We start from the raw sequence: 288,358 nt of genomic DNA, 5'->3' as shown, positions 1-288,358 counted from the left end.
GTCAGTGAGGCTGTCAGTAGTTTCCTAAAGTAACAAATTGAGAAATAGCCTTACTTAAACGGTATAGCAGTAACTGTCTCTAAATAATTTTAGGGAAAATTAGGGGCAATTAATTGAACATTCAGAGCCCAAGCCACTAGCACTCAGAAATCAAGTATTTATTAAGAATTAAGTTAAATATTTATCTTCAGAACCCTCTCTTACTTTGTGTCAACACAATAACGTGACAAAAAATATGTCTTATTTCAAAGACATTATCAATCCTAAATTGCCTCAACCATTTCATACGCTGACAGAGTGTAGGCAGGTGATCAAAATTGACCTGCATGGTGTGTGGCAAAGGAAACCTTGTATGCTCTTTGTCAAAATGACAGACATGGCCTGAGACTCTCAGCCTGTCTCTGAGACTGAGGACTGGAGAAAGGAGAAGGCAGGCTTCTTAAGGCACTGAGTGGGGAGCATCCAGGTGCTGCCCAAGGCCACCAGGCTCTGGACAAGACCCATGATGATCCTCTCTGCTCTCTCAGAACATGCTCACACTGTGGCTTTTTCCCCCATGGCAGATGTTTCTTGTTCTGGTGACCTACATGATTCCTAAGCCAAACCCTCATTCAGCCCCCTTAAAAGTAGTTCTCAAATTTTAATGTGCATCAGTATCCCCTGGAGGCCTCACTGAAACTAAAACTCGATAGCTTAGCTCCACCTCAAACTTTCTGATTCAGTAGGTGTTGGGTGAGGCCTGAGAATCTGTATTTCTCATACTTTTCCTGATCCTACTGATATTCCTAATCTGGGGACTACCCTTTGAGAACTGCTCCTCTAAATGATATTGAGAGGGTTTCCAAAGTGTAGCTATGGTGAATGTAACTGTCAAGCTCTTGATTTGGCACTGGCTTGATTTAAGATGCAATTTCCTGTGAAGTTACATACACATTTTCAGAGAGAACAGGGTAGAATAAACAATGCTTCATAGGAAGATCGTGGATTTCAGCCACCAAGAAATGATTGTGAGTCAAGTGTGTGGTTTTCTCATTACTTCCCTTGAATATTTAGATGTGGATTTGCTAAGAAGTATCCAAGTATTGTATAACATTAATGGAAAGTTGCTATTTCTGAAATAGGTTTTTGACTTTAAAAGGAACAGTATCTTACCTCACTAGATGAACCGCTGGAAGATTCCTGAGAAATTTAGAAAATAATAATACATAATCCTAAAAGCTGGTGACACGAAGAAACTGAATCTTCAGCATTATACCTTGGATAACAGTAGTTACTTTATATATGCTCCGTGTTAACTACCTACTTAATCATTAGTATGAAATGTCAAAAGAAGGACTGAAATAAAAGCAATACATTCATTTTTCATATTTACTTACTGTAACCACCCTTTGAAATCAAATGCGAAGGATAAGCATTGTCTACTGTTTCAATGGTAGTGTCTCCCTTATGAGAATGAGAAAATTTATGGGTATAAAAATAATATAGGCAGGGTCAAAGGATAATTTTTAGCCTTAAATAAATTTTTCTGTTTTATTAAAAGAGAAATGGTCTATAGGCTACTATTAATGTTTAATTTTAGGTATAAATATTGTCAATTAAATATAGTTCCTATGAACAAAAATGTCTCACCTTTTCATCTATCCTTCTATTCTTTTCTAATTAAAAAGAATTGGATATATTATCCCCACAAATTGTTTATATTTTCCACTCAATATAAAGAGAAAACCCATCTTACATAGATGGAAGCATAATGATGAATTTGCTTTCACTTTATGTGTTTATATTAATCAGATCAAAAATTCTCAATTGGTAACAAATATGGCAATGGTGGGAAACTGAACAGTCAGCACCATTAGGGAGGGCTTTGGTCTGTTGTGTTCAATGTTGTATTCCAGGGCCTAGAATAGTGTCTGCAGTATGCTTCTTTCTCAGTAAATGTTTGTTGAATGAATGAATCGATATCAAAATTCATTTAGATTGTACATAGATACACATTGTTTTTAACTTTAATAACTATACACTTATTTTAATGTATTTTTAAAAATATATGTCATAAAATGTGGTAGATTTTACAGAAAGAAATTTAGGAAGTGATTATAGAAGGTTTGCAGTTTGCATTAAAAAAATTTAAGTTTAGGGGCTGGACCCATGGCCAAGTGGTTAAGTTTGCGCACTCCGCTGCAGGCGGCCCAGTGTTTCGTTGGTTCGAATCCTGGGCGTGAACATGGCACTGCTCATCAAACCATGCTGAGGCAGCATCCCACATGCCACAACTAGAAGGACCCACAACGAAGAATATACAACTATGTACCGGGGGGGGGCTTTGGGAGAAAAAGTCAAAATAAAAAAATCTTAAAAAAAAATTTGTTTAAAAGAGTAAATTTTGAGAATAATATTAACTTTTAGCTTACCTAACTAAAATCAGGAAATGACTAAGGTCTCTATTCTTCATGGGAACTAAGAGGGAAAGTATTTAGTGGATTACTTGATTCATATTCAAATAAATATTCTTCCATTGAATTATTTTTCAAAGTAGGACCAGTGCATGTTTTGTCCTGATTTCCAAATTGGAAATATCAATGTGTTGATATTGAGTGCCTTTCTCATCTAGGGTAATTTTACTCAGAGCAATATTATACTACACATTATTATCATATTTCAAATCAAGATAGTATATCTAGCAGGAATTGGAGGAAATTTTCTCCTGAAAATGAACAAAATCGGGGCTGATTTAAGTCCTAATTTTAGAGAAATAAACTTTTCTGTAATTCATGTATAAAATTTTTTGGCATAAAATGATAGTTATAAAATATAAAATGGTGTATCAAAAAGTCCTGAATAGGGTCTCAGAAAGGAAGGTGATGGACCACAAATAAAAACTCCTTTCAGAAAGATAGCACTTTGAAAACTTGGGTCACGAGTAGACCACAAATATGTGCTCCTGGAATCCTTTGCACATTATTTTACAGCAGTTAAGACAGTGAAAACATCACCTACTTCAGATTCAGAGATGTAAAACAATACCCAGATGCACAGATAGGAAAATAACATAATTGATAGAAAATATATCTTATTTATCAAACAAGAAGACAGTAATATGAATTTTACCTGGCTGGTTTGGAAGGCCACATTATTGTCCTGCTTATATTTCTGAAAAAACAAATAATATTTATTTCATAGCAATATAAAAATTAAAAATTACTTTTAAATGAATTTAATGTAAGAAGTTATGACTTACTTCTTGGGAGATATTGGTAGATTCCTTAGAAAAAGAAATTGATAATGCACTTTTAATACATATTTATGAAATATTTATTCATCTTACCCAAGGAAGTAGCAATCCATACTCTTCATCCAGTAATTTGAGATAAAATACTTAGCCTTTGCCTGAAGGAAAGTGAATTTGACCTAAAATTTTATTCTCCCAAATAATTAACTCATTATATTCTAGTTAAGTGACATATTCTGCATTTTCAATTTCTTATGTGATAACCCAATTCCAACATTTTTGCAAATTCCAATAACAAAGAGGGAAGGAACATTTTATTTGTCCTCTGCACAGTTTTCTTTTTTCCTCCCTGATCTTTAAATGAAATATACAACAGGAGAACATGGTAATTCTTTGGGCAACACTGAAGGAGCTTTGGGCATCTGTTATGCACCCACGGACAAGAAGACATCTAGACATTAGCACCTAATATAGATTCAGATGGGTTTGAGTCCCTCACTCCAGAAGGAGCTCTAATGGATTCCTGTCATCACCTTCACAAGCTCTTGAGGGCTCACCGTTACCCCTGTCCTAACACCACAATTATTGGATGACTAGTGGAGAAGCAAGTGAAAAAGCATACAGATCCAATCTTAGAATGTTTGGATGCAAAATTTTGATTTATTACCCTCAAATTTTTTAGCAATGATTGAATTTCAAATTTTCCACGATGCTGTAGCTCTAGTGTTCTTGATCACAAAAACGAGAATGATTAACCCAGAACATACTGTGCGGAATTAGGTGCCGGGAATTGTCTTCATAATAAAGTTCCTACCTCACTGGAGGAGACGTGCTTTATCTCCTATATAAAAAACAAAAATCCACATAACGTTATCTTTTATGCCTCATTTAAAATGTTAAGGTGAATCTCTCCCTCTACTATTTAACAGCCAAAAAAATTTTTCTTAAGTTCTTTCTAGGGGAAATATAGTAGAATAGGGCCTCATTTAAAAATTTATTTCAATTTCAAATACAATCGAAAAATAATGATATCATCACTCTTCAGTTCCCAGGAACACTGTGACACATGTCCTTTTGAATATCCTGATCTATTACTTGCTAGCGGCACCTCCTTATTTTTACCTGAGTAATCCTGTGTATTAAAAGGAATGATTGAGGCCATCTTCTCAATACAAAGAAGGAGAAGAGAGTGGTTATGTCTAGTGTAGTTTAAGAGAAAAGAAACCATTGATCCTGTGCAATATTGCTAACTGAAGCACTGCTGTTGTTTTTTAACAAACGTGTTCATATTAGGAATAGAATTCCTACTTTAGGTTTATTCTAAAATTGACTACAAATGTAAGATGGCACAAATGCCTGTCTGTATGTATCTCTTAGTCACAGGGATATGTCTTCTAGCAAAGGCTCTGAGCACCGCAAGTCAAATTGCCCTTCTGAGAGAGTGAGATGTCAGGGTGGGAGCGACGTGGGTGTGTGAGCTCCACTGAGAACAATGGTGATAGTAAAGCTGATAGATTAAAATTAAATAGATAATATATATGTAAATTGTGTGTGTGTGTATATATATATATATATATATACATTGACAAAGCACTTTTGTATATATTACCTAGTTACATACTCACTATTTTGTGACATAAATATTATTACTACATTTTCATTATTTTATTTAGTGAATAATTTACAAAGTTATCGCTCAAATCCAGATCTACTAATATGTCCTCTGTCACATGTCCTTGTTTTGTATTTTATCTTCATGGTTTCTGAGCTATTTTTTATCAAGAATAATAAAATTCTGTCACTTCATTGACAGCTGACTTTGGAATCCGAAACTACAGTGCTGGGACTGGCTTACAATTCCAGAGACATGCTGGGGAGAGGGAATAGCTCTTCTAGAAAATTCCAACATATTTTGGAGGGGAATTTAGCTCTTTCTTCCTATAACTATAGCTTCTCCAACACTACAGTGAATAAGCTTCATAGAAAGTTTGTTCCTCTTCACATTGTGTGTAAGATAGAGTCAATACTATCTTTGATTGTGGGTCAAAAGTTTACATACTTTGTTTCTATTCATTGCTGCCTGTGCCTGCATCCTCTGCATATAGTAAACGGTGCACTCATATATTTAAATAAGAATGGGTATCATGTGCCCCATTATGCTTACATGCTTTGCCAGAGCAACAGCCAAAAGGCAGGTAATAATGAAGAACTTCATGGTTACTTGGTCCTGAAAAACATACAGAAAATCAACAATAGATTTTGCCTTCTAAAAATTACACAATCTGACATTTATCTATTATTATCTTTATACCAGATAATGGAGACTGAAAACTAAAAATTAATAAAAGCAGATGCATTTTAAGAAGCTCATGAATACAAACATCACAATTTATTTTGAAAGAGCCATTTCCTTGTTGTCATTCAAAGGACATAATGTAAAGCCATATTTGCTAAAATGTAGAAGGTTCAAATATAGTCCATTTGTAGGATTAATCCCTACTGACAGGCATTTTGTGAAGAAAGACTATCAGAAACACAAAATACAACAGGAATACTCTTTTAAAATCAGATCAGGCCAGCCAAAATGCAGCCTGGTTCCTCCTAAGAAGTAGCAGATAGAAATACCCTGGTTGGGCATCAGGTGTCCTGCTAATCCTGGCTGGACCCTGGGCTGCCTGCTGATGCTTTCACAACCGCTGAGCATCACTGGGTCTCACTGAACACAGCTAATGTAAGGGACTTGACTGCGTGACTTCTAAGATCCCTTCCAGCCAGATCAATCTCTAATCTGTGGCTATAAACAAATCCACAAGGTTTTCAAACTTACAAATTCAACTTCTTTTCCCAGTAGGTAAATTAAAAAGTAAAATTATAAAGTTATTTGAATATTTTCCATATATTTTACTCTTTATAGTGCATATATTTAAAATCTATTTTTAAAGGCTACTTTTAATTTTTATGCCAATGATATTAAGATATGCTTGCGATTCACACCTATGTGAATACAGAAGGTGTATATATACAAGTATTATTTGGCTTAATATTTGCATTGTATGATTTAGAAATGATTTCCTAATCCTATAGTATAAAATATCTCAGCTTTACACTTATAATAACCTGTAGTTGATGGTATATTCATTTACTCTTCTAAAATGAAAATATTTTATGCCTGCAATATGCACAGGACATATTTCACATTGACAAAGCTTTGTTTAAATTGTAAAGCATATTTTATTACCTTTTATTAAATATCTGAAATAGGTAAATTTTATGTAACTGTTTTCCAATCAATTTTTCTTAGAGATTGTATTTTACGAAGGTGAAAGAAATTGAAACGTAAAATCATTTGTTATTAGTTAGACATACATTTAACATGTACGGATGGAAATTTAAGATAGTTGCAATTACTAAACAACTGCTATATGGCAAACATGGTGTAGGACTTCTTATAATATTACTTGTAATCTTCAGAATAACTATATACTGTAAGTAGTCTTGTCTCCAATTTCCAGATGAAGAAATTGGTCCAACACAAGGTAAGCAGCTGCTGGATTTCTAGAAACCTGAAGATCTTGGTCCTACCTTCAGAATAAAACCTCAGCACTTTATGAGACAGAGTGTCATAATAAGCAGCAGCCAGTGTCGAAATATTAGCTGCATTTTATAAAAACCTAAAAAGAAGATAAAGCTTATCCTTATATTAATTAACAGTAAATTTCTCAAAGCAATTTCTAGTATACTAGTTTTGGTACCTTCACAAATGTTTTGATTTTTCTGTTGCATAGAATCATATTAGGCTTTGAAATATTTTTTCACAAGTCTGTGATGTGAAAGAAACAATGTACGAAAACATTACCTTGTTTCCCAAGTGGAATACTGGAGAACTAGACAGTGGATGCTCTGAGACGGGTGAGCTCAGTGCTTTTTAAATGTTGTTCCTCCATGATATGGTAATTCTGTGGCACAAAATAATTAAAGAGGCATTTGGATTCTAAGAAGTCACTATGATTGGAAGTTTTTTTCTTCCCGATTTTTGTTCCACAGATTCCAAGGATTGCTTTACAACAGTTTGATTTAGAACATGAGAACAGGAAATGCAGATGTTGTAATGATTATCCGTATTTTGTGTGTAGGCCTTCCTCTCCCATGAACTAGTTTTTTGATCTAGGGTAAATTTTTTTCCCCTTCTCTCTTGGCATCTCTTTCTCCTGTGCAACATAAAGGTGTTGTGGACAAAAGTAGAAATTCTCTAATGCTCTAATTTCCAGCTCTAAAATCTCCTGTATAAATATCTGGAATGAATTGGTTGTTTTCTTTTCTCTCTGGTTTTTTCGTCTATAAAATTGCTATAATAATAATAACAGTAATATCTAATCTAATTTAGAGATTGTTGCAAAGTTGGTAATAATGTATATAAAGTAGACACATATTTTTATGGAAACTACTAAAGCAGAAGTTACAAATTCAGAAACTACATTGATCATGCAGGTGGGGACATAAAAGTATAAAGGAGGGCCAGGTGGAAGAAAAGGGATATATGGTGGGCCTATTCCTTCCCTAAGAACATTTTTTAAAAAGAAGAGTTAATCCTCAGCTCTAGTCAATTTTGAATGATCCAATAAATGCCCGAATCTTGCCACACCTTCTAATTTTTAAAGGTAGTACAAGAGTTTGAATATTTATGTGAATCTGCTTTTTATATTTTGTGAACTGATTAAACATGTTTTCAAATATTGTGTGGGCCAAACACAGCAGACTAATTTTGCCTAAGTGCCGCCAGTGTGACTTCTGTGCAAAGTGCCTGGTTATAATTGTTTGTAATTATTGGAGAATGAGTCATTTTGGAAAGCCAAATTTGCTGGTTAGCTGGTGATTGAATGTACAAACTTCAATATGTTAACATAGCATTTTGTGAAAGAGTTGTTCTAAAATTGACCGAACTTATCACTGTGCTTTTAAACAATAAAGAACAATTAGTGTTTAGCAGCCATTGACAAAGTGATTTCTCCTAAAGTCACATTTTTCTGCATCTAAAAGAAAAAATTGTGTGACCGGCCAGCTGGCATAGTGATTAAGTGCATGCACTCCATTTCAGCAGCCCAGAGATTCATAGGTTCAGATCCAGGGCCGGACCTATACGCCATTCATCTGGCCGTGCTGTAGTGGTATCCCTCATACAAAATGGGGGAAGATTGGCACAGATGTTAGCACAGGGATGGTCTTCCTCAAGCAAAAAAGAGGAAGATTGGCAATGGATGTTAGCTCAGGGATAATCTTCCTTACCAAAGAAAAAAAGAAAAGAAAAAAACTTGCGTTTAATTTTATATTTTCTTTGTTGCTATCACTAATTATGTCGCATTTTATGGAACTATTTCATTAAATCAGTTTTCATTCCATAGCCATCTTTCTAGTTCCAACAACTGCCCTGAACCTGGCATGTTGTGGTGGTCAGTAAATTCTTTAGTTTTACAGTCAGCATTTTTGTGCTTAGCAGACACCCCTTGGACTCTTATTTATTACCTCTAGTTTCTAAGATACTGGAAGTCATGCAACTGTGCTTTTGCATTTCTCTACACTCTAGAAAATTTTCTATGAGTTACTAAATAATAAGAGCGTCCACATAATTTTCTGTCCACCTCTAAGAACTTACTCATGTGGTTATAGTCTTTCTCTTATATATCTTTACTTGTTGTGTTTGAACTTGTTCATTCCCTCTGTCTACAATAATCTTTAATTCTCTCTTATCTTACAGATACCATCTCATTATTCTGTACTTCCCATCAGTCACACCATCTCTTCACTCTTTACACTGACCATCAATCTTCTTGAAAGGCTTCATCTTTGTGGCTTCTTCTCCCTGACCTCTTCAATCCACTGCCTCTGTGCTAGTCAACTCAACATCTCTGCCACAGGTAATAGTATCCAGCTTCATAATTGGTCTTCCAACTTTTTATTTGTCATTTCCAAAATATATTTTCCACAACATCCTCACAATTTTTTTTAAATAGATATATCAGGTAACCTAACTGTCTAAAAATATTTCTCTGGCATCTTATCATGTCTAAGGTACTGTTGAAGATATTTAACATAGCATTCAAGGCCATTCAAATTTGCACAGCAGATATTTGTGATTCCATTTCTTTCTACTCTTTAAGTCTCATTCACACTTTTCTTGATAACATCACGGATTTTCATTTTTCCCACTTTTCTTCTGTGACTTTCCCACTTTTCCTCTCACTAAGAATGCCCCTCCATCACATTTTCCAGGGAGCACATGATAATTTCTTATTTGTTCTTTAAGGTCAGGTTGAAATTTGAACACAGCAGTGAAAATATCCTGCAATTATCATACAAACACAATTCCTTGTATTGCTTATATAAATTTCTTTTTATATTAAATGAAAACAATATATAAATATGAATATGTAGATAGATGCTGATATATAACTGTAGTTTATTTAATAATAATTACTGAGTACCTAAGATATGCTAGAAACTCTTTTAGACACTTAGAGCCATGAACAAAAGAAAAATGTCAGGCTTTGTGGATGTTATACTCTAAGTTATAACTCTAACTCTATACTCTGGAAGGGGAGCTCCAACATGAAAGGTAAGAAAGAGTTAGATTGATAGTGAGACATACTAAGGAGGAAACTGAATTGGAGAAAGGGATAAGAGGTTTTGGTAGGGATGGGTTTTCAATATTAGTGTGGCCAGGAATTGCTTTCCTGAGCAGAAGAGTAAAAACATGAAGGGAATACAGTAAACAATACAACCAGCTGGGAGAAGAGCATTCCAGTCCAGGCCATGAGGTGGGAGCATGCCTGGCCTGCTGAAAAAAAATTTACAAAGCAAATAGGACAGTGCAGTTGGATTTGAGTAGATTTGGTGGAACTGAGGTCGGGGAAGCAAAAAGGGCCAGATAATGGCAGATTTCTAGGGCACTGGAAGGACTTCAGAAGGCTTTTCTTCAAGAATTCAGCTTCGGGCCGTGATTGCCTATCAGGGGCTGGATTTATCTTCCTGCTTTAAATCCTGAAAAAAGAACAAAATATACGATACGCTAATTTTAAGATATGTAATAAATAATGTAGGACTTGTTCCAGAAGAGAAGAGAAAAAAGCAAGATAAGCCCTGTCGTTGTCCAAGTTTATTACCTGGAAAGAACTTACAAGCTGCAGCACAGGAGAGGCGCTTAAAAAGACTAGGCAATTCTGAATTGAGGAGAAATAGTTGAGATTAGTGGAGGCAAATGTCCGCAAATAAACACAGCAGAATAGTGAACAGGAGGAAATTGCAAAGACAGGAGAGAACTGCACAGGGAAAGGATTCTGGAGATCTACAGACGGTTGCCCTAATCTTCTGCTGATTTTGATGAACACAAATAAGCATAAGGAAATTCTGTGAGGTTGGGGACAGAACATCAGCAAGAAACAGGTTGTACAATACCTGGAAACAGGGCTGTGAATAGACCCTGTTTCCACAGCTAGAGTGGAGATACCTTGCAAAGCACGTGACATTGTTAGAACACTTTGGTAGTAGGCGAAGTTTAGCTCTAAATGAAAGGTGAGCCTGGCCTTGACTGTCTAATAAAGATTAATTGAAAGACTTTAAGCTGCGAAATTATTTACAAGCAACTTCATTGTGACCCCAGCCCTAAATCAATATTTAAAAAATAGTAAAGAAAGGGGCTGGCCCGGTGGCTGAGTGGTTAAGTTCTCGTACTCTGCTGCAGCTGCCCAGGGTTTCGCCTGTTCGAATCTCGGGAGCGGACATGACGCTGCTCATCAGGCCATGCTGAGGCAGCATCCCACATGCCACAGGACCGGCATCCCACATGCCAGAAGGACCGGCAACGAAGAATATACAACTATGTACTGGGGGGCTTTGGGGAGAAAAAGGAAAAAATAAAATCTTTAAAAAAAAAACCCCAGCACCCAAAACAGATAAATCACAATGTCTGGCACCTGATCAAAATTACCTGGCATGGAATAAAAAAGGAAAATATAACTCACAATGGAGAGAAAGATCAATTGACACAAAAAGATTCAGAAGTCACACAATTATAGAATTAGTAAAGCAGGATGTTAAAATAGTTTTTGTAAGTATGTTCTATGAGTTTAAGTAGAGGAAAACTTGAGCATCTTTGAAAAATATAACGTCTAAGATGAAAAGTGAAATGAATGTAACTAATAGCATGTTTAGAAATAGGTTAGGGGACTTGAAAGATTCCTGAAGAAAAGAAGTTTAGGAACTTGAAAATACAGCAGTAAAACTGTGCAAAATAACATGGACCAAGAAACTGAAAAAAAATCCATCCGTGCTTCAGTGAACTGCGGGATACCTTGTGTTAATTCCCAAGGATTTGTAGTGAAGGTGAAAAGGAAGAGGTAGGAAAAATATTTGAATACATAAATGACTGAAAATTTCCCAGATATGAGGAAAACTGTAATCTGTAGATCAAGAAATTCAACAAAAGACAAGCACAAGAGCATGAAAAAAACATCAAAAACACCATAGTCAATTTTCTTGGTAGCAAGTCACAAAGAGAACATTTAGAAGTATGAGAGAGAAAAAGATGTGTACGGAATAGAAAAGATATGAATGACAGCTCTTCATTTTGCAAAATATGCAAACCTGAAGAGAATGGCAGAATTTTTTTAAGTACTAAAAAGAAAATAATCTGTCAAATAAATTCTATAACCAGTGAGAATATGCTTCTAAAAGGCAGACAAAATAATGTTTTCAGACTCAGAAGCTGAAAGAATCAAAGACCAGCAGACTTGCTTTGCAAGAAATGTTAAAGGAATTCCTTCAGGCAGAAGGAAGATGAGACTAGAATGGTGGATGCCAGAGGCTAGGAGGGGTAGAAATGGGCAACTGATGGTCAGAGGTACAGTTTCCGTCATGCAAGATAACTAAGTTCGGGGGACCTACTCTATAGCATAATCCTTATAAACTAACAATGCTGTATTGTTTACTTAAGATTTGCTGAGGCGGTAGATCTTATGTTAAGTGTTCTTACCACACATGTATATACCACACAATAATAACCATAAAGTGGGTAGGAGGACGCTTTGGGAGGCGATGGGAATGTCTATGGCCTTGACGGTGATGATGGTCTCATGGGTGTGTATTCATCCCCAAACACATGGAGTTGTATACATTAAATATGTACAGCCTTTACATGTCAGTCATATTTCAATAAAGTGGTTTAAAAATAATAAAATAAAAAGTCACCTGTGCAATTTTAAGCACTAGGTGTCTGATAATCTGTCATAGCAGCAATAGGAAACTAATAAATGCAATGTGGGAGTATTATACAGAGCATGGACATTGGAATCTAAGGGGTCTGAATATTGTTTTTTTTCTCTAACAATTTACTAATTGCGTGACTTGGGGCAAGTGACCTAATTCTGTGCAATGTTGTATTCTTCATCTGGATGTAATAATACCTGCTTCAATAGGATTGTGTAAAGATTGAATAAAATTACTTGTGGTAGAACACTTAAACCCTCGACAGAGTAAAGGATAATTATTCTTGCTGCCATGTCAGGCATTGTACTGGTGCCTTCTATTTGTCATTATGTTGATTCTTCCAGAACTCCGTTGGGATGTACTCATCCAGGAGAATATGGCATTCAGATAGGCTAAGGTACTTGGCCAGAATCATGTCACCAGTAAGTGAGAGTCATAATGAAAACTTTTGAAAGAAATAGAGATGTGCAAGGATGCTTATCTGAGCGGCCGGCCATTGATCAGATATATTACAGCTGACACATCCAGTCTCTTCCAAAGGACAGCCACAAAGCAAAGTTATTTCTCGCTGCCTAATTTCTTAACAACACCTGATTGATAGAATGTTGATAGGACCTCTTGCTTTCTTAACGAAATATATGTTTTGGAACCAGGCTGTATTTGAATTCTCTTATGAATAAAAGTTTCACTGGGTCAAATTAGTGAGTGGAAGTTTTAGTCAATTTTATATATATACACACACACACACACACACACACACAAATATATATGTATATATGCATACACACACATAAAAGGCATATATTATAAAGCAATACATATGTTAATATATATTAATATTAGAGGGAAAGCCTACCAGATACACATTGCTTGCTTGTAAAAAGTGAAGGGTAGAGGAGAAAAATAATCGATGATTATTCTTAGGTTTTGAATTTGAGCAAGTGCACAGTCAAATTAGCTGAAACTGGGGTAACGGTAGAACAAAGAGTTCTATTTTGGCTTTGTTAAATTTCAGAAGTCTTTTACACACCAAAGTGTCAAGCGGAGAGTCAAAAGGCACTTGAAGGGAGAGCATACAGCACACGTAACTCAGCATTCTACCAACTTCCCTTCACTCTGATTCCTCAGCCCTCTCCTTCTGTTTCTTTCCTATGTCTCTGCTCCCAACAGTGGGCCTCTCTGTTGCGTGCACCCCTCTGGGGACTGGAGATTGGATTTCAGTTTTGGCTGCTGCTCTCAGGAAGAGAAGCCCTGTCTCCAAGAATTTTGGTGAATAAAATTTTGTATCTCATAAAGGGCACACAACAGCATAACGTGTGGATTTTTAGCTGCCAATGTTTATAATAAACCATTGTATAGCTGAGAGTTTCTTTCCAGCTACGTGCTGGATGTGAATCAGATTTCCTCGTAAGTTTGCTTAAAATTAAAGTTAAAATTAAAGGTAAGATTTTGATTAGTATTCTAGTGATTTCATGCAAACTGGCTGGATTGAAATTCCTTTTAGTACAGAATAGTTCAAAGTTAAAATGGGATTGCCTGGATGATTTTCTTTCCCTTTAAATAACCACCCAGCTGTGTCTTGACCTGCTTCCTTCTATAATCTTTGTTGCAGAAGATGATGAAATAGCACTGTCTGTGTTAACCTGAGGAATATTGACCTACTGAAGGATATTAGAAGTATTGGCATATGATGGTTGCAGAAAAATTTTATAGAGAACTGAGAGTAGATGGGTGACATGGGCCAGCTGTGTCCCTCCACCAAAGATATGCTGAAACCCTAACTCCCAATACCTGAGAATCTGATCTTCTTGGAAATAGAGGTCATGGCAGATGGAATTCATTAAGATGAGCTCCTACTGGAGTAGGGTGGGCCCTTATTCCAATATGACAGGTGTCCTTGTGAGAAGAGGAGAGAGACCCAGAGGGAGAAGACAGCTTGGTGCCAACAGAGACAGACTGAAGGTTGCATCTACAAACCACAGAATGACAAAGATTGCCGAGACCAGTCAGGAACTGGGAAGAGGCAAAGAAGGACCGTGCCCTAGAGCTGTCAGAGAGCCAGGCCCTGCCTGCAGAAGGAGGAGAACCAAACTCCTGTTTTTGTAGCCACCAGCTTGGGTCCTTCATTATGGCTGCCCTAGGCAACAAACACAGTGGGAAAGAAAAGAACGTATACAGTATGTGCTTGATAGATCACTTTATTATGCATGGCAAGCTTTTTCTCATTTTGTAGTACAATTAACACAGAGAACAAAGTGGAAAAAATCAAATAGTTCAGAGAATATTATTACCACTGTTTTAAAAGGAGTGAACATTGATCTCGGGTTGTGTTGTTCATGTAACACTGTTGGACTTCATTTTCTTTTTTGTGTTGGAAACCATTTATGGCTCAAATTCTTTTTAAATTCCAATATCATCCATAAGAGAATGCATATAATATGCTACTCTTTTGAATTATTCAAAAGGATGCTTTAAAAAAACTTTGGCTGTATTTGTTAGTTGAGGGCTAACATAACGTTGCCAGATGGGTAAAGGGTTGTGGAGTAGGAAGAATCATCATGAGCACAGAGCAAATCGAATCTCCCGCCAAGCCTGTGGATAAAGAGAGAGCATTCAGATTAAGTCATTGCTAAAACCCTTGTGCCCTCTTGTTTCTGAGCGTTACCTAAATGTAACTGACCAAGTGTTCACAGTTGCCTGTTTGTTGCCCTCTGCTTTGTCTCCACCAAATGTTAGTCAGGTTTATCTCCTTCTTAGGTGCCCCTGAACTCTGCTTACCTCTGAGCCTGAGCAAGCACTAGGAAGGGGAATGTGCCCCCTTACCGGCTTACCTGAGAATCGACTGACCACAGTGGACGCTTTGCCTACCAGTGTCTGCTGCTCGTTTCCCTCGGCTTGCCCAATTTCCCCTTAAAAGTTTCTGCTAATCTTTGCTTCCCTCTCCTTACCGATAGAAGGAAGGCCTTTTTCTGTTTGATTTTGAAAAATGTGCAGATTGTTGAGATTTGAGAGTTCTCCCTACTGCAAGCTCTTGCTTCTGGATGAACTTTCTAGCTGTCAAAGTTTGGATTTGTTTTGATTTTTTGATTTGACATGAAAAAGACCTTGACCAAAAACTGTGCCTACGTTAAGATCACTCACATGAAAAAGCGTTATTAAAATTATTCCAAAGTACTTATATAATCGGACTCTAGAGGAAATTGCTGCTCTCTCTACTACTTCTTTCTTTGTTCAAGTGCTTACGTTACTCGTCCGAAATTAGTTTGATGGTTTCCCAATGGACTTTTTTATTGTCCGTCTATACTCCCTCTCACTCTAGCTGCCATACTCCTGCCTGTGTAATGTGCCTAAAAAATCTACTCAACCGCATCACTTCTTTATCAAATGCTATTCTGACTGATGATTGTCTGACTTTATAGTCATCTTTAAAACTAGGTAAGACGTGTTGAATGCAGAGACTCTGGCCTACTGGTGCTTATATCCCTGTGGCTATCTCATTGCATGCTGAAGATGTGGTCAAGAAATATCTGACGACTGAACGAATACAAATTTCCTTTGGACTCTTGCTTGCCAAAATAATAACACAAGAAACAGTATCTATTTCTAATCGTTTCTTTCCAATCTTTTAAAGAACTCCTTTATTTCCACTTCTTCAAATCTCATAGCCAAACTCATTACACAAACAAGCTGCTGTTACTTTTCCTGGTTCTTCAGGGACTTCAGAAATATCCACTGCATGAATTTCCATCATCTTTTTCCTCCCCTTGTCACTTCGGACATGAGGTTCAGCGGTTCAGTTCTGCATTTTAGCCCACTTGGTTTTTCAGTTCGAATGCTATTCTCTCTCAAACTGAGGTAGCCAAATTGTCTTCCTCAGCATCCCCTACTTAAACCAAGGAAAATATACACACAAAGGATAATGCCCTGAAGGAAAACATCAACGACAGAGAAATGACAGCAGAGCATTGCCTCTTTTAAGGCATCTGTGCTCAGCACTTTTATTTGCTCCTCTAATCCTGAAAACTTGCATCCCTTTCTTTTTTCTCCCTTCCTGATTTGGTCTTTCTTTCAACCCATTGTTTAATCTAGCCTTTCCTAGGACCATTGCCCATGTTCCTTTTAAGCCTTTCTATTACCAACCTATTTCAGTTCTCACACACCTCTGCTTAAACAGAACCTGCACTTTTCATCTGTATTTATCTGCTCAAGATAATATGATTATATCCTCTTTCCTGATCAGATATCTTCAGCTATTACTTAAAGCCTAGAGAGCCAAGTGCAGACTCCTCACTCTGTCATTAATGGCAACTGAGAATTCCATTTGAAGAAATTCTCCAAGGGCATTTAAAATAACTGAAATCCTCTGCAACTAATCCACTTTGAATTGTCCGACTGTTTTATTTTATCTCCAAAAGGATTGCTTTATTTTGGAGTGAAATATTGAATCTTTCATAGAATTTGGAACACATAGTATAGTTTTAGGTCAAACTGGCTTTCGAAAGAGCGAATTGCTAATATCTCCTTAACTCCTTGTTGGTATTCTATTAGAGCAGTGGTCCCTATCCTAATTGTTTAAGGCAAAGCTTCTCAAACTTTGTGGTGTTATAAACCATGCAGGAATCTTATTTAATGCAGATTCTAATTCACTAGTCGGAATACAACTTTAGACTCTAAATTTCTGACAAGTTTCCAAATGATGCTTGTGAAGCTGCCTGAAAGATCACATTTAGGAAAAAGTTTGAAACAGCCTCCAGGCGCAGATTTAGCAGCAGGGCGGGCTGCAGCCACAGTTATAGACGTTCTGATTCAGGGCCCTTATATAATATGTCTTTCAATAGTTTCACTAATTCTACAGAGTGGCTAAGTATTGTTGTAACACCTATTTTGTCCACGAGATAATTGAGGTTTAGAAAAGACGAAGAATAGTTCAAGGTCATGAAACTAGTGATCCGGAACAGGACGCAAACGCAGGTCTCTCCGTCCCCAAAGCAGAGGCTCCTCACCACAGTAGGACAGAAGATTTCTTTCAGTAACATTTATTTTTTTTATTTATTTATTTTTTTTAAAGATTTTATTTTTTCCTTTTTCTCCCCAAAGCCCCCCGGTAGATAGTTGTGTATTCTTCGTTGTGGGTCCTTCTAGTTGTGGCATGTGGGACGCTGCCTCAGCGTGGTCTGACGAGCAGTGCCATGTCCGCACCCAGGATTCGAACCGACGAAACACTGGGCCGCCTGCAGCGGAGCGCGCGAACTTAACCACTCGGCCACGGGGCCAGCCCCTCAGTAACATTTAGATCAGTAACTACACTTCAGGAGAGCTCCCCGGGGATACATTTCTTAACCTGGGGCTGCTTTTGGTTTGATGGCTTGCTTTTGCTTTTTCTTGCTGTAACTGTCACCATTGACTTTTCTGGAGAACAAAAATGTCACTAGACCCAGCTTACCTCTGTAATCCCGTCCTGTGGTACTGAACAGCATTCTAACGCTATTGCACTGGATATGGATATGGATATTCAGGATAATAAATTGATGGATCAGGTTGATAAGGTCTATCTTCTTGAGATAGCTGAGAATTAAAATACTCTCTCTGTATACCAACAAAAGGAAAGAGAACATTGTAGAGAATTGAGACAATGACAGTGCAAATATCTCACAATCAGGTCACTTAAAAAACTTAAGTTGGTAAAGCTCGTAGGACCTTATACAACATCTCCATGATTGTGTTTCAAATGTTTAGTTTTTCACTGTTTTCTGAGAAAAATGACGAAGAGAAGGTAAAAATGATCGTTTCCATTTTTACTGTTTGTTGAAAATGTTGTTGTTTTGTAACACACATGGTTCATAAATGATAGCCAACCACTGGAAAAAGGTTTGATAGCCTTTATAATGTTACCTCTAAGCTTCTACATTGCCCATCCTTGACTGCTCCAGGGCAGATGGATTTACTAATTCCAGTTTAGGTGGGATTGCTACTGCTCACTTGAGATTTATAACGAGCTTATTTTCTATTAAAACTCCTACATTGTTTAATATTGACTTCTGTTAATGCAAATATCTTCATCCCTCCTTCTCATCTTTTTATTGGGTGCCATTTTAAATTCATCTCTTTACTGTATTGGTAACATCAATGTTTGGGAACTTATCACATTAACAGCACATACCAAAATAATATGAGTTGTCAAAGATACATTGCATTCAGAAAAATAATAAATAAATGAAATTTTCTATCTTATTTATCATGGTCAGTTTATCGAAATGATTTCATCAGTCTCCAAAAGAATCAGCAGGTGGAAATTTACCACACCATATGTGCCTTTATCACCCTCTGTGCTCCATTAGACATATGTTACACTTAACAGAATTAGAATTTCAACAATTGTTTCATCAAGGTAATTATTTATCAACAAAGACACCTAAGATCTGAGGGAATAATTGTCTTCCTTAGGGTGGCATTGTGAGTTTCCATCTAAATGCTACTAGTACACAAGACTTTTGGGTCTTTTGCCAGTGTATCATAAATAAATAAAATCAATGTGTACTTGAGCTAGTCATTATACAGATATGTTTCAGAGCTATGTATTGGTTCTTATTTATAGAATAAATACTCAGAGAAGAAACTGTGGTTGTAGTGTACCACATTATCAGAGGAATGCTTACCGGGTATCTTCTCACATGCCTTCTAAATCTCTGTTAAAATAAAGAACAAATTAAAAATTTAATATGTGTTTAATTCCTAGTTTTCTAGGAAATGAGAATATCTTACCTCCTCAGATGAATCGGCTCCCTTGGAAAAAAGAAAAGAAGAAAAGAGTTAACATCTTAATTTTATAACTCTAGAGTGCAAAAAAGCACTTAGCTGCTACAATTATGATTGAACAAAATGGAAGCAAAGTCTTGGTAACTGATCCACTAAACTAGTTTCTTTTTGTTTAATGGCGTCTTTAAGATGAGTGAAGGGTAGGCTCTTACAATAACTAATGTGCTACATTCACATATCAATTCATTTTGGTTCAATTTCCTTTGCATGTAAAATGGAGGAAAATATAACCGTGAATAGAAGAGGGAAAAATGGAAAGCTAAACTTTGGATTTGCTGCAGACAAATGGTTTCTATATGACTATGTTTTGGTGACTCCAAAGCTATTCAAATGTTTGTTGTGCTGATAAAGTTGCCGTTACGGTTTTGGCTATTCTTCTTGATTTTCAATTTTTGCACTTCTGTCCTCTTACAGAAAGCTAAGGTGATAAACAACTTGTTTTTGAAGCATTCACTATAATTTGTCCGATAAATTGAAATATTATTATTATTTCTTGATGGACTTCTCAGTAACTAGACAAAGTAAACCAAAGTGAAAGAAATCAATAATTTTAACAGAAGAGGAAACAAAGGAGGGTGGAGAGGAGGAGGAGAAAAGAGTTTCAGGAAGGTCAGGTGTGTCCATTTTTATTTGTACTCAAGATTTATTCTCGGTCCTTAATAAACTTATGTAGCTGAATTCAAAGAAATTGTCTGTGTTAAAACATTAAAATTAATACAGCCATGTTCAGGTAAATGCAAACATAGGCCAGAACCCAGGAAATAAGAGAGATGTTTTGGAGAAGTAAGGAGAACATATTCTTCAAAATTCCATGACATACTTACAATCATGGCAACCAGGAGAGCCAAGATAAAAAAGACAAATGCAAGGATCTTCATGTTTGGCTGAGTCCTGTGAAGCATACATGAAAAATCAGTGGCACATTCATTCCTGCATTACAAATCAAACATTTGTTACTCAAACTAGGCTCCAAGCATTATGAAACATGCTAGAAATACCAAGACAACTGACACACATTGCCTGGCATCATGGAACTGAGAGACTAGAGGGGGACGTTGATAAGTAAAGATAAGTGCTCTGCTATGGAAAGCTGTGCTAAAAAAACACCCATAATGGAAATCTTAAACAGATCAAGTGAATAAGGGTATTAAAGCAAAGAAAAGGTAAATCTAGTGTTAGACTCTACGGAATGAGTAAAATGGGAACCTGCAAAGAAACATAAATGAGAGAGAGGATAGCGTGTAGGAAGCAAAATAGTTCAGCTGTAAGAAGGACAAAGAAGGAGCCAGGCTGATCACTCAGATGGTTGTGAGAGTCTAGCAGCCTTCCATAATGATGTTCGAGACAACAATGAAGGTGGAGTTGAAAGAAATGTTTAGAATGTAGAATGACAAGCAACAGGGAACGTTTTTATCATACGTTTAGTGAAAATGAGCCTGGTTTCTGACTTAAAAGTTTTAGATGGTGTAACCCTGGTATTAGAAAATTTGTGATACCAGGTGGAGAAAAATCAACTTGAAAACAAGTTTCACAGAAAATATATGAGGATGCTTTGAGAAATTGCATTGGCAAAAATGATTTAATCATCCAAACTCTCTTATTCAACACAATTAACCAAATCTGGAACTCTTTATATGTTTCCGTAATTCTGTATATGCAAGTGAACACAATTCTGTGGCTGCTGACAAGTAAAGAAAATTATTGATTTCTGAATTAGAAATCTAAATAATATTTTTCAAGCGAAAAGGTAAATAATGAGTAAAGACTTTTTTCTGATCAATATATACATTTTATAAACAGAAGTAGAATAAGACGTCATATTAGACTGTACATGAATATATTACCTTTCGCCAAAGATGAGAATCAGGAGCCCAAAGAGCTGGAATTCTGATGCCCTGAGGAGTGATGTGCTTTTCTAGAGGGCTCACCTATTTAAACACACTGACATCATCCATTTGTCATTCTAAATCCTGTCAATTATTTGATTATATTATAAAACTGAAAATCATGCCCAAAGTCTGTGCCCACAGATGACAAAAATAAACTTAAGAGGGTGATTTTACAATAGCGGATTGTGAAGCAGAGTGACCAGGAACCAAATGTACCCAGCAAATGACTCCCAGTGTTAGTCTAGGCACGTGTGAGTAAGCCAAAAGGAACAGTGTGCTAGAGTAAACAACGTGTAGAAATGAATTGAGGTGGTAAAAGTGTTTCCGTAGAACACCATCTGCCCTGTTTCAACAAAGGGGCGTCCGAGATGGAACAAGTCTCTGTCAAAAGTCGCATCATCTTATCAAAATGTTTCCTGTTGCCTGACAAACAGTGAAAACTGTCATGACAAAATCGGAGTCAGCATTTATTTCCAATGTGTTTCCTACAAAGGATCAAATTGTCCTTTTATTCTACTGCCTTTAGAGCATTTTAAGTCTGAAAGGGTATTAAAATGTTGGCAAAAGTTTGGTAGTCTTTTCAGTATTGTGTGATAAAATAATTCAATTTTTAAAGTCAAATGACCAGATGCACTCAGTACTGTTTATTAAACATAGTAACTAGATGCAGGTGTTTTGGAATTTAATTTCCTTCCTCTGAGTCTTTAGAAGTTCATGTTCCTCAACGGAAGCCATGTGTTGACATGAATACGCTAGACAGAAGGAAAAATTAGCTTTTACTAAGTCTCTAGGCTAATGTGGATAAAGGCTGACCTCTTTGCTACTGGTTGGAAAATTCAATGTACTCAGAACTGAGTATCATAAAATCATTGCTAAGTTAAGATAAATTCTCTATACCAGTCCATTGTTACTCAGCGTGTGGTGGGTGGGACCATCAGAATCAGCACCACCTGAGATCTTGCCGGAGATGCAAATACATAGGCCCTGTTTCTAGACACGTTGAATCAGGGTCTCGGAAGTGCACTAGGAATCTCATTTTAACGATATCTCAGGAGATTTCCGCGTACCATAAAGTTTAAGGAGCCACATAATAGACACACAAATGTATTATTTGTCTGTAGACCTGACCCCATTAACAGAACTTAAAGTTTAATTTTATTTCAGGTGTTTTAAGGCAACATTCACTAGGTGAATATTCTATGGTATATTTGAACACCTCATTAAAATTTTTTGTCATTCTCTAGCTAGTATACAAAGCCAGAGAGATGCCTCATTAAGGCAAACAGAGAATTAAAGTCAAATTCAATTTTAATCAATCTGATTGTTCCTTATTTCATTGATTTCTAAGCATTGTAGATAGGCAGGATCTTCTCAAACGCTTAACACATCTGTCTTGACATATTCTGATGGAAAAGAGATATACAGACTTCAGTAATGATGAAATAATTCCGATTGTCAAAAATAAACCGTGCTTTATTCATTTTGGAAATGTCAAATGACTTTCTTCCTTCCTTCCTTGTTTCCTTTCCGTTTCCCTCCCCACTGAATTTCTTCCCCTTCTTCCTTGCCTCACCTGTTTCTTCACAGATTCATTTAGCCAATGGTACTAGTCACTATTCTGATAGACCTGTGAAAGTCACAGCCGAGTGAAGAAAACATGAACTACTGCTCCAAAGGCACAGCCACCCGATGACAGCAACAAACACAAACTGCCAGCAATAAAAACTGATAGGTGCTGATATATACATTTACAGCCTACAAGTAAACCTAACTCAGGCATACTTTCGGTTGGGACACCAAAACGTAGGCTTTCTTCCGCCCGTTGTTTTCTGCTCTAACACCATAGGAAGTATGGGGATTATGGATGACAGTGGGAAAGAGAATAGTGGACTTTAAACAGCAGAGTAAGCTTCTTGTATTAGTTATGGTTTCATACTCTAGGAACAGAGGTCATTTTAGAAGATTGACAGACCAGAATATATCCTGATACTTTATAATTAAGTAAAACAGATATCTTATCCTCTGTAAACAACCACCATGCAGTTTGATAAATGCCAGGCCTTTCATTTAAAAGGGAAAAATCAATAAGAGCTACTACTGAATCACAGGTGTGACATTTAATTGGTGGCATAAGAATGCAACCTGCGAATGGGTATTAACGGTGTTTATGCTGGATTGTCTTTCTCCTTCTCCTCCTCCTCTTGTTTTTCTTCCTCTTATTCCTCTTCCTTCATTGCTCCTACAATGACAACACGGTCTACAGTCTATGACAAAATCCATGATGTTGGTTTATTTTACCAAAGAACCATTTTGTGTTATGTTCTCAGGGGAATTACTGAAATGAAAAATACTGCAACTGACAAATCTAGAACAAGGTATGACGGCCTACTAGATAACATGAAACCTCCTGGGCACTGGGAATACAAAGTGACAGTCTCCTATTTCTGCCCTCAGGGAGTTATCTTATGTTATGGACTGAATGTTTATGTCCCCGCAAATTCGTATGTTGAGGCCCTACCCCACAATGTGTTGTATTAGGAGGTGTGCCCTTTGGGCAGTAATTAGGTTTAGATGAGGTCATGAGGATGGAGCCCCCCATAATGGGATTAGTGCCCCTATGAGAAGAGGAAGAGACACCAGAGCTTCCTCCCTCCCCCATGGAAGATGTAGGAAGAAGGTAGCTATCTGCAGACCAGGAAGAGGGCCCCCACCAAGGACGCTTCTGGTACCCTGATCTCGAACTTCCCAGCCTCTAGAACTGTGAGGAATGTCAGCTGTTTAAGCCACCCAGTGTGTGGCATTTTGGTAGAGCAGGCTTAGCTGCCTGAGAAATCTTGTCATTTGTTTAACAGACATGGTTAAAGGCAACCATAGACAGAAGAGTCCAGGATAGGGCTGATATATGAGTCCAAATTAAAAAAAATGTTCTCTAGACTGGAGCTGAGGATTTAAGAGCTTACTGACTGTAAAGCAAATTGTGAAATTTGAAGAGACCATATAGAAAAAGAAATGTGTAGAGTAGAAGAGAATTAGGCTGAAGGCAAAAATCCTAGATAACAATTGACAGGAAATGGAGAAGTCTGTGAAAATCTCCCAAAAGTGAACGAATAGCAGAAGAACAGAGAATTTCCGGACGATTTGTAAATTGTGGAAGCCAAAGGGAGGAAATTTCAAGTAAGAAGCTCCATTCATAATCCAATGTTGCAATGACCTGGGAGTTTGCTCACTCTTTTTAAACTACAATTTTCTCACCTGGAGTAATTATGCTAATAGTTGGGACTGGATTAAATGAGAATGTACGTAAGTCACATTGCAAATAGAAATTGTTCAATTACAAGCATTAGGGTTCGTCATTTTTTAATATTTTTATCACCATAATCTTCATTAGAAAGGATGTCTTCATTTTAAAAAATTCTCTAAGGATGAGGGAAGAAATGAAGACCAAAGCACAGTGATAAACATCCTTGGAAAATATGACAGTCCCACAACCTGGAAGAATACAGGGAAAAAGTTAGAAGTCTGATCAGACAAAGATCAATGTACAGAAGAGCGGAGGGTTTAAGTTGAAGGCAGTTATGCCAAATAGACTCAATTTTCTCTACGAATGATTGTTGTCTGGAATTGGCTCATGGCTGAGATGAGTTAGATGCTTCAGAAAATTAGGACTACCTATTGAGGGGAAAAGGTGAGAGGTATATGACCAAACACAAGAAAATGATTTGGAAAACAGTACCACATTCCATGTTTAGAAAACATAAATGAAACTATTTTTTCCCCTACACACCTGAGTGTTCTCAGTAGAGACGTATAAGGATATTTAAGGACTTTCCAGGAGTGAGCTGTTAGCAAATAGGGCTCCTCAAAACCAGTGGTCACAGGAGTTATTTGAGTTATTACAAGTACAGATTAAATGAAAAATTTGAAGTCTTGAATTAGAAAAAAAGGAACTGAATTAAAAATGAAGAGAGAAAATAAAAGTATGTGGAAAGATCAAGGGCCTGGAGGTTTCTGTAAAGTCAAAGGAAAGGTATTTTTGCTTCAACCCTGGCCCCTTCCAAAATATACACAAGATCATATTCTCTTCCAGTGGCTTCCATCTGAAACCAAAGTGTAAACTTGACCTGCAGACCTCTCACAACCTGCATGCCCCTTTCTCTGTGACCTAGTGTCTTTGTATTCACTTCTTGCCTTCTTCTCTGTCTGGGCTGGACTTCTGGAAGTTTCCTCAAACACAGAAAAGAACTTTCTTTTGCAGTGAATTTGCACCTGCTATTCCTTCTGCTTGGACTTTTCTTCCTTCAGGCTCACTCCCATGATTAATTCATAACTTTTCTTCACTGTCACTCTACCATAGAAGACGTTCTTGACTCTCCTATTCAGAATTGCCTCTGTGCCCCCTCCCTGCCTTTTATTTCTTTAGCGCACTCTTCACCACCTGAGAGATTGCGGATTATTTGTGTGCTTCTTGTCTGCCACTCTCAACTACAATGAAAGGTTCATGAATTCAGGGCTTTTGTGCCTTTTGTTCCCTGCTGTGACTTCAACATCCCTCAGAGTGCTTGAGGGCTAGCCTCTCAATAAATAGTCAGTAAATAAATATTTGTTGAATGGAAGTCATTGTGGACACCACTGCTGGAGGGCATCAGAAGGTTATGTTCTCAGTGGGTGCCTACTGCTGTGCAGTGACAGTAGGGGTTATCTTTGGCTCTGTGGGCTGAGGTAGGAAATGTGAGGACCCAGGAAAAGGGTTAGGATAGATACTGTGGCAAATGGAACCAGCAACAAATCAGGGAAATGTAGGAACAAAGTTTCCAAAGAACCGAGCTGAGGTTGTGGATCATATATTTGTAGGATTGAAATAAGATGAAATGAATTAGAATTAGCTGCCAGCAAAGAAGCTCTCATAGAAAGCTGCTTCAGTGTTACATAACCCGGGAAAAGGAGGTGGTTAAAAGAATGCTTACTTAGCTTAGATTGTCAATATGAAAAATAGAAATTAAGATTAGAAACATAAGATTGTGCTTGAAAATGATTTCTTTTTGAAAGGAAGAAATGGGATTCTGTTATACAGAAACAGCAGTGAAAACAGCTTGATGGTTACAAATTACAGCCATCTCACCAGATATTAGTTAGGAAGCCAAGCAGCACGAAAAGATAGGGACGAAGATGATTAAGACTTAGCAGCGTTTAAAGGAGAAGAAATTATTGCTACATGTACAAAATTGATCAGTGAAGTAGCTTTCATCTCCTTTGCTAAATTATATATATAGCATATGCAATTCTCTACCTTGGCGTTGCTATTGAGTTGGCTGTAAGGTGAAGGATACACAGAAGTCACCCAGGGCACATGTATAAAATACTGAGGTAAACAGGAGAGCAAAGACTCTCAGCACCATAGGCCAATGGTGATCTCCTGAGGCAATGTCTATTTGAGGTTCAGGCGAGGGATTGTATATGGTTTTTCACTTTTTGCAGCATAAGGAATGATATTTCTCCTGAAAATGATTATAACATTCTTCTGTCTGTAACTCTACTGATGCTGTAGGAACTTGCTCAACATTTATCCCTTTCTTTATCATAACATCCCTCTTTTCTCAGGCTGCATAAGATTAATTTTTAGTTATCATAGCATTTTGCAAATATTGCTATTAGAGTACTATTTGGGTTTCCTCACTTGTATAAACTCTGTTGGCCAATAATCTTGAAATCAGGGAAATAGATTTCTTTGAATCTGTAGTAGATAGCACAATGATTTATTTAGCACATGAAATGATCAGTGCATGTTTAACAAACAAAATAATGAGTTACTGATTCATTGCATTTTCTTTATCAGGACTTAAACATAAAGTTTCTAAGCTTTGCCTTTATCATTGTTCTAGTGGATGCTATGTCAGTAAGTATATAAGAAAACCTGGTGAATAAATTCTTATTAGTTACCTGAACAGTCTCTAATATTTCATGTCTCCTAAATCACATTTGCATTTACCTGTACAATGTTTGTTACATTACAATATTTTCATAAATTCTCCTCAAAAACTTTTCTTAAGGTTGTAGAATATACCTTCACTTATGCATACTCATCTATAAGTGACCTAAATTAAAAATTGTAAAAAAAAAATAGGTAGCATCGCAGTAAAGATGTGGAGATGATAGGATGGCAGATCTTTCTTAAATTTAAAAAGCACAGGACTGAACGTCAGGATTTTCCAATCTAAGTCCTGCTCTTTTCCCAGGCTCATCACATGGCTTCTCTGGAGCTTTCTTACTCTTCTGTGAAAATTAGAGGACCTTCCACCTTTGGTGCCCCTTGCATCTAATTACCAGGAGTGCTGTGTAAAAAGAATGGCCGTTCTCTAAACACAAAGATATGCTGTATCCTGAGTTTAGCATTACAAAGGAACTATGGCACCACAGGTTTACCCTTCATTATGGTACATAAAAGAAAGAGAGGTGAAAATAGCATAACAGAAAACGAAAAAAATCATGGGCGTATCAGCAGAGCCGATATTTGAGTTTACTCTTTTTCTTTCATGAGATTTCGGACATATCCCTGTTTTGACTTCTCTATTTTAACTACCATTCATGATGACAATTTTTTCTCCCTTTCAGGAACAAGGTAAACATGGGCCAAAATAAAATAGACACTAGAGTGTGAATATATGGAATTGTAGAAAACTTACTCTCCACTGAGCTTTATTTAATGTCTTTAAGCAGAAATAACCTATTTTTTCAAATTACTCGTCAATTCTATATTTAATTGTAAGAGTGACATAGTCAATTGCATTTTTACTATGAACCATATAATAAAATCAAGGTAAATTTTCTTTCCAAAGGTGGCTGATGACTCATATGAAGGGATAAGATACTTTGATTTACACACAGAAAACTTTGATTATCTAGCAATCATGTACTAATTTTTAAGTTTTATTCTTCATTTCAACAGAATTTTATTTTGGAAGAACTACTCCTGCAAGTGGTCCCTTAAGTGAATTGTTGATATAATATCTGTTGTCTAGAGATACTATTTTCTCTTAGTGTTTGCCTTATTTTCAGAACCAGTATTTGTGCTGAATGACTAAAGTCATATGGGTTCCCAGTATTTATGATACACAGTGAAAAGACTTTAAGAGTTTTGTGTTCTAGTAGCTTTCAGAGGGAAACTCAACATGCCACCTTGAGGGAGCCATTTATTCTCTCTGAATCTTGTTATCTTAACCTGGAAAATAAATGACTCAACCTCTGAGATTCTTATTCTTTTAAGTATGACATAGGTTCAATAGCATTTACAGAATCCTAGTAACACCTTTGATGCTATAGGTTTCTACCCTATGCTTTCTTTATTACATGAAATAGGTAGGTTAAATTGACCATATTCAGGAAGATGCATTGAAATAAGAACTTCTAAATTTTTCTTTTGCTTATTTTCGTGATAGGACATTTTGATATAGCATTGTTTTGATACGCCCTTTCAATGAGATAGGATCTCAAAGATTATTCTTTAATTTTTATTTTTTTCGGATGTACATCATATTTCGAATTCTGGATACATTACATCATGTTCACCACCCGAACACTGATTATAGTGCATCCCCTCACATGTGACCCTAATCACCCCTTTTGCCCTCCCCCCTCCCCCTTCCCCAATGGTAACCACCAGTCCAATCTCCAAAGCTATGTGTGTGTTTTTTTTTGTCGTTTTTATCTTCTACTTATGAGTGAGATCATGTGGTATTTGACTTTCTCCCTCTGACTTATTTCACTCAGCATAATACCCTCAACGTCCATCCATGTTGTCGCAAATGGCCGGATTTCATCATTTCTTATGGCTGAGTAGTAGTCCATCGTGTATAAATACCACATCTTCTTTACCCATTCGTCCCTTGATGGGCACCTAGGTTGCTTCCAAGTCTTGGCTATTGTGTATAATGCCACAATGAACATAGGGGTGCAAGTATCTTTATGCCTTAGTGTTTTCAAGTTCTTTGGATAAATACCCAGCAGTGGAATAGCTGGATCATAGGGTAGATCTATCCTTAATTTTCTAAGGATACTCCAAACTGCTTTCCATAGTGGCTGCACCAGTTTGCACTGCCACCAGCAGTGAACAAGGGTTCCCTTCTCTCCACACCCTCTCCAACATTTGTTGTTTCCTGTCTTGTTAATTATAGCCATTCTGACAGGAGTGAGGTGATACCTCATTGTAGTTTTGATTTGCATTTCCCTGATAGCTAATGATGTTGAGCATCTTTTCATATGCCTGTTGGCCATCTGTATTTCTTCTTTGGAGAAATCTCTCTTCAGATCTTTTGCCCATTTTCTAATTGGATTGTTGGTTTTTTTGTTGTTGAGCTGTATGAGTTCTTTGTATATTTTGGATATTAACCCCTTATCTGATATGTGTTGGGAAAACTGGACAGCCATATGGAAAAGAATGAAAGTAGACCATTCCCTTACACCATGCACAAAAATCAACTCAAAATGGATTAAAGACTTGAATGTAAGACCCAAAACCATCAGACTTCTAGAAGAAAACATAGGCAGTACGCTCTATGACATTGGTCTGAGCAGCATATTTTCAAGTCCCATGTCTGACCGGGCAATGGAAACAAAAGAAAAAATGAACAAATGGGACTACATCAAACTAAAAAGTTTCTGCACAGCAAAGGAAACCATCAACAAAACGAAAAGACAACCTAACAATTGGGAGAAGATATTTGTAAACCACATATCAGATTATTCTTAATAATTGACATTGTAAATAGAAGAATTTTAATCGTACTAAATAAAAGATTCAGAAATTATTCCAAAAATACTAACAATAAAGTATCAGGGAGCTATGGCTTAAAAAAAGTAAACATTTGAAAACATAGAGGTTTTAATTGAGGGCAAGGTGAATATGAATCAATAGTTACAGGCAGCAGCCAGAATTAAATATTCCCTCCCAACACCTTGAGTTAGTAAATTTCTTCTCTCAAGAAAAGCCGAGAGAGCAGCATAGAGCCAATAACATAATAAGGATTTAAAATTCTATCTAAGTCAGTGGTACCCCATGACTTATAAAAACAATTGTCATCAAACATTAAAGATCTTCATTGAGGAAACAAAACTCAAAAAAAGTTTGTCATATAATTCTGTATCAACTTTAAGAATTTAAGCTTTAAGGATCAATTCCTGTGAAACTATACAGCTGTCATAAAGAATCTCAAGCACTGTCCCACTGTGTTACAATATTCTCTCCCCTTTTGTGTATTCGCAGAAAAATTGTCCAATAAACCTGAAAAGTCAATATCATCCAATAGCTGTTGCTTTTCCAGTCCCCATTCAAAACCATAAGACATGATTACAGAGCTAAGATGAGTTTAAGGACAGTAGCCTTATGTGTCTTTGCTCCATAAAAGTAAAATGATGGCAGCATAAGAGCAAATATAAATTTAAAATAAGAGGTTTAATTCTCTCTATTGAAAATAAAGAAAAAGACCTCTCTCCTTTTTTTCTTAGAGCATTTATTTTAGAAAACTTGTAAGTTTCTTGCTGTCCCTTGAAATGTGTGTAAATCTTCTTAAAAGCTAAATAAACTTCTTGTCAGCTTTACAACCTAGGAATGTCTTTCTCAGGGTCCAAGGATCATCTCTTTGGAATGTAATTATCCTATCTTCCAGTTAGTGGGAGGTTAGTGGTAGGGTGCTAAAATGTATGTAATGAGTTGTATTTGCTTGGTTACATAGAAGAGTGAGATTTCTTTCCATCTTTCAATTTTCAGCAGATTACCTGTGATGCACATCACATTCTGGTTTAATCCTCATTCAACAATAAAACTGTTTGTGACGAAGAGAGGTTTTCTGGGGTGACACAATATTTTGTTTTTAATTCTATTTCCCCAATAGCAGACAGTTTTTATAAAAGTTGTGTGGAGAGTAGGGGTGGAAGCAAGCAATCAAACAAACAAAAAGCATTCTCATTAAAAGAAAAAAAATAAAAGGTCTTTTGGATCTTTCTGATTACTTCCAGGAATAAGCTGATGCCTTCAAAGATTGGATCTAGAACTATTGGCTTTCTACAAACACAATTTCTTTCTGTGTGAATAGAAAATTTTCAACTTTAATCACTAGAATAATCTGTGGTCAAGTTTTCTTTTCCAGATTAAACTAAGAATTTAGTAAACTATTTATTGAGCCTGACATATGATAGGCACTAAACTGTTTCCAGCACAGAACGTTACAAAAATTTAAGCTGAGTTCTAACTTTAAAGATCAACATTCTGCCAGACTTGGCAAAAGAAATGGCATACTGAGACATTTTCATTGATAACTGGAGAAATTCTCCACTTTCTTTCTCACACATAGTTCTGCTTTTATTACTTAAGTATTTTTGTATGGACCTTAGCCAGATGATTTCTTCAATTTTGCTAGGCACTTTATTGATATAGCAAAGATTTCATTGAATTTTATGAAAATATTTCCCATTTTGATAAGCTCATTTAGCACCATTACAAACCACAGTAATGCATGGTAGGAATTTGTTTTGATCTAAAAATGCATTGGAGGGTTTTTTGTTGTGGAGGGCAGTTATGTGCCCTCTGTATTTAAACTGTGAAAAGGATGAAAGGTAAGAGAATTTTTGTTTGACTTCATAGAATCTTCCAGGTCTTTATGGCTCCTCCCATTGTATTTCATTCTATTCATTCCCTCTTGAACTTTCATACTCAGGTTGGTCTTTATCATTAACTGCTTGAAATATTACCTTAACAGCTTATATAACTCCTCTTTTGATCCACCCTACCTGAGAAACCCCAACCCTGGAAACCCTTAAAAAATATTTCTGCTGCTTTCTATTCAGGCAGCTAAATTCTAAAGGAAAAATGTTTCCCAATGGTACAGTTGTCTCCTCAGTGATTTTCTGTTTTTGAAACTTGTTGAGGACGCAGTACGGCCTGCTAAACATTCCTTGTTGGAGCTACAGTTAGCTGTCTTTCTTTTTCCTTCAGCAGCTGTCCGGTAGTCATTTTTCTACTCAAGCCTTCAGTTTATTTTTGCTCCACTCACTAACAGGAAAGAATTTCCCTTTCTCCTTTGGGGACAATATTGAGGCCACTAGACCATCAACCTCCTACCCGGACCCTTCCATAATTCAGTCTAAAGCTGAACATTAACTTTTCCTCCAATCTCGAAAGATAGCCTGACTCTCCTCTACTTCAAAGCAAACTTCTCTGTCCTTTTGTTCCCACCCAATCTATTTTCTTAATGCTAATAATGGCGATAAAAGTAAGAATGACAATGATAAATCCCCAAATTTACTGACCAACTTAACTGTGTGGTATGATTTATTTTCGTTTTTCACAATTCTTTTCTCAAAATTATCACTATAACATCTTGCAAATGAGAATACTGCAGCTGAAAGAGATTAAGTAATTTGCCCCTTAAGGTCTCTATTTTATCTAATTTTGTTTGTTATGTTTTTCTTCTCGGCAATTCTCCATATAAATCTCTTCTTTTAGGTATTTTGTGGACTCTTCTTCTTTCTCCCATGCATAGCATTAATGTTCTCTAAGGTTCTGATCTCAGCTTGCTTTTTATTTGAGTACATTTTTCCTATATCATCTTATCCGCATTAATTACATCTATATCCTATGACTCCCAAATATACTCAACTATCCCCTAGACGTTGCTCTATATACATTTGTCTCCTAGATTAACGTGTAAGCACCTAGATGGCAGTGTCAATATTTTTTCACTTGAATCCCCTGAACTCAAAACTATATCTTACGTCTAGTTGCACTCAGACTGTTTCAAATTTTTCATCTCATATTTCTATATTACAGTAGAATGAAACAGTAATATAATATATAATACCTAAACTGTTTGGGGGCTTAAAAAATGAATTTCAAAAGTCTGTCAAGGCCTCTCCAGATTTGGGTTTCTTTCATTAGGATGGATGGATAGTTAAAGATTATCTTATTGGAGGAGACAAGAAACCATAAAACAGGAAAATACATTATAAGAGTTGGCTATGGGTTATATCTTTGTGACACCATACTTATGAGATATCAATATCTCTTTGTTAGGCTGTGTTGTAAATGAAACACCTTGACATTTTCAAGGGCATAGCATTTGGTCTTGGAGGAAAGAGGATCATTCTTCCCTTAGTTAAAGACAGCAATCCATGTTCTGATCTATCAGTTTTCTAAAGTTATCCACTAAAGAACTGGTCATGGAATATAGGAGTAATAAAATGCCACTCCTGTGCTTAGAGTTGGCAGTTCTTATTTCTCAATGTCAAACATAATCCACACACTTCCTATTTTGTTGAATTTGAAAACAATGAACTGAGTAATACCTATAATTTAGTGTTCCAGCCTAAAATACAGGGTATGTTAAATTTCAGTGTGGTTTATAAACATCTTCATTTACATCAAAGTAGTATCATTTAAATTTTAATTCCAAATTCCTTATGTTCACTTTATCCACATATTGTTTTTATCTAGTCAGTATTGTGACCTCAGTGCCCATAATAGAGCTCAATATCTGTTGTTGGAAAGAACAGGGAAAGAAACACAAAAAAGAAGGATGGAAGGAAGAGAAAGAAGGAAGGAAGGAAGAAAAACTGGAAAGAGAAAGAATATAATCAAACATTGGAATAAACCTTAAACATGGGTTAGCAGTAAACACTTTAAAAGTCAGACTTATTCCAATAGTTATTTAGAGGGAACCTACATACGTACACTACTTAGAAATCAAATGCCAAAATAATTTATTTAAATTATCTAGCTGTCTTAATCAAACATATGTATTCATTTCTTTATGATCAAAAAAAAAAAGGAAAACTTCCAGTGATGAGGATGACTTACTAATTTATTGCCATGAGTACTACCTAGAAGATTATTTATTGCCTGAAAATCTAACATATATTTTGTTATAATTAATTATATTTTTAACTTCAAGGTAAATTCAGAATTTGTACATATATTATCCCTTGGCCAGCATAAATGGGCTTTCAGCAATATGAATTATTGTTTTAAAGTTCAATGTGAATGTTCTAAGTTATTTTACTCCCATATCTAAGTTTTGTCTCCTTTTTATATTTTATTTCCATCATTAAAAGTTTCCTTTATTTTTCATCATCAAGAGCACACACCAACTATTCATCCTGTTTTATTCTGTGATTTTACTTAACATCTTAATTGTCTAAAAAGAGAAATTTTCTTTTTTTCCAAGGATTTTTAATTGTATCATTTGGATATGCTTTCCAAAGCCAGTGAATATGATTTCTTGGCAGGAAAAGGCCACTCTCTCTAAGCCTCCTTTTTCTAATTTAAATATAATACCAGAGAAAAATAACACTACGATTATATCTTTTCCTGCATCATGACATGGGTGGAAACTCTATACAGTGCTTGCGTATTGGAAAACTTCACTAGGAGGCTCTTGATATTTCATATTCTGAATAACATCCAATGTTCTTAACATAAATAAATGAGGGAAACTGGCAGATAAGAACCACATAAAATAACGTATGAGTCATTATCACTTCATGTGTTTGATGATTAAAATTTTTTAATATTAAACAGAAATAAATGCTTATGTCTATCAAGAGACATGTGCAAGAAGGTTTGTAGCAGTGTTATTTACAAAAGGCAAAAAATAAAAACCCTGCAAACAACTGAAATGTCCATCAACGGGAGAATAGGTAAATAATTTCTGGTATACTCGCACAATGGAGTATTCCTCAGCAATGGAAATAGACTCACTCTCACTACATGCAATAACATGGATGACTCTCAGAGATGTGCGTGAAAGAAACCAAACACAAAAGAATATACACTGTATAATACCATTTATATGAACTTCAAAATCAGGTGAAACTAATCTGATTTAGAGGTTATGACAGTAGTTGCCTTTTGGATGGAATATTGACGGGGGGGAGTAGAGGAAAAGTGAGCCTTCTGGGATCCTGTGTCTTGATCTGGGCAGTGGTTACCCAGGTATATGTATAAATAGAAGCTTGCCAGCTGTATACTTATGATTGGTATACTTTTTGTAAATATTTCAATAAAAAAGGAACAAAATAACTGTTAGCAGAAATGTAATATTTCCATTTTCAGGTGCAATATGCTTCTGTAATATTATCACCGCTGTTGACATAAAAAATTTCAGGAGAAATCTATTATTTCTCTTATATTTTTCAATTAGATAAAATATGAGAGTTTCGTGAGTTCTATAATTATTAAATATTCCTCACAATATATTTTAATTTTGATGTTCTAATTCAAATATGGTTCATTTTTAACTTCACTGGCTCTGAATTCACTTGTATACCATGGAACTAGGAAACTATATTAAATGGTGCCAGAATAAGCTTTTCTTTTTAATAAAATGATGGGGAGAATTTAATAATTTTCTCCCAGTAGACACAAAAAAGTCCTGCAATTTTAGATCGGTTGCTTAATAGGCTGTCTCTTCTTCCTTTAAACATTTCTTCAATCTGCTTCTTCATCATCATCCCTAATGACGTTTTCTACATATGAGCCTTTACAATTCTACACCAATCTATTGGCACACCTCCTAAGTGGTCACTCTGCGTGCTAAAGCATTATGAATGCTTTAGACAGGACCCCGCCTGCTCTTTTTCTCCACTGCTAATTTTTCTCTGTAGTGATGCCATGGTAATTAAGATAAAATGTAATTCTTCCCATGTCACATGTTGGCTTAAAGTCTTGCATGCTGCCCTCAGGCCCCACAGTGAGGTGGAGAATCTTTAGCCCCTGTGGGCTTTACCCTCAGCTCTTGTCAATCTTCCTCTTGCACTCAAACTCTGTTCTTCTACCGCACTCCACTCTTTCTTATTTTCATGTCTGTTCAGGTTTCCAACACCTTGCATTTCTTCACCTCCTTAATTCTGCAACTCCACTCATATTATAGGACCTAGCACAGTATTTACTCCCTTCCTTACCCAGATGTCTCCACTTATTCAGTTTGGATGATGTGAACATTTTCATTATTCATAACATTTAGATTTTTAAGTATATTCCCATCCCAGAATTTTGGTGAACATATCTCGTATAAATTTCCAGAAAACAAGCTCTTTGAAATCAAGGCACATAATCTTAATTTTCTTCATATCACTAAAATCACAATGCTTTAGCACATAGAATGATCAGCACATGTTTGATGAAGGAATGAATGAGTTACCACTTTATCATAACTACTATCAAGACAAATAAAATTAAGTTCTATTCATTACTTTTATTCTTGTTCTGGCAGTTGCCATGTATATAAGTACACGAGAAAATTTGGAGGATAAATTTGTGTTAATTACATTAACAGTATCTAATATATTTGTAACCTAAACTACTTTTGTAATTAACTATATGTTTTTTATTAAATTACATTTTTTCACATAAACATTTTCCTCAAGTTAGCTCACAAAACGTCCTTAAGGTGACCAAATGTACTTTCAGACACACACACACATTCACACATATACAAACAGAATTATATTTGGCTCAAAATCAAAATTGAGAAAGATTACTCAACAAAGAAGTGTGGTGACAGAGTGCTCTTACATGTGAAAAATCCCTGGAAGAAATGTCAGTATTTCCTGACCTGAGTTCAACTGTGTTCTTAGACCCACCTCTTGACTTCCTTGGACATTCTTCCATTTCTGGTAAAATCAGAGGAGCTTTCACCTCAGGTATTCCTTGTATCGAGTTACTGGGAAAGTCACACATAATCAGCGACAATACTCCCAATACTGACATCTGTTCTATTCTGAGTTTAAAATTACAAATGAGTTATAAAACCAGAGTTTGCCACCTCATGTGGCATGGAAAACAAGGGGGGAGGGAAGCATAACACAAAAAAGGAAAAAAAACCTGAATAATGAACCTATCAGCAAAGCAAATATTTGAGTTTAAGAAACTCTTGTTCTTAGGACTTGGGAAACATCTTTGTTTTAATCTGTGTCCACTACTAGTTTTATAATAAATCTTTAAGTAGAATGGCAGGTTTAGCGTACCAATGATCTGTATCAATTCTCTGTTTAATCATAATAGCAGCACGGGGTCAGTTGCAATTTTACTATCAACCATGTTATAAAACTAAGATATCTTTTCTGCTTTTCTCTTCCTTTAAAAGCTGCTGATTCACCTAAAGAGGTAAGACATTTTTATTTATAGAAACTATTCACAATATACTATTCAAATATTTACACTTAATTTCAACAGAAATATTATTACAGGAGAAGATATTACCTTGTAAGCATACTCTAAGAAAAATAGAATATATAATCTTGTACTCTCTAAAGATTCTTTTTTATCTTCAGAAACAGCATTTGTCAAAATGTCAACTTGAGGAAGCCATTTATCCTATTTAAATCCCATCATTTTCATCTGGAAAATAAATAGATTCATCTGAAGAAACTCTGAGATTCTGATATTATTAAGCATGATATAAGCCTAATTCAGGATTCTAATGACATTTCTGATCCTATATGTTTCTAGCCCATATTTTTTAGACGAGGTTAATTATTTAAATTCACTGTATAAATAAAATAGTATAATGCAAGAAGTTATTTCTAAATTTCACTTCTCTTAACTTTTCTCCCCAAGGTGACTTTGATATCTCATAACCCTTTGACATGGCCTATCAATGCAGTGGGACTTCAAAAATGTCTTCTTACTAATGATATATTAAATAAATGAATAATAACTAAATTAAACAAAAGATGCAAAATTTCTTCCAGAAGTAGTAAAGTTTAAGCATCAGAGGCATATGACTTTTAAGAAATAATTTTTAAAGGATGTAGGGGTTAGTGTTCAACCTCTAACTCATCAGTAAAATGCAAATAAAAACCAACACGAGGTATTACCATACAAAAGCTAGAATAGCCCAAGTCAAGATGACTGAAAAACTGAATGTGGATTAGGATGTAGAGCAGCAGGAACTGTCATATATTGCTAGTGGGAGTGCAAAATGATCCTAATTCGTACCTTGGGAAACTGTTTAACAGTTTGTGAAAATATTAAATGTGCATCTACATATGACCCAGCAGTACCATTCCTCTGTCTTATCTAAGAGAAATAAAAATGTGTCTTCAAAAATCCTTGTGCAAATAATATTATAGTATCTTTATTCATGATAGTCCAAAACTAGAACTACCCAAGGTGTCCTTCAACAGGAGATGGATAAGCAAACTTTGCATAGTCTTAGAGTAGATTACTTAACAATAATTGTAACTACACAGGTGAATCTCAAAAACATTTTGCCATGTGACAAAAGCCAGACACCACAGAGTATGTGCTTTCTGATTACACACAAATGATGTTCTAAAACAGTAAAAGCTAATTTTTGATTTATTAATATGAGTAATTGTTTCTGAGAGAGGTGATCAACTGGGAAAGGGCGGGAAGAATCTTCACGGGGTGATGGAAGCATTACATACCTTGACCTTGGTAACCGATTGACCTATACATTCACAATGTGTGTATTTCACCGCACATAAATAATACCTTAATTTATTAAGAGCCCTCGGTTAATGAAAAGGAAAATTGTTATCAATACAGTTGAAGCTTCATCCTCCCCATCCACTTCCATTCCCAACCAAAGATCCTCAAAGGGAACCATAATTTTGAAATTAGTATATATGCTTCCCAGGCATTATATTAGATGTGAACTACACATGTGCATAGCTATTAAATTGATAGTAGGTGTTTAGCTTTAAAAGTCTTTTTTTCTGTGTAATAAAGTAACATTTTTATTTTAAGAGGTAACTGTACATATTTTGAGTTTGCATAAGATTGCGTTCAGAGATTTCTCAAAGCATACCAAAAACATAATATTAACTATATCTTCTTTTTAGAAAAAAATGGTGGGGCTGGCCCCACAGCCGAGCCGTTAAGTTCGCAAGCTCTGCTTTGGCAGCCCAGGCTTTTGCTGGTTTGGATCCTGGGCATGGACATGGCACCCCTCATCAAGCCATGCTGAGGTGGCATCCCACAAAGCTCAACCAGAGGCACTCACAACTAGAATATCCAACTATGTACTGGGGGGCGTTGGGGAGAAGAAGAAGGGAAAGAAAAAAAAGAAGAAGAAGATTGGCAACAGATGTTAGCTCAGGTGCCAATCTTTAAAAAAAAAGAAAAGAAACAAACTGTTAGATATATTTCTCATAAATTATTCTTCACAGATCAAATTAATTTAATGTTTTTTTCTACAAGAGACCAGTTCCTCTCATACTTAGAAATTAACGAAAGCTTCCAAATTACTTCCAATGAATCAATATTCACTAATCAATTATTAACATTCTTAATGATAACTGACAGTTCTTGACTTATTTCTAGCTCTTATTAACCCGTGTTCAAGTTTTATTTCCATTCTCAAAGAGCTGTTGGCCATTTTTTTGTGTTTGCTTATGACTCTCAATTCTCTCAACTTTGCACAAACTCCCCCATACATTATTTTCTTTCTGGACTTCCTGGTTCTTATACCTAAGGATATTTCTGTATCTATGTGTCTTGATGAACCATATTCATTGTAAGATTTTAAACATATGACAACAATATACATACACCCATTGAAATAATACAGGACTTCCTAAATTATAGGATTTCTTTTCTTTCTCTCTATTTATATTCTACTGAACACGCATACTCCAGGCCTTTTAATTCTAACTCGTGGTAAGAGCTGCCTTTTTCCCCCATCCTCATATTAACTGTATGCCAGTAGCATCAGAAAAGACTGAAATCATGATGCTGATAGGGCTTTGTATTTAGTATGTTCTTTAATATTTTCATCAATCTCATTAGTTAAGTATTATCATACACTGTTTACTCTATATTCCAACTTAAATTTTTAATTTGCACCTCTTACTTAACTTTTACAAAACTAAGCTCCTGATGTTTTCTCCATAAACCAGCTCCTCTGTCAATCTTTGCCATCTCAGTAAACAGTAACCACATTACTCCGTGTGATCAAGCCGAAGATCTGGAGTAAATATACAGTATTCCATGTGATCGAGCCAAAAACTAGAGTAACTATTGAACTTTTCCTTTCTCTGTCACCTCATTTCTAATCTATTAATGTCTATTTGCTCTAATTTTTGAAGTATGTCTAGAATATGACAATTTCTCACCATGCCCACTGCTGCCACAGTCACATGTCTACATTATTACATAGACTCCAAAATGGTCATATTTCTTCCCTCAACCTGTTCATGATCAAACAAACCATGTATTATTTATCATGTGTTCATCTCTCTCAGTGAGTTAAAATATAAGTTCCATGAGAGCAGAGATTTTTCTTTTTCTTTTAACTTTTCTATGGCTTTCTTCTAGATCTTAGAACAATTCCTGGCACATACTAGGTACCCAAGAATCATTCACTAAATAAAGTAAAGAATCTCAACTACATTTTCAATTTAAATATCTGTCCAAATATTTTGTTCATAGCATATATAAAATGTAGTTTGAGTACATCAAAGATTTGGGAGATCTTTTCACAGATGGGTTCAAATTTCAACTGGAACTTCATGAACACATGGGATGGACGTTTACAAGGCAAATAATGTAATGGAAGGGCATTCCAGTCAGAAGGAATATGGGACATTTCATGGTGTGCTCTAGAAAGATTGTGAATGAGGCATAAGACATGTCAACAAATGTGGCAGAAATATCTCTTGGGAAGATTTTGAATGACTTTGAATTTTGTGTTAAATATCTTGATTGTTACCTTAGACAGTATAAGAGACCATAGAAATATTTTGATTCAGCAAAATTACCTGTTACAGATATTTTAGAAAGAAAATATTTGTGAGGATGCTGTGGAAAATGCATTTTAGAAATAACACGTATGAGATTGGAAGATCCATTAGGAAACTGATCATGATTATCTATGCAGTGGAAGACAAACTGGAGCAGAAGCAATGAATAGAAGAGATTAGGAGGAAGAAGCCACAAGTATGAAGTTTTCCAAGAAGTTTGGTGGTGAATGAAAGGAGAAATGGCACAGACTGATGAGATGGTATCTGTAGAATGAAGGAGAATTGAGGATATTGTAGGCTAAGCAAAGGAACAAGTACAAACAAAGTAAGTCAAACTAAGAGGAAAAGGGGATAAACAGGAAGCAGGAAGGAGGAGCAGCTGGACTCACAAAATGTGAGAAGGAACTCAGAAGAGATACTAGAGAGTCACAGAAATGAACAAGCATGATTTTCTGGTTTCCATGCTCTTAGAAATTAAAAGCGATGAGTAAGAGATGAAACTGTTACTGCTAAAGTAACCAAGTAGCCCTGATGGCCTGGGGAAATTAAAGTGTTTACTTCAATATCCACCAAGTGTCAGGCCAACCTAAGTGGCAGATTTGCAGTGATGAAAAGCCAGATTTCTTCTCCAGAGGACAAAGTTATTTAAATAGTTCCATAAAATATAAGATGGTTGTTAGACAGTAGTAAAGGAGCCATGAAAATCAGAAACAGATTAAAATATAGCAGTTAAGTGAAACATAATCTCATGGAGAAACAGCTTTAAGCTGTTAAATACCATGTGTAGTAATTGGTCTTCTTTAGTCTTAAAAATGTAATCACATGTGGTAAATTTCACAAAGATTTCTACACAAAATTACTAGGAATTTCAACATCTTGATGCTTAAACATTAATGCTTTAGCTAACCAGAAGACTTGGTTTTTCCATATAATTCATTTGCCAATAAATATATGAACCTAGAAACTAGTATTTTCTCCAGAGAGCTCAAGTTGGCTGCACTTGAGCAGAATCCAGCTGTGCTTGTGTTCTGTCCGGAGACACAATATTTTTAAACAGTTTTAATTCATTGACAATCAATATACAGAAATGTTCCACACAAATTATGAAACATTTAGCTTATCTAAAACAATGGAAGATGTGGCATAGATATTACATGTCAAAATTGAATGGAGCTGAGTCCCAGCTTTCCCCTTCACACCAGGCCTGCCCTTTCAGCAAGGCCATGGTCCCCACAACCTTACTTGCCTTAAACCTCTACCTACTTTAGGCTCTTATATTACCTGCCTGGTTGCTACAGCCACTTCATTTCGTGACTTCTGAAAAAGTAGGTGCCATATAGATACCAATTCATTTTGCACAAATTATTGCTAATCATTACAATTTTATAAATTAGATTAAATATGATTATTATTATTTTGCAGATTCAGAAACTACTGAGAGAAGAAAGGAAATGCTTATGAAAGTTACCTCGAGTTAGCAGGAGAGCCGAGTTTCCCATTATATCACACAGACTTGCCTATGATAACCATATATTTAATGCTGGCAGACTATAAGCAATGAAGATGGGAAATATATATTTTTACGTATTACTGACATTTTAATTAACATATCCAAAATGTTATTTTAGATATTTACTCAAGATGTTTTAGACTGGAAGACACACTGAGGTGCCTCTAGGAAAAAAATAGAAACTTATCCTGAACTACATTAAGTTTGTGACACAGGTGAGTCGCACAAACGTGAAATGTAGACGATCGCTATACATTATAACATCCTCATTTCCTGTTATCATGTTCTAAATCAACCTGAGTGCAAGCACTCCTTGGAATCTATGGTACAAAAATTGGATGGAAAAGCAATTTCTAATCATCATGACTTCTTAGAATTCAAATCCTTTTTGGGTATTTTAAACCACAAAATTACCATCTCACGGAGGAACAGGGTTTAAATAGTGCTGCGATAATTTGTCTCAGATCTCCCACTGCCTGCACTTTCTTGTCTTCCATTTAGGAAACAGGGTAATGTTTTCATTTATTCTTTTGTTATTCTATATGCCTTGTAATATTGTAAAACCTAATAACATTGTTCTAAAAAATATTTTTAAAGAAACTAATGTCAGTGTACCTTAAGAGGCTTTGAAAAATTGTTTTATAACTAATGTAAGCTACTGCTTTATTTTCTTTTCAGTGCTTCTGGATACAATTAACATAGAGACACTGATAACTTTATTATACTGCTCTATTTTATGATGAAGTGCCAAAGTCTTATTTTAAGGACAAGTTCATCATAACGAGGTTTTTGGACATGCAGGGCAATGCATATTTGATGTGTGGCCTCCTGGATCACTTTCTTCATCTGTTAATCAGACACATTAACCTAACATAATTGTTCTGGAGACTAGAGATAATATTTACAACACACCCAGCACACAGTCTCTGGCACATAGTGGGTGCTTAGTAACTGCAACTGTCTGTATTTCTCATGTATCAACATGCTAAAAGCATTTCTTTAACTCTCAGTTAACATTTGTCCATGTTCCAATATTTTATCCATGGAAAATAAAATGTATAAGTAAAATTGAGGTAAGGCACTATGTATAGTAAATTTATTTCAGATTTTGAGGCAGTAATATGTTTATAATCTTATTTAAAAACATTGTCATTGTGAAATGCTTCTAAAATTAATACCATACACATCATCCTGTAAGAGGAAACATACGTCTGAGAATTTTAGTAGGAATGAGAAATTAAAAACAAAATTAGGTAATGCAAATCTTAAGACAGAGAATAATGCCTGTATGTACACATTCTCTAGATGTGCATAGATATGGACCACCAGCAAATTTAACACTGTTTGAGTAAAATAAAATCTTGCCCTTTAAAAGTAATTAATTTGTTTGTAGAGCCAGAGAGTAAAACACTGTTATATATCAAAAGTGCATTAGAATAACTTTATTTCACTTTTCAGTTCTCTGTTTAACCACAGGAAAGGTTGAGTTGATATGTGGTCAGAAAACCTCGTGGACTTATGTGCAGTCACAGCACTAGAGATTGGGCTGGAAGGGATCTTAGAAATCAAGGATCCTTCATCAAGTGCCTCTTATGCTAGATATCTGAAATGAAGGACAGTGGTGTTCAGTGACTTGCTCAAGTTTCAGCAGCCAGTCCCTGGTCAAGCTGGGACCAGCAGGCCTGTTGGCCCTCACACAGTATTACTTCTACCTGCTACTTCTCTTTATGAGGGAGCCAGACTGCATGTTGTGGCAGCTCAACTGAAATGTGTTTAAAAATTAGTTCCTCTTGTATTTTGCATTTCAGACAGCCATTCTTCACAATATTGAGGAAGAGTTGTAAATAATGATACCTAATAGATTATAGTTATTTTTTTCATCAGTGTCTGGAATAGTACATGGCATGTGATTGTAAACATTCATTGAATAACTAAGTGAATAAATAAATTAACCAATTATACACAAGGCCAAGAATCCTACTAACTTGCTATATCAGAAAGGAACTTCTACATTTTAGAAACCAAGATTTACATTATGTTCTGTTCATAAAATTTCTCTATTTAAAGAGCTTGTCATATTCATAACCATGTGTTTCTCAATGAATTTGAGTTTATCAGTCTTCATGCTTCTTTCCCAACTATCTGGAACAAAGATAAATTCATACATAATTAATGAGGAAATATGCATTTTAAGGAGAGTAAAACCATTACTGATTTGCTGCATATCTATTTCACAGGACTAATAACCATGAAGTTCTTCATTTTTACCTGCCTTTTGGCTGTTGCTCTTGCAAAGCATGTAAGTATAATGAGTTTATGAGTTATGTTATTCTTATTTAAATGTAAGAAGCATAAATCTTTTATGCAGACAGTGGCAGGGATAGGCAGCAAGGAATAGAGACTAGTGTGTGAGCTTTAAAACCTATAATCAAAGATAGCATTGGCCCGGCCTCCACAAGGTAGCAAGATGGACAAAAATATTTTTGCTAAAGTATTCTCTTTGTAGGGTTGGGAGTTTTTAGTTATAAGTTAAAAGGCATACACTTCCTTCCATATATATTTGAATTTACTGGGAAAATATTTTCACTCCAAGAAGAATTTCCAAAAGGTAAGAAATATATTATGCCGTAAAAAGGATATCTTTGAAAGTGCAGGAAAGCCACAGATAAAATGTAAATTCCAAAACCATCTCTTAAGCAAGTGTCAGAATTTCATCATTCTTGATTACATAGTTCTGAATCCGTGATGTTTAGACAGGAAACAGAGATGTGTTGAAAAGCGGTAACTTTGAAAATTGCTTGCCAAATAACCTAATGCAAAATAGTCCCTTAGCTTCTCAAAGCATCATATTCTTATAGTTAGAATGTGGTAATAATATTCATATCATCAAATGATAAGGATGGACTAGATACTTCACGTGAAGTGCTCTGAAAACACACACACAAAAACAAATGTATGTAATCTATTAATTTCCTCAGGAGTAACTCTCAGATTTTTTCCTTACCCTGCAGCCCACACCACCAATCCCTCTCCCGTACCCAACATCTCACTTCCCACAAGTGCACCGGATCCTCAGCGTGATCAGCCTTCTCTGCTTCTGTGTTTCCATATCTCACACATAGATCTTGAAAAGTTTTTGTTATTTTTTAAAGTTAGAGCCAATGTAAGAGCATAGCGAGGGTAAGAGCTCCATTTAGGTAAATAGAAAAAAAAAAAAGAATGCTTTGATGATGAATCTTACGCCAAACTTGACTGTTTCTTCTGCTTATAATCCACTAGTCTGAACCGCCTTTCTCCCTTTCTCTCTAAATTAGTAATTGTCATCAATCGTTCCTTTAAAGTTAGTTAAATCTAACAATTAACATGAACAACATGAAATATAATATCATGGTATTACAACATTTTAAGATTCTGTAGCACACCTACAGGTATATTCTATTATATTTTGAATTGTGACTGGATTGATACTTAAAAACTGAGAACACAACCACTTCCTAAAAGTGAGAAATATATTGTCATAACAAGGATTTATTTGAAGTATAGGATGATTTGCTTATCTATATTATAGGAAACATTCACCTAAACCCTAAATATTCCCAGAAACAAATTTCTAAGTCTCTTCCCACCAAAACAGCAACAACAACAACAGTGAGGCCACTTGGCATTTTAAATAAACCATAAAACTGAAACTTGCGGGGCTGGCCCCGTGGCTGAGTGGTTAAGTTCGCGCGCTCCGCTGCAGGCGGCCCAGTGTTTCGTTGGTTCGAATCCTGGGCGCGGACATGGCACTGCTCATCAGACCATGCTGAGGCAGCGTCCCACATGCCACAACTAGAAGAACCCACAACGAAGAATACACAACTATGTACCGGAGGGCTTTGGGGAGAAAAAGAAAAAAATAAAATCTTTAAAAAAATAAAAAAAAAAAAAAAAGTCCTCTTAAAAAAAAAAAAAAACAAACTGAAACTTGCATTTGTTTTTGTTTTTTATATAGAATATGGAGCATCGCTCCTCCAGCGAGGTAAGACATTATTATAAACATAAAATCCTTTCATCTAGTAAAAGCATAATAGCCCCAGAACTAATAATTTTTTCACCAGTAAGTCTAGAGCTATAGAGTTGGAGAAAATTGGGAATGCTGCCATAAAGAAATATATATGGAGGAGTAAAGACCAAAAATTTATGCATTCGAATATGAAGACTACATTTGTGCTTTTTTTTTCCTAAAGTCCTCTCAATAGTAATGATATTAGCTCAGAAGTCATGATGAACATTCTATCTTGTGAGGAGAGTGGCAGGAATCCATTTTACATTTCTGCAATCAAGACTCATGCTTTTCTGGATCCATATTCAATGCTAATTTCCAAATGACTTCCTGGCCATGGGTGCATAACAGGTGCCCAAAGACATCTTCAGTGTCACATAAGAATTTTCTTCTTTTCCTGTGATATATTTCATCTCTCTCTTTTTTTTTCTTTTTTTTTTTTTTTTTTTTTGCTGAGGAAGATTTGCCCTGAGCTAACACCTGTGCCAATCTGCCTCTATCTTCTAAGTCGGTTGCCATCACAGCATAGCTGCTGACTGACAAGTGGTGTAGGTTCACCCTGTGGAACCGAACCTAGGCCATTGAAGTGAAGTATGCTGAACTTAACCACTAGACAACAGGGCCAGCCCCTCATCTCTTTAAAAGAGACAAAAACATAAATAAGAAGAAGAAGAAAAATTGAAGGAAATTGGAAATTGTATGGAGAAAGTAGACAATCTTCTTTTTCTTCTCTGTGGATGATATTTGGGGAAACTTGATTCAGTTATTCATAACCCAAAGCACACTGTAGAATGAGTTCATTATCTGGAAGAGAATATGTTAATTATGTAGAGGGAGTGAAACTTTGGTCAACTTTGTTCTGTAACTCAGGCAAAGATTAAATGTTATGTACCCAAGAATAATAGTTGTAGATTGATACTTCATTGCTAGTATGAATACAATTTAAGTAAATAAGTTATATTGTTTTCCTTTTTTCTAAGGACTCTGTCAACATCTCCCAGGAAGTAAGTCCTAACTTTTTAAATTACATATATTTTAACTTTTTTATTTAATCAAGGTTATAAAATATATTTATTTATTTTATAGAAATTTAAGCAGGAAAAGTATGTGGTCATTCCTACCAGTAAGGTAAAGGTTAATTATTTGAATTATTAATCTTTCATTAATGAGATATCTTTTCCTATCAAACATGGGTCATTTTCTCATTCACCCAAAAATGAGCATTACTTTTATCTATGATTATGAAAATGACAATGCTTTCATTGCTTTACCAAAATACTATGGACTAATCATGAAGTGGATCCTAGGAAAAGATTTGTGAGCCATTTGTGAGTCACATTATTAAATCAGAATGTCTTTGAAAGAATTTTTTGCTAATGGTCCATCACTTTACTTGTCTTCCCCTATTCTGTAATCTTTTGGCCACAAAATTGTATTTTCTTTGCTATCACTTTGTGCCTAAAAATGTTATACTGCCTTTCAGTAAATGCTATATCCCTGTTGGTTTTGTTTTCTTTTAGGAGAGTATTTGTTCCACATCCTGTGAGGTATATATTTATTTCTAATCTATAGAACAATATGAAGTAAAAATATTATAGCACTTTGAACCAAATTGAAATTAACTTGGATTTGGAAAATATATTCCAATTCAGTCAAATTTGAAAACGAAGATTGTTTTAAAAGAATTAGACCAAAATTACATCCTTTCATAAAAATTGTATGAATAATTCATTGAAGAAAATAGATTTTTGCATGAATCAATTCCCAGAGTTTATGAGGAATCAAGAGCTTGTCTTTTAGTGGTTTGCTTTCTTAAAAGCCCCAAACCTAACATTTTCTTTTTTAAAATTCTTTTCCTATTGCAATATTTTTCTTGAAATTGACTCATCTAAACTTAAATCAATTTGTTTATCATATAAACAATATATATTTACTACCAAAAGCACATTAGTTGGCCTATTGATATATTTTTCCTAATACAGTAAACAGAATAAACAATGATTAAAATAAAAAAACAAACTTATCCATGCATTGCCTAAATTAATCCTGTGTATTCATTCATTCCTTTGCCAAACATTTATTGAACAAAACCTGTATTCCAAGTACTATCTCAATCTCTAGGGATGCAATAATTAACATAACCATCTCTGGGGATACAATAATAGATGGAATAAGCAATGACAATAAATACCACTGGTTGCATGTTTATCATCAAGTGGGAAATTCTAATATAATTCATACAAAACTCATACAATGAAGGGCCAGCTTGGAGGCGTAGTGGTTAAGTACATATGCTTTCCTTTGGCAGGCCAGGGTTTGTGGGTTTGGATCCTGGGCACGGACCTATGCCCCATTATCAAGCCATGCTGAGACAGCATCCCACATATAAAATACAGGAAGATTGGCATAGATGTTAGCTCAGCGACAATCCTCCTCAAGCAAAAAGAGGAAGATTGACAACAGATGTTAGCTCAGGGCCAATCCTTATGACCAAAAAAAAAAAAAAAAAGGACCCACACAACTCATACAATGAAAATGAATCCATTCTAATGCTTCTCTTTATGGAATAGAGATTTTTGCTTTGTACTCAGAGGGAAATATTTTATAAACAGTACTGTGGAGGTAGTAAATCTAATTCTTTTTCTTCTCTCTTTAAGGAAGCCACAAGGAACATAAATGAAATGGTAAGAATATTTTATTTATTTGAACAATTTTTGATATATATTGCCAATATGTAACATAATATTAATGGCATCTGTAAATTTCCTTTTTTAATAAACTGGAAAGAGATTTATAAGTTGTTTAAAAATGACAGTTTTTCCCTGTCCCCTTTAGTCATATCTGCCTAAATTGGTTCATATTTGATATTGTACAAATAATGTAGAATTGATGAAAATTTTGAAATGAAACATTTTGAGTCGTGTTATTACTTTGACACAGAATGAGGGCTCTGATGATAAATATTTTAATTTAATGAATTCCTAATAAATGATATAATTTCTGAGGAGTAGTGGCATAGGCCCCAAACATTCAATTATTTGACCCTATTTATGTAGTACAACTTTAAGGCTAAATCATGCAAGTTAAGTTAACTCTCCTTTTCTTCCCATAAGGAATCTGCTAAATTTCCCACAGAGGTAAGTAATTTTAATTCACATAAAATGAAATGCTCTGGAGATTCTTCCATTTAATTATAAGATCATTTTCATCTCTTCCAATTGTTTTCCAAAGGTAATTAATAATGAACAACAAAGAAACCTGCTTATATTACTTTTATTTCAATTCTTTTAACTTATCATATTAATGATTATGTAGGTAATATGAGACATAGCCCAAATAATCACTAACATTCAAGAATAATGCTGAGGATTTCTTCGGGTCACCAGATTTTGATTATATTTATTATTATTTTTCAAGGTATATTCTAGCAGCTCATCTAGTGAGGTAAGAGACCTCTTCTTTTAACATCAAATAGCAAGTTCATCAAGAAATAGCAGATTTCCAGCAAAGGGTGCATTAATTTGTCATTAAAGTCACAAATAGGGTAAGCATTAGAGAAATCATTTGCCCAAACTTAATGTCATTTGGGGGAGATTGAAACTGACCATGTACACCATGGTGTACACATGGTGCTGACTGTGCATATCTGACTCCAGAGGAAAATGCATTTTAAAGCAAGTTAACGTTAAATCAAGGGCCTACCATTTGCCTTTGACATAGTTCTGTCCTGAAAAACCTCTCAATATTGCTTAGGGGGGCAGCGGTTCTCACAATGTTTCCCCTCACCTGCGGCCTCAGCATCATCTGGGCATTCAGATGCAGTTTAAAATGTGAGAACCTCTCGTTTCAGGGGAGGTGAGCAAGGGAATGGACAAAGGTGTGTAGGTCACTGGTACAAGAATCACCTGCTGTCATAGAAATTTCCTGTCAATAAGCATGACAGGAAAATGTGCCTGGGGAAAAAAAGCATAGCTGATGCCCTAAGCCTTGTGGCCTGAGGCACAGCCTGAAGTCTTCCTTCTCCACGTCTAGGAAGCAGGCTTTACTCTTTCTCTAAACTGCAACTCTCTCAGAGAGCCAAGGGCCACTGATAAATAACAATTGTGTCCTCTAGAAAGAGTATGCAGGATGTAGGTTACCATGCACCTTACCAAGCCTACTTTGTAATTTTTTTGTCACTTGTCTACACTCTGTAGGCATTTGATATTGTACAAATAATGTAGAATTGATGAAAATTTTGAAATGAAACATTTTGAGTCGTGTTATTGCTTTGACACAGAATGAGGGCTCTGATGATAAATATTTTAATTTAATGAATTCCTAATAAATGATATAATTTCTGAGGAGTAGTGGCATAGGCCCCAAACATTCAATTATTTGACCCTATTTATGTAGTACAACTTTAAGGCTAAATCATGCAAGTTAAGTTAACTCTCCTTTTCTTCCCATAAGGAATCTGCTAAATTTCCCACAGAGGTAAGTAATTTTAATTCACATAAAATGAAATTAATATCATCTATCAGTGTTTTCTCTTTGCCTATTTTTATAGCAAGTGCTCTGTTTTCTAAACAGAGAGAAGAAAAGGAAGTGGAAGAAAAGCACCACCTAAAACAACTGGTAAACTTCTCATACAAATTTCCGTTCCAAGTAAACCATCATATCATGGCTGTTTCTTCTCCTAAATGCGCACATAATGCATTCTATCCCAATGAGATATTTACCCTCAAATTTACAGAAATATAATTTTTCTATTTTGTTACTTTAATTTCCATCTTATCAAATTTGTGGATTTACATTTTTTTTAAAAAAATGAGTGTTGAGCAATTATCCAGCTTATTTTGAAAGAGTTACAAACCTCAGATTTGTTTCAAGTTTAAATGATGTGAGTTTGATACCGACATAATTGAAGTATCATGTTAACGCCCACTCAACTTCTTTTTGACAATGGCATCATAGACAGATATCTCAAGAGCAAAGGTGCAAGCCATACATGCAGAATTATATTAGACAGTATGTACACAAATTATGTGAAAAATGCTTGGAATACAGAAATAGATGCATCTACAAAAGGTGACAATTATTATGATCATATCCCTACACACAGCAGACATTCATTTTAAAACTTTTATAACAGAAACAGCCTCTCTGAGCACTTAAAAATAGAAACTTCTTAATAAAATCTCTCTTTTTAGGAAATTCTAATTGCTATAAAGGTTGTTCTTATACTTTGTCAAATGCTTCCAGTAGCATTCTCCCTCTGTACTACTCTTAATGTAAGTATGGATTCATCCAATAATTATTCCAAGGCAATTCTAAAGACCAAGTGACATTCTATATATCCATTTATTTTCAATCTCTATGGTATAAAAATTCTCCTTAGGAAAGATGCCATTGTGATTTCATATTTAATCTGTTAAAAAAAATTTAGAGTTTGATCAAAGGCTCCAGAATTTACTAGAATATTTTTTAGCCTGATATATAGATATATAGATGATAGATAGATAGATAGCTAGATAGATAATTAGAGATATATAGATAAATATAACAGGCACTATGCAAACTACTCTGTCTATTGTCACAGATATAATCCTACATGGTGAGTAACGCTCAGAGAGATTAAGCAATCTGATCAGGGTCAAGGATTCCAGCACCCAGGATCAAGCGAATTAAAGTTCAGTTCTATCCAACTCCAAAGACCAGACTTCTCACACATGTGGAAAAGAAATGACAGACATTTACCTTGTAATTCAAGAAATTTTCCTTTTCCTTTTTATACATACTTTTGTTTTTTCACATAGGTATTGTTCTGGAGGCTTCAATTAATCATATAATTTCTTTAATTCTGCAATTTACTATAAATGTAGACAGACAGTAAACTTTATGTGCTCAGACTATTCTTTTGTTAAGTAAATTAGCCATCATTTATAAACTATCTAATTAAATAAAGTTCTAAGTAATTTAGCTCTCCAAGATCTTCTTGCCCCTGGAGGAGATTCAATGTTGGAGCAAAGATTGATAATTTCTTTTCTTTCTAGAACAAAATCAACCAGGTTTATGAGAAGTTGAACTTCCTCCAATATCTCCAGGCCCTTCGTCAACCTCGGATTGTCCTGACCCCATGGGATCAGACTAAGACAGGGGACTCCCCCTTTATTCCTATTGTGGTGAGCGCTGCTTTTTGTTGTTTGTGGTTTTGCTTTTGGTTCTGTTTTTCTTCTTTGTTTTTGGGGAGGGATGAGCTAAGGATAAAGATATGTAAAATAGCTAGAGACAAAATGCCCAACAAGTTCTAACTTAGAAAGTAGAACAATTGTAAAGAAAATCTTATAGTCCAGAAATTAAATCATAAACAATATAGTCCAGATATAGTAATAAATGAAAGTAACAATAATGACAAATAAGTAATTTCATTTAAATTTAACATATGTGTCCTAAATGTTGCTCATATTTTATTTTGCTTGGTTCTTCCAACAATTCTCTAATGCAGGAGGGGATAGAAATCATTATCTTCATGTAACGAAAAGACTGTAATGTAAGAAAATGCAAGGAAGTGAAGTAACTCACACGACTTCCAAGTTCTTTCTTCCAGTTTGTTTCACGAAACAGTTTTGTCTTAGGGAAATTTTTCTTATATGAGGAATAAATAACAAAAGTCCTCTTGTCTTGGCCTTTTTTTTTTTTTTCTGGGATACAGAACACAGAACAGCTCTTCACCAGTGAGGTAAGGCATTTTACTACAAACACAGTATCTCAGTAACTAGCAAGATATTATACACTTATTATGCATTGTACTAGAGTCTTTGAACTCTTTTTCTAAGCAATAATTCTCAATTTACAAAATATGGTAGAATTGGAACTTCAGGTCTCTCAGAAAAATTTGTGGATGGCAGAACAGAAATGCACACATCCAAGGATGTAAAGATTAGATTTGTGCTAGTGGACTTTACCAAAAATTTTAATACTGCTTTTTTTTAAAGTCACCCATTAATATTGCTATCACACCAGAAGACGTGTACATCTTAAATTTTGTAAACAGAGTGGGAAGAATCCAGTGTATCATTCTGGAATAAGGACTCTAGTTCACTCAGATCCATACAAAGTGCTATTGTTCCAATGTCTCCCTGCACGCATATCACAAAATACTAAAAACATTTTCGCATCACCTAAAAAAAATTCTCATTTTATTCCTACTTACTTCATCTCTGAGAATGAGTAAAAGTCTAAAAAAGAAAAGAAAAGAAAAATGGCAATTTTATAAATAGGATTAAAATGTATCATTTCAATTTCTTTTAAGGACTCTACCAGCTTCTCTCAGGAAGCAAAAACATTTATATAACTATATTTAAGAAATTACTTTTTATTTTTTTATGGCTATACAATAAACATTACTTATTTTGTATAAATATAAGCAAGAAAAGGATGTAGTCACGCATACCAGTCAGATGAAATTTATCTTTTTATTGGTTCCCTGATGAGCTATGTCATTCATCACTCATTCAAGAAACACATATTTAGCAAGTACTATGTCCCTTCCATGCTCCTGGATCTTGAGGATACAACAGCGATTAAAAGCAGCAATAAAAATAAATTCAATTTTGTTCTTCTATAGAAAAGGGGTTTTTCTGTATACATTCAAGAGGAAATTATGTATAACCAATATAGTGAGAATGAAGTGTCTAATTCTTCTTTTATTTCTTTAAGGAAATCCCAAAGAAGACTGTTGATATGGTAAAGTATTGCTTCTATAAAAAGCTATATTTAATTAATATTTTCAAAAACTAATATTAAAATATTAATAGTAGGCACATCGGAAATACTCTTAACATGAGTGATATTTTTAAGTTACTTAAAAATACGTCTCTCTACCTCTTAACTTTATTTCTCTCACTTGTCCTGAATTCTTTCAATTAAGTCCTTCCATGTAAGCAAGACCCTTCCAAGTAGCATAAGTTTTATATGATTTCCACTGTGTTTTTCTTTTTCAAAAAATCAGATTTTTACTCCTTTTGGAACTTGAAATTTTACTGCAATCTTTCTTTTTCTCCTGTGGCCACTAATAAAAAACAGGTGTTCCCAGAAAAGTCATGCAGGCTTTGCCACATACCTCAGCTGATCTGATTAGCTTTTCTTTCTTCTCTCTCCCTCACTCATTCTATCTTTCTATTTTTTGCATGTGCCTATACTCCACAAGAATTTGTACAATATAGATAAACGAAAATTTTCAAATAAAACATATTTGCAGTAAAGTACCATTATCTTAACACAGAGAATGCTCTGATAATGAATATTTAAACTCATTTAATTCATAATAAATTCCTATAAAGCAGCACTTTGTTTCTTGGAAGCAGTGGCTTGGCCCTGATTTATTAAAACAATTAGCCCTAGTTGTCTGCTATAACGACTTAGACAAAATTACTGGTGGGCTATCCAAGTAAAGCCGATTCTCATTTTCTTTCCCCAAGGAATCAACTGAGGTAGTCACTGAGGTAAGTAATTTTCATTCAAACAAAATTAATTAAATATCATCCCATAATATTTTCTTTTATATTTATCATGCTTTGCTTTTGTTGTTAACAGAAAACTGAGCTGACTGAAGAAGAAAAGAATTACCTAAAACTTCTGGTAAATTTTCCATAGAGGCGTTCATAACACAACCAGACTCCTCTTAGACACTGCTGAATTGCAGTCTTCTCAATCTCAATAACAAAAAAACCTTTTTATAAGTTCTCATTTTCACAAACGTCTTCCTTATACTCTGTCAGACTGTTCCGAAAACATTCTCCCATTGTACCAATTGTATCATCGCCATATATCCACCAAACCATTATTCCCCAGTTATTCTAAAAACCCATTGATTATCCATTTTGTGAAAACAGGAAAACTATTCTGAAAGCAGATGCCACTGTACTTAATTCCAATTTTAATCCCTACAATAATCTATAGTCAGGTCCATATAAATGCTTCAAAATGCAACACAGAGGTGATAAATATTTATTAATCACAAAATAGATGACGTATTATGCAAAGTGCTCTCTCTCAATTCATTTACTTCTGAAAAGTAAGTGACATTCAAAGAGATTAACAATTGACTCAGTGTCACAGATTCTACTAAATTAAAATCACACATTGTCTATGACTCTAAGAACCAGGGTTTTTCTACCAGACATGGAAAAGAAAATAAAATTGAGACATTTATCTTAGTAAATTAAGAAATTATCATTATCTTGCCTTCTGACACATCCTTTCTCTTTTTTTTCTTTTTTACTTAAGCATTTTGGCCATGGGGTCTGAATTAATCAAAGAATTTTCTCAGTTCTACGGTTCATTCTATGAATGTAAATATAGAAATAATTTTGTATGAATGAACTTTCCTTTGATTAGGTCAGCTTAGTATCATTTAGAATTTATCTAAATAAATAAAGTTTTAGTTTATTTGGTTATGTTCTGTGTGCTCTGACACATGGGATATTGGGATAATTACCTATAATTTTTTTCTAAAACAAAATCAACCAGTATTATGAGAAGTTCACCTTGCCGCAATATTTCAAGATTGTTCGTCAACACCAGACAACTATGGATCCACGGAGTCACAGAAAGACAAATTCTTACCAAATTATCCCTGTTCTGGTGAGTTCTCCTTTTTTACTTTGAATTTAAAAAGAAAATAGAGTTGTCACTTGTCATAAAAGTAAGCTAAGGAAATGAAATAAAGAAATAAAATTCCAACAAGTTCTCAAGTAGAAACTAAAACAAAATTAAATAAAAATTTCTAGGCTGGAAATTAAATTATAAATCATATAGTGCAAATACAACTACAATAATCAAAAATAATTATATTGATAAATTGGATTTACATTGGACTTAAATTTCTCAAGTGTTTGTTTATAATATTTAAGTTTATTCCTAACCTAAATGCCTAAGAATTTAAGTAATTCTTAGAGATAGGTCAAGATAGAGAATATTATTTCCATTTTATGAAAGTGTCTGAAATTCTAAAACGTAGTTAGACCAAGCTCTAGTTAACATTTCTCCTTTATTCGATTAAAAAAAAAAGTGTCTTAGGAAAAAACATTTTTTTTAACATGAGAAATAAATAAGAGAGCAGGAAATTGAACACAGAGAACAGACAATTTAATATAAACAAGATAGAATTTGGAACCACAAGATCTGACATAAGTAAGCTTTTGATTTTAAATAAGTCACTCCATTTCTCAGCATAATTTTTTAATATGGTTTAGTTTTTTAGATATACAGATAGCATTTAAAGATATCTTCCCTATTATTAGAAAAGATAAGAATTTAGTATCTGCAGTTTGAATATGAGATGCCTAAAATATGTTCTAAATATTTCCATGGAGGTGTAAATATTGTCTTTGTTTGTTTATTATAGACATTTAGCTAAAATATATCATTTCTTTCTCTTTTAAAGAGGTACTTCTAAGATTCTTGAATTAACTGCTTCTACTGAATTTTGGTAAGTGTGTTTAGGCCTAGAACTTAAGCTATAATTTAAGTAGGATTTTTATGTGAACGCGACTTTAATGTTGTTAAGTAATGTGGTTAAATAATGTTGTTAAGCGCCGTGGCTGAGTAATTAAGTTCGCGCACTCCACCTCAGCGGCCCAGGGTTTCGCTGGTTCTGATCCTGGGGACGGACGTGGCACCACTCACCAGACCATGCTGGGGCAGCGGTCCACGTAGCACAACCAGAGGCACTCACAACTAGAATATACAACTATGTACTGGGGGGCTTTGGGGAGAAGAAACAAAAAAAGATTGGCAACAGTTAGCTCAGGTGCCAATCTTTAAATAAATTTTTTAACAAATCATATTTTGGCTTATGAAATATTACCTGTGTAATTTGCATCCATGTGTTTTATAAGTATTTTGAAAATAAATTATAAGAAATTTTCTCTATAGCTGATGATAGCAGAAGCAATGGCTCTGGGAAGAAATCAACACTAACATAGTGTTCACAGAGATGTTTACCTGTCTGTCACCTTTGAGTTGAGCCGAGAAGTTCAGACTCAGCATTTTGGTTTGGTGGAAGATATATCATATCAAGAGAGTTTGCTACATAAGCCAAGCTATTTTAAAACAAATTCTCTGGAAAAACCATCATTTTTTCTTTTTAATACACAAAACCTACTTCCCTAGTTTCTCTCTGACATTTTAACCATTGCTTTAAAGCCATGATGGAGACACAAAGAAACTAACACACATCCGTGTTGTTTTTTGTGTGGTCACCTTTTATTTTTTTTATATTTTCTTTATAGTATATAGGTTATCTCCTATCTTGGGATTCCGTCTCACTCAATTTATTTTCTTGTTCTTTCACTATGTCCTACAACAGGACAAAGCAGTTTTCAGAGAAATAAGTAGTAACAGTAATAACAAGAATTTATTGAGGCCTTACAGTGTGCTAGTCACAATTCTAAAGACTTTGACTATATTAACTAATTGTGTGTTCACAGAAAAACCTGTGAAGTAGTTAATATTATCAGCTGAATTTGTGAGAAGGAGACTGAGACCCAGGGAGATTAAATAATTTTTTTGTGATCACCCTGCAAAAATGGAAAAGCCAATGAGCCGGCCCAGTGGTGTGATGGTTAAGTTCACGCTCTCTACTTAGGGGCTTGGAGTTCACAGTTTCAGATCCCAGATGCAGACCTACACACCACTCATCAAGCCATGCTGTGGTGGCATCCCACATACAAAATAGAGGAAAATTGGCACAGCTGTTAGCACAGGGCCACTCTTCCTCAAGCAAAAAGAGGAAGATTGGCTATAGATGTTAGCTCGGGGCCAATCTTCCTCACAAAAAAAAAAAGAGAGAGAGAGAGAGAGAAAAGCCAAGAATCTAATACAGATTTCTGGCCCTGGAGCTCCAGCACTCCATTACTGATGCCAAACCACACCCAAAGTCCAGCTAGACGATTTTTTGAAAGAATGTTTTTTAACTTTAGGTACATTATCACAAACTTGATTTGCTTTGTCATGTCACTTCAGCCTTCCTAATGATGAAAAAGCGTCAGATAACTTCACAAAATAATCTTATGTGAGAAAAATAAAAGTGTAACTACTATGTATAAGAGCTAAAAATACACTTGTATTTTATAGATAAGAATAGTCCCTTTGCTATCATTATTTATTTATTTATTCTACTTGCTTCAAAAGCTGATCACGTGTCCCATAGTGTGAGAGACCGAAATAAGATACCGAACTTATCCTCATTAAGCTGTTCTAGACAAGGACACAGAAATGGCTGACTGCTCAGTTAGAGCCATGAGAACATATGGTAGTACAAGGTCAAGTGAGGCATCACACTTAAGTCCTAAACTGAGTCTTTTCCGATAATTAGAAATAGACTAAGCGAAGTAATAGCAGAGAAAAAAGTAAGGCACCAGGTATTGAGTTGACAGAAAAACTACAAAAGAAATTAAAAAATATACAATAGGTTTCGAAGAATTTAATAATTTTAAGGTGATTTCTTAAAATATTAGCTCAAATTTTGCATAATAAAATTATTTTACTAAAATCTGATTTCAGTTAGATCAAAAGGTTTAAAATGTAAGAATCAGTAATATTTTGTATGTCTAATAAACTATTTAGAAAAGAAGAATAAATGTTCCTTCAAAACTGGCTGAAAATGTAAATACTTACCATTTAATAAATAAATATAAATATTACTTTTGTACGCTGGATTGAAGAGCTTGACTATTAACTTTCAGTAACTCGTTAATCGTTCAACAAATAGTTATTAATATCCTACTATGTGCTAAGTATCATGCGGGGCACTAGAAAATATTAACTAATAGTAGTTATAAATAATAACATTCTACCAGACTAGGATGGATGTGTGTGTGTATGTATATGTGTGTGTGCTGTATACATACATTATCTTCTGGAATATGTGTAATAAATAATACAATATTATCTTTTTCTTTTTAGGTTTGACTGGAAAATCTATCTTCTACAGTTTCTTATCTACCATATTATTACATATCACCAGCATGTTTGGAGATGCCTATGAACAAGGCCGAAGCATCAAGCCAAATGAAGACTGTGCAGAATATTTTCCGAATTGTTTCTACTCTTCCTGTTAGTTCATATTGAATACGCTGGGTTTGTATCATGGTTTCATACAAACTGGGCTGATGATTATTTAAAATGTTTTCACCACTCTTTCTGAGTTAGAGAACCACATTTCTTTTCCCCAAAATAAAATTTCAAATGCATTATTTGGTGTGTAATCATCATTTCCATCATTCATACTGGCCCACTAGGCAACTGATGATAATGTAAATAGTCCTTTAACAATTAACTTTAAACCAGGTTGGCTACCAATGAAATAACTGTACACTTTCTGGGCACTTCAATTTTACTTCTCTTAACGGATAACTTTGAATACTGCAAATTATATTCTCCAATCACAGCTGGGTTCACAGTACTGTTCAGCCATCATTCCACCATCTCTCTGATTTATTCATGCTCATAATTTGTGAAGCATTAAGCCCAAACCGTCATCAGAGCCCCAGTCCTTCCCTTTCACTTCACATTGTCACACTAAAGTTAGGGAGTCAGACATTGAGAACATAAACCTTCCAAGGCTGCCCATTAATGGCATCAACAAATGAAGAAACAGCAAAAGCAAATAAGTAGGTATATGCATGGGTTATAAGGGAAAACTCTAAAGGACCGAACACATCCAGAGAAGATGGAGGCAGGGCGAAAGTCAAAGGGAAGTAGATCAGGGAGAAAGGGATAAAGATGAAAGTTATTTGAGCTCAGAAATTTGTGCTAAGCATTTGGTTGCGATGGGAAGACACTGGGGGGATTTTCACAGGAGAGTGACATTATATGACATGTGCCTTTGGTGAAAAGATTGGAAAATTGGCAACTTTGACTTCATAGTCTACTCCAGTCCTTGAACCCTCCCATTGTATTCCATTCTATCCAATCCCTCTCAGTCTCACTTCTTTTCTTATTCAGGCTGAACGTTCAAGGGTTTTTCATAAGGAGGTAACATATGACATATATTTTAAAAGGGTGAAACAGGTAGAAGCTAAGAGAATTTTTCTTTGTCTTCATAGAACACTCCATCCCTTAACACTCTAATTATATTCCATTCCATCTATTCCCTATTAGCCGAAGTTCTCATATTACACAGCCCAGACTTCATTCTTATTTTACATATTATTTTAATAGTTCAGAAAACTCTTCTGCCCCTCGGCACTTAGTCCTACCTGGAAAAAATCCAACCACAAAACCAATCCACTCCACCCAAGCAGCTGAATCCTAAAGTAAGTATGTTTTCTAAACTTTGTTGATCAACAGAAACTATGTATCGAACTTAGTCTTCCTGGCATTAGAGTTAGCTCCCTTTCTCAACTCTCCTTAAGCTTCCAATTAATCTCACCAGAAAACAATTTCCCTTTTTACCGTAGACAATATTGAGTCCGTCAAGCCTAAATACTATCTTCCTCTCTGGTATGACACTTCAATAACTTCATCTAAATCTGAACATAGGTTTCACCGTCTCCTTCAAGTCTCAAGGGGTATGGTGACCTTCCTCTAGTTCAAAGCTAATAGCTCTCTTGGCACTTTTTAAAGTATCCTCTGTAATCGCTCCTTTTTAATGATGTTTATTGTGGCAAAAGTAATAATGATTTTGATATCTAAAACTGAGCAGCTATGTGCACGGTCATTTATATTTTTCTCTCAGTTAACCTTACAACTATTAATACTACTATTATATCGCTAATAACTATCGTCAACTTAGAAAAAAAGACGTAACTGCCAAACAAAATGAGAGCATTTATTTGGGGTCTTAGAATTGCAATTCATGGAACACAGTTTTCGGCAGCAGCCAGAAAAGTGTCCCTCATGGATTAAAAGTCAAGGGTTTTCACTAGCAAAAAGGGAAGCCCAGAACAGTTACCTCAGTTGTTTGTTAGGGAGGATAAATTTACGTTACAGTTCATTGGCTTACTCAAGGACATCTTATTGCTACCAGAAAAAGCATATTTTCATACAGTCCTTCAGAAAGTCCTTTTTCAGCAAATAATACCCTTTTGATAATTTGGCAAGGTCAGCACAATCTCATACTTTTAAACAAGATGAAGTCCAGGGTACAAAACAGAGTCATTGTTGTCAACTCGTTTCACACTATTACATTATACCTTGCAAATGAAGAAATTGTAGTAGAAAAAGAATAAGTTGCCCCCAGGAGCACTATTCTATTTGACTAAGATGTGTTTCCTGGTAATTCTTATCATTCTCTTTCGTTAGCTCTTTCTTCTAGGTATTTTGCATAGACTCCTTTCTCCCACACAAACATTGATATTCTCTAGGGCCCTGATCTCAGCCACTTCTTTTCTAACTCTATACATTTTTCCTATATGATCATATCCACTCTAACCATTTTAACAGCCACATACAATCAGCTGACTAAAATCAGCTCTTAATTCTCTAGATTAAGCTCTCAATTGCTGTCCCCCAATTTAGACATATATACCCAATTAATTTCTGAATGTCTCTATATATTTGCTGGATTCCTAAATTAAAATGTAAGCAATATGAAGGGCAGCGTGTTGGCAGAGTTTTACTTGAATCTCCAGTAGTCAAAACATTATCTAGTATTCAGATGAATTCCATATATTTCAGACGCAATATTTTATTATAGTAAATTAAACTGGAGCATAGCATTTACCCTTTCTCCTGCTGTGATCAGTAAATAATCTTCAAGGGTTTGTCAAAGACTCTCCAGATTCAAGTTTATCTCATTGTTATGGATGGATGGCTAAAGATTTTCCTGTAACTGTAAGAGATTTAAAAACATTGAAGTAGGAAAACTCATTACAAAAGATCTGGCCATGAGTTGCATACTTATGGCAACAATACACAGCAGTATATCTTTGTTGAGTATTTCTCTTATAAACCCCTTGACATTTCCAAAAGCATAGCAGTCAGTAGAAAGGAAAAGGCATTCTATTTCCATTACTATGAAATAACAGGATATGTTCTGGTCCATCAATATTCTAAAGTCACCTACTACTTGTGGAGTATGATATTGTACACAACAAAAGAAGCCTACTCTTGTGCTTATTGCTCATGTCCATGCTTTCCAACTGTCAAACATAATCCACAGATTTCCTATCCTGTTGCACACAAAGTAATGAACTTAATACCCACGTTTTAGTGTAGCATTCTGAAATAAGGGGTTAATTAAGTTTACATGTAGCTTTTCAACTTCGTCATTCACAAAACCTAATAGATTGGGAGATTTAAATTCCAAAGGCTTTATTTTAATTTTGTCCCCGAATTACTTTTTATTTAGGCTGCATTTCTCACATTCTCTGGGGCCTACAATAGTACTTCAAAACCGTTATTTGAATGACTAAGTGAAGAAAAGTAGGAAGGAAGGAGGGAAACATATCTTCAAGTTCTCTGATTCTTTCCTGGGCTGTGTTGCATCTACTGATGAGCCACTCAAATGCGTTCGTTTTTTTTTTTTTCCTTCTCTTCCCAAGAGCCCCTCAGTACATAGTTGTGTATTTTAGTCGTGGGTCCTTCTAGTTGTGGCATGGGGGACACCAACTCCGCATGGCTTGATAAGTGGCGCTAGGTCCACACCCAGGATCCGAACCAGCGAAACCCTGGGCCACCGAAGCAGAGCATGCACACTTAACCACTCGGCCACAGGGCAAGCCCCCAACCAAATGTGTCCTTTTTCTCTGTTAGTGAACCTGGTTTCTAGTGTTTCCATTTGATTCTTTCTTATAGTTTCCATCTCTGTGCTGAAATTATCCGTGTGATCTTGCATCTTGTATATCTTACCATTAGGATTTTAAATATATTAATCAAAATTATTTAAATTCCCTGTTTGAGAGTTCCAACATCTGTGCAACAACTGACTCTGGTTCTGATAATTGCTTTTTGATCTTCAGACTTTTTTTCCTGCCTTTCAGTATATCTTGTAATATTTTACTGAATGCCAGGCATATGTTATAGTCCAGTAGCTAATAAGGTAAATGTTTTATGCTTGTATATAAGCACTCTTTTCCTTTGTGAGGCCTTTACTGTGGGGGTTTGTGTTAAGCGATTCCACAGGGAGAAAATTACTTACTTGGAAAAGATTCTCTCACTCTTAACCAACTCTACAGCCATTATTGTGATCCCAGACTGTATCACACTAAATCACTTCACATCACTCTGATTATGACTTGGGCACTGCCAGCCAGTACTATGTCTTAACATTATTTCTAATTTGGTGTTACATATAACTAGACATGTTTGGTTGCCAATACTGAATTCACGGGATGGAAGGGCTCTTTCAGGTTTTACTGTTTATTCCTAGTAGGTAATTTATGCCTGTGACACTAATATAGGATGAGACACTACATTGTTATTTAAAAAAATATTTCTGTTATTCCATTAAATTCCACGCTCAACATAAAATGAAATAAAGCATGAGATTCCTTCATCACGCTTTCTAATTGATGCCAAAATTCAGTCAAGTAATGAATATTTGCAAAGTGTATTTAAGAATTAAGTTAAATGTAGTTCCTAGATTTGTCTTCAACAGTCAGATGGGAACGTCCCTGTTTTGATGTTTCTCTGAATGAGGGAGGTAGTGTATAGCCAAATCGGTCAAATTGGTAGGGTTTTTCCTTTTAGATTTGATGCTGATTCATTTCAAAACCAAAGAAGAAACATTAAATCAAGGACTTCTTGTAAACACCCTTGGAGGAAAGGAAGTGAGCCCCATTGTCCAGATCCAGACCAGGGTCTACAGCTATTTGTTTCTATCCTAGCAGCAAGGGATCGTCCCCCACGCTATCCCCCACTCCCAGCCCATATTAAGATGTTCACATTTTTAAAAGATTTTCTCCTGGGTTTCAGTTAGATAAAACTTTAATTGAGTGCCTATAAATGCATGGCATATTTATATTCTCCCTTCGTTTGGAGAGGTTAGTAACACAGGGTGTTGTGTAAATCTAATCCACCACACACCTGAATTCTCACTTCAAGACTACGTGAGAGGAGACTTATCAAAGGAATTTGTTTTTTTCTCTAGGTTCAGACTGGACTCAGGAGTTCACATAAACCCAGTTCTACCCAGTAATTCTCATGTTTTTCTAAAGAACTGAACAGTGAGGTTGAGTAAGGCCCTCTCACTTCAAAGCTATTTGAAGAAAAAAATAACAAGAAGAGAAAAATTATTTGAATGGGACGTGAATGTTTTGTTTCTTCTGGAACATTCTACAGTATAAATCGCAAGTGATACATAGGTAAATGAGAGAGTGAGACACCAAAGAAAAGATTTTTAAATTTAACAAATCTGGTATTTTTTCCAAATCTGAAGTCGTTTTTTTAAGGACCCTAACATTATAATTCTATTATCTTTTGTTAGCTGTTAATTATTCTTATAGGAATAACAACTTTATTTTTATGCCCTTTATGAAGAAGAAATACTTATTCATCATTTATAGAACTGCTAATGCATTACAGCTTCATCAAATCAATAATTGTCATATTAAAACAAAGTCAAATTTAAATTAAAATATGCTTATTGAAGTATCTGTAGTATAATAATAATTTTAGCTGGTATTATTTGAACTACTTATATAGAATTTCTTTTAAAAACACACCAAAAAAGGCAAATGCGCATTTTCTCACATAGCTTCTTTTATCTATATTTATAGTTTGGGGCCATTATATATGATTAAATTGATAGGTTCCCAAAATAATTGTGAGAGTAAGACAGAGATTCTTCTAAATCATTCAATAGCCATAGAATATGACAATTATTAGATAATATGACAATTATTATTATGACACATTAGACAATTGCCATATAATATGCCTGTGAAAATCTGGCTTCAGCCAATTAAATCCTCCTGTTTCAGAAACCCAGATAGGGATAAAAGGAATGATTTTAGAGAGAAGATCAACACATCAGTTAACTTTATATTGTCCATCTTTAGGGCTCTACTATGAGATATAGGCAACTTTAAAACAATTGGACTATATTGAGGAATAAAATAATTTCTTTAGGTATAAATTCATTATATTTTTGTTTCACTAATTGATCATTTTATTTTCTTTTTACAAAAATGTTAAAATATACCATAAGGAAATTTTGGCACTATAAACCATTTTATAAAGATTCATTTGATTGCCTAATTTGTTCCTTTTTCTGTTTGTTCATAAAAGGATTTAAGGCAGCTTGCAAAAATAGGTAAAATGGGATTTTTAAAAAAGAAGTAAATATTTTGGTGAGGAAAAAATAAGACTACGAGAAACAAGATAAAGCCAGAGATGCAGTAAGCATCTCCTGCTGAGCTCCCATGACACCCCGTAGAGTTCTAATACGGGGAAAATATTTGATCTGAAATTCCCGGTAGGCAAAGAACAAAAATAAATGCAAAGCAAAGAAATAAACAATATCTTTGTATCTAAGACATAAAAATATACCAATAGCTCAAGAAAAGTCTAAGTACTGGGACCTGTCAGGAATTTCTCCAGTGATGCTTATAGAGAAACATGATGAGGCACAGATCTTCGTCCCATATATCTTTACAACTCCAAAACAATAGTAAGTTTGTTAGTTTTCATCTTACATTTTCTTTCAATAAAAACCAGGTGTACAATACCAACAAAGAAGGTTTTAGCAAAGACCATTCAATATGTAGTCAAAATCATGTTGAACCGGTAAGCAGTTGATCCAAAATAAAAAACATGTTTTGAGAATGGATGGAGTATATAACTTGCAGGGCTTCCTCCATGAATATAATTTTCCAGCGCAGATTTTGTTATGAATTAGGCAAGAAAGCATACAGTCTCACTAAAAAAATGTGAAAATCTTTCATTTTACTAGCATCTACTTAGCATACAAGTAATACATTCTCACTTCACAAAAAGTTATAGACTACAGAAGATAAAATGAAATTATGGAAAACATTATTGAAAAAGTCATCTACTTAGAAATAAACCATCAAATACTTTAGCTATATTGAACATCTGAATATTCACTTAGCAATAGATCATGAACCTGTTATTATTCTTCTTAATAAAACACTTGTAATTGGGCATTTATAGTTTTTCACATTTTGAGATACTAAATAATGCTATGTGTCATATATATACATATGTTTTGTTAAGAATGGATCTAATTTATGCTTTTGAAGAAAGGTAAAGCCATAAACTTTAAAAATCTACCAACTAAAGATTGGTTTTACATTCTCTGAAGAAAATTGAACTTAATCAAGACACACACTTGAATATATGGCTATCCCACTACCTTTTAGGGATAGAGGGAAAATTGGGATCAAGAATCTAAAGGTACATGCCATAGCACATGGTGGCAACAACTTTAGGACTTGAAATTTTTCTAAGTAGTTGATGCTAATCTCCGCTTGAATCTATAAAAAGAAAATCTCAATAAAGCACCCAAGGAATGGCTACTTTTAAACAATTTTATTTCCTGGTAAATCCTTCAAGACAAATTAATTGCAAAATATATCCCTAGGTAAGTAAATAAGTTATCTTCCACTTAAGTTTAGTTTTAAGCCAATTAATTATTAAAGGACATCTGCCAAAAAGGATAATTTGGGGTTTAGTGTCATTCTTGTTAGGTCATGCATCAGCGGTTAAATAGCAGGACCAAATTTTCTGTGAGGAGTCTTCCTTGTCAAACTAATAAAGCCATGCATCCTTTTGTCTCTCTCCAGAAGAGGCATAACTAGCAAATATCTTGTATATTTTCTGAATCAACCAATTTATGATATTAATATTCATAGGGTCAATAAAAATGAAGCTACTGCTTTGGGCCTGCATCGTGTGTGCTGCTTTTGCAAAAGTGAGTAAAAGGACTTTTAAAATTGTACCAGTAGTATTACCACTAAACAATTGTAGACAGAGATTTGTGTTAACGATATAAGTTGTAATAACATTGATAATGATGCAGTAGAGAGACATATTAATGAGCATGAGGTTTCTTGTGCCAAACTTTTCAAAGAAATTTTAAAAATCAAAATAATGAAGTTGCGTTATCTGAAAATGGATAAACAGCAAGAAGAGGTGAGTTCAGAAATGCAGTGGTCTGGAGGAGGATAAAATTATAGGGAACAGGATCCCATGCAGATAATCTTAATAAAGTTTATGTCTTCAAAATAGAAAGCTGGATTGGGTTTTCTCTGGCAGTGAAGTCGCATTGCTGGAGGTATATATGTAGAGTCACAAGGAATACTTGATGGAGTTAAAGTAAATGAAAATGATGACCTTTGATGTAATATAAATAGGCGAGACTTTAATGTAAGAACTAGCTGGTAGAAAATCTTAATCCTAACCAATGAGTGTGCTAAATATTCTCTTTTGTAAAAAAGAGAAAATTATTACACCTATGTCATAGAATGCTTTTGAAGATTAAAAAGACACAATCATGTAAGTTGCTTAGCAGAGTATCTAGGATATTCTAGGAACTGAAATGATACTTCATATTATTAACAATTATTACAATTATTATCATCCTGTGCAAATTTCAAGGTATTCTATTTCCTGAAATTACCTGAATTAAAATATAATTCTTAAAATAGTAAATGATGAGTTTCCACACTATTTTTTATTCTTATCTTATACGTGGTGCATAATCTGTGGTGAATTCATAAAATATATTGAAGCTTAATTGGGGAACAATTGGATATATAGTCCTGCAAGTGTAAAGAGATGGCAACAGACCACTTACACACACACACATGCAAACAAAACCTGAGAGGTGAAAGAGAACAGCAAAACCAGCTATACGAAGAAGAGCTGACTAATATTTCAGGTGGTAAGATTTACATACGTGTAGAATATTACAAACCAAAGCCATCAGTCAAAGTAAAACTTTCCGAGGCAATTGTCTGGGTCAAAAACATATAACGAGGATAATATTAACAAAGAAATAGTTTATACTAGTGACTCATGTTTCAAAAAAGAAATTAACTATCCTAATAGTAAGGCTGAACACATTCTTCAGTAATATGGAAATCTGGGGACAGGAGTTTTCAAGTAAATAACCATAGTGAAATAACATTTTTCTTTGTTTTAGAAGCGTCTCCACTTCATTGGTGAGGTAAAACTTTTTTTCATTTACATATAAATGTAGTTGTTTTTACCTTAAAGTGTATTTTACGTTTTAAAACTCTGATTTCTTTACAATGCAATTTTTGGACTACTACTGTTGTTAAAATATTAGGGCCATTAATTTCTTCTTATTTGATAGAAAAATGTTTGTGCAGTATGAATATATTTGTATTTAACATATATATCATGAGGTCTTGATTTCCTTCCAAAGAGCAGAAGCATTGAGTAAGCACACTCTCTTAGCAGTGTGATAAAGTTTTTGCTATGCCCAGGTTTACTCCCCATGCTTCTATAAAATTTTATGACAATGTACTAAGTTTACTTGAACAAACTAAGTGATGAATTCAGCAAGTGTTTGCCTCTTTGAAAGACTAGAGAAGAAGAAAGCATGAGCTAGGAACTACTAGCAAGAGCAGTGTGTTCCCAAGAAGTTAGATGACTTTTGGGCAGAAAATACTCATAAAAGTTATCCTTGTGTAGGAGATCAAAGTATTCATTGATTGATATTAGATTTCTTTTAAGTTCTTTGTCATTTTTATATTAAATTCTGATGATACGACTGTGCCAAGAAAATTATACTTGTACCTCTACCTACAAGTATGCAGTAGATAAACCTGACAATCTTGCCAAGAAAGGCAGAGAGATGAGATCTAAACACCAAACACCATTAGATATATGGCAAAGGAGTAGGAAGGTTTTGAAAGTAATTTAAAAAATGAAAAAAGTATGAAATATTATTTTGAATTTCTTATAAGAGTTAAGATTTTAATCATGAGAATCTAGAGCTCTACACTCACAATGCAAATCATTGACACTTGTCTCCGTGAATGCTCTGGATCATATATCACTTGTGAATCATGCATTAGACCTTAGGATGACAAGAGGATCCATCAGCAAACATTTTAACTCAGTAATTAAGGAAAACAACCTTAACTTGGAAACAAATACTACATACAATATTAAATGTCAAGCTGGAAGCTTGACTGTCTGGGAAATGTAGCAACCCAGACAGAAGCAAAGAACCTTGTCTGTTCTTTCCAATACTTAGGATCCCAATATCTAGCACACGGACAGCACATAGTAGGCACTTGTTTTATACTTTTTAAAGTAAATATTTGAATATCCATCAAGAAAAAACTTAAACATCTTAAAGCCACTGAGGAACAATCTACATTTGTTGAGGAGTTATATGCAAAGCATCGTTTAGTCCCTGGGGATTTTTTGATAAATGCAAATCATGATCTAACGTAAATATCTGGTGTACATAAGCAACCAGCCACAAAAACGAATCAAAATATTTGGTTCCCTGTATGTGAAAGTTTATGGATATATATGAATAAAGAATTTAATGATGGAGTAGAAACACTGGAACTAGCAGGGCATTAAAATTGGTCATTGCATATCTACTTTGTAAGGATGTATTTAGAATAACAGGACTTAATCTACATAGTCACAGGAAAACAAGACAAACAATTACATCACTTAAGAAAGAAAATTCCAAGTTACTCAGAGAGTTTTGTCAGTTATAGTCACTCTGAATGTAAGCAGGGATCTGAAGAAAAAGGTTTTTCAGTGGGGTGAAATCAAAACCAACATTGTTTTCTTTGCTGTTTTAGAAATTTCCCTCATCTAGTGAAGAGGTAAAATATATCCATATTTATTTATACTTTAAGATATTGAAATGTATTTTACATTATTAATATTCTTTTTAAAATAGCATTTTCTATCTAATAATGTTAAATAATTCCGTATGATTATGTTTTTCCTTGAAAAGCTAAGTAATTTAGGAGCATGTTCTCTTTTCTTGCTGTGATGGGCTCACTTAAACATGTGTATATAAGAATAAGGATATTTATATTTATAAAGCCTACAGCATTTTTTTCACACTGATATCCTGACCAGTTTCACTGCCTGCTCATTAGATTAAATGCTTTAAAATGAAATTTAATTATATAAATAAATTTTTATATCATAGAAAAGTATCACTGATAACGAAGGCAGTATTTTCAAACAATTATGAAAACTGAGTCTATGTTCATAAATAGTATCTGCTATTGACAGATTAACTTTGAATACACGTAAAGAAAATAACTCTATCAACTGGTTAGTGTTAACACAAATGTATGATAAGAAAGGTTAAATATAGTTTATTGTATTTTAAAATGATGTTTATGTTAAATAAATTTTGAATTCCTTGGATCAAAGAATCCAGGATCTTGATATGTAAATGAATACATACCAAGTTTGCTCATAAAAACTGACAAATTTATGATAGGAAATAAAACTTCATGCATGTGAGACCAAGAAATGTATTAATTTTCCGTAAATTCTTACATAATTTTGTGAGCTTGGAGCTCGCTGATAGCTTTCCATACATGTAATAGACAAACCTAGAGCAATTGTAGGAAAATATGGAGGTCCTTCTACCAAAAGCAATCATGCGAAATTTAGTAATAAGTGCATTAGTAACATTAGTAGTCTTCTCATTTAAAACACAAACACTAAAGGGAAAATTACATATGAAAAGTCAGAAGTATATATGGCCAAATGATCACCAGAGTAAGTCTAGTTATCATTCATCACCATACATAGCTACAATTCCTTTTTCGTGTGATGAAAACTTTTAAGATCTATTCTCTTAGCAACTTTCAAACATAATACAGTATTACTAGTCAATTATATCTCAAATGAAAAAAAAAAAGCCAGTAATGAGTCATCCACATCCAGTCTGCTTTTTTTCTTAATAACAATATGAGATGCTTAGCCTTGAAGGAGTGGAAGCTTTGATGAAGGGTGGAGAGGAGTTCAGAAGGACCCCTAGAAGAGATACAAAGTAGGGAGTGCTTCAATAGGGCACTTTAGAGACCCAGAGAGCACTGGGGGCATTGGGCTGGGCAGGGGGTGCAGAGAAGGAGGCCTAGACGCATCAATCCTTTACTGTGTGCTCTCTTTCCTTCTATTTTTGTCCTGGCCTAGGCTGGCAGATTGTGCAGTTTATAATACTCCGATTTGCCTCAACACAAAATATTTTCCCCTAAAAAGGGTTTATTCCATTTTCTTAACAAATTATTAGTTCCTATTTCAAAACTTATGGAAGAACATTAACCTTAAGAAAGAGACTTAATTGAAATTCTTTAAAAAAATTTTCTTCCTTCATCATATCGCATCTCAGTCACAACATGAGTTGTAATACATACATGGAATAGACATAAACAATCAACTTTGATTTCTCTGCTTCTCCTTTAGGGTTACAAGGGCAATCGTCACCCACTTAACCCATCTCTGAATATTCCTTATCCCATACCAAACAATGATGTCACTCCTTCTTACTATGCTCCACGGAATAATTTCCCAAATCACCCTTGGACTCCTAACTCTGATACGGGGGTATCCCTGTATCCCTGGATTCGCACTGCTCCTGGAGCCATCAACCGCATTCCTAGTTTTCTCCTACCTACTTGGTTGGCCCCTCCTCCTTCTTCTCCTCCAGGGGCTTCTCCCCATGTCCCTCCCTCAAGTACACCTGTAAGAGCTTTTGGCTCACCTAATGAAGCTGCAGCCAAACTTGAGCCTCTTGCAGCCACACCTCCTGCACCAGAGGTTGTTGCAGTTGACCCCGCTGTGATTGAGCCTGATGAAGTGGAACCTGCTGTAGCCACACTTCCTGCAGCCATATGTGCTCCAGCTTCACCTGCTGCAGCCATACCTCCTGCAGCCTCACTTGCTGCAGCTATACCTCCTGCAGCCTCATCTGCTGCATTTGAGCCTGATGCCCCAGAACCTCAGCTTTCTCCTTTTCCTGATCAGGTAGGTTACCTAAATCTTACTCCTGTAATGAATAAGATCTGTAAGAGAGGGGAAGAAACACAATCTCTCCACGAGCAAACACGGATCAGCTTAAACACTTTGAACAGCTTTGTTAAGATACAGTTGACATCCTACTGAAGTTGACTACATGTACTGAAAGTGTACACTTTGATAAGTTTTGAAGATGTCTACACCTGTGAAACAAATCACCAGGATAATAAATATATCCACCACAACCAAAAAGTTCCTCCTGTTCCTTTGTAATCCACCCCTTCCCTTTCTCCTCTCCCTGATCTATTTTCTGCCAGTACAGATTGGTTAGCATTTTCTAGAATTTTATGTAAGTGGAATCATCTTGTGTCTGGCTTCTTTCATTCAGCACAATTATTTTGAGATTTTTCCATGTAGTTATGTATAACAATAGTTTGGTCTAATATTTTTGGCAGAGTATTATTTCCTTATATGGATATATCATAATTTTTTTACCCATTCATCTATTGATCAATGTTTTAGTTTCCAAATTGGATGCCATTTATTTATTTATTCATTGCATTTCTCCAGTTTAGTGTTAAATAAAAGTGATTAGATGGACCTCCCTGCTTTGTTTCTAATATCGAAGGAAAGCATTGTTTTTCAAATAAATATAATATATATATTATGAGCTTCATTCTAGGATGCCATTAGGTCACTATGCTTTTAAGCTTTATGAAGCAGGAACAGGGAAACATTTTTATCTAAGGCTAATTTTTTCCATCACAGAGATCAAACCATTCTGAGTACTCAGTCACATGCCTTGTGAATTCTGAGTTTTTTTACTTGGTTCGTGGGATCAAAAGCTGTTCCTTGCCCGTTTGAATACCAGATATTGCTCCATTTTGTCCTTTTAGGTGGTTGTTTACCTGGCCTCAGGTAGTATCTTTATACAAATAATCTATGCTCACTTGAAAAATGTGAGGCTAACCTCTTTAGATACTTGTAACTCCTTTGTCCCCCTCTTCCTCTCAGGTGCTTTGCCCTGTGAATTTCAGCTATCTCATCTTCCTGGACTTCCAGCTCCATCTCCCTTCAATAAGGCCTGGAAACTCTCAGGCAGTAAGCTAGGGCAATCAGAGGGTTCATCTCATTGACTTCCTGTCACATAGGGATCACTGTCCTTTGTTGCCTAATGCCTAGATCCTGAGAAAATGTTGTTTCTCATATTTTTGGTGCTTTTTGAAAATTTATTTCAGGCAAGAGGATAAATCCAGTTTCTGTTACTTGTCATGACCTATAGTTCTCTGAACGTTTTAAAAATAACCATTTTTTGAAAAATATTTAAGAAGCACTTAGTCCCTAATTTTTAGTAGATGTAGCCCAAGCAAGCAGGCTATTTTATAAAAGAGAAAGTGAATTCGAAACCACATAGAAGATACTCTGAACCCTGGATACAGGTTGAAAAAAATGAGGGCTTAAAACCACCAGTAAATAATTTCTGCAGTTCATTGCCATTAATCAGATACTCCTAGTAGTCGTTTTCTAGAAGGAGGTATCAACATTTCTTCCCATTCCCTTGTTCCTGACAGGGATCAGGATCAAGTTAAATGATTGTTTGGAACTGCTCCAGAGAGGTAGAAAGAGCTGATCCCATTCCACAATGCTGCACATGTTAACATGTTCCTTCAGTGGGTTTCTTTGACACAAAGCACTTTCCATCTACCAGCATTTACCTGTAGTTCATGGCTCACATGGGGATAGAGGGGAAATGTTAGAAAGTGTGGATAAAAAAAAAATAGGATTGATAAGAAGGGGTCTTGAAAACACTGATGAACACTTAGGACTTCATCCTGTGGTCAAAGGAATTTATTAAGGATCTTCACCGAGAGAAGTCATTTGACCAGTTCTTTGTCTCCTAAAGCTAAATCTGGTGGCAATCGAGAGTATTCTAAACATGAGTTATGAAGAGATCACCAGGACACAACTTCTTAGAGAATAAAGATTATTCAGAAAAGATAGGCCTAATACTATGAAATGAAGTACATTTTATCATTGTGTAAGATCTCTCCTTTTTTTTTTTTAGGTAAAGGAATGAAATCTTCTAGAGAGGAGAGTACCATGCATTTGTTTCTGTAAGTCATATAGGATAACAAAATTTAAAAATCACACATTAAATAGACTAAATCTCATCAGCTGAAACTACCTTTGAATATATTTTTCCTACATGAAAGCAAGAAAGTGGGATGTAGGGAGATACTGGTAGTCTGTGTCCCAGAACTTCTGAAAATACGAATTCACGTTCTATGTATTAAACATGGACAGCGTTTGGACAACTAGATAGTTCTTCCTTAAATTAATCCAAATTTATTATGACTTGAATATTCTAAAATAATAGTGGTCAAAAAAAGGAAGAAACTTCCATATGGGGGAGGGGGTTGAATTATGGGTGAGAGGAACCATTGTTAACGTTCTCACAGATCATTCTGTACGCTATCCATTCAGCCACCATCCTTATCCTGTTCTGAGAACCACTGTTTTAGAAAACAAATAAACGAACAATTTAGATGTAAAATTTCTCAGTCCACACCTCCTCCCCTCAACCTTGTTCCCCATCCCCCATTACACACAGTCCTGGGAAGAAAGGCACTCATCAAAAAGCTCAGCTGGACACGTTCCATCTTAGTCATCTAACGAAAAATTTGGTCACTCTCATTCCAAGTCCACATTCCTTCATTCCTTCCCAAAGCTGTTCTAATTTTACTACTATAAATATTCACCAGACAGGAGAATGGCAAGGCTTTATTTGACTGTCAGCCAAATCAGAATTTCTATTGAGGGGACAGCAGTAGTTAAAATAGAATTGAAAAACAGATGTGTGGGCAGTTAGTATTGGTGGCGGTACCTCCGAATAGCAGCTATTACCAAGGAAATTAAAAGGCTTCACGTTTTAGTTAAACTCTATCACCATATTCTTTTGGCTTTTATTTATTTTACTATAATGAAAGATAGAAGGACATTGATTAATGAGTTAGTTCAAGATATTAAATAAATTTACTAATTTCAGTAAACATTAGTATTTAGTTTCTTAATATGTTAATTACTTAATTCACAACAGGTAAAGGAAAGAATGCTACTTTTCTGGAAAAGTCAATTAAGGCAGAGAAAAAATTCTACTTCAAATTATTCAGTATCAGGAGACTATGTTGATTTAAACGTAATACCCACACACAAAAAAATCCTGTATAATATATACATGGATGCAAATAAATTATAACCTTGAATTAACATTGCATTTTTAAATGAATTAATTGTTACAAGAATGCATAATATCTACAAGAAGATAGAAGAAAACAAACTTGATTCTCTTAAATGTGTTTTTTAATTGTAGCATAGATTTGTGGATGATCAATATAGTCCTTTAACATTAAATTCATAAAGCAACAAAAGAAATTTCGCTGCAAGGACAAGTAATTTGGTAATTTTACTATACAAAACTAATATATTATTTTCCTTTTTCAGGTACTGGTACAGAAATCCGTGAAATCTACAAAAATTTACTTTTCCGAAGACTCTCATTCTGTTATATTAAAAATATCAATCTCATAATATTGGTTCATTATGGTATTTTTTCATTGGACTTTATACAGAAAGGATGTTTATGGTGTATTTTTTCCAATTTAAAATTTTAAAAGGTACCTCCTAACTATAAAAATAATAATTATCAGAGATTTAAATGTATGATGTCAATATGTGCCTTTCTTTTGTATGAATATGGTCTAAAAAAAGCTCACAATACAAATAGCATATTTTTTACCTTTTGTTTCCAAATTATTTCCCCTGAAATTGAAAGAAGGTAGCTGAAAGGGAGAAAACCATCATTCTATGGCTCTCTCTGCATTCCCCATCCCCCAAAATGTTTTATCTACTTTTTAAAACATTCATTTAATATCAACTTATATAGCACTTGCCAATGCTAGGCACTGTTCTAAGTTCTTAACAAATATTAATTTATTAAGCTCTTATAATAACCATATAAGTAGGTATTATTATTACCTCATTTTAAACATTAGGAAACTGAGTAACGGAGAAGATAAATTATTTGCCAAAGATTACACAGCTAGAAAAGTGTCACAGGCAGGATGAGAAAGCGTACTAGGTAAACGTGGAGTTAGAACTTTCTTAGAAATTAGAAGATAAACTAACATGAAGTTAAGCATGATGGCTATATTAATTTCTTCTTGCTGTTGCAACAAGTTACTACAAAGTTGATGGCTTAAAAATTCATTCTCTCACAGGTCTGGAGATCCAAAATCCATTTTACAAGGCTGGAATCCATGCGTCAGCAGGGCCCTGGTTCCTCCGTAGGCTTTGGGGAGCTATGATTCTTCCAGTTTCTTTCTTTGGCTACCACCATTCCTTCTCTTGTGGCTGCATCATTCTAGTCTCCAAGGAATGCATCATCAAATATCTGTATGCCCTGTTCTTTACAAAGGTCTCTCCCCTATGTGTGTTCAAATCTTCCTCTGCCTTCCTCTATAACAATACTTGTGATAATATTTAGGGTCCTCCCAGATAATCCAGGGTAATCTCTCCATTTTAAAATCCTTGACTTAATCATATCTCTCAGGGACCATTTTTGGCCAAATAAGGTAACATTCATAGGTCCAGGGATTAGAACAGAGTTATCTCTTGGGGGAGCCATTTTACACCATACCATGGTGGCAATGGAAAGAATTTAGATGGAATTAGGTATTGGATTGATGAAAGAATAACTCCTTAAATAACTCCTTATTAAATCACCCTACTCAGACATGGGAAGATGGATGGCATTTGTTTGAGCAATGAATGAATTGAATGCTTTGGCAAACTCATAGCTGCATATCTTCAAATATATGAATCCTCATTAGTCAGTTCCTAGTTAAGTCTGTTTGAACCAGAAAATCAGGGGAAAGAAAATGTAAAGGACCGAGATCCTGCAAACAGAGCTTGTCCTGGATGAGGCAGAGAGGAAAGGAACTTAATTAAGAAGCAGTTTAGTATTTCTAAAACTCACCTGGGACTGCTTACAAGTGGAAGGAGAACTGAAGGCAGAAGTGCACCGGAGTCACATCCCTCTGCTGGTGGAAAAGTGGTTACAGAAAGCAACGCACCTGCTACTAGTGCAGCGTCACAGGTTACGAACGGCTGGGAAAATTCAAAAGCTGAGAAAAATATTTTGAAATTTGGTTCTTTGGAATCCAAAAGAACAGACACGTTGACGTCATTACAATTTTGACTTCAGGAAATGGTTGAGAGTGATTCTCCTTCTTCTCAGATAGATTCCATACTCAATGTAGGATCCCATATTTAGTAGCACAAAGAGCAACAAACATGTAATTAAGACCTTTAAGGAGAAGACAGGAACACTAAAAGGATAAAGAAAACCTTGAATAAAAGTTGAATAATAGCAGTGTTTGAGCATGCAAAAATATTCAAAAATTTTGAAATCTCAAGGCCACTCTTTAAAAAGGTCCTATGCATAGGTAAAGTTTACCTATCAAACGAGATATATAGTGCTATAAATGACCATGATCCGAGAAATTTCTGATAATAGCACATATTCATAGTTGTAAATAAAAACAACTAGCAAAAACTAACTACTACGCTATAGAGGTAGCAACATTAATTTTTTGTTTTTCTTATTATTTCTTTATCCTCCAACATGTTAAGTTTTGACAAGCAAAAGCAATATGATAGAGATCAACCTTATACTCAATTCTGGCAATCCTCTAAGAAACTTCCGCTAAAAATGAGAATTTACGGCCTAGGTTGCAGGTGCTGAGTACTAATTTCAATGAATACAATTTTTTATCACTGGTCAGAAGACGACTGTAACTAGTGGGTTTGAGAGAGAGCTAGTTTGACCTGCTCCTGAGCCTTCTAGGAGCAAAAACTGAACTGTTCACCTTCCATGTTATAAAGACATAGAAAGTTGTTTCTTTTAGTATCTTTCCCATCTCAGGGAATTACCACACAAAACTTGGAGTCATCCTTTACCCATCCCCTTCACTCATAAACCACATCCAAGCCGTCAGTATATATTGTCAGCTCTATCTTTGGAATACATGCAGAAGCCAACAAATTCTCACTCTTTCCACTGCTGCCGTCTGGTCAAAACCATTGTCATTTTTCACTTGGATTGCTGCAACAACTTCCTAACTGATGCCTCTGGAAACACCCTTGTCCATCCATTATCTTTCAACCCAAAGTCAGATTGTATCACTTGTCTAACTCTAAAGAGTTGCATGACTTCTGATGTCAGGACAAATACCTAATCTTTACCCTTGATAATGGGACCTCCCAGTACCTCTATGATTTCTAACATTTGTTTATCTTAGGTCTTCTCTCAAGCATTAGTTAAAATAAGCTGATTGCTATAACAGTACCCCCAAATCGCAGCAGCTTAAAAGAATAAATAATTATTTCTCAAGTATACCACAGTGGAAGTTGGATGGTTCTGCAAGGGGTCTTTCCTTCAAATAGTGAATCAAAAATCTGGGTTCCTTTGACTGTATGGCTTTACCATCTCAAAACACTTTGCTTCTTTGTAAGCTGATAGAGGAAAGAGAGAGGGTGAAAGATTTCAAGGAAAGTTCTATGGCCCGGACGGAAAAAAGATTGATCAGTTGTGCCCATATTCCATTATTTAATAGGCAGTCACACGGTCCCAATGTAATAATAAGGGTAGCTGAGAAAAACCAGATTGGTGAATACATAACCTATGTCTCCACGCCTCACCTTGCCAGTTAAAATAAATCCGTTTCACTCTTCTTCCCAAGCATAGAACTCTGTCACTTTCTTGCCAAGTAAGACAAAATTCAGGATTCTAACTTTCCACAACACTGTAATGTGACTCCTCCTGTTCCTCAAAATTGAGCTGAAAAGACAAGTTGTCTGCCCCCATTAACACTCAATGTGAAATGATAAAACTGAGACAGGATAAACAGCCTAAACAACTTCTGTTGAAAACAGTCATCACTGTCCGTAACAATTCTGCAATCTCACTGAGCAGACATTGTAAAAACTTGAAGTGAGGAGGTTCCCTGGTCTTTCCGTCTGGAAATAAAGACTGGATCCATTGTTCTCTTCAGTCATACCTAATATGGATTTTTCATCCTTGGTGGCTTTCAAAGCTACCCTCTGCTGTGGAAGACTGGAGGCTCAAGAATTAATTATTTTAAGGGCTGGCCTTTGGCCTAGTGGTTAATTTTGTCATGCTCTGCTTTGGTGACCCAGGTTCAGATTCTGGGTGTGGACCTATACCACTGGTTGGCAGCCATGCCATGGCAATGACCCACATACAAAATAGAGGAAGACTGGCATAAATGTTATCTCAGGGTGAATATTCCACAGCAAAAAAAAAAAAAAAAAGAATTAGTTATTTTAAGTCTCAAATGGTCAAAGGATTTTTTTAGTTTGGGCTCCAGGATTCTCTGACAATCTAGTTGAATAAAAAATCTTGTACAAATCTTATCTATTTGCCTCCAGTCAATTACATATGCCAGTAACTACACTGAATGTTCTTTCCTATAATAATTTTCTGTCACTCTGTGCTTCTCTCTCTTAATTTGCTGGTGACTTCAAATGACATTTTTAGGGAAAATATGTGGGAATATGACACCATTAATCTGACTTTTTCCCTCAGTCACTTTAAAACATTTATTTTTAAATGTTATTCAAAGACTTTTAAATCCTATTACTTATTGTTTAGAGTGTGTAAGAAGTCAGCTGTCCAACCCTATGAAGTCCCCATATTCTGTATTCCCTTGAGTCACTTTTATGTCTACTTCTAAACTAGCTAGATCTTTCCCAAATTCATTTTCTTTCTTTTCCTTTTTTTTCTTTTTGGTGAGAAAGATTGGCCCTGGGCTAAAATCTGTTGCCAATCTTCCTTCTTTTTTTCACTTGAAGAAGATTGTCCCTGAGCTAACATCTGTGCTAGTCTTCCGCTATTTTGTATGTGAGATGCCACCACAGCGTGGTTTGATGAGCAATGTGTAAGTCCGCACCCAGGAGCAGAATCCACCAAGCCTGGCCCGCCAAGGTGGAGCACACAAACTTAACCACTATGCCACCTGGCCAGCCCCTCATTTTCTTTCTTGTAATACTTAATCATATGCAGCCGATAACAACTAGCACACATCAGTAAGGTTGTATTTTCCAATTACTTCCTAAGGATTGCTAGTTTACTTGATAGTAGACATGTCTTCTGTTACTTGTGTTACCTCAGGGATTAAATCAGGTGACATGATAAAAGCATCTCCCAATTTAATATCCATTGTTTATTTTTTTTAAAAGTTCTTTTTGGATTGGAAATCCTTGTTTAACTGCTCTGTCCATTTCTCATATTGTTTAAAACCCATAAAGGATCCGGAATAACAACTAATTTAGTGAGCGCTACTAAATACCAACACCAATTACTTTCCAATTTTCTCCATAAAACCTCTAGTTAAAAATTCCTTAGGTACCATTAAGAAAATTCCTAAACTAAATGAATTCACCTGACGTTATAGTCATTTTCCTACTCCTAAAGCCACGTAAGGTAGAATGCTTTAAATAAAGATGACTGAACAGATTCTGTTTATTCTTATTGGTTGCTTTATAACGAATATACACACACACACAAACACACCACCAGGAGAGGGGAAGAGAGAAGAGAGCTGCGTAACTCTCAACAGTTCACCCTCTTCTTTGTTCTATGGTTAATGGGACTCCAGACCCTCTTCCTGCAGGTGGATAAACAAGGAAATAACAGTCCTTGTTTGTTTCCAAATACATTTCTTGGGAAATATTTCCACTGGGAAATGAAATATGAAGGTGTGAAATGCTTGTGAGAGGTTAAAATTTACTGAGCTCTAAAACAAGAGTTATGGGGAAACAACCTGGAACTTGAAGGAATTAGAAATTATATCCTGCAAAAAGTGGATGCAGGAAGTAGGAAACTTAACCTGGAAAAGAAAAGTATTTCTAAGGGAACATGGAATACTTCAAATATCTGAAAGATTTTTCAACTTTCAAATATCTGGCTTCAAATATCTGAAAGATTTCTATGTCTTCATGGGAAGATGTATTATATTTGTCATGTAATAAATCAGCCAGGACATATTGACTCAATATGTGAGAAGAGTTTAACAATTAGGACAGTCCTAAAATGCAGTGGCTTGGCTTGGAGGAAGCGCCTGACTCATCCCTGGCATTATCCACATAGAGACAAAGGTAACGTTGACAGAAGATTCAGGCTATGATTAAATACTTGAACTGAATTAGTGGAAACCAGATGGATTATTAACACAATGAGATATTTGCCAGAAAATAATAGACATCCATGCTTCATACTCTATTTTTTACACTATGATTCTTGCCAATAGTTCATCAAAAAAGGAATAGCCATCTCAAAGTAAATTCTGAAAAAACATCTATATAGATAACATTTAATACCTACCAACTTTCAGATACTATGGTCAATATTTTTGAGATAAGGAACTCAATCACTCTCTCATTGGTCTGTAATTTTTTCTTCTCTTTTGTATATTCAAATAGATACACAATACCCTAGATGTCCTGCCACATCACTCAGATTATCCTTCTCTTTATTCATATTCATACCACTTTATAAACACAGAATGAAATCTGCAGATTAGTTGAATTGTATGATAGCTTTAACTTATTGTTTTTTAGAAGGACTATGATGTCAGTTTGTGAAAAAAATTTCCAGTTAAAGAAACAAATGTAGGTTCCAAGACCTGGCCTGTTGTTTGTTACCAAAGTTTACATTACAAGTTGAAAGGATCCATTCTGAGTTCCAATTTCTCACACTCACACTTTCTATGATGTGCAAAATTCCATTATTAGAAATTCATTCAAATTAAGACATCTGTTGTGCACCCGTCTCAGCCTATCAATAACCAAAGTTGTGGATGAACTGGCCCTTGTGGTTCTTAGTATGATGACAAGGTGCCCTCAGCAATAACCATCAGGAAATTTTGAAAAAAAAAAAAAAGGTTCATTACTTACAGGTACTAGAAGTTACATGGCACACCTGGGCTACAGAGTGAGGTCCTCAGAGAGAGTGAGAGAGTGTGGTCTGGGGGTTCTGCTTTTAGAGGTCAAGGGTGGGGTCTAGGGTTCCACAGGCTCACTCTTTCTTGTTGAATTTAAAACATAAGAGCAGGAATTTAAAGCACAGAAGGAGAAAAGACAAGCAGTCCAAATGGTCAGTTATCAAAAATCAACCAAAATCTCTAAAACAAAGGAGTTGGGGGGAAGGAGCTTGGCTTTTTATCTAGTTGTGTAGCTGGCATGGGTTTATTGGAGACAGCCATCTTTGAAGTGGATGCCTTTTTGAAGTGGATGTCTTGGCAATCAAAGCTTAAATCAGGCACTCGCATTACAAAAAAAGAGAAAACCCAACTGTCAGGGTATACTCTAGAATATTTCCCTAGAGATTTCTTGTTAAAGGACAAATGGTCCTTTAGAGATAATATATTATCTCATTGATAGCCGTTAATGCCTTCACAGGTTCACGTGAGCTCAACAAACATTTACTGAGCATCTGCTTGAGTCCAGGCATGGTGCTAGACCGTAAGGGAACAAAGACGAATCTACTGCAATAACTGCCCCCAACGAATACCTGTGGGACTTGTTAAAGTATTTATTTATTTTTATCCTTTCAGAATCAGAAGTAGCTCTTGTCCTTAGTACCAGCTAATAGGCTGGGTTTTAGAGACAGATTGTATCCTAGGTTTGTGTCCTGGCTCTAACACCTGTTTGCTTAAAGACATTAAGCATGTAACTTAACTCCTCTAAGACAGACATTCAGACTCTGAAAAATAGGCATAATAATCTCAACCTATCCAAAAACTGTTGAGTCTATAGAAAGACACAATATATACAAAGCACTTGATTCACTGAAGCTGTTGTTATTATTGCCCGTTTGTTCTACCTCTAAGTCATCCAGTAACAGAGGCTGGCACACAGTGGTTACTTCAGAACGTTTGATAAATGAACAAATAGTAATGTAAATAGGTTACTGGCAGTCAACAGTATGTAGCTGCCAAGAATCACAAAATATTCTCTCTAACACCAAAAATAAGTATTTTGATAGTTGTTGAATATTAGCCAATCTCACCATCAACCTGGACTGCACTCTAAAATAACTCTCATAAAAAAAAATGTACGGCTCTCAAGCCCCACACAAAAATTCTAATTTAGTTGGTGGGTTGGGTCTGGGCAGTGGTATTTTTTAATGTTCCCCAGATGACTCTAAAATGCACCCAGGGTTGGGAAACACTGACCTTTATATTACGGAAAAAGAAGACAGAAAAATTTTATCTAATTAATTTCTAGAAAAATAATTTCATTCATTTTTGCCCACAAAGTAAAATCCTCCAAATTCTATAGAACACTATTTACTCACAAGTAAATCTGTAAGTTTATTGCAAGTTTAAAAAAGTAGCCAATCTATGGCCAAATGTTGATAAAATTGAAAAGGATTATAGGAATTTTAAAGGACACTCCAGAAAGATTATCTAAATTTCAGTTGTCTGAGAATATGGGTTACACCATGCACATAACGAGGAGTTGAACAGCGCCCCTAAGCATTGGGCAACCACTAAGAATTTTGTGATCAGGGAAGGATAAAATTAAACCATCATTTTTACAGTGATAATATGGAGAAGATGTGCATTCTGTATTAGAAAGAGAAAAAACTGAAACTGAGGACATCAGTTAGAAAGTCTAGGTTAGAGACAGTACAAATAAAAAGAAATACTGAGAAAGAAGACTCTAGAAGAAAATGAGGAAAGATTTGATGACCGATTAGATAAGACAGACCAAGGGTGGAAAGGAATAAGGAGGAATCCAGGATTTCTAGGTCATTTTACCAAATGAAAGCAGAAAGAGAACAGGCAAATCACAAAAGAAAAGATGATCAATTATTGCTTGTTTGTTATGGGGAGTTCTGCTGTATTTTTTGTAAGAGGGGGAAAAATAAAGAAGACAGTTTGGTTATGTCAATTTTGAAATGGCAAAGGTAACAGAACGTCGAATTAGCAATTGGACAAACACAATAGAAATTGGAACAAAGATTCAGAACACGACTTCATATGAGAATCGAAAGCAGGAGATAAAGATATGACAGATTTCACCCAATATATATTGAGCATCTCCCGTGGGCCAGGTAACTTTACAGCGACACTTGCATTCATGGAAATAAAATCTAGAAGAGTTGAAAAAAAACAACAAAAATTGCTGCTCTGAGCATCATTTTGGACAATAAGACAATCAAGTTTTACTTCATAGATTATTCATCAGATGGTAATTGAATATCCACTACCCATCAAATATATGATATACAGAGACTAAAAGGATATCACTTCTAGGAGTTTATTGCCTAGTTTTAGAGAAATATAAGTAGGTAATTATAATTTGAAAAATGACATGATCATATGTGTTATGAGTAATACAGCATATAGAAGTGTTAAGGAAAGACTAGAGAGAGAAAAGAAACTCATAATAGAAGGAATAGTTAGGAAACTGTCAGAATAATTTACTTAAGTGATGACATGAATGAAATGAAATGAATGAAAACTATAGTGGGAGTGATTGAAATAGCAATTGTTCACCCTAGTCTGGATTCTGATTGCATAACTACTCTAGGATGATTTTAGTATTACTTGTGAATGTCATAGATTTTTACTAAACAAGCATAATTTTTAGTCAAGGATCTTTTTGTCATAATGCAGTATAACTTCTGACTGCATTTAACTTAAAAAGAACAACATATTAACTCTGTTATCCATGACTTAATGAGTGATTCATGTATGCCATCTATAGTTTTTCATCACTCTTTTATCCTTCCCTTACAATCAATCTATCAGCAAATCCAGTTTGACTTATCTCCAAAATAAATCCCTAAATCCAGCCACTTCTAACCTTCTCCACTGCTTTCAGCCAAGCTCAAGCTGTTGTCAAGCTGTTCCTCACAGGAATAATGGGAAAGCCCCTTAACCATCTACCTGCTTCCACATTCACCCCACTGTAATTCCCCACACACATACATTACCTACTCAGCAGTCAAAACCACATGTTAAACATCATTCAAATCATATCACTTCTTTCCTTAAAATCCTCCACTACCTTCTCTATTAACATAGAACATATTCTAACCCCCTCACCATGGACATAAGACTTACCTGCTTTAACTAATGACTTTTCTGATCTCCTTTCCTACCATTCTCCATCTTGTTCCACACTCGAGGTAGAAGGGCTTCCTTTCGTTCTTCAACTGTATTGTGTTTGATCTTATCCAAAAAACTTTGCCCTGATTTGTGAAATACTGGGTGCATTGCTACCTTTGGATCTCACGTAAATGTCCTGATTGAGAGTAGTGGCCCTTGAATACTCTATCTAAATAAACCCCCCAACCCTGCCACCAACTCAATTGTTTCATATTCTGTCACTGGCTCCTTTTCTTCATAGCAGCTATTATTATCTCTTTTTAGCTTTTTATTTGTTTGCATATTTGTCTCTATTGTCACCCTCATCCAACTTCCACAAAAATACAAGCTCCATAAAGGCAGGAATTTCTGTGTCTTATTCACCACTTTTTATTACCAGAATCTACAATGCCTGGAACACATTGGGTGACAAATATATATTTTTTAAAGAAAAGAAGTAAGAAAGAATGGAATAAACAAATGAATGAAGGAAGAAGAGATTCTTACAAACCTGCAGCATATTTTAGTCTGAAATAATTGCTTGGGAACTTTCTTATGTATGTAATTTTTCCCCCATCCTGTATCAGACTAGAATATTAATATGTGTAGTCATGAGGACATAGATTTCCAAAAAATGAGAAACTATTTTGGTAGAATTGTTAATTTGAGGTAAATTTGCTTCCATCTCCTGGAGTCAAATAGGGGCTAATTTTAACTTGACTGAACTAATAATCTGAAACTAAAACCAATAATGGTATCTTTTCTTGCATATACATTCAATAGTCATTTCTAAATCATTTATGATAAATTTATGATCACACATTGTAGTCAATTTTAATGATTGTATTGTCAAGACTCAGGCTCTTTTTTTTGGTATAAATTGAAGCCTTATGAAAGACTTGATAAATGTGAGTGGATAAAAAACAAGAATATGAACTAAAATGTAGATATTAAGAGTCTATGAAGGCTTATCAAATCATAGTTGCTAGTGGAACATTATGTGGTGTAACAGTATCACATTTGGAACATAGTCTTTTGCTGAGCTTTTCATGGGATGAAAGAAAGGATTTAATCCAAGAAAAATTTGGCATTTTTGAATAAACATGACATTTTATCATAGAGGAAGATTAATGTTTTTTGCTTTTATTACAAAGTACTGTGGAATGTTCTGGTCCATCAGCTCTGAGGGTATGAAATTTGAGTTGCATCTATCATTACAATAATACTTTGTTTTTTCTTTAGTGTTCATTCTTTTTCTTTTGAATGCATTGAGAGGGGTTAGACTGAGTGAAAAGCAAATGCTCTTGCTTTGAAGTGCTGTCATGTCCTTTGTGAAGAAGAAACTGCTGAGATGAGGAGACAGGCACCAGGTTTGAGATACAGGAAATTCATCCAAACCAGAAGATTGGAAATTCCCCCAATTTCTTTGTCTCCCTCATTTATTACATTCAATTTGTCAAAAATCTTGTTAATTATACATTTTTAAGTTTCTTGTTTTGGTGAGATCTATGACACATTCAAAAAACTCCATTAAGTGTACGTTATAATAAATAATCCTAAAGCAGATGCACATGTAACCACCACCACCTGGAAATTTCACGTCAAGTTATAATAAAACATTTCCATCACCTCAGGTACTACTTATATATCCCTTTATCAATCTACCTCCTTCCTTATCTCTAAAGTTAAAAGCTATCCAGTGGGTTAAGGTAATTCTTTCTGTTTTTGTTTTTAATTTTACTACCTCTGATGCATTCTCTAAAATAATATTATTCAGTTTTGCCTATTTTTGAACTTTTTATAAAAGAAATACTACTATATACATTATTTTGAGTCTTGCTTCTTTTGACAAAAATTAAAATACATTTACAGGGTTCTTTGTGTATGTTTATCTCCATTTTTAATATATACATATATATATATTTTTTCTGTGTAGTGTTCCATTTAGGCACTGGAAAATGATATAACACCATTGCTCGGGAGAAGGTGTCTGATGCTTACCCAGTTTTGATTTCTATAAACATATAATTACTCTCATTTGTTCTTTAGGATGTTCACACCTCTGCCCTGTTATCAACCACAAGGACCACGTCCTCTTCCAATGATTGCCAGATGGCCCACTACATATCTTTTCTCGCTATGTATCTTTTTTGTGTCCAGAAAGTCACAGCTTGAAAGAGGCATATGGATTGACTTCTTGGAATGAGTTTCAAATATTTATACATTTGTTTTTGTGTCCCATGTGGATGCTTATCAAGGGCTTCTATCTAAAAGGAGGCTCTCAATAATCAAGTGCACATGACAATATGTCCTGTGGACATCAGTCATTCTTTTTTCCCAGCCATTATGAGCTTATTTAGAGACCCATGTCTGGAGTGGCCATGATGGCAAAGGTGAAGGCCAGGCATAGGTTTAAAAACCTGGGCTCTATCTTGTGTAGGCTGACATGGCTCAGCTATTGCAAATGTGCCATCAGCAGAGACCAAGTTGAGGCTCAATATGGCGCCATTCCCCAAGGGAATCAAATAACCTACCTGATGACAGATTGATTTTTGAGACTACTTCTATTATGAAAGGAGCAGCATTTTGTTCTCACAGAAATAGGCTTGTATGCTCAATATAGACTAACTTTCTCTTCTCGTAATATTCTGCCAGCACCATCATCCATAGACTTTTAAAACGCTTTATTGGTCACAATAATATTCTGTATAATACTACATCCCTTCCAGGAACTCATTTCACCAGAAAAGAAGAGCAGTAATGTATTCATGACCAAAGGATTCATAGGTCTTACCATGTCTTCTATCACCAGAAGCAGCTGGCCTGATAGAATGGTGAAATGGTTTACCAACTCAATTATGGTGCCAGTTGGGAGACCAACATTACTGCAAAGATGAGTTTCTACCTTATAAGTTGCAGTATTGGCTTCAAATATGCTGCTCTTACCACCATGACTGTAACACATAGCTCTTGGGACAATGGGGTGGAAGTGTGAGTAGCTTCTCTTACTTTGATACTTAATAAACCAGTCATAGGACTTTTGCTTCCCATCTCCACAGTTTTGAACTCTCCTAACTTAGAGATCTTGTGTCCCATGGGAAGAATGCATCTTTGAGGACCAAAATTGTTCCAATTGAGTTTGAAATTGGGATAACTCCAGACTGCTACTGAATCAATGGGCAAAAAAAAAAAAAAAATCAAGTTGCATCTAGACAGTGGTGTCAAGATGGACTATGTCTGTAACTCAGGGGATTTTGTAGGGCTTCTGTGTCCAAGAGGAAAAGTTAAAGGAAAACTGTATAACTTTAAAAAGAAAAAAAAGGACAAGACCATTAAGGATCTTGACCCTTTCAGAATAAAAATTTAGGTCACTCCCCCAACCCCGGTAAAGAGCTCCAGTCACCTGAAGTCTTGACTAAAAGCAATATTAACATGAAATGGGTAGTGTCTTCATTTGTATGCAGGGTAGTTAGACCTTAGGTGGAAGCATGAAGTTCATTTGTTGTATGGAAATTGAAATATACATAGAAGGGCATGTTAAATGCTGAGTAACCAAAGAGACGGACTATTATTGTCATTAATCTGTTGTCTCAGCTCAAAATCACCTTTCTATACTCTTCTTTGTGGTGCTAAGGCCGAAAACCTACAAACCGTATTCCATTCCTCCTTCTGCCAGCAGTCTATCAGACTTTTTCTGTAAAGGATACTAAGCGAGAGATAATGGACACTCCTGTTTCTTCCTATTCCTATCAGCTTTTCCCAACAATGTACCTTCATCGCATCAGCAACAAATCATTATAGTAGCAACAGCTAGTCTATTTTAGCATTTTTCTAAAACACACAAAACCAACCTCATCATTCCCTCTCAGAGATAGCCATTCTGTACCTCATCATCACAAGTCTAGGTACCAGCCCCACAAAGCTAACACCAAAACTGTGAGCTTTTAAAAATATATATCTTTTTCTCTTAGTTCCCCTAAACCTGTGGATGGCAAGTGCTTCCTAAAGTTCCTTTTTAACTTTTTCAATTCTCTGATATTTGGTTAACACAGTTGGCATATTATGTTCCCTCTGGTCAAAGAATTGTGTTTTCTCTTCTGACTGGAACCTTCTTGATATATATTTACAGTCATTCTATCACTTAAAATATTTCCTATATTTTTCTCTTCAGAATCTCTCTTAAGCATGCTCCATTCAGGCTTTCTACACTTATTTCTCTGAAAGTTTCTGGTCAATTACCAATGACATTCATGCTACTAAATCAGTAGTCAGACTCTTGTTCTCAACTTACTTGGCCAATTTATAGCATTTGACTCATTTACTCATTCCTATCTCCTTAAAATATATCCTTCAGCAAGTTTCCAGAATAACTTCTCATGAATTTTCTCCTATCTCTTTAAGATTTCAGTCTCAGTTGCATTTGCTGATTCCTTTTCATCTCCCCGATTTCTTAATACTTCAGTGTCCCAGGGATTGGACTTCTTCTTTCTCTCTCTATTCTTATTTCCTTGTGGGTCTCATCTCATCACATGGTTTAAATACCATCTAACTACTGTCATGTTGATGGTTGCCAAGTTTTTATCTAAAGCCTAGACACATCCTCTGAATTCTTAAGTCATCTATCCAACTGCCTACCTGACTTTTCCACTTAGGTGTTTAATAAGCATCTCAAATATTATATCTGTTGAATACTAATCTCCTGATCTTCCCCCACCCAACTTGTTCTTTCTCTCTTTTAGCAGTGGATGTTAACATCATTTTTCCATTTGCTGAAGACTAAACAGTTGCTATTGTCCTTGATTTCTCTCTTTTTCTAAAATTACAGATCTTATCTTTCAAGAAATCCGGGAAGCTGCAACTTCAAATTATCCAAAATCCAGTTATCAGCACACCTATACTGATACCACTGTGTCTGACATATCTTTCCTGGATGTTTATCAGATCTCATTACTTTGAGATACTGCAGGTTGACATTTAAATCTTTTCCAAATTATAACAAAGAGAAAAAATTAAATATATGAACCAGACGTTAATAAAGGCTTCTTTCCAACAAGAACAAACAACTCTACTATTCTACTGAGGACGTGTTTTAGCTTATTTGTGTAAAGAAAACTTTGACTTAGCCTCTGAGATAACGTATTTAAAATATTGTAAATGGGCATTTCAACCTAGACTTACTGTGATTCCTCATCATAAAGAAAAAGATTAAAATTTTCTGGGAAAGATACAGGTCATGGTAATGATTAATTATTTGAGTGATCATATAAAGTTCTGGTGATGCTTGAATGAAAAGATTGACCTGAAAGATAACAGCTACCTCTTAAGTACAGAAAAAGTTTAAATAGCCGTGGAACTGAGTCTTAGATCATATTAGACTCTGCCTATTACTAAGCTTGGAAATCAGGTACTATCATTAAAAATAATCTCACTACATCTAATCTCTTTTAGGTATTTTCTGCAGAAAGGAAAATTTATTGATTACACCAGACATGGAAATTAAGATCCTTATAGAACATTATATTTATTGTACCTTAAATAGATCATCAATTGATTAGTATGCAATTATTCAATAAATTGGGAAGTAGATGAAGGAAATGTTGAGATTAGAAGGTAAGCTCACTGTAGTATCTTAGAAAATATTCTTAAATTGTAACTATTGTTATGTTTATTTAATTTCAAGGTACAATTTGGGATTAACTTTATATTCATAACATTTTACTGTTCTTCATTTAATCACAGTGTATAGCAGTTTGTTTTGTATAAAATGGTGCTTCTAACTATTTAATGATTGACTCAACAAACAACATATTTTTCTGTACTATTGTTTCAAAATGTTCTAATAACTACTATATGTACTCATATAATCACTTTACTTCAACTTGTTTTTATTGCTAAAATTGGAAGTGATTTTTTTTTTAATATGAAGGTAAACTCTGATAGCTGTGCAACCCAGAGCTTAATTTGTCCCTGATAAGCTACTTTGACTATTGTTGCTAGAATTTATTTCCTCTACATCCAAACAACATTTATTTCCAGGTTTCTAGTGGGGTCAGAGTGGTTGTTGCTGCAACAGTAGGTCACTTATTTAAGGAAAAAAACTCCATTTATCTTATCAGATTTTATAGGTGAGAGTTTAGATACTTATGGGTAAATAAGGAAAATCATTATATAATATTCCCATATTTCATCTATGATACACTGTTGCTTTAAGTACCGCTAAACAGACAGATGACAGATAGATGGACGGTACATATAGGTAGATGGTAGATAGATAGACAGACAGACAGATAGATATATAGATAATATGCAGACAATTAAGCTAAGTTAAAAGATCTTAATAATAGTCCTGCACAATGAAATGTTTTGGTCTACTTTTGCAACTTTCTATGTAAAACTGTATTACTTTCTTCAATGCCAAATTATAATGTAAAGACATTTTAAATAAAATTTCAGAGGCACTAACATGGGAAAAAATATACTTCAAAGAATTGATAAAGTTGAATATTATTTAATTAATTCTGTAAAATAAAAGGTAAAAAGATGAAGCAAAGACAATGTCTGAGGAAAGATTAAGAATATTAACTTTCTTTGCCTGCAGCATAAGTTATAAAGGTGTTATTTAAAAATTTTCATCAGAAGTGTGAAGAATAATCTCATATAGCCTAATTTCCAGCTACATGGGGGGATTCTGGGGGAATAGCTTTCAAATACTCTTATTCCAAATAAGAGGGGTATTATATAAACAGAAAATTTTAGGTAAAGTACAACCACAGGAGACTGTGTATTTTTTTCCTTCAGAATTTCCCAAATTTATTAGACTAAGATATATATCCTCACTGAGACCAGGGCTGGATAATTTATTTGTTCCTGAAACATTTATTAATGGTACAGTGTGTTTAAAGCATTGTTCCTAGTTTGTAGGGATAAAAATATGAATAAAGCATAGTCCTTTGCGGATGAGAGTATGTATGGCTTATAGAACTAAATATATATATATATATTTCAGATCTCACTAAGTATGTTCAGAACTGCATTGTAAATATATTATAAGTGGTCCCCAAAATGCTTAGTGAGATCCTTGTAATTACAAGATTCTACAAAAAGTCCGGAGTTTAACAATTTCTTAAACAATCGATTATGTCACAGGACTTCAAGAACCTAATATTCCTGAGTGACAGAAAGATGTCTACAAAATAGCTTCATGTTAAATAACTTATTTCTCTTCACTAAGTAAGTTGTCGAAATAACTTCCTCTTTGAAAATTATGAGAAAAATATCAGCAATAATTGAAAGGAGTAGTTTGAGTATGTATTGAAGGGGTAATGATAAGTAAAATAACCCCTCCCCCTTTTCTCTTGCTTGTAGGATTGATGCCTAATCATCATTAACAGAAAGGATTTACCCTTTAAATCGAGAGGCCAATGTTGTGACATAAGTTTGCGAAGGGTGGGGATGGAGTCAGGTTGTGTGTATAGTATATAAAATAAGGGCAGATGGAAATGAGTGGCAGCAACACACAAAATGGGCATGTCCTGGAGATGTTCACCAGCGTCAGCTAACCTAGCCACACGTGACAGGCTTAGGATAGAATGGCATTTTCTACAGGGATGCGAAGTTACTTTTTAAAGTACTCAAAGGTAAGGCTGAGGTTAAGCAATGGCAGCTCCAGAGAGGCAGAGTTTAGGGCGGGGAAAGTCACTTTATAATGATGTGACCTTACCCAAGTTACTTAATTTTCTCTCGTTTAAGAGGTTCATAAATGAGGTGCTTTGGGAAATAACAAAGAAAGCTATGTAAAACCTTGTGTACAAATGAGACGATTTCATTTTCCTTTCTTGTTTTACCCTCTATTTGTGCTCCTTATAATCAGATGACCTACTGCAAGTATAAATTTCCACTTTACTTAAGTAAACATGTCAATTTGTCCCCGTAGAAATCTCCTACAATGAAATTCCTGGTTTTGATTTGTATTTGAGTGTGCTTATGCAAAGAACAGTAAGTAAAAGAAGAATCTGAGGAAGACCCTTACAATTGCCTTTTCAAAAATTTCCAAGTAGGAAATATTTCTATGGTTCGACTGTGTAGCAATTTTTAAATTCAGTAAATAAAAATAGGAACATATTGCTTTGACCTGAATATTTAAATAATTTTTAAAAATCTATTTATCCACCACTCATATTTTACAAATGTAGGCAACTTGCTATATTGACCTGAGTTCTTTGCAGTAAAAGAGATAACATGTTGTCAGCCCCACTGAAGTTTCCCATAGGGATCTGCTCTCCTCTGTCCCATCCCAGACGTAAACCATTCGGAAGGTCGTGTGTATGTTTCCCTGGCCTGTCCATGTAATTTTAGTGTGCAGGTATATGGCCCTTAAAATATGTAAAAGGGTTTTGTGAAGTTTTAAAAATTTACACAAACATCACATATAATATATTGTATATCATTCTGCAACTGGCTTTTTTCAGTCAATATTTATATCGCTGGGATTTATCCATGATGATGAACGGATCGATACTTTCACTTTAATTAGTCTTTGTCATGCTAGATCAAGTATATAATGTGTTATATTTGAGTAAAATGTAAACTATATTTCCTATATGATCCTGTTGAGTTGATGATTCTTATTCAAGGCCTTTGCAGGTGATCTAAAAGCATTTTTTTAAATTACGTATGCTATCAGCTGAAAGGTTGAGTACTCAATAAAATACAATGGTGTGGGTGCATCTATGTGTGTGTGTATATATGTGTGTGTGTATAGTAAAAATCTTAACCCAAAATAGAAATTAAAAATTATAAGAGAAAATACTATTTTCTGTCAGTATCACAATGGATAATTTTTTTAATGACTACACAATTTTAAAAATAATGAAATCCAGAGAGGAGTATTATACCAAGAAGAATTTATTCTGTAATCATTTTAAATAAAATTATGTACTATATAGAAAACATTCTAAAAATAAAAGCATTATTAAAATAACTAAATGAAGTAAACCACTTTTTTTCTTTGTTTTTAGTGAGGAAATGTTCAAAGCAACTATGATTCATTTGATGAAGAGGTAGCACTTTAAGTTTCTTACTTTTAAATAGAACTCCTAGTGTTTCACATTTTCTAATGCCACATTTGCAGCAACCCATTTCTTAACTCTCGAAAAATCATTTTATGAAAATTGGTGTAATTATAGTCACTGTCAAAAAATTTAGTTAATATAATATTCACAGTATCTTCATAAACTTTTAAAATTTTAATATAAGTTCAGAAAATAGAGTCCTTCCTTTTTACTGAGCTCCAAGACAGAACATAATGTATAAATTCTTTGGATTTACACATTATAATTTAAATCAGGGGGTGTAAACTGGTAACATGAATGCTAAATCCTACCTATGCATTTTGATGGTTTTCTTTGATTGAAATATTAATCTACCTATTTTTATAACTGGGTAATGGACCAGTAGAACCTCTTGGTTGGAAATATATTAATTATATTTTAAAGTGCTGAACACCACTCCCGCTGTGAGGATCAGTGATGGAACATCTTTTGTCACGTCATCTTTACTCAAATCTGGACAAGGAAATACATACCTCTATAAAAATGATTACTTAGCCCAAAATGAAACTAGGAAGTTATTGCGAAAATACAGTAGGGGATATAAAAGGGTAGAGATGTAATTTCCAAAGCAAGTATATGGACACTCTGCAGGTCAGTTCCAGCGATTATCAGTGAATGTCCTCATTTAAAAAAGAAATTTCTATTCCAAGGATATTTTGCAATCATACCTTCATGACGTAATATGACTACCTGGTGCCAGGGAACATTCTGGAAAGGTGTAAGAGGACCCCAAAAATTCTCTGGGGCTCGGGATTTCTCTCCCCATAGGGGTTCCTTCATTCACAGTCTTCATCATCTGCCGACTTCTAGGAAAACACAAGATGTGAATTTTTATTTTGCCTACCTACAGCCCCATAGAATATGTAGAGACATCTGAATATGGCAGAAAAAGTTATAAAGAATGTTAGCATACCTTCATGTCAGAGAGAGCTGGTAGCAACACTTCTGATAAGCACTGAAAGAATATATTCAAAACTCTGTCCCAGAACTGAAATAAGCAAGTCTTGAGTCAGAATGCTGTTCTCATCACCAACACAGACATTCTCTTTCTCGTTTGTCTATTTTATCCTTAGAATTTAAGTGACCTTGACTTTAATGATGATCGTTTCGAAAACCAGCCTCCAGAAGAAAATTTGCCTGATGTTCCGATGTATGATGAATCTCCATTTTTTACATCCCTCTAAAGAACACAAGGTAACTTCAAATTCATTTGTGAATGTAGTAGATCTCCTCTGAAGTGATTTTCTGATAAAATATTACACTCAGACAAAATACTTGTAATAGACAATAGAATTTGTCAGATACAAAATATATAAACTAGGATGCTAGAGTCTGACCAACTTGGTCCATATCCCAGGATCAACACTTAGCAAGAGGATATCTCAGGCAAACTATTGACTTTCTGCATGCCCCAGTTTCCTCATCTGTAAAATGAAAATGATACATGTATTGACCAATAGAGTTATGAGTATCATAGCAGATAAAGCAATACATAGTAGGCAAGTAGTAAAAATAAATATTATTGATTTAAAAAAAATAGTGAGCATTTCTCTCGCAATGAATCACTTTGCTACATAAATAAAACGATAATAAAGATCAGTAAATCTGGAAGAACATTGGTTTCTGTCATAGCTCTTTAACCCGTAAATAAAATCTACATTCCAGATTCAGCACACCTCCAGATACATCTTAACACAAATTGTCATTCTCCCTTTCAACAGATATAAACTCCCAAAAGCAAATATTAATTTCCTTCTATTTCCCAGGAATTCTCCTCGGAACTATCACTTGAGATATAATTTCTACAGCAATCATTAGTATTGTCTGTCTCATTTTACTGATCAGAAAACTAAGATCCAGATTATTAGATTATTTCTTCCACATGTCACATCACATTCTGATGCAGGTGTGATATATGACTTTCCTGCGCTACCTCTAGAACACATGGCCTCCAGAGTCCCAACATCAAGGCAAGAGAGAGTGAGGGAGCACACCAATTCTTAACCGCCATAACCAGGAAATGGCACATAACTTCTCACAGTCCCTTGGTCGGAACTAGACATGTGGCTCTATCCTACCTGCAGGGAAGTCTGGGAAATACAGGGGAGAAGTTAAGCATTTACCCTCTCTACAACAATAACGCTGTGTCTAATAGTAATGCAGTAGTGTGTGTATGTATGTGGGAAGAAGAGAATTTAGAGGGCAATCAAATAAAATTAATACAAATTTTAGTTTAAATTTTGATTTACTAACACCAAACAATTTTTTATTTTTAGATATGGATCTCTGAAACATCTCCCTCCTAGAACATTGATTTGTGCACTTCTAATAAATCAAAATCTTACTCTACATTCTTCACTCAAGAGTTTGGTTCTATTATGATGGCATCTGTGGATTATATCACATGTGCTAATGGAAATGGATAACAATTATAATAGCTTTGGAATTTGAATTTCTTTGCTTTTGCTAATAAATCTCTCTTGTAAGCATGTAATTTATGGCTAAATTTTATTCTCCAAGAATTTACCTATAGCAGTAAAGGCCATTATTTTTTGTGTAGCTTGCCTAATTTTTATGACTCCGTGTTTGTTTTACCATATGCGGATCACATATAGCATCACACCATTTACCCTTCATTTAAATATAGCTAATGTCTTCTGCAAAATAAAAGACTCAAAAATAGTAAAGCATTTACTAAGTAACATATCTAAAGGAATAAGACCTTATTTTGCTATTCCTTGAGGAACACTCCAAGGATACTCATTCAACAAACAGCTTTTCAGTCTCCTTTGTGTCAGGAACTGTTCCACATGCTGGGAACACAGGTGTGAACAAAAATAGCAAGGAGCCCACTCTGATTGAAAGTATATTACAGTGGAGCTAAGCAGAAAATAAATAAATGAAAATTCAAAATGAAGATAAGATTGGGGCTAGAAAACGAAAACATGATGCTGTGATAGTTTTGAGAAATTTCAAAATCGTTTGACAAACTAAATTTAAGCCTCCATTAATTCTACACTTTAATGTAGGAACACATTTTCTGGCTCTTCTCAATGAATTAGAGAGAAGGCTTTAATTAGATATCTCTTCAAATTCTCTTTCTCATATATGATGGATATGAATAAAAAATTATTAAAGTTATATGAGTCATTCGGTATGCAAAATGCAGTAAATAATAATTTTTATACAACGGATAAGAAGTTATCTTTACTTCTTCCCTATTTATTCATTCATTCAATGAATATTTTTGAGTGTCTATTATGTCATGCATGTAACAGAGATGCTGGACATAATCATGCAGGATAATAAGATAAAGTTCCTCTCCTCAGGCACCTTATGTTCTACGTGTGAACCCAGGCAACTGACAAGTAGTTTGCAATAAAATATAGATAGTAAAAACACCTATGAAGAAAAAACACAAAGCAAGCTAACCCAACAGACAGAGTGAGAGGGGCTGTCTAATTCTGGGGGTCAAAGCAGGCTTCCTTAGCAGGTGAGGGTTTGGGCAGAGAGCTGAACCGAGTGGGGGAGTGAATCACACAGAACTCTAGAAGAATGCTTCGGGACGAAGAACTGAAAGTACAAGTGTTCCAAAGCACAAAAGAGCCAGACAAGCTCAGAAAAAAAGCCACTACTGTGGCTAGAGTGAGTGAGCAAGAGAAAGAGAAGTAAAAGATGACGAGGAAAAGGTATGCAGGCCCCATACATCGGTAATGACTTTTACATTTCACTCTGACTTACAATCTGAAGACAGCAGAATGTTTCCAGTAGAGTAGTGCTATGATTTGATTTTCACTTTAAAAATTACTCTGCTTGCTAAGTGGACATTAGGTCGTTGAGCAAGGGAATAAGGGTGGAACAAAGGCAAGTTCAAAGGTTACTGCAATAGTCTAGTGGAAGACATGGTGAAAAATGGAGATGCTGAAAAAAAAGAAGGCAGAGCAAAGATTAGCTACTAGATTGGGTTTTGGGGTGGGAGAAAAAGACATCAAAATCTATTTTGATTATGTGAAATATGTGATGCTAGTAGACACCCAAGTAGAAACGTGGACTATATAGCTGGATACGTGTATGGTTTTTAGGGAAGAACAGTGACAAGCACTATGTAAGTGAAAGTGTATCTTAGGTAAAGATGTAAGTCAGTACTTCTCAAACTACCTGTTGATGAACTCTTTGTTACAATTTAATAAGAAGATAAGAAGCATCCATCTAGAATGCAAATCAACACACTACTTCCTAAATTTGGGTCCTAGAATTATCAAAGACCTTGGATTTCCATAAGAAATTCTCCAACCTAAACTCCACCCAAATTTCCAAGTCATGACTGAGCATGGTGGAAAGTAGTAGATATTATCAACAGCAAAGTCCTCTTTTCTATATGCTACATATGTCTCTCATCTGTCTCTTCCCACTCCATGCCACTGACTCTACCTAAGTTCCTCTCACTTGAAAGGAAACTCTTAGTATCTCTACCTGCTCTCATTCTCCTCTCCACCCACCCCTTCTCATCCCACTCAGTCTCTCCAGAATAGTGTCTCTCTCTTCAACATACTCTCTCCACTGATGAGAAGGTGATGTTTCTAACACATAATGGAGATATAATAGCAATTTTTGCATTGAAAATGAAATTTTACCACAGCAGGAACCGCTGACTACCTTCTTTGGCTTGTCATTTATGGTCTTCCCCATCCCCTCCCTTACATTTTATGATCTATCTCTCCTCAAATTGATTTTTACTTTCAGCGTAATCATAATCAAAATCCCAGTGGGATTTTTTGAGTAATAATTGATCAACTTATTTATTTTGAAATTTATATGGAAATACAAAACACATACAGTAACCAAGACAAATTTAAAGAAGAAAAACAAAATAGAGGCCTTACATTACCAAATTTTCAACTTAATGTTTATTAAGGCAATGTGTGACTAGACAAAGAGACCATGGAGTAAAATAGAGTCCAAAAATAGTTCCACAGATATATTGTCACTTGATTTTTGACCAAGTACCAATGCATCTTCATCGGAGAAAAGGATGTCTTAATGGATGATGCTGAAGGAAATGGATATCCACACGGAAAAAAATAAACATTATCTCCTACTTCACAACATATAAAAATTAATTTGTATTATACCAAAAACTTAAAGTCAAGCTAAATAATAAATCTTATGGAAGAAAATACAGATAAAGTCATTCTTGACCTTGGAATGGGTAAAGAAGTTTTAGACAAAAGGAATACAGCAGAAACCAAAAGGAAAAATTGACACATTGAACTCCATTTAAAATGGGAAAGAAAAACCCTTTTCTTCTAATATCACCATTAAGAACGTGAAAGGGTAAGCCGCAGATTAGGAAGAAAAAATATATGAATGTTTATATTAGTAAATATAGATATATATATTTACAAATATAAATTTATATAAATCCATATTTACAAAAAAAATATAACATACACATATCTTTTCATATAAAACAAAGGCCTTATTTCTAGTATATATAGATACATAGGCTTATAAATCAATAAGAAAATGATGAACACCCAATTAAATAGGCAAAATACATGAACTGCCATTTCTCAAAAGAAAATATCTAAACAGCCAATAAACTTACGAAAAGTTGACTAACATCCTTATTTACCATAGAAATGTTTCCTTTTCACTTGGACCCTAATTCCCATACAGCTCGATTTATCTCATTTTCTGGACCATCTGACACACTCCCCATCTCCTAAGACCCTTACATTATACCTTAGGAAACTCATGGTCAGTCACCAGCAAATCCACTATATCTGAAATCTCTTCTCTGAATCTTTATTTTATCCCTTGATCTGAATGAAACCTGCCTCATTCCTAAAGACAACATTATTGAAACAAAATCTGAGAGACTTAAATAAATGAAAATATATCATGTGTTTATGGATTAAATGACAATATTTTGAGATGGCAATACTCCACAAATTGATCTATAGATTCAGTACAATTGCTCTCAAAATCCCAGCCTTTTTGGCAAAATAGACAAGATGATTCTAAAATTCAAGTGTACATGTAAGAGATCCAGAATAGCGAAAACAATCCTGAAAAGAAAAAATAAAGTTGGAGGGCTCACACTTTCCAATTTCAAATTTTATTACAAAGTACAATAATCAGGACAGCATGGTACTGATGCAAAGATAAACATATAGACTAGTAGACTAGAATTGAGAGTCCAGAAATAAGACCTTATATTTGTGGTCAACTGATTTTCACTAAGCTGCCTTCAATGGAGAAAGAACAGTCTTTTCAATGTGGTGCTGGGACAATTGTATATCCACATGCAAAATAACTAAGTTGAACCCCTACCTCATACTGTATAGAAATGTTAACTAAAAATAGATAATAGACCTATATATAACTATATGTAACTGCTAAAATAATAAAACTCTTAAAACAAAACATAGGATTAAATCTTCATGACCATGATTCAGGCCATGGCTTCTCAGATATGACACCAAAAGCACAGGCAACAAAAGAAAAAACAGATAAATTGGACTTCACCAAAAGTCAAAACTATTGTGCATCAAAGGACGCCATTCAGAAAATTCAAAGACAATCCACACATAATGGGAGAAAATACTTGCAAACCATATATATGATAAGAGGCTTGCATCCACAATATACAAAGAAGACTTATAAGTCAACAAAAGACAAAGTTTATCAATTGACCAATGCTTATTGAGATACTAGTATGTACTGGGCATTGTGGCTCTATGTTTATTTTAAAAATCATTAAGTATAGCAAATGAGGCTTAATATAGAATGATATTCTGGTGCTGACATTGCACTAAATTTGGTCCTTGATAATGATCAGTCTTTGCCTAAACCATCTACTGAAGATTTGAATTAGATTACCAAAGTATTTTAAATATAATATTTGTCAGAATTAAAGCAGTGCTGACAGTTCTTCCAACTGTATACATTGCCCAAGTAATTTAAAAGCCTGAAATTCAGTAACTCATGACAACTGCTGTATCCTTTTTTCTTTTGATTATTCTTACTATTAAAAAAGAAAAAATATTAAACAGTTCAAGACAGAATCTATATTTAGTTTATGGCTGTGAATATGATTTTTAATTATTCGTTTATAACAGATTTTTTTTTTAACTCTCAGAAAAGATCTTTCAATATAAAGTAAAGTAAGCGGACCAAGTAAAAGTCTTCAATGACAGTCCTAGTAGATAGTGTTGATCAGATAAGCAGAAACCACACACACTGCATACACATATAAATGTCTAAAGTGCAAAGGAAAGTCCCTGAATTCTTTCCAATGCCTGTGCCTATTATAATTCTGTTAATTAAAAAGTTTGTTGACATTCAAGAGTTTACGTAAGAAACACTGTTGCAGCAAAAAAGAAAATATTAAAATTATAAAGCCAAAGAAACCCCAATTTTGCTTTTATGAAACTTTATGCATTGTACAAATACCAGCTTAATATTATTCTTTTTTTTGAGATAGAGATGGAGAAATCAATAAAGTCTATGTGAAATGATATTTCTTCTCTTTAAAATTTTATTTCTGATTATATATTAAATATATATCTGTTTTGCTTTCTCTTTTTCAATCAACTTAATTACAAAAGTAATGATTGTATATATGGATTTTCTTCAGTTCTCTTTTAAGAAAAAAATGTATAACTGTAAAAAATTATTGTTAGAACTTAAAAATCTGTGATGACAATAAACATTCTTGACAATAAGTGCACTTCATAAATTGACTGTATAAGTTGTTTTATTTATTTGTTCTTTTGTTTCTTAAACCTTCCTCCTGAAACAGTGCAGGAAGTTGCAGGCGGGGAGGAAGCCCTCAGTGATGACTCTCTCTCCATGCTGCTATGCCCCCCTACATGTCACATCTCAGGGAAGGGCAGGGCCATCTCTGAGGTGGCCCAAGACACGGTAGGAATTTGACATCACGTTCCCTTCCTCCTTCATCTCATCAGTTACCACGTCTTATCTATTCTTCCCAACATCCCAATTCTTTTTAATTTAATCTAGAGACATAAACTCAGTGGATATTTTAAAACATTGCCGTGTAATATTCCTTTTGGATTTCATTCAATTTCATTGCCAATTTATAAGCACTCATACCTAATTCTTAGATATTTAATAAAATCTCAGATCCTATTCACAGAACTTGTATTTTTTAACACTTTCATTCTTGAGTTTTTCTTATCACTGTTTTGAGTTTATTTTTAAATATTTTATTGAAGGGCCACATCCATAAAAAAAAGTATACAGCTTGTAATTTTGAAGCTCAATGAATTATTACAAAAAAAAATTTATTTTTAGAATGAAAGCTGAAGTGTTCCCCTCTAGTCTCATGAAGATGCACAAAGCTACTCTATACGCTACCTCCTACATCTCAGTCAGAACATTGTTATTCTAGTCATCCTTTACCCCTCTCTTTCTCACATGCCACCTATGAGATTGTTAGTAATCATAATAGCTCTACTTTCAAAATATACCCAGAATCCAGTCACTTGTCCTGATCCACACTGCAAGTACCTTGGTCACAACCACTACATTTCTCACCTGAGTTTCACAATAGCCCCCAAACTGGACTGCTTGCTCATCCTCCCCCTTTAGAATCTATTCTCAACATAGGTGCAAGAGTCATCCTTTTAGAATACTAGCCATATCTTATCACTCTGCTCAAAGCCTTCTAAGAGATTCCTGTATCAAAATAAAAGTCAGTCCCTTTAAACGTTGGCTCCTTCAACTTTTTGTCTTTATCTCCCCTTGGCTTCCTCTACTCAATCATACTGGCCTACTTGCCATTCTTTGAACACCATGGACATATTCCCAACTCTAGGCTATTGAACCTACTGTTTTCTTTGCCTGTGATCCTCATTTTCTATATGGTTTGCATCCTCACCTCCTTTGGATATTTCCTCATATGAATGGTTGCCAGATTTAGCAAAAATGAATAAGTAAATAACAGAATACCCAGTTAAATTTGAGTTTCAAATAAATAATGAATATTTTTTGGTATAAGTATGTCTTTTGCAATATTTAGCACATACTTATGTTAAATAATTATTAGTTGTTTATCTGAAATTGAGTAATATCCTTATGGAAGAAGGAAGAAAAACTAGCCTCTGCTTTATAGCTTTTCTACTTAAAATAATCCCGTAATTACTTAAACAGAATGGACAAAATTTATGAGGTATCATTGTCCTTGTCCCTGGATCCAGATAAGGCAGAATCACTTACAGAAATATCTTTGGAAAAGGTCTACTTCTGTTTGATTCTACTAACGTTCTTGTGTGCATATGTGCACACACACACAACCAACTACATTTACTTCAAGCATTTTGCCCTTATTTATATAATTATAGTTGATTGTACCTTAGCTTTCTCCAGCAAAGGAGAGCGAAAATAATGACTTTCCCAAAATGAAAAGAAGAATTAAGGCCGGAAATGATTGTGAAAGATGATAGTTTCTTGTGAAAATCTGATTGTAGACAATTTTTAAACTGCAGTAAAATTACCCATTCATCTGTTGACAAACACTTAGCTTGTTTCCATATCTTGACTACTGTGAATAATGCTGCAATGAACATGGGGTGCAGATATCTCTTCAAGATATTAATTTTATTTCCTTTGGATATATATCCAGAAGTAGGATTGCTGGACCATATAGCAGTTCTATTTTTAATTTTTTGAGGAACCTTTATATTGTTTTCCATAATGACTGTACCAATTTACATTCCCACCAACAGGGCACACATGTTCCCTTTTCTCTATGTCCTTGCCTACACTTGTTGCCTTTTAACTTTTTGGTAATAGCCAGCCTAACAGGTGTAAGGTGATATATCTCATTGTGGTTTTTGTTTGTTTAAAGATTGGCCCTGAGCTAATATCTGTTACCAATCTTTCTCTTTTTTTTTCTTCTCCCTAAAATTCCCCCAATACACAGTTGTATATTCTAGATGCAGGCCCTTCTAGTTCTGCTATGTGGGATGCTACCTCAGCATGGCTTGATGAGCCGTGCTAAGTCCATGCCCAGGATACAAACTGGGGAAACCCTGGGCCACCAAAGGGGAGCACTTGAACTTAATCACATGGCCACGGGGCTGGCCCCCCATTGTGGTTTTGGTTTGCATTTCCCTGATGATTTGTGATGTTGAGGAACTTTACTTATATCCATTGGCCCTTTAACCTTAAAAAGGAGGAAATCCTGTCACTTGTGACAACATAAATGAACCTGAGGACATTATGTTACATAAAATAAGCCAGACACAGAAAGAGAAACACTTCATGATCTCATTTATGTGTGGAATCTGAAAAATGCAAACTCATAGTAACAGAGAGTAGAATGGTGGTAACCAGTGGCTGGGGGTTGGGGGAAATGGGGAAGATGCTGGTCAAAGGGTACAAACTTTCAGTTATAAGAGGAATAAATTCTAGAGACCTAATATACAGCATGGTGATTACAGTTAACAGTAACGTTTTGTATACTTGAAATTTGCTGAGAGAGTAAATCTCAAGTGTTCTCACTACACATACAAAAAATGGTAACTATGTGAGGTGATGGATATGTTAATTAGCTTGGTTGTAATCATTTCACAATGTTCACGTATAACAAATCATCACAGTGTTTGCCTTAAATATATTTTTCATTTGTCAATCTTACCTCAATAAAGCTGGGGGAAAATATTGCAATAAAATTGGTGAAAGTCTTTCTGCAAATAAATGATTGGTGCCTGACAGCAAAGCACAGAGGAGAGACTGTGATTAGTAGGATGTAATTATGGCTAAAATCATCAAATACTTATGGAAAGGAGTTGATTCCCTCTGGCGAATGGAATGGTAAAGCAGGACAATTCACATGAAAAAGGGATTCAAGTGTGATGCCTGCAAGTCCCTTCATCCCCTTCCAATCCTGTTATTAAAGTCATAGGCACAAAGATATTTTCACATTAAGAAGTATGAAAAGTACTTCTTCGTATGTCTAATTTCAATGCCTGCAGCCTCACTGTAAGCTCTATTTCTATCACAAATTCCTCCTGAAGATTTGAAGGGAAAGAAAACAAAGCCTCCAACGGTAGTCCTAGAAAAATCTTAAAAGCGGCTTTCACACTTTAAGCCCTGGAGGGGGGTAACATGTGGAAGATGTTCAAGCCACCTCTTTAACTTTGCACAACGTGATTTCAAATACATATGGTACTTGGTAGTCCTATTTTATGTGGACCAACAGATCTCAAGCCTTTGCCCTATATGCAGAAATCAATTTCCTATACATTTAATTATCTCAATTGTTTCCCTGAGATTCCCCATAAATCCTCCAAATGCCTCATATTACAAATCTAGACACGGTAATATAAATACTCGGCATTTATCCGCCTATTTAGAATAAAATTTTGCTTATCTCAGGAGAGTTGTTAATTCCAGCAATCTAAGGATCAAAAAAATCACAATTTACACAAGACAATTTCCAATGATCTCACCTCCAGGGCTAATTATAAAATAGTCAAAAGTCTTTATTCCCCCCGGCTCATAAACCTGTTCCCTTCTACCCCAATATATGCTCACTCTCTTCTGATTCTGTTCCCACCTAAACCTCGTCTCTCAAAGATACCTTAAGAATATGAGTGATGTTTTCCAGCTCCTTCTCCTTTCTGGAAGTGATCTGCACTTCATCTCTAACCTTCGAAGTTCTTAGCATTTATTCACTTAGGTAAATGTTTAAGCATTCATTTTTAAGAAAAGGCAGCATTTAAACAGAGCTCAAAACTCTAACATTAAAAGGCTGCATCTGAACAGAATTCAAAAGTTCTAGTGAAAGTGAAATCACACTCTGGGGGGAAATTCTGGCATCAGTGAGCAGGTGATAAGCAGAACTCATGGATAAAAAAAAAAAATCTGGCCCTCGAAATTGGCAAGCCACACAGACAACTGACAAAAGTCCTGCTCAGTTATGGCTTTGGGTGTGTACACAGGTGACTGGCCTCTGGTCTGTCCTTTTAATCTTTCGTGAACCAAATATCAGCATTGGCCATGAGACACTTTGAATAAGCCACTGGATTTACCTGAGTGAATTCAGTTCCCTTGACTTTTCCTCATGTTTTTATTTCCTTTGGCTTTTCTCTGGTTGGCATTCTGTCTCTATTCTCGTCCAGAATGTCTTTATTGATTCTCTTATCGCATTTATTTTCCTTATACTAAACTTTAATCCATGGTATAAGCCTTGGGTCGATTTGTCCTTTGTTGCCGTAAATGACCTTAGTCTATGCTCTGCTTAGTGGAATTCTTGCAGAAGCTGGATATATCTCCTAATGTTGTCACAGAGATTGAGGGATTATTTTGTCAGCTTCTGAATCGGCGCTGAATTTCCTCCAGCGTTTAACATTCTAAAAGCCTGTCACATTTAAAAAAATCATGTCTAGATTTTAACTCATTCTCACTGCAAGGGATACCACCACATTGCGCTATCTTTCAAATGGTCCAATGTATTGGCAGTACTTTAGAAACAGTGAAAGCCAAACAAATGGCACCTATCCATCACATACTAGATTCCAACAGAGACAGAGATCTTTTGACAGAAATAGTTTGAATATTTTCTGATTTTTACCTTCATACTTTACTTACAAAAAAATTCCAGATATGCATGCACAGTTATGATTACCAGTGAGCACCATAAGCACAAATTCATCCAGCATAGTATATCCTTTATTCTTAGCATCTGCAGCCTTTCATACTCTTCAACATATCCAGTTAGCTAAAACTAAGATTGAGTTATCTGCAGTTATTTGAAATGTATTTTATGTGGCATGGGTCTAGCATGTCTGGAAAATTTAGAATGTAGCACGATAAATTACAGTTTATATTTTCTATTAAGAAAAAAAGAGTTCCACTGAAGAAAAAACAAAACACTAAATCTATGCATATCTGATGGAGACAGCGCCTCCATGTGGTAATGCACAAGCAGATCCTACATGCATCGGTAAATACCTAACCTGATTTATGGCTGACAGATAGTTTAATCGTGTCATGAGGTCCCCATCGCAGCCATTACTAATTGGTTTAGCTTTAAAATCTAACTCAGTACAACATTCTAAATAGCTATATACAATCAGTTGTGACTGGCGCTTAAAATTGGTTCCTTTTGTTACCATACATTCTCTCTCTCCCTCATTCTCTCTTTCTCTCTGTTACGCACACACACACATACACACACACACACACACACATACTATGCTTGAGTATCATTTCATTTAGGGATCTCTTGGCTGGATACTCGTAGCTTGTTTGTATCAAGACAATCTTATGATATTCATTCTGCTATCATCCCATCTATATACAAGTAGAGTGATGCAGTTTGTAACATTGACTGGCTCTTTGCATAGTTCATGGATACTGAGGATTTTGCATCCTAAGGTAAAATTATTGACAAAATATAAGTATAAGGACTTGAAGTTCAAAGGAAGGTTGTGATTGGTTACTGAACTGATTACCTGTTATAGAAACTGAGTGCCAGAAGTTGAGATGAATGAAGTGGGAATATTAACAACATTAATAACGATGGTTACAGCTTCTATTTAATGAGTATTCATTATATGTCAGATGATGATATAGTACTTCCTAAAATGTGTTTTAATTCTCATAATATGTTGGTTTGAAAGTTTGGAAGCTTCCCAGGTAAAATCTAAAACTGGTCCTCGTAAATGGAGAGAAAGGAGAGACTGAAGAAAGAGGCAGACCACTCCAGATTGGCAGGTGACAGCTTTAGCAAGCAAGGGGACCTCTGAGACTTGTGTGGGGTGGTAGCAAGATAAGCAGATCTCTGCACCTACCCACCAGTATCTTAAAAGTTTATACAGAGGCCTCGACTGGGTTCAGTCTCGTATACCATCCAGATGGTCTCAACAATACATTTCTCTCTCAAGGCTGTATCCTTGAAAATGGCTCCAGCTATGGGAACAGTGGGCAGAAGGTATATTCCAAGGACAAGGGAGGGGGCGAAGAGCCTCTGATTGCCTGGGTCCAGCTTGTGGGTCAACCGGCTTCATGTCCTCTCTATGACTTCCTCCAACACAATAGTCCCACAAGGCAGATATTATTGGTCTTATTTTACAGATCATAAAACTAGGGCCTGGAAAGTTTAGGTAGCTCAACTGAAGTAACGCAGGTAATATATCACAAAACTAGGATGTCCGATGCCATTGCAGTTTACTGCCCCTACTGGAAAATAAGATGGATGGAAAAATCCTAGAAAAAGCATTAGTAGAATTATGGGGGAAGATTCATTTGGATGGAGTATAAGGAAGGGCTGTGGCAGTGTAATAATAAGGACAAGCTAAATTATGCTGCAATAAGGAGCAACCTGAAAATCTCAGGGTCTTAAAACTGCAGAATTTATTTCTCCCTTACACTACAAATTCACTGTGGGTGAGTTTAAAGTTCTGCTCCATATTGTTCTCACTGGGGCACCCAGATTGAAGGAATTCACGTTGACGGAAAAGCCACCATCCCACATCACCAGTGGCCTTAGCAGAAAGAGAGAGCAGTGAATTATCTGAAAGCTTCCAACCAGAAGTGACACTTGCTCTTTCTTTCTCATATTTAATGGGCCAAACCAAGTCACTAAATTCAAGGGTTGGAAAGTAGAACTTTACATGTGACCAGAAGGAGGACTGGAAACACTTGGTAGACATTACTCATAACTAACACATGCATCCTTTGCTTAATTGATAGATGCCAGCTACCAACAGGATAAAATCCAAGCACATTTATTTGTCTTAGAAAACCCTCTATGATGTGGCCTCTGACTATCTGCCATACCTCATCCCCTCAATTTCCCACAGGAATTCTACATTCCAATTATTTTCAAACAATAATTATGCTATGTCATAATGTCAAGCTATGTCATGCCCCATGCATTTGCACTGTGATGTACACTTTGCTTGGAATTTTCATTCCACCTGTGTCTGCTTGAAAAATCCCTGCTCTTCTTTCAGGGCCCAGTTCAGGGTTTCTCCGCCCTATAAACTTTTATCATCCCACTCCATCCCTGATCCACATGTGCCACAGCCTTACCTCTGTTCCATCCTCATTAAACAGTGTTACACTTAGTTGTTTATATATAATTCTCATCTATTGAACTGTAGTATCTCTGGATCATTGCTAGGACTCAATAAATAATATTTGGTTGAAGGAATAAAGTTATCTGCATTTTAATAGGGAATACTAAGATTTAGCAAAAACAATGCATCATTAAGTATTAAGCTATCACCAATAAACCAGGGAACGTTTGAAAAAGATGTAGGACAGCAGGGAACAGGCATATGGGCAGTAGGTTTTTATTCTTTACTGATAAAGCTAATATTTTTTCTAAGTAATCTTTTTTGTTTTTTTCAATGCAACTTGGTGATTTTAAATTGGAGTGGAGGGTCACTCATATGTGAATCAGTTTGGGAGATTTTTTCAAACGACCCTTACCTCTTAGAGACTTCTCCTTGGAAAATCAGATGTCTCAAGTTTCCCCTAAAATGGTTTATTGAGAATTATTACTATGGTGAGCAATGCATTTGCTTATTTAGTAGCACTTACTTTCCATAGATACCCTGGAGATAAGTACCTAATTTGTCCCATTTGACAGAAAAGGGAACAGGTTCAGAGAAGTTAGTTAGCTTGCCCAAAATTACATGGCTGGCAAATGCCTTAAATGGGATTCAAATTCAAGATGTTTTGAGGATGAAGACATGCTATCAATAATGCCATTTATATAATAAATCTAGTAGACATAGCAAACAAATTTATCATTCTCATATATGATGTTCTAATAAATCACCCTACCCTGTGTTTTTCGGGAGTCTTCTCTTTATAATCTTTCTATCCACAGAGCACTGATAAATTATAAACTTCAGGCTTTCTCACTTACACAGGTGATAGTTTGGCACTCTCAAGTTTCCTGAAATTGTACTTCATAAACAGCAGCTGTTTTTGCCAAATTCTAGAGCCCCTGTTGGGCCTTGTGCTGCATAATGGTTACACATCCAGAAATCTCGTGACCATCCCACCTACCCCAGCTGGCACATAGGACTGGGTAGACTATGCCCTGAATTCTTTGGTACTTTCAACATTTAAAAGGAAAAAACAATGTATTTGTTTTCTAGGAACTTCTCCTTCCAAGAGTTTCCTAACATCACTATGGAACTGCCAGAGATTTCTAAAACACATTCTCATAAATAAACACATTTTGCCCCAGGCCAGATCTTCACAATTATTCCTTTATAGACTTGAATTATATTCCTCCATGCCAAAAGAACTTTTATCTGAAGGCTCATCTAATCTTTGAATCTAAGTCAGTTCCTGAAGTACCCATGAAGCATAGAACTAGGAACTTCATTCTACCACCCAACATAAAGTGGTTCTGTATTCCTGTACAGACATATTTTTATAGGAAAGTATTAAAAATGTCTTCAAAAATTATACTTAGAATAGAGATTTTACTTGTTTATTCCAGCCTTCAGTGATTTCTTGGGCTTAGAATTTGTGTGAAGGCCCCAAGCAAATGCAAATTGCTTGTTTCAACAAGAAAACCCAATGAGCATGCTTCACTGGGGCAAAACATTAATATGACTGCTCAGTACATTTTTTACCTTCCGGAGAAATTGGGGTGAGTAATTACTGAGGAAAGAATGCCCAGGTAGTTAGTTCTGCTGTCCTCGCAACCAAACAAACCACGCGACCTCGAAATTATTTCCCACAAATCATTTCATTCACGTTGGTTTTTAAGAGTCATTTCAACCCAACCTAATACTTATTCAAAGTCTAGGCTTAGACGGATAACCCAGTCTCAGACATTTTGCAAGTCATTACACAATGTTTATTCATGGACTAATTTGATCTCCTTTACAGAGATTAGTTGGTGATTTTGTGACTCTTTCTCAGTAATTCTTTTTCGTCCATTCATGCCTTCAAAGTGAGAATTTATTTTGTAACGTTTATAATTATTTTATCTCCAAGATGTTATTTTTTTAATCTTTGCCTGGTAGATGACAGGATAAGAATATGATATTTTCCACAATAATGTAAAGTAGGAGTCACAGCAGAAAGGGACATTTTAATAATAAATTATCAATGAAGGTTAAATTTCTTCAACTCCTGTGTATGGATTTACAACAGGATACAAAAGAAGAAAAGTACGCTTGAGGAAATATAGACTCACACTCATCAGAACTATTCAATTCACTTAGTGAGATTTTAAAAATGTGGAAAAGTATGAAAATGAAATGTTAAGGATATGAAATAAGTCTTTAATAATTATGTGATTTTGGAGTTGTACAGACCTTGGTTCAGATCCTGGCCCCGGAACTCATTAACCACACACTCTTGGGAACATTTCTGAATCTCAGTGATCTATATGTAATTCACGTATGAAACGAGAATATCAATATCTAAAATTCAAGGTTGTGGGAGGATTGATACAATTGAGTTGAGTTATGTAAATAAACCACTTAGCATAATACCTTGCACAATCTACATGTTAGTAAGCAATATTTTTGTTCTAATTCATGTCATCCTTTAGAAACAGGTGCTGAATGTGACAATTTACAGAAGTTTGCAAGTAAATGTTTGCATGTTTGGTATACACATCTCTATATGGAAAAAGAGAGACTGCAAGAGCAAGAATATGCCCCGGAAGGTAATAGCACATACATTCAGAAATTTGATGAGGTATCCAGTGTAGTCATAAATTTAATTTCAGAAAGAAAGTAAAACTCTTTGTAAGTAATATTACCATGCATCAGAAATCACATGAAATTCTTTTTGGCAAAACAGAAATTGGCTGGTAACTTACAAATGTTTCTGGCTACTGGATCTAAAATATCCAAATAAGCAGATACTTTATGAAGATACAATATCGGTGTTTCCACAGAGTTTCTACATTTCTGAGAACAGTCCTGCTGAGGAAGGTTGTCCGTGGCACTGGTTTGTCAGTTCTTGGCTTCTGCTGCGTTAAGTGATTGTTTTTGCAGGTGGAAGACCTTCTTGGAAAAGGAATAGAGGAAACCAAGCTTCCTTCATGGAAATGTGACCAGAACAATAAGTACTCTTATTAGGTGACCTTCACAGTTGGTAATCTCAGCTGTAGACTGGAACAATAATCCTGGATGTATTTCCTGATATCAGAATGAGTTTCTGAAGGCTGTTAAAGAAGCAGAAATAAATTGTCTGGTTTAGTATCTCTGTCTTAGAAAGCTCCTAAATGATCTAAGGCAAATCTTTGAAAATCCAGAAATCAGGAGATATTGCTTACAGCAGAATATATGTCAGGTATTACATTATTCAAAACATTTGGGAAATCTGCAACAAATTATGAGAAAGAAATTTTAATCAGAAAAATCATGATATTTATTTAATGTATCTCAAAAGTACATGAGAAAAATTATCCAATATCTTCATCTCATGCAAACCTGTAGAGAATGGTGTAAAAATAAGGATTTGCTTTGGAAAAAGACCTGGGTTCAAATCTGAGCTCTATCACTAAAGAACTATGCCACTTTAGGCAAATTACTTAACCTCTCTGAGTCTCAGTTTTCTTATAAGTATAAAGATAATAATCATACTTTGCAGATTCTTATGAGGATCAATTAAAAAAACAGATTTAGAAAACATAGCCGAGAACCTGATATATGGCACTAAAAAAATGTTGGTTGCACATATCTCTAAATATCTATATCCTCAACATAAATTAGCAGTTATGTGAGATACATCATGTAGCATACTTCTGACCAGGGAAACAGCACTATATTATTCAAGTGATTCAAGAATTATCCATTATGTGAAGGCATTAATTAATCCTACCGACTCTTGAGGTTCAATCTTTACTATTTAGGAATTTTAAAAGGCAGTAATTAAATAGTTGGTAATTTGAAATGGGCCCTATTGGGAGTGTTTACACTGTGGAAATTGGGAGGCACTACAAATGAGGGTTTTTTTGTTTTTGCTTTTTTGACTGTTTTTGTCATAGATCTGGTTTACCAGCACACCACTGACTAAAAGAAAGGATAAAATGTGAGGGAAAGAGGAGTTGGTAGAAGCAAGTGAATTTTCCTTAATAACATATTGAAATTAATATTTGGAAATTTTTTCAAGAATATTTTTAATTGCCAGACTTCTTGGTTGATAACATGTATTCTTAGTTTTGGTTCAGGGGCCTACCTCTCCCCAAGTGCTCTGTGGATCCTCTCTTCCGACCAACACACTGGCTCTTTGCTTTCACTTTTGTTCTTCTCCAGCAAGCGCCATTCAATTTACTATGCTGGTCTTTGTAAGAAAAAGTATTTCTATGTATTATGCTTCATTCTTTCATTTATTCAACAAGTAAACATTCTGTGCCAATCTTGTGCCAGGCCCTGGGGATGCTCAAGGTGCCTAACGTAACTGATATTGGGTCCTTTTTATATGAATGGAGCATTAATGATCTAACAATCCAATGAGGTTATCCCATTTTACAGAAAGGTAAATGGAGCCTCAGAGAGGTTTAAAACTTGCCCATAATTCAAGAGCTTGCAACTAGCAGTTAGAGTTAGAGCCAGGCAAAATGACTCCAGAGTCCATGTTCTTAATCTTGATCCTTATACAGCCCCTCTTTGAGATGGAGATGAGTTAAAAATTGGCAACAAATGAATGCAATAAACTGAAGTTTTGTAAGAGTCTTTGGAGATTAAATTTCCATTTCCCTTGTTTATCCTGGCCTTACTTGGCACTCCACAATGCATGCAGTGTTAAACTTTCCAGCACGTGCTTTGCAAAACAGCCAGGGGCTTCTTACCCCAGTGAGATCTCTGTTCTCTCTGTGAAACTTGGTCAGAAATGCTTTCCAATGATGTGTTGGGGGCAAGTTTCATAAACCATTCTATAAAAAGAATAACCAGCAATACTTTCCCACCAGGGACTCTATATGTAGGCCCTTAGAGTTTTCCTGTTTAACCATTTTAGGCCCATTATATCAGATAATATTGGCTCTTATTTAATATACACCTAGTTGCTAAAATATATAATGGTAACAAGTCTAAGAGTTCTGAATATTAGACTATGGCCTAAGGCACAGAGATAGCATTCACAATTCAACACACAGTAATGAGACCTGCGAGTTAGAGGCTATTTCTCAGAAGTAATCTATTCTCTATAGTGGTTTAGAGCTGGCTAGCTCATGAGAAATAATGAACACTTAATGAACTATGATGAAATCTTTATAACATGTCACTCAGAGGTAATATTTTCATGACTAAAGCCTTGGTGACCGTCTCAGGTGGAGATCCCCAGGAAGCAGACTGAGGTGAAGATTTAATGTGCAGGAAATTCATTCAGGGCCCTTGGAATTCGTACCCATGGAATGGAGGGGAAGGAAGCAGGATGAGGCAAAGGGATAAGAGGAGCTGCTGTGTAATCAACAAAGGCTTCAGTCAATCCCCTGGGGAATTCTGGAGCTAGGATGGCTAGAGGCCCGGCCTTTAGTGGATTGGTTAGATGGTATTTGTTGGCCTGAGAAGGGAGAATGCCCATGAGGAAGGGAAGTGAGGCAAATCCTGAAGAAGCCATCTGCTGGCAGCACTCCCACAGCTGGAGTGATAAGTCTTTCATTCCTGAATGGGGTTCAGGTTGGGGCGTCATAGCACTCACTACAGAGACTAATACAGAATCCTAAAAAAGAAGAGTTAGAAACTAAAGATGACTTCTTTTTCCATCACCAACTCCAGAGGACGGGGTAATGTAAATATGGATGACCAAATGACCAACACCAGTAATTTAGACAGAATTATTCCCATGGTAGAGCAGGATGACAGACTAGTATCTAACAGCACTTTCACCCATATTTGTCTCCATAATCTGAGTTTATTATATTGAGTGACCTCCAGATTACAGTTCCTATTCCTAGCATTATTTCTCATAAACTTCATACTGATTTTTTTCCTACTTTTGTCCCTTCTGTCTGCCAGTTTAGCTCCCATTTCTGTTCTTGACTCCATGATCAGATTTGGCACTCAGCTTTATTTTCCAAGGAAGAAACATCAGTTCCCCTTTCAGTGTTCAAATAGCAAGCAGAAAAGAAAGTAGACATTTCTAAAACTGCTAAGGTGTAGATTAAGACATTACCAACAGAGAAACACGTAATTACAAATGACCGCTCCTTTCTACCAAATTCTTCGTGTGATTAAGTTCACCAGAAATGAGTTAACAGATTCCATCATAGAGAAGTGTTTAAACCAAGTTAGACGTATAATTTTTGTTTGGAATATATAAGATATTGCACTAGCAATTTTGTTGTATTATAACGCGCCTATATGACAGAATGAGTTTCTGGAAAGAAGAGTAATTATATTAAACAATGTAGTGTCTCATCATCAAACGCTTCAATAATTTTCATTATTTGTCAGTGCTGTAAGTAACATTTAATCTCATTATGTAAAAGTGTGTCTTTGGAATTTCCAAGTCAGAACAGTCATCATGCGATTGTTCAACAAATAATTGAGTACCAATTATGGGCCAGGCACTGTTCTTTGAGACTTGGGGGATAAAGAAGTGAACAAAACAAATATTCTGCTCTAATGAAGTTATAGTCTAGTGGTGGAAGGTAAGAAATAAAAACAAATAATTATGAACAGTACCAAAAAGAAAATAACCAAATAAATAAACAAACATATCAGCTATAAGACAGTGACTCACGCTTTGCACAGGACTTTTTTTTTCTCTGAGGAAGATTATCCCTGAGCAAACTACTGCCAGTCCTCCTCTTTTTGCTGAGGAAGCCTGGCCCTGAGCTAACATCCATGCCCATCTTCCTCTACTTTATATGTGGGACGCCTACCACAGCATGGCGTGCCAAGTGGTGCCTTGTCCACACCCGGGATCCAAACCGGCGAACCCTGGGCCGCTGAAAAGCAGAATGTGCGAACTTAACTGCTGCACCACTGGGCCGGCCCCTTTGCACTGGATTTAAATAGGCTGATATGATAGAGGTGGCTGCTCTAGACTGGGTAGCCTGAGAGCATTCTTTTGTGGAGTAATTCCTAAACTAATTGACAAGAAGGCATCAGCCCCTTGTGATCAGAGAGAGAGATTTCCAGGCATGGAGAACAAATACGAAGGCCTCAATGAAGGAATTTCTTTCAAAATTCAGAAAGGAAGTTAGTGTGGTTGGACCTTAGGTAACAAGGACTGGAGTGAGAAGCAGTGACGTGAGAGAATAAAGCAAGGTCGCATCACTGGGGGCTTTGTAAACCAGGATAGGCAGAAGAAAAGAAAAATGAGTAGAAGATAAAGCAAGAAAAAGAGTAAGTGGATGGAAGAAGGCAAGGAGAAAGGAGGAGGGGAAGAAGAAAGGACAAGATAGCAAATTTTTTGAGCAATTAAATTACTTCAGAAAACATAAAATCTTATTAAGGAGATAAACTGTTAATGTAAAAATAGAAAAAAAAAAAGACAATAAACAGAATTCTGAGAGAGAACTAGGCAGACTGGCTTGGAGTACTATTCCCCTTGACTGGGACATTCACAAGAGAGACCCATGACCAGAGCATGGATTTGGCTATATGTCTGAGAAGAGAAAGGCAGAAATCAGCCAAAGACACTAATCTTAAATCAAGTTACTAGAATTGTAAGATTTTGATTAAAATGGAGTTGTTTGTTTCTGGGAGGCTATAGTACAGAAACCAGATTGAGGCTAAACTCTGATTACAGGCCCAAGAAGAAGAAACAGATATACGGGTTCTGAAAGTGGCGGGTCTGAAATTCACAAAGAACAAAGGACACAAATAAAAACTGTAGAAACTCAGTAGAAAAAGAAACTACTTCAGATCAGCGGACAGAAGAAGCGATTTTCAGAGAAAGTGGATGCTGATTATGCCCAGACCAAGATGGGCTGTGTTTGAGAGGATGTGCCTCCCATCGAATGCTCTACAGGTCGTGCATCAGGGAATCAAGGGCAGTAGATAGTGTGTTGCCCAAGCTTAGCTGTGTGTGGCGTCTCAATTACTCTGAAACTCCCTTTGTGAAAGGAAGAAGTATATATTACTTTATTTTTCTTAATACTTCTATTCCTGAACAAACTACTCCTGGAAATTATGCTTTCTAGTCATCATTCACATGCATATATTTAGAAATCTTAAATATAATAAAGTTATTCACATAAGCCAGAGCCATCAAACTAGAATGTATTGTCATAGTGGACATGTCATGATTAATATCCAGTATTGTGCACTATTAAAGGGAAGGGGGCACTTTAGCAAAGTCTCATAGAAGTTAAAAGCAAACATTTTATGTAATAGAAGAGATTTGATTGAGAGCTTGCTTATTCTCTGCATCTACAGCACAAGCTACTAATGAAGTAATTGTTAGAGTCACAAAACCTATTACCTTCATTGAGCTGAGATTCATTATTCAACTCTGGCAATATGTGAAAATACTCACTTTTCTCACTGATTATTTTCATCTGTTAATCGTCTTTGGAATTGTGCTGTCTGGTTAGGCAGCTTGGTGCTTTAGACAGACTACTTGATTAAGAATCAAAACACCTGAATATAAGCCACAATTCTGGTACTTTTTTGACAGTGGAAAAAACAATGATTTCCGTGAAGGCAAAAACCATATCTGTTTTAGGAACAGTCAGTTCTCAATGCCCAGCAAGGACACGGACAATTGAAGCTGCACAATAAGTATTTGTGGTATGAATAAGTGAACGAGTGGAGGAAATCACTGAAAGTTCTCAGCTTGCTCATTGAAACCTGGCAGTGAGATATGTGTTCTGTCTACTTTGATATGTAATTAGAAGTTCCTGGAAAATTATAACTCACATGCAGGAAAATTATGTTTATTATAAATGGTGGTAAAATTCCAATTTGAGCCTCTTGATGCACAGAATATTGATTGACTTCACAGTGGCTCTCTGTAAGCCTCTTAATTGATTTTTCAGCTTAAAGGAAAAAAAGCAGAGGTAACATTTTGAAAGGACTAACTTAAAAGCCATCATTGTTTTTGCTCCATTATAATGTTATCGGAACAGAGAAAGGACACAGATGATTTAAATGGTACATAATCCAACAGCCATACGTACTTGGCATTGATACGTGTTTTTGTACTTTTATTTGAGTAAAGGGGTGTCTGGTGTTCTGGTAACTGAACTAAAACAAAATAATGAAGTCACAGTGACAATATCTGGCTCAGGATTTCCTCATCTAAGGTTCCTCCATTTAAGGTCCCTGCACCTTAATGGGTACAGAGTGACATTGCTCTGGATCTGTGTCACCCTTTTTCTCCCCTGAATGAAGAAACCCATTTATTTAACAGAAGTCAATGGAATACTTACTGGGTGACTGATACAGGAGAGAAATATGAATGAGTTCAACACAGTTGAATGGGAGAAATAGACACAGGCAATATCCACATTACGATGTAATAGCAATTAAATTAGAGCCCCTTACTATCTCCCCAGAGATAACTTTGCCTCCAGTGACATAGGGAATGGGAAGCTATGAGGTGGGAAAGCATTGTCTGCTCTTTTTTTCAACTTGTTGTCTAACTGGAGAGTTTCAACTGCTTTTCTTTAGAATACTTAAGTAATGGAAAATAAAAATGAAATAATAACAGAAATCTCCTTCCAATTGCCTTTAGGTTTGAGGAATGTAGTTAGGTGAAACTGTTCGTCATCAGGATGATTTTGACATTGACTATATTTTGGCTCTGTAATACGGCTCCTGACTTTTTCAGTGCTTGGCCCTGACAAGTTTCTGGTTCAGTAGTGGGGATGGCTGCCAAAGACCCGGCACAAGGCAATAGAAAACCTCAGGGGATTGAGAACTTATGGTGTACTAAATTTAATTTGACAGCATTCAGAATAGACCAAAGTCATTAACTGTAAATATATATTACCAGGCAATTTAGACCTATCTACCTAGTTCACACACTCAGTCTACTGGATTTTCCAGGTAACAGTTAGTTACATTAACCACCCAGCTCTAGTTAAATCTGCATCAACATCTGGGGTGGTCTAACTACTTAGCAAACCTGAAAAGACAACTCTCATAAATCTTGGAAAGTTCCTTTCTAACAGATACAGAATCCTAGTAGTAACTTCTCTGCTTTAGTAAAGAAAAAATTCTTGTTATCTTAACTATTGTTTTTGTCCCTGTGTTTTCTTTGGGTAGATAATAAATGGTATAATTGTTTTAGTTTCAATGAGCCATGCAATTTCTAAGGTCTCATCCTCCTAAGAAAGATAAATTCATTGAAGGGCAGTCACTTTGTTTTCCTGCATGATGAGGCTACCATTAGTTGTTTAAGATTAAATTACCCAAAGAACTCTTCCACAATGGAAATTAACCCACAATACATTATCGCAACACCTGTGATCTTGGACTGTCTATTAGAGTGGGGTCAATATTAACAGAGAAAAACAAGACAGATACAAAACTTACTTTATGGAGAAAACTTAAATAACAATAGTGTGCAGATAATAATAAATTGTATTTTGCATGCTAAAATCATATTTAAAACACAAAACATTCACTCACCAGTATTTTTAAAAATGTAAGCCATCATGCTTACATTTATTGATGTATGCATTTATTATGCATACATCATACATCATTTCATATTTATTAAATTATTTATTGCAAGCAACATGATCAGATGGGGACATGTATGTCATAGACTCAAGAAATTAAGCAATTTTTTTAGGATTTAATTACATAGGTAGAAGGAGATAAATGGATGTTTTCAAGGCTGAACTTAAATGAAATTAGCTCATATTTACTCAGTCCAGCCTTGAAGATCCAAAGAATCTTTATTGTACCTAACTAGGTTTTCTAATTTTTGTCTTTTAGACCTATGCCTTCTGTCTAATAATTCTGTATTTTACTGTTGAAATTTAAAAAATCACCCATTAATCTTTGAATGAAGGCTTTCAAAGTTACTGCATTAGAGTTTTCATTTTAAGGATGATAAAAGAGGCAGAATTATTCTAGAAGATTTAGTCATAACCAAAGCAGAAGTCAGGAATGATCACAGGGAAACATTTCTCTGAGGATAATTTAATTGCATTACTAAAAGTGTGGGAATCCATACACCACCAAGACGATTAGGAAAGTGGTTATTAACTAAGCCATTGTCTGAAACCCACTGAATCACCAGTCCCTTTGAAAAGTGATTGGTCTTGCTTTTCCAAACATGGGTTTTAAAATTTAAGAGACGCTCCAAGCAGCAGAGCTAAAAGATAAAAAGAACACAGACCTTGCATGGGTCTAGATTTCTCTTCATAGTCAAAGGAGTGAGGTAAGATATCAAATCTTTGCTTTCATAATTTTAAGAACCAAAATTAGTCGACTCTGCAGGATCAACTGTCAACATCACCCTAAATGTAGATCAGTGAGTTGAACTAAAGCAGGAGTTTTCACATCTGAGGACAAGAGATTATATACTTTCATGGGTTGCACTATAAAACAATATTACAGTTTAATTTTATAATCTTTTCCCCTGATTTAGAAAAATATCAACTTAGTTACTTAGTTTTACTACATATTAAAGTTATTAGACTTTTAAATGGAAATTATCTGGTTGGATAAATAGGAAAGCTCTGTTGTCATCAGATCTTTACTGTAGTATTTTCACTACTACATTAAGTAGACATTACATTTGTTTTCATAATAAGGACCTAGTTCACTGACTCCAGTCCTGGGTCTCTCATGGTCCGGAGGACCCACTCCCTTGCGTGGAGAACAGCACAAGGGTTGAGGCCATCTTGTTCATTAACTCATTCAACTACATCATTACTGCAAGTGACTCATTTGGACAAGCAAACAATTTTGGTTTTTATAAACAACTGCTCTGAGAAAAAATAAGTTCTGTTATAGATATTTATAAATCTATATTTTTTATTTTGAATCTTAATATATAAGTAAATACTATAGAATTCACTCAACTACTCTTCTGATTGAGCAATACCAACTAATTATTCTTATTATGATTGTTACCTAGAAAGTCGTTTTAATGCTAACTTTCACAACTTATTTTCTAGATATTTCATCTGAAAATGAGAACTATAATTCTTCTTGTGCTGCTGGGAGCCACAATGTCAGCCCCGGTAAGTGATTTCGTGGTACAACTGAAATCATTGTGTAAAACCTTTAAGAAATCCTTCTTTTACCATTCTTGTTTTTGTTTGTTTGTTTTAGCTTATCCCACAGCGCCTTCTGTCCGCAAGCAACAGCAACGAGGTTGGTTTAAATACTTAAAACAATCTCCTGTGTTTTGGTTTTTTAACGTAAACTCTGTGGGGAACAGATAAAAGCCTTCCATTGATTTATCCTGCAGCCTATCACTAGGTCTCCCATCCGAATACATTCCCAACGCTCATGTTTGTTTTGTATACCAGGTGATTTCTAGAATATTATTTTGCCTCCCTTGTTTGATTATAAATTCTTTAAAGGCAGACACAGCATCCTGCATTTTTTTGTTGTTGTTCTAAAAGCATCTAATACAAGTGTATATAGGGGTTTAAGAGCATCAAATGACTAACTAAATGCCTGGAATGAGCTCAAGTTGTGCAATCTCAGACTCAGCAAGGGAGAGGCAGTTAAACCCCAGCCTCTAACCACTGGACTTTTGTACAAGCTCAGTGAGAAAACAGCTCACCTCTGACAGGAAACTATGATCAGTCAGCTCTGACTTGTGCTATTTGTACTAAACATTGTTCTTAATAGTTTTAGCATGTGTAGTAACCTTGTTTTCATGTTATCTTTCCTTTTCTAGCTACTTCTGAATCTTAATAATGCTCACCTTCAGCCTCTACAGCTTCAGGTACCTCTATTTCAATAATCATTTGAAGAATATTCCTCTACTGCTCGTTTCTTATGGTTTTGTATGAAAACAAAATGTTTTGATTCCATTTCTAAAAACTTCAATTTTTAAAATTATGAATTTGTTCTATGTGTTCTAACAACCATTTGTTTGAAGGTTAAAGTTAAAACTGTTGTCTGATTAACATTTATTTATTGAGAACTTGGTCTATACCAGGCACAAATTCTCACAACTATGAGCTAGTTAAATTAACTTTTTTATACAAAGTCATACTCAGCTAACTGGTTAAAAAAAAATGAAACCAGTTTGGCAACTGCAGAAACTGTATTCTTTATCCACCTCATTCTGCCCCATTTTTCTCGCGACCATAGGGAATTCAGCACAGCTCGTACTATTTGCACAGCTCATAGCATGCCAAGATGCTGTCCTTTTTTATAAAGCAAGAATGGAAATATAGAAATTATCTACATTTTGTCTCCTTCTTGCTCAGGACTGATTTAAAATGAAAGAGAAATGCTTCCTTTCTTTCATGTCCTTCCAGGGCCCATTTAATTCATGGATTCCTCCTTTCTCTGGAATTTTACAACAGCAGGCGCAGGCTCAAATTCCAGGACTCTCCCAATTCTCTTTATCAACCCTAGACCGGTTTGCTGGACTGTTCCCAAATCAGATACTTTTCCCAGCCCAAGGCACCCAGGTGAGACAGCTGGACCCGTCACAGCCTCAAACACCACCACAGACGCAGCAAGGCCCTAATCAAGTAAGTCGGGCCTCTTCCGTCTTGTTGTTCTGAGGAGAGATAATGTGTGTTGAATGTGAAAATGCATATGTATCAGCTTTGAAAAAAGACAGGAGTTATTGAGCAAGAATTCTTTCTCACAGTGTGTTTCTACCATCACTGGAAGTACTTTATTTTTTGATTTCTAACATGAAAAATGCCATTTAAATCAGCCATTCTAGGATCACAGCCACAAATCAAGTGTTAAAACGTTTCTTGGAAAAGGTAATTAGGAAAATTTTATCTTAAAAAAAGGCAATTTGCATTAATGATGATGCATATAATAGATGACCTTTTGTTGTCATAGAAGTCTGCTAATGCAAATTATAAGTTTACATGGCTAGGTCCAAGGAAAACAGCTCTGGAGTCAAGTATAACTTTCTATGATGCCTTTTTTTGGCAGGTTATGCCCTATGTGTTCTTCAAAATGCCTCAAGAGCAAGCACAGGTAAGTGAATAGAATACCATCACTCCTAGACAGAGATGGCTACATACACACTCCAGTGAATGCTTTCTTTTATATTTGTACTTCTAACTCCTATATCAAGGCTATAAGAACCCCAAAAGCAACATCACTGTCTGGACACCACCACTGCTGGGCTGACATCAGTTTGTTAGGGCCACTTAATAACTCCTGAAGAAAGGCCAGCTGAGGAGAGTTCCCAGGACCCCTGAGTTTCCAGGCCATTACTGTACTGGGAATAAAGGAGCTTAGTAAGCAGTGGGTCACATCCTCTCCATATTTCAAGTGTTGGCATTTGAAAACAACTCAAGAGAAATACCATGGGCTGACTTTGCCCAACCTTAAATTTTGTTTCAGAGGGAGAAGCATTAAACTGACAAAATATGATATGTAATGATAAGAAACTCTTGCCCACATTATTTGGCAGTTAACGAAATTTTGTTCTAAACATTTCCAAGTTCTTATATATTTTCAATTTAATTCCATATTACAATCAAATGGTTGTAATTTCCATTAAATGAGAGAATCTTAAAAAAATGAATGTATACTAGTATAATTATATGAGTAATATAGAGAACTCTCTCAAGATTAGGCTAATTAATTTTATAATATCCTGGGTTCAAAGAAATAAGGATATAGATAAATTATATTATTCACCAACAGATTATTGACCATTTCACAAAAAGTTATGCCACTAGGCTATACTATAATTATAATTATATAATTTTGTCCTACCCCCATTACAAAGCAAAAGCTCCTTCTAGACATTATCTCATTCTATGCCATAGCATTTAGAGGGTTAGACACATGACGAGTGGAATTACTTCATTTTAAGGATCAGGAGCTAAGTCTTAATGAGAGTAAATTCCCAATCCTAATGAAAGTAAATCGCTGAGTTGGAATATAATTCTTCACCCTTCCTTTAACCACTAAACCAGTGGTTCTCCACCTTGGCTTTGCATTAGGATCTCTGGTGGTAATTTTGAAGATTACAAATGTCTGGGCCCCCTGCCCACACTTAATCAGTCAAAACCCCATGAGTAGATCCCAACTACGATTGTCTGCTAAAAGGCTCAATAGGTAATTTTGATTCCTAGCCAGGATTAAGAACCATTGCACGAAATATACTTCTTCTCAAACCATAGTTGATGTTTTTTTAATTCTTCTGTCTAATATAGGCTCTTATTTAATTATGCAAGGAAACAAAACAGCATACAAAACTCTATGTAAGTGCTATGATCCCCATTTTCTGTAGACACACAAAGATGTAAGTGAAAGCCAATGCATGATAATGTGAGTGATGAAGTAGCAGGTGATTTTATTTGCTCTTTGCCTACTTTTGGATTTTCCAAGTATTCTAAAATGGATATGAGTTGTTTTAATAAAATGGCAATAATTAAAGGCAATACATTCTTGACAATTCATTTATTACGATAGAACTGCTAACACAACATCCTGCAGAATGCTGATTCTCAAAAAAATATAGGGAAAATGTTTCAGAGGCTAGTCTTTTCTTAGATATTCAGGAAGTAATTTGTATATAAAGCCTGAATATAAGGTCTAAAATTTGTATATAAAGTCTAAGGTGCCGTTTTAAAAAAGCCTTTTATTTAGTTGAACCCACCGCTTCCTGAATGTGTTTGACCAAGCAACTCTGAAATAAAGTCCCATATCATGTGCTGTATAAGTTGCTCCTAAAGTTTGGGAAGGACTGCTTTATGCATTCTTTTGTTCATAAAATTGCTAGATATAAATCAGCTTTAAAATAATATTAACATTAGAAGTTTTTTTTTTTTAAAAAAAAAAGAAAAGCCTACATTGATCTTAAGGAAGCTCTTACACAATTTTCTGTTTACAAATAGATGCTTCAATACTATCCAGTTTACGTGCTTCTGCCCTGGGAACAAGCTCAGCAGACAGTCGTGCAGTCGCCTCCACAAATAGGACAGCAGCTATTCGAGGAGCAGGTACTGCAAGTGTTTGACTTTAATCTGACTAGTTCCATCTGGGAACAGAGAAGATACAGTAAATTTTCAGAGAAGAGAATACATTAGTATGTTTAGTGCAGAAAGTCAACAGCTTGAAGTGGTGATCGTGAAAGGATAAAGTGCTTTCTCCTAACGTATCACTAGTTTGGAATTGCTTCTAAGCTGGATTTTAAAAGAATGAAGTCAGTGAGTGGACTACAATAAAATCAGAAGCTAAAAGCTGAATCATCTTGGAAAATAAAGTTTTCTAACTTTTAAAAATCTACCAGCTTCCCTCTTATCATATATACATGTGGTTATTATTTAAAAAGTAAATAAAAATAAATACGATGATGAAAGTTACCTATAATCACTAGATCTTGAGATACAATTAGATATTATATTGAGTTTTGTAGACTTGCAACAAATTTTTAGAATTCTAATGTAAATTCAGGTGGCTCATACATAACTAGATTTCTTTTAGTTAGAATGGAAAAAAAATTTAATAGTTTATTGCCACTTTAAAATTTGCCAAATCAAATGAGAGAAAACTGAAAATTTTGCTTTAAATGACTGCTAGTAGCCATTCCAATTAAGTCATGTTAATTTCGAGAGAGAGAGAGAGAGAGTTTTAACCTAGAAATCATATGGTGTTAAAAAGATGCTTGGTTTGGTAATTTAACAACAATTTTTACCACTTAGAGCACATGAACATTCAAAAACCCATTTAGTATAACATAAAAATATATATAATTTTAAGTAATCATTCATCATAAAATTGTGACAAAAATCATCAGAGCAAATCTAATGTGTTTTTCAAAAATCTGACAGATGCCATTCTATACTCAATTTGGATATATTCCACAACAAGCAGAACCCGTAAGTAAATGCATACTTTTCATTAAAAAATAAAAACTAATTTTTGAAACTACTTGCTTCATAACCTATTAATCTACCAGTGCCCTTTAGCCAAAACCTACCAGGAACACACCCCTAGTTGAACAAAGTTGAATTTATCCACTCATTGCAACAACGGAGCACACACACCATGGGGAACTGTGGAGTGTCTTAATAGGAAGATACTGAAATGACTTCTCTAAGAGTCTCGGCTTGTGTCAGGTGATTTTGGGGAGAGTTCAAGGAGTGATGGTTCACTCTGGATTGAGTGTCCTCAAGAAGTGGTGAGTAGTTCCATGACTGTGTAACTTAACATTTCTTACCTAGAAGGTAAGAACAGTGGAGGGAGGCAAGGGCTGTGATTGGTAAAGAAGCAAGAGTTACTCAGATTGGCCATGGTATGAGGATGCCCAGTATTTTCATGGCTTGCACAGCAACCTCGTTGTAGACAAGATTACAGAGTGGTCTTGTTTTTGTCGCACTTCATAGTGTTCACAGGCAACTTTGTCTAATGTTGGTTTTCTGTAGGTAGAACTGTTAATGTTCAGCAGAACACCAGGGCCTAGCAGAGACTGTAAGGCAAGCTCCTGACATCACTGAAGGAGGGCTGTTGTGTCAGGCCAGTTTCCTGATGTCAGGAGTTACTTTTCTCTTTCTCAAATCTAAATCATTACTTTTGTTTTTAAGACACTAATATAGGAAGCTGGGAAGTGTTTAACTATCTTGGGTGCAAAATAATATATTTTACAGATTAATAATTTAGACGTTTTTAAACTTTCCAATTTTTCAGGTTATACCAGGTGGACAGCAGCAACTGGCCTTTGATCCCTTCTTCATAGGCACAGCTCCTGAAGTTGCTGTGATGGTAAGATTCCTTATCATACTTTGTTAGCTACCAGAAACCAGCAACTGACAACCTTCAGGTTCCTGCACTATTGTTCATTTTAAAGAAAACTTTATTATTATTATTCTATCAACAGTTACTACCTTTTCCCCCTGTAACCCTTCACCAATCAAGATTCAATTTACTCAGCTCATCAAATATTTACTGAGGGAACAGTATATGCCAGATACTCTTCCTAGTCCATTCATTTAAAGGCAGGTACAAGAGATATCCATGTTGGCTGGTATATATGTATAGTCTTTCTAAAACAATGATTATAATCTACAAAGTTAATAAAGGTATTTACTTCTTAAATAAATTCCTTGCCTTGCATCTCAATTCTGTTGCTTGATATTCTTCCCAGTTTTGACCTTGTGCTTAAACCTGTAACCACTTTGTTTTCTTTCTCATTCTCTATAGCCAGCAGGGGGAGTGATACCAAATTTACAAAAAGAAATGATAAACTTTAAGCATGTCAGTGCAGGAATTCTCACTCCTTCAACTTCACAACAAAAACCCAGCACAACAAATTCTTTCGCTTCTGCTATAGACCCAACTATCACCCCAGAGTTCATGGAAAAGCAGGTAGAGTAATCGAAGATTCACTTCATGCAGGAAATTGATGGCTAATAGAAAATATAAAGTTAGTGCTTAATTTATTGGACTTGGTCATGGAAATAACGAGAGACTTAATGATATAATAGAATGTCCTTTTCTCACTAGGCCAAGACTGGTAGCCTAAAGGAACCGTAAGATGTTGTCCTAATCATTCAGAGTTTTTGGTAGGTATTTGCCAAGAGGCATGCATTAAGTACCATGACATACCATAAATTAAAAGAAAAAAAAAACTTTCAGGGGAAATAATGAAGAAGTCTTATTAAAAGGAAAACAACGAGTTAGTGCTTATATATCCCTACAAAGCAAATAATAATTATGAGACTCTAGCAATTTTTAAGAAATAAAAGTAAATTTTTGACAATCATGTCAGCCTAGGCCATAAAATTGGTGTACATCTGAAAACAAAAATGGTAAATATACTAGGTCCATATAAAAGACATTTTACAGACACTACATACAGAGTCACTTCTCCCAAATCACTGCTTCACTTTGCACGCTAGAAGTCGTAATGCCGAAAGATCTGTATTTAGATTGGAATGAAATAAAGTCTCAAAGTGATACAAAAAATTGCACAATGACATGGAAATTTAAAATTCCATGGCCTTTATATCAAACAAAACCTTGATTAATTAGCTGTCCTATTGAGCTTGGTTGGCTGTGAGGCCAGGGTCGGCGTTTGATAGGCCCACTGGGATGGCTCCAAGAAGTAAAAAATACACATTAAAAAACAAATAATTTGACTTGAAAGGAAAACTAAAAGAAACGTTTTTGACATCTCCTCTCTGCTGCCTCTGAGTCTCTTCTGATTCCTTCTTCTGTGAAAATGAGTACTTAGGATTCTCCAATGAAAAAAATTCTCTAAAAATACAAGTAGAAGTGAATACAATGAGCAGCTCTTTAGAAAAGTCCCTCCTATAATGTAACGTTTTGTATAATGCAAGTCAATATAAGTTATTTAACAGAAATACCAAAGGGATTTCAGTCTGGTATGACCTCATACCTTATGGCATCAATGCCAGCAGAATTAAAGTTTTCTATTTCTTTATTAAGCAATTTAGAAAATATCTAGGAAATTTTAAACAAACAGTCTAATCGTATTAAAATACTCTTCTATCTTATTTTTCAGAGGACAGGATGTGGCGGTGCCTTGGACATCATTTTAGGCTATTTGCTTCCACAATGTTAGTATCAGTCATCTGAAATATACAAAATTTCTTAGCTCTTCTCTTGAATTTCTTTTTACTTATAGTTTTACACTCTTTAACAGGTTATAGAAAAATAATACAACCATTTAATAAGTCCTGTCTTTACAAAATTATATTGCTTTTCAAATATTCTATCATTGCATAATCTGGAAAGTAACAGCAATGAGAATAAAGCTAACATCACTGAATCAATTGGATAATTGAATTAATAAAGGATGGCTCTGGAAAATAATGTCATTCATGAGAATAAAGATATACTGTCATTGGAGTTGTGAGTTTGGTGATTGGGACTGATGAACCAAAGTCTATACCTAATGACATCATCATTTCCCCCAGGCCCACTCAGCTCGGTTCCTTCTGAGGTATTCCCTAGTAGAGTCATAATTATTGGTGTCAGATATCACAAAGTGCATGCTCCCAATATGACACAGCTATTTAGAGAGATGGCTCTCTTCATCCCAAAAGGTAGATCCCCAGGAAGATGTTTGATGGTCTGAGGAGGCAATATCCTATTCAGAATGAGGCATCGATTTTGGATTTTATCAGATCTGGTTTTCAAATTGGTTTTGAACCTTCAGCAAATTACTTAACCTGTCTGAGTCTCAGTCACCTCAAATGTAAAACAGAGACAACAATACCTACCTTTTAGAATTTCTTGAAAGGACTACTTGAAATAACGCATGTAAGCTACCCAGCTCATATAAAGTACTCAGAAAATGTTAATTTTCCCCCTTTCACTTGTAACTACGGACCTTCAGCTGAAATTCTGAGAAAATAGGAAAATTCACATTCAATACATTTTACATACAATATATTCGTATGTAGATGTGTGTTGACATGTGTGTATGAAAGAAAAAGTAAATGAGTGGGTGAATAAATGAATATGTATTAGGTGGTGTGAAATTAATTTGGTTAGTATTCCAGGCTTTAAAGTTGATCAACGTTCCTAGAATCTTACTTTTTCCAGCATTTAGTAACTTTACAACTCTGGAATTACCTTATGGAAGAATAACACAATAATCACCTATTCTACTTTCATTTTATACTGTATCCTTTTCACCTAAATTGATGAGTTGAATGAATATAATCCTGCGAAATTGACTGACCTTTTAATCTTGGATATAACATAGAGAGTCAAACACCAAGATTTCTGATAAAACACAGGTATTCAGCACTTAAGAACATTGTGTCGGGGTGAGCCCAATGGCGTAGCGGTTAAGTTCACATGCTCCGCTTCAGCGGCCTAGGGTTCACCAATTCAGATCCCAGGTGCATGAAGCCATGCTGTGGCAGGCATCTCACGTGTAAAATAGAGGAAGATGGGCATGGATGTTAGCTCAGGGCCAATCTCCCTCAGCAATAACAACAACAACAGAAAGAACATGTGTCCCCAAATTCTAAGAGTTCACCAGGTCATTGAAAAAATTACAAGTAATTCACGCCGAGTGTTTAGAATACATTCTAGAACTTAGCAAGTGTTCAACTTTTCTCTTGACGGAGGAAGAGAAAGAGAGTGGTCAGAGACTAAAGAGGAGAGATGAGCACAACATAGTTATTCTGTCCCAAGGTTCAATGGAGGGAAAAGCAGAACTCAGGGAAAATTGAGAAAAAAACCCAAGCATTAAGCTATAATCAAGTCAAGAGTTTGGCAATATTAGGGGATATAATAAAAAATACTTTGAAAAACATGGGGATTATACAAATACACTATTAATATATAAAAGCATAAAATGGGTATTACATAAATAAAAGAATGCAATGATAAACATTGAGAAGTGACTTGAAGAATTAAATATTTTGTTGAAAACCTTCATATAGAACTAAGCATGCTGAATTTAGTTCTTTATTCCAGGCATTCTAACAAACCTTATTACTCTGAATAGTTTTTACAGATCCAATTGAGTGATTCAGTTTAAAAAACAAATTCCCTAATCCCTGACTGTTCAGTACCCAATCTGTTTCAGGAAGATGTTAAGTCTTGCTAAGGTATTCTTGAGCAAAGACTATGCTTAAATACCTGAATACTATAATCACTATCAATAAAAGTCTACATTTCCAAAATATTTTATAAAAGAGCTTTAAACACTATCATTTTTGCTACCAGCTTTAGGAAGGCAAGTACGTATGGGTTTTGGAAACATCAGCAGAATACATACCAAGAACTATGTTTTGTTTGCTTGTTTGTCTCAACCCTGGCATCTCAAGCTCTCACTTCCAGGCCAGTAAATGAAAGGCAAAGCAGAAAAAGTAGCTCAATTTTGAACAGGTTTGACCAGAAAAATTCCATATAGAATAATTTCTCTAAAATCAACTTTGCTTAGATTTGGTAATTCATAATATAGCTTCAAAATTTTCCCTACCAACCTTCTCCGCGAGGTGTTTCCTATCTAAATGGATTATAACAGCATGAGTTCAAGATTGAAATGTAGAGTCTATGCATGACCTCACCTCCAATATTACTATATGCAATCTTTCATCATAGTCTAGTAACACTTTTTTTTTAAAGATTTTATTTTTCCTTCTTCTCCCCAAAGGCCACCAGTACATAGTTGTATATTTTAGTTGTGGGTCCTTCTAGTTGTGGTATGTGGGACACCGCCTCAGAAAGGCTTGATTAGTGGTGCTATGTCCACACCCAGGATTCGAACTAGTGAAACCCTGGGCCCCCGAAGCAGAGCATGACCACTTGGCCACGGGGTCGGCCCCTAGTAACACTTTTAAATGCGTAGACTGTGTGTGTAGTTCAATGAGTTCTATTTATATATACATATATACTTATTTACATATACATATAAATGTACATATCTTGTAACCATCACCCTTATCAAGGTCCAGAACATTCCCATCACACCTACGAAGTTCCTTCCTGCTCTTTTCCAGTCAGTCTAGCCTCCCCCACTCTCCGGCCAGGCTACTACTATTTTTCTTTATTTCTATCAACATATATTAATTTTGTCTGCTCTAGAACTCTATATAAATTAAATCATACGCTACATATTCTCCTGTGTCTGGCTTCTTTTACTCAACATAATGCTTTTGTGATTATCCCTGTTATTGCTTCAGTTGTATGTTACATTGCATGAATGTACCACAGTTTCTTTATCCATTCTCCTGTTGAAGAACACATGAGCTGCTTCCAATTAGTGACCATTAGAAATACAGCCACTGTGACCGTTCCTGTACAACTCTTTTCGTAGACATGGTTTCATTTCTATTGAGTAAACCAAGAGGTGGAGCTGAATCAGAGGGTAACTGTATAAGTAACTGCTAAGTAGTTTCTAATGCGACTGTACCATTTCATACTCTGATTAGCAATGTATAAGAATGCCACTTCCTCTACCTGCTAGCCAACACTTAGAATTATCTCTTTTGAAAAAAATGAGTTTTGTAAGTTCCTCTTCTGCCACACATCCCTTAAAGGTTAACCTTTACAGAGTTTGACTTCCATCCCCTATTTGCTCTCTCAAAAATTGCTGCATGAACATTTCCATTGCTGTGACTTTAATAAGATTTTATAAATAACCACTGACTCATAAAACTATATCTCAGCCTAATCTATTAAATAATTGTCTATATCTAGCCTGATATATTAAATAGTTCACAATTGTCTGTCCTTTTAACTTTATCTTAACAAGTATGAAGAGACATCTCATGGTTTTAGCTTGCATTTTCTTGATGACTAATAATATTTTTTCTATGCTTATGGGACATTCATATGTCTTCATTTTTGAAAGTTACATTCGAGTCTTTTGTTTATTTTCTTATGATTGAATTGTAAGAGCTTTTTATACATTCTGGATGAAAGCATTTTGTCAAATAAACGTATTTTGAATGCTTTTCCCAGTAGTAGCTTGTCTTTCCATTTCTTGATGGGGTTTTGAAGAGTAGAATTTAAAAATTTTTTTGCATTTCAATTTGTCAATTTTTTGAAGATTACTGTTTCTTGGGTCCTATTAAATCTTTACATACTCCAAAGTAATAAATATATTTTCCTATGTTTTCTTACCGAATTTTTAATGATTTAGCTTTTACATTTAGGTCTGTAACTATTAATTTTTATGTAGAGTATGAAGATAGGGTCAAGGATAAATTTTTTCCGCACAGATACTTAGTTGATGTTACACAGCATCATTTCTTTAAAAGACTAACCTTTTCTCATTGAATTGCCTTGGAACTTACTGAAAATCAGTTGTCCTTACGTTTCTGCATCTGTTTTTGGACTCTATTCTGTCCCATTTAACTGTTTTTTCTGTTTTTGCGTCAATACTACATAGTCTTGATTACTATAACTTTATGTCTTTTGCATTTCCATATATTTTAGAATCAGTTCATCAATTTCTGCCCTGCTCGAGTTTTAATGGGATGGTGTTGAATCTCTAGATCAATTAGGAAAGACTGGGCATCTTAACAATACTGAGTGTTCCAATTCATGAACATGGAATATATTTATTTAGGTCTTTTAAAATTTATCTCTGAAATATGTTATGGTTCTCGGTGAAGAGGTCTTGCAATATTTGTTAAATTTATTTCTAAATATTTTATGTTTTTAAATTTCATTTTCCATTTTTTAGCATATAGAAATGCAATTGATTTTTGTACATTGAACTGGTATGCTATGATCTTGCTAAACACATTTATTAGTTTCCATAGTTGCTTTGTAGATTCTATATCATTTTCTATCTTTAAAAAAGGAATGTTTTCTGGAAATAGAAATAATTTCATTTGTTTGTATTTAATCTATAAGTTTTTAATTATTTTTCTTACCTTTTGCACTGACTAGGGTATCCAGTGTAATGGTGATTAGAAGGAATAAAAGTGGACACACTTGCATTGTTCCTGATATTGGAGAGACAGCATTCATTATTTCACAATTAAGTATCATGTCAGCTGTACATTTCCCATAAATTACCTTTATCAGATTGTGCAAATTCCCTTTTATTCCTAGATGGGTGAGAATTTCTATCATGAATCTTTATCATGACTTTTGTCAAATGATTTCACTGCATTTACTGAAATGACAATATGAATTTTCCCTTTGAGTTGGTTAATGTGGTGAATCACATTGTTTAATTTTTTAATGTTTAATCAACCTTTCACTCCTGGAAAAAAAACACCAATTTGTTGTAATGCAGTATCTTTTAAGATATTGCTGGATTCAATTCACTAATATTTCATGAATGATTTTTACCTGTGTTCATGAATGCTATAAGGAATTTTCTTTTCTTATAATGTCCTTGGCAACTTTAATATTGGAGTTTTGCTGGTTTCATAAAATTAGTTGGGAAATGTTCTGTTCTTCTGTAAGAGAGTTTGTGTGTTACTGGCGTTATTTCTTCTATAAATGTTTGATAGAACTCACCAGTGAAGTCATTGAGCCTAGAGCTTTCTTTGGGGAAATATTTTTAATTATACTTCAATTACTTTATTAAATATAGGGTTATCTCAATTTTTTATTTCTTCTTATGTTGGCTTTAGTAAGACTGTCTTTCAAAACACTTGTTCAGGGGCCTGCCAGTGGTGTAGTGGCTGAGTTTGCGTGCTCCACTTCAGTGGCCCAGGGTTCACTTGTTCAGATCGCGGCCATGGACCTACCCACTGCTTATCAAGCCATGCTGTGGCAAGCGCCCCACATATAAAATAGAGAAAGATGGGAATGGATGTTAGCTCAGGGCCAATCTTCCTCAGCAAAAAGAGGAGAATTGGTGGCAGATGTTAGCTCAGGGCTAACCTTCCTCAACAACAATAAAACAAACAACCCCAAACAACTTGTTCATTTCTCTAAGTTGTCGAATTAATAGACATAAAAATATTTTTCATGCCACCTTATTTTCCTTTGAATGTCTGTCTTATCTGTAATTATGGTCTCTCTCCATCTTTCCTCATATCAGTAATCTCTACTTCCTCCCCTTTTTTCTTTATCAATCTGGTTAGGAGTTTGTCAATTCTATAGCAAACAAAAAAAAGTTAGGCTGTTGATTTTTTTTGTTTGCTGAGTTTTTATTTAATTGATTTCCTTTTTTTAAAATTTCTTTTCTTCTATTTACCTTGGGTTTAATTTGGACTTCTTTTTCTAGCTTTTTAAGGTAAAAGCTTGAACAGGGGTCAGCCACCTTTTTTTTAAGAGCCAGATAGTAAACAGTTGAGGTTTGTCATCCATAGGGTCTGTTGCAACTACTCAACTCAAACGTTGTAGAGTGAAAGTAGCCAGAGATAATATGTCAATGAATAGGCATAGCTGCGTTCCAATAAAAGTTCATTTACAAAAACAGACATGAGCCATATTTGATCTTCAGGTTATAATTTGCCAAGCCCTGGCTTAGATCACTGATTCTAAACATTTCTCCTCTTCTTACATAAGCATTTCAAAGCTATAAAATTCTTTCTAATCATTCCTTTTTTTTCAACTCATAGGTTACCGAGAAATCTGTTGATAAATATCTAAATATTTGGCGATTTTCAACACTTTATTGTTATTGATTTGTAATTAAACCCATTGAATTCAGAGAACACATTCTATATCATTTTATTCCTTTCAAATTTATTTGACTAGTCTATGGCTCAGACTGAGGTCTGTCTTGGTGAGTGTTTCCTGTGCACTTAAAAAACAATGAATATTTGGAAGTTGCTGAGCCCCATGTTGTACAAATATCCATTATATCAACTTAGTTCATTGTTTCATTCAAATTTTCTATATTTTATCAGTTGAAAGCAGATGTGAAAATCTCTGACTGCAATTGTTGATTTGTTTTTTCTCCCCCACTTCTGACAATTTTTGCTTCATATATTTTGAAGCTCGGATTTTAGGTGCATACACATCTGGGAGTCATGTTTTCTTGAGAAATTGATCTATTAATCATTATGACATGACTCTATCTCCAATAATATGCTATGTTTTGTACCTTACTCTGTCTAATATTAACAGATGTAGGAGAGGAAGACATTTTCTCTACCCACTCTAGGTCCTTCTGGCCAGGCTACAGATTAAATTCACATGAGACAGAATAACAGAAGAAAATTGAACAAAGCTTTATAACATGTATACATGGGAGAGGTTCAGGAAAACTGAGCAACTCACCAAAATGGCAGAAACTCTCACCTTAAATACCACCCTCAGCTAAAGACAAAGGAGGATTTTGGGGGTGGGGGGAGTCAGTTTTGGGAGATTATCAGAAAAGCACAGTAAACAAGAGGAAGATTATTATGCAAGATTAAAGTCCTTGCATTCCACATTGATACATTGATAAGCATTTCTAGAGCTAAGGTTGTCTTCCCTTCTTCCTGGTACAGAGAAGGAGACACCTTTACAGATGGAGATTTCCCTTACAAATGTAAAAGTCTCTTACAAAGGGTAACTTCTACTTTTCAGAGTTTCTCTCATGTCTGCAGTTTTTGAAAGTAACCAGCCCCAAATAATCCTCATGTCAAAGAGACATATCTTGGGGTGGCTAATTCTAATCCCATACACAGACATACCAGCTTCTTATGCTTAGTGTTTACATGACATATCTCTACCATGCTTTTACTTTCAGCATGTGTCTTTAAATTTTTAAAGTATGTGTCTAATAAATAGCATATAGTTGGTTCTTGCTTTCTTACCCAGTCTCAAAATTTGTCTTTTTTTTTTTTTTTTTTTGAGGAATATTAACCCTGAGCTAACATGTGCTGCCAATCCTCCTCTTTTTGCTGAGGAAGATTGACTCTGAGCTAATATCTGTGCCCATCTTTCGCCATTTTATATGTGGGACACCACCACAGCATGGCTTGGTAAGCGGTGCCTAGGTCTGCACCCAAGATCCGAACCAATGAACACCGAGCTGCTAAGGTAGAGCACACAAACTTAACCACTACACCACTGGACCAGTCCCACAATTAGTCTTTTAATTGAAATGTTTAATCCATCCAAATTTAGTGTAATTTTATATACGATTGGGCTTAAGCCTACCCACTTGCTTTTTGTTCTCTATTGTCTCCTGTGTTCTTTGTTTCTCCTATTTTTTTAATTAAACTTGTTTTATTATTCTTCCTTTCTTTCTCCTTTATTAGCCTTTTAGCTAATAGATTTACATCATTTAGTGTTTTCTTTGAGGATTACACTGTGTATCCCTTAAATTATTATGGTCTATCTTGAATTAATATGCTACCTTTACATGTAAGAAAATTATTTTCCAATAGTATAATACCATTTATATTCTACTGTCCTTTGTGCTAATGTTTTTGCATATTTTACTTCTACATATGTCTATTAATTTTTTTAATTTTAAAAAAGAAAAAATATGCTTATATTTACTCACATATTTACCAATTTCAGTGTTTTTCCTTACTTCCTATAGGTCTGAATTGTCATCTAGTACAATTTCATTTAACCTCAGTAACTTTCTTTAAAGTTTTTTCAGTTGGTATCTGATGACTGTGAATTCCCTCAGTTTTCATTTATCTAAAAATATCTTTATTAAGTCAACATTTTTTTTTTTTTTAAAGATTTTATTTTTTCCTTTTTCTCCCCAAAGCCCCCCGGTACATAGTTGTGTATTCTTCGTTGTGGGTTCTTCTAGTTGTGGCATATGGGACACTGCCTCAGCGTGGTCTGATGAGCGGTGCCATGTCCGAGCCCAGGATTCGAACCAACGAAACACTGGGCCGCCTGCAGCGGAGCGCGCGAACTTAACCACTTGGCCACGGGGCCAGCCCCATTAAGTCAACATTTTTATAGATTATCTTTTCTGGATATAGAATTCTAAACTGACAACTTTTTTTCACACTTTAAAGATGTTGTTACATTATCTTCTGGCCTCCATTGGTTCAGCTAAAAAGTCAGTTATCATTCATATTGACGTTTCCCTGTATGCAGTGTGTCTTTTTTCTTGAGCTTCCTAAAAGAGTCTCTGAATTTTTGGTATTAGCTGGTTGACTGTAATAGATGTAAATGTGATTACCTTCATATTAATCCAACTTGCTATGCACTGAGTTTCCTGGATCTGTGCATTGGTTTTTGATCAAATTTGGAAAAATTTTCTCAATATTTCTTTGACTGTTTCTCAGTTCCATTTTCTCTCTTCTCTCATTGTAGAACTCCAATATCATGTATATTAGATTACTTGGTGCTATCCCTCAGGTCATTGAGTCTTTGTTAATTTTTTTTTCTCAGTGGTTCAGTTTGGAAAATTTCTACTGACCTTCTTCAAATCCACCGATTCATTCTCCTCTTATATTCAATCTGTTTCTGTTGTTAATATCATCCAATGAATTTTTTTTCAGGTATTATAAAATTTAAGCTCTTGGATTTCCATTTGATTTTTTAACAATTTTCTCACCTGTCCAGAAATTTTCTAACCTTTTAGTCAATATATTAATCATATTTCCACCAATCCTTTAACTTGTTTAATCCTATTTATTTTAAAATCTTTATCTGCTGATTTCAATATCTAGATTGTCTGTGGGTCTGTTCCTATTGACCAATTTTACTTCTGAGTGTCAGTAACATTTCCTTGTATGATTAATTTATGTAATGTTAATTTATGTGTCAGTTTGACTGGCCACAGAGTGCCCAGATTAAACATTATTTCTGGGTGTGTCTGTGAGTGTGTTTTTGGATGAGATTAGCATTTGAATCTGTGGACTCAGTAAAGTAGATTGCCCTGCCCAATGTAGATGGGCAACGTCCATTGCACTGAGGGCCTGAGTAGAACAAAAGACAGAGAAAGGAGGAATTTGCCCCTTCTATTCTGTCTCACTCATTGAGCTGGGACATCTCACCTCATCTCTGCTCCTTGGACTGGGACTTCCACCATAGGCTTCCCTGGGTCTCAGGTCTTTCATCTGTCATAAAGCCCTTGATCACTGCATTCTAGGCAAAAGTAAACTCCTTTATATTTTATAGAATATTCCATAAACCCCTGCTACCTGAATTTCACACTCTGTTCCCTCTCCTGAGAACATTACTCCTCCTTCTCTTCATTTGACTAATATCATATCACTTCTCAGGTTTTTACTTTTTCAGGTATACTTTATAGTATGCCATTTATACTCGGCTGGGGGTACCTCTTCTGTTTTTCCACAGTACCCATACTCCATTAGTCATTTCACTTGTAAGTTCTATTGTTACTTTTATTTATTCTGTCTGATAAGCTGTAAGCTCTAGGAAGGCATGGACTGTGTCTTCTCTGATCAGTATTATACAGTGACTTGCATAGTGCCTGACCTCTGATTAAAGCACAATAAATTCTTAATAAATTAATCAGTATAGCCTGTTTTGAACACAACCTGATTCTCTCCATCAATAACTTCATAACTTAAATGGCAAGGGCCAAGAACTGAGCAGCCCTATTTCATGATTCTCCCCAAATCATAAGACATGAAAGTGCTACCAATATGTTTTGAATATCATATCAAATTCTATTAAGAATTTTATATATTTGGTAAGTCTTAAAAACAAACAATTTTTAGTATTTGCCTTCTGAGTTTTTCAATTATTATAAAAAAAATATTTTGTGGCTGGTCTAAAACTTTCCTTGCCCAAATTAAAATGTATATCCTTTTGAATAAACAGTTATTATTTCAAGTATATAAAATTAAAAGACTATCTTTGTTATATATTGTAGACTTTTGTCCAAATGGGTTGGAATGTAACTTCTTTTGATATAAAAACAGTTTTTAAAGTAGATTATATAACTATTTAAGATTTTATTTTTTTCCCTTTTCTCCCCAAAGCCCCCCAGTACATAGCTGTGTATTCCTAGTTGTGGGTCCTTCTAGTTGTGGCACGTGGGGCGCCCACCACCTTAGTGGGGCCTGATGAGCGGTGCCATGTCCGTGCCCAGGATTCGAACCAGCGAAACCCTGGGCTGCCGCAGTGGAGCACGTGAACTTAACCATTTGGCCACGGGGCCGGCCCCTATATAACTATTTAAAATCTCTGCAGTCTCCTTATGAGTCACTAAGTGGATTTTTTTTTCCTAATTCCTTTCATGTTACTTGTGTTGTGGTTAGAAACTGATGAATTTTGCTTTCCAGTTACACAGTTTACTAGATTTGTCATCTTAGATACTTAGCTTTCTAAGCCACATTTTCCTCATCTGTAAAATACAGTTAATTGCGTAGCTTAACCCAGAAGGCTATTGTGACTATATCTAGTGGATTTCATGTAAAGCATGTGTCAGCTTTTAGCACACATGCATTTTGACAATGTTACCTTAAATAATGTAAAGTTAATAAAATATTTTCTAATTATGTAGATCCTTTAGGATTTAGTATAATTAAAATCTTTATTAAATACTTAAACCTTCTTATAGTTTAATAATTCAAAGATAAAATAAAGAGGGGGGAAACTTGAAATTCTGGACCATGAATGTGAAGAAGATCTGACACGTTCCTGAAGGAGACCAACAGATCAAGTTCAAGACTTTTGATTTCAACACATTGCCATAGAAAAACATCATTTTTATTTAAGTTATTAAGGCTATGAGGCAAACAGGAAAAAACATCGTTATTGTTGTTTTAATGCTGAATAACCGGGTGCTTATAAAAGATTAAGAGATTTGTTCAAGTCCAGTCAGTGGAGGGGCATGATTAAACCCTGGATGCATGACTTTACAGGCCGCTGTCCTAACCTCTGCGTGAGGAGTATGAATCACCGGAAGACGTCTACTTAGGGGGAACCACAGGAGGTGTCTACAGGGATCTGTGTAACATGGACAGGGTAGTGGTACTGTAAACCATGTTTTATATCAGAATAGTTAGGTTCTACTCAAACATTCTAGAAAAAATAGAATACTACATAAAGAGGGCATTCATTTTTTAAGGTTTTGTGCTTAACCAATATTAGTTTGAATTTGAGAAAAGAAATTATATATTTTGCAGAGCCAAAGTGGAGTTCTGGAATGGACTACATAAGCTATTAGTAATACATGTCAAAAATGGCAATAGGGGCTACATAAGCTATTTGCAATATATATCAAATATGGCAATTTCTATCATTTGAGTCATATGAAAAATGTCAAATTACTAATACAATTTGGGATAAAATTCAAATTTTGCTGATAAAATCACGTCTCATGAGGGTGGGGACAGTTAATAAACAGGGCTTCTCAGCTGTCAGCCTTTGGGCTTTAAGCTATGGTATAACTGATAAAGAGCACCAGGAAATATCCAAAGCAATTTCTGAGGAGGGGAATGCATTTACTTAACAAGTATTTATTAAGCACATACTTGGTACCAGTGTAAGCCAGGCCCATTCTAGGGAACAGTATGGTGGACACGAAGCTCTCTGGCCCTGACTGTAGCACTTGCTGGTGTTGACATCAGGCATGAGAATTCTATGACCTCTTTCCTTTTTAACAACGGGGGGCCAAGTGTGCCATGGAGATTTGGGAATTGACAACCACTCAGAATCTACAACATTGACACATAGGATTCTAATTCTTTTGCAGGAATCCATAGTCACTAAAATCACTTCTAGCTGAATATATGACATTTACAGAGGCTCTGAAGAGAATTCAGAGATTTGTCTGTATCTATTATCTTAGATACAGATGTCACAGACTTTTTAAAACAAAAAACTCCTCCTTAGTATTGACATGTATGCAAGCCTATTAAAAGTTAGATCATTTCTCTTGGTTTTCAATCGACAGAAAAGAGTGATAATGCCGAAAGAACGTATGTATTGAATTTCCACAAACTCTGTCAGCCACAAGATGTGGAACGAGGTATTTCTACTTTCTTGTTGAAACAATAGTGAGTTAATCCACAACTAAGGCTTCCCATAGTGTGGCTAAAACGTGCATTTCGCTTCCATTACTTCTAATCCTTTTATGAGAAGAAGCCTATGGGTTTTTTTATTTCACTAATTGCTAAACCTGTTCCGGTAGGTTTCTCATCCCTGTTTACCACTCAGTCTAAGAGTATTTAATTGAAAGGGCACAGAGAAGCCAAATAACCAATCCCATTGACCACACAAAAATTCCGTCTGCCACTCCTTAGCCTGTGGTCAGCCAACCTCTCTGTGCATATCAGCAGAGATAAGTGTTTTTAACTTTTAAAACGTTTTTCCTTATAGATTATTTTAAATATCTTGATATGTTAATTTTTACTTGCTGCCATCTGAGTCCTCAAAAAAAATCTAAGCTCTCCTTCCTACGATAGGCTGTCCAGCTTCTGAAGGTCACTCACGACCTCTTTTTGGACAAAACATCCTCCTCCTTGGGTCACCCTTGCCCTTTGAAGAACAACCATGTGCTGAAGACCTGACAGAGAGGGTTTTTGTATCTATAATTTTTGTTCTGTTAGGCAAGGATGTTTTCTGTTTATTAGAGTCTAGCCAATTGAATTAAGATTAACAAGAGAAAGTTACAGCAGCTTCTATTGCCTGAATTCAGCCAGAATTACAGCTTGTTAGACAGTGCCTGGTGGGTTATGCAGAGGGTGAAGCTAGATCACCAACCAGACAGAATAATCACTTCCTCCTTATTCTGGTGGGTTACAAAATTCTCCTACTTATATTCAGATTTAACTAACACATTAAGCTCCTATCAGGTTCCAATTACTATGTGAGGTGCTTTCATATATGTTTATATTAGCTGAAGAACACAAGTATCTGAGGAACCCCGAGGATGTGTGGCAGGAAGAGGTCTGAATTACTCAAAGCTTCAGCTTTGATGCTGATGAAACCATCATTTACAAAGTCAGACACCATGATGAGTGCTTTTATACCTTTCATTTCATTTCATTCCCAATTTCAGAGATAATCATCTTTATCTTCACTTTAAAGATAAGAACACTGTGACTCAGAAAGTCTGACGTTCTCTTACAGCTAATAAAGAAGATCTAAAAACCTAATTACAGATCTGTCAAATCTAGAGTGCTTCCTGCCTCAGTCAGCTTGGGGATCTCCACAGCTGACATCTTCGTTACTCCTGCTGCCTCCTGGTAGTTAGAATTTCAATAACCACGGCTTTATGCAACCTTCTAGCTTAATCAGGACTATCTGTGGGTCAACATAATGAAAAGCAAAGGTCAGGAAAGCAAAAAGTGCTCACTAGAAAGACAAATATGTATCATCATGCTTATATGTAAAATCTAAAAAACCAAACTCACAGAAACAGAGTAGATTGGTGGTTGCCAGGGGCAGCCGGGTGGGGGAAATGGGTGATAGTGGTCAAAGGGTACCAACACTCAGTTACAAAATAGATAAGTTCTGGGGACCTAATGTACAGCATTGTGACTATAATTAACAATACTGTATTGTATACTTGAAAGTTGCTGCAAGAGTTAGATCTTAAATGTTCTCACCACACAAACACAAAAAGGTAACTACGTGAGATGACAGATGCTTTAACTAACCTTATGGTAGTAATAATTTCACAGTATAAACATATATCAAATATCTACATTGGACACCTTAAACTTACCCAATGTTATATGTCAAATATACATCTCAATAAAGCTGGAAAAATATTATGTATTCAAAAAGTTTAATAAATGAAACTATTCTTTTTTAAAAAAAAATCCTGTTTCAATTGTGTGTGTATGTGTGTGTATACCCAGTTATGACATATAATGCATTTTTTACCATGAGTTGAATTTTAAAAGGTTTGAAAGCCAAGTTAGAAGAATATGAGGAAGAAGGATTGGAGAGGGAGAAAACCAGAGACATGGAACGTAATTCAGAGGCTATTGTAAAAATCCAGAAGAGAATGAGGAGCCAAACTAAGGAAATGGCAATGAGGATGGACGGGACCGATTCCAGGAGTATACAAGAAGGCACAGCTTAATTACCATTAGATGCCAAAGGTAAGAGAGAGACTCAGATTTCTGGCTTGGATGAATGACTGACTGTTGACCATCAGCTGAGAGATTAAATAAAAGTGAGGAGAGATGTGGAGGGAAAAATAATAAGTTCAGTTTTGAATCATACCCCTCAGACCTCTAAATGGAATGTGCAGTTGGATAAAGACTTTGACCTAAAGATTTATTTTAGGGGTTAGGGAATTAGAAGTAGATAAGTTATTCAGAGTGAGGGTGGACGAAAGAGATAAGAGGTCATGTCCAATGAGTTGAGGAAGAAGAGTCAGGAAAGACTTCCAGGTGGCTATCAAAAGAGCTGAAAAACATTAAGTGGTTTTTAAGAAGCCAAGGAAGAGAAAAATAGATTTCCAGATGGGAGTCATCTGTTACCACTATTAAATCCAAAAAAATGTCAAAAACAGGACAGAAAAAGCATTTATGGTTTTCACAATTAACTGGTAACTGGCTGCTTTTGTTAAAATAATTTCAGATCAGTAAAAGAAATTGAAACACAAGTTGTAAGACAAGGAAGTGAATAGTATGTCATACACACATGCACAAACACACACATGTACACACACACACATCTGCTATCTCTAGTCCTGGGAAATCTACTCTACCCCCAGATTGGTCAAAATGAAAACCAATATACAACAACATATTAGGTTTGATAAATTAGATTTCGGATTGAAGCAGTTTTCTTTAAATCAGTGAGATAGAGTGAATGTTCAGGGCTGGCCCAGGGCACAGCAGTTAAGTTCGCACATTCTGCTTCAGCGGCCGGGGGTTTGCTGGTTTGGATCCCGGGTGCAGACCTAGGCACTGCTTGGCAAGCCATGCTGTGGCAGGCATCCCACATATAAAGGAGAGGAAGATGGGCACAGATGTTAGCTCAGGGCCAGTCTTCCTCAGCAAAAAGAGGAAGATTGGCAGCAGCTGTTAGCTCAGAGCTAATCTTCCTCAAAAAAAAAAGAGTGAACGTTCAGCTATAGGTAAAGAAAATTAAATGTTTCCTGGATTTGCACTGATTTTTTTAAACTTTAGTTACAATGAAGACATGAAGAACTAGTTAAGAGTGTGAGTTTTAGAACCAAATTGCTGGTGTTCAATACCATCTCTGCCAGAGTAGCAGTTATAATACCTTAGACCTGTTACTAGCATTCTCTACTTCTCAGTCTCTTTATCTGTAAAATAGAGATGATGCTGATATTAGAACTTTACTCTTAGGGTTGGTTGTTTTGAAAATTAAATGATGTAGTTGCATATAAAGTGCTCAGGTTTGCACTGGAGCATTGAAAGTCTTCAAGAAGTGTTAGCTGTTATCATTTGTCTGAGTTCTCTTGAGAACTAATTCCTAGAAAGGAAAAAAGGAAAAGAAAGGACACTGATGCATTACCACAATTTGGATCACATAAACTCTGCTGAAATAGATATTGAACTCAAGGATGTAGTATCTTTGAGGGCTCTCAAATAAATGGTAAAAATCCCAAGTTTTATGACTCTTGATTATAACAGGTACAATTTTAGTCCTACATTTAATGGTTGTACCCTTTCTGTTGTAAGTGCATCTTTAATTGAAAAACAGAGTATAGTGTTTCACAAGGTAAACAAGACAATTGATTCTCCCAAATATAGCCCATTGATGTGTGAAGCTCTAACCCTGCTCACTAAAGAAAAGAGCTGGAAGTGGAATCATGCAAAAGGTTTTAATCTCGTGTTTAACATTTTTTAAGATTCTTTACTTTCTTAAAATTACACTATCAAGAATGTTTTCCAAAAGATTATAATCAATATCAATAGGATGCTTAGAAAATATTTTTTAATTATATAAATTAAAGGGAAAAATTTTAAAATAAGAGCATGGGGCAACATTACATGAACTGATAAGCTCTGAATATACAAGATACACAATATTTGAAAAGAAACCACAAATAGATGCATTTAGTAGTCATCAACCAAAGTTTCGATGAAACTGTAAATGTTGGTTATCCCTCAATTTCAACACATTGTGATAGTTGATGATTTAACTGAGTAATAACTGATCCCTGGGAGAGGCCTTCAAGCCACAGACTTCTCCATTCCATTCACTTCTGAGTGTATAAAATAGCTGAATATTCCAGAGCCAGTCACTACCCACTTCTTAGCAACAGCAACGGAGAGAAGGAACTGACTGGAAAGTTTGAGGTAAGAGAGGTCTTAAATATCATTGTAAACTAAAATTCTATATATGCATCTTATATTTATATATACAAATGATACCTTATATACAATTATATTATTATATAGACTTAGATATATACGCATGTCCTGTAAACCGTCAAAATTAAAATTATTGAGACTGTCATGTAATGATTGCTTGAATGAGTAAACTTGTAATTAGACCATCATTTGGAGTATACCTGTTTCTAAAACATTTTCTTAAAAATCACCATTCAGTCATAGTAGGTGCATATTTTTAAACTATCATAAACAAATTTTTGTTGGGGTGGAAAGCTGGTGGGGTGGCACATTGAGACTGTTACAGAGCCTCAGGCTCATCCTTTTGAATTTTATGGGTCTCAAGTCAGCAAATAAAGGCAACATACATATCACATATTCTCTAAAGTATGAACAAATGCCAATTTATTTGTAGCCTCCTGTTTCATCTTTAAAAATTGCTGTATTTACCTCCTATTCTATAACATATCATGTTGATTTTAATATAAAAATTACTTAAGTGTTTTCCTATAAATCCTTGAATAAAATTAATGCTCCAGGAAGATACAGCTAATTTATTCAGAGACATCAGATTTCTTCCCTAGCATACAGCAGTATACCGCTATGGGTACCTCAACTTAAGAAGTAGAAAAATAAAAGGTGGGAGTTGGTAATAATACTATGTCCTGACTGTAAGACATGATCTGGAAGTCTCTGACGTGGTTTATTTACCTCTTTGCTTAATGTGGTTTTGAATAATCCTTGAAATCAGTTGAATAGCTTCCTATTGTAAATCCCCAGCTTGACTTTTATCCTGTTCAAAACTATTTCCTTAATATGTCTCTTTTATCGTCTATGTCCTCTTAATATTTTGTAATTTCTATGTATGGCATTTATCACACTTTGCCTTACATTATAAAAATATCTGTGTCTGTCGTTCCTTACTAGCTCCCAGAGGGCAGAAATCAAGCTTGTTCCTTATGTCCCTGAGAGCACCTAGCACAACACTTTGCACTTAGAAGTTGTGCTCTGTGTGTGTATAAGTGTGTCTATGAGGAGCATACATATGTGTGTGTGTGTATGTATAAAATTCTTACTGTTAATTGCCTGTACTGCCAGTCTTCCTATAGCATTCTGAACTTGACTGTCTTGTCACAATCATAATGTCTTCTGGTATTTTTTTTAAATCCCAATTTGAATTTTGATTAATATGATAAAAAAATGAGGACAATATGATCATAAAATAAAAACAATATGATCAAACCTTGAGTACATTTTTTCTTTTATATTTTATTCTTCCGTCTCATAGATATTTAGGAAGCATCAAGAGGTAATGAAATCCCCCTATAATCTCCATTAATTACCTCAAAGCCACCAAAAAATAATAATAATGTTGTGGATAACTGACATTTCTGTCAACATAAAACTTTAAAGTAAATAATCTTCAGAAAACTTTGTAATGTATGGATCTATAACAGTGCGCTTACTAAATCCATGAAATCAGGGACGTTCTCAAATGCTACATATACCCAACATCTAGAATAGTTTTTGACACTTAATCAGTGATCAAGAATAAATAAAGAATGAATAAATTAATTAATAAGAATGAGGACAATTTAAAGAAAAGTCCGCTAGCCAACCCCTCTTTCCAACTTGATTGCCTTTCCCCAACCACTCACCATATGTTCCCTAGTGTCTACTGTACCTACACCATGACAAAGAAGAGGATTAATGACTAGTGATGCCATGCCATACAGAAAATTACCCATTCATGTTTGAGATCAAGCATTATACACGTGTTTATTGTATTAGTGACAAAATATTTTTTAAATGCAAAAAGTTCTATATTTTACTGTCTACTTCTCTATTAGGTATGTGATCATTGGTGAAATATTTAATTAAGCTGTTTCCTGAAATATTTATTAGCAACCATAATTAACATATTAATTATAACAAAGTGTATCACAAGATAAAGAGTCTACAATGGAAATTAAAATAGAACAAAATGCTTTGGAAATGTCTTTTCCCAAATGTCAAGAATAGGTCCCTCTAAACAGCATGGAATGTTTTGAATTGCCGGGGAACGAAGGCAAATATTTCTATTATCTAAATTAATTTCGTGATCATTATGTAGAAAGCCATTCTGAACTTCGTGAGATCATTAAATAACTACTTGCCCACCCACTAACTTTTTCTGTAGAAACTGAGGCAGTGTTCATTCCAGAAACTACTTTTCTTACCATGTATAGAGAAGTATTATTCTTAAATAATACTTGAATGTTTGTTTTTAAAAGAATTGATGTAATATTTTTGTAAAATTGCAAAGTATCTTTGATTTCAACTAAAAAATAATGTTCTCCATTAACAAATAGAGTGAAGTCTTAAGATTGTTAAGTGACTTGCCCAATGTCAAAGAGCTATTAGTAACATAATATGTACTGCAGTTGGATCTTCTGAATTCATGTTAACATTTGGTCTTTCTGGTGACTTCTAGGGTATCTCTGAATAAGATGAAATTTCTCCTTCTCATCACTGCTATCTTAGCAGTAACTGTTGGTTTCCCGGTAAGTAACCATTTCTATGATCCAGAGTATTTATGTAATTTTTGTTCTAATTCATGAACCCTAGGAACTTTTCTCCCCCACATACTGTGTTCTACTTTACAAACATTCCTAGTGTGTGCCGCTTTAATATTATGTTCTAGAAAATATTATAAATCATATATTGTTCAATGCATAGTTCAATTCCACATAGCTTTGGTACAGTAGTTGAAGTTGAGTCATTTAGGACACATATTAACACTTTTCAGAAAAAATAGTTTCTACAATATTTTCTGAACACTCAAATCCTAGATTTTTAAAAAACCGATACCAAAAAACAATATTAGGTAGCGCATAATCAAATTCTTTCCTTCATGCATATGTATATATTTCTCAGTTTATGTGTTTCATCAGCATGAGTTAAATTAATTTCACTGTTTGAACTTTAGGTCTCTCAAGACCAGGAACGAGAGAAACGAAGTGTGAGTTACATTTCCTCTTCTTAACATTTACGCTTTCTATGTGAAATATCCAGAACTGTGGTTAAAGATATTCATTTATCCAAACTTCTCAAACTCTCGAGAAATTCTTAAAGAGTCTGGATATTAACACCAACAGAGTAGACATCAGGGATTGGATCTTTGCTGCTATAAAGGGAGTTATCTCAGCATCTCCTGTAACAGTGGAACAAAATTGAAACTTGAATCACTCTGTGATGAATTGGGTTATGATGTTTTTATTAGAATTATCTAGCCTAATACAAGTTCATAACTACTCATGCCTCCACTCTGCTTAACTCTACAAAGCCCATTCCAGAAAAGGTAAAAAATAATTACAACTTGAGAGTTAGGAGATGTGGGCAAGCTTTGATAGTCCCACCAGTGGCAAATTCACGGAAGGATTATTTTGGTCAGTTAATCAAAATGTTTAAGAAAAAGAAAAAATTTGAAGGGAAGGGTCTTGTTAACAGATTTGTTTATACACTTAGAAATCTTATTATCTGAAAGGAAGCATGGTTTTGAGACCAAAACTATGAACAGCGTTCAGGATACAGAAATTGATAGGGATACAGATAAAAGATGGAGAGGGAAAGAGGGAAGAAAGAAAAGAGGTAAGGAGGAGACTGTGTCTAACACAAAGTTTGAGTCAAGATGTTGTACAAAGGCAAAGGGAGAAATTTGATGTCCCCTCATAACTCCCCTCCCCCTTGGCGATTATCAGGAAAATTTGGCTATGAGTAGGAAGGTACAAAAACAGGGTTATCTCTAAGTAATTTTCTAAAATAAGACAAATTAATCAAATCCCTGTTTATAGTACACAGAGAAAATGCAAATGATCTTAGAGCTTCTCAAGCCTCTATTTGAAAATGAGGACCCACATGTTAAGGCTATTTTATAACTCTCTGTCGTAAAGAGTAAAACAAGCCTTTTTCATTTCTTTCTGTCAACAGACCAGTGACAGCGATGAATCAGCTTCACAGCTTTATGTGCCCCCATTCCAAAATCCATTTGGCCCATATTTACCATTCCCATATCAAAGATTTCCATGGCTTGGATATTATTATTTTCCTTTCCCAATACCATTATCTGGCGCTACAACTCCTCCTCTTAATGGATAGGAAACAAGATGAAATGAGTGGTAAGTATACACAGTACAAAGCATGTGATTTTTTATGTTTGTTGTCTCTGGATTGGAATATATCATTCCATGAAAAAAATGCGTTACAGTGTTCCCACTTAGCCCCGTTAGGGTACCATTTGTTTCACTCTTTCTCTCTGGCAGAAATTGTTAGGATCCCCTCTCAGAGGTACTTACATGTGTCCTTCCATGATCCAACCAGCATAGCAGTTTAAATACCTCATGTGCTGTGTTGTAATAGAAACAAACCCTTTCTTATGAAAATAGTTTTACCAAATATTTTTTAACATTTTCTACTATCATCAATGTCTGTGCATTTTTGGGCTGAATCAGAGGTTTAAAGGCGAAACTTTAATCAAAGTGGAGATCATAATAGATGAACTTGTGAATCTAAGGTCTAAGGTATACTTCAGTCTATTCCTTAGAAAGTCATGTATTTTTCTAATTAATATTAAAAGCTCAAACCTAGCTTCTGATAGTCATATTATAATAAAATCCTATAGGCTGAATGTTCCCACCTATAATAGAGAACCCATCATCTCATGATATCAAAAAGAAAGTCGATGGTCTGTTAATTACCAGGCGAATTGAGGGAATAAAGACTATAATATAGATGACCTTAGGACCCAGAGGACTGTATTAAGAAACAAACACTTTCAGTTAGTACCCACACTAAAGGCCTCTGCCTTCCTTCCTGCATCTACTGTCTCCTTAGAGAGTTTCCCAGTCCTTGAACTAGATATACTTTTGAGACAATATTTATAATTAAAAAGTTTACAAGTTCACAAGCAAATGATCAATTGGGATTAATAACTGTATGCCTGTCATTTATTTCAGGTCACTTTTAAACTGAATGAGAGCCACTTCCTTGAAGAATCAATATTCCTGTTCACAAAACAAAAATAAATGTAATTGAAGTAGCCTACAGTAATCTGTCGTCAATATCTTTAGTGGTTCTCTTTAGTAAACATAAAGGAGAAGATATTGGCTTTCCATTTTCTAAAAGTGCATTGGTAGTAGGAATGCAAAATAAATTTTAACAGATTTGACTATGCACTTTTTGATGACTAACCATTCTAGGGAAAGTATGGGGAGTGGAGGGGACCAAAATCAACCAGCCCTGGATGTACCTTGAATGAAAGTCTGTTCAGCAGCTTATGCTGTGTAGTCACGTTGGTTGTACTAATAAGAGCCAGAGGTTGATTTAATTTAATTCAAAAAAAATTTTGAGTAACTGAGACTCAATTACTCAATTGAGTTTATAATTTATGTACAGTAGCATATTAAGTTTGATGGATTGGTAAAAGATATCAAAAACAGTCAAGTATGGTCTCTAACTTCAAAAAACTGATTATGGGTGATAACATTTATATCATGCTTGTAGGTTACAAAATGCTTTTTCAAATCATTACATCACTGAATCTTCACATAATCTCTGCTTGCTCTCTACGTGAGACTCACATAATCTCATGTAATCACATTTCATGTGTGGGGAAACAAGATCATGAAAGTCCTGTGTTCTTCACCATCACAGACCTAGTACAGGGCAGAAAAGAAATACAAACCAGTCTTACCCAACTCCTAAGGCTTTGCGTCAGCAGCATCTCTAATTCTGAGTCCAGGACTCCACAATGGCAGTGCCAAAGACCAGTTAAGTCCATCTGCTTTTACTTTATTTCAGGAGGAAAAATCACACTGATGCTAATAAGGATAACCACCCCCATCTGCTCCTCTGCTAATCTAGGTGCCACACTACCACCAGAGTTATCTTTCAAGACATACATTGAATTATTTTTCTGACCTGCTGAAATGCCTTAGAAGGCCTCTTATTGCCTACAGTATAAAATCCATTATAAAACCCTACATTATGAATCCATAGCATTCAAAGCCTTCTACACACTAACCTCAAGCTTCTTTTCAAATCCCCCTGCCACCAGCCAGCCTCCCTCACATCCTCAACTGTCACACGAGGTCATTGCCATTCCCCACAACTGGCCTTCACTCTCACCCTGCTGTGCCTTTGTATATGGTGCTTTCTCTTCATGGAATGTCCATGCCCCTGTTTCACTGTTTAATTCCAATTTATCTTTCAAGACCCAAATCCAACATTATGACCTTCAAGAAAAGCTTCCTCCCATCTCTCTAAAAGGAATGAATCACTCACCACTTTGACCCTCTCACAATGCATTTTATTTCCACCATTTTCTGAATCTTATTATACTTCATTGTTTAATAAAATAATTCATTTACATTTTGGTATCTTTCTTGAGGAGAGTGTAAGTATCACAACAATATAACTGGAGTGTCACAACAATGTAACTATTCCCCAATACTGAACAGAGTAGAAGGTAGTCAGTGATGCTTGATAAATGGAATGCATTAATAAAACTTTCAAATTCCTAATTTTCAAAAAAAAGATCTTTTTCATATCTCTGACCTATAACAACATATAAGTTAGCAAAAGATTCCTTCTTGTGAGAGAAAAAAAACTTTTTAAAATCAATATTTAAATGGTAACAGTTCTCTCTTACTCAATTACAACATTAGTACAGAAAATTGAACAACTTTGTGTCTACCAATACTTTGTTACAGAAATTACAGGGCCCATAAAATGTCAAGTTGTGAATAAAATTCTTTGTCCCAAGAATTTTGTCAAAAGCATCACAACACAAATATATATGTATTTACATAGACATATATATTTATATATATTATATATATATATTATGTATTAAAGCCTTTAACAGTTGCATCAGCTATGGGAAAACCAAGTTTAGAGGCTTTTAGTTTATCAAGTATACTCTCTTCCATTTAAAGCAAACGCCCATAGCAAAGTTTTTGTGAAGTTTATTGAGGAACAATTTGTCCTGATCATCAGTTCCCATAAATCCCATGATGAATACCCTAGAAACTAACCCCTGAAGGAGGAAAAGGTAGCAGGTGGTGATGAAAATAAGCTTTCCTGCAGTATACTACAAAAGTCATCCAACAAGATTCTTCTTGCACAATGAGCCTTCTATTGTGTCACAATGGCAGCCTTTGTCCCCACAGATAAATCAGCAGGAAATTATAAAAATTCTCTTTGAACAAAGATTATGTTTCTCCACCCCAAGTTTAAATTGTTCCTAGCTGAGACCCTTAGTGTGAATGAGGGAAATTCTATCATGACCCATAAGCTGGCTACAAATCAAGGCCAGCCTAATGGGTCTCTTGGCATGACATGAGCAGGGAAATTGCTGCCTCCCTTGGCCATTTTCAGGGATTAGAGGTTCCTCAAGCATTAAATATTCAATCTTTGGTATTAAAGTCAGTGATCCCAGTTAAAACTATGGGAGGGACAGCAAGAGGAGCAAACTGTTCTCAATATAAATTGGTAAATTAGTTTTATGGGGATTACTTCCAAACCTTACAGCTGACCGATTGGAGGTCATTGCATGACTGAGGAAAGGCATGGGAAACCAAGCTGGAGGGGCATAGAGAAGGAAGGATTTGAGAGCCCTGAAGAGGAGCCAAAGGTAAACTTTGTCAGCTCTGAAGTTTGGGAGGTCCAGCTCTGCAAGTAATTTACTGTCTTCCTTCTGTTTTTTTTTTTTTTTTTTTTTTTTTGTCTTTGACATATGTCCTTAACTCCCAGATTAGAACTTTTATTTTATTCATCTCAAATTAGCATAACTTTCTAGGAAAAAGGAAGACACTGTCATTTACTTTTAACTACTAGATTTGTAAAGCAAATATATTCTATTAAAATTAATCAATTATTCCCCCAGTGGGTTTGGGCAACATCATTTCTGGTCTGGACATCTTTGATTATTGTGATTGGTGGCTCAAATCCCGATAAACCTGTCAATCAAACTTCCGTTTTCTTTTTTAATCCTGTGTTGGTTTACCAGGACAGGATCCACTACACCCCATTTCCCAAGGCATGTTTCTTGAAGCATTAATCTTACCAAATGGCCAAAAAAATAAATATTTATCTTCAAAGCACCTCTTGGAAATTTGCAGTACATATGGTAACATTCTTGAAAATGCCAGTTTAAAAAATCATTTTTCTTAACTATGTTTCCCAAACTAAATTGACCATGAATGATCTCCATCTCAACTAAAACAGTTGATAAAGTTAGTGTGTCCCTGAACAAAGTATCCTGTTTCAAAATGTAGTCAGCTATAGAGACACTGGGTACCACATTCACGTGGAGTTTACATACTAACTACTGAAAGAGGCTTTCATGGAAAAGTAGACAGAGAGCTAAATCATCTCCATTATTCTGTTAGTGCCTTGGGGAGAGGACTCACACATCCTCCATATAATCTTTCAGATTTCATTCATTCACTAAAAAAACTAAATAGTTGTTCTGTGTCAATCATTGTGCTAAATGCTAGGGATTTGGACAAAAAAATTTTTCTTTTCACCTTTAGGTATCTTACAGTCTAATGAGGGGAGATAAACATGTGTACAATTTCAATAAGTATAATAAGTGCTCCAACCAAATATTCATGGAGTTTGTTTTTCTTTTAAAGCAGAGGGGAAGATAGCTCTGGTTACACAAATTAGGAAAGGTGACGTTTACCCATAATGGATAAAGAGGTTATTGACAAGTAGATCAGCACAAATTAGATGTTCAACAGATGTTTACTGGGTGGATAAACTGTACTCAAACTAGTATTTTTAATGACATTTAGCTCCATTGGGCAATGTAAAAGGAAGCAAAAGATGGCAATAAAAGAATTTAGAACCTATTTCTAAGGAATATTCGAAAGAAATATATACAGTTCTCTTGGGGTTCGCCCAGTGGCATAGCTGTTAAGTTCGCACAATCCACTTCAGAAGCCCAGGGTTCTCCAGTTCAGGTCCTGGCCATGGACCTATGCACCACTTGTCAAGCCACGCTGCGGCAGGCATCCCACGTATAAAATAGAGGAAGATGGGCACGGATGTCAGCTCAGGGCTAATCTTCCTCAGCAAAAAGAGGAGGATTGGCAGTGGCCATTAGCTCAGGTCTAATCTCCCCCCCCAAAAAAAATATGTAAAGTTCTCTTAACTTCAGGAATAACCTCTGACATGAGAAACAAAAGAGAAGGTAACACTTTAGTAATATTCTTGTTCAGTACATAACATTTCTGTTAATTTTTCACACAGACATAGAGAACAAATATCACCTGATGAGTTATTTCCTTATGTAAATGACTAAAATATCTAGGAGATAGTATTTTCCAGAATTCTATGTGAGTTCAATAATACCCAGGGAGAGTTCAAATTTCTGGCAAAGGTAGGTCAAACCAAGGCAACTGAAGGCAGCTAACAACAACAGAAAAAGATGAAAAGCAAGGCATTGACAACTGAAGTGCCCTCCCTCCAATAGCTGAAGAACGTTTCTAGTTTCTCTCAACTATCCAAAGCTTTAGTAGGAGGATGAAATAAGACCAGAGGGCCGCACTGAAATCTAGCTATAATCACCCCAAATGAGAGCCCAGCTTCCCCAGCAGTCAAGAGAAGTCAGTTTTAATGCTCTTGCAGGAAAATCAATCCCAGAAAACCCACCTCTTATCCACATATACTAGGCTTCATTGAAATAAATTAGAACTCCAGGGGAAGCACATAATATGCCTGTCCACTTTAAAAATTCTTCATGACCAGGTTCTGACTTCATCCAGAAGAAAGCAGTAATTCCCAAACTTCCATCTGCATGAAAAATTATCTAGGTGCTTATTAACTATGCAGATTTCCAGGGATGCGCCTCCCCTAAAAATTGTGATGCAGTATTGTGGGTTGAGGCAAGAACTTTCAACTTAAACAAATAGTCCAAATAATTAATAATTTGTGCAACAAACATTTGAGAGTCTGTATGTGACAGACACAGGTCTATGCACTGGGGGACTTACCTTCTAGTAAAAGCAGACAGAGAAGAGTAAGTGAACATATGTAAATTTTAAAAAATCATTTCATAGTGTGATATGTTATGAAGAAAATAAAAAGGTAAAATAATAGAGTGATAAAGGAAAGGCAATGCCTATTTAGAAAAGGTGCCAAGGAAAGTGTCTCTGAGAGAAAGACATTCAAGCTGAAACCTGAATAATATAAAGAAGACACTAATGAGAAGAATTGAGGTAAGAACATATTAGCGACTACGAACACAAGTGAAAGTTCCTAATTCAGGAAAGAGTCTGGCATGTTCTAGGTGCAAAAATGTCATCGAATCTTGCACATAGTGAAAGAAAAGTTAAGAGAAGATAAGGTAAGAAGGATAGAGAGAGACTATATTATACAGAAACTAATAGGCCTAATAAGATGCTTGGAATTTATTCTAAGTGCTAAAGGAAGCCATTGAAAGATTTTAAGTAGGAGAATAATCATATCAGACATATGTTCAAAAAATAACATTTTTATAACTATGTGAAGAATGATCATAAGGTTACAGGAGTGAAAGTAGTGAGACCAGAAAGGGGACTATTGGGATGGTCAGGTGTGAGATGCCAGTAGCTGGGACTGACTATGGCAATGCAGGTAAGACTGGAAAGTGGCAGCAGATTCAGGATATATTGAGATAGGGCTTATAATTCTTCTAATGAATTGTGGGGGAGCAAAAGATGACCCCTAGGATTTTCTCTTGAGCCACTGGGAGTATCATGGTGCCATTTACTAACAAGGAAAAGATTAGTGGAGGACTTGGCTGAGAAAAGAAATGTGTTTGGAGATCAAATACTCTGCTTTGTTCATGATAAACTTGGAATGTCTATCTCACATACAAATGGAGATGTTTAAACAACAGTTGGATGTCTGAATCTGTAATTCAGTGAAGTTAACAGAAGGTAGATGATATTTAAGCCTATAGGAATGGAGTAAGTCAGGTGTAATGATACTAAAGACAGAGAGGGAAAAAATGTAGAGGGGTGGTGAACTCAGGAAGAATCCTTAAAAGTTTTCCAAAATAGAGTTTGAGAAAAATAAGAGGAAAAAGAGAAATTAAGAGCAGCCAGTGGGGGCCGGCCCTGTGGCTGAGTGGTTAAGTTCTCGCGCTGCACTTCCGCGGCCCAGGGTTTCGCCGGTTGGGATCCTGGGCACAGACATGGCACCGCTCATCAAGCCATGATGACAGGTGGTGTCCCACATAGCACAACCAGAAGGACAGGCAACTACAATATACAACTATGTACTAGGGAGCTTTGGGGAGAAGAAGAAGAAGAAGAAAAAAGAAGACTGGCAACAGATGTTAGTTCAGGTGCCAATCTTTAAAAAAAAGAAAAAAAAAAAGAAGAAATGATTACAAGTGAGAAAGACCAATCACCATGCCAAAGGCTGCTGGGACTGCAACAGAGCATCTAAATATTAGCATTAGATTTGGCCAAGTGGAGGTCATAGTTGACCTGGCTATCTATTTTGAATAGTGTGAGAGGACTATTGGAGTAACTATAAGACAGAGTTACAGAGGGTCCTAGGACCATAACAAATAAATAATGCTTACATAAATTGAAAGTTTTCTTGATTCCTTGTATTTTTCAACCTGTGACCTTTAAGAGACCCAGAAACCCTAGGAACCTAGAAGTTACTTATGCATGAATTTATGTATGCACTAATGCTAAAGTCATGACACTCATTCTGGGCTCCAGATGACATCAAATGTCTCCTCATAGTCTCAAAAGAGTCTCCTTTCAATGTTTCCCAATCAACAGAAAACATTATCTCTACATGTTCACTGCAAGCAGAGACTGTGACTGTCTATCATATTGCCCAACATGCCTTGTTTTTAAAAAGAACTGTTTATGGCGCATGCGTAGTTTATTTAACTGAATTGTTTACAGCAAAGCAAAATTTTGATATTCCATTTTGCTAGTGTTGAAAAAATTTTAAGAGCATTTTAGGCTATTTTCCCATGATTTTCACTTATCATAGCAATGGTTTCTGAAGCAAACAAATTTCTGCACTAAAATGTTAATTTTTTGATACCTCAAGAACTAATCATATAGACAGTTATGTTAGTTATTTACATTGCAACTACTGTCACAAACGTTGTACTTCGAGCACATGATAGAGACTTGAGATCAGCCTGGTACTAACGAATTAGCTAAGAAATAAAATGAGACAGAAAAAAGTAAAACCACATGCATTTGAATACCATCAAAAGAAGAGAAAATAGAGATAAAGTACATATTAGATGTAAGAAATGCTAACAGAACAATAGGAAGTTTTTACAGGTGAAAGAATGCATATGAGTCAATAATAATCATTTCACTTATCACTAAATGTTTATTTCACAGCGTTTGAAATGTGAACTTAGGAACACACAATAGCGTCTTGCCTGACTTCACTGTGTGAGTAGTTATGTAAATAGACGCTGATTATCACGACCTAAACAAAAAGAAGCTATAGCTTGACTGAGAAGCCCTGCTGGTCCTCCTCCCACAGGCCGGGGATGTTTCAGGAGGAGGCCGTGACATCTAACATGAATATATGACTAGATCACGGCTGGTGAATCAATTCCAGGTTACAAATCCTTTAAGTTTTGAGACTTTGTTCGGCACCATCCAACATCTTGGGATTTCATATTATGGGAGTTCTGATCTTCCTTTTGCTTTTCTTTGGAAAGCACCAGGGTTTATGCATAGCTCCTATACAGAGTTTACCTAGTTTTTCTGCAATATTCACACAAAACTCTTTAGCTCTGTTCGATTGCCTTAGGTCAGTATATATGGGGAATGTTCACTGTCACTAGTATTCAAGCAAATGCTAGCCTGTGAGCTCCACAAGGGCAAGGATCTGCCTGCTTTGGTTACTACTTTACCCCTAATGCCTGGAACAGTACCTGAAATAATTTAAGTGCTCGAAGAAGAATAACCAATTTTGCAACTCTCCCAAGAAAGCCAGATTAGTGTTTGAAGTGGATGGGTGACCCCGCAGTAGAAATGTTTTTCTCTTGGTTGTGGGGTAGGATTCCTAGCATTCCCAGGTGAAATATTTTCCTGCTAAAACAATGTTTTTAAAGGTCTTCTGGGTCTCTGGAACTTGTGAATTAAATAAATAAAGACTCAACTGAAAATAATTGTCATTCTATTCTATGGCTCTAAATGAATGGCTGAGATATTGCCGTGTGGAATAGAACACCTTCAGAATCTGGGGATTGACCAGATCACAATCTTCCAACTTTCACCTGAACCTGACAACCAAAGGAAAACAGTGTGACTAAACAGTCCAAATAGAATGGCTAGTCTTATTACTTTAAAAGCTTTTTTTGTTTTTCAGTTTTGAAACTCTGCCATCTTTCTCTGAACAGCAGAAGCCAACTATTCTGAGAAATAAAAAATCTCAACTTACTCTGTGCAAACTGAATAAGCTTTCTAGGGTTCTGAACATTGTTCCTAACTTTCTAAGACATGAAATAGTTCTAAGAAAAAGACAGGAATACAAGAATAACTACAATGCTGACATTATTTCTTGTTTGTATTCCGGCAGGCTTACATTGATTCCTGTAAATACCTCAACCTGGTCAGGACTTCACAGTTAAAGTGAAGTCACAGTTAACATTTTTCCCAGAGAACTGCAAGCAAAAGAAAATATTCTTTCCTGAATTATCTAGGCAAATTATTTGCTTAGCTGTATTTTACCAAAATATCCCCTATATTGGGAGTTTTATGGTATATACTCTGTAAGGCAGAATGAGCTGTTCTTGAAACAGAACAATTATTGCCCAATTCAATAATTTGCTTGTACACCCAGAATGGATCACCCGTATTACTAAAATTTAAAAATCTAGAAACAACTTCGATTCATAAGAGGTTAGTCGATCAACAAGTATATATTAAATGCTTATAGCTTGAGCTTACTGAAGAATATATGTTGCAGCTCAAATGCAAATGGCCCCTTTCTTTATGCTGATTAAAGTATTTCCTATTTGGATTTGACTTGTAAAAAGCTGCTCTTGGGTATGTAAGAGATGGGTCAGTTTTCTAGTTTTTAAAATGCAGTAGTTGCGATTCTGGAAGGAAGAATACCAACCACAGCTTATAATATAAGTACAGTTGCTTGCTATTCAGGTTCTTAAACTAAAAAGAAACACTTAAAATATAAAAGCTATTTTCCATTTTAACAATAGCTTTCTATTCAAATTTAAATTCAGGTGGGATTAGTTGATTAAGAATGAAATTAATATTTTTAAAATTTCTGTATATCTCTTCATAAAACATAAAAATTCTTTCTCTAAAATGCGTGAATAGCCTCTTTTCAGACTTTGTGGATGACAACTCTATTTCCCCCTCTGAATTTCATTAACTAAGACTGACCCAAAGATGACCCTGCTGTCATCAAATCTTTCCTTTTTGCCATCTTCCTATTGGGTAAAATGTAGGAGGAAAATAAGTTACTGACACAAGACACTAAGGCCTTTAATTAGTCTTCAGTTATTTACCTTGAGTCTTCTCTACAGTTGAGAGGTCAACTCAACCCGCTGCCCAGCAAGACCTGACCTGCAAAAGAAAAGGTAATCATGTTGAAATGTCCAGAGAGAATGATTCCTTTTCACTGGAGGTAGTGCTAACACAACCCAATTATTTTAGAAGCACATTTTCTTCCTTTTAGCTTTTCTTGTTAAGCTTGAATATGCTTTGACATCATTTTTAAAGTAGTTTCTAACCTAAATCTTAGATTCTAGATGGTGTTATGAACAAATTTATTTTTAACTTCACTTTGGGTTAAAGTCAGGGTTTAATACTGGCTAAACCACTGAAGACAATGTAAATCCTAAAAAAAGAAAGTGTCCAAGTCAATGGAACTATTCCCACAGACAAATGTGGAGGGCTAAGTTCTCAGGAAAGTGGATATGTAATAATAACCCAGATTGATTTCTTAATTAATTTCAAATTTTATTTCTAAGAGTCATAATTTTGTTATAGTATTAACTATTGTTTTAAAACATGTCCTTTATATCCTCGTGAAAGCTGAGCAGTTCTACTGTTTCACAAATTATTTCTGTCTTACCAAGTGATCGAGGCAAATTCAAGTACTCACTGGTTTAAGTAGTGGAGAAGTAAAGTATGGTCTTATCTCTCTGATTTCTGTTTATGCTAAAAGGAAAGAATTACTAACATTTTACAGAATGGTTATGTGTGTGTTATATATTTTTGTGAGAATTGAAAAGGAGCTTATGATTCACCATGGAAATATTATTGTTCAGTTTATAATCTTAAAAGTTAACTGGTAACTATAATATTGTTGTCTATATTCACTATATTATATTATAATCATCAAATTTGCTAAGAGACTATGTCTTAATTACTCAAATCACAAAAAAGAAATGATAATTACGTAGCATGATAAAGGGGCTAATTATCAGTACAATGGCAGTAATATTACAATACATAAATGTATCAAATCAACATATTTTACACCTTAAATTTATACAATGTTATATGTCAATTATGTTTCAATTTAAAAAAAGTTAATTGGCAAGTGAAGAATTAACAGAGAACTCTGCCCCTTTCAGTGAAACCAGTTTGCTGTGAGTTGTTCGAATTTGATTCCACCTGAGTTCTTTTCCATCCTGTAACATGCTATCAGAGGCTCTGAAGTCAGTTTAGTAGACGGCCTTCCTAATCATGATTACCGACAATCGGAGGCAGACGGAGTCTGATGAGCTTCACTTTCCCAAGCCTGGACTTTTACTGTGGGCCTCTTTTGTAAAACTCAGTCTGTAGGACTCAAGTCTATACAAGTCTGACAATAACGATAGTTGCAACAAGATGTAGTTAGTATTTACTTCACTAATACAATATGTACTTAAATATTAAAAGTTTGATGTGTTATACATATCTTTCTAAAAATATGATTTATTAAAAAAGAATCAAGCAGACGTGACAACTGTACACTCCTTTAGAAAGATAAGGCTAATTTATTTCTTTAAATATCTCATTCAAAGCCACTGTAACTGTCATATCTATATTTCTTATTAAAGCAATCGAGCTAATTATATCATTAATGATTCCTGGAGAAGCAGATGATGAAGAATGCTGTTTCAGACCACCCCTCCCCCACAATCCAGCATGTTCCCGTTAGATTGATTGTGGAATTACAGAATTTTAGAAATCACTTAGTTCAAACTCATTTTACAAGTGAGAAAGGGGAGGCCCAGGCAAGAGAAATTACTTGGCCAAAGTTACACAAGTGGAGGTAAACCCTGGGCCGGAACTCAGTCTTCCAAAGGAATGTGTAGTCGCATCAGTCTCTATTCGAAAGCCACTAGCCTCATTTCTGATGTCTACAAAGCCATGCCTAACTCTAACCTGCCGTCCAAAGGCTCTCCTTTTTTCTGCCCTAAACTTTCTTTCCAAATTTATCTTACCCTTCTCATAAAACATTCCATTCAAAATGTCCATTGATAGTCCTAAGGCTTTCTCTCTACTTGAAAAGATTCTCTCCCTATTAATCTCCACATAGGCAAGTCCCACCTACATGCCATTTCCTACATAAAGAATTTGTTGAGGGGCTGGCCCAGTGGCACAGTGGTTAAGTGCGCACATTCTGCTTTGGTGGCCCCGGGTTCACAGGTTCAGATCCCAGGGGGTGGACGTGGTACCGCTTGGCAAGCCATGCTGTGGCAGGCATCCCACATATAAAGTACAGGAAGATGGACATGGATGTTAGCTCAGGGCCAGCCTTCCTCAGCAAAAAGAGGAGGATTGGCAGCTGATGTTAGCTCAGGGCTAATCTTCCTCAAAAAAAAAAAAAAAAGAATTTGTTGATTCTCCTGACTGAAACCTTCTATCTGTAGAAAATCACTTTTGTGGCATTTTCCACTTTCTTTCCTCTCACAGTGATTTGTGTATGTTACAACTCTCTTCCTAAAATTGATGCTACTTGTTGACAAGATCTATTCACCTTGATAATCTCAATTTGGCATAATGCCTTGTTCTTAATAGGTTCTTAGTATATGTTAAATGAATAGATGATTAACCTTGTAATGATACTTTCAGTAATACAGCCAAAAATTAAAGTTCAAAAAACATTTACTCCAAGTTTGGTTTTCTAATGCTTTTGATAAAATAGATTTTCCGCATTGGCTAAATGTACCCATAAATCAGTTTGCTTTTTTTTCCTTGAACCAAAAACAGTTGTTCTAAATCATTCCTAAATTGTTAGTAACAAATCCTTTCAATTTAATTTTTATTTTCAGGTGCAACGATGAAGAGTTTTTTCCTAGTTGTGAATATCCTGGCATTAACTTTGCCTTTTTTGGTGAGTTAAGTTCATCTATTCAATCTGTATCAAGACCTTAAGAAAATTTTATTTAAAAGCTCTAATTTTTCATATTTCTAAATATAGTTGTACTTTATAGAACAAAATAACTGCATACTAGCTATATTTTCTTAAAAGTAATTTATTTTTGAATTCATTTACATTATAAAATTAAAGTCATGTTCTTCTGGATATGCTTTTAGTTCCTAGGAATTATGAAATTACACTTTATCATGTATAGTAAACCTTTACAATTCTCATACTATAGAGAAAACACATTCTGGGGGGAAAAACAATACTGAAAATATTTTTTTTGAGGAAGATTGGCCCTGAGCTAACTACTGCCAGTCCTCCTCTTTTGCTGAGGAAGACTGGCCCTGAGCTAACATCGTGCCCATCTTCCTCTACTTTATATGTGGGACACCTACCACAGCATGGCGTGCCAAGCAGTGCCATGTCCGTACCCGGGATCCGAACCGGCGAACCCCGGGCCACTGACAAGCGGAAGGGGCAAACTTAACTGCTGCACCACCGGGCCGGCCCCTGAAAATAGTTTTAAAGTATAGAATGCTCTAAAAATAATTCATAAAGGATAAATATAGAAATCATAGTCCAGGATCAGGAATTCTTTGAAATTCCTATATCATACAGATTCCAATCTCTTTAGGGACTAAAACCTTAAGAGATTAAGAGTTTGCTTAAATTTTTCCACCAGTTTCAAAACCTTGACACATCTATCTTTAACATTCAAACATTATGGCATCTTTTGTTATACTCTTCCCATTATGTCAGCTGACTGAGTCCCTCCCAGGGATCATATCCATAAAGAACTCTATGGTTTTCAGGCATTTTCTTGAATTACATGCTGTGTCTTAAGGCTACTGGATCAAGATAAAAAGACGCTTTTTTTTGTTTTTAATTTTTTTGACTTGTTTGCTTTGTCGTTTTGGCTCTTGCTCAGTCTGATTTTCATGCTGATTTGGGAATCCCAAGCACTTATGTGCCAACAGCAAGGCAGGAAGGCAGATACAAGATGATGCTATATGACCTCCTCTTAGATTGTAAAATTTTGCAAGGCTCCAGCCCTTGTTTCATAATTCATTATTAAATTTAGACTTGCTTTGAAGTTAATGTCTATTAAACAGTTTTATTAGGTAAATTCTTGGTGTCAAACTTTCTAAAAATGTAAATGACTTTCACACTTACTTTCTTTCATTTATTCTTTGAAATTCCATTTTATTGTGGCCACTTGCACATTTAGAACTTCGGTTTTCTCTTTGAGTGACAGGCATTAAAGTTTAAATCAGAAAATGATCCACAATTGCCTGCCTTATGGCAAACTCTTCTTGAGCTACTTGAGCCTGCTCTAGCTCCCCAGCCACTCCTTCCCATTTTCACAGAGGCTTCAAGCCCCTTGGACGTGAACAAATAACTCAAAAGAAGAACGACAGTGTCTACACTTTACCATTCAATCTTATGAGTAGCCAAAATTATGCAACTAAAACAGCAATGTGATAACATCTTTTAAGTGCTAATTTATCCCTTCTTTCCAAAATAAAAATAGATAAAATAAGATTTATTACCAGCAATTATGCCATGAACTATACAATCTTATAGTCTATTGGTGGCATTATGAGTTGGCACTTTTTTGTACAGCAATTTGATAATTTTTATTGTTGAGGAGGGGTAAAATCCCCTTTCTACCCTTTTTGTGCTCTTATGGCTGAATTAATAATAAAACTGACACAAGACCAGATTAACAGCAGAGAAACCCAATTTAATATGTATGTACTGGAGATCATAGAGAAATGATCCTCAGAAAGTGAACAAAGCAGGCAGTACCTATATCTTTTACACAAGGAAACAATAAATTTGTGAGGAATGACAGGACAAAGAAACTTATATTTGAGGTACATAATTAGTGAGGATTGATTAACTCTGCTTAAATGCACAGTTTAGGCTTGAGGTAATAAATTAAAAAGGTTTGTTTCTGCAGGCTTCTTGGCCCCAAATTCCCTAGTTCTGGTGATAAGATTGTAGGGAGAGGACCTTTCACAGGAGAGATTCATTTCTGCTTTCAGGGGGAACAGAGACAGGAGGGTCAGAATGCCATTTCTGCTTCTCAAGTAACTTTAATTCCAAGTAATCAATGTGCTATTGTGAGATATTTTGTGGTGGCCTCCCCAGGGCCCAACACTATCAAACAACTTTTGTTCCCCCAAAGATCACATCTTTGAAAAACTGTCTTAAAGAATAAATGAAAATTATTAAAAAGGCCATTGGTATACAGATCTTATTCACCTGATTATAATAAAACAGTTTTTTGAAAGAAGACAATACTTAACAATAAAGAATAAAAATTTCATGACACAATCACTGATTATTTATTTTTCAACTACACATATGTAAGTACAAAAAGTGAGATAAATGGAAAAATAATGAGGGATCATGCTTCTTGAAAAAAAGCAAGATACAAGATACTGAAATGAACATATACCAGGAATACATATATAGATTGATATTAAAGTAAGATGTCTAGATTATCAGAATTTTTGTGTAGGTAAACTTTCTATAATATTCATATTTTTTAATTTTAAACTGATTTAAGTGTATTAAAGTGATTTAATACATTTAGAGAAAAGTCTCTGTCTGAACACACCCCGAATTTTATTATTTAATCAAATTTCTGATTTTCTGTACCTACACCTTCCAAAAAGTTTCTAGAGTCTTTTTATATCCAAAAATATGTGTGAAAAGTCCTAAACTAGAATTGTCTTTTAAAAAACATTTAATATAGTGACCTCATCCCAAAAGTTTACAGAATCTTCATGAGTTTTTAAAGCTTTATATATACATGCCTATGGAAATTGTCTTTTCACTACTGATTCCCTATGCATGTTGCAATCTAGAATTAAGAAAACTACCATAAGTATAAATGAAAGTTGATTTAAAAACACTATTATCTATATAACATTTATATATTGATGTTATGCTAGAGGCAATTCTTTTCAATCTAAGTAAACCTCATAAATCATCTTAGTAGGAGAGCAGAAAAAGACAAAATATGCTAAATGCTCCTCTTATTTTTAAGAATGTACATTCAACACAAACTGAATTTATCATTCATATTTTTCATTCAAGTAAATATTATGTACATTTGTTGGCACAGTGTTCAGATAATCAAATTATTTTCAACCATGAATTTTTCTGCCTAGGTGGTGATTTTTAAAGACAATTTAACCAGGCAGTTTATTATTACTAATTTAAGTAGTACATTGCTGTCACTTTTTTTTTCTGCTTTTTCTCCCCAAATCCGCCAGTACATAGTTGTATATTTTTTTTAGTTGTAGGTCCTTCTAGTCGTGGCATGCAGGACGCCGCCTCAGCATGGCCTGATGAACGGTGCCATGTCTGCGCCCAGGATCCAAACCGGTGAAACCCTGGGCCACTGAAGCCGAGTGCGCAAACTTAACCGCTCGGCCATGGCCCCTGCTGACACTTCTTGAGTGGTTCACAGGCCTTATAGATTAAACAATCATAGAAAATACTTTACAATATTTTACAATATTAAAATAAAAACAAAGAAAATGTTTTGCCTTCTTAATTTTTAAAACCATAAAAAAACTAGATTCTGTCTTGCTTTTTTTTAACTTTTAATTTCTTATTACTTCTGTGAATCTCCCCAGGGTGCAGAGGTGCAAAACCAGGAACAACCAACAGTAAGTTTATTTTAATTATTTCTGTTAGAAACATGAACTCTAAAGCATAATATTCCGCAAAGTTCAATGACATTAAAATGCCTTCTGTCTAAAAGCTAAATGAATAAACTCCACAAAATAATCTAATAATCTTTGTAAAAAACATCACTTTAGCAACCAGTCATATGAACTGACCTCAGTTCATCTGAAAATCTTGGTTTCATTTCATAGTCTAAGTCACGTGCTTTTGGTTTTCATGTATATTTAGTAACGTGAGAAAACTCTCTCAGAATTTAATACTGGGAAAAAATGACAACAAAAGCAAAACTCAATATCTCTCTTGACTAGATTTTAAGACTTGGGGAAAGATCCTGCTCTGACCCATCTTTGAATACTTCTTGTACGCCTGTATTTACTTTCTCCTTTTGTTTCCCAAATATGTTTGAATGAACACATTGAAATATGTCTCTTTTCATGAGAAATGCTTGCTCTGCAGTGCAATTTTGCTGATTTGTTTCTAGTCATATGAAAAGGTCTAATGACATCTTTTTATAACTGCACATAATCAATAAAACAGAGGCAAACAAAAATAGAAAACTCCCTCATCTTTAATGTATAAAATTAAGCTGAAAAGAATCTAAAGTTTAGATCCAGGAAGGCTCCCACATCACATTATTTTACTATTCTGCTATAATTAGTTTAGAAAAAAATGTGTCCTCAGCCTAATCTCTAGATAAATAAAATTTGTAAACAATTACAAATATGCGGTGAAAAAACATATTCACATACACGCACACATATGAAAAAATATATATACATATATATGTCTGTGTGTGTGGTATGCTTATGTATAGTATGTCAAAGTTCTCTGTGAGATCTTTCTTGCTGTTGTATTTATTATAATGCCCAACATTTACCGAGTACTGTTCATATATGCCAAGCTCTGGGCAATGTGGTTTATATTTATGGATTACCTCATCTAATTTGTCTGAAACTACTATTATTTTTAACATTTAATATTTAAATTTGTTGAAAATCAAGAAGTGGGAGTGTTCAAATCCATATCTTGTAAAATAATATAGTTGCTGGGTTCACTACTTCCAATACTGTACTTATTCAACGTCAAATGCTATAAAATATTATTTCAAAAAATTCTGCTTTAAGATATCTCAATGTTCCCGCCTATAATAATGCCATTCTGCATAATTTATTCTTTTTGCAGTGCCATAAGAATGATGAAAGGTTTTTCGATCTGAAAACAGTCAAATATATCCCAATTTATTATGTGCTGAATAGCTCTCCTCGTTATGAACCCATCTACTACCAACATAGACTAGCTTTACTAATTAATAATCAACATATGCCTTACCAATATTATGCAAGACCAGCTGCAGTTAGGCCACATGTCCAAATTCCTCAATGGCAAGTCCTGCCAAATATCTACCCATCCACTGTGGTACGTCATCCATGCCCGCATCCATCATTTATTGCCATTCCTCCAAAGAAACTTCAGGAGATAACAGTCATCCCTAAGATCAATACTATTGCTACTGTTGAGCCTACACCTATTCCTACCCCTGAACCAACAGTGAACAATGCAGTCATTCCAGACGCCTCCTCAGAATTCATCATCGCCAGCACACCTGAGACTACCACAGTCCCAGTTACTTCACCTGTGGTCCAAAAACTCTAAGGAAACATCAAAGAAGACAACAAAGGTAAGTGAGCAAAAGACAAAAATGAACAATAGACAACATTCATGAATTTATCAATACAATCATAAAATCTGTAATAATATAAAGGGATTAAGTCTATTGAGAGCAGGCAAATGGGCTAATTGTAATTTTAATTTGATGGTGCCATACAATTATTACACTAGACTCTATTCCAGCAAGAAAGGAAAAATAATCTTATTTTACAAAATGAAGAAAAAATGGGGATTTTATTATCAAACCTTTTTTCAACAATTGGAACACTCCTAGAATCTATCAGCTTTATTTCAATGCTACACACACACAAAGACAATAGAGTTAAGTACTATGTTAAACTCACGGGTTTTTTAGTCTCAAAAATGAATTTTCTCAGAACAATTTTTATAGGATGTGAATTTAAATACATTTTAATTGTTTCACTGTGTTCTTGCCCTCGAATTTTAGTAGGAAGAGAATGAAAGGCATAATATGTTTCCCATGCATTCCTTTATTTCAGACATCATTTCTGAAAGAATCCCTGAACTAAGCACCTCAAATTTCTCCTATTCTAAGACAAATCTATAGAAGAATTCTCATTTCTAACTTGAAAAGTACATACATATTAAAAGGATACTTTCAGAACCTTAAATGTGATGCAAATTGTTTCTACGTATTATTTGAATCAATAGATAATGGCAGAGTCTAAAATAATTTGAAACTTATAGGAAAAAGGTAAACAGGAGAAAGATTAATAAATAGAAAATGACCAAAGGGTGTGAAATAATTTGGGGAGACAGCTACAAAATTTTGGGAGTCTTTGCAACTCATATTTTTAGTGCATCACACTGTCTACGTGTTTTATGACCTAAAATATAATGCAGTGAACTGTAATATAATGGTAATAGCTGGAAGCTGCTTCTTCCATCTTACTCCATCTTACAAGTCATTACTCCCTCTGAATTTTCATTTTCTCATAATTTTGGTTGCTATGGGATTCAAGTGAGAATGCGTATTACGAAAGAATTTTAAAAGTTGATCCATTTGTAAAGTGTAATGCATTAGAAAAGATAAAGTAAAATTAATAAATACTAAAATTTACTTTTAGCAAACATCTCAAGTCTTTACTAAATGACAAAAACTTTACATAATTATCTCAGTTTATTCCTATAGCAACCATAGGGAACAGATTATATTACTATCTTGAGTTCACAAGTGAAAAAAAATAGGCCTGTTGCTGTTAAGTTACTATAGCTAGAAAGTTCCAGACCAGGAGCCACACTAAATCTGTTTGATTTCAGATAATGAGGCTTAATCATTATGCCACCTATTTCCATATGGGCTGTCGAATTTGCAGAAAAACAGAAAATACACTATGGTTTCCTTAGGTATGCATATGTGTAAATTGTATTATTTAATTGGTTTTTAATAGAACATCTAGTAAGAAAAAGAAGTTATTAAGCTGGATAAGTTTTTGACTTATTAAAATTTAGAAAACAAAATGAGAAAATTAATGGAGACAACATGAAAGGAAGTAATTTAATGTAGTTATAAATTTTATTGATCCAAAATATATTATTACATAATTATGTTTTTAATAGAATAATAATTATTTCAATAGTTACATTTGTTCAAAATGCATGAACCTAAATTTCTAAGTTAAAATCACTGTATGTCACTTATAAGGATGCAGGTAAAAGAGAGCGTCTTTCTGTATATATTAGATGAAGTCAATTATTTTCAGCTCACTATATGTCAATTTTGAATATTTAAATTTAAATATTTTATTTGATAAACTCTTTGAATACAGACATATAAGACAAATCATGGAAGCTAAATAAAAGTCTACATATCATGAGAACTGTTGACACATTATGAACTCAATTCCTAAACTGTCATCATTTCTTATAGGTCTTGCTGAAACCACATGACTACTTCAAACTCTGCTTTGACCGCTTGTCTGCCTCAGTCAAGAGAGAATGTGATTTTCACAGATTCTGCTTCTTTCTCTTTTCCCTTTACATTTTACATTCATGCCACATTTAATTTTTTGATTCTTGCACAATAAAACCAATTGAATGCAACTGGATCTCTTCACTCGGGAGGAGTCTGTGGCTACGCCCCAAGGATCTTCAAAACCTTGAGATTCCAAGACAAATTTAGTGTGAGTCTGAGTACACAAATTGATCTGGGAACAAAGTCCATAATTTCATTTGATTCTCAGGGTCCATGGTCTAACACTAGTTAAAAATGCCTTCTCCAGGATGACACTGGAACATCTAAATTTATGGCTAAGTCATTGGGACCAGAGAGGAACTGATCCATGATGTTCCAATCCAGAGGACCACGAAGTGACTCTTGGGAGTCATAGAACTCTAGAGTTAGCATTAAATCTAAGTGCCAAATGCATTGCTAACTCTGGTCTAGATCACTCCCAAGAGCAAATTCTGGGCACAGGCAGGCTACAGTTGACCACAACTACAAATAAATATGTGGCACAATTACAAGAGTTGACAGAGATTCTAGACCCGCGTGACCAGTTTCCTCTAGACTAGAAGTTACAATCTCATATCTGTCCAAACACAGACACACACACACACACACACACATGAGAAAGCCTCCGGAATTGAGGTCTCCAGTCTACAAAACTGGTGAATACTCAAAGTCCAAAAATATGACATAATCTTTTCCCTAAACAAATATTGCAAGGAAAATGACCGGGTCATTTATGCGCTTGCTTCATATTTAACACATCATGCCAGGAAAAATACAAATGACTCAGTCCTTACGAAGGCCCTACTGGTCATCCAACTAATCTTTTCCTGTAACCTCAACAGATGTGCTCTTACTAGGAGTGACTTACAGGCTTTTACCTGCTCTCACAGTCTAACGCTGGAGTCTGGAAGAGAGGCATGCTCAGGAACATGGCATGGCCGGGCCTCACTTGTTATGACCATTAATAATATTAATTTCTTGAAAAACAAAGTAAAAACATAGAAGAAGTAGAATTTAATTCAATAGTTAAACATTTATCATCTACTATGTACAAGGTACTGTTAAAATTACTGTGGGATACAAAACAATAATAATATTTAATAATAAATGCTTATACAATACATATTACAGGTCAATCGTCTATTTGTTTACATGTATTTACTCATTTAATACATACTCATGGACTACATATTGTTGTCATTATTATTAGAAAGAGAAATAATCTTCCCCAAGTGGAGGTGAGAGTTGAACCCAGATAATTTTTCTTTAAAGTTCATGCTCTTAATCACGTGAACACTACTATAAAAGCATTTCCAGTCTGGTAGTTGAAATAAGAATACGAAGCAGAATAATTTGAAACAAGAAAAACAGTCAAGTATTAATATTGTCTCATGTTAATATAATAATGATATATCTAGCTAAATAACATTAATAATAAGACTTGTTAAAAGTATGATTTTAAGTTAAATACTTACCTCCTTGGTATGATGTTACCCCATACTTGTATCTGTTGAATTAACTAGTTGAAGTGCTCTGCATACCTAATATTGCATAGTAAATCCCTCACCTACCATTTATATGTTAAGACAATACATTAATAAACTGGCTATTTTGGATTTTCTTAAATTATTTTCAGATGTGATGGTCCATCTAAGTGTAGGTGGTTTGTAACTAATGAGAAATTGGGTCTTTAGCACAGAAAAGAAATCCAGAGATTCAATCATTCAATCATCAATTATTTGCCAAGTGTCCGCTATGTGAATATAGCATGTTTCTTCCCCACCTCTAGGACTTCATAGTCTAATGAGATTTAGAAAAACATTTTATTGTTCAGTCCTGCAAAACAGCCTTGTATGAAAGTTCTCACGTCTTCCAGAATCCAGTGTTATTATACAATAAGCATTCATATAGCACTTTAAAATATAAAAAGCTTTTTCACATATATCTACTACTTAATCTTCATCAATAACCTCCTGAGTAATTTGTTATTGATCCTCATTTTGTGTATGTGAAAACAATTTCAAAATGGTTAAACATTAAGATAATGAAAATTTATGGGCTTTAGATTTACAGAGAATAGGATTAAAGTTTTAGCTCAACATTGCTTAACTGTGTGACTTTGGGCAATAAATAGAATGGAAATTAACATATATATTTATTTATTGATATATGTGTCAGGTTCTATAACAAAGAATTTACAGGTATTACTTTATTTATTCCACATAGTACTCTCTTACAGAGGTACTATTATTATGCTCAAATATAAATGAGGAAACTGAGACTCAGAGAGATTAAGTAATTTGCCCAAAATCAAAAAGATGGTAAGTGGTAGAGTTTAGTTCTGAACCCTAGCAATTCAATCCACCAGCCTTCGTTATCTTACTACTAGGATATATAACCTTCAATCTGAGATGTTCATTAATGTTACCCTATATCAACTGGGCATTCAGTAAATGTTCATTCTTTTATCCCTAAATTTCCTAAGTGACATTTCCAAAGACATCCATTGTCCACAAGATAAAGTCAGCTTTCACCATCTTGCTCTTACCACCTCATCTCTCTCCATTAGATCTTCATACCGTACACCTCAGACACTCAAAAACTGTGACTGCTTTAGCTGCGCCATCACCATCACCTGCACTTTTATGAAGTTGCTCAAGCCCTTTTGATAATTTGTGTCACGTAATCAAAATTTGACTCCTTGGCTTAGATGTCATATCCTTAAGAAAATGTTTCCTGAACTTCCAAGATCAAGTGCTCCACTAATACGTTACCATAACATCCTGCCCCTGCCAGTTCCTTTCCCCCTCAGTACTCATCAAACTCTGCCACACCTGCCTGTCCACATCTGCTGGGCTGTAAGCCCTATGAGCATAGGAACCATATTCTACTCACTACTGTCTCTCTAAGGTAAGGCCTAATACAGCATAGAGCTAAATAAATATTTGCTAAACAAATGAGTAAGTAAAGGAATAAATGGGTTGTTAATGACTAAAGTTGAAATATCCATTTAATATGGTTAAATAAGATAGACTTTTCTTACCAAAATCCAGAAAAAAAATGTTGAATAGTGATAACGAATCAAACTACCAAACTCAGTGACATATTGTTAGGCTACTTTTAAACTCAAAAGAAAATTGCTGCAGATCATATTACCAATCACAGAAATATAAAAGTGTAAAGAGAGAATGCTTTTATAATTTAATCTCAGTTTTCAAGCAAAGAAAGCTTAATGTCAATAGAATGATATTAAAATTGCTATATCAATATTATGTATTATCTTAACTTTAGCGTACTATTTAGAAAAAGGTGATGATGGCGTGTTCTCTTAATCTTCCTAATGTGATACACTGTAGTGGTGACCAGATGCCCATAATATTGGAAAAAAGGCTATAAACCTAATAGCCAAGGCTAATGAACAGAAACAGACTTGGAAGATCAAGTGTATTCTTTTTATGTGTATATTTTATTGGAATATACTGAGAAGTCCCAGAAACTCTTGAAAGTGAGGCTAAACTCTTAAACATTCCTATGAAATTAATATTTGACATTAATATAGTTATTTTCCATATATAAAAATCATTCTTTTGAATCATTCATCACAAAATACCTACAACCACTGTTGAATTGGTTAAGCCAAGAACCTTAAGTAATAAAACCTTGATGTACCTCGTGCCATCAAAGCAATAAATTTTAAACTAATGATTTCAAGTAATAGTACAACTAATGAAAATTTTGCAAAGAGTAAAATTCTTCTTTCTTTTTTCTTAAATAAATATGTAACAGTGAAACATAATATTTCCATGAGAAAAATCCACGCAAACAACTGATTTTGCCAACAGACTTGACTTTCTTTTAATCAGTATTAACCCTTGCCAACAGTAATCATATTAGTTTTCTCAGTCCCTCCCCAACAGGAAACAAGTAGGAGGGACATCCAGGAATAAAGGGTTTATTTATTCAAAAGGTACTCACTAGTTTTCATTTGGAGACAATGACTACCAGAGAAGAGTCAGCTTGGTTAAGAGAAGATAAAATCTGACCAGAACACAGAGAAGAAACCCCCAAAGCATCTGTGCAGATAAGAGTTTGGGACACAGATTTTTATTTTAGGCTCTGAACTTTCCACAGTTTGGACACAACTGTAATAGCTAAATAAACTAATAATTGAAATGATCTGCTAACTTAGACAAATCGAACTTGTTTCTAAAATTATTATACTAATTACCAATGGGAACTGGTCATACCCATTCAAAGGTTAGAGTCCCATTCACTCTCGCTATCTTTGCTGTTTAATCAAAGCCTATTCCTATGAATTACTCAGGTTCTGTGGCTGAATAGCAGCTTTGAGAAAATGTGATTTAAGTAAAAAAATCATAACACAAAGCTGTCTTCATTGAGTAAAAGTTGCTGTAATAACAATGCCTCACTCTGTCTAAGGCACTTCCTGGTAATAAAGTGGGTGCTGACTCCAAAGCATTGACTTTTCATCGTACATGTACAAATTACAATGTTTAAACTAAAAACATTTTTAAACACATTTAAAATACATTTAAATACATTAAATACATTTAAAACAATTTTAAATAATTTTTACTTAAATAATGTGTTTACTCATATTTGAACAAGCATTAAGTTGTTAACCCCACTTACTCTAAATTACTCTATTATTAGACCTTTATAAAAGGTGCAGAAAGCCCTTGAGTAATCAGCAAATTATTTAGTCATAGTATTGCTTCCTGAGAAGTCTTAATATCATAATTTACTAAAATAACTGTGAATTTGAATAGCTTATTTATCACTATATTATTAAGCACACATTCTCTTTATTCTTTTTTTTTCTTGCTAGGGTCCATAAAGAAAAGATGAAAGTCCTCATCTTATCTATGATGATCTTGAGTCTCACTACATTCTTCTTGGTAAGTTTTCAATACTCATCAACAGGCAATTTTCTTCTCATTTAGAAAAAGATAAAGATGTTCATATTGATCATATGTCACAAAACATCTCAGAGTAAAACATCATTATGTTTGTAACCAGGATAACACATGCTTCATTGCTTTAAAAAAATTTTACCATGAACTTTGACTATATCCCTTTCCGTATATTCACATAATGGGAATATTATAAAACACCAGTCAGAAACTTATGTTCACACAAAAACATGCACACAGATGTTTACAGTAGCTCCATTCAGAAATGCCAAAACTTGGAAGCAACCAAGATGTCCTTCCATAGTGAGTGGATAAATAAAGTGTGTAATATTCAAATAATTAAGTATTATTCAGTGCTAAAAAAAAAAAAAAAAAGAGCTATTAAACCATAAAAAGACATGGAGGAAACTTAAATGCACATTACTAAGTGAAAGAAGCCAATCTGAAAAGGCCACATATTGTATGGTTCCACCTCTATCACATTTTGTAAAAAGCAAAACTATGGAGAGAGTTTACTCCCTTTAGGGATCAGTGATTGCCAGGGATTAGGAGAGATGAACAGGCAGAGCACAGAGAATTTTTAGGGTAGTGAAACTAGTCTGCATGTTACTGTAATGGTAAATACACGTCATTATCCATTTGACAAAACTCAGAGAATGTACAACACCAAGAGTGAACTCTAATGTAAACTTTGAGTGATAATGATGTGTTCATGTATGTTCATTGACTGTAATAAATGTACCACTCTGGTGCAGGATGTTGATAGTGGGGAAACTGTGTGTGTGTGAAGGCAGGGAGTATACAGGAACTCTCTGTAGCTTCCACTCAATTTTGCTGTGAACCCAAAACTGTTTCATAGAATAGTCTTTTTAAAAAAAAAGAAAGGAAGGAGGGAGGGGGAGAGAGAGAGAGAAAGAGAGGGAGGGAGAGAGGGAAACGAAGGAAGGAAGGAAAGAAAAAAGAAAGGGAGGGAGGGAGGGGGAGATAGAGAAAGAGAAAGAGAGAAAGGAAGAAAGAAAGAAGAGGAAAGAAAAGAAAAGAAAAAAATGAAAATCAAATCTGGAAAAAATTAATTTTTTGAAAATTTTTACTGGTGAATATTTTTAAATACGCCCACTGTGACTTGAAGCCACACATATTTAGTACCTTACTTATATGTTTTTTATTTGCAGACAAGTGAGAGTCTTAAAACTCATGACTAGTCAAGACAAAAGCCATCAAGACTAAATTCACCTTCCAAAATACGAAAACCAAAGTCCTCACATGCCCAGGCTGCAGTAAGATGAGCCCAGACATCAAAGCAGTTATCAAGTCAGGCTTCACTTACCGGGACGAACCAAAATCATCTATATCAGTTTTACCAAACCAATCTCTAGCATCTAAATCTAAAAGATCTTCAACTTCCAAGTCTACACCCAAGCATTCATTGTCTTCCCAAGATACAGCAAAGAAGTCTACTTCTAACAAAAAGCAATTTCTAGCTAACAAGGTTGCACAGAAACAGCCTCAACCAAAATCAACTTCAATAAAGCAGAACTTAATCCACAAGTCTGCACACAAAGTGACCTAAGCTGACAAGTCCAAATCCAAACAGTGACCTCCCGCCAAGACTGGCATAAAAAGGAAGAAAACTGCTATGCCTAAACAATGGCTTCTGCTCTCCCTGATGCCACCACTGCTCTAGACAATGCCACCACTGCTACCAATACAACTGTTGACACTGTGCCTGAAGATGTCACCAAAGCTGAAGAGTATGCTTATGGCACTGAAGATTATGATTCAGCCTCTGAATATGAATATGACCCAGAGCTTAATGAAGATTCCACCACAATTCCAGAATCTAATGCCATAAGCCCTATCACTCCTTCAGCTCCAGCAGCCACTACTCCTATACAAAATGCCTGAGAACCCACAACTGATAACACTACTACTGATAACTGATATCACTAAGGTGATAGTTACTATACAAAGCCCTTGAATATTGAGTGAACACTCCAACCAAAAATCAAAAGTATAAGATGAAAACTGAAAATTTTAGCAGTGAAAATGCAGCATTTCTTTAAGCATACAGTATTTAGAGTTTCTAGTCTTTCTTCTTTGTCTGTTGCTAACATATCACATCACATATTTGAAGTACTATAAAAAGAATTGTCATTGTATTTTATTATGATGACTGAATTCATTTCACAGGCCTCAGTACTCGACATCAAAGTGGAATTTGTCATTTACTCTCACTGCACTCTAAAAAGTCCTTGATCTCCTAAGAGCAAGATTCCCTAAATTCTCTTAATTCCCCTCTTAAGCACTGAAGTTTCTCATTCACTGACCTTGATTAAATTATTCAACAAAAATTTGTCTCATAATGTAGAAGGATAATTAATTACCTTGGTGAATTTCATCCTTACAAAAGGAAATAAACACTTAAAGGTGTTACCTATAGAATAACAGGAATCTCATATGTAGGATATGAGCTTTCTAGGATACTGTAAAACTAGAGGCAAAGATATTATTCAGAGAATCTAGGAACTAAACATGCCTTCTTCCTCTGAATGAAAATTGGGCCCTGGTAAATACTAAGAGGGCCCCAGAAGTCTGGAAAAGAATATTTAAATTATTCATGCGTTATAAAGCACTTGAAGAGTAAGAAATGACCTTCTTAGATCCAGTAAGATCCTGTCTTGCATGGAAAATGTCACTGGAATCTTTAGGACCTGCCCTCTCCTTACTACTATAACCACACAGTCATAGACTGGGACCCAAGGGGAACTAAACTGAGAAATCCTACCCCTGTTCCTTCTCTCCGTGACCATCACTCTTCCTTAAAATCTCTATATCCTCTGAGAAATGAGTACTGTTCTTGATCTGATTTTATAGGGCCTGTGTATGTGAGAGAGACAAAGAGAAGATAAGAGGAGGAGGGGAGGAAGAGAGAGAAAGGGAGAGAGAGAGAGAGAGACTTGCCTGTGGATCTCACCTGAAAGGCTGCACTCATATTTATTATTTCCATTTCTCATCACAAATTCCTTCTTCTCTGCTACCGAGTGGAGTCAATAGCATACATAAAACAGTGATTTGGAATTGTAAAAGAAAAAAACAGAGGTACTTTTAGGTTGATCCGCTTTTATCTTAAAATATTTTTCCTCAAGTCTACCCCACAGAAGATTTTAAAATCAATGTATTCATGCTATTTGATGGACACATTAGACTAGACTAGATTGATATCATAAACTCAAACCAAATTAGTGGGCAAGATTTCTCTTCTTTTTATAGCCTTTGAGGATATTTTAATTGTAGGTGAGAAATACTGTAAGGATCTGCTAAGCACAGGCATAAATTTGAATCTGCTCCATAGCTCCACACACGTACATGTCTAAAACATTTCTTCCAACTTCTCTGCTCATTCTTAGACGTTTATGAATTTTTTCACACCTAAAATTTGTCTAAGGTTCTTTATTGTATAAGCAACTTTTAATTTCAGATAACTAGAAATATTAAATTAACACATTCAACATATATTTTGAGCATCTACCAATAGCAAGTCTCTGTGCTAAGTGCCATGAGACAGTACAAAAAGACCCGAACAATGATTGTGATTGAGGGCGCTCACAGCAAAGGGGGGAATATAACACACGTATATAAATGATCATGGCACAATCCAAAACAGAAGAGAAGATTTCTTAGAGACTGAGAGACCAGGGCAGTGATCATGGAAAAAGAGAAGTGTTAAGAGAGAGGTGATGTTTAAATTGGATATTAAAGAACATCCAATTTTCTCAATTTTTCTGACTTGAACAGTACTTTTAACAACTGAATTAGTTGCCAATAGATAAACATTTAAAAAAATAGGAAATCTCATATAAAAATCCAGATTTTTCCCAAAAGCATGAAAGATTTGGTGCCATGGGCATGCAGTCTTGCATGACAACTGTCAATGATAGCAGCACTACTAAAAGTGTGGTCTGCAAAATGGCTGCTAGACCACCAACTGCTACCAGTCAGTTAGGAGTAAAGGATATAAATCAATGTTGTCATTTTTTTTCAATTTAAAATAGCTATAGGATGTAGAACAGGCTGTGTAAACTACTTAGTTGAGTGGCCCTACAAAATATCCCATTCTATTGCCATCTCTTCCAATTCCAAGGTAAGGGTTTGTACATTATTGAGAGAACCACATATAAAGAATACATGTTTATCAAACAAGTGTCACTTTACTTTTCCTTCAGGAAGTACTGAGAACTAAAACACAAGTAATCATGTAATTGTTTGTTTCTCCCTCTTCCTAGGAGAATAAAAGTAGAAGAGAACATATTCTTGATTTTCTCATTAGATTCAGATTAAGCTAACTTCTCAATAAAGTCAGGAATCACTGAGTCATTCCTAGGACTCTGAACATCCCAACACGTCATGTGTGCAGGGAACACCAGAGTCTTCAGAAATGGCCCCTTTTAATAGATTTATGATTCTTTCTCTTCCAGGCACATGTTAAAACATCTGTGATATATTTTTGATATAAAGTCAAGACATTTTGATTGCATAAATTAGCATGTGAAGTTAACCTGGTTAAGATTTAATATTCAAAAAATTTTTGCTCAAGAATAATCTTGATCTCTTAATTTAAGCACTACCCTTAATTAAGGGTGTTTTCCCCCTAAAATCAGAGCCTTCAATGGAATTTTGTTTATATCAGCAAAATCATGATGAAAATACTTGTCTGGGTGAAAATTAATCTTTGATTATCATCAGAATAGTTATTTAAATAATAATATTTGCTTTTACTAAAACTTAATTTGAGGGGGGTATAATATATTTACTCAGGATTACTTTGATGTTTATGTTTTAGGCCTAGCAGCTGACAGAATTTCTCATCATAAGAGTTGTTCACTTATTCCCCAACACATATTGGTAAGGTTAGTGTTTTCTCCCATTATTGTGTTGATATCCAACCTTGATTCTGAAGAAATGCTCCCAGCGTAGAATCAAGAGCAGCTATTACAGCATTTAAATATGCATGCATATGTACCTAGGCATACACAAAAATGTTTGTAAACATTTATGGACGTACTAGATACATAAAAACAAACTGCAGTTATTACAGAAAGTCTCTTTCACTTGAATTATTACGAAAAGTTAATCATTTTGAGGACGTTTAGACTACTGACTCATTTGCCTCCATTTCCTGCAATACTTGATTCTATTGCAGAGGTATTTATATCTCTTTTGTTCTGCTTTTGGCTTCTAACACTTCTTGATCCATTATAAGTTGGCTAGGTTTATACTTCAGGGCTTTACACATCTCTCTAGAAATATATGATATAAATTGTTTTACACATAAATATAACTCAGAGTTGTTCTGGGAATTTTCAGTGCTTCATGGGGAAAATATCTTCTAACACTTGATGAAACAATTGCATACATTTGAGACAGAGATAGTCTGACAGCATAATATTATTAGCTCATACTTTGGCATCATTTAGTTGTCTTCAACTCACTTATCTCAAAATGGGGTAAAAGAGACATGCCAAGGTCCCCACAAGAACAAGTGGGATACAAGAAAAAAGTATTAGACCCTAAATTTCTTTTTATACTATTCTTCAAATTTCTCCTTTATGTTACATTTTTAATGTACGTTATGTATTTGAAATTATAAACATTTATAGTCTATAAATAAAGTGAGTTTACTTTTTAACTAGCAAGGATGAATAACAAACATTTGGAGTGCAATTTTATCCAATTTAGTCATCTTTGCCTTAGAATTCTAACAGGTAGACTCATCATTTACTCTTTTCTGTTCTCTCAGAAATTACATATCTGCAATACTATAGAACAGAAATACTAGATTTCAGATGCTCATTTTAAAATATCAAATAATTTGATTTGCTTCCCTCTCACTGAAGAGTCATGAGAAAATCATCAGACTCAGAGCTCCCTCCGCAGGAGATTTTAAACACAAAGTAAACAAGATGGCTGCCTGTTTGATTCCGAAGTTCTTTAATTATCTCAAAGGTTTCAGATTTGTGGGTGGTAAGAATTCACCTTACGCCCATCCACAGTTACTTCAACACAACTTACTCAGCAAAGAAGCAAAAGAGAGAGAGAAACCAATATAGTGACATTACAAACTAATGTCATAATAATGAATGAGAATAAAGAGAATGAAATAAATGGAAGATATAATTGCTTAGTACTAAATAGAAGTAAAGGAAATAAGGAAAAATGTTCATGAATAATATATTTATCTTAATAGATTTATAATAGCAATAAATTGAAAAATCTATTAAAGAATAGATAAGAACCTGTGAAATAGCTTTATGGTGGAATTATAAAAGTCATTAAAATTATGTTTATAAAGAGTTTTTAATTAAATTGAATGCCTATATAATATTTTGGGTGTCAAAAATTATGATACAGAATTATTTCACATAGTCACTGTTAAAAATTGAATACAATTAACCTACTAACTTTTTTAAGAAAATCAAAATTAATTAAAAATTTTTTCTTTCAAATTTTAATTTTTTAATTTTACTTTAAGGCTCAAAATAAAAAACCTTAGAAATATGTAAAATTTAGTAAAATTTATTAATTAAAAACAACTGAAAATAGACATCAAACAAGTAAAAAGTGAGACTTATAGCACTGGTATTTTTTAATGATGTCCTACCGATTACCAGGAGCTATTTGGGGGTCTTGTTCAAATAAGTGAGAAATTACTTTATTAAATTGGTAAACTAAAGAGGCCTCTTACACCACGTGGAGCTCATAAATTATTTTAAACTATAATCCACAGCCTTCTTTGAAACCATATAGTGAAGCTGATGTTCACAATTGAAATCATATTTCCCAAAGGAAAAATTATCCTGCAGCTCATATTTTCAACAAATAACTCAGCACCAATAAATTCATATGAACAAAAACCAAAGCCGGAAGAAATACATAGCTCTAAAAATGGTGAAAAAGTTGACAAAGAATAATTGCAAGATTTTTAGTTATTTGCATGTAAATGGAGAAACTGTTTTCGGCAAACGAAGGGAAAAATGAGAATTATGACGAGAAAGAAGAGAGCAAACAATGCAGTCTGGACACAGCAAATCATGTTTTTACATTTTGGAGGTAAATTAGCAACTTGCTTCACAAAGGGGTCAGCATAGACAGGCTCCCACTTGGGTAAGTTGGGCAGGGTCATCAAAACAGTTAAGTTGCTTATGGATGAGCTGAAAACCTTGAGAATTTAGCTGTGAAGTAAAGGGGACTATTCTTTTGTGTAAAATCTTCCAACATCCTTCCATTAACACATCCAGCCTGTATAAACAGGTTTGTGCCTTATCCTCTCAGAATTTCTCAACACTATAGTTATGAATTCACATTTTTAAAAAATAAAATAAGATTGTTAAATACATTGATTGTACATGGAGTTCAATGCAGCATTAAGGTTTATAAAGCACACAAAATATAAAATTATTGAATCAATATTTGACACAAAATCACTTTTGCTATTATAAACATTTAAAATTTTGTAATTAATTATTTGGTTAGCCTTATCAGAATTTGAGAGGAGATCTTTAAGCTAAATTTGCTGCCGCAGGTCCAATAAAAAAGAAACCTACCCAATGAGATCTGATTTGCTAAATTGATTTCTCTCTTAAATTTCCTAGAATAAAATAAATCATTTTAAATCATTCCAAGAATTTATTGTGGGTAGTACTCCAAGTTCAAAATCACTCTTTTCAAAAATATAGGTGACAGCATCTACGCATGTAGCTATACAAAGAATGTAAATTAGGAAGTATTTAAGGAGAGGGTCATGAATTTGGTTTCCCTGTTGATTTCCATACTCCAAACATAATGGGCAACTGGAGCTGGAAGAGACTGTCAATCACACTCCTTTTCTTTACTGAAGTTGAGACAATGGGTGAAGAAGAAAAAGATAGGAGGGTATTTCTCATGTTAAATATTTGAATACGAGCCTCATGACATTTTGACAGCAACTGGACTCTGACTCACTACCCGTCCACTAACCACATGAAGTCTTGATTCAAAGAATTTCAGCAGCAGAACTTAGGAGAGCGCATAAGTAATAGTGTGAAGAGGATGCAACACGAAATAATTTCACACATGAAAATAATTTCATACTACTTGCAAACTATTTACTCACAAAGGTAAAATAGTTGTGTCAACTTTGCAATATTCTTTAAATGATTTATTTAGAGGATTATTTTTTTACAGTACAAAAGTAGTCCATCTCCTGTCTAAAATCCTACATTCTGTATATTAGAGTCTAAGTTTTATATAGTTATAATCTTTTAATTCTCAGTTGCACAGTGTTCTATACATTAAAGTTTCTTAAACTGAATTGCTTTACAATTAATGATTTCCTTCATGTCAATGATATTTTTTATCGACAAAGTCTCTTATTTACTCAATGGTTCTTGATATAATGGTTGACATCTTAATGCAGGGCAGCAGAATTTGCCACCCCAAAATGTGTCTCTTTGGCTTGATTATTTTTAAGAACAAAAGACTCAGAAAAAAACTTTGATCTTCTCCCTAACTGCCTAAAAGAATGTAAGGATAGAAGGCCTGTTTTCCTACTATACTATAATATGAACTGGGTGTGGGAGACAGGGAGGAACCTAGCAAGACCTATTTGATCTAAGTCCTCTCCATATCCTATTGTGCCTGCAAGGCATGGCAAACATTTGTTTAGCAAACATTTGCTTTCCATCTCCATGTGAATTGCCTTCCTGCCCTTTGAGGTCCCAAACCACTATCCCCAACATCCTCTTTGGCTGAAGGCAATATTTAAAGTGGTGGCTTTAGCCATTGTAGCAAGTTACTCAATTTTCCTGGGATTCTCCCATGTATACACATCATTAAATTTGTTTGATTTTCTCCTGTCATCCTGTCTCATGTCAATTTCTTAGAGCAGCCAGAAGACCATAGACAGGTAGGGGGAAATTCCTTTCTCCTCTCCAGTTGGGGATGAGGATGGGATAAAACTTAACTGGCTGGACGCTGCTTGTTCTGGGACTACTGCAGCTGACAGATCCTGGACCTCTGACAAGAGCTGGCAGCAGCTAAGAGTTCTTACCATGTCCGTGTCCCAGATCTCTGCCTGCAGGATCCAGCGGAAGCAAGAGTGGTGAGTTTTTTCCTCTTCTAAATTTAAATTAGCCAGGGAAAATATTTGTGAAACTAGCTTCCTGGACTCAGGGACTCTGGGAATTTTGGTAGAGCACTCTTTGGTTTTTACTGGTCCTTCTCCTCCCAGAGATGGTCACTGTTTTTCCCTATCTCTGTCTTTTGTGCTGTATGTCATCAAAATGAAAAACCATAGGGCAGGACACAGGCATGGGCCCTATAAGCCTTGACAAATAAAAATGGCAAGCAATAGGATATATTGGAGCATATGAGGAAGCCATTTGGTATAAACCTAATTCGGCCTGACTTTGTTTTTTCCAAAAGGGCCTGACAGTGGCTATTGAGCACGCATTGCGTATCTGCTTAGACATTTCCTACGGCCAGAACAAAGGCCCTTGAGATAAAGGTGCAACTTCCCCCCACATTAGCATTTCCTTAGGGATAAGCATTTTTCCTTAGGCTAGGAACTGATTGCTGCACTCACCTTTGACCACCCAGCTCACCTGTGACCTCAGCTGGAGACAACAGAGTGCCACCCTGCTGTGTTCACTGAGACAGAAGACCTACCTGCTGTTTCCATCGATCTCTGTGCCGACAGAGCAGTTTCGCGACTATTGTAAAAGGGACATTTCAATCCTATGTGAAACATCCTCTCTGGGGGTATATAACCACTCAGTGCACCCCACTTCTTTGGTGCCCTTTCTTCCTTCAGGAAGAAAGGCCCCGGGTTATAATCCTCAGATTTAAGCTCAGAATAAACTCACCCAAATTTTCATTTATAGATTGGTTATGGATTATTTTCGTTGACAGCCTGTTGTCTGGACTGGCCCTACAGTCTGGTGACAAACCTTGCTGTGAGTTAATGAGCACATGAGGTAAAAGCTATTACTAAGGGACATCTTGGAAGCCAAGCTGTAAAATTGGTGGGCACAAGTCCAGCATTTAAGAGCCATTAGGGTGCTCACCATCCCAAGAGGTCTCCTGTGATAGGATAAGTTGGTCACAGAAGAGGTTAGATGGAGACAGGTCACCTGACAACCTCAAGAAAACTTTCCTGCAAAGAGGTACACTGTAAAAACAGTACACAATCCCCAATTCTGTGGCAAATCCCTCTCAGGTATTAGTTTGACCCCAAGAGACCCAAGGCTTAGCTACAGCTATTAATGTGCACATTAAAACAAACAAAAAAAACTACATGAGGTTTTCCTTTTGTCTTGTTCTGTGTTTTGATAGCTTGGCTTTGTGACCAGTGAGGATATCCTCCCTGCCATCCAGAGGATGCACGTACTGGTGTGCATCTTGGCAGCCAGGCAAATAGACTGAGGTTCTGAGATGCACTCTTTGTCCAACTGTGTCAGCTCTCAGGGGAGTTTGTCATAAGGGGTCCCAGCCCATAAGAGGCCCTTATAATCTTAACCTTCATTGCTTGTTAGTGCTGGGAAAATCCCATTCCAGTAGCCTGCATGTTGTCAAAGATTAGTGGGTTTGTGACAGGAATGTGGTACACCAGAGAGACTGTTTTCACTACACCATCCTTACTATCTGTGCAATGAAAGCCTTTGCTTTCTTAGATTATTTTGGGGAGCAAACTTTCTGGATCTTGTAAGGGCTGTTTCTTTTGCACTCTCTTTTGAGGATGCCACTTAGGTCCATGTTTATGCCATAAAGGCTTATTGATTTAGGTGACTATTAAAATCCTACTCATCAACGGCCAGATGATGGGTCCTCTAAATTGGAAAATCTTCTAAATTGGAAACTTTTTTTGAGAGCTCTCATTATAAACTGCTGTTTTATTAATATCTATGAAAAGACCAAATTAAATGGGTGGACATAGAAATAACAACTAGCCTTAAGAACTTAATCTAATTTGGGTCTCAGCTTCCTCTCATGGTCTTACAGATGCTAACAAAACATTTAGTTCATTAACAAGAGAATGGGAAGAAACCAAAGGGAAAGTCAAGGGACTCTTCTCAACAAGGTTGAAATGTTTCAAATAGTTATTAGGAAACAAGGTAAATAAAGCAAATATTAAAGTGAGGCAAAAGAGGAATCAGAAAGGGAAGAGTCATGAGACTCCTCCCAATAGCATGGAAATCTTTAGATGATTATTTAAAAATGAGATGAATAGAACAGACATTGATGAAGTTAAAACAAGAGTTTACATAAAGCACTACCCAATGTTGGGTGGGCAAAAGGGGCTCCCTACTGGCCCTCCCAATATTAAAGGGCTCCAAACAAGTCTTCTCTATTTAGCCCAGCTTGGAGAAATTTTAAAAGCCAGAAGGCAGAGATCACAATGAGAAACCTGACCAACAATCACTTGAGGTAGCAGTTAGACAAGTTAATCATCTTAAAGACTGACAATAGGGCCAGAGTCCCCTGGCTCGACCTCTCATGGCAGAATAGATGAAATGACCAGGAGATGGAGAAGAGAAATTTCCAAGATTCTTTGATTCAGGAATCCCATGAGCTGTGGTACCAAGACCCATTCATGGGACTCTGATTCGGGCTACAATTAGATTGAGAAATTGTAAAAGTATAAGGGTTGATAGAATTATAAAGTTTGGAATGTTTGAGCTAATATCATATGAAGAGGTTATGTCAACTTTTCCTGAATATTTTAAAGGAATGGATGATATGTCTGGCCAGGAACGCTTCCCCTGCCCAAAATTATAAGATTGAGACTTCTTGATAAGGTCCTAATGGAAGCTGTGGTTATAGGTTTAAGAATTGATGAAATTTTGTTGGAGAATTGGTGTATTTGAATGGGCTTTATGTGAAGTGATTACATCTCTTTTGCCTGATTGTATTATGGGTTGTATGATGGGGATGGATATTGTGTCTCACTGGGGAATATTTCCCTTGCCTGATATTGTAAAATGGAGAGCATATTAATCTGCCCTTCAGGCACCATTAGTTAAACATGATAAGGGGGTAAAGAGGGTTGCCTGAGCCCACACAGTGTAAGATGGAAACTGGAGGATGATATTCAAGGGCTAATAGAAAGGATACTGGAAGTTCCCCCTCCAAAAGGTGAATTAGTCTAGGGTTGAATTATGCACTCGGAAAGAGAGCCTCAGTTAAAGGCTTTGTGCAGTGTCATACACTGTCCTGAAGTTTTAGAACACAAAAATCTTTCAATGTGCTTCTTAGTTAAAAATCTCCCTGACATAATGAAGCAAATTGAAGAAAATGTAGTTGGATGAGCAGATCAGCCTTTTGATATCATTCAGGCTACAACCCAAGTATTTGAGAAATTGATAGCAAGTATCTTTGTCTTGCAAATCTCTACCAAATCAGAAATGTAAATGCAGCCTACAGATTTCCTGAAACTGATCCTGATTAGCTCAATTGGTAGAAACTATTAAAAAAACAAAAGGAGAAAGTATTTGGAAATTTGGCAAAAAAAAATCTTAAATATCCTCTCCACAAATGTTAGCGAGAACATTTAGCAGGTCAACTTAACCCTTTCCAACTGCTAAAACAAAATTTGGATTCAACTATTCTTTTATAAATTAATGAGTGTGGTATTGTACCTAATTCATAGCAAAAATTTAACCGAAACTATAAGGTCTCTATGTCAGTGTGTTCACATATGTGTATATAAATATATACATATATATATGTTATAAATGGGAGATTTTTTTTACTTCAAGATGGCATGGCCAAAATTAAGAGCTTCATTTAATTGGCTTAAAGTAAGCATTTATATAAATCATTTCTAATGTAATAGAAACTAACCCAAATGTTTTTCAAATTATCATGATATAGAATAACCATTTCTAAATAAAAACATTTCACTTGCTTGGTTTCATTGAGACAGGTTATGTTCTCAGAGTTATCAGCATTGTATATGATACAGACATGCAGCCATTTTTCTACCTGGGCTTATTAGTCAAATAAGCTCATGTCATCTCTGTTACAAAATTTGTCAACAAAAATAGTAACTTAGAATGATAGCAAATTTTGTCTGATGTCTCTTGAAGTTTTCATTGGTACCCTAAACACAATTGTTGGAAGCAAGTGATTTATGTTGAATGTAAGTGAAGTAAGAGTTTATAGATAAATATTTTAGAAAAATTATATTTAAGGTCATGTGGACTTAAAATAATTTGCACAAATCTCTTTGGTAACTTGAAATCTCAGAGTTTTGCTAAGTTAAATTAAATGATGGAAAATTCATTGAATATCTAGATCATTTTCAAATAGGGTAAAATACAGAAATGTTATTTGCTAAACAAGTCTAAGTTTACCTACTTTTGTCTTCTTATTACAGAGAAACTAAACATGTTTGGGTTTATTAATAACAGATTTTGTGCCACACAAAAATTTTCTGTGAGAAAGCACATGTTTCTAGAAAGTATTTATAAGTCTGCCATTCCACAGAATGCTAATGTAAAAGACTGTTCATAATTGCTTACTTCCTAGTTTTCACTAAAAATTAAAGTTTCTAAAGGTTAGGATTTCTAATTAATACATGTGATTAAAGATACTAAAAATTAATGAGGGAAAGATCTCTGTATGCAGGGAAAGTAAGGTCCATGCTTTCAGTAAAGGAAGATGTGAGGAATGGAGATTGATTCTTTGTCAAGGAGAATAAAGGTAATTTTTGTCCTAAGGAGAGGCTAAGAAGGAGAGAAGGCATGGGACAAATTCTGAGTGTAAGAAAGAAAGTTATAGAAGGTGAGTGGAAGAGGAACCCTGAGAAAAGAGTTTTGCGCATGGTCAAGTTGGCTAAGATTGAAACGAATTTAATTCAGTAAATGAGTTTTAATATCAAAAGTAAGCTGGTACAAAATTAGAATTTGGTTTTCTCTCTCCTAAAAGGATAGTTTTCTTGGACTTTTAATCTACTCCTGATAAAGAAGTTATGAAAAGTTTTTCCTTATTTTTGAGGAAATCTACCTAAAAGGCAAGGATTCTATGTTTTGTCAAAATCATTCTTATGTTCAACAAAGTTGGTCTTCCTATTGAGAGCCATGGTTTTTTCTTTTTTTAACTGTTTAACTCACTGTGTTTGCCTTTACCCTATTTTATTGTCACTTTGGATAAATGGATGACTAAGCATTGTTTCCCAGTGGACATGTGATGCTGTTTAACCAAATGTTTAAACGTTTTTTCTTACTTTTGACAAAACTCCAAAAATTCAAATCCTGAATGAAGTCTTCTTTGTTTTTGACCTGAAAGTAACTGAGAATTTTCAGTGGGCCCCTGGGACTTCTCAAAGAATTTGTTCTCTCTTCCTATAAAATGGGAGATATTAAACTAATTAGGCTTATTTGGTATGTTAAATTGCATGGAAAGCATTGTCAAATAAGTGATGATAAACCTTCTGAAGTTATATTGCATGAGTAAATGTTAATGTAAATGTTCTAAAAATTATGTAAAACTCTTAAAAACCTGATAGGTCATGGTATAATTCTAGTGGTTATCTTAAAATGTGTATTACAGAAATAACTGAATTTCTTTGTTGATTGTATTGTAATCAGATCTTTAGTCATGCCATTTTAAGTCTTTTTTCATTTACAGACTGTTGTTACCTTAGTCAGATGCTTTTGCAAATGCATTTCATCTTCAGAAAGATTGATGAAATCTCTCTTACTAACTCTTACTGAAGAGTAATGCTTACTCTAGAATACAGGTTTCTGGTAAACTCTCAGATCATAAAACTGAACTGAGTAAGAAATTACAAAATTCTAATGGAAAAACTGATGGCTTCATAAAACTGCTAACAAAAGATCAAGAATTGATTATGTAAGACTGAATGAACTAATGAGGATGATCAAAATTCTTATGACTGTTTGTTTGAAATATTGCTTTTCTTAATGTTTTGCTTTTCTAGATTTAAGGAAAGCTTTTTCTCTTAGGCTGATTTATAACCTTAAATGTAGTTAAACTTAAACTCGGTTTAAGCTTCGTTTTCTCTTAAACTATGATTTATAGCAATTTGGTACATTATACCTTTCTAAGTGGGATGGAAATATTCATCTTTTTCTCCCTACCTGATTCCTCTAGAATTTGGAAACTCTTATTGAGTATTCTTATTTTCATGGCAAAATAGTTGTTTACATAAGTTCAATAAGAATCCATACTCCCTATAAGAGGACAGTTCCTAGTGAGCTTACAAGGTGAAGTAAAGAAGGTCACTGCCTGGCAGGTGCAAGAAACTCAGGATATTTGGGGGACCTTGAGAAGAGAGGAATTCACCCAAATCTATAGGTATCGCAGGTGGAGTCTGATGACAAGTCTTTGGCTTAGCTTTCTTGGCTTCAAGAGGCCTTTAAAAGTTTAATCTGAGATTCCTTATGGAAAGTTCCAGCAAAGTAGATTTAAAAGAACCTTTATAATTAATTGCCATTCTTGCTGCATTTATGTAATAAACAGGAAAAGTTTATTTAAACTAGACATTTTGGAAACAAATTGGTCTCAATTTGGCTCTCCTTGGTAGAAATGAGGGTGATTTTAGAGATAAATTATATTTCTATAGAAACCATAACACACATTTGTGGATAGTAGATTCTAGTTCTGTTAATGTCTTTGAGGTTTTGTTTTCTACCTGTTAACTGGACTGGATTCTAAATGCTTTTAATTTCCTCAGATATCTGGCTACAAATCTTCAAACTATTATTTTCAATTTTTTCCCATCTTTTTTATTTGGAATCATTGAGAACTGAAACCACCCTTTTTCCTGAAGCCCTATAAACTGAAGCTGAAAAATTTGATATAAACTTAAGAGAGATCACCACAATAGCCCATTTTTAGACAATCTTCAGGCCTATTGCTATGCAAGCCACTCAGAAAGATACCTGAACACCCCATGATGTCATCAGAGACATTTCAAACTGCAAAAGATGCTTCAATACTGACATTGAGAAATCTTGATGGGCTGTCCCCTGAGCTCAGAAACTGGCTTATAATTTGCTCCAATAACTAACCTTTATTTTTCTTGTTTCCATAGAAATCCTTCATTAAATACATGATTGCTTACTTACACAATGTAGGCCTAACTTTGGGAGCCCACTTGCATCAGCTCCTCCTGAAATGAATTTAACTGGACTGACCTATTGTCAGTACCAAGAGACTGATTCAATGAGATGGAACAATCTGCCAACTCAGCATCTGGACAGTGAAACTTCTTAGAGAAGTTTGAAAGGCAGAAATAAAGGTGAGCAGAATTTGCCACCCCAAAATATGTCTCTTTGGCTTGATTATTTTTAAGAACAAAAGACTCAGAAAAAAACCTCTGATCTTCTCTCTAACTGCCTAAAAGAATATAAGGACAGAAGGCCCATTTTCATACTATTCTATATCTACTATGAACTGGGTGTGGGAGACAGGGAGGCAGCTAGCAAGACCTATTTGATTTGAGTCTTCTCCACATCCCATTGTGCCTGCAAGGCATGGCAAACATTTGTTTACCAAACATTTGCTTTTCCATCTCCATGTGAATTGCCTTCCTGCCCTTTGAGGTCCCAAACCACCACCGCTAACATCCTCTTTTGCATTTGGCTGAAGACAATATTTAAAGTGGTGTCTTTGGTCATTGTAGCAAGTTACTCAATTTTCCTGGGTTTCTCTCATGTATACACATCATTAAATTTGTTTGATTTTTTCCTGTCATCCTGTCACATGTCAATTTAATTCTTAGACCAGCCAGAAAAACTTAGAAATATAGGGAAGTTTTCTTCATCCTTTATACTAGAATTCAACAAAAATGCTATTTTTCTGATCTTCACTCTAACCTGTTATTTTTGCTACTATGTAAATGGGGAAACTCAAAGGTATTAAGAAATTTGTCAAAGTCACAAGGCTGGGTCATGGCTGCTCTGGATTTGAATTCACATCTCTCAAGAATCAACTTTTTTTTAAGAAAAATATATTAGAAATGTTGTATAACACTAAATGAAAAGATCACAAAAGAAAATAAAGTAGATATTGACTACAACATCAAGGAATTTAAGAATTCACCCTTGAATATTAGCCAGCTACATGTTTTATGTAAAAATAAGAGCGGTAAATTTTATCAAAGAATATATACAGTGCTATGAGGTTTCAGTGGAGGAAAAGCTGCTTCACACTGGGCATATAGGAAGGCTTCCGAGAGGTGAAGATATTGGATCTGGACATGTGGGTCAAGTAGATCCTTAGCTTACAAGGCTGGGCATTCCAGACAGATTGAACAGTATCAGAAAAGTAAAAGACCTTTAAGGGAAACAGAATGTGGTTTACATAATCCAGAGCATATGGTTCATGTAGAAAGTAAGGAGAGAAAAATAAGATTAGAAAAGGGAGTTAAGTTTCAAATCACAGAATTTCGAATGAACCTTTTTTTCAGGTATAATAGCTGGTACTTGCACCTTTGCCACTCACAATCTGCTAATTTCTGTCATTTCTCTAAGCACAAATACTATCGTTACACTACTTCCAAGAATATAGCACATATCACCCCCTTCTGAAGCCCTACGGCTGCTATCACTCCCCAGCAAGCTCCCAAACCTACCATCTCCACCAGGACTACATTAGCGAGAACCATCACCAAGATGCTGCTAAAGGTACCCACCACGTCTCCTTCTTATAGAACGTGGGTCATTATAACATTAGCATCAATCAACAAAATTGAGGCTAAGTTTAATGGATCTACAGACAAACTGGGTATCAGACAAAAAGTTGCACCTAAGACTTCTTTGGATAATGAGAAACCTAGCAAATTTGGAACTTCCCTGAAACTTAATAAGCTCAGCACTCATGGTGTTGATGATCAAATGGATTTTGACACCATCTTTAAAGTTGACACAACTTTTGAAAAAGAAACAATTGCTACTTCTCCAAATGGTGACAATCCTGATGATGAAGATATCTCAATATATTAGATGCAGTGAATAATCAAAACTTGAAAAAAGGTATGCATGAATGTATGTGAAGGACCAAGCTACAGAAACAAATATGTAGCACCATAGCAATTAATTAAGAAATAAGCTTTCATTTTGAGCTTTATGTTGATTAAATGTCATGCAAAATAATTTACTGTAATTTTCTATTGCTGTACTTAGCAATAATTTCAATCTCATTTTTTAAAAAAATACTTGATAGATGAATTATTGGAGGAGATACTATAAAACTTCAAGCATATACTGATTTGGAGTAGCTAGTAAAATCTACATTGATCTCCAATTTCATCTGCCAATGTGCTTTTCAATTTGGGGGGCCATTATTCCAAAGTTTTGTTGTTCTCCAACTCCCTACTGATAGAACATATGAACATACAGCAGCTGCTGCTTCTGTTACTACTACTACTACTATCAACAACAGTAATAATAATAACTAAGACCTCTGTAGTTCTTACTATGGGCTAGGCACTGTTGTAAATATTTCACATACGTTAATTCATTTAATCCTTACATCAATCCTATGGAATAAGAATTATCATTATTCTCACTTTACAGAGGAAACTGAGGCATGGAGAAAGTAAGCCATTTGCCCAAGAACACACTGCTACTAAGTAGAGCAGCTAAGGATTGAATTCAAGTAGGTCTGGCTCCGTAGTCTGTGTGTCTCACCACTGCCCTGCACAGCCACTGAACCTAAATATCGAGTTGAAAATATTCACATTCTGATATCAGTTCAGGTTTTGAATACTCTTTACATTTTATAGAGATATAAGCTGTAAACAAAATTTCTTTCAATTGAGTGCAATTGTATCATAAACTATGTACTGGGGAAAAAGGCAAATTAGTTGAGCTTTCCATGATTCTTTTATGTAACCCAGAGAATGCTTTCAGAATAAAAATATTGAATAATAAAATAGTATGCAACATTGGATAAATAATGAGAGATGTGAAACTTTCTGCATTAGAAAAATCTATTATCATTAGAAAGTTGCAAGTTATTCAACAGAATTGGAAATTGTTGAGATAACATTAAAACATTTTATAAATTAGTTTGAGGCAGGCAAGAAGAAGGTAGTGAGGGTGAAAAGATATAAAAAGAAATGCATATTCTGAGTTGTTTGTTTTTTCAGATGTGGAAGTAAAAGAACCTGTAGTAATTTTAGGTTAAGAAAATTTACTAGTATCTCCTAATTTATAGACATGCTATAGTAAGCTATGCATTTAAAGATCTTGTAATCTTTATCTAAATATCTTAAAATCATACATTATAACAAGAGGGGAGAAAAAGACTATCAATATTGGAATCTTTAAAAGAACTTACATAAGCAATATAAAGCATAAGGAAATATTTCCAATTTTATTTATAAATGATTTTTTTCTATCTTTTCTTTCAGGTCTTGTTCACACTCAATCAAGCATTTCTGCTATTTGATAAATTTTTCTCAGAGATTCAGTAGCACCTGTCTTTAATTGAATGTTATATATTTTTAGGACCGTGAACCTGTCCCCTGCATCTTGTCAATGTACTTTCAAGGTTCGCAAGAGTAGTTGTTACTTTTCAATAAAACTTTCTGAAAGCAAATCAATCTTGAGTTAAAAAATTTTAAGTGACTGGATTAAACTAACATTAATATTTTATGTCATTTACATTTTAAGTTTTAATATTATTAGAATAGTGATCTAAATTTATTTTGAAATTTGAGAAAATAGAAAAAAACCAAAACACAATTATCCTCCTACTCAGAGGGAGGAGAAATGGCCTTCTAATCCAGATGTATACATCTCACAGTGTTATAGGATATTTTCTCTACATATAGGGGCAATTTCACTGAACAGTATCACACATAAAATTCTCATTATTATTTTATCAAAATTTATGTAACCAATTCTCTATTTTTAAACATACATTATCTCCTTTTTTTTTTTTAATAATTCTATTCTTTTTTTTTTTTTTAGGTTTTTTTATGTTTTTCCTTTTTCTCCCCAAAGCCCCCCAGTACATAGTTGTATATTCTTCGTTGTGGGTCCTTCTAGTTGTGGCATGTGGGATGCTGCTTCAGCATGGTCTGATGAGCAGTGCCATGTCCGCGCCTAGGATTTGAACCAACAAAACACTGGGCTGCCTGCAGCAGAGCGCGCGAACTTAACCACTCGGCCACGGGGTCCTTTTTTCTTTTACAAACAGCTCTGTGATACACATTGCTGAGATCCACAACTACTTCTATGGGATAAATTCCTAGACATGAACTAACTGAAGGCAGTACATCATTACACACACAGACACTTGTCTACAGAGACTTTACAAAACATTTTATACGCCAACTGCTAATTTCGGGAAAGTTGTAAAGGGCTAGTGCCAAATGTAAGCAGTGAAATGGTTTGACCTAAAACCATCACACCTTGCTGTGAGACTTGGTGTGGTAGAGACCAATTAGAAGACCATTAATATAAGCCAGGGGAGAGACGATGGTGGCTTGGATGAGGGAGGCAAAAGGAAGTAGGACCATAGATATTCTTTCACGGATTACCTGATAGACTACATGTGAGGGGTGAGATAAAGACGGTCACATGATTCCAAAGTTTTTGGCCCGAAAACCGGAAAAGATGGCAAACGCTACAATATAGCAGGTATTGGTTTCAGTGTAAGGACAATCAGGAGTTCCATTTCAAAAACATTGAATTTGAGATGTCTGTTAGTGATCTAAACGGCAATATCAAGTACAGTTGGATATTCAAGTCCGAAGTATAAGAGAGAGGTCAGGAACAGCAAGATTATACATCTAGGAGCTACTACCAAAGAGATGGCATTTACAAGCATGAGACCAGATGAGCCCACTAAGGGAGTAGTTGTCAATAAGAAAGAGAAGAGTCAAACACCAAGCCCTGCGGCACCTCAACATCAAGGAGCTTCTAAATAAAACCAGAAGTTATCATTTTAGTTATTTTTATTAATAATAAAACTGAATATGTTCTCTTCGATTAAATTTCTGAATCTCCTTGTGTTAATATTAGGGAAGATATAAAAATGTTTAAACAAACATAAACATATAACATTAATACAAGAAATTTTTTCCCAAAAAACATTAGCCGAGTGGACACCAGGTAACGGAAAGCATTCTCCCCAGAGGGAACATGTAAAGCAAAGATCAAGATCTTTCCCTTAGAAAGTTGTTAAACAAAATGGAATATAGTTCCTGATGTCTGAGGACAAGAATCTTTCCACTTAAAACACTCTTTTGGCTATGTCCCACCATCTGGCTAACAAAACTATAATTTTGAACTTCATGAAGGGATATATAGTGTTAGTGTTCTGAGGCAAATGGAAAACATATGTGAAAGAAAGAAAATCTCATTATGAGTCAAATCAGTGTAACACTCTTAAGTGTATGTGGCCTTTCTGGTTTGAAATCGATGACCTCAAATCTCATGAAAAGACAGCATTACGTATTGTTCTGTTATTGGCACATTACTATATTGCTGATTATCTAGCAGACGGTCAACTCAAGAGGCTCCTTGAAGCAAAGGTGAATTAGAAGACACATTCCTCTAACTGTAGAGAAATTGCCCAGTTGAAATATGTTGGATCTACTAAAGGAGGTCCTTGGAAAAAGAACGACATTCTTCTCCATTTGATCTGTCATTAGTACCATTATTATTATTATTATTTTTATTATTATTATTATTATTATTATTAATTGATTGATTCTCAGTACCAACCACAGAGGCTAAGAATATATAGCTGTTTAATAATTTTTAATGAATGAATAAATGAAATTTATTATAATGAATGCTTTAAATAGGAGATTTAAAGTAATATTTTTACTTACAAGTCAATTAAGGTAAACAGCTGTGAATTCAATTCAGTGTATAAATGTTAGGTTTTAATTTGTTAAGAAGACTGACAAGTAACTTGACAATGCATTTTATGCATTAATATATGCATTAATAAAAGTTCTCATTTAAATCTAAGAACATCTTACAATGTGAGTGAGGAACATATTATCCTTTTTCCACAGATGAGGTTTCTCTATGGTCAAATTGCTAAGTGACAGCTAGGATTTAAATATAGAGCTTCTAATTCCAAAGACAACTCCATTTACCATACGAGAACAATCTGATCATAATTACTTGAATGAATTTTCAAATACACTGATCAATTCTCACATCTGCATTTCCCCAGGCACAGAATTTTTACCATCTGTCCTGGCTTGTGCTGTAACATATATTTACATGTGAAAAATGGTAAATGACTGAGAATAAAATAACAAAGATTCAGGCAAAGTAAACTTCATATGTAATTAAGAATACACTCAGAAACCTCTAAAGTACTTGTAAATAAAGTAATTCTGATATTCGCTTTCAAACAGGTTGACAAGAAAGATGTTCCTCATATTTTTCCAAATAAAATTATTTAAGAAAATGTTTCAACACATTTTAAGCAATTGGAAGAATTTTGATTGATATTTTCTCCTTGAATATTTTCATACATTATTTCCATTCTACTAAAATAAGATGGAAGTAAATTATGCAAAAATAGAGATAATTGAGGTCCCAAAACTGTAGGAATACATGGCAATATATTAATTACTTTATGATTAATACTAAGATACTAAATAAAGTTTTCCATTGACAAAGTTTTTCAAAAAGGAATGAGAGAGATGAGACAGTAAATACAGGTAGAATGTAGGTTGGAGACAGGGAAGGTTTTCAATACGTTTAAATGCTGACAATATAAAACCATGAATGAAGCAGATATTATATAATTTAAAAGATCACCCACAACAAGTTTAATTATTCATCATAATGAGTGAAATCTGAGTAAAGAGAAACAGGTTTATGCATATCTGCAGTGATATACATAACTAGAAAAAGAGGAGGATTAAAAGTAAGAATCAAGCATGAGAAAATAGAGAATTCAAAGGAAAAGCAGGAGAGAAAGCATTGAGAAGATTTGGGAAATTCTCCAAGCAGGTTAGGAGGAATTAAATTTATGAAACAGATTAGCAATGCCCGTGCTTCCCTTCCATTTCTGTATCCTCCCATCTCAAACGCACGTATGGGTGGTGAGGTTCTCTGAAGTCTACATCAGGAGGGGGTGGACACCTCAAACTTGTTTGCTTTCAGCTAAATGAGCCTATGATTCTGTCTTAAAAAACAAGAGCAATAAACAGTTTTTCCACTCAAATGCCAAGTACACAGTTATTTCACAAACGGGACTATTTGGAACACAGATGGTATACCCACGTTTTTCTTTGCTTTTCCGTGACTGAGCCCCTTAATTTTAAGTACTCTGGGTTTTTTTGAATATCTGTTGAAAGACTCATTTAGTAATTTTCTCATGCTTTTCCAGCTTATCATTATTCATTAACATACAATTTTTTGTAAGAAAGTTTCACAATTTCTATACATTCAATTCTTGAAAAATGTGTGTAAATTCATCTAAACAACTCTCCGTTTTTCCAAGTTTTCTTTTCTTTTTTTCTTCATTTCTTAGAGAATTATTTCCACAACATTTTAAGCCTCACACAAGGCTTTGGCTCACAATAAAAATGAATTCACATTTTTAGACTATTGTCTTCCAATTCATGAGTATGGTAGATCTCTCTGTTTTACGAGGTCATTTTTAACTTTGCTTAATAATTGTGATAGGCAGAACGACAACCCCCAAAAATATCTCTGCCTTAAACCCCAGAGCCTAAAAATATGTTATCCTTTGTAGCAAAAGAGACTTTGCATATGTGATTGAGATTAAGGACCTTAAAATGGTGAGTTTATCATGAATTATCCAGGTGAGCCAAATTTAATTACATAATCCTGACAAGTAAAAGAGGAGGGCAGAACAGTGGGCCAGAGAGATATGACACCAAAAGGACTCTATGGTTTTGAACATGGAGGAAGGGGGCCGTGAACCAAAGAAAGTGGCAGACTTGAAAAGCTAGCAACAGCTCTTGGTTTACAGCCAAAAGAAAATGGGCCCCTCAGTCTTAGAACCACAAGGAACTAAATTCTACCAACAACCCAAATGAGCAGGAAACAGATTTTCCTCCAGAGACTTAAGAAAGGAATGAAGACTTGACACCTTGGTTTTAGTCTGGTGAGACATGTACCAGATTTCTGACTTTAAGAACTATAATATAATAATTTTTTTAAACCACTGAGTTTACAGTAATTTGTTATAGCAGAATAGAAAGCGAATACAATACAGGTTTATAGTTTTCAGTGCAGACCTAGAACATATCATTAGATTTGATAAGTGTTTTGTGGAAAAACATGTTTGTCTGCAAATAGAGTTTTCTTTCTTTCTTTCCAGTCTTGTATTTCTTTTTTCATTCCTTACTGCCCCGGCTAGGACATCAAGTATAATATTGTGTAGAAGCAGTGATCAGGCACCTATTGTTATGCAGCAATAGATAAATAAGACACGTTTTGGTACCTGGAAATGGGGTGCTGCTGTAACAAATACATAAAAATGTAGCTTTGGAACAAGGCAGTGAACCGAGGCTTACAGGATATTAAGAAGCATGTTAGAGAAATTCTAAATTGCCTTGAACAGACTCTTGGTAGAAATATAGACTTTAAGGACACTACCAGTGATGGGTCAGAAAGACGTGAGGACCAAGTTATTGGAAACTAAAGGAAGGTATCTTTGTCTCCTGATGCCATTGGGAAAGCATAAAATGTGCATAATGAACTGGATGATCCAGCTAAGAAAATTTCCCAAAAAACTGTTAAAAGAATGCCTAGTTTCCTCTTGCTGCTTACAATAAAATGCAAAAGGACGGAAATACATTATGAATTGAAGGACAGACTGTTAAAAGAAGACAGGATTTGGTTGTTTGGAAAATTCTCAGCCCCTCCAGACAGCAAGATATGCTAAACTTATGAAATGGCTTCCAAGCAAAGTTAAAGACAAGGCACTGTCAGGAAAATATGTCTAGGTATAAAGCCAAGGGTAGAACTCTAAAATTTTTACTGAGACCTCAGAAAGCACAAAAGTACTGCAAAGTACTGTTCACTCACACAAAGAGCCTTTTAAAAGATTGTGTGTGTCTCACAGATCTTCTCAATCAAACAATAAGACCTCTAGGAAGCTTTAGGGTGTTGTCCCTCAGCCATCCCAGCAGGAAATCAAAGTAGGGTTGGCTTATCTTAAAGACTTTGTGGGTGATACTCTTACTTAAAAGAGTGAATCCTAATGAGATTCACAAGAGACTCATAAAATTTTTGAGAAAAGTATATTAGCAAAACATTGCCAGCTTGACCTGAAAAAGACAGAACAATCGTTCATGCGTAAAGGGAGAATGGACTGAAGCACCAGCCTTAAACAGCCATTACTGTTTGCAGTTAAATTTTAAGCTAATAGTCCCAATGAGATGGGTGGATGAGAAACCCAGTTTTTAAGGCCCAGGACAGGATAGAGAGATCTGCCTAGATAACTCTGAAATTTTAGTTGCGTTAACCATCCTACCTGTATCTATTTTAAAAAGTAGCATCTCTAGAAAACAGCACTCTTTATAAAGATTATTAGTCTTTACAAAATGTGCCTGGGCCTATGTTAGAGAACATCAAGACAAAATTTTTTCAATGATCTCCAAAGTCTAGTCTGCTGCTGTTGTTGATTAGATTTGTTTTCTAATTCAAATTCATCTAGGTCTCAGACTCCTCCTACTTTAAAATCTCCAGTGTTCTCTTGTGTGCCTGAGCTGTGGATTGCCTGATTACTAGATGCTCTAAGTAGCGATTTCTTGTTTGGGTTCTCCAGACTAGTGTTGAAAGCAAGAGCACTGGTTCCCCTCAGCCACAAACGGCCCACAGGCATTTTGATTCTTGGTAAACTAGTATTTATTCAAATAAAAGTAGGGAAATAATTATTCTGTGTGTTATGGAATTGTATGTACATTAGAATGCGCTGGAAATTGCAGGGCCCTCACCGGGCTTTGCTGGCTTTTGCTGAATCTCTTATCAGTGCCTCCAGACCCACTCTCCACCTTCTGCTCTCTGCTCTCTTCCCTGGGATGCTCACCGTGTGAAGTGACTCACTACACTCCTTGCCTTCTTACTTCTTGTTGGATTCAGCTAATTAGCAAGCACTAGCAGGGAATTAAGGGAGGAACTCACTCCCTGATTATCTCATGAGTTTGGAGATGAAATAAGAATGGGTGAATGGATGATTACCTAGGTAAAGAGGACAGGACAAGAAAAGAGTAGGTATTGGAAAAACATATTAACATAGAACCAGTTACTGCTACACAATTCTTCTGTCAAGAGAAATGTAAGCATATAGGAGTTAATAAAATGAACTCTAGATTTATCTTTAAAAAAATCTGTATACTATTATTAAGTCATTATACATAAAGTCACGGATTTTGGCAAAATAATGGATTTTTTTATTTATTAAAATTTAAAGTAAATTTTACTTTACTATCAATAAATTCAACTTTACTTCAATATTGTTGAATTAAGAACCCAAATAATTCCAAAAATCTATAACTGAAATATGGTGTTTCAGTATTTCAGAAAAAGTACCATATTGAGAGTAAAAGTATACATGTTTGAACTCTGACATTTATTCATTCAACAAACATTTACTTGCTTAAACTGTAAATTATTGGGGGGGAATCATGTTTGATCAGTTCTTGAAAATGCCATCATTTTGAGGTTGATCTTGGTGATAATGCAGAGTTGAATGGTGATAACTGTAAGCAAAGAAACATAAGCATTATCAGATAATTACAAATGCAAAAGATAAAAAACATCGCACACTGAAATTAATTGAAATAAAAATATTTTTCTAGAATTTTTATATGCACATATAATAAAGATATATCTATTTAATACATTTTACTATTCCTCAAATGACACAATATCTGCAAATTCTCACCTATTTCTGAATTGCTGCTATTTGGAATTAATCTAAGAATACAATTTCTATTTATTCAACCACTCTTATCCTTCTTTCAAAAATATATACGACATATTTATTTTCCTTTCAAATTTTCTGCTAGGCAATAATTTTACACTACCTTGATTTTCTAAACATTATATTTTAAGACAGATGGGCAAGTTGGTCTGAAACTCCCTTCTCCAATTACTGGATGTGAACCATGTGTCAGCCATTATTCTCCTACTTTTTTCAAGACAATCCAACATAAATATATCTAAGGTCATGTTAATACCCAAGAATTTGATAGTCATATGTCCAAGTATTTAATATTTTATTTAATTTCAATAAGCATTTAAATGTGAAATGATTAATAATCTCTTTCCTCCATATCAATAACATGTTAACTGTGTATAATTCATTTTATTGATGATCACAGAAGCTTAGTCTACTTTTCTAAAACTTCCTGAATATCCTTGAGTTCACATTGGAGAAGGCATGAATAATTTTTACATAAACATAGAGATTATAATGTTACATGATAAAATTTTCATATAAGGATCTTCCTTACAAAATTGTTAAGTATAAACTCAAATTTAGGGAATATGCAAAGTCCTTAGCCTCCAAAGTCCTTTCTACTATATTTTAATATTCAATCAAATAAAATCCATAAATTTGAACACCTAAAATAATATTGACTTCATAAAGGAGAGTGTTATGATTAGTGTTCCACAGTAATGATAAACATAAAAGAGAAAGTAGGCAAGTCTTATTATCAAATCACCACATCAGTCCTAAGTATATATAATTTTATTGACTATAAAGTGATTATCTCAGTTCTCAGATAAGACAATATTGTGTATTATTATTGCACAGTCTTTATTATGATACTGATTACCACGCAGGCACCAGTGATTCAAGTGCAGCCACATCCTGACTTCTGATCTTCACGAGTTTCTTGGAAGAAAAGGTGAATGAAGAAAGTTTGTCCAAAAGAAAGTTAAGTGGAAGTTCACTTGCTCTGTTAACCACATATCAGTGGATCAACACTCTTTTCTGTTTGTGTTGTATCTCTTTCCAATAAATCTGTAGCCACTCAAGGCAGGAACTGGGTCTGTCTTGTTCCTGCTGAATTCACAGTGCCTTCTATAGAGAGGATGTCCATTAAGTATCGTTTGAATGAATGAATAAATCAAAGTTGTTCTTCCAAATCCAATAATGCTGAGATTAAAATTTATATTAAATATATCTATCAATAATAAGTTATTAGGAAAATTCAATACACAAATAAGTTAAACTGTGAACAATATTGTCACAGAGTCCTACAGAGTTTAAGAAGTAAATGAATATTCCAATTTAATTCTAACTCACTCAGTTAAATAGAACAGAGATGATTCTCATTTTATAGATGAGAAAATGGCATTTACAAATAAGTTTACCAAGCTCATCTAGTAAAAGAATGACAGAGCTAGGAGTTAACCCTAGGCCTTCTGATTCCAAGTTCAGTGCTCTTTTTACCATTCTAGAATTGCCTTTAAAACATTTTTGCATTTTTTTCCCAAATACACTGGTGATTTCTTACAGCTGTATTCGTTCAGAATCAGCACTTCTGCCGTTTGTTCTGGTATGTGATTTAACATAGATGAATATGTAAAAATAGTAAATAAATCAGTATAAAATTAATTTTAAAAAGCATGCCAAATGGAAATTATCTACATTTCTCATTGCATAGTCATAACAACTAAAAAAGTATTCAGAAAGTAGATTACTAGATAATTTAATGTGAGCTTTCCAAAATTTGGGGAATTCTAAGTCCAAAGATTTGAGGGGGGTGTGGTGGGACAGACATATTTCACAAATTTCCATAACATGGACACTGAGTTTATGTGCTTAAATGTGTCTTAGCTCAATGGAGGAAAGATTATTTATGTCCTCTTATTACATTCTTTCAGACATTTATCTTCAATTCCATTAAACTTTGAAAGATTGAAGCAAACTATAAAAATGAAGTTAATCAAATTCCAAGAATTTGGGAACATTTTATAATCTATAAACTATTCTATAACTGCAAATAAGACACAACTATAGTTTTTTAAAAGTGAGTGATATACATAGAAAGAAAAGTACTAATTTGTTAATTTTTTAACCATCAGATTTTATCATTACCTCTTGCAAGTAAAAGATATGATAGAGTTCTCAATGCTCCGGGGACAGAAAAATCCAAAGGGCAAATGTTTAAAGATTAAACCGAAATAATCCTACATATGCAATTTTTTTCCCTAGCACCCATTCCCTACCACAACCAATAGACAAAAAGTAGGAGGTACAAAAGGAAGGCACAGTGGGCTATTAGATGGAAGAACCATTCAACTAGTTCTCTTTACATCTGCAGGTATGAAGTCATAGAGGCACTGGCCAGGTCAAGAAGAATCAAGTCCTGACCAAGATCCAAAGGAGACACCCCTCTCAAGGTATTGTGTGGATAATGACAATACTTCCAGGGCACTTTTACTCCAGAATCATCTTTTTTCTATTAACACCTAGTTTCTTAATCAAGAAGTGGCCAGGGGGCACTAATGAGTTCAACTTTGGACAGGCTGAGTTAAACGCTCCATGCTAACAACCAAGCGGAGATGTCCACAAAAGCTGGATATAAGGGTCTCGATCGATAAACTTAGAAGTCAGCTTACAGGTGAATGCCGTTTCCAAGGAGATGCAGGAGATCACACAGGGACATTGCTACAGAGTGAGGGAAAAATAGCGATGACGCCAGAAACCTAATGTGGGTAGAGAAGGAAGAAAACCCATGAACGAACCTAAAAAAGAACTTCAGAGAGGTATGAAGAGATCCAGGATAAGGTGGTTTCACAAAAGCCAAGCAAAGAGGGAAGGACTCCTTGTCAAACGCTAGAGAGATTGCCATCCTGTAAGACAAGAATTACATTGACAATAAACACATTATCGAACTGGATTGGAGTTGTTCCAATATGTAGGCAGAATAAAAAGCCTGCTTGCTTAAACATATCTGGCTAGCTATGCTTTACTCTAAACAATACATCTAACTGGATACGTTTTACTCTAAAATAGAATTATGAGCTGTCAGGAAAATAAAAGAGTGGTTCTGGGGGCAGGTGGAGGGCATATAGAATGGAATTAATTTCATATAAGAAATAGAAAATAGCAATTTTAAAACAAGTAGGTGATATTTATAGGACTGTAGGAATTAATTTTATATTTCTCAACATTTTTTCTAGGTCCTAATTTACAATATTAAACTTCTCACCTTAACTTTCCAATACTGCCTCAAGAATTGATTGCAATAGCACATCAGAAATTAGACTATTCTAGAAATTCTGCTTCTTTCATTCTCTCACTTCTTAGAAGTGTTCATTTTTACTTCTTCAGCTTTTGTTCAATAAATCATTTTGAAAACCATTTGTTCCCTGCATCCATTTCTATCACTGTGATACATTTGGAAATGAATTTAAAAATTAATATGCTTAGCCTTCTAAAAAGCTCCTAATAATAAGTAATACTTAAATACAAGGTTGACCTGGACCTTAATGTTCCCCTACTCTTGACTTAACTTTGAACAGGTTTCTTCCTGAATCTAGGCTCCTGGCATCTTAGAACACTTGTTTAGAAAATTTACAGTTGTAAATTCTTTCTCTACCCCTTTGAGATGTAAATCTAAAAGCCTCTCTCCAACTTTACAACCCAGGAATGTCTTTATTAAAGACCTGGGAGCCAAGGAAGATAGTACCCCTTTCTCCCAGTTTCTGTGGGAGGGGAGGAACCTAACCTGGGTAAACACAAATTAGCAAACAACAGATGGTCTGATCACAGAGAAAAACATCTATGAACTCAAGAATTACCCAATGCGCTCAACACATCCTATTGATCAGCATCCCCGTAACATCCTCCAGTACTTTTCCACTAGCACGCCCCAGCACAGAAAACCTCTCACCTTTTGTTTTAGCAGAGTTGACTATTACAATAGTCTTGAATGAAGTCTTCCTTGCCTGTTTAACTTTGTCCTGCAATTTTTGCTTTGACAAGGTGTGGAATGCAGAAATTATAAATAAATAAAGGGTGGGTTAAAACTCCCATCAGCCAAGACACAAGAAAATGTCAAAGGAATGAAAACAGAGGGTCATCCTCAATAACACACAGTCATGCATCACTTAACACAACTTACCAAGAAATGAGTCATTAAGCGATTTCATCATTGTGTGAACATCATAGTGTACTTAGGCAAACCTAGATGGTATAGCCTACTACACACCTAGGCTATACAGCATTAATCTTATGGGACCTCCATCATATATGCCGTCTGTCATTGACTGAAACATCATTATGTGGTGCATGACTGTAATTTGAAACGTCCTTCCCATTTTGCCAACTTTTAAGACCATGGAAAATATATATTAAATTTTTGAGATGGAGAAATTCTAAATTAAGTATAATAAATATACTTTTAAGTGTATAGCAGACTTCGGAAGAAAAAAAAAACTAAGGGAAACCCCCACAATTCAAAAATAAAATGGAAATGAAATCCAGGGAGGGGAAGACGTGTTTCAATTCTGAGGCTGCCCTGAAGGATGTAGTTGGTCTCGGTAATCCAGGAGCTTGAATTTTAAAACCCATATGAAGACAGAAAAATAGGCATTGAGCCCACTCCAGACAAACAGTTGGAACAGTCTCTCTCCACATGAACCCGGGACTCTCAGAAAGCCACGGACTCAAAAAATTTTGATCACAGGCAAAGGGAAACGAGAAACAATGTGCTATATTCATTTGAGTCCGAAAGATTAAAAAGAATTTAAGAGACATGGGGCATAGACTGAGAATGCCTTTTCCCTTCAAATAAAATAATAAAGACAAAGGAACAGAGGTGATACTCAAAGGCATAAGGACCAAGAACAAGTCATATTATTCACATTTTTATTAAAATAACAAACATGTAGACAATTTTTATAAAGGAATCTTCATGAATCTTGAGCTGATCTTCCCACTGAGCAGGATTTAAGTATTAATCACACTGTTGAAGCCACTGGACCAAGCCTGACCCAGGGACACCCGCTTCACAAATAAATCAACATCACAGGAATAATATGGACACCCTGGAGGCTGAAGTATTGCCCAGCTTGTCTGCATATCTAAAGTACTCTCAAGGTTAGCATTTATATTCCAAAACAGTACCAATAATAATAGCTGACAATTACTGAGTGCTAGTACGTGCTAAGCACTTTATATGTTCATTGAGTCCCATTAAATCTTAGTAACAACCCTGTGAATTTGGTTCTATTGTTAGATCCTTTTTAGAGACAAGAAAAATGAGGCCTGGGCAGGTTAAGTGTTTTGCTCAAAGTCAAAGAGCCAGAAAGCAATAGATCTCACATTTACAAAATTCCATCTAGAATTAACATAAAATAAATGAGTTAACACACGACTAATTTAATTGCAGGTAACATCTTCGGCATAGAAAAGCTGGCTCAGAGCATGAGAAGAAGTTGGAAATCCACTGAAAGAAATAAGCCTATAAACTAAGGTATTTTCATTCCATAATCCACGGCAGCATGGCTCAGAGGATTATAATGAACATTGGATATTTTCCTTCCACCAAAGGCCTAAAAAAGACAGCTGAATGTAAAAGAAAGTGCTTCAGGAAAAAATGAAACAGCATTAGGAAATTTTACTTAGAAATCCCATTTCCTGAAAATCTGATAAACTTAGATGACTGTCTTTGGGAATATCAATATCAATACCCAGGGTACTGAAGGGAGATCATCTGACCCCAGGACCTATTCAGTATAACAGAAGGCAACAGTACTCCTTTTCTAGTATTTAAACATGCAGGAATTATTTCTATTAAGTTCCCATCTAAATCACACACGAAAAGGAACATGTTGTAACACTCATTCCTGAATTATAGAAATTCACATCTAGCCCTTGTTGGCAGGGACATTTAAAAAAGGAGGCACAACCACAAGAGCCAATCCAATTGATTTTTGAAAGGGAGTATACCATGTAACCCACCACTACCTAGATGACGAAATAAAACATAATAAGCACACCAAAGTCTCCCACATGCTCCCTTCTAGTCATTGTCCTTGACAAAAAGGTAACCCCCATTTCTGACATTCATCACTTCATTCTTGAGCTGCGGATTCCCACTTCCAATTGCTTTGTGAACTGAAAATATCTGTCTAGATACCATGGAAGTATCTCAAATGAATATGTTATCTTTGCCTCCCACAGCCTTCTCTCCCTATGGTCTTCATCTCTGTTATCATTTATCATCCACCAGTTGCCCAGGTTACAAATCTTAATATTATCTTCAACTCTTCTTAATCCTTACCGTATCCTATTGGTTCTGTCCCATTTATTTTGTTGTCTCTTTGTAAGTGATACTTTCTTTCACACATCCTTATACATCCTTATACTTTACAGAGCCTTATGACCTCTGATCTAGACTGGGGTTAATAGTCTGCAAACTAGTCTCCCTGCTTCTAATTACTCTCATTCCTCTTCCTCATTGTTAAGGCCAAGAACAAGTGGAATATTCAAGGTACCACCACAAGGTAACATGGCTGGAACAGAGTAAGCTATAGAGAAAGCAGAAAATGAGCTCTGGGAGGTAATGGAGGACAATATTCAGTAGGGCCTTTAAGACTTTAGCTTTATTTTTAGTAAGATAAACAGTCACAGGAGGCTTTGAGCAGAAAAGTGGCACGATCTGACTAATATTTAAAATGAACACTATAACTGCCTCTAATGATAATGGGAAGTGGAAGCAGGAAACTAGTTAAAATATGAAAGCAGTAATCAAGGTGGCAGTTGATGAAAGCTTGGATCAAGGTGGTAGTGGTACAGCTGGTGAAAAGTCATCAGGTCCTCTATATATTTTTAAGGCAGAACCATAATATTTGCTCAAGAATTGGATGTTGGGTATAAAACAGAATGAATAGTCAAAGATGTCTCCAAAATTTTTGACCTGAGCAGTTGGAAGGATTGAGTTGCTCTATTAGCCTGCCTAGGCTGTCATAACAAAATACTGTAGACTGGGTGGCTTAAACAACAGAACTTTATTTTCTCACGGTTCTGGAAACTAGAAGTCTAAGATCAAGACACCAGCCAATTCCATTCTTGGTGACAACTCTCTTTCTGGCTTGTGATGCCTGCCTTCTCACTAAGTCTTTACATGGCCTTACCTCTGAGCATGCACATGGAGAGAAAATGATCTGTCTTTCTTCTTATAAGGCGGCCAGACCTATCAGGTTAGGGCCCCACCCTTACTTCCTCATTTAACCTTAATTATCTCTAAAAGGCCGTATATCAAATACAGCCACATTGAGGGTTAGGGTTTCAACATACAAATCTTGTGGGGGACACAATTCAGTTCATAACAGTTGTCAACAAACAGGATGGGAAACACCATGGAAGTTTTTTTGTTAGGTGTTATTTGGAGTATATCAAAAGTTTTGTTTGGCCATGACATGTCTATTGACATCCCATTGGCTCTGTTAAATAAGAACTTGGAAATAGTAGTCTGGAATTTAGGCTAAATGTCTGAGCAAGAGATATTAATTTGATACTTGTTATCATTTTGATGGTATTTAGAGGTATCTGACTAAATGAAATCACCAAAGGAGCGAGTATCCATAAAGAAGGGCAGACATTCAAAGAATGAGCCATGGAGTACTCCAAATAGTTGGGGAGATGGGGAAGAATCAAGAGACAAACAAAAAAGGAGAGACTAGTGAAGAAGAAGAAGAAGAAGAAGAAGAAAGAAAAGAGCATGTGGTACGCTGGAAACCAAGGGAAGAAAGTGATTCTCGGAGGAAAGCATGATCAACTGTGTCAAATGCACTGAGAAGTCAAGTAAAATAAGGTATTGAAATGGAAAACTTGATTCAACAACATGAAGGCATGAGCAGTTTGAAAGAGTGAACTACCAGAGCAGTTTAGGTAGAGTAGCAGAGGCAAAAGCCTTCTGAAGTAGGTTGAAAAGAACAGAGGAACTGAAGACAAATTTTTTTAGTGGTTTTGTTACAAGAAGAGCAGAGAAATGGGGCAGTATCTGGAGAGGGAAGTGAAGAGAAAAAAAAGATCCATTTTTATTTTTTGTTTTATGGTGGAAGAAAAAACATCATGTCTGTATGTTGATGATAGTGAGCCAACAAAGAGGGGTAAAATAATACAGGAGAGAGGGAGTTACTAAAATAAAGTCTTTGAATAGGCAAGAGCACAAGATCTAGTCTAAAATGGAGGAGGTGGCCTTAGGCCTAATTTCAGAGAACTCATCTATAGTAATTGGAAGGAAGACAGCATACATGAATTCAAACTATAGTAGACAAGGAAATTTGGTAGTGGAACTTGTGAATGTTCTCTTTTGATTTTATCTATCTATTTTTTCATGAAATAAGGAGCAAGGTCATCAACTGAGTGAGAATGGGCAGGAAGTCTTGGAAATTTGAAGAGGGAGGAGAAGCTATAAGAAGAAGATTGAGAAGGTGAATGAATTAAAGAACTTTATTATGATTACCAGTCAACAATAACAGGCACCTAGAAGTTGTGATCAAGTATGGCTTTCTCTGGATGTAAGAACAAAGTGGATAGAGAGTTATATTTGCTTTGAATTGATGTTTTTCCAAGAAAGGTACACTAAAGCAAGGGCAGGACGAGAGAGCTAATGGTGTATGAAAAGAGAGATTATAATAATTGTTCACAGAATGTGAGCTGGATAAAGAGGACAGTAAGAACTCATAGGGAGTTGGGAAGGGTTCAAAGTTAGTAGGATTAGTAGACTATAGGTGTTCATGAGGTTAAATAATTGTTAGAATCAGGGTAGCAGAGGGAGGTTGGAAGGTGAGTTGTTTGTAATACGGATTATTAGTAATATTACATTTTATCTGTGGCCATGGGAATGCGTAGCTAAAACAGAGTAAAGAATAAGCATATAGGAAAAACGGAGTCAAGGAAGTGAGAGGACAAGACATAGAAAGGGTCTTCTATGTGGACATTGAAATCACCAAGAATTGAGAAAGCAGTGGTTTGAAAAAACGTAAAGTGGGCCAGAGGATGAAATCTGTGATGATTAATTTTATGTGTCAACTTGACTGGGCTAAGGCATGCCCAGATTAAACATTATTTCTGCTTGTGTCTGTGAAGGTGTTTCTGGATGAGATTACCATTTGAATTGTTGAATTTGGTAGAGCAGATCCCCCTCCCCAATGTGGGTGTGCATTATCCAATCCTTTGAGGACCTGAATAGAAGAATAAAGGTGGAAAAAGGAGGAATTTGCCTCCTTTTGCTACCTACCTGCCTGCTTGAGTTGAGACATCAATTTTCTGCTGCCTTTGGACCAGGATTCACACCATTAGCTACTGGGTTCTTAGCCTTCAGACTTGGATTGGAATTACACCGCCAGCTGTCCTGGATCACCACCTTGCAGATGGCAGATCATAAGACTTTTCAGCCTCCATAATCACATGAACCAGTTCCTCATAATAGATCTCTTCCTATATATATAACCTATTGGTTCTGTTTCTCTGGAGAACCCTGACTAATATAAAATCTTTACATGAGGAGGGGGAGTAATTTGAGCAACACTAGATGACTAATTGGACATGTAGTGGGAGGTATATTATGATACAAAAGTCCACACTGATGAAAGTTTGGAGAGAGACACAAAATGATCTGAAGCATCAATAATGAGCAAGGGAGATTCTTAACCGACCTCCAGGTTCAAAGGTACAAGGGGTATAGAAAAGAAAAGAGGCAAAACTTAAAACAATTATAGATAAATCCATATCTTCAGCTTGGGGGAGCTAAGTTTTGAACATCATAAGGAAGAAAAGGCACAATAAGATTAGTCTTCATAGTCTCAAGGCATATAATGGTGCTGAGTTTGGGGCCAGGAAGGCTTTGAAGTCTTGGGGCCTTGAATTCACTCCTATATATTGAGACTTGAAGGCCCCAAAACTGAAGGCCAATATTATTCCAGGTGTATGAGATTCCATTCTGACCACAGCGAGTGTAGTGACATGGGGAAGGGAGGGTTTGCTGACTTTGGAGCTCCTAGAGCTTCCTCTAGATGTCTACTGATCATACTCTTGTCCCAGGCCATGGATGCTAGGGAGATGTATAGAGATCATATGTTCCCTCTTCTTAATCCCCATCAGCCCTGACAATTCTTGTTTCTGTGCCCCTGTTTATGATTTTTCCTACACATAACAATTCCCCCTAACTCAACTCCAGTCTTAAAACTTACCCACAATTCAAAGCCAAGAATCTCTCAAAAAAATTATTTCTTCATAATTCTTTGATTATGTAACGTATAGGTCAATTTTGCCTATCTTGCTCCTCTTACGTCACTCAGATCCTGGAGCTGAACCTAAGTTAACAGGTACTCAATTAATATTTGAATGAATAAATAAATAAATAGCAATGAACACGGCTATCATTTATATTCCTTTCCTCCTAGAATAGAATATAAATTCTTTGAGAGTGTTTTATCTTCCACTCCTGTTTTTCCACCAGTGTCTTTCACAGACATTCAATAAGTTCTTGTTGAATTGATATATATTCTCATCCATTAAGCATATGGTGCTGATAAGTTTGGAGATTCAATAAAGTAAAACAAGCATCTGCAGCATTTCAATTTCAAGCACTGAAAATCAATTAGGGTTATGCCTATAGGGTTCACTTTTGCCACGTAAGACTCATAGCTACATGGAGACACCAATAACCTATTTTCTAATCTGTAGCTCCTCCTTCAATATGATCATTTTCGTATATTGGAAAACACTGGTGTTAGCCTAATTACACATAGAAAGCAACTTCCAGAAATTGTGACTAGATCATAAACTGGAAGGCATGTGGAAAAATAAATGAACTATTCACCTCGATGAAGGGGGACAATAGATCAGGACTTCTTGGGCTACAAAAAAAAGAATTTCAAAGATGAAGTTTCTTAACAGACAAAGCCTTGATTTTATTGTCCCAGGTTCAACTTTGGAAACCATGAGGCGGAAATCTTACCTATCTTGGATCTCATAAAGATGAATTAGTGCCAGCCAGGGATTCTGATTCTGAATCTGCCAGCTTACTTGAAATGAAAAGACCTGAAAATATCATCTCTAACCGAATGAACATTCCACTCTTAAGTATGTATTATTGCACTAGCTTTCCAACAATTACTTCCATTGCCTTGAAGAGCAATATTTAATGTCATGGGAATGATATTTCCAAACTACTAAAGTGATAACATTATAATTGTTCAACTCATGACACACTGCTTTTGATCTAAAGGCAATAATCATGTACACAGATGCTTTGTACGTCAATACTCTGCCTGATTAAAAGAACAATCCAGTGACAGTCTTGGACAAAACTTTGGGGATTCAATATTTGTTCCAATAACTTGTTCCAATAAAAGAATATCAGCTATAGAAAAGTATTAAGATGAGCCAGAGGATAAAAAAATTGAGGAAGCCTGAAGAAAAAAACTACAAAAAGTTTGACTTTGCTTGTCTTTCTACACAGCAAGAACCATATATCATGATCATTATTGAATTTTAGGGTTACACAAAATAAAAGAAGTATCCAAGGTAAAAAGAAAAAAAGAGTTGTAATCACCAGTAAGTAAATTTTTAGGTGTTTTCAAGTGAGAAGAGATAGCAAGCCAATTAAGTTCAGATCAAGTCTCCATATTGTCTGATAACGTACTGTTGCACCATCCTTTGCACAGCATGAACTGAAAGTCAGTAACAATTCAAATTCAGATTTTTATGGAGGTTTTGAAATATATACTAATGAATCGCCTCAGCAAGTGATACAATAGGGATGATACATTTTGGTGGATTCCACGTAAATAGACAATTAGCTTCAGAAACTGGCGTTAACTGCTATATCAGCCAGTGTTGAGTTTACCAAAGGAAGTGGATTCCTGAGAGATCAGCATGGTATCTATATAAATCATGTAGAATAGAAAGAAAAAAAAGACTATTATGGGCATGTTATTTTTTTCTAGTTTCTTCTTCTCCTAAATTATAAAACATATTTTTCAAACACTCAAACAAACACAATTTGTCCTTATAAAACCCACAAATTCATAGAGTGAATCCCAATGTAAACTAATAAATGGCAATACATGTTAAATGCTATTATAGTGAATCAAAATTTTGCTGTGGAAGCAGAGGAAGGAACAATTAAAAAAAAAATAACAAGAGAATAGGGAGGAAATGGCACTGTAAGCTAGAGAGTTAATTTCTAAAAGGCTTAATAACATTTAAAATATAAGCTTTGCCTCTTTCAATTTGAAGATAAGCTAAAAGGTTCAGTCTATGCCTGAGAGATGCATGCACAAAAGCCAGTGGACACTTCCTCTCCCTTCTTTTGTTTTGGAATTAGCTCAGAAGCAATCCTTTATATGTGAACTTTTTTCTCTCCCCATTGAAATAAAGAAGGAGGGAGAGTGAGCAGTTGTGTTTCGTTTTTAGATTTAGACTTTCTCAGCATGGATTTCATCTTCCTGCTTTGCTGAACCAGGCTGATTTGCTCAAGTTAAAGTTAGAAAGTGGCTGAATGGAAGGATTTCTTCTCAAGGTAAATGCCTGAATAAATCAGGTTTGGTGCCATTCTTTCCTTCTTCAAATACCTACTCTTTCTTATAATCCTTTTGTATAAGGGATCTACTAAGATTTTAAACTCTGGCTGAATATAGATTCAATAAATTAACTTTTCTCTAAATAGTCCGTGAAAAAAATGCAACAAATAGATAATTGTTAATGTGAGAATAAGGGTGAATTTATATGATGAAGTCCTCACTGAAATATTCTGTTCAAAATGTATTTACTACTTAGATTGTTTACTCCTTGATTCTCTATAAGCTAAAGAAAACAGCCAAAATTCTTCCACTTCTCACTGATTGATTAAAATGGTATTTACCTTAGCAAACAGAGTATTCTATCCTGCATATTATCATTTTGAATAATGCACTAGAATTATTTGGGCACTGTCTTTATCTTATTAATTAAACCCCACCATTTTAGTTAACGTCAATAATGTTCCAATATAATAGAGATTATTTCTGATGTCTGTCATTTAAATTGTCAATGATTTAATATAACATAGGACAATCTTGTACCTCAGTTGCAGGGAATAAGTAGGACAAGATGAAGATCCTAATCCTGACTGTGGCCATCTTGAATTTTGTCTCTTACTTCCCGGTAAGTTTCAGTATTTTGGATAACCATATCATAATGGAACTAAAAATTACATGGAGGGAAAAAAATGGATTTAGATCACCAGGATATGTTTAATGCAGGATAACATAAACAAACAAATGCTAAACAAAACATCATCGTGTTTCTAGGATTGCCCAATGGCATAGTGGTTGGGTTTGTGTGCTCTGCTTCAGCAGCCCAGGGATCACCAGTTCTGATCCCTGGTGAGGACCTATGCACTGCTTATCAAGCCATGCTGTGGCAGGTGCCCACATATAAAATAGAGGAAGATAGACACAGATATTAGCCCAGGGCCCATCTTCCTCAGCAAAAAGAGGAGGATTGGTGGTGGATGTTAGCTCAGAGCTAATCTTCCTCAAAAAAAAAACCCAAAAAGCCATCATCATGTTTTAATTATTCTATTTTCTATTTACAAACTTCTTTCATTTAAAATTAATCATATACATAATGAAGTAAAGATAACAGAAGTTATAATGCATGACAGTATAGAATTTGAAGGGGCTTCTCTATACTTCTTATACTGTAAAAGATTCCTTTCTGAAAGTTTGCCATGGGACCTCTGGGTTTATACTTACAGAGGGCATTTAACCCTAACATATTAGCTGCTCCTTTTCACATCGATATTGTGCATTTCTAACTTGATTAACTTAACAACCTATCAATAAAGAGGAAAGCAGAGACCTTCAGAATGTTGCTTTATTTGATAAATTTAATGCTGTGACTATTGATTTCAGGCTTTTTAGTAAAATATAATCTGTAAGGGGAACCTCACAAAAATGTTGTAACTTCTTTCCCTTTAGTTTAATGGGAGCCAGGAAATACATAGTTGGGCAAATCAACATTAGTCTGCCAATCCACCTTTGTCCTCATGAGACAGCTGCATAGCAAGTCGCTCTCATGCATCCTAAGAACAAAAGAAAATTCTGCACCTGCAGACACTTCAAATAACCGCCCTGAGTCTCTTGATAGAGTAACAAGGCTCTCTGGACCTTTTTCAGAGAGAAACTACTCAGAGACTCTTCAAGCTAGAATATATAACTTTCTTTCATTTGGGGATTATGTACCATGTAACCTTTCGACTAATCAGACTTCAGCTAACTTTGCGTATGATCAGGGTACAGGAGACAACTCTACTCAGGCAGAGGCACCAAAGAACAATGCCTCACCTTCATCTGCTGTTATTCAAGATACTCCTGCTGTCAGTACCACAATTTCCAGATTTGTACCCAACTCCAGATTAATACAGAGCAGGATGACTATTTCTGGGGAAAATAACATATTAGCACCTCTACCCGTGACCACAAACCAGTATAAGTCTGATTCCATTGCTATTCCCCACTTTCAGACATACTCCAAAGAAACTCAGAATCTTGAACACTTCTTCCCATCCACTGGAAGATCTAAACTATTCTTTGCCCTAAATCCTGCTGCATACATCCAAAACACTAAGAATGAATTCAGTGCCTCTGCAGATGAGAGTGCCATTACTAAATCAAATGCAAGCAAACTCTTTGAAACTTATACCACTACTCATGAGGAAGAAGCAGGACCAGAGAATATATCGTTTACCGGTACAACCCTTATGAAAGAAGACAGTACAGCAAAAACTGATGCCACAGACATTCTAGAAGATTATACAACTCTGCTTGATGTTCCTGACATGAAGGACAAACACATAATTTTAACTAATACTACTTATCTGGAAAGATATGGCAAAACTGTGAGCAATGCTCCTGATCTTCCACAGAAAGACAATTCTATTATAATCAATGCCACAGACATGAAGAATCACGGCAGAACTACAGTTAATGCTCAAAAAACTAACATTTCCTCTGCAAAAAACAGCAATGACTTTCGATCTATTCCTAATCTGAGTACTTACAACAAGGCTGATACCAAATCTATCATGATTGCCAGTAACATTGATGAAACTATTTCCAATATCAATCCCATTAACACCACAAATTCTTTTCTTAATTATATAATGTATAAGAAAAGCAATAATGTTATTAGTAATTCCAATGATACCAAAACAATTTAGATATAGCTAAAAATACTATGCATGTGGAGGATTTAACTATTTCCAAAACAAATCACATCAATTCTACAAAGCATTATGCTAACCCTAACCCCATAGAGCCAATGACTACCTCTAACATTAACTTTAAAATAACTCAGCCTTCAAAGGAAGGTGCAATAACAGAAGGCAGACACATTATTCAGATGGAGAATATCACAACAACCAACAATAACAATATCGCTGACGCAATTGGATCTAAAGTAGACAATTCAATAATTAAGTACCTTTCTAACATTCCTGCCAATGAACATCTCAAAACCGATAGGAACAATTTTAAGTCTGTGAACACTGACGGAATTGAGAATGTTATTCCTGTGGTCCAAGAAATCGCAAATATAGACCAAGATGATGGAATTGCAAAGGAAATCATCTTCATTCATCCAGACACTTCCACAATAGAAAGTGAAAGAAAAGCTTACTCTCTCAGCCCTGATGCAGATTATGCCCAAACAGCAGGAAACAAAATCATCCTCTCTTCTTACACCCCTGTTATATTCAACCCCCTATTCAAATATAAAATAAAACCCTTCACAATGGACAGCACAAACCTCATTAACAACAGAGGTGACCAGAGAACCCCCTCCACAATTACTGCAAATGATGCCAAAGCCAAAATGGATGTTGAAAGAGCTACTGTGTTTAAAACAGCCACTTTCCAGAGTAATATCACCCCTGTGGTTTCCATTGGCCACCCAGTAACTGTTGGATCTGTCCATTTCAGGGAAGACAGTGTAGCTGACAAGACCTCAGCTTCAAAGGTCAGTATCACCCCTTCAGAAAAATCTACTGACTCTGTGGATGAAGTCATTAGTCTCTCTACTAATGACAACCATGCTGATGGTGGTGCAGGTCTCAACTCTGAAACAGATTTTCCTATGAACAAAGAATATGTTCTCCTCTCAGTAGCTAAATCATCTACCTTAAGCCCAATGCCCAAAATAATCAAGCTCAAAACTCCCTGCTAATTAAAGGCAATTCCTTGACTGGTGCTTGGGTATCAGATCCTGTGGCTGAAAATCCTCGTCTTGTTAATGATGCCATTACACAAAAATGGAAAATCAATAAAGTATCAGCAGATCCTTTGAACATTCCATTGGCATCTACTTTCCTTACAGCTGATGTCACCTCTCCCAATGATGAATACAATACCACTCCCAGTGCAAGTAAGGGGACCAAAAATATGACTGACAGCTCTGAACAGATGATTAACAAGGCCACCATGCCAGAAGGAAGGCCTACTGTAGCTATTATCTTCCTGCCTGCAAAGACAATTAGTATTCTTACACCAAGAAAAAGATTTGGAAATTTGATAGACAAAGGAATGGCTAATGAAGAAGAATCAGCTCTTCGGCTAGTGGAAGAAGGTGATGTTTTTAAGATAAAAGAAAACCTTCCACCCGCACATAATATCAAGTACTTTGAATCAAGAGACAGTGGCTTTGAAAGGAATGCACTTGTGGCTATTGATAACACAAAGTCTCTCTCCCAATTAAGTAGTAGTATACCTTCTGCTGAAGTAACAATAACTGACAGAGGCCTTACCATTCCTGGGGAAGAAAATGTTGATGTTCTATATGATGTCACTAAATCTGCAAATGACAAAACACATTTTAAGACAATGGCCACCAAAACAATAGTTGATGGTTTGCATGAAAGTGAAGCTGTGAAACAGAACGTGGAAGCAGCAGACAGCACTGAACTCCTTCCACTTAGCAATTCTTTCTTCCAAACTGGAAGAATGGATGACCATATAAACCCTAATTTATACTACAATGTAATCACTGATAATCCACTTACTATCACCAGAAAGAACCCAAATGTTCCTCAGAACATCAGGAAACATAGACTATCACTCTCCACAATGGAGGATGCAGATCTTACTGACCACAGAAGTGGCTATCAAACCCCTGCTGCCATCGCTTCAAACAGTGCTAAGAGACTGGCCAATAAAGGCGAAAGGGCTGAGACTGAAATGACACATGTCCCTCTTGGGATTACTACTGTGGCTGATGATATTTCCTATGAACATAAAAACACTGAAGTTGTAACAGACTTGGCTTCCATAGCTGCCATCTCGCCCAGAAAGAAAGGCATTCTGACCATGAATGAAGTTAATACTCTTAACAGTAAACCTAATAAACTAGGAGATGACTTTGCCATTTCCAGAGATGATCCCAATGTGTCTAGAGATGATGGCACTCAATTAGTAGCTGATTACTCTACCTTTATGAAGTCTCTTGCCTCTTTCAATCATCCCCAAGCAACAAACCCTGTAAAAAAGACCTCTTTGGCAGATATTATAATACTAAAAACTTTTCATTATAAGTCTATCCCATCAGCTTGCCAGTAGCTGACACCACTGATCCTCAAGGAGAAGGTGATACCATGTTTATATCCCAAGACACGAATCTGAAAACACTTTCAGGGAAGCTATAACATTGAACTATGAAGCAGACACCCCAAAAGACACTGGCATTATGGCAGAGGAAGAAGATGTACTTGAAGACAATAGGAGGGATCATATTTATGGCATACCTATTGCAGGTGATAACGTTCCTAAGGGAAACAGTTTGGCAGCTAAACATTATTTTCTTAACTCTGATGCATATAACTCCAACAGAATCAAAGGAACACCCAAAATCACAATTGAACAACTTGAATTTGAGAATCCTACATCATCCTATATGGCTGAAGTCTCAAAACCTCCACTTGGAAAATTTACTCCTGAGTTTCAAGGAAAAATGATGATGATACAACAAAGTAATAGTGGTGCTGAACATAATGCATTCTTTGGTGGTGATATTCTTCCTCTGATGATGAAAGAAAATGTCCCAAAAGGATATATCTTTTTGCCTGAAAGAAGATCTACCTTGACAACACCAGATTTTAGGATTCCAATGAAAGATAATATAAACTTTGCTCTGGAAAGGACTGCGTTGTTAGATAAAGGAACTTTCAGCAAAAACTATGCAACCTATACTGATGAGCAAACTGATCCATGGGCAGACAAAGACCAAACTGCTAGAGGTAGCATAACAAATTCTCCTACAGGTGTTATACCTGTGACCTACTCCCTTCCTGTCTCCTCTGAAGAAATAAATGTGGAAAATTATTATCCTGTGTCTGGAATAGGTACTCCTCTATCACTGGAATATACAAATACATTGAGAGATGATTCCTTTAGTCTTAGGCCTGGGACTACTCTGGCAAAGGAAAATAATCTAGATGCTATGGACTTGATCATCTCTGAACCTGATCAAAGTGATTCTGAGTATTTTTCAAATAAGCCTGGCTTTGAATTAAAGAAGAAAGAAAATAGCCCTATAAAAAACCTATTCAACTTACACATGGACCCAATGGGTTTGTATCTCATACACCCTCCTTTAAAAATGAGGTCTCCAAGAGTCTTCTGTATAGGATGACTCACCCTGAGTTTGAAACTATTATTCTCAAAGAAAATTCTGACTCTGATATTGTCACCACTTCTTTCAAAGATTACACCAAAAATTTCAACTCTCAGCATCTGAAAACCATGGGGCACTCCCTAAATGATAGAGGTGAGACTTTTTCCCCTGAGTTTCCAGAAAGATCATCTGCAGGAAAGGAGGCTCAAAGTAAAGATGACGCCATTATCCTTCTCCCTGAAATTTCTGATTTGGGAAATAAAAAAATCAAGAATTTCGCTGTACCACATACAGAAACAATTGTTACTGTGGAAAAGAGCAGAAAATTTGGCACTGTCCCCACTGATCATGCTGTGATCACCACTCCCATAAAAACACAAGGTCATTTCTACCAGAGAGGTATTTCATCCAACGTTCATAACACAGCTGCCCTGAAGTTGGCAGACACCATTACATCAGAAAAATCAAAAGTCAGTGAAAACAAAATGCATTCAGCTGAAGTGATGCCTACAGAGGATCACATTAACACTTTGGCTCAGGACATTGCCTCCCAAGCTGAGAATATATCCTATGTTGGTGAAGTTACTAAGGGTATAATCAAAATAGCCTCAGTAACTTCGCCTAATCCTGTTAATGTCACCAAAATGCCAACAAATGCCATCACCGTTTTACCTAATGTCTTTGCTTTTGACTCTAAGAAGAGCAATGAAAATGGTGACTCGATCGTGCCTGAGGTAGATGGTGTCCTGTCCAAAAAATTTAAATCTCTATTAATTTCCAGTCAGAAGAGACTTAGAACTGCAGGTGCTCTTAGTGAGAACGATGATTCTTGACCTGAGAAATCAGTGATCTTAGAGGTATCAGAGCCATTGGGTGAACACTCTACTATCATTGACCAAAACTGGGAAGTCACCAAGGTCCAAAATGACCCTCAGCCTTTCTCCATGGTCTCTTCTGTTCCTCTGGAAGATTGTACTTTTTCAGAGAATCCCATAAATGTTGCCACTGACATACCTACCACTGAAAATGGGGGCATTAATGATAAAACTGATGCCATGGTCTTGGCACCTAATATAGCCATTCAACCTGTAATCCACAAAAAAGGGCAGAAAGATAAAACTTCTGACTATGCTGCAAGTCATCATGTAAGTAAAACAGTTATCAACCCACCTGCAAAAGAAATCACTACCTCAGGAACTGAGGCTAATGCATTCCTCAGTAAAGATAAGGCTATTGTAGAGGATGAATCCTACATTTCTGAAGCGGAAATTCCAGTGAACTTAAGAGAGGTAAATTCAGTGAACATTGATCCTTTCATTCTTAAGCCTGATGTTTTGCCTGATGAACAGAAAGCACATGAAACTTTAAAAGAAACATTTTACCCTGATTCCACAACGAGCACAACAAAGCTGACAAAGCCCAGGGCTAAGGGCTCATTTTCTCTTGATAATGAAAACTCAGAGAGGTCTACTACAAACTCTTATAATACATTATATCATCTACCCCCTCTTTCTCCTACTGATTTTGTTGCTGACTTTATTAAAACCCATAATTCTGAATTTGATCCAGCACTCAGTATAGAAGAGAGTGACATAAAAATGATTGATGAGTCTATTACATCTGATGATATAATTGTCCTACCTGACAAAGAAATCATTTCACCTGACAGTATTATCTCTATTGACAACACAAGGAACATTATAAACGGAAAAATACATGTAGATTCTGCAGAAAAATATCATGAAACTCAATATGAAGTAATTCCTTTTACAAAGGACTTTTTAGCAGAGTCAGATGTGGTTTTCCTGGCAGGGGAAAACAATCCAAATAATATGCATCTAATGACCATTGCACTTGATGACAGTACTATTAAATATGTGTCAGAGGAAAATACCTTTTATGTTGGACAAAAAGGAAAAAGCCCCACAACAAAAACAGCTACCTTCATTCAAGGGCTCCATAGATTTGGGTCTCATGCTTCCTTCCCCACTGCACATGTCACCAAAAGTCTCTTGAATGAAAATCCTATAGATCTCAAAACTAAACAAAAATACCAAATGCTGATCCCCAGAAAACGAAACCCTGATTCCGACAAAGATGGCCCCTTCCTCAAAGATTATACTGCCAAGTTCAGAAGTAAGTCACCTAGCACCATGACTCACTCCCTAACAGATGGAAACAGAAAATTTTCCCCCAAGTTTCCAGATGATTAAACTCTGAGAAGAGGCACCCTAAGTGGAAATGATATCATCATTCTTCCAGAAGGCAAAGGGATTGACCATATCAATGCTCCAGACCCAGAATCAACGGAAACTGTGGGAGAAAGCAGGACATTCCCAGATGAAATCACAGAACTCACCCTGAGCACCACTCCAATAACAAGTAAAGGCCCACTCTACAGGAGAAAGGTCACGTTCACTTGTCTTTATGACCAGAGGAAACCCACTATGTCACCTATGTCAGAATATAATCAAGACAAAATTTTCAAGGCAGAGAGTTACCATTCACAGGATGCCACTGTTCCTTCAGCTACATTCAAAGTCAACCTTGATAATGAACTTTCCTTTTTTGATGAAGATTTTGAGAATACTAAAAGCAGGGCATCAACTTCTTCTTCATCTATGAAGACAATTCACCCTATGGCTGACACTACTGCTCCTTCCCTTGAGAACAGTTATGAAGGGGGTGATTCCATGCAACCTGATGAAAACAATGTCAGGCCTAGAGAATTCCCATTTCTACCAACAACTGAAAGTATCATTCTCATGCCTGAAGTCTTAACTGAGGATTCTGTCCCAATGAGTAATAACTCCTTGACTGACTCCTCAAAGTCAGTATCAGAGATATCAGAGACAGTGAATGAATGCCTTGGTTTCATTCATGGAAATGATATTTCTGAAAATCAGGACATTAAAATTCAAACAGACCTTCAGCCCCACTCCTTGGACTCAAGTATTCCTTCTATTAATTCAATAACTTTTACCAGGAATTCTACAGATAATAAGGCTGATTCATCATCCACTGTGAAGAGAGAAACCGTTAACATTTCTAAAGCTAAGAAAGGTGTTCAACCTCTGGGTACAACGATGGAAGTCCTTTCACCTAGACGAATAAGCCCTTTCTCTTCTGAAATAAGGAAAACGGCTAAACTCTCTGCTGAGGAAGACACAGCTGCAAAATTTGATTTAAGTCACATTACAAATGCAACAGTCCTCATTCCAACTTTGGAGAAAACGCTTCCCTCAACCCCTGTCAATTTTGACACCAACGCTCCCAGATCCATGATTTATTCTCTTACTAATTCAGGTTGGATTTTTTTACCTGAGTTTCTAGATGAAACAATTGTGAAAAATAGTTCTCTAATTGGAGATAACATCATCATCATTCTCCCTAAACACAAAAGAATAGAGTACCCACTTGTTCTAGACCCAGAATTAATGACAAGAATGGAAGAGAGCAGGGTATTCATGACTCATTCCACTGATCCTGCTGGAATCACCAATCCTCTAGAATACAAAGACGAATTCAGCAGGAGAGGTGTCTCATCCGCTTTTATACTAATGCTGCCCCAGATGAAGCAAAAACCATCATATTATCCAGATTTGATGCAAATGAACATAAACCAAACTTAGCAGATACGCCCCATTCACAGGACATTATTCCTTTGGCTGAGTTCAGTGTCATTCCTGATAATGATCTTTCTTTCATCAGTAAAAATACTGACAAAACAAACAACAGAGCTTCCATCTTTTCTTCATCTCTGAATAAGGCAGCCAGCACTGTAGCTGATTCCATTGTTCTTTCCACTGAAGGTAGTTATGAAGAAAATGATTCTATGTTACCTGAAGAAGACAATGTTAAATCTAGAGGATTCTCATCTCTATTAACATCTGCCACATTTATTCCTAATTCCTTACCTGAAAATCCTGAAACCTCTGGCCTAATGACAGATAACTCTTTGTCTGAATCTTTAATAACTAGATCAGAAGAGTTAGAGACAGCAACTGAATATGCTGATGTCATTAACAGAGGTGATATTCCGGAGAGGCAGGTCATCACAACTCAAGCTGACATCCATTCCTATCCTTTGGCCTGGAATGTTCCTCCAACTGGATCAACTACTTTTTCAGATAGTATCACAGATAGTGAAGTTAATTCATTTCTCTCTCTGAATAGAGATACTCCTGATAATTATAAAACTAAGACTGACAAAATATATTCCAAATCTCAAAGAGTAATGATGAAAGCCTTTTCTCCTAGAGAAGATTCTCAAAATAGTGACTACAAGAGAAGGAAAATGATTAATATTTTCAATCAAGAAGATCCAGCTGCTAAATTGGAATTAAGTCATTTTACAAATACAACAGTTTTCATCCCAGCTACAGGGAAAATCCTGCCATTAGCAACTGAGCCCAATCTTCTCTCCAAGAGTGACAACAATACGGGTGATTCTTTCACTGCTAAATTTGATCGGGCTTCCTTCAAACCGCAAACACCGCCCAATTTAAAAGGAATCTTTTTAGCCGATTCCACATTAACTCTTCCAGAAGCATCTAGGCCTGCCTCTCACAATAAAGTCACTAACACAGAAGGTCTATCACAAACACCCTGACTGAATTATATGGCCTACAACCGAGGTCAACTTTTCCTCCTCCTGAATTCACAACATCCATGGGAACTTCCGAATATTCTGAACTTGTTCCTGTTACTACTATGGGAAAAGATACCACCAAAAAGATTGATTATAACATTCTACCTGAGGAACTAATTATTCCATCTGATGAAGTTATTTTACCTATTATAATTACCTCTGAAAAAGACATGGCAAGTACTTTTAAAAGGAACATATTTGACCACAAAGATCTTAGAGAGACGACTCCTAAATATGAATCTATTTATTTTACAGAAGACGTTGCAGAAAGGGTGGATGACATTTCTTCTGCAGGCAAAATCACTCCAGCATATGTAGACTATATAATTATTAAGTCTGATGACAGTGGTTCTGAATATGTCTCAGATAAGCATGCCTTTGATGTAGAGGATAGATCAAATAATCCCCCTGCAAAATGGAGTACATTCATATATGCCCCCAAGACACATGTGTCTCATGCAGCATATACCACAGTTGCTGCTTCAGACAGTCTATCTAAAACAACACCCCCAGAGTTCAACACTAAAGAGAATTACCAAGCTATGATTCCTAGACAGGAAAACAAGAACTTAGACACCAATTCCATCGCTCTCAAAGATTCCAATGTCAATGTCAATACCAAAGCTCATAGACCCACAACTCACTTCCTAATTGATGCAAGTAAGAATTTTCCTTCTAATTTTTCTGACAACACATCTGTGGGAAAAAACACCATCAGTGATGATGGTGACACCATAGTTCTCTCAGAAGGCTTTGACTCAGAAAATAAAATAATTGAGCATTTCCTTTTTCCAGACACAAAACCTGTAGTTGACAGCAGGATATTCACAACTGATACTACTAATCATGCTTTAAAAAATAGTGACAATTTCCTCAGGAAAAACATATCACCTGCCTTTTATAAGACATCTACACCCAGAAGAGCAGATACTACCACATCCAGTATTTCTGATTTTACCGAAGATCAAACAGGTAGAGCTGCAGTATCTGATCCAAGGTTCAGCAGCTTTTCTTTAGCTCACCTTTCCAGTGAGGACATGTCCAATGTTAATGAAAACACAGAAGGTGCAATCAACACAGCTCTTACATCCTTTAATCCTTTGAAAAAGATTTCTGCCATTATGCCATATGCTCCTGCTATTGCCACTAAGAACAAAAATAACATTGGCCATTATAACTTTCCATCATCAAAAAGTGTCATGTCTCTAAGACTTACATCTATGGGACTACCTGAAACTCTCATCCTAACTTCTAATCTTCCTTCTAAAGAAACTGCAGGCCCCAGACTTGTAAAAGGTCCAAACCTATCTTACCCAACAGTGTTAATATCAGCTGCATCAGAGCCTGTGTCTGTAGACTCACCTTACTTCAATGAAGGCATTGTCTCAGAAAGACAAAATACTAAAAGCCAAAGAGTCCTAAAGGCTTTCCCCTTGGTTTATACTGTTCTCCAAGCTGATTCCACTGGTTCTTCAGACAATATGGCCAAAGTCAAGCCTAACACATCTTCTACTGTTGTCACCAAGAACAAAATTTTTGATAATGATGCCTCTGGTGATCAAAATTCAGAACCCAAGAAAACAACAACAACGTTTTCTATTCTTTTTCCTAATGAATATAGTAAACCAAGCTTCTACAAGGAAAATAATTAATGCTTCTACCATGAAAGACATAGCTACTGAATTTGAAGTGAATCACCTTACAGATGTAAATAATGAAATAGGAAACGATCCAGTTATCCAGGTGGAAACAAATTCTCTAAAAGATGCTGAAAAGCCTTATCTTGTGAATAAAAATGTCAATCCTGGTAATAAGTCAGTCAGTAAGGATTATTACAGTGTCCTTGTAGCAGCTTATTCAAGCTTTCATATACCCAAGGATTTCCTCCCAGAAGGATCTGTTCCTCAGAAACCCACTTCATGGCTGAGAACTCAAACTTGCTCACGGAAGTAAATACCATTATTCCTACTGATGAAAAATCTTCATTTTTACACGGAGATAACTTCTGAGTTAGAAGGAAATTCTCTGTTGGAATTTAATGTAGCCAATCTCAAAACAACAAATACTGAATTTTAAACTTCAGAAAGTACAAACGGTACACATGAATCCATTGCTGGAATAGCAAAAATAATACCTATGTTTCAAGAAATTTCTATTATACCACAAGCTAAAAAGGTTGTTGAAGTAAACACTTTTTTTAGGGCTGATACTCCTCAGTCACAAACAACAAAGCAGATGTAAATGCCATCTTTCTTGAAGACAAAACAATAGTGACCCCAGAGGCCAACACATCTTTCAATTACAACTTCCTTACTCATGCACCCAACGTTCTAATCACTGGAGGAAAAGAGGACAAAAATGTGGATGTCGTTATAACCAAATATCAAAATGTAATTTCTCCTCTCACTTCCTTCACTGTTTATAAAGGTGGGAACTCTTTTGTGAATGGAGATATTGCACCTGAAAACTTCCTCACCAACTACATTCTAGTAATAATTATAATCAACTCAATTAAGGTTTAAATTCTATTTTCTCCAATAAATTTATAAAATCTGAAGACACATAGACTCTCTCTAAAATAGGAATTCTAGTTTCTATAGGAGATACCACTCGTCTCAGTTGATTCTTTCTAAATTGCACTTGACATTTCTTCTGATAAATCTTAAGATATGCACCATACAAAGAAAGTCTCAATGGTGGACATCACTACGACATCGGCACTTTCAAAGTCTGATTCTGAGGACTCTTCTTAGTCAAGTATCCCTGAAAATCATAAATGTGCCAAATGACCTTCCTGGGGCCTTACTGAGAAATCTCCCCTTTTTGGTGGCAGTTTCCACTTTTTCATTTAAAAAAAACAGCTGTTCATCATGAAGCTGAAGAAATTGCTACTTGAAGGCATAATCACTGAGTCAAACACCTCAAAATTTAGAGCAAGTATGAAATGTAACCCAAGAAAACTCCTGCTACAGCTACCAAAATAAGGAAGATATATACTCTAAGAGACATGTCAATGGATATAAATTTGATACTTTCCTGAGAAAAGACAAAATGTTCTCATTAGATTGATAGATACCACAACGGAAGAAACTACAATTCTGATAAAATGAAACTTATCTATAGAATCTGATCTTCTGTCCTTAAGACAGATAATATTTTTTTAACTTTTTATTGAGATTATGATGGTTTAAAACCTTGTGAAATTTCAGTTGTACATTATTATTTGTCAGTCGTGTTGTAGGTGCACCACTTCACCCTTTGCCCACCCCACCTCCCCTTTCCCCTGGTAACCACTAACCTGTCCTCTTTGTCTACATGTTTAACATCCACATATGAGTGGAGTCATACAGAGATTAAGACAGATAATATTTTTAATGGTAATTATTGGTCAGATAAGAATATACTATATTCCCTAGAGCAGATGACTCCAGTTCCACCCTCAAGATTGCTAAAGTTCCAGAAGTCCCATCAGGATTTTCACCGTGTGCTTCCTGCTCTTTGATGGATGACACACACTCTCCATCTGAAGTGTCCTTTTTGAGCCCAATGGTTTAAAAAACACAATAATGGTAATAATATTCTCCATAGGAGAAAAAAGCTTTATTATGCTATAATCAATGTGAATCCACTTCATAGCTATATTAGTAGAAGCAAAGTTGGTGAGACCACAAAAGTAAACCCTGAAATTAAAGACTATTTGACAAATTAGTATCTATGAAGATGATATCATCATTTCACCTGACATTTCTAAGTGCAGATTAAATACTCATAAAAATGGGGATTGGTCCCATGGTCGAGAGGTTAAGTTCCTGCACTCTGCTTCAGCGGCCCAGGGTTTCAGCGGTTTGGATCCTGGGCACAGACATGGCACCGATCAAGCCATGCTGAGGTGGAATCCCACATAGCACAACCAGAAGGACCTACAACTAGAATACACAACTATGTATTTGGGGGCTTTAGGGAGAAGAAAAAAAAAAAGAAGATCGGCAACAGATGTTATGTTAGGTGCCAATCTTTAAAAAAAATAATACTCATAAAAATGAAAATTTTCCTCCATATTCTAACTCTATTCACCATAACAGATACCAAGATAACTTCCAGCAGTTACATAGCTAATACTTCCATCTTTTTTTCCCCTTTTTGTACACAAAAAAATTCCCCCAAAAGGACACCAAGTCTTTGGTTTATAGCATGCCTTGTCCTGAATTAAGCTTCACAAACACTAGATTATGAGGAAAAATGTAGAGGTTAAAAACTGCCCATTAAGTTAGCCAGCCCAGAGAATGGCTTTACCCTGTGATTTCCTTTACTGCCACTGGAACCGAGAGTACTTTTATTTAGAAATAAAGAAACTGTGCCTATCGTTAACTTGAGACTTCCTTCCCTGTCTCTGATGCTGACAGCATTCCCTGGAGCAGTGAGACATGGGAGCCCATGATAGTGACAGCCCCTTGAAGCAAAATCATTTCTGGAGAAGCTGCCCATATCTTTAAAATGAAAAATGTTCATCTTAAAACCTGTCTGATATTTCTACAGAGAGTGGTGATATATCTGTACCAGGTGAATCAACTAAGAAAAGACACTGTAAACTTTGAGGTTGAGTCCATATCTAATGAAGAATAAGCATTTGCCCTTGAGATGGAAACCACTACTCTAGGCGAAACTGCTGCCCTTTTTCAGATTTAGTTTTGTCTGAGTCTGAAAGTTCTCTTTCTTCTAATGACCCTGGGAAAAGAGTAGTACCAGACTACAATCTTCTTGTATCTAATTAGCTAAATCTTAAGATGATAACAAAATAATAATGACTGATGTAACTAACATCATTAGACAAAATATTCCCTCTGAAATTGAGGATATAATTCTTAGGGCTAATACAGTTATTCCACAGCCTGATCTTGTTTCTGGGTGAATTCTGACATTTACCACCAACTTCCTGCCAGAAAATTCTTTTCAGGTTGAAATAGCACTCTCTACAGGAAAACATTTCTAAAGAAATTAAACCTACAAAACCTGACACTCTCACTGTTATTCAAGTTAATTCAAGAAAAAGTAAGAATTACAGGGAAGAAGAAAACTACAAAGACTCTAACAGGTCAGTAACATATTTTTTATTATCCATACTGAAAAAGGGAGAATTTCCTCCCTGAAGAAGAGAACTAACTACAATCCCTGCTCCCTGAGCACTTTCTACAGCCACATTCACTGCTGAAAGGGCCATGAAGTTTTTTAGACATTTAAATACCATGAATCTCAAGAGAAGATGCTTCACCTCAAACACCTCAAAAAAGATATTGCTACTTAACTTGAAGGACAGGCAACTTGGAGATGATGCTGATAATCTTGTGGCTCTTGGAGTTTCCTCCATTGACACTGGCAGACTCTGTTATGTCTGTTTCAAGTGACACAAGCCCCATATTGGAAGGCACATCCTTTATATTCAGAAATATGTTAAATCCCAAGTTCTTTGCAATTGATATTCAGCTGTGAATTTTGATTACATAACCAGAGAGGACTCTATTTTCTTTTTATCTAATATCAATACTCTTGCAACCAGGTGCCCAATCAGAGCACAGAAACAACCTCCACAGAGAGCCAATGCCATTGGCCCTGTGGTTGATGTAACAATCACCTTGATGACCAGTGCTTCCATCACTATAATGAATACTACTCTCCTGCCTAGGGATATCACTGGGCCCAGGGAAAGACCTCTGAGTGTGCATAGTGCCACTTCGTCCCATGGCTGAAGATGGTGTGCCAAAAATTTATTCTCATCCTCCAACAGAAAGCAGTAAAACAACAACGGAAGCAACCATTTTCTTTGGGGCTGAAAACACTATTCCTAGATCAGAAACAACTATTACTTCAGAAGGAGACCACATTACTTCAGTAAATGACCATATGCAAGAAAGTGATTTTTCGACAACTACATACAACAAGCTTACATCTCTAAAGGAAAGACTAAAATCAGAAGATGATGCTGAATCCCATATTCTTAAATCATCAACTCATCTGGAGAAAGAAATTACCACTCTGACAGGCACTACAAACTCCATGGCTAGTGACTGTATTACTGAAGATTTCATTTCAATGAAAATTGGTAATATCTCATCACCTGTTGCTACTGTGTCTTTAATAGATTTTTCCACTAACAGGGCAAAAGAAGATGTTTTCTTGGATACTATTGGCTCAGGGGATGAAGATGTCTCAACAACTTCTGAAGTCTCTGGCACACTAAAAGACAGCACCACCAACACTGCTGACACCCCTGCCCTTCCAGCTAACAATGATAGCTCCTCAGTTAAATCCAATGTCGCTGCTGATGAGGCTGTCCAGATCACTGACTCCTCTATTCCTGAGGCTGAAATCTCTCCAGCTACTGAAAAAAACGTCACCACTATTCCAGACATAACCACCGTTACAGAAGAGAAAATAACTGAAATTGACTTAATTCTTCCAGAGGATGACCCTAATGTTGTGCCTAAACTAACTGACTCTGATGAGGAAAAGTTCATCACTGTGTTTGAACTCACTACCACTGTTGAAAGAGACAAAGACAACCCAGAAGATATTCCGCTAACTGATGAAGAGTCTACGGAGGAAATCAATGTTTGGACAGAAAGAGAGATTGCAAATGAAGCAGAGAAATATCCTGTTTTGCTAAGTGCTGTTGAATCCAGATATGACTTCATTGTCCCTGCATCTGTAGCGACGAACATCAAGGAAGATTCATCTACTATGACAAAAGAAGATTTGTCTGAAAATAATAGAATGGAATCTGTAAGTAAGGACACTGAGGCATTTTCAGGAACTACTCCCGATTTAGATGTCCCAAACCAAACAGAAGACAATTGTACAACTGAAACAGGTGTCTTTAAACTACTGAAAGAAGAACCAGATGAGTTCCTGATTTAAAGCAACAAAGGAGATGTCAAGTAGAATTGTACAATAGCCTAGACAGCTAGCTTAAACATCTGAGAAGTTTGTTGAACAAGCAAAAATCTCAATAAATTAGAGAATGTGGGCTTTTAAGGCAAGTATTAGACTTAGAAAATGTGGATGCTTAGAAATAGAGCTCATACAGCAGAATATATTTATGGAAACTTAGAAAACTCAGCAATACAACAGTTCCCCTAGTATCACAAAGTTTAATTGTTATCCAATAATTACTTATCCTAATATAAAACCTTCTAATCCCAGCTTTAGGGATATGAAGAGAGAGCAATAAAGAAAGCTCACTTCTTGCTACATTTAATGGTGTATGTCATTTTAGTTAATTCTCAATAGCATATTTTAGTATGAGTTAAAGCGATGGAGAGAATGAAATTAACATATCAAAAAAATTGTTGTAGTATTAAAATATCTGAAATGTTTATTCTAAACAGATTTTTTTCATTAGTATTTAACTGATGGTTCTCTTCTATTAAAAAACATACATAAGAATTAAGGCTATTCAGTAATTGTTTAGCACCCACCTGTAAGAAATATTCCTGGCTCATGTTGGATGCAGACTAAGGCAAAATGATATTTTACAAACATGTACATTTGTCCAAAAGAATATTATGGGTGAACATATGAAAACTGTGATTTTCTTTCTTTAAAATTTCTTTCTTGAATTTTTGTCCATCTTTTTCAGGTCTTAAGCACTGATATCGCACTCTTCTTATGCTTTTGGTTAACAATTCAAGGACATAGATCTTCATTCTTTCCTGACACAGGCTTTTAAAATGGGTCTGTTTTCACTTTGCTGATTTTTCTTCAATAAATCTTTTTGACGGCAACTGATTTACTGTGTATGGATGTGTTTGATATTCTAGTACAAAATTATCAAATTAGGAGAGAGATAAGTAAAATGAAAATCCATTGCTTGTTTAAAGAATAACTTAACTCTGGACACCAAGAATAGAATTGTTCTACCGAGACTCATAATTTTATTATATTTAAAAAAACAAAACACTGGAAATAGTAAATGCTACAGATTAGGGGGAGGGAAGGGAGGAGGGGTAAGGAGTTACACCATTAGATAGACTATAGATAAGAATAACTGTGTTGGCATGTTAAAACCCAGAAACACATTTTAACGTAAAAATTTAGTAGATGGTAAAGTGGACCTCAAAACCATGGGGTATGATGGTTAATTAATCCTGCTTTGACAATTGAGTATCTGGGAAAAAATTAAGGTAGACTGCCATTTAAGACCATACTCTAAAATAAATTCTACATGGATCAAAAACTTCAAAATAAAATCATGCAAAAACTTAGAAGAAAACATATGTGTATATCTATCCAAATGGAGATGAGAAATCTATCTAAGCAGATAAGAAATGGCAAAAAAGATTGATGGATTTGACACCACGAATAGTTAAAATTCTGTAGAAACAGGGGCCAGCCCAGTAGCATAGTGGTTAGGTTTGTGCACTCTGCTTCTGCAGCCCAGGGCTTACAGGTTTGGATCCCGGGCACAGACCTACACACCGCTCATCAAGCCATGCTGTGGCAGAATCCCATATACAAAATACAGGAAGATTGGCACAGATGTTAGCTCAGGGCCAATCTTCCTCAAGCAAAAAAAGAGGAAGATTGGCAACAGATGTTAGCTCAGGGCCAATCTTCTTTACCAAAAAAAGAAAAAATACAAAAGAATATTAACGTAAAATTAAAAAGCACATGATAACTAGGGAAAAATAATTGCATTATATAAAGCAGTGAAAGGATTCCTATCTTTATGAAGAGATCCTACAGAGAGAGCATTTTAAATGGGCAGAAGAGATAAACAGATAATTCATGAAATGCAAACTTCCAGTAAACGTGAAACATATTCAATGATCATAGTATTCAAAAAAAGTAAAACTATTAGATGTATTATATATTATACATATATTTTTATCCATTTGACAAGTGACAATGATCATTCTAAATATTCATTGTTGACTAATGAAAATTCCTCCAACCTTTTTGGGAGGCAATTTGGCAATATATAAAGCAAGCATTAAAAATAGTTAAAGTTTTTGGCCTAGCTATTTTACAACTAAGAATTTTCTTAAGAATTAGAGGTCATGAAAGTAGCTAAGAGTTATTTAGCTCTTACTACAGGTTTTGTTGTATTTGCATTTAGAATAACATTTGCTCTTCATAACAACACTATAAGAAAAAATATTATTACATCCATTTTACAGAGAAAGGAACTGTCAGAAAATCTATGTAACATGCCCAAGCCTCATAATTAATACGTAATAAAGAAGGCTGCAGACCAGGCACTCTTCCTCCGGAGCTCATGCTGTCTTAATCGCTATGCTGTACTGGCTCTCACAGTTTTAAATACAAGGAGGTTGCCAAAGACATTCAAGAATGTGATTTTATATGTTTATAAAAGAGAAACACTAAGAGCAATTAAAATTCTCATGACATAGAATTTGCTACATTTCTATTTACCCATATGAAGCAATAGTATGTATCTTTTTAAATGGTCTATAAAAGAGTTTTTAGGGAAATCTTCACATGAAACTCCTAAACAAAATTTATACAGTGATATGTATGCCATATATAGATAGATACATACATATAACAATCCCTTAACAGAGACTATCTCTAGGAAGCAACTTCCGGTGATTTTGTTTCCTTCTCTGTGCTTTCACGTACAAATGCATGAAATCCAGAATATAAAGTGTACACCAAGGGGAAGAATAATTGTCAACACCATCAGCCAGGGAAAACTTGAGAGTCAATTTATATCTTCTACACACCTAATAAAAATATCAGCTAGTAGTTATTGAGTGTTCCTATATGTCGGACACTAAGTACTGTATTCATTTTCATTTATAAAATATTTATTGTGCACCTACTGTGTTCCAAGAACCATAAGAGCCTCTGTTGACACTGTAATGAACCACATGACACAGCCCTTGCCTTCATGGAAATTAATCCACTGGAAAAGATAAATATTAAATAATCTCAAATAATCATAAAGAAATGCCTAACTACAGGTTCTGATGGGTATTACAAACAAAACCACTAAAAGACTACAGTTTATGACTACACAAAAATTTAAGTCCAGTGAAGTTTTCTCTGAGAAAGTGAGATTTAAGCTAAAGATTGAAAAATGTGGAGAGCTGAGGACACAACATGCCCAAAGCCCTGAGGCTAGAAACGGCTCAAGTGTTTGAAGGAAATGAACATACCATGTGGTTAGAACGTGTCATCAGTTGGAAAATGACACGTTGAAACTGGAAAAGTAGACAGGAGACAAATCATGTGGTGCTTGTTGAGCATTCTCAATCTCATTCAGAATATATTTGAAAGCTACTAAACGTTTTACTTATTTTATCCTCAAAACCACCTTAGTACTGAGATAGATGGCAAGGTGAAAAGTGTCATTTTATCAACTGCAACCATAGTTCTTTTCTGAGCCTTTACTTAGACAAATATCTTGATAGTCCCCTTTGAGTGAGGGAGATGAGGCCCTGAGGCATAAACTGGACTGGAATGGTTAAACAATTCAAAAGATAACATGCTCTATAACACAAGAAATGGGAATTTGCAGCTGGTCAAAGATAAGAGGAACAGAGGACACTGGCAACTGGCTAGAGTCCAGAAAGAAGAGTGGCCAATGAGATTATTGGCAGCCAGTGGACATCAGGCTTTTCAAAGAGTGGATGCCTAATAATCAATGTTACATAGTGCAATTTCAAAGTCAAGTTTCTCCTTATCCTGAAATTTCATTAAACATCTGAAAGAAGCAAGGTCTTGAATATGCAATTCTGGAGGAAATAAATGAATTGGTGGGCCTAAGGAGAAACAGCTAAGATATGGAAGTAAACAATGGATGTGAGAAAGAGTCTTTATTCCCAAATATACTAAATAGTCATGACCCGAGAGAGGAGTCTGGGGCTTACAGTGGGTGGACACTTGTAATAGTCTCATTTTACAGATGACCAAAGTGAGAGCAGAGAAAAGTCATTGGACCAAGATAAGCAAGCCAGCAAGTGGCAAAGCTCAGCTCTCCAGATGTACATGAGACCAAAGCCCAAGTTCAAAGTCACACCACTTTGTGTGAACTGTTGAACAATGAATCATTCTACCTACTTATCATAACCCTGACCCTTTCTCCATTTCCTCTGCCACTCCATTGTTTAAGCTTGCCTGCAGTCTTGTAACTGGCCATTCCACCTCTGGTCTTGCATCCCACCAATTAATTATGCCCCTAAGTACTCACCTCTCTCTAAAGCCCTTCACTTGCTCCCTACTGTCTTTATGATAAAGTCCAAACTCTTCAGCAAGGCGCACAAGCCCCTGCATGTTCTTACTCTGCCCACTACCCACGTTTACTTTTCCTGCCCTCCCTTCATACACTACACTACACTCTGTCTACATGAAGGAGAAATGTAAGCTCCCTGAGAGCTGGGACCCATGACTATTGAGCTAGAGAGTACCTAGTAGGTAGTAGATAGCAAATGTTTATGAATGAAGAAATGAGAGGAATTTAAGTTTCCTTAATGTGGTTAACATCTACTGTTTTTAATTTAGCTTCCAAGCCCACCTACCATAAAATTTTCTTTCTAATACAACTAGATTTTCTTTGTATTACTATTCCTCCATTTTCACACATGTGTGATTTAGGTGAGATAGACCCCACCCCCAACTTTAGCAATGAACTAGTCACTCTGTGTCCCATACATCTTGTCACAGTCATTCATGAATAAGCACATAAACCAGTCAGGGCAAAGAGGACATATTTCTGGGAAATAAGATTCTGAAAGAAACCTCAGTCTGGAAAGATGTAGTGCCAGGAGCTTCTGGAGCTATCTAGGGACCACAAGGGGGCAGAGAGCTAAGGATAGAGCCAACACGGAGAAGATAAGAGGCAAGAAATAGAAAGAACTGAGTTCTCGTCACATCGTACATGAAGACTTACCTGGCCTGCTTGTTTACATGAGGCAATACATTTTCTCTTCTAGTTAAATGAGTTTGAGTTGAGTTTTCCATTGGCTGAAATCAAAGTTTACTAATAGCCAAGGACCCAAGCTATTTCAAGTCCCTGTGTCTTCCTTCAACATATTCCCTGTCCCTAGAAATCTTTGCAGTCTCAGGTGGTAAACATTTAGTCATCTTTCAAGACTCACCTCAAGTGTTATCTTCTCTAACCATCCCCAGGTATGACAACCTGTTGTGCACTCCACTCACCATATACATTCTTTAATAACATCACTTGTAATACTTTATTGTATTTATTTGATTAAAGATACTTCTGAGTCACAAGATAATCCTGTCCATAGTTCCCTCTGACACAAGATGCCTCTGTCCTAAGGTAATTCCTGTTCACAATCTGCACTGTATCCCTTACCCACAGCTACCCATACCCTCAGACGTAAAACTCTCTTCTACGTCATAAGGAATTCCTGACCACCATATGACAGAGAGAGAGAACAGTTTTAAGATGAAACAACTCTTAACTACAAAGAAAGGCAGTTCTCCCAAAGAGACGCTCTATGTGAGGATGCATTAAAGAACATTTGTAAGTTCAAAGTACCAAGAAGGCTGGGGAATTGGAGCAGTATGTGTGTGGTATGTGTGTTGCCCAATTCTTCTACCTGTTGCAAATCAGGAGTAAATTATACATGAATTAATTTGAGCCTGCAGTTATTTCCACAACAGTACTGGTATGTTCTTTTGGATTTCTCACATACACCTCAAAGATAATACAAGTGTAAATTGAAATTGGAATTCTCCTTTCTCTCAAATTTCTCTTCTTCTAATATTCTCCATCTCAGAAAGAGATGTCATCTGCATAGTTGTCAAAGCCAGAAACTGGGACTCTTCCTTCACATCTCTCTCTCTCTCATCCTCCCACAAAAAAAAACCCCAAAGTTTTCACTTCTGGGCCCTCAGGAATCCACTTGCCCCCATTTGCACTGCCACTTCTTTATCCCAAGTTTTATCAAGCAAGAGTGACATTTTATAGCACAAATTGATTATGCAACTTTCATCACCATACTCAAAATGCTTTGATGACTTTCCATCCATGTTAGGATAAAGTCCAAAATCTTCATGATATTTGTCAGGTTCTCCACAATCAGGACACAGCCAGGATACGCTACTGTTATTTTTTATTCTTAAATCTCAACTATATAGATCTTCTTTTGGTTTCTTTAGAGCATGAAGCTATGTCTTGTCTCAGGATAATTGAATATGCTATACTCACGCTGAGTCATTCTTGAACTCCCCTAAATGTCATCTCCTCCAACCATGTAGGCCCCTGTATTCTCCCATTACATTGTCCCATGGTACACAATATCTTGCTTTATGTAACACTCAAAATTTTTAAATTGCTTGTTGCATTAATTTCCTAGGACTGCTGTAACAAATTACTAAAAATTGGATGGCTTAAAACAACAGAAATTTATCCTCTCACAGTTCTGAAGGATATAAGTCTGAAATCAAGGTGTGAGCAGGGCCATGCTCTCTCTGAAGCTTCCAGGGGAGGATCTTTCCTAGCTTCTACTAGTTGCTGGCAATCCTTGACATTCTTCGGGTTAAAGACACAGCACTACAATCTCTGCCTCCCTCATCACATGATATTCTCTTTGTGCTTCTATGCGACCAAATTTCTCTCTGTTTACAGGGCCATCAGTCATTGAGTTAGGCTCCTCAATCCGGTATGACCTCATCTTAAGTTGGTTACATCTGCAAAGACCCCATGTCTGAATAAGGTAGCATTCACAGGTACTGGGAGTTAGGACTCCAATGTATTTGGGGATAAGGGAAAAGATACAACTTAACCCATAACACCTGTTTAATATTTATCCTCCCTACTGGATTATATACTTGATAACTAAGAATATCACATAATTCATCACCCAAACCAGAACACTTTTGAGACTGAAAGGAGGAACTATTAGTGATGACTCCAAGACAACAGACGTAAACTAGAGTGTCCTGAGTAAAAAGAGCTGGTCACTCCATCCTAAGGGAAGAGATCACAGCCCCTTTGTCCACTGCTCAATTCTGAGAGCTTTGAACACAGCAGATGCTCAGCAAACATCTGTTAAATGCATGAATTAAATGAAACCGTGAATGATGAGTTCATTTAGTAGGTTATGAATGTCCTCAGAGGAAGGATGGTATGAACTGGATACTTAGAAATGAATATGAGTTTACCAGGACAAGAAGGGGATCACTGGTTTTAAGCTGAGGGAAGGGCAAGGGCAAAGATCCAGAAGCATAAAAGTACTTGGTGTGTTCAGTAACACTGAAGTCAGGTTAGAGTAGAGTGGATTTGGGTAAGAATGGTAACAGATATACTAAATTATAACTGATATTATAGCCTTACAAAAGCAAAAATAATCAAATTGTGCCAGACCGTGTATATTAGGCAGTGTTCTCCAGAGAAACAGAATCAATGACTCATAGATAGATAATAGATGATGATAGATAGAGAGATAGATAGATGAGAGAGATTTATCTTAAGAAATTGGCTCATGTAATTGTGAAGACTGGGAAGTTCAAAGTCCACAGCACAATTTGGCAGGCTGGAAATTCAGTTAAGACTCGATATTGCGGTCTTGAGCCCAAAATCCATAAGCAAGTCAGCAGGCTGGAAACTCAGACAGGATTTCTATGTTTCAGTTTCGAGGCAGAATTCCTTCCTTTTTAGGAAACTTTAGTCTTTGTTCCTAAAGCCTTCAACTGATTAGATTATACCTTATAGAAAGAACTCTGCTTCACTCAAAGTCAACCGATGTTAAATGTTAATCACATCTATAAAATACCTTCATAGAAACATCTAGACTAGTGTTTGACCAAACTAGGCACTATAACCTACCCATTTTAACACATAAAAGTAATCATTGCACCATGTGTAGCAATTTAGGGTTAAAATTTCACATAACTAACAGCTCATATTTCCTAAGCTAGTTTCACTGGAATTAATAGGGGTTTTTTTGTAGGAACCAAAAAGAATTTCAGGGTAAAATGCATTGATAAAATATTGGGGCGAATTTCCTGGAGTCTTCACATGAGGATATGTATACCAAGTGTTCATGGAGCTCTATTTTCATGGAGCTCCAGTAAACATCTCTAGGAACTAGTGCTCTGCATAACATGGTTTGGGAAATGCTGATGTAGACAATGGGAGGCATCAAAAATTTTTTTTGTTTTGGTGAGGACTGCCCCTGAGCTAACATCTGTTGCTAATCTTCCTTTTTGCTTGAGGGAGATTGTCCTTGAGCTAACATCTGAGCCAATCTTCCTCTGTTTCACATGTGGGATGCCACTACAGCATGGCTTGATGAGCAGTGTGTACGTCCTCACCCAGGATCCAAACCTGCGAACCCCGGGCCACCGAAGCAAAGCACGTGAACTTAACCACTATGCCAGTGGGCCAGCCCCAGCATCAAAAGTTTTAAGCAAGGGGTTAATATATTGATTATGTTATATAAAGATCATTTTGGTGAACAAGTAAAAGTTGGATTGAGAATGAAAGAAGAAGCAAGAGGAAGAGACACAAGAAATTATAGCAGGAATCAATAAGAATAATTATCAATATATTCCAATATATGTCAGTATATTCCATTTACACTATTAACCAGAATGATAATAAAATAAGCAAAAGCTTAATGACATGGATTCCTCGACAGGGAAATTTTATGTAGAAATCTGAAAGCTCCAGTATCAGCCTGAGCGGTAGTTGTTCTGAACCAAATTGGCTGCCTCTCTTTAATGAGGGCAAGCATCTTGTGAGTTGAAATCCCCACATTTCTCTCATTCTCTTGAAGTTTGGATTTTTACATTTGTAATTTTGTAAATTTTTATTTGTAAATTTGATAATTTACAACAAAGTCAGAAAAGGAAAGGAAGTTCATCTATATTTACTTGGTCAAAAGCATTATTTATCATCTAAGTTGATGCCAGGAAATCTTCTACTTGAAAGAGATATAAAAATGCCCAAGACAGAGTTTTTCTGTTTACAGCTTACTCACTATAGTAAGTAATCAAAAATTCTTTTCGCAGAAATGAAACATACTTAAAATGTATTTTGGTGTAGGGGAAAGAAAAAGCTGTGGAGATAAACAAATTTGGGTTAAAATACTGACTCTCAAAACTGTGAGCTAGTTACTTATTTTCTCAAGTCCCTGTCACTTCATGTACAAAATTACTTTCTACGTAAAAGCAAATGGATCTAAGACTGCATCTTGATTTAGATTTTAGGTTGCTCTCATTGCAATAAGTTATCTTGAAAAAAAAAAGATAAATGAACAAATTGAAAAACCAATAACCAAGGAGACACTGTATCCAGTGACCTCAAATTCACCTGTCGGATAAAAGTCTGGAGGTCCCCATCTGATCTTCAATTCATCACTGGATGAATTACTGCCAAGAAGATATCCCGTTGTTAAGAGCTAACTTGGAAGAAAAGCGTCACAAATCCTATTACTGTCAGTAGACCCTCAAGTGTAAGTACATGATGTTTTTGATCTTTCTGGCAATGAAAGACATTTTCACGGAAAATAAAACTTACTGACATCAAAGCAAATGTCAAACTACTACAATGCTCACATTTTGTATTGTTCAATAACTGGCACATTTCTTCTGAGCAAGATAATTACTATGGTGCACAACATGTCTTTTGTTACAATATAATTAGAGAATTATTATTGGCCTAGCAGCAAAAAGCATATCAAAGGGCATCAAAATGATTTGTTAGTCATCTTTTTTTTTATTTTTATGTCCAGAAAAGGCAAGAAACGAACGCAATGTTGCAGCTGCCCTCCATCTATGAATGTTTAAATTGAATTTATTTTATATTCTCTAAAAATTAACTTTCAGGAATGAAGTACTTTATCTGTAATAAAAAGCTAAAGATGAACACAAAAGAGGCTATCATCTTCAAATCCTTTCTGCCAGCTCAGAGTCCACGACATTATCACATAGTAGAAAGGCAAATATTGTAAATAGCAGAGTATTCCTATTTATGAAAATGTTCCTTATATCTAGGGTTTGGAGTCAAGTTTCAATAATTATTGCTTTGTTACCAAAATGTCAAGTTATTTAAGAAAATATCCAAAATAGAGGAAAGAAATAGAATCAAAGTATTATCTTTAAACTACGAAGAATAAACCTTCACTTCTGATGCACAGATCATTAGCCGTGCTGCTTCTAAGAAAAAGGAAAAGGACAAATGTCAACTTTTGAAGATTATAGCACCACTTTTTTGTTTCAGGAAATAGTTTGGATCAGCCCAGAAGCAAATGTTAAAATAATAATAATATTTTGCTTAGCAAAAAGCACTAATTAGAAAAGATAAAGGAGAGAGGCAAACATGTTTTATAAGATGTGAATCATCTGTCTTCTTTCTCTGAGCCTCCAGACTCCAGAAGCTGACGCAAGACTGACATTTTCGGACAAGCAGAGGGAGGATCCCTTATTTCGGGATCATTTTTAAAATTTCAAAGACTTAAACCAATTTCCTTTAGACTTTGATTATATGCAGTTTCTAATTAGTGCAATTATTGGGAGATCTCAAACTGTGTTTCCACAGAGTTGTAATAGACAATGCATTTGAAAGGAAATATCACATAGGAAAAAAATGGAAATGCTTTAACAAATTCATCAGCTTATAAATTCAATCTACTCTTATTAGTAAAATGCTAATAATGTCAATAAACATGATAATAAAAATAGCTTATCCTCTGGAATCCCGAGTAATTTCAAATGGCCCTTTTTAGAGATGAGTCAATATTTTAGTTTTGTGTCTATAAAAATGAAAATGTTTTCAGTTGCGGAAACATCTAACTGTTTTCTAAGGTAGGCCAAAAATCACTGGGCCTAATTTTTTACTAACTGAATATTTCCATTCTATTTATCTCTTTTATTAAAAGGGAAGGGCATATAAATATCTAAATGTGTCTTGTATTTCGCTTGAGATTGTGACTGTTTTATATCACGGAGATACACTTATTGATTTAGTTTTCTATTCTTATTCTTGGAGCATTAGGATGTGACAATTTCATCAAATAAATTAATCACTTCATTTTAAAATTAGAAAAAGGGGCTTCAGATCGGTCAATTAATGTGATCAGGTTTGTCAAATAAAGTTCAACTCTCATGACTATTGATTCAGTGGTCTTTCACATAAAATCACAAGGAGATGCCCTATTGAATAAAGTCATTGTTAAAAGAGAGTAATTCTCCATCAATTTTGTTGTGGCTATCATGTTTTTAATGTTGTAACTTAAAGATTAGAAGAGCAGTCACATTTGAAGCTGAGATTTTGTAAGTATAAACAATTAGCCATGAACCCCTCACTTTTCTTTTTCAGAAGTGGAATTAGTTACGCAAATAGTGACAAAAACATTGATTCATTACTGAAGTACGATATATGAATGCAGAATTATGAGAAAGGATAATTTTATAATAGCCCTCAAAGATCTGCAATTGGAGAGGCTTAGGTTTTGTTGTTCGTTTTTTCCATTTCCTTTTGATAAGAGACTCTAGCAATAATGACCATATTAAAAAAAGTTTAGCAGAAATGTAAATTTCGAAAAGTTACTCATACATAATAAAAATAATACTCATGACAAGATTAATATAAATATTTCATATTTCTAACTACATTTTTTAATTATAAGTTAATCTTTAAAATTTTTTGTCTAGCATCTTAAATATGCAACGTAAAAGTCAGAGCCAGAAGACCATTTTAGTGGCAATTTCTTGATTTCTTTTATGTGTTTAAATTACAAAATCAACAAAACACAATACTTTTTTAATAACACATAGAAGTTAAACCATCATACCACACATTTTAATTTTTGCTTACATTTTCTTGGCCTTGTTTATTTGGATAATTTACATACAGTATGGTATTTAAATTTTTCACTTATCATTATAACATAAGCATTTTCAAATTTCTACAAAATTTTCATGATTATCGGTATCCATATTTTTTAATTATAAGTAACACTGGAATGAACATTTCTTGTTTGTTTTCTATTGGTTAGCTAATTTATCAAGAATAATTCTAAATACTGAGATTCTTTAAGTGAGAAGTATGAACATTTTCATGTTTCTTTTGCATATTGTCATACTGCTTTTCAAAGAATTATCTCAATTAATATAACCAATGGCTACATGTAAAGATAGAAACTTCACCACAATCTGGATCAAGTTTTGGTTTTACCTCCTTAAATAACTCTGTAGTAATTATAAAGTAGTAGCTCAAAAAGAAATTCTATATGTTTTCATATTAATAAAACAAGGACTAACTTTTGTCTACATTTTTATCTACTATTTATAATGTTATTGGAATTCATTATTCTTTTTTTCTTTGAGTTCACAATAGTCTACATCACAATAGTGGTACATTATTTCTTGTCTGTCACCACATAAGTGCTCCCCTTCACCCTCTGTGCCCACCTCCCACCCCCTTTCCCCTGGTAACCACTGAACTGTTTTCTTTGTCCATGTGTTGGTTTATATTCCACATAACAAGTGAAACCATCTGGTGATTGTCTATTTCAGTCTGGCTTATTTCACTTAGCATAATTTCCTCCAGGTCCGTCTATGTTGTTGCAAATGGGATGATTTTGTCTTTTTTATGGCTGAGTAGTATTCCACTGTATATACATACCACATCTTCCTTATCCACTCATCAGTCGATGGGCACTTGGATTGTTTCCGTATCTTGGCTATTGTGGATAGTGCTGCAATAAACACAGGGGTACATATGTTACTTTGGATTGTTGATTTCAAGTTTGGGTAGATACCCAGTAGTGGGATAGCTGGGTGATATGGTAATTCTATTTTTCGTTTTTTGAGGAATCTCCATACTGTTTTCCATAGTAGCTGCACCACTTTGCATTCTCACCAGCAGTGTATGAGGGTGTCTTTTTCTCCACACTCTCTCCAACATTTGTTATTTTAGTCATGGAGATTATAGCCATTTTAACAGGCATCACGTGGTATCTTAATGTAGTTTTGATTTGCATTTCCCTGATGATTAGTGATGTTGAACATCTTTTCATGTGTTTATTGGCCATCTGTATATCTTCTTTGGAAAAATGTCTCTTCATATCCTCTGCCCATTTTTTGATCAGGCTGTTTGTTTCTTTGTTGTTCAGTTGTGTGAGTTCCTTATATATTATGGAGATTAACCCCTTATCAGATATATGATTTGCAAATATTTTCTCCCAATTGGTGAGTTGTCCTTTTGTTCTGATTCTAGTTTCTTTTGCCTTGCAGAAGCTCTTTAGTCTAATGAAGTCCCTCTTGTTTATTTTTTCTTTTGTTTCCCTTGTTTGAGAAGACATGGTATTTGAAAAGATCCTTTTACGTTCGATGTCAAAGAGTGTACTACCTATTATCTTCCAGGAGTTTTATGGTTTCAGGACTTATCTTCAAGTCTTTGACGCATTTTGAGTTTATTTTTGTGTATGGCATGAGATAATGGTCTACTTTCATTCTTTTGCATGTGGCTGTCCAGTTTTCCCAACACCATTTATTGAAGAGACTATCTTTTCTTCACTGTATGCTCTTGGCTCCTTTGTCGAAGATTAGCTGTCCATATATGTGTGGTTTTATTTATGGGCTTTCAGTTCTGTTCCATAGATCTGTGTGTCTGTTTCTGTACCAGTACCATGCTATTTAGATCACTATGGCTTTGTAGTACATTTTAAAGTCAGGGATTGTGATGCCTCCAGCTTTGTTCTTTTTTCTCAGTATTGCTTTAGTAACTTGGGGTCTTTGGTTGTCCCATATGAATTTTAGGATTCTTTGTTCTATTTCTGTGAAGAATGTCATTGGGATTCTGATTGTGATTGCATTGAATCTGTAGCTTATTTGGGATAGTATGGACATTTTAATTATGTTTATCCTTCCAATCCGTGTGCATGGAATCTCTTTCCATCTCTTTATGTCATTATCTATTTCTTTCAATAATGTCTTATAGTTTTCATTGTATAAGTCCTTCACCTCCTTAGTTAAATTTATTCCTGGGTACTTTACTCTTTTTGTTGCGATTGTAAATGGAATTGTATTCTTGAGTTCTCTTTCTGTAAGCTCATTATTAGAGTACAGAAATGTAACTGATTTTTTTAAGTTGATTTTGTACCCTGCAACTTTACTGTAGCTGTTAATGACTTCTAATAGTTTTCTGATGGATTCTTTAGGGTTTTCTATATATAAAATCATGCCATCTGCAAACTGGAATTGATTGTTCTTTTTTTTTGGCAGTTTTATAACTTTATTTGACAATCAGCAGTTACTTCTCATCCACATTGACTGTCTCTAGATTTTTGAAAGTGGTGACAGGTACATAGGTAACCAACATATAGAGTTTATTCGGTGAATCTTCATCCTCGTTAGTTTTCTGGACAACCGCACACGGATACGGTATGGGACAGTCCTTATTCCTTTGGCCCAGACAGATTTGTTGAGCCTGGTGTCAATTCATTCTTAACCTTTGCACATATCTATAGGACTCAATATTTTTCTTATAAATTTGAAAAGTTTTTATTATGTCATAGATAGAATATATGCCATAGATGTGCTATAACATGCATAAATGTTTTTCTTTTGGTTAAAATTTAGCAAAAACAAAATGGCATTTCTTTTATTTTCCCACTACCAATGAAGCATCTCTTCCCACCTTCTTCTAGAAAAACTTAAGATGAGATGAAGGCACTCATTTTGATTGCTGTCATCTTGTCTTTCACTGCTTACTTCTCGGTAAATATTGAATATCTTACACATTTATTTTCTTATTTAGTTCTTAATCATAAAGTGTACATTCAATTCATTGTTTTACATCAACATGAATTTGTACTACACACACTTTGTTTTAATTTTATTTCTGCCTAAGAACTTCATTTAACTTTCTCTGTGATCTTTTGTTGACCTTGGTATGCAATCAATATTTTAATTTTTTTCCCACACAGTTTGGTAGTCTCTAGAATTCCCAAGATGTGATAAGTAAGATGCTGTAGTGCCATGATTTTAAATTATGTATTCTGATTGTACTTCTGCAGTAGCACTCCTAGATAACATTTAGTCTTTGGTAGGCTCTCCAAAAAGAAAGACGTGTGAAGAAGAAAAGTGATTATAAGGAACACTACAAATTTGCAACCACATAAAAGATTTCACAAGGATCAAATAAATTAAGAAATTCTAGACATGATATATAACTTCCAATCAAGAGCATGTGCTTGGTACCCTCTAACATTTTTAGATTTATCAACCTAATGCCTAAACCTAAGTTACCTTATCTAAAGGGTAAATTACATTGTCTAATGTAACTTATTGCTGCAAACATAATTCAGCATCATTTCATGAACAACCAGTGTCTTTGGGCACTGCTAACTATGGGAAATGCCTCTTCTCCTATTGTCCCATGCTAAAATGTAGCAAGGAGGATTTCCTATCCAGTGAAAAACCTATTCCAGAGCTCTTTGATCACCCATTTTTCTCTCCCACAGAAGACAAGCTGATTTTTCCTTATACCAAGTTCATAAAGATGTTGGTTCCATAATGGTCTCCAGGCTTGGCACCTGAGCGAATGGTAGTTATTATGACAAAAGGAGCCAAATCTAGCACTACCTGGAAACTGGAGACTGGCTGGCAACACACTCATGAGAATGTGGAGGGAGAGGACGGTTCTGCTTGAAGACCTTCAGAAAAACTCATCACCTTTATCTTATGAACAGTGTACCTTTAAACTGTTAAAGGGTCCCTCACATTTAATGATGACACTTAAAATTCTAAAATTGTATTCCATTCCATTAATCCTAACCCAACTACATTTAATCCATAAATAATTTATAATCAATGTCCTTAAAATGCCATATATGCTCTGGGTCTAATTTTTTCTACATATGTTTGTCTTCTCTACCTCATTTTAGCCTGCTGGTGCACATAAACGAAAAAGTCACAGAGAAGTAAGTTTTATTTATATTTCTGGTTATCTTTTGAAATTTTCATTCATAAGCAAAAGTCAGTTATGTCTAAGGAGTTGATAAGGTACAAATATTTTCTTTTATTCTCAACCTAAGCCCATACTGAGAGAGCCAGAGTCAACCAGTAGGAACAGTTCTGTGAGCACCAAAACTTTGCTTCCAGTTGCCTGCCTCTCAGATATGTGTTAATCTAAATTAATGGAAATAGGACAGCTTAGCACACGAAAAGCAGAGTTTATCCAGCCTTCAGTACCAAAAACTATCTACATTTGTTTGTTCAGTGTAAATGTCTTTTTCCTTATAAATATTGATGGCTTTTTAATAAAGCACATTTCCTTTGATCCCACAAAATACAAAAACTAGTTTCTTTTCTCAATATTAGTAGTTTTCAATGGAAAAGGAGAGAAAATTCAGCATTGTCTGGAGAGACTTTTCAAAATTATAAATCCCTGTTTCTACCCTGCCATTTCTAATTTTCATAATCCCCACACCATGTCAGAATGGAGGTGAGCTTCACAGTAGGATGTGTTACCTGAAAATATCGGTCCCATCATCCTGTCACATCCCCTGGCTCTCTTTTCTCCCCACTCCAAGACAAGTACTCTAAATGAATTCTTCAAAACAAAAAAGTTGTCTTGCTTCTAATGCCGTGGAGTAGATGTTATCTAGGTTTAGTGACCCAAATTGTGCTGATATTTAGAAAAAAAAAATAATTCCAAACCTAACTGGAAAGTTTATGATAATTTTGACAACTTATTTTTTCTTCTTAAAGTCAGGTATCTCTTCCTTAGAATTTATCTAGTTTGAGACTAATGTTTCATGAAGAGGCAGGAGGATTCTCATACTTAGAATCCAAAGGATTAACGTCTGCCAGTGAAGAGAAAATGAGAGACCAGGGCCAAAATGAAAATCCTAGGAGAATGTCTTCTTAAAAGTCCATGTAACTAAAGCCAATTAAAACTGCTCACGGCATTGCTGAAATGAGACTTTCACTGGGTAGATATATGCTGACTGATCTAAGGCACTTCTAGCTTTTAATATCTGTGATTCTGTGCAAATGAGTCAGCCACATAGATTCATGGAATGCTCTATGAATCTCGTATTTAGGTCTATGAACAGAGAGCCATACAAAGCTTCTATAGTCTCCTTTTATTCAGAGCAGTAAAATGCATTACACTCTTTTCCAGGAATGAAATTAAAACAATATGTCCCAAAGATTCTCCATGAAATGCTAAAACACTAGTATGAGGAAATGCTACACATGCAAACACACACACGTGACATTTCCATGGTGAAGTAAGCGTGGGACATATCGCATATCCTTGGATATGCCAAATATTCATTGGTGTATTATATTGACAACTCCAATAAGTCTTGTAGTAAAGAAATGTTTTCCATAGTTATTTGACCACCAAAATCTTTTCAAAATAGCACCTATTATGGAACACATTTTGGGAAAATCTGTAATAAAACTATTAGGCTTTGAGAAGAGCAGAGATACAGTTTACTTTATATTTCGCCAAAGGTCATAATTCAAAACCCTTTACTTGGTTGGCATGCCCGTCAAATTAATTGTAGAATAAAGTTAGAATATTTACATGAATTCAAATGATAATATAGATATATACCTAAAGCCTGATTTCAGGCTAGTTCATGCATCTCATCTATATGAAATCAACCGTATTTTGTATTTTCTCTTTTAAGTCTAGTGAAAGGCCCAAAGGCCATTTTAAACCATTTAAACAAATACATTCTGAGCAGTCGAGAAAATATTTTGCAAAACTTGAACAACTTCCTGGAAGTCCACGTGGTCACCATGGTCTTCTGGAACCCTACAGAGGTCGCCACTTGTACTATCCCCACCTCCCATATCATCCCTACCTCCCCTATGAGCCCTACCTCCTCTATCATCCCCACCTCCCCCACCATCTCTACAACCCCCACCGCCCACTCAGCCCATCAGCCAGACCTACACCACCGGGGAATAGTAAACTCTAGTCCTCAAGCACCACCAGCCACTTCTAATACTCTTTCTGCTGTAATTACGACCACCATCGCTGCTGCTGACACCACTGCCACTTCCGCTGCCTCTGCCAACAACACTACAGGTGCTGGTGTGTCCAGCACCACAGCTCCGGGCTGAGTCCACCCCCAATGCCCCAGTGGCTAACACTACCCTTCCTGCAGCAGCTATTACTACCCGTGCCCAGGAGACTACAGCTGCCAACTAGCAACAACGGCTTTAGTAAATTCTACACCCATCTTAAGATTACAAATGTACCAAACCACAAGAAGACAAAGGCAAACTAAGGTAAACAATATTTTCCAAAATATTTTCTATCTAAATGAGTGACTTTGAGATGCGTGTTTTTTTTGTCACGTCAAAGAGAAAGATAAATAAATAGTTTCCAACTCCGCCATGTGGATTAGCAGCTCTTATTCCTCTCTTATTTCCAAACCTAAATGTGGTCTCCTTGAGTGGATAGGTTATATCTATAAACCCAGTGCTGGCATATTCCTACAAGAGAAAGAAATCATTTAAAGGTTCACCTAATGTGTATGTATTTTGACCTTCTGCTCCCAGTGTGTTTAATTTTCCTGAAATAATCACTTTTAATTAGGGCCTTAGCAAATAAAAGCTAGTTTATACTTCAAAGTTTACTAAATCTCACAAAGTGTGCTTTTGACATAGAGGAATGCTCTCCTCACTCTCTCAGGACCTACTAACTCTAACAAAGCAAAAAAGGATGATATAATTTAGCAAATATTACAATTAGCTTGAGAATAGAAATATAAACTAAATCACAACCCATAAAAGAGCCCACTTGCTATAAGCCTTGACTGAAATACACACCTCATGATATAAGATGATCCTTAAGAAAGAATATTGAAGAAATAAGAGAATATCGTATATTGCTCCTATTCTGAATATATGTCCTCCTGATTATGAATATAAGTGAGAATTATCTCATTATATAAAAATCACAATGACAGATGCCAATTGTGGAACACAGAATAGTTCTGACGCTGTTATTGCACTAAATACTTCTTGCACTGAATCTCACTGAATACTCAGCAAAACTGTAAAGTAGATATCAATGGCTCCTTTTTAAAGATAAAAAACTGAGGCTATGAGAATTTATGTGATTTTCCAAAGACCACAAAGTATAAAAGGCAGAGTCTTCAAACTCAAATCCATTTAACTCCAGAGTCTCAGCTTCTGTCCTACCCAGCATTCGGCCATTTTTAAATAATTCAAGAAGAAAGAGTTTATGTACTTTTAATTAATGGCTTGTGGTATTTCGTTTTGTTTTATTTTTACAGATCCTGAAAAACTGAATATTGATATATTTGTGATCACCTTCTCTCATCATTTTAGCTTTAACAAAAATATAAGAAAATATACAAAAATAAATGGATGTAGGTTCTTACTTCTTCTTCTTTAGCTTTTCTAGCTGTAAAAATCTTCAAAGATAACTTGATTTATGCATTTGATCACATGTGTTGTCTCTTCTTTATTTCTCTGTAGAGCGATAGGAGTCTTACCAGCACCTTCACTCTTTCAGATGGCACTATAACACACAAAGTGTGTCCAGGAAAAAAATGTAAATGCTTCACAGGCTGAAAAAACCCATAATCCTTTGAAGTTACCCCATATAACATCATGTTAAAATATAATAAAGTTTAGAAATGACTTTTCTTTGTGATATAACTTCAGTGCATTTATTCAAAACCAAATAATTACATAAAATAATTTATGTAAAAGGTAATCCTATATATACATATATATAAAATTACAACTATGATAAAAGCTACAAAGAAGAGGTACAATAAAACTCTACCTTGGAAGCGATCAAGGTCTGGTAGGACATATTTTCGAAAAGCATATAAAGAATAAAAAAGTTAAATTTCTGCAGATCTGAATATCTCAAACACTTATTCCTTCATCTAAAGAGGTATTTTCTCTAGAGATTACTCAGCTGAAACTTTGCACCATTCCATGAATCATTTCATTCAAAAATATATTAGATCAATATCTAGTTGATAAATTAATTCATCCAAGTGATTTTGTAAAATTCACCTCGATCTAGGTCAAGGAACAGAAGAATACAAATATAAGTAACTCAATCACTACTCCTCAGAGATTCAAGCAGCAAAGATAGAAACAAGGCGATAAACTTTAAATGACCACATAAGGAATCTGTAGTAAATATTATATGCAAACGCGCAAACAATAATGAGCAAACAGGAGAAGGAGATATTTATTCTTTTTTAGGGGGAGCAAACACTTATGGAAAAACTATAATGGATAAACTATTATAGGAGACAAAGATAATCATAAAATCTTGGTATCAAAGGGTTGAAAGTGACCTCAACAGCTAATGAGACACAACGTAGTCCTGAGAGAGTAGGAAGTAAAGGTCAAGAATACACATAACTATGATTAGGGTCATAAAAAAATGACCCCCAGAATGCAGTATGGAATTTCAGTGAGGAGATACCAAAAAAAAGTTTTCATGGAAGAGATGAAAAGGGAAAGAATGATTTCAACAGGCAGGACAAAGGGAGGAGGCCCGCTGCTGGATAAAAACAGCAGATGAAGGGGTTCAGAGAGCAAACGGCATTCACATCCACACCCTTCAAACATTTATGGCCTGTACACAACTTGCCAGGACTGTGATTCTGGGAATATAAGGATGGATAAAATACATACCACACTGTTAAATTGCTCCTAATCCCATGAAACAGAAGTCAGCTCTGAATATAGGACATACCTAAGAAAAATGGATATCAGAACAGGAAGTTATAATGATATTATCAAGGACCAGGATTAGGAGTTTGGAGTAATTCTATAGAAAAGGGAAAATCAATAAAGGTTTCACCACAGATGATTATTATAGAAAATATACCTTATGAATAATAAACAACATTTGATTTCTTACATGTGCCAAACTCTGTTCTAAAGGCTTGGCAAATAACTATTTAATACTTGCCACAATCCTATAAGATAATTCCCAGTATTACTGACACTCTAGAAATAGGGAAACTGAGGCACACAAAGGTTCATCAACTTCCCAAGGAGACACAGTAGGTGAATGAAGGGCAGGCATTCAAACCTGGGTAGTGTAGCCTGTGTGCTCTTCACTTCTCCCACCAAAAATGCCCAGGACATCTGGAATGGAGAAACAAATTAGGAATCGATTGTGATGGTCCAGTCAGCTTTGTGTCCTGCTTATCCTGGAGTTTTACAAGGAAAAGTTTCATTGAACCAGGACTGTACAAACTCCACACTAATGTAATTCATATTGTCCCAGCTGTGGTAGATGGTACTAGTGCTCTCAATCATTTACTCCCATCTCCCTTATAACAAGAGGAGTCCACAATTCCACTGGTTGCCTTAAGGCTTGCAAGGCATCCCTCGCTCTATGCAAAGTATACCTCCCTGTCTCATCATCAGGCTTGGCACTGTGACTTGCTTTGGCATTGAAATATGAGCTCAAGTCACAGTAGGCAAATTGAAAACAGGAATTCCATCACTCCTGCTCTCTTGCTGTTTTTCCTTTATTCTGCAAGAGCTACACATCCTTAACAGAGACTGTTTCTTCAACCTGGGTCCTAGAATGAGAAGAGACACATGATAGAGCTGCGGAAACATGCCGACAACAGTTGCCAACATGTGACAGGAGATAAATAAATTTTTGTTTTTGTTAACCATTGAGACTTTTGTTGCTGTTCTTGTTACTACAGTAAAGCCAACCAACACAGAGACTGTTCCTCCTTCAGTCTTCTTAACAAGTCCCACTTAAATGAAGTCTGTGCCATTCAGCATTCCTCCTTCTCCTCTTTTTTACTGCTGTTATCAATCAGGCTCTCAGTCACCACTCACACTCTCTGCAGAACTTTGGATTGACAACCTTTATCCCAAGCGCCACCACAGTTCTGGGAAATGTCACAGTCCACATTGACAATCCGTTAAAACCCAGATTACTCCATTCCTTGGCCCCCTCATCTTGAATGATCTTTATTTCCCTTCCCTTACACAAGTAACCTGGATCTTGTCCTCACACAGATCGACCCCACCTATAAAGTCATATATCAACATATACTGATCAAAACGTCTTTGATCAAAATTTCCCATACTCCCAGATATTGCGTTTCTTCTCACTCTAGCAACTCTTTAAACTCAATAGGATCTCCAGTTCCTTGACGAGTTACCACCTTGCCAGAGTCCCCCTTCAATTTTCTTTCGAATCTAGCTTAGATTTTATAGTCCATCAATTCAAACACTAGCCTGCAAATATCTTCAACTTTCTTTTCATTTTTTTTCTAATAGCTCATCAATCTGGTAAGATCCCAATCTTCGATTAATAGAAACAATTATTTCCTCTAAATATATACAAAATCTACCCAGTGCTATTGAGGAAAAATACACAACTTGAGAGAAAGACACCACTAAAATTCAAGGCCCCCAAACTCAACAGTGCCCTCGGATCTGCCCGGCAATCCTACTGTGTTTCCCTAGGTTTCTCCTCTGATTCTCCATTTTGTCCATTACAAGTATTCTCCATGTAACAAAGCTACAGACTCAAACCCATCTCACCTAAAGTTAAACATTCATGACAATTCTTGTTCTTTTTTTTCTTTTTTTACAGCAGAAGTTCCATCTGTTGCTATCTTTCCAGGTTTCCCCCAGAAACCCTGTTTTTGTTATTCACCCATGCTACTGTTATATCCTCCAGCCTGGGTTAAATCTTAACAACATACTGCCCCTCCTTCTCTTCATCATCTTGGCTCATATGTCTCTATTGTCCTGAAACAGACTGCCAATTATCTCCATATCTCTTAATCAAGTTCAATCCTCTTGTCTCAATTACCAACTTCTTTCCATAATTTTACCTGATTCATGGGCATCATCCTGGACATCATTCTCTCCTTCACCCCCTATAGCCAGTCCATCAAAAAGAGCTGCTGATTACATCCCTTGAATATCTCTTGATTCTGTCCTCTTCTTGGTGGTCCCATTGCCACTACACCAGTTCATCTGGACAAGTGTAAAGACTTTCTAACAGGAAAAGTAGGCAAACTCAGAAATACCCTTTAGTGAACTAAACCTGAGTAAGTCAATCAGGTGCTGGAATCAGCATTTATTCCTTCATCTAGATTACTGGTTCTCTACCAGGGGTGGTTTTGCCCCCGAAGGGACATTTGACAATGTCTGGACCATTTTTGGTCATTACAGTGAGAAGGATGCTATTGGCTACTGCTTCTACTGGGTAGAAGCCAGGGATGCACAATACAGTCCCCATAGCAAAGAATTATATGGCTCAAAATATCAAGTGTCAAAATTGAGAAACCCTCCTGTAGACTACTAAGCCCAATTTTAGATTCTCTAAAATTAGGAACTGGGGCAGAAAGTGGGGGACATCAGGTGTGGTAGATTTATTGAATTAATGACACCAATTTTTCACATCTCCCTTTATGCAAGCCCATTGGCCATACCTTTTTGCACTGTATCTGGGCTTGACCATTAGCATATTTTGGCCAGTGGGACAACACTGTATCAATAAAACTTGAAAAAAAAGCAAATCTTTGAAAAAATATTTACACATTTCTGCTTTTTTCTTTTGAATCTCTCACATTACCAGGAGAGCATGCCAGACTCTTTGAGGGATTTGAGAGACATGTGGAAAAGCTGAGCTGTCCCAGCCAAGGCCACTGTAGACCAGCCACCCCCAGTCAATTCACCAGCGAAACACAGACACATAAGCAAGCCCAACTAAGATCAACCAAGCCTAGCAAGACCAGGAAAACATGCAAGCAAACATACAGACTTATAAGAAATATTAAACAGCTGTTTTGTGAAGCCAACAAGTTTTGCAGTGGTTGATTACACAGAAACAGCTAACTGATAGACCAAGAGACCTAAGATCAATCTTATCTCTGGTTCCCATCCTTCCCCAATCAAGGCCCCAAACTAGGTTTTGCAGATCTGCCTAGGTTGCGAGTTCAGCCTTCCCTGGAAGTCTACCGTTCTGATAATTAAGGCTTGGGCCTGGGCCTCAAATATTTCTGCCTTTCTAACTACAGGAGAGCAGAGCTTCTTTACACACTGTGAGGGAGGCTTTCTGACCTTCACAACTAGCCTTTAATAGCCTTTCCTTATCTTTTTCCCAAAGCATCAGTTGCTCCCAATAACAGCTTCCAGTTAAAACGGAAAAGGTGATTTTATTGTCTCTTTCCAGCCTTTAGGTTGGATTCTATTGGAGAAGTGCTCCTCAAAGTATACTTTAAGAAACATCTGGGGGCCGGCCCCATGACTGAGTGGTTAAGTTTGCACACTCCACTTTGGCAGCCCGTGGGTTTGCTCATTTGGATCCTGGGCGCATACACGGCACCGCTCATCAGGCCATGCTGAGGCAGCGTCCCACATAGCACAACCAGAGGCACTAACAACTAGAATATACACCTATGCACTGGGGGCCTTTAGGGGAAAGAAGAAAAACAACAAAAAAAAGAAGATTGGCAACAGTTGTTAGCTCAGTTGCCAATCTTTAAAAAAGAAACATCTGTGTCAGAATTATCTATGGTATCTACTAACAATGTGTTTCCTGGACCCCACCCCAAACCTAATAAATCAGAACCTCAGCCACTGGGTCCCTGAATTTTTAGCTATCACCAACCTCCAGGTGGTTATAATGCACATTAAGTTTTAGAACAAATGCGTGAGAACTTGAAGAGCCCAGAAGGAGATTAATGACAATGTGAATGAAACTGAAGCTGAACAACCTCCTTGCTGAGATTCTTCTAAGGTCCTCCAAGGGGCTACAGCAACACGTTCAAAAGTCACAGGTTTTTTTCTTTAACTTGCAAAAGTAAGATATTTAAACTACCATTGGTTAACACTGCCTTCTCTGACTATTCCGACTTATCCTTGGGCACATCTCCCCTCATAACAGGTGGACTTTGGATGGCTCAGACCATTGTGTATTCAGTCTCTCCTATAAGGCCTTGGAGTGGCTGCAGGTATTTTGTAATTATGACTTCGTATTCTTTTTTTTATAGTCGGCTCCCAAAATTATATAAGCTTTAGGCCCCTCAAAACCTAGATCTACCTGCAATGGTGATGACAGGGAGCTTTCAGTTTAACTTTATCATTTTAAAGGAAGAAAATAAAGCCCTGAGAGGTTAATGAAACTTCTCCCGATGCCATACTATTCACAGGTGGCAAAGTCAATTCTGGAATGGATGTCCTTTGACTTCCATTTCAGAAAACAATTCACCATTTTCCCCAAAATATAAAGTTGTTATTTAAGGCATTTGTACTAGCTTTTAAGAGATGACATGTATAGCCTTCATTACTTTTTAATAGACTTTATTTTTTAGAGTCGTTCATTATTTTTTAAGTAACAAATTCTTACCAGTAGACTATGAATAATTTCTTTTTAAGGACTAAACCTTATTAAACAAGCCTGATATGGTCTTAGTACTAACTCTGCTGCTCAGCCCTTTCTTCATTTACAAAAGTAGGATGTTAGTTTCTTCCCATGCCTTAGAGTTATTTTACATATTAAATGGGAAAATAAATATAACATGACTTGTCTACTAACAAATATGTTACATTTACAGTTTAAATTTTTAGAAGTATCTGATCTATTTTACAGAGAAAACTTGTATACAACCAGACTTTTGAAAAATAAAATAAAATCGTGACAAAGGAAATATATTTTGGGTATTAAGATAAAGACAGGAATATAGCTCAAGAGAAATCTTGAAAGGGGAGCTAAATTTGTTTGGTTATATGATCAGAGTTATCAATCTAGCAAAATTCTGATTAAAAGGCAACTGTATACTTATTTACATTCCTGGACTGGAGACATTCAGGTTATACTGTGAAGATCACTGTCATGTTTACTATAGAATAATTCACTTCCTGCTTGAAAACAAATGAAAAATTTTCTCATGGTACTGAGTGGAAAAGCACAATAGCATTACTGTGATTTTATTTTATGGACATTGTGAAATTTTTTTTTTATCTGATTGAATTTTTCTTTTAACTTTGGCTAGTTGAAAGCACAGGGAAAAATGTGTAACCAACTTCCAGAAAGTTACAGAACTTTCTGGTCTCAGTCTGACGCAATATCCATGCTGTACAAGTCAGAGCTATAGCTTTTCTTCAATCTGCAAGCCATATTATTAATCATATCTCATCATGCTAGATTTCTTCAATCCAGTAGAATAAGTTTTCTCTCAGGGCCCAATGGCATCATTGACTAACCACATACAACGAATATTTCCATACAAATTTTTTAAAGAAATTTGTAAATTCAAAAGCACGATGCAATTTAAGGTGTTATTATCCCAGAGGCCAAATAATCTGTTTCTAAATAATCCAGGAAAAACACATTCATATGCTTTCCACAGGGCCAAAGAAAGAGAGTCATTACTGCTGCACAGTTGGGCAGCAGACTTCAAACAGGCTGCTGCATGACTGAGTTTAATCCTGCTAAATCTAATTATATTGGGAAAATATTTTTCATCTGTCACACACGTTTCTGCACTAACAATAGTGTGACTCTACTGTCACCTTGAATTTCCTGTGACCAGAGCTCATTTAGGTACTATTCTGGAAAGTATTCATTCATGATCTTTTAAAGCCATGAATTAATTAAAGATTAAGTTGAGTGATTGGTTTTTTTAACAGATGTGTGCTTCCGCTGGCTCGTATTGCTCTAGTTCTTTGCTGGTCACAAACCACACAGAAATTGTCTTTCAGTTTTGCCAGCGTCCCTCTTAAGTCCTTCAGAGCCAACAAACCATTACAGTGTAGATCATACCTGGATTTAAAACACTTGGCTGATAAATACATTGGCATCAAAACAAGAAAAAAAAGATATTCATCTTTGACGAACAATTATTGTTAAAGAAGAAAGTGGTTTATTGAACTTTCCATGTTAACTTAGAAACGGAACCATCTTCACTGTTTGGGCGTGTAATTGTTCAATAACTGACGAGGGTTCAGACTAGCAAAACAGTAGAGTTTATTACACTTGATTTTGTCATGAGAATTTTTTTAAGGCAATGAAATTGCAACAAAGCAAATGAAATTAAGTACGATAATTTAAAACTAAGATCAATTCTCAAAGTGTGGCTTCTTTTTCCTATACCACATATGACTCCCAAAAAGTTTTTTAAACACTAAATATTTAAATATTCTGTGACTTTAACAACTAGCACTATGTGTAATACCCAGTAGGTATTCGATAAATGTTGAATGATTGAAAAGAATGAACAAAGGAATAACTAAACGCCATGGCACAGAAATTATAAACATCCACATTTTTCAAATGAAAAAGTTGAGGCACAATGAGGTGAAATAGGTTGTCTGATAGCACCAGCAAATAAATGCTGGTATTGGGCTTTGAAGTAAAATGACCTGACCATAATTGATAAATCTCTGCAATGTACAGATAACATTAGTTAAGTTTATGAAGGTTATTTACATTTGGGAGGCAACATGGAATACTGGTTAACTTAGTACTCAGGCCTTGAAGTGAGCAGACAGGTTCATTCGTATCTACGTGTAAAACAGAATGATCGTAGAATTCATTTCATCCTGCCACATGGTATACGGTAAAGGCTTAATAAATAATAGCTATTATGATTACACAATAATTTGTAAAAATTAGAGATTATAGAATCATCTAGGAGAGGAAAACTTTTTCTCAAAGCCTGGGTTTATCAAAAATATAAAACAGTGACTTCCTCATAGATATCCACTTCAGAGTGGACATATCTCTGTATAATTTCCCCATAATCAAAAACTTTATATGTCATCATATTTTTGTTTCAATTTCTCAAATTAACAATGGCCAGCACCATGTGACTTTTTAAAACATGAGCTCAGACTACTGTTTTAGCTCTTCATTGGCAAAAGGAAACTTCCTAAAAATGTCCATTTAAGGATCTTTCATAATTTTTCATAAGTTTTTTTCCTTCTTCTCCCAAAAACCCCCAGTACATAGTTGTATATTTTTGGTGTGGGGCTTTCTAGTTGTGGCATGTGGGACGCCGCCTCAGCGTGGCTTATTGAGTGGTGCTAGGTCCGTGTCCAGGATCCAAACTGGCAAAACCCTGGGCTGGAGCATGTTGCAAACTTAACCACTTGGCCATGGGGCCGGCCCCCTTTTAAATAATCTAAACATCTTGAAATAATACATACAGAGAGAATTAAAATATAGCAAAGATGGAGAAACTCCAGGAATCTTCTATTCTCCCTCTTCCACCACTAAAAGGGTGGAAGTTTTCTCTTTTTTCTGTTTCCAAAACTTAGATGAAAATCTTAATCCTAACACTCATTTTTCTCATCCTTCAAAAATATTTACTCAACTAAGCCAATGTTACATAAATGGGAGAAATATACATAGGATCAGATATGTGGAAATGCCCAAGTATAAAACAGTAATACAATTTCATTATTTCAACTGAAAAAAGAATGGAAACATGAAACCCACAAGATATGGCACAGTGGTCTAAACAGGCGAGCAATGTAGTTAGATCCTCTGTACATAACTGGCCATGGTACCGTGTGTGTGGTATTTAGCAACATCCATTAAATTGTAACTTCTAATTTTAATTCTAAGTTTTTCTCCCCAATTCTCCCTAGATTGTGTTAGAGGTCAATTTTAAAATAATTTGATTTTTCGTCTCCCACATTAGTTAACTTTTAGATAAAATAGGGTATATGGTGATAGTAATACATGACAAAAGATGACCCCTTAAAACTATTTGAAATAGAATAGTTTATGCTTTTTCTTTAAAATAAAGAGGCAATAGAGCACCGCAAGCTCCAGATTATTTTATTGAGACAAAGGACATTATAATTCACTGTATAAAATATGTGTCCTCAGGAAACACCAAATATTGAATGGCTCAAAGTTCCTCAGAAATGAAAAGAAAACATGCAGAAAAAGATTGCCAAATTGGCAACAATGAATTTCCTATCTTTGTTTAAAGAACATCAACCCAGAAGTGATTTGATCTTCCGACTAGCCTTTTCCTTCTTTCCAATAGAAATCCATTACAATATATATAAGAGCTGACATTTCTGGTTCTTGCTCACCTTAATTTGTCATCTTTCAAAAGCTAACCAGCAGGAGTCATTTGCACCAGCAGAATAATCAGCCCTGAGAACGGTAGGTACATGGAAAAATGAACTGAAGGATTTTTACTTTGAATACTAAATTTTTCTGATATTCAAAGATACCATTTTCATGGGCTCTTTATAGAACATTCATTTGCACCAAGAGAATAAAATGTGCCTTACATGAAATTTGGTAAGCTATAAAACACTAAATTTTGAGAAATTCTGTCAGAGTAAAGCATTCATGCTGGGCAGCTGGGACAATTAATCCATCCAAATATAGACTCAATCAACTTTTCTCCTTGGTGTACTTAATGCTTTTTGAGTTTCATAATGCCCAGAATACTCTCAGATGTATTCTGGGAAAACTGTTCTACAGTATATTTTTATTATTAGGTCTGCCTTTGTTTTTAAAAACTTTTTATAAGAATTTGTCATAGGAAAAGTGATGCTTAAAGAAATAACCATATGGTGTGCAATTGAATATTCAGTGAAATTTTGTTCCTAGTCTCTCAAGACTTGAATTGTTCAGCCAACACAATCAACTGATAGGCAGAGCTGACTGTCAGAAAACCGGTCTGCACAAAGGTGCATGGAGTTGCTTTCGCAAAACTCAGGCAGGCTATCATGACTTGAAATATATTGTAAATTTTGAGCCAATTAAGAGTAAAATATCTAGACACCTCTCTTTTCTCTGCCCTGGTCTTTGATGTACTATACATGGATTTTTTTGAGGTAGTTTGAGACTGCTTATCACAGACTACAATAACTTAATAGAATGTTGTTAAAACTAGGATATACGTTATGTGACAATTTTTCTTTAAACTATATCTAGGAGAGTAATTTTTTTCCTTTTCTTATTTTTGAGATGTCCCAAGAAATTGAATTTAAAATATATGATCTAGGGCCAGCCCCATGGCCTAGTTCGGCATACTCCACTTTGATGACCCAGGTTCAGTTCCCAGGCATGGACATACACCACTGGTCGGTAGCCATGCTACGGCAGCAAGCCACATACAAAATAGAGGAAGATTGGCACAGACGTTAGCTCAGAGTGAATCATCCTCAGCAAAAAAAAAAAAAAAATATATATATATATATATATATACACACATATCATCTAGTTAAAACATACCATCTCAAATACAAGTCTGCAATAATCTATAAAATAATTTAACCACTCTTTAAAAATACCAAGATGTTCAAATCCAAATAACTGTCCATTTCAAAGTTGTTACTTCTGAAATCAAAAATCTTACTCATAAAAGCTTCTATTGTCTAAAACACTTTATGAACAACTCTTGCCATTGTCTTCAGTGTTAGTTCACAAGTCGAAAGTGAAAACTAGTTCCACCATTTTAATAGTTAAATGGTATAAGCCTACCAATATTGCTCCACATTAATCTAAGTCCAAAATAACATTAGGCAAATTCCTTAAAATGCCTCAGTACTATTCCTGCACTACTTCATATACCAAGGGTTGGGACACTTCCCAAAAATTATTTCAACAAAAAAGAAAAGAAAAGGAGTGCTGATCAGCCACTGTGCTTATTTTCAGGGAGAACCATAAGGATGAAACCACCGTGCTTGGTCTTGGGCCTTTTAGCTCTTGTAGCATGTTTCTCGGTAAGTCTCATTAATCATGTCTTCACATTTTCTCACTATTATTACTTCAGATTTCTTTTCACATTAATGATGTTACCCTTCCTTATATATTAGTAGCTATCAGTCATTGATGCATCTAGTGAATTAATTTAAATTTAAATTTAAAATCTAATTTAATTGAAAAAAAGCCACACATGGCTCATGGCTACTGTATTGGACAGTTTAGATCTATAACATCAGACTGCATTATACAGACACATATAAATGCTGGTCCCTGTACAGTAGCAATTTCACAGGTAGGTAAAACAAATTAAGTGCAAATTTTTGATCCAATATACTTAAAGACAGTATTTAAATATCCTTGAATATGTTTTTTAATTTGATTGGACTCTGTTCCCTCATCTATAAAATGGGACAGTTAAAGTTTTTCTCAACATAGAGTTCATGGATCCTCTACTTCAGAGCATTGTGACTTATTAAAATCACAGTATTCCAGGGCCAGCCTGGTGGCATAGTAGTTGGGTTCATATGCTCCACTTTGATGGCCCAGGGTTCGCAGGTTTGGATCCCAGGTGCAGACCTACACACTGCTCATCAAGCCACGCTACAGTGGTATCCCACATATAAAAAGTGAAGAAGGAGTAGCACAGATGTTAGTTCAGAGACAATCTTCCTCACCAAAAAAACCCACAGAAAAACAAACAAAAAAACATACAGTCTTCCAGCCTTCATCCCAGAACGAATAAGAATGTCTCAGAATAAGACCTGGAAATATGCATTTTTCCAAAGACTCAGGAGAATCTTTGCATGCTAACTTTTGAGAAACAATAAACATTTATATTAACCACATGTGAAGGACCAGGTTAAGCACTATGAAAGCTACTAAATATTCAAAGTTGCAAAAGACAAAAAAAAAAGCCACAAGTTTTTGGCTTTTGATTTTTAGCGGGGTTTTTTGTGAGGCAAATTGTCCCTGAGCTAACATCTGTGCCAATCTTCCTCTATTTTATGTGGGATGCCACCACAGTGTGGCTTGATGAGCGGTGCTAGGTCCATGCCTGGGATCCAAACCTGAGAACCCCGGGGCACCAAATCAGGGTGTACGAACTTAATCACTATGCCACCAGGCTGACCCAAGTTTCTTTTGAAAGTAGTGGAATGATAATGAGTCTCGAAGTAGGGATAGATTAATTCCAGTATTTGGAAGAGGAAATTAATTCCAGAGTAATTTTACCAAAGAACTGCAAAATCTATTATATCAAATGGAAAAAGAGAAAAACTGTTTTTCAGAAGACTCTGACTTCCACAAAGCAGGTAACGTAAAATTACATCCTTCTGAAACATGAAATAAGGCTTCTTCTGCCTACTCTCAGAAACTTGAATAGAAGCAGGTCAGTTGATAGAGCAGTCCGGCAACCTGACCTTGGCCACATTACTAAGTGCATTATAGATGTGACATAATTTTTGATAAGCCAATAAAATATATGGACATATTTAAAAGGTCATATTATGTCTTATTGACCTGCTCTTAAAGATGATTTTCAATGCTTTATTAACCTCAGAACATAAGATAAAAAACACTTTCTTAAAGCATCAGGCTTTGATTATCTAAACAATGATTTTTTTGTTTTTGCAAAATAAATTCAAGAGTTTCAATAATACAAGCAGTCTAGTATAAGTAGTTTAAGTAGAAATAAGCTTTTCTCCAACTTAATCATATGAGATTCATGATGATTAATAACTACTGAATGTTAGAAATGCAAAGGGTAAAGGGGTGATTAGGCACATGTGTGGTGATGGATTATAATTAGTCTTTGGGTGGTGAACATGAGGTAATCCACGCAGAATTTTAAATATATTATGATGTACATCTGAAAGCTATATAATGTTATAATCCAATGATACTGCAATAAAAATTAAAATAAAATATAAATAAAAAAGAAATGGAAAGGGTAGAACACCCTTTGCATATGGGCAGGATAACGAGTAATATTCCACTTGTAGTCCTTTGAGTGTTCATTCTGTTATAGGTAATTTTCCAAGTGCTTTACAGACATTATCTCATTTAACCCTCAAAGCAAATCTGACAAAGGGACTACTATTAATCCCATTAAAATATAAATAAATTTAGATTCAAAGTATCCATGTCTTAGCCGGACTGTTCCCAAACCAGGAAATGCTCCTTAGCTCCAATTAGAGCCCATTGAGAGGCTGGTTTTTCTTTCTGTCATAGTATTTTCATCATTTTCACCAAGTTCATTACCTTTGTCCAGTTGTGGAAAGGAAGCTAATCACTGTGATTGGGTTAAGAGAATAGGAAAAGAACAGATATTTACTACTAAGATTTTTTCATGAACTATACTTTTAGCTCGATTTCAGGATATCCTTAGATATCTTTGTCTCAACAATGAAAATAATGCGAAATACTTTCTCAAACTAAGGATTTGATTTTTTTGCCAATTAAAAGTCAAGTCCTGAACTTTTCAAACACCCTGCCTAGCCTTTGGATTGTAAGCCCTTGGTCGAAGGCCATCCATAAGCCAATAGCCTGTCACTGGCTGGAGAGGGCAAACTTGAGTACTCTTCCACGGAAGTGCCTTGGCCTTTCTTGTTTCATTGGTGATCCCCATAAAAGAGTTTTGCTGGCATGTCGGGGAAGCAGCTAGGTTGAACAGTTACTTAGAAGTGAGAAGTAGGGTTAGCAAACCTAGACGACCCTTTCAGAGAGCTTTGCAATCAAGGAAACAGGTGAAGAGAGAGTGGTAACAGCAAGGGGATGCACAGTTGAAAGTGGACCTTTTTCAAACAACATAAATTGAACATAAGTGATCCTTGTTTTCTGAGGAAAACAAGCCAGTTGAAAGGCATATATTGAAGTGCAGGAGGGAAGAGGGAAAAATGACAGAGCCCTGAGACAACATTTGTAAAAAGAAAGGAAATATCTAGATATCAGTGACTTAACAATTGTGTGGCCAGTAAATCAGTGAAGTTCATTTCTAACTGCTTGCATTATTTTGGAGAAGTAGGAGGAAAGCCATCCTGCTGGTGCGGATGAGGGCTCAGGAAGAGGTAGAGAACTTTAACAAAACTGGCATCAACTTGGAAAATTATAAGCCTCTGGGGAACGGGGTTGAGCAAATCTAAGACACAAGAAAGGACTGCAGGGCAGTGCTGAAGGACCGTAAACTTGTGATGGCACAGGGCTTCTGACCTCTGCCACCACTGTTCAAGAACCTGCAATTAGGAATTAAGGAGACAGATGATTTAGGATAACCCTACTGTTTGGAATTAGCAAGGGCAAAGTGTCAGACAAACAAATAAGGGAAGGGTCTGAGGAGAGCCAGAAGGGAATGCAGTTGTGTGTCCCATATAAACCCTCAGCAGAGCAAGACTTGTCCTTCCATACCCAAGAGCATGCACATATTTTCCCTCCGTTTGGCACGCCCTCTCCCCATTTTATATTATTTAAGCCTCCTTTCAAGGGCTGCCGTCTCAATGAGACAATCCTTAATCTTTCCTCTATCCAAAACTAATCACTCTAAATCCCTAATGTATTTGCTTCCTGCACCACTTTCAGCTAGTTTTATTTCCAAAAATTGCATTTCCAAAAATTGCAAGCACTATATTAGGTGTGAACATAACAGTAGACCATAACATTTATTGAGTACTATACCTGAGCCGAGCACTGCCCTAGGCACTTTACAGGTGGTATTTCACAACAAATCTGACAATGACCTTAGGAGCTGAGTAATTTTATGAACGTCATTTTCCAGATGAGGTAAAAGAGTTCAAAAAGGATTCCACATTCACACAATCTCCAAGTAGCAGAGACAGAATTCAAGCCCTAAATATCTAAATGAACTATGTGGCACCATGAAACTCCAGAGACTACCATCCTGCCTCCCCTTTGGGCCATTTTTGTACTGCCTTATATTGTAGCTACTCAGTCTGTAGACTAACAAAAGGCGTGTTTGTATCCCCACAGCTCCTACTTCAGCATATTGCACAAAACAGGTGCTCAATAACATGTTTCACATTAGTGTTGAAAGCCTCGAACAATTCTGAACTCTTGAATGAGATATAAAGAGGCATTTTCCCCATTTGGAATTGATTCCAACGACAGGCTCTACTATAAGGAAAGGATGTAATTTTACCCACAATCTTTTTTTTTTTCCATTCAATGCTACGTCAGCTTTCATTGAGAGCCTAGGCATTCAGAGGACAAAGGAGAAATTCTTCCTTTTCTCTGATACAGATTTTCAGACTGTGTGACTTAGATACATGTAACAGTTTTCTATTGCTGCATAACAAATTACTAGCTTAAAGAAGTCATTTATTATCTCATACTTTCTTTGGTCAGAACTCTAGCCTTGGCTTGACTAGATTCTCTGCTCAGGGTCTCAAAAGGCTGTAAAGGGGTTCCCAGGCCTGTGTTCCCTTCTGGAGCTCAGGGTGTTCTTGTTTCAAGTTTGCGTGGTTGTTGGCAGAATTCATTTCCTTGTTTGTAGGACTGAGGTCCTTACTTTCTCATGGGCTATGAACCAGGGCCACTCCCAGCTCCTACTGCCCATCTGCTATTTACTTCCATGTGGTCCTCTCTACAACATGACTCATTGCTTCAAAGCCAATAGAAAAGCATTCGCTGCAGCTTCAAATCTCTCTAATTTCTTCTGTCTCTGACCTGTAGAACCTATTTTTAAAGGGCTCACTCGACAAGGTCAGGCCAGCATGCACCAGGAGGGAGAAGGAATCACGGGAGCCAACTTAGAATTCTGCCTGCCACAGACAGTATACCTTCTTATACTTGAGTTTGAAATATCTAATTTAAAATTCTTTATTTCTTCTTTCCTTTAGCCTGGTGAGAGTCAAAGAGGCCTCAGGGGACCATATCCACCTGGACCACAGCCACCTCCACCTCCTCCTCCACCACCTGTTCCTTTTGGCCCAGAACTTGTTCCACCCCCTCCTCCACCCAATGGTCCAGGAAGAATTCCACCACCCCCTCCTCCTTACGGCTCAGGTTATCCATATCCACCTTTCTAACCAAGACCTTATCCACCTGGACCTCCACTGTTTCCTGCATAGCCTTCGATTTATCCTCCCTTCTTTAATTCAGCACTTCAAATATTAACTCCTACAATGGTCTCCACTACAACCACAATGGACCCCACTTCTCCCACAACTACTGCTTCTACTACTCAGAATACACAACTGCTTCTACGACCCAAACTGAAAATTATCAGAGCCTTTTAGATAAAATCCTTTCCATTTTTGGATGAAAATGAAATGTTCCAAAAGCTCTGAGCTTTGGGGAGAAACAATCTTAGAAAGAAATTGTAAAACAACTCACACAAACATTACGCCAAGAAAGTGAAAATAAAAAGTTGAGCAACAATATGAAACCTCTAGTGTTGTCATAAGAGCCAAGAGTTTGTCCCCAGTTATGCCACTCAAATGAAGATACTGCTGCCAGAAGTCTGGCCTTGTACCATGAGGCCAAAAACGGTAATTAGGGAAAAATATAGCAAGATAGCTGGACTTGTACTTAGGATGACGAAGCTAGAAGAGGAAGCAACGGGATGCCCTCTTGAGTACCACAATCCATCATACAACTACAAAACACAAAATAACATGTTAATAAATATCAAAATTAAATAATCTTAGCTTTCCCCACAGCATGCACCCTGAAAAATTTCTGAGAACCACCCTGATTATCACTTATAAAAATGCTTTTACAGGGGCTGGCCCCATGGCCGAGTGGTTAAAGGTCCACATGCTGCACTTTGGCAGCTCAGGGTTTGCGGGTTCGGATCCTGGGTATGGACCTACTCTACTCATCAGTCATGCTATGGAGGCATTCCACATACAAAGTAGAGGAAGACTGCCACAGATGTTAGCTCAGGGCTCATGTCCCTCGAGCAAAAAAAGAGGAGGGTTGGCAACAGATGTTAGCTCAGGGCAAATCTTCTTCACAAAAAAAAAAAAAAAGGCTTTTATATGATCTAGTCAATTCCAAAGTAGAAATGTCTTTCTAGGAAATCTAAATATCTAAATGAAATATGACGCACAAGTCTTGGAATTTGCTATAAAAAAATCATTTTCAAACCTAAGGAAGAGACAGATGATGGTTTCAGATAACAATAAGAAAAGGCTGATGGTCAACATTTCCAAGTTTCCATTGCTTACAACTATTAGTTAAGGTTTTAATCAAAACTATAATATGACTATTTGGGAAACGGCCTCATTATATCATGAGAGCTCTACCTTTCATAAATTTTTGACTTAAAGTATACAACTGCATTTTTCTTTCAGGATACAGCTAACTACATTGTCATCAAACACATATGAATCGAAACTTCTCAAAGATGCCTAAATTTGTTTACATTGGTGCCCCCTCATCTGAGGTTTCCCTTTCCACGCTTTCAGTTACCCACAGTCAACCTCAGTCTGAAAATAAGTGGAAACTTCTAGAAATAAATAATAGGTTTTAAAGTTTTAAATTGTGAGCCATTCTGAGTAGCATAATGAAATCTCGCACCACCCTGCTCCATCCTGCCCAGGATATGAATCATCCCTTTGACCAGCATGTCCATGCTGTATATGCTACCTGCCCATCAGTCACTTAGTAGCTGTCTGGGTTATCAACAGTGGCAGGATCGCAGTGCTTGTGTTGATATAACTCGTATTTTACTTAATAATGGAACCGAAGCACAAGAGGAGTGATGCTGGCAATTTGGATATGACAAACAGAAGCCACAAACTTCTTCCTTTAAGTGAAAAGCTGAAAGTTCTCAACTTAATAAGGAAAGAAAAAAAATCATATACTGAGGTTTCTAAGATTTATGGTAACTTTTATTACAGTATAGTTATAATTGTTCTATTTAATTAGTAGTTATTATTAATCTCTTACTGTGCCTAATTTATAAATTAAACTTTATTGTAGGTGGTCAGATATAGAAACATATGAAAAATATTTGAAGTGTTGGATCTGGGTTTTAAAGGAAAAGAAATAATCTAACAATAACTCTGATATTTTGGGCCCAAGCAAGTGTGTGAATAATAGTGTCATTTAGTGAGAGAGGAAAGACCAGAGAAGAACCAATGTGGAAGGATTTGGAATATCCTACGTTCTGCATTGGATATGTTAAGTTTGAGGTCTTTAACTTCTGCATTATTTTTTATTACCGCCATAACATATTACCACAAACTTAGCATGTTAAAACAACACAAATGCATCACCTCACAGTTCTACGGATCAGAAGTCCACACAATAGCACAGCTCAGCTAGTTCCTCAGATTAGAGGCTCACAAGGCTGAACTCAAGGTATTGGCAGGGCTGCGTTCCTCTTTGGAGGCTCTAGGGGAGAATATTTCCAGGCCTCTTCACCTCTCCTACACATCTCTTCTGTCTGACTCTTCTGCCACATCTCTCTGACTCCACTAGGAGAAACATACCAGCTTTTAGGAGCTCAAATGATTGGATTAGGCCTACTGAAATGATCCAGGATAATCTATTTAAACATCTATATCTTAATAACATCTGGAAAGTCCCTTTGCAGCAGTACCTAGATCAGTGTTTGATTAGCTAACTAGGGGATGGAAATCTTGAGGAGGACATTCTTAGAAATCTGCCTACAACAACTTCCAAGTAAAGATACTGAATGGGCAGGATATATGCGAGAGCGGAATAAATGGGAAGACTGAGTTTAATCAGGATCCCGGATTTGCCAGGAGAGAACGACAGAAAGAGAGATGAGGAAGAGGAGCTGCTCAAGGAATTGTGGTTCTATATGAGCTAAGCCATACCACAAAGGTTGATGCAGGCCTACAAACTGGATATAATGACAACTCGGACTTGGCTAAGCATACTTTCACTTCGTGTTATCATCAAACATGTGAACGAGCAGGAAAAATGATATGCAGAGACCAAGAAACTGTGGTGTGAGTGAGCGACTGGTGTGGCTTCGTGTGGCTTCCTATTACTTCCTGTTACTTCCCTTCTTCCCCATGTAGGTACACCCAAATTTTAGGCGTCTCAGCTAACGTAGACTGAAGAATCTGCCAGACCACAGAACCCAGAACTGACCTTTAAACTGTTTTAGGCACGGGTAGGGAGGGGTGTGTCAGCACTGAAAGGTCCACTACACTGACTTTTAAGGAATTTCTTGCTGAACCAGTTATTTAGCCTATTTTTCCTATTTTAGTTCTTAATGTGCCACGAAGTCAAATCAAGGTTTCTGAGCACTGAGCATGGATGTGGCCTATGAGAGGATATAAGGAAAAGATTATAGGAGCAGGCTATATAATCTAAGCTAGGTAACAACAACAAAAAAAGACATTAATACATGAGTGTATTTAATATGCTTTACTGCTGTTTGTCTTTAATTCCTGATAACTTATAAGTAATTTCTTATATGTCAGAAGGGGAAAAACAAAAAATTATATTTCCAAGGCACAGCTAGTATTCTGAATGTGATTGAATTCAATCCAGTGGGATACATTCACAGGCAATGTAGAAGGCAGAAGTAAGGTGGAAGCCATCTTCTTGCTGCTTTGGCTACTAGCAAGCAAGAGGAAAGAGATGCATGGAAGCAGGTGACTTCTGCTTCATGGGCATGAGGCAATTCGGCTACAGCAGTAGCAGCAGAAACAGCTTTGTATCACGACTCTGAATCACAACTATAACCATACAGCCTTAAAGCCAATAGGCAGTGGAAGCTCCCTGACTTCCATACCTTCAATCATTCTTTCCAATGCTTTGTAAACATGTGGTTATCTGTGTGGACTCCCTTCCTACTTGAAAGGGATAGAACCCTGACCAGTAGAAAAGAAAGCTAGAAAACAAGGAGTAGGTGACAAAATCAACAGATAGCAGACCACTCTCTGTTTATTATAGTATCAGCCCCTTCCATCATCTCAACAGAGTGCTTACTACGAGCAAATCTCCTTCTGTCTTAGGGTTTTCCCTTGAATCATAAACTAACTAAAACTGGCTTCTTCCTCATGACAGCACATACAATCTTTGCTACAAAAAATACTCTTTATCCCACTCCCTATAAACTATATGTCTGCAGGAAATTTTTCTTGCTGACCTCAGCCACACCCAGATTCTTTTACTACTGTCCTTATTTAATAATGTCTCCTCTTTCAACCATCATGTATCACCTCCATTTCCTCACCTAAGACACAAACTAACCTCTAGAACATGCTCCCAGCTTCCTCAGTGAGTTTTAGACCCTGCTCCATTTTCTTCCACGCTGCTCCACCCCAGTCCCATCCTGCACCATGTTAACCCCCTTGTTTTCACCCCAGTTGATTCCTAGTTTCATAGCTTCCCACCACATCACTTTCCATGACCTGCCAACATCACTTAAGCCAATCACCAGAAGACCATTCTCTTAGATAGAGACATCCATAAGATTCTTGCATCTCAAACCTGGGACTCTAGAACCCTATTCTCTGGCCCAGTTTCCTGTCTTTCTAAATTGCCCTTCCTCCCACTTTATTAAATATCCCCTTCAGTCCCACTAGGCTCTTTAAGTCCTCCTGCTTTCTCAGTAGACGACTGCCATCTGGAGTTCACTTGTTTCCACTTTCTGTCTGGATCCTAATGTTGAAAAATTTATAGTTATAGATGGCACTCAGTAAATATTTCTGAGTGAATAATAAATTGGCCATGACATTTAATAACAATAACTACCAAGTAAAGTATTGTAAACTAATTATAGCTTGAAACTGACTATGCAAAATATAGATACTGATAGATAAAAATAGATTTTATATTTGTATTTATAGTGTTCTACAAGACATGTTCTAGTGTTTTCCTTCTTCAGATGAGGCTCAGAGAGTTAAAATAACTTGGCTAAGAACAAGCATCTCATTCACTGCAGAGCCAGGACTCCAACTCAGGCAGATCTAATTCTGATACCCACATTCTTTACACAATGCTTACAATTTCTAGCCTTCCCATTTAGAGTTCTATGTTATGAGCAACTCCCACTGTCTACTTTCTCTGCTCCTACTCCTAAGTCAATGAACCTTGCTGAGGGACATCACAAATCTATGCTGTCTGGACAGGCTACACATTCCTGCCATTTACTTCAATAAGTCCATTTTATCTACTCCCTCATCTTGCGAGCATCCCAAGAGAAAAAGTACAGATCATTCATCTTTATAAATATGGGAATTAAAATCTCAACTATTTTGTAAATGAAAATAAAATTACATCTTGAGCCAGGATGAAATGACAATATAAAGAAGACACCATGTATATACCCATTCCTCTTATCCTAGCTGAGTACAGAGGACCTTGCTGAGTCCACTCATAAGGATGAAAAATCATCTCACCTTGGTTCCTGTTAGGTATTCCTTATTTCACTACTGACAGTTCTGCTGGGTAATGTTTACTTCATAATGGAAGCCTTCCAAGTGTGCTTCTCCACATGGAGTTATGTTCTACTGTGATGTCATCCATCACTGCCAATTAGAAACAATATGGATGTAGCAACACCAAGATGGATGAGGCTTCAGAATATCTCCATAGGCCCAACAATCTCAAGTTTCTATTGAAGAAACGTATCATTAAATAGTGGGCTTAAGAAATCCACAAATATCTAGGAAGTCCTTCATATATATATATATCAAAGGGACCTCTCTGGAAATATTTATTCCAAAGAGTCATTCTGAAGGAATGTCAAGTCTCTCAGAGAACTCCTAAAGTGAGAAGAGGAGTCTAAACGCCAAAGAAATTTGGATTATAGCAGGAACCCTAAGGTGTCAGAGAAAAATCCATTTCCCTCTTCTTTCTGGACATACAGCTAGATTACATTTCCCAAGCTTCCTTGCAATTAGGTGTGACCATGTGCCTTAACTTCAGCCAGTTAAGGAATGGAATGGGAGCAGAAAGCGATGAGTCACTTCTAAACCCAGCCACAAGTCCTTCCTATGTGTTCCCTCATGATCTTTCCCCCTTCCTACTGTTGGAACAACGATCCCCAGGGAAATCTTTAAAATCACATGTTGAAGATAACAGAGCTGCCACCATCCTTGTACTCTCAATGACTATGTGTAAACAAGCCTCCCCAATCTTAACTGTGACAACTTATGATGTCAATAGAAAGTTATATGAGCAAGAAATTAAGTTCTGCTGTATCGAGCTGTTATGTTTTGGGTATATTTGTTCCTGAAGTCTTGCCTACTCTAACAAAAAGAAATTGGTAACAGAGAAATTTTGAAGTAGGGTGCTGCGCTAACAAAAGAGAAATTAGAAAAAGAGACTAAGAAATGTTTTAACAATCAGTTAGTGGGTAGTGGGGATATGGAATTAATAGGATGAAAAGAATGAGAGCATATAATGCAGTGACAAAATTTAGGTAAAACTGTAACTTGCAATAACCTGGAAGACAGACCATTCATATGCGTACTGAGTCTACAACTTTAGGGAAGTGGTTGTGATACTGGCTCAACACAAGATTGACATAAGGGAAGCCACATTGTAGAAAATAAACTATATTGTAACTTTGAATGGACCTCTGATTAACTAACCCAGCTGGAAATGCACCCTCCAGAGATATACATGCTCTGTAGATGTTATGGCCCCTGCTTGTGTACGTACCTCTCGGCTGCGATGTGGAGTTCCTTAGGAATGTGATGACCCCTGGACAAAGAGTCTATGTTGAAAGCCATCGTCAATGACAACTGAAAGATCCAGTGTGGCGACTCCCAGTCCGTAACACCAGAGGGTCAACATTCCTAACTCCCTCCCCTATAACCCACTGGCTTACATAACTGCTTCAAGATTCTGTGCCCCCCTTAAGATGGTGTCCCTAGGACACTAGTTCCCCCATCTTCTGATTTGCTGGCTTATCGCTTAATAAATGCCCTTTCTCTGCCACAATCCTGCCTCTTGACAATTGGCTTTTGCCTTGCAGCATGTAGATCATGCCCTGTGCATGGTAACAAGTGGAAAAGACCAGAGTTTTCTTTCCCCACCTCCTTTGCAACATTTATACTGTCACATAATTTATTCTTTAAATGTGTTTTTCTTATATTTTATTTTTTCATAAAGTCTTTTCTAAATATGTTGTAACTTCCTAGATGATAGACTCTGAGATACATACATATATTATTTTCTGAATCCTCTTGGTATTTAGTAGATAATCATAACTAAAGAAATAATTAATAAGTGATCGTTTTACTTTCTGCACACTAAAGCAGATTATGAAAACATCTAGGGGTTTTACTCTTTATCCTAGATCAGAGAATATGTTCTCCATCTAGGATGGAAAGGAATTTTGATGAAATATAATTGGATAAGATAGATAATCTGGGATGGAATGGAATGGGATGGAACACAGTGCATTGCACTTCATAACCCCTTGTTTTGTTAAATATGTGCATGTATATGCATCCTCGGCCATATTGTTCCATGTATTTCTTACTGCTATTCATGATGATAAATTTTTTAAATACTGACTTAAGATATTAGAAAGAAGGTTACTTTAATGTCCTACCATTAATCTATGCTGACTAAAGAGGGGAAGGACAAACAAAGATTGCTGATAGATTGCAAAAAAGTCAAAGGGTCAGTGGACTGGTGTTCCAGGTTAGATGTAAGTGGGAAGAGTTGAACATCTAAGCTTAAAAGGAAGGCAGTTGTGATCCCTGAGTGAGATGCCTGAATGAGAGATTTAGAAGTGAAATCCATTATGGTAACAATTGAAAGTTTGACTGTGGCAATGAACAGCTGAAGTAGAGAAGAGAAAGGTCACTGGAAATGAGAAAGTCACAGGCAAGAGGACACTGGATGGATGGGACACCCAGTTGAATATTTAAGTCATCCAGGATGATTTTAGCCAAGTAACAATACCTTTGACAAAAGACATGAGAAGGGGTGACTACAATGAGCAGAAAGTCAGTATGCAGAATTGAACAAAATTAGCTTCACAGGAACATGTGCTATGTAAGAGGCTGAAATAGCAATATTTTCCAAATACGACATTCTAGCTTTGATTCTGGGCATTCTGGTTATAAGGCAGTAACAAAAGAGACCATATTTATGAGTGAGATGTTGGCATAGTTTAAGTGGGCCATAGTATTCACACAAAAATATCCCTCTAGCCTGAGCTTCCAGAAGACCCAGCCATGGCCCTTTAACTACATCAGATTCTCCTGCAATCAATAAGCATTAAGGCTTCTCTGAACTTAGGTATTCCCTTCACATCCAGACTTGTTTCTCATGACCATGCACATCTCAGGTTCGGTGTGACTGGAAAGGAAGCCTCAAACTCACAAAATCTCCACCACGCTATTGCCAAGTATGCTGTTCTGTTACCTGTTTTGTATACTTTCTAAGTGAATGCTAAGTAAACTTGAACATTCTTGTGAGTTTGAACATCCTCCTGAACCCAAGACCACTGCGGCTAGTCAAGCAGAGTGTGTGTTGCAGCTATTGAGTCACTGCATCAGCCGTGGTCCTGTCAGGAGATACAAACAACGTGAATTATTTTTAATAGAGAGAATTTAATATCAAGTATCATTAACTAGGTGTTACGACTTGTTAAGAGAGTCACTGAAAGGCAAAATGAGAACACTAAGGTATCATAGAAATACCAACTGCAGAAAGAAGCTAACACTCCTAGGGCTAAGGGGAGAAAGGCAGTGTTCGGAATTATAAAAACTTAGAAGCTTGCAAGAAGGGTCCTGCAGTGTGAAACGCAAACCAATGAAAAAGCAGAACTTCTTGGCTGGTGCTGGTGTCTCTGAGTTTAGAGGAACGATCCTTTTGGTCCAAGACCCTGTCTGGTATGGAGGGATGCTGGAAGGCTGGTCCTGGCATTTCTGAGATGATTTAGTGAGGCTGTTTCTGTAAGTGTTGGGAACACTGCAAACTGAGTTTAACAGCTGACCAAGGTTCTTTTCCTAATGGGTTGACCCAAATCCTCAGGGGTCCTACAGTTTCCCTTTAAATTTAGCTATTGAACATGAACGTAGTAAGCAGTTCCTGAGAGAATCCCCTGAATTCCATGGGCCTTTCTGTTCCTGTTTTTCATCAGCAACCCAATTTTTCCCTTAGAAATCAGGATCAACCAATCTAGCCGTTAGGGTAACCCCCTTATTTGTCTTTTTTCAGTGTCATGAGACCAAAAGGGCCTGGTAGACGCCAAGACCTCCAAACCAGCATAGCTCAAAATTGCAGGGACAGGAAGCAAAAATTCTGTGAGTGGGCTACTACATATAATAGTGATAAGAGCCACTATCTGCTGTACCTTGATCACTGATCTCATGAATTCTGGCCATGGAAGAGACGGATGCATATGTTGGTCACTGATTCAAAGCATATATGCATCCTGTAAAATAGAGCCCCATCTTTGGAGGGTATGTACTCTCAACTGGCATCATAAAGGTTTCAATAGGCCATTCCACTGTCCTATCAGGCTGCCTGCTTCTATGTGAAGGAGTTTGTAGTAAGAAGAGTGAATTCCACGTGCAGGAGCTCATTCCACACTCTTGCTGTGAAACGAGTTTCTTGATCTGAAAGACGTTGTGGTAGAATACCAACAGAGAATACAGCATTTTGTAAGTCCATATGTTGTCATTATAGCAAAAGTATCATGGATAGAAAGGCAAATCCGTATTCAGGGGAGATGTCTATTCCAGTGCAGGCAAATCTCTTCCCCCTCTATGATGGGTGGGGTACAATTTAATCAACTGAACATCAGGTGTCCAGGAGATGTTTCTCAAAAGGACATTGGTTATTTGCAGAAGAAGGACTGAATTTCCTTCAAAATTCTAAGTCTCGCTGTAATGCTGCTATTTTTTCTTGCCAGAGGATCTATACAGCATCTCCATTTGCCACACAGACTTTATCATCAGATCTGCTGAGTCGAGTCTTAAAAGGTGCAAGCCGAAGAGCAGCTGGTATGGCACCCCAGATGTGCTGTAGAGCCTCCCGCTGCTTTGGTCCCCACTCAAAACTGGTAGCTTGATGTGTACTCAGTAAATTAAGATCAGGGGTAGCTCACTCAAATGTGGTATATGTTGTCTCCAAAATCCAAAAAGCCCTAACAAGCACTGTGCCAGAAAACAGGGAACAACATTTTCAAAGTGCTGGAAAAAAGTAACTAGAAACCTAGACTTCTATACCCAGTAAAAATGTATTTCAAAAATGAAGCAAAATAAAGAGATTTTCAGAAAATAAAACTGAATGTGTCACTGGTTGACTCACAATAAAATAATTCTAAAGGGAGATATTCAAGCAGAAGGAGTATGATCTCAGATCGAAATACGAAATGCAGGAAGAAATAAAAGAAACTGGAAAGGATAATCATATGGGTGTATCTAAATAAATAATACTTTAAAAATATTAACGTCATGCAGTTTAAGATATATGTAGAATTAGAATTCATCATAATAATAGCATAAAAGTTGAAAGTAAGTAAATTGAGCTAAATTTTTGTAAGAATCTTACATTGTCTGGGAAGTAATAAAAGTACTAATTTAAAATGGACGTTAAAAAATCAAAGATGCACGCTTTAATCTCTAGGATAGTCACTAAAATAATATTAAAAGAATGTATTGCTAAGAAACGAATAGAAGGAAAGTGAGACAAGAACAATTTACCTGATTAATCCTAAAGAGGGCAAAAAAAGAAAACATAACAAATAGGACACATAGAAAACAAATAGTAAGAAAATAAATTTAAAAATGAAGACACCAGTACTTAACATTTAATGTAAGTGAACTAGATTATCTAACTAAAGGACAAAGATGGTCAGACCTGATTTTTAAAAATGTTCTACTGTCTGCATGCTATTCCCCTTAAACATAGAGACACTGAGAATCAAGGGAAAAAAAGTATACCATGCAAAACACTATTGAAAAGGAAGCTGGTGTAGCTATCCTAACAGCAGATAAAATAAATTTAAAGACCAGAAGTATTACTAGAGATAAGAAGGCACATTTCCTAACACAAAAGGATCAATTCAACAATAAGTTAACAATTTTAAATTTGTTTTAAAACATGCCTCTAAGTATATGACACAAGAACTGACAGAACTAAAGGAAGAAAAGTGTTATTATAACAGGGAGCAAACATAAATCACTGAATGTAATTCTGCTAAATACAGATTTCTTTAGAAAAAAATTTTATTAAATAATTTTATTCACTAACAACGAGACTCCACCCACAACTTGAATTTCCTGTTTCAAAAGACAGTTGCTATTTTAGGTATTGTTCTAGAAAGTCTCTAGTCAAGATCTTTTAAAGTCAGGTTTTTATTAAAATTTCACTTCAGTAAACAGTTTTTGTTTATAAAGGAAGTGTGCTTCCACCTACTTCAAATGCTCTTGTCCTTTGTTGGCTGTGAACCATGCGGAAATTGTTTCAGTTTTGATGATGTTCATCCTAGATCCTTCATAGCCAATGTTCCATTAGGATTGCAAATCACATCTTATATGTAAAACACTTGGCTGAAAAAGTATCTTGGCATCAAAACAATTTACAGCACCAAGGAGAAACTAAAGTAATCTTTTTCATAGAGTATGTGACTAGAAAAGGCAACAATTCATAAAGTATTCAGCATTAACTTAGAAGATTTGCTGGATCATATAAATGTACAGCAATGGAATTGTGTCAAGAATAATTAGCAAATTAACAGATTGTGCATGAGTTCTAATTGTCAATTACACAAAATCATTAACAAAGAAATGACAAGGCAAAGAAAACTTGGTAGCTTAAGATGAATTTCAACTCAATTCTTCCATCACCACCAAAAGCTTTTAAATCACCTTTAAAATTTAAATATGCATTACTCCTCAATTCCTAGAAACTCATCATACTAGGATATTTTAAAAATTGAATGAAGTAAGACATTCCTACTGAAAGACCAACATTGGGGCCAGCCTGGTGGCATAGCAGTTAAGTTTGCATGCTCTGCTTCAACAGCCTGGGGTTCACCAGTTTGGATCCCAGGCGTGGTCCTACACACTGTTTATCATGCCGTGCTGTTCCAGGTGTCCCACACATAAAATGGAGGAAGATGGGCACAGATGTGAGCTTAGGGCCAGTCTTCCTCAGCAAAAAGAGGAGGATTGGCAGTGGATGTTAGCTCAGGACTAATCTTCCTAAAAAAAAAAGACTAACATTTACTAATCACATGGGTCAGAACTTTTATATGTCCAACCTCATTCAAAGTTCAGAACAATTCTATGAAGTAGATTTGTACTACCTTATTTTGTAGATGACGACGTTGAGACACATATGATTAAGTCACTGGCCATACAACACAGCTCAACACAGGAGGAGAGTTGGGATTTCAATCAGGCTAAGTGACTTCATCCCACACACACCACTTAACTACCCTCTAACAAAGACTTTCACATTTTTTCTGACTGCAACTCAAAGACATAAAACTTATGTAATAACCCAATATGCACCCACATGTATAACCATAAACTATTTCTTGAAAAGACACATGTAATTTAATCTATTTTTTTCTATTCTGTTCTATCTGTTCTTTAAGTTCTGTTTACTACTCTCTAAATTGATATCACAGAGTACTAATGGGTTGCATCCACACTTCAATAAGTGCTGTTATAAAAAGTATGTTAATTAGTTAAGTGGTTGGAAATCAATTGGATTTGGGGAACCAAATAGTACAGTGGAAAAATATTCAAGCTCTGAAATGTGTCAAATTTAAGATCAACTCCTATCTTCAAAATTTGTGTGAACTTGAGCACGTTACTTGACTTTCCTATGAGTCATTTTCTAATCAGCAATCTGGCCATAACAATGTAAACTGCAAGGAGTTATTCTGAGGATTAAATGCTCTAATCCATGTGAAGCAGTTAGTATACAGTCTAGGATGGGGTAAGGACTCAACAAATTATAGCTGTTAGAGAATAAAGTATAATATCTTCTAGCATAGGATAATTTTTTCTCAACTGAATAAACGTTATCTCATATGGGTAAACTTCTCAGTACCTAGATTCATCTTAATCATAAAATTGTTGAACTTACTATATCCACTTGCCATCAATTAAAAATAGATCATGTAACTTTCCGACACCTATCATCTTTGCTATTATATCCATTCATATTGTTCAGATAATGGTGATAACACCACATACTTACAGAACCCAATATATCCTGGAGTATTTTCTTACCCTTTAAGTATCCAGCTATTCATTAGCTACAGGAAAATTTATTAGGCAATTTTCATATGTTTGATATTTTAAGTAGCTCAAATGCCTATTGACAGTAACTTAAAATTATACATCTAGGAAAGAAATATCAAATTAGGATCAAGAAACTATAAAGACTATTTCCTAGTTCTCCCCCTCCCACTACTAGATCTTTCCTCTTCCAAAACTGAGAGACGGCGTTTATGTCAACTGCCTCCTTTTTCCACTCTTCAAAATCCTTCTTCCCAAATCCACAACTCTTCCTGTATACACGGCAGTTCCGATATACACGTCTAAACATGCGGAAACTCCAGAATCCAGACCATCTTACAGCAGTGATTCGCAAACAAGATTTCACTTTGTAATCACTGCAGGGGAGTTTTAAAAATACCTTTTTTGCCTGTTTTCCTGCCCCATACATTCTGATAAATTGGTCTGGGATAAGGTCTGAGAATTGGGAATTTTTTTAAAGCTCCCTAGGTAATTTTAATGTGCCATCAAGTTTGAAAACCACTGTATTAGGGTATTTTGCATATTTCTCCAGGGCCTGTTAGTGACTGGATCACAGTTCTATGGATGAAGCTGCCAAACTGGCAACCACAACATTTCTTTGTTTGAGTAAAGAAAACCACCTCAGAAGATGACCTTTCCTCAACGTTTTTCTCAACTCCAATAGAAATCCAGAGAGAGGTATTTAAGAAGGCAGATTTTTCTGTGGAAGTTAGTTTCCTTCTTGAATTTTCAAATTGCAGCAACCTAAACTGAGTATCTTGCAAAAAGTAAGATTAATCAACAGTTTGGTTGTTCCAAAGAAGCATCTCCTGCCAAGGTAGGTACTTAGAAACACAGAGGGGAGGATTTGGATTCTTGGAATTCTAACTGTTGCTCATATTCTTGAGCATATCATTCTCCTGGTATGGTAAATATATACAATGGATTATTATTCAGCCTTTAAAAAAAAAAAAAAAAGAAGGAAATCTTGTCATTTGCAACAACATGGATGAAGCTGGAGGGCATCCTGCTAAGTGAAATAAGCCAGACAGACAAAGACAAATACTTCATAGTATCACTTATATGTGAAATCTAAAAAAAAAGCCGAACTTACAGAAACAGAGAGTAGAATGGTGGTTGCCAGGGACTCGGGGGGGGGGGGGGCGGGGCGCGGATAGGGAGAGGAGGGTAAAAGGGTACAAATTTTCAATTTAAGATGAATAAGGTCTGAGAATCTAATGTATAACATGACTACTATAGTTGACAACATTGTAGTGTATAATGTTCTCACAAAAAAAAAGAGAGGATCAACATGTGAGATGATGGTTGTATTAATTAACTTGATGAGAAGAATCCTTCCACATTGTATACATATATCAAATCATCATGTGTACACTTTAAAATATTTTATAATTTTATTTGCCAATTACACCACAATAAAGCTGAAGAAAAAATAAAAATAGTCATGCTACCTAAAATACTCAGATGTATTTTAAGGAAAATTAATGCCAGTGGTAAAGCTCACCAAATCTTTATAATCTCTGAAAGAATCTAAGAAGAACATTCATGTTGCCTGGTTACATTTGATTATCTGGTCAGTAGTTATGGGCATGAAGAGACAGAGGGCAGGCAGAATCTGGGAAAGATATAAGAACGTCTCTTCCCTTTTTTTTTCTTTCAAAAAACTATAATCAAACTGTGAGAAAAACAATTTAAACTTACTAAATGTTTTAAGGCTACAGGAAATGGGAAAATATAAAGTTGGAGATTCAAGATAAATTTTCTAAAAGGACAACATAATGCATCAATGCACAGATCACTGTTTATACAATAGTTTTTATTGAAAATATCTGTAAAGACCTTAAAGTTAGAAAGCCTTTCTGATGTCTAAAAACACATTGGTTACAGCTAAAACGTTCCCCTTAATTGACTGGAGAGTAAGTAAAGTCCTACTTTATTCCACTCTCTACTTTTTCACTTGAACAAAAATAAAAACAGAAAAAGAAAAGTTATTCACTCAAGAAACACTTGTGACAATTCAAACTTTTGAAAAGCATTTGATTAGGTTCTATAGAACATCCAAAAAGAATCATGCAGAAGTAGCAAATGATAAATTCCATAGCCATAAACCTCAATAGAATAATATGAACCTCAGAGAAAGAACAGTTACCCTAGGGTATGTTGACATTGAGGTGGGAGTTAGAGAGGAGAGAGAGGGCTCAGAGTATGTTTCACTTCTTAATACTTGCTGGCAATCCACTGTGCGCTGAGTCCAGTGCTGGATGACACAGAAAGAACCAATGTTGAATTCAAAATTGGGACCTTCATGGATTGGGCCTTCATTTCACAGTATTTAACTGAAAGAAACTATTTAGGAATCAGTCTACATTACACAATGAACAAATATATGTCAACAAGCTCTAGCAATAATACAAGCAGATAGAGCAGAATTACTATTCTGATACATTTAATGACGTTCACATAAATACTCTTGGACAATAATTGAGAATCTGAGCTCAATTATTTTCACTGAGCTCAGACTCTCATCTACAATATGAAGTTCAAGTAGAACAATGTTTTATTCCAAGGGATTTCTGTATCAGAAACACCTGAGCCAATTATTAAGAATGTTTATCTCCAGGGCTTATCCCAAGCGTGAGGGAAAAAAGCCTATCTAGCTTTGGGGTTTTGGAACTTGCATTCCAGAGAATTCATATGCATGCTGAAGTTTGAGACTACTCAAATAGTTTTTTTTTTTTAATTAATTTCTCATACCATTGTGTTATAGTTACATAAAGGTATACCAACAAAGCTTGTAAGGTAAATTCAACTGAAATCAATATATCAAATGAAAAAGTCTTAAGCCAATGATTATAATTAATTATCAAATTTATCATGCTAGAATAAACCATGTTTTTGAAGCATTGTGACAAATATGACTTCTCTCGCCACACTGATAAACTCTGGTTAAGATTTTTCAAAAACAAAGGAAGTTCCCTAGACAAATGAACTTGGGAAAGTTGGGTAAAATTAAATATGACTTTGTTACTACAGTACTTTTCAAAGACAATAATAGAGAAAATGCTATCTTTGCTCCCCTTCCTACAACCCTCTGTTTCATATTGAATAGAGGCAACTTCTGAGGAACATTATACAAAGCATCAATCTTGAAGATTCTTATGAATTAATGGCACATTTTTATTCCAGAGGCCTGACTGCAAGACTAATGCAACTTGAGACACACTTTTTTCTAGTTTAAAGATCATAGAATCCCATTTATATAAGAAGCAGATGATTCCATGTCTTAAAAAACTGGAACTTAGTATATGGATTTTCTTGTATTAAAACTAAACCTTGCTGGATATGAGGTAAGGCCTCATTAAGTATTAGCTGAATGACAGAATGAGTGAATGGGCATCGGTGTAGTTGACTCCCAGGAAAAACAAATAGGTTTCTGACTCCTACCTGCTAACTCATGCCATTTTATAGGATATCTGAAGTATGGCTCAGGGATGGATTATGGGCCAAGTCTAAACTCCATGACAAAGGGTGCATGATTGATGAGGATGTCTGCCAGGCACACAGGATGGCTAAGGGCAGCACTTTAGCCAGGATCTGCCATCCTCCACACAGCACAATCCTTTGTCTGCAGCACAATCTACTCTCCATGCTGCTCTGGTTAAGCTGTCAGTCTGGCAGTTTCCAACCCCTAAGTACAAGAAGCAGAAGTTGAAGGAAGCAAAAAGAGTAAAAGTAAAAAAAAAAAAAAAAAAAAGGTAATATAAATAAAATAGTATACAGAAATGGACTATGGTAAAAAGAATTATCAAAAATAAACCAAAAGCCTTTGTGTGAACTAAACTGATCATAAGCAGTTATTAAATAAGTTAGGCCAGCTAATATTTCTCAAAACTCTGGAAACTCTAATAGGCATACAAATCACCTGAGGATTTTGCAGAGACGCAGATTCTGATCCAATAGGTCTGCCTGGGGCCCAGGAATCTATGTTTTTAACAAGCTCTCAGGTGACGCTGATACTGCTGGTCAGCAAGTAACATTTTGAATAGCAAGGCTCTGAGCAGCAGAGGCCATAGAACCAAGCTGAGAACAGACTGAGGACTTCTTCCGGCTTTGTTCCCTGCAAACATCTTCAGGGGAAGAGCCTGTGCTCTTTGCCTTGTTCAAGCAAGTAACTAGCAGACTGGAATCAGGTTAAGTGAAAATTTTGCTTATCATTAGCTCGTGTAGGAGATAGACACAGAATACAGGAGAAAAGGAAGGTCATAAACAGAAAGTGGGAACAGCCGTATATAAGTGAGCTTTATACGTATGTGGGCAGAACAGCCAAATTCTCCATGTGACGGCCTCAATTTTGTGAAATAGAAGGCAAGATCATCTTCTGTTGGGGATGGGAGGGAAGAGGCATAGAAAAGAATGCAGATGCTGCGAAGACAGCTTTTTTGGGGAAGCTGGGGAGAATGGATTAGCGTTGCTGAGGAGCCAGATGAAGGTGGATACTATGAATCCCTAGTGTTTCTAATATTTAGGGACTTGTGGCATTCCCCAGCAATGTTCACCAGCCTGGAAGTAGAAATAGAGAAGGTAGTCTGTGTAGAATCGATCCCAAAGTAAGATGTTTCTTAGGGCAATATGGCAGAAAGACAGAGGCAAGGAGTCAAAGGTTGTGACTGGAGTCTTGCGCCTTCCTGAAACTTCTGTTCCAGACAAACTGGTCTTCTGACTGTCCCAAGAATAGGGTTTGTATTTTCCTCACCCTGTTCATTTGCTTACAACATTCTTTTAATTTGAATTCCTCCTCCCTGTTTCAACTCTATTATTTAAGCCTTATTTCAAATGTTATCTTTTCTACAAGGCAATCCATAATCCTCTTCCTTTAGCCAAAATTAAACTTTCCCCCCAAACTGCTATTGCATCTAGAATTTTTTTGCACTATTTATCAATTCTTTCTTGAACTGTTACCATATATACCAGCCACCATGCCTGATAACCACAGAGTACAAAATAGCTCAAATTTATATTGAGTCCTTACCATACTTTACTATGTCTAAGCACTTTACATACATTAAATACAGTCCTATCAACCACTATATAAGGTAGGAACAATTTCTAGAACCATTTTAAAAATGAGAAAACAGAAGCAGAGAGAGTGTAGCACCTCAGCATGCAAAAGTAGAAGGATTGGCTCCAGCAATCAGACTCCAGTGTCTTCATCTTAACCAACACACTATATATAGTACTTCCCATAAATTGTTTATTGTATTGTCTTACATTGTACTTTGGGGGGTTATAATTTCTACTAGATTTCAGACCAATGTAGGAAGGGTTCATGCCTTAATTCTGTTTCCCTTAGCCCCTAAAAAAGTGTGTTACATGTTACAGTTTCTCAATAAATACTTCCACAATTAATCAATGGTTCAGAGCCTGGAATCACACTGAATTCTTGGGATGGGGAGTAGGAAAGAATTTTCCCAGATAGTTCCATTTATCTCCACTTGAAACTACTTCCAAAGGAGGTCTCTTCTATTAGGCAATCATGGCGCTTTGGCCTCCTCTAAAATCTGTAGGTCAGAGAAGAAAGTTGTCTTTTGCTTTGCATTTAATGCTATCCTAGCTCTCCTTGAGTGCCCAGACTTCAGGAAGGGAAGAGAAATTCTCTCTTTTTTTTCTAACTCACTTTCTCAGTGAAATATATGACTAGATGACTTTGAAAAGTATATAAACTAATGTTTGAACTTTAAATGATCAAATTTAGAAACCTTGCTTTTTGTTTTTGTTTGGTTTTTATCTCCACAGCCCAGTGAGAGTCAAAAAGTGCCCAGGAGACCATATCCACCTGGCCAGCTGCCACAGGCTCTTCAACCCTACCGAGGATGGGATCCATCACGCCTTCCTCCTCACCGTGGCCCAGGACTTATTCCGCTACCTCCTCCTCCTGGTCCACCAGGGCGCATTCCTCCTCCTCCTCCCTTTGGCCCAGGGCGCATTCCATTTCAACCCCTTCCACAGGGACCCATTAAACAAGCTAAACCCTTTCCAGGTTACCCAGAACCACCTTTCCAACAAAGACCTTACCCTCC

At 35.7% G+C, this 288,358-nt stretch overlaps 5 protein-coding genes and 7 long non-coding RNA genes across 21 annotated transcripts in view; 9 read left to right on the top strand and 3 right to left on the bottom strand.

Annotated features, from left to right (window-relative positions):
• Positions 1–1,152: 1,152 nt before the first annotated feature.
• LOC139082655 (uncharacterized) lies at positions 1,153–5,458 on the bottom strand. The gene is made up of 4 exons (XR_011538862.1): positions 5,394–5,458; positions 3,239–3,262; positions 3,109–3,150; positions 1,153–1,179 (listed from the first exon to the last, which is right to left on the bottom strand). It is a non-coding gene; the product is annotated as an uncharacterized lncRNA (long non-coding RNA).
• Positions 5,459–14,669: 9,211 nt separating this feature from the next.
• LOC139082654 (uncharacterized) lies at positions 14,670–21,253 on the bottom strand. 2 transcript variants are annotated; one of them, XR_011538860.1, is made up of 6 exons: positions 21,148–21,253; positions 20,128–20,194; positions 19,250–19,270; positions 19,144–19,173; positions 17,931–18,073; positions 14,670–15,079 (listed from the first exon to the last, which is right to left on the bottom strand). It is a non-coding gene; the product is annotated as an uncharacterized lncRNA (long non-coding RNA). The 2 variants fall into 2 exon arrangements; XR_011538861.1 differs by lacking the exon at positions 14,670–15,079 and adding an exon at positions 17,522–17,718.
• A 21,657-nt stretch (positions 21,254–42,910) lies between these two features.
• LOC103543859 (alpha-S2-casein) lies at positions 42,911–59,740 on the top strand. Its single transcript, XM_070614738.1, has 19 exons — positions 42,911–42,963; positions 44,692–44,753; positions 46,449–46,475; positions 47,480–47,503; positions 47,586–47,627; positions 48,020–48,046; positions 49,157–49,183; positions 49,613–49,636; positions 49,917–49,943; positions 50,952–50,975; positions 51,072–51,116; positions 52,535–52,663; positions 53,194–53,220; positions 54,201–54,227; positions 54,962–54,985; positions 55,077–55,121; positions 56,013–56,126; positions 56,929–56,973; positions 59,451–59,740. Exons 2-18 carry the CDS (start codon positions 44,703–44,705, stop codon positions 56,938–56,940), a joined length of 696 nt encoding a protein of 231 aa, XP_070470839.1. The 5' UTR covers positions 42,911–42,963; positions 44,692–44,702; the 3' UTR covers positions 56,941–56,973; positions 59,451–59,740.
• An 867-nt stretch (positions 59,741–60,607) lies between these two features.
• On the top strand, positions 60,608–76,016 carry PRR27 (proline rich 27). 4 transcript variants are annotated; one of them, XM_070615330.1, is made up of 8 exons: positions 60,608–60,802; positions 64,579–64,792; positions 67,304–67,362; positions 68,596–68,619; positions 70,247–70,270; positions 71,877–72,437; positions 74,494–74,542; positions 75,930–76,016. In XM_070615330.1, exons 3-7 carry the CDS (start codon positions 67,315–67,317, stop codon positions 74,503–74,505), a joined length of 669 nt encoding a protein of 222 aa, XP_070471431.1. In that variant the 5' UTR covers positions 60,608–60,802; positions 64,579–64,792; positions 67,304–67,314; the 3' UTR covers positions 74,506–74,542; positions 75,930–76,016. The 4 variants fall into 4 exon arrangements, with proteins under 4 accessions (XP_070471431.1, XP_070471432.1, XP_070471433.1 ...); XM_070615331.1 differs by lacking the exon at positions 70,247–70,270; XM_070615329.1 differs by lacking the exon at positions 64,579–64,792 and having other exon boundaries at positions 60,620–60,802.
• A 45,823-nt stretch (positions 76,017–121,839) lies between these two features.
• ODAM (odontogenic, ameloblast associated) lies at positions 121,840–129,692 on the top strand. Of its 2 annotated transcripts, none has more exons than XM_008507346.2 (11): positions 121,840–121,897; positions 121,989–122,030; positions 122,566–122,613; positions 123,203–123,373; positions 123,795–123,839; positions 125,717–125,821; positions 126,653–126,700; positions 127,509–127,583; positions 128,022–128,186; positions 128,325–128,383; positions 129,346–129,692. In XM_008507346.2, exons 1-10 carry the CDS (start codon positions 121,847–121,849, stop codon positions 128,352–128,354), a joined length of 780 nt encoding a protein of 259 aa, XP_008505568.1. In that variant the 5' UTR covers positions 121,840–121,846; the 3' UTR covers positions 128,355–128,383; positions 129,346–129,692. The 2 variants fall into 2 exon arrangements, with proteins under 2 accessions (XP_008505568.1, XP_070470838.1); XM_070614737.1 differs by having other exon boundaries at positions 123,155–123,373.
• A 19,186-nt stretch (positions 129,693–148,878) lies between these two features.
• On the top strand, positions 148,879–151,501 carry LOC139082653 (uncharacterized). The gene is made up of 4 exons (XR_011538859.1): positions 148,879–148,962; positions 149,388–149,420; positions 150,389–150,576; positions 151,414–151,501. It is a non-coding gene; the product is annotated as an uncharacterized lncRNA (long non-coding RNA).
• A 2,270-nt stretch (positions 151,502–153,771) lies between these two features.
• Positions 153,772–178,461, top strand: CSN3 (casein kappa). Of its 3 annotated transcripts, XR_011538706.1 has the most exons (8): positions 153,772–154,091; positions 160,992–161,045; positions 163,734–163,795; positions 167,482–167,514; positions 168,716–169,211; positions 171,093–171,345; positions 176,026–176,095; positions 177,283–178,461. XR_011538706.1 is itself a non-coding variant. In XM_070614736.1 (5 exons), the coding sequence occupies exons 2-4, from the start codon at positions 163,742–163,744 to the stop codon at positions 169,184–169,186; spliced, it is 558 nt and encodes a 185-aa protein (XP_070470837.1). In that variant the 5' UTR covers positions 153,967–154,091; positions 163,734–163,741; the 3' UTR covers positions 169,187–169,211; positions 171,093–171,218. The 3 variants fall into 3 exon arrangements, 2 of the variants coding, with proteins under 2 accessions (XP_070470837.1, XP_070470836.1); XM_070614736.1 differs by lacking the exons at positions 160,992–161,045; positions 176,026–176,095; positions 177,283–178,461 and having other exon boundaries at positions 153,967–154,091; positions 171,093–171,218; XM_070614735.1 differs by lacking the exons at positions 153,772–154,091; positions 176,026–176,095; positions 177,283–178,461 and having other exon boundaries at positions 160,960–161,045; positions 171,093–171,263.
• A 6,684-nt stretch (positions 178,462–185,145) lies between these two features.
• LOC139082568 (uncharacterized) lies at positions 185,146–205,488 on the top strand. Its single transcript, XR_011538705.1, has 3 exons — positions 185,146–185,246; positions 203,920–203,984; positions 205,407–205,488. It is a non-coding gene; the product is annotated as an uncharacterized lncRNA (long non-coding RNA).
• Positions 202,679–274,512, bottom strand: LOC139082566 (uncharacterized). Of its 2 annotated transcripts, XR_011538704.1 has the most exons (5): positions 274,434–274,508; positions 254,458–254,513; positions 254,055–254,115; positions 252,773–252,912; positions 202,679–202,829 (listed from the first exon to the last, which is right to left on the bottom strand). It is a non-coding gene; the product is annotated as an uncharacterized lncRNA (long non-coding RNA). The 2 variants fall into 2 exon arrangements; XR_011538703.1 differs by lacking the exon at positions 252,773–252,912 and having other exon boundaries at positions 274,434–274,512.
• Positions 232,037–234,185, top strand: CABS1 (calcium binding protein, spermatid associated 1). Of its 2 annotated transcripts, none has more exons than XM_008509051.2 (2): positions 232,037–233,180; positions 234,037–234,185. In XM_008509051.2, exons 1-2 carry the CDS (start codon positions 232,140–232,142, stop codon positions 234,124–234,126), a joined length of 1,131 nt encoding a protein of 376 aa, XP_008507273.2. In that variant the 5' UTR covers positions 232,037–232,139; the 3' UTR covers positions 234,127–234,185. The 2 variants fall into 2 exon arrangements, with proteins under 2 accessions (XP_008507273.2, XP_008507272.1); XM_008509050.2 differs by having other exon boundaries at positions 232,042–233,433.
• On the top strand, positions 262,461–269,489 carry LOC139082652 (uncharacterized). The gene is made up of 3 exons (XR_011538858.1): positions 262,461–262,533; positions 264,040–264,107; positions 268,941–269,489. It is a non-coding gene; the product is annotated as an uncharacterized lncRNA (long non-coding RNA).
• Positions 274,513–282,967: 8,455 nt separating the features above from the next.
• Positions 282,968–288,358, top strand: part of LOC103542456 (uncharacterized) — a 6,037-nt gene continuing 646 nt past the window's right edge. Inside the window, exons 1-2 of the long non-coding RNA XR_011538702.1 lie at positions 282,968–283,098; positions 288,075–288,358. The exon at positions 288,075–288,358 is cut by the window's right edge and continues 646 nt beyond it. This is a non-coding gene — a long non-coding RNA (uncharacterized lncRNA). The remainder of the gene's footprint in view (positions 283,099–288,074) is intronic.

The sequence above is a fragment of the Equus przewalskii genome, chromosome 3 (genome assembly GCF_037783145.1).
Source record: "Equus przewalskii isolate Varuska chromosome 3, EquPr2, whole genome shotgun sequence".
In the NCBI taxonomy this organism is placed as follows: Eukaryota; Metazoa; Chordata; class Mammalia; order Perissodactyla; family Equidae; genus Equus; species Equus przewalskii.
This window is presented reverse-complemented; position numbering and strand designations above follow the sequence as displayed.

Coding starts and splice junctions, on each gene's coding strand:
- CSN3 (XM_070614735.1), top strand. CDS start 163,742: ATGAAGAGTTTTTTCCTAGTTGTGAATATCCTGGCATTAACTTTGCCT. Junction 163,796..167,481: donor CATTAACTTTGCCTTTTTTG/GTGAGTTAAGTT, acceptor GAATCTCCCCAG/GGTGCAGAGGTGCAAAACCA. Junction 167,515..168,715: donor AAAACCAGGAACAACCAACA/GTAAGTTTATTT, acceptor TTCTTTTTGCAG/TGCCATAAGAATGATGAAAG.
- LOC103543859 (XM_070614738.1), top strand. CDS start 44,703: ATGAAGTTCTTCATTTTTACCTGCCTTTTGGCTGTTGCTCTTGCAAAG. Junction 49,184..49,612: donor CAAGGAACATAAATGAAATG/GTAAGAATATTT, acceptor TCTTCCCATAAG/GAATCTGCTAAATTTCCCAC. Junction 51,117..52,534: donor AGCACCACCTAAAACAACTG/GTAAACTTCTCA, acceptor TTTTCTTTCTAG/AACAAAATCAACCAGGTTTA.
- CABS1 (XM_008509050.2), top strand. CDS start 232,140: ATGGCTGAAGATGGTGTGCCAAAAATTTATTCTCATCCTCCAACAGAA.
- ODAM (XM_070614737.1), top strand. CDS start 121,847: ATGAGAACTATAATTCTTCTTGTGCTGCTGGGAGCCACAATGTCAGCC. Junction 123,374..123,794: donor CGCAGCAAGGCCCTAATCAA/GTAAGTCGGGCC, acceptor TTTTTTTGGCAG/GTTATGCCCTATGTGTTCTT. Junction 126,701..127,508: donor TTCCACAACAAGCAGAACCC/GTAAGTAAATGC, acceptor CCAATTTTTCAG/GTTATACCAGGTGGACAGCA.
- PRR27 (XM_070615330.1), top strand. CDS start 67,315: ATGAAGCTACTGCTTTGGGCCTGCATCGTGTGTGCTGCTTTTGCAAAA. Junction 68,620..70,246: donor GTCTCCACTTCATTGGTGAG/GTAAAACTTTTT, acceptor TTGCTGTTTTAG/AAATTTCCCTCATCTAGTGA. Junction 70,271..71,876: donor TTCCCTCATCTAGTGAAGAG/GTAAAATATATC, acceptor CTTCTCCTTTAG/GGTTACAAGGGCAATCGTCA.